Source organism: Schistocerca serialis, chromosome 1 (genome assembly GCF_023864345.2).
Source record: "Schistocerca serialis cubense isolate TAMUIC-IGC-003099 chromosome 1, iqSchSeri2.2, whole genome shotgun sequence".
In the NCBI taxonomy this organism is placed as follows: Eukaryota; Metazoa; Arthropoda; class Insecta; order Orthoptera; family Acrididae; genus Schistocerca; species Schistocerca serialis.
Window position 1 is genome coordinate 117,318,638 of NC_064638.1, and position 288,358 is coordinate 117,606,995.

The following is a 288,358-nucleotide window of genomic DNA, read 5'->3' on the forward strand; positions in this document are numbered from 1 at the left end:
AGTACATATTCTGTACAGTACATAACACTTTATCCAGGTAAAAAGTGTTTGTTGCTGTTGTATCGACAAAGGTTGTGTTCTCACATAATAAGACATTTGTTTGGAAGTCACACAAGGCAGGTCCTTCAAGCAGTTGGACATTTACACGTATTATTGTGGCAATATCCAATGCAGTAGAAATCTTCCCGCACTTTAATGCTCAACACAGTGTAATACAGATTTACAGCTGTAACTGTTACTGATAATGTACAGTTGAATTTGGTATCTACCATGGTATCTAGATGCTGAAGTATACTGAAATGGTACAATAAGCAGTATTTCTACTGCCTGATAGCACTGTTTAACGAAGTAGTGTTGAATATAGAATATAGTGCAACTACGCTCATGCAGTTATATGTAGAGTGATGTGCATATCCGTAGTAGAAATGAGAATTTGTTTCGTTTTTTCACTATTTTGTAGCAATACCACATCAGATTACAAGCCATGATAACAGTTATCAGTACTTCAGTACAGGATAGCTGCATTTAGACATAAGCTAATATGATTTTTGATAGTGAAATTAATTTCACATTGAGTTTTCTTTAACATTAATCAATGTAAACCATACCTGATCTTTTTTCTCGTTCCTAATTTTTGGTCTGAATAACATTTCAGACACATGAGGATGGATCATACAGTAAGAGAAGAATCCAGTTTGAGATTGAAATTGAAATACTCGTGCAAAATTCCCAGATGCTGGAGTAGTTATTACACAAAAACAAATTCCAAACACAAGAATAAACATTTCTATAAATTTCCAGCTGCATCAAAAAGTGAGACTTTAAAGAAGTGGAAATTGATCTGTAATATAGATGAAGGTGTCAACTGTAGTTATTATTATGTGTGTGAGGATCATTTTTATGAAGCAGATTTTGTGAACTATACTAGACACAGGCTAAATCCTGGTGTTACACCAAAGCACATGGAATTGGTGTTGTATCACCCTCCCCCCACCCATCTGTGTTACACTGGTGGTGGTGGTGGTGGTGGTGGTGGCAGTTTCACCACATCAGGTGCAAATATAAGTGTGCACAAGACAGGTCACAATGCAAAATCTACAGTAATACAACGAAGCAGTCCCCCTTTACAGAGCACAGATGATGGTGAGTACAGCTTTTTATCCTCACCTGTTTATGATGTGGAAAGTAGCCCAGGTGTAATGGGATCTGGCGTTTCTAAACGTGATTTAACTCTAAGAGAACACAAAATGTATAAACTGCATAGAATTACAGTTTCCAGAGTGTGTAGATTGAAAAAACAGCTACAGAATGAGAGGAAGAAATTGAAAATTCTAAAAGAGTTGTATGATGACAGGAAATTTCAGTTAATTGAAGAAGAGTCGAATGGTGTGACTAAAACTTTTATTAATAGTCAGTTGAGAAATGCCAATATGCAGCCCACAGCAGTACGGTGGTCTATACAAGATAAGGCATTTGCTTTATCTATTTATAAGCATAGTCCCCGGTTGTACAGATATTTGGCCACATACTTCTCCCTTTCATCTGTCAGGCTGCTCAAGGGATGCTTTCCCACATACCATTTGATACAGGACTTAATCCAGCTTTATTAAACTTTTTAGGAAGGGAAGTAAGTAATATGCATGAAAATGACAAGTATTGTGCTCTACTTTTTGATGAAATGTCTCTGGCTGATGGTATGTACTATGATGCACACAAACAGTTAATCTATGGGTATCAGGACTTGGGTCATTTAGGACGTTCACCTGTAGCTGCTAGTCAAGCATTGGTTTTTATGCTGAAAGGCATTCACAGAACTTGGAAACAAGTTCTAGCATATTACTTTACCGCAACCACTTACCACTACACCCATTTGAAATCACTCATTGTTCACATCATAAGTGAACTACAGAATATTGGGTTCAAAGTGGTTTGTACTGTATGCGACCAGAATGCAACAAACCAAAAGGCCCTTAAGCAACTGTGTGAAGCAAATTTGTTGAAGCCCATTATATTTCATTTTGTCGTCAATAATCAACCAATTGTTACCATTTATGATGTACCACATCTGCTCAAAAACACTAGAAATGCTTTGATAGATAATAAAATTCAATTTGAACCTCACAAAGCAGCAAAGTTTGAGTACATCAGTACAGTGTTCTTTTTGGATATAAAAAAAAACGGTTCAAAACTCTACCCAAATTAAAAGCACAACACTTTAACTTTTCTGATTCCCATGTCAAAATAAAGGTAAAAGTTGCTGCTGCACAAATGAGCCATACTGTTGCAGCTGCAATTGAAACATATGTTTCTACTCACACATTACCATCTGAAGCTATACACACAGCTGAGTTTGTGGAAAAGGTAGATAATCTCTTTGATTCACTCAACAGTAATGAGGAATATCCCAGGGATGGAAAACAATTTAGGTGTGCTTTATCAGAAAATTCGCCACATTTAGAAATGTGGTATAGCATATTGAGGGAAATAGGCAGCTGGCAAATAGATTTAAAAACGGGAAGAAGCAAGACTAATATGTTTAGCTTCATAAAAGGTTGGCAGATTACATTACAGTCTATTATTTTCTTGTGGAAGACCTTGAAAGTGGTTGGCTTTAAGTACTTAAATGTAAAGGCGTTCAATCAAGATGCTTTACAAAATTTCTTTTGTTGTATAAGACAACATGGTATTGCTAATACGAACCCAACTTGTTTTCAGTTTGTACAAGCTCTGAAGACTTGTGTTGCCAATCATATGACTTTGCCTTTCAAAGCCATGAGTGTAAGTAACTGTGAAAATGATGATTACACTCCCTTGAGCAGTTTGTGTCACTTTTTGGCAGCTAGTGGTAGGAATGAACATTTAAGTGAATGTGAGATGAATGGCACTGATACACCTGAGCAAATTTATTCTTACTCAGATGGTATCATCGAGTCTGTAGAAGATCAAAAATCCTTAGCCTATCAAGCAGGCTATGTACTAAAAGCCATAGATGTACCAGATGATTGTGAAACATGTAACACCAGTCTCTACTCCTCTGTTGTGACTGAAAATCATTTGTTTACCTCATTTAAAGAGAATAGTGAGGAGCATTCTCATTTGAAATATGCAAGTGAAAGAGTCATGATTTTCCTAAGGGCACTCCATGATCAGCTGTATGAGTTTCTAAATAGTCATGGTCACACAACAAGACTACATGATAATTCTAAAAAAACATTTGTTCTGTCTCATACAACAATTTGTAATAAACATGACATTGAAGAGAGACTTCTCAAGACAAGTATTCCATTTATAATATACAAGTATGTGAAAGAAAAGAAATTTACAAACAAGAGAAAATTGTGTGTGCAACAATTTAAAAAGAAGTTCAAATCATGTTAAAAGACTTTGTATTTTGTTTATTATGTGTACAATGAGAGTAAGCTCCCTATACATATACAAATGTTGTGTTAAAAGCAGAGAATTACATGTTCTTGTATCAAAATCATGCCTTTGATTTGTTATGACAAAATCTGGTAATTCAGCAGGAACATAACTTAACACTTTCTAGATGTGATGATTGGATTCTAAAAGTATAATGAATAAAGTGCTGTCAAGGGGAATTTGTGTTAATTTTCAGTAGTGTACCAAACAAAGTTTTCAAAGAGAAACTAAATAAATAAAAATGTTAAAAATAAATGTTGTACCAGCGTCTTCTTTCATTATTTAAACATGATGGGTGTTGCCAAAATAACAGCCAAGTTGGGGAAAAAAGAAAAAAAAAATGTTATGTGTTGCAGTTCATTTTCTTTGTATGTCTCATTGGCAAAAACATTTTGGCTATATTCATGGAGTGTCTACCTGCTCTGCTCCCAATTTGTTTTTCAGTTGATGTAAAGTAGTATTTTGTGTCTTTCATAAATTTATTTAAACTGTGCAGAAGTTCAATTTCAGATGACTGAATATCTATAAATAACAATCAACAGAAAAAATAATAAATCGGATTTTGTAGACTTTACAGTACATCTTTGGTTTGTAGCACAGATATTTTTGTAAATGACCTCTTGGTTATCCATTAGCTTTGTAGTTATTTATTTGTGTAACCTACTATTCCACTTTTGATCATGCGAGTTTACATAATGTGCTTTAGGATATGTGGAAACGTTAACATCATTTATATATGCATGCAATGTCAGATGATTTTTTAGTCTGACATGTGCTAAAGCTCGTTTATTTCCACATGATGATGGCCTTACGGCCAAAATCGCAATATTGAGTTATACAAAAAAATTTCACAGTCAAAAGATGACGTCGTAATTTACGAAAATTTTCACAATGTAAACTGCAGCTACGAGTAGTTAATGTTTGTTTTTGATTGAGATTTCTTTTATATATTACTTTGCAAGATCTCAAAAACCTTTATAACTGCACTATGCGGCCCACATTCAAAGATTAAATGAAAGATATTGTCATCTAATTCGCGTATTTAGAAATAAACATAAGAGATTTTCGCGCCATATTTTTTCGTATTGAAGTTCACAGCCAGGCCACAAGTAGCGCTGGTGTCGTTTCCGTATAATAACGAGGTCTTTGCACTTCTACTATATTGGTGTTTTGTGGTTACACTATTATATTTCTTTGACAAAGAAATATGATCAAATATTCGTCAAATTTCTTTGATGAAGATCCCCGACGTGGCACTAAAAAGGGGTATTAATATTTTTCGTCAAAGTTTAAGGTGGCTGACAGCACCAGCTTTGTATTAACCGCAGCAGTTGCATGTACCGAAATTGCATTGTGTGTGCATTTGGAAGAGAAGGGGCAGAAAACAAGGAAACATACATGCATGAAGCCATGCGTTTTACGTCGAGATAATAAAAGCATTCAGCAAAATATGTTACAACAGCTGCAAACGGGGAACGTTAAATTTTATATAAATTAATTATGAAAAGATAAGCGTGCATTTCAGTATTTGCTCAGTAAAGTGGCTTCTCATATTACAAAACAGAATACTCTCTTGAGAAATGCTATATGTTCAGAAGACAGGCTCACCGTAACACTGCGATTTCTTGATACAGGAGAGAGCTACCCTAGTTTACAATACAGTACTCGAATACCACAGTGCACATTAACCAAAATAATTCCAGAAACGTGTGAAGGAAAATAAATGTTTAGTTCACTATATGGGCAATAAGAACTATTTTTGTTTTTGAATAATTTAATTAATAGAATTATTGTCCCAACAACTACAAAATCAACAAAAAGTACGAAGCAGGCGAAGCACTTTTTAACCTGCGGGCTCCAGAGTTCAAAAGTAGACAAAGTGAAGGGGTTGCTCGGTTGGTTGGCTCGGGGGAAAGGACCAGACAGCGAAGTCATTGGTCCCATTGGATGAGGGAGGGATGGGGAAGGAAGTTGGCTGTGCCCTTTCAAAGGAACCATCCTGGCATTTGTCTGAAGCAATTTAGAGAAATCGCGGAAAACCTAAATTAGGATGGCTGGACGCGGGTTTGAACTGTCGTCCTCCAGAATTCGAGTCTAGTGTGCTAACCACTGCACCACCTCGCTTGTTAAAGTGGAAGGGAAAGCCAAGTTTTTATTTTATTTTAAAGTGTGACCACCTCTTCTAGTTCGGCTTGCTGAAAATCTGCCTGGATGTGTCCAGATGCAGAGGTGGATGGCTGTAGCTGTGACTATAGATATGAAGTCGCCTGCAGCATGTTACACTTTCCATCGACATACGGTTAATAGCATGCATTGTGCCCCTTGCTCACCCCAGTCGAAGGAAGTTTATTAAAAAAGACTCGAAGGAACACACCAACGAAACTTTGAACCATGTACACAAACACACTACCGAGACATCAAGTAGCTGTAGCGATGCTAGTGCTCCAAGCGGTTACATTTCACATTGCACTGAACAGAAGACGAACGATTTTTATAATCAAATCTACGGCGATGCTCTAGATCTAAACGCTGCGAGGAACATTTCAGGTATGTGCTGCTGGTACAGACGGAGAAATCGGCGACAGCAGAACGCAGCATCAAGAAAGATCACACATTTCACTTCGAGAACACCAAGGTGCTCTGCCGAGCCGCCGAATGGGTCAGCGTCATAAGAGTCCATCGAGAATCTTGTAAAGAGAGACGAAGGATGCTAACTGAGTGTGGCATGGAATCGAACGATAGCAGCAATTCGTCGAGAGCGCGCCCTCCGCCGTCGTCCTCGAAAGACAGGGCCGGAATGCTCTGACAGAGATGCGAACGAAGCTCTCGCTACCCCCACCACCGCGACGTCATCTCCCACCCACTCGCCGGCCTCACTGTACCCAACCTCCAGGAGCGTGGTGGAGGGGGGGAGGGGGCGGCACACCGCAGATATAAGTAGGACGGCATCCGCAAACTCTCTCGACACTTTGCCAGATGATGAGTATTTCACTCGCCGAAGCGTCGCGGTTTTATAACACTGCCACCCGGCCGGAAACCGGAGAGCTTTTCAACTACATTCACCAGGAATGTCAGCACTCAAATCTGAACTTTATTTTTCAGTTTTTTGAAAACTGTATTACTCAAGTTTTTTTAAAAAAATCTTCTGTCTCCATTTTAATGATAGAGTGAAGTTCTAATTTTTAAATGAAATATTATCAATGAACCTAGAATGAAAACCACCACTCCTTCTATGCACGGCAGTTGAGAACCATAAGGCTCCAAAGCGGACTATCGAAGTTGTGAGAGAAAAAGAGGTTTGTGAAAATCCAGTTCATAGACAAACTACCAGTCTCATAGGTCTGAATTGTTTTTAACAAAATCAACACCTTATACTTCCTATGAAAAAATAATGTACCCATTTTATGTTACGAACTATTAATTAATTGTTGTCCGCCCCCGGTAGCTGAGTGGTCAGCGCGATTTAATGTCAATCCTAAGGGCTCGGGTTAGATTCCCGGCTCGGTCGGAGATTTTATCCGCTCAGAGACTGGCTGTTGTGTTGTCTAAATCATCATCATTTCATCCCCATCGACGCGCAAGTCGCCGAAGTGGCGTCAAATCGAAAGACTTGCACCAGGTGAACGGTCTATCCGACGGGAGGCCCTAGTCACACGACATTTACATTTATTTTGATTAATAGTTAAGGTTATACTTGTTATTATTGTTAATTAAAATAATTTACCCACTTTTTGTTAAGAAATATTAATTAACATTTAAGACTATTTATTATTATTATTAATTCACAAAAATTCCAGTTATAGACTAATAACAATATTGTATTTTTACAGTTGTAAAATTTGTACTTGTAATTAATGTGAAAGTAAATCAGAACATAAAAAACAGATACTAAATGCACCACACACTCAGTAATGACCTACTCCAACACTTCATTGTCCTCATTATCATTTCCATTAAGCAAATTCTACGACATGAGGGTCAGATAAAATTGCAGATATACCTCCTATTACGACGTACTACTACTACGTACAGGATGCATACACTAGATTGTGTGCCTTAGATAACAATTGAACAGTGCAGAGCAACGAAATTATAATTTGTGCTTTAGGGCCATATGGAAATGAATATCCGGGAAATCGGCGAGACAGCTTTTCATGAATGTTCACATATACAGTGTGGGTGTACAGATGTAGATAAAGCAGGTTCACCATTAAATCAAATCTCAAAATTGATGACAGTGTGCTTCAGGCTCTTCTTGATTTCAGCGCTTCAATTAAAGGTTGACGCATTCAACAATGTACTTCGCACATTTGCGCTTTGCCAATGTTTACTCACAATACAGTGTGTATGAAGCCATATCTTAAATACGCTAACTGCTGTTAGAATCCCTATGCTTCATTTTTCGTAAAAGTCTAGTGTAACATAATATTCCCAAGGCAATTTTGGGGCAGTTCTGTGACCTCACAAGAATATTCTTAGCCCAGAAGCGGAATGTCAGAATGATCTGCGGTGTCAGTTCGCGAACTTCTGTCGGCCGTCGTTCAGGCGCCTTGGAATATTAACGCTGCCGTTCCAGTCCACATATTCTACTATGCGATATGTTGCTGACAATTGTGATTCTTTCAGGAAAAAACTGCATCGTTCGGTGAATGACCACTATAGGGATATACGATATACATTTAGATAACTCTTCCAGAAGCATTGTACAGAAAAGTGTGCGCTATTCAGCACGGTTCATTTATAATAGGCCTCCACCAGAACAGAAAAAGTTGAGGATTAACTCCAAGTACTCAAATGCAAGTTGAAAGGTTCCTCTGTGGCACAATCTTCGTGTTCTGTACAGGAGTTCTTTGCAGTAGTTGAGTTCTCTGACGGGCATGGATGTGTGTGATGTCCTTAGGTTAGTTAGGTTTAATTAGTTCTACGTTCTAGGCGACTGATGACCTTAGAAGTTAAGTCGCATAGTGCTCAGAGCCATTTGAACCATTTTTTTGAGTTCTCTGAGATCTGTTATTTATTGATATACTCTCTTTTCTCCTCTTTTATTAATTGCTTTAAGTCTTTATTTACAAATTTTCTAATCTCCATTCTGTAAACTAGTACTAAGGTCCCATGGTTTTTAATAAATAAATGTCAAACGGTGCCTTATATATGTAGTAAAATTGTTATCTATTAGGTTGTTGCATAAGATCGTAGCATTTTAGTTTTGCATGTTGGTACTCCGGTTGCTGTTTGTCTATTAATCGATTGTCATTTTTTATTTTTAGTTCACTGTTGTTATCTGATTTAACATATTGTCATTTTGTCATTTGGAGATAGTGAGTGGATCTGTGGACACTAAAAAATGGACTGCCAAGTGGAGAAACAGAAACATTTTGAAATATCCTTCTGTTTGACTTCAGTAGAGATGTGACAGCATTGGAGGCAGCCAGAAACATTTGCACCGTGTGTAGGATAAAGCCATTGGACGCGGCACGACAAAAAATGATTTTCTCGTTTTAAAGAGGATCGTTTTGCCATTATGTGAAGATGACATCATTTCTTTCGGACATGCAGTTCTCTAAGCATGAAATTATAATAAAATCAAGACCCTAAGCTGTCGACAGGCGTTGATATACATCAATGGGGACCGATGAAAATGTGTGCCCCGATCGGGAGTCGAACCCGGGATATCCTGCTTATATGGCAAACACTCTATCCATCTGAGCCATCGAGGGCACAGAGGATACTGCGACTGCAGAGATTTGTCCCTTGCACGCTCCCCGTGAGACCCACATTCCCAACTTAATGTCCACACACTACATTCTAAGAGAGCTGCATGGTCGCCGATAGTACCTGTTCTTTCGGACATGTCCGAAAAAACATATCATCTTCATATAGTTAAGGCTAACCGGCAATTGACCTTCTTCTGTGCTGGATGTACACGCATTGCCCGAACTCTTACGGGACTCGGTAAGATTGCCTGCCGCTGCTAATGAGTGTAATGGGCAGGGGCACAACGAGTGTAGTGTGTGGACGTTAAGTTGGGACTATGGGTCTCACGGGGAGAGTGCAAGGGATAAGTCCCTGCAGTCGCACTATCCTCTATGCCCTAGATGGCTAGCCGGCCGGTGTGGCCGAGCGATTCTAGGCGCTTCAGTGCAGAACTGCGCTGCTGCTATGGTCGCAGATTAGAATCCTACCTCGGGCATGGATGTGTGTGATGTCCTTAGGTTAGTTAGGTTTAAGTAGTTCTAAGTTCTAGGGGACTGATGATCTCAGATGTTAAGTCCCATACTGCTCAGAGCCATTTAAACCATTAAACAGCGGCCGGCTGTGAAGATAATGTGAAATAAAACTTTCTCTCATTTAAGAGCTAACAGACGTCACAGATTTTTATTTTTGAATCTTTATCTGACGCAAATTAGAAATATTAGTCAAAGCTCTATACTACGCATGATAGTAGACATTTGCTAGCTCTATTCAAATAGCAAGGGAACGCCGTGATTAGCCAAGTCCATAACTGGCCGAGAAACAATAAAGTAATTCCTTATGAAAAAGATTAATAACATGAACTTCTATATAAGTAAAAAATCTATTACCAACATATACAAATACATAATGAGGTTGTAGAATGTGTGGAAAATGGAAATGAAGTCCCATGCTTCTTGACAGAGCCCAGGGGAACGATGCGGGAGACCCGCACCGCCGTACTAACCAAGGTCCTAATGCAGGTGGTTTGCCGTTGCCTTCCTTCGAGCGTAATGGGGATGAATATAATGTTGAAGACGACACAACAACACCCAGTCACCTCGGGGCAGGTGAAAATCCGTCACCCCGCCGGGAATCGAACCCAGGACCCCGTGCTCGGGAAGCGAGAACGCTACGGCGACACTACGAGCGGCAGACTGTAGAAAGTGTAGCTAGCACAAAATTTTTAGGTATATATGTTGACCAGCACACTACATGGGATGCACATCTGAGAGAATTAGTACAGTATGCTATGCCTACGAATATTAATCACAGTGCGTAATAGCTCACGCCTAAAAACAGCATAATTTGCGAACAAACATCCTGTCATCACTTATGACATAACGTTCTGTGGTGCAAACACGTAGAATATGGAAAATGCGTTCAAACTGCAAAAATAGGTGATAAATATAATGACCAAGAGTCACAAAATGGCCGAATGTATTGAACTATCTAAAAAATCGGGTATGTTGACAGTTCAAAAAATGGTTCAAATGGCTCTGAGCACTAAGGGACTTAACATCTGAGGTCATCAGTCGCCTAGAACTTAGAATTAAGTAAACCTAACTAACCTAAGGACATCATACACATCCATGCCCGAGGCAGGATTCGAACCTGCGACCGTAGCGGTCCCGCGGTTCCAGACTGAAGCGCCTAGAACCGCTCGGCCACTCCGGCCGACTGACAGTTTCAAGTAAATAATCTTTCAAATTGCAGTTTTTATGCAGAAAAAATTGAGTAATATGCATGTCCACAGAATTTTACCAATCGAGATACAGTGGTTGCTTTTACCTGGAGAGAAAGAATGAACCATCCCGACATTTGCCTGAAGCGATTTAGCGAAATCACGGGAAAGCTATATCAGGATGGCCGGACGCGGGTTTCAACCGTCGTCCTCCCAAATGCGAGCCCACTGTGCCAACCACTGTGCCACCTCGGTTAGTTTTCGTTCAGTACTCGTATGAATAACTTCGCACTTGTTTAGAGTCAACTGCAATTTTTTGCTCCATACATATGTCTTGTCTAAACCATTCTGCAGTTGCTTTTGACCATTTGATGCCTTTACAAAACGGTAAATGACAGCATCATCTGCAAACAATCTAAAGAGGGGTGTTCGGATTGTCTCCTATGTCGTTTATGTAGATCAGGAACAGTAGAGGGCCTATAATATTTCCTTGAGAAACACCAGATATTACTTCTGTTTTACTCGATGACTTTCAGTCAATGCCGCAACACGGTCCAGCATCGAGTTGATTACGGGTCTAATTTTCCACTGAAGCCGATTGGCCCACAGCTCTTGAACAGCCACCTCCAATCATGTACAGTGTGACAAGGTGCCATTGGGCTCTTCAATTGGTCCCACACATGCTATATAGGGGACAAGTCTGGGGACCAGCCAGACATGGAAGAGTCGGAACATGACGTAGGAAGTCTTGAGCAATTCGAGCTGTATGTGGACGAGCATTATCTTGCTGGAAAAGTGCCCCAGGTTACCCATACAGTAAAGATCCCACATGGCATCGAAGATTGTCAGCAACCTAACGCTGGCCCGTTAAGGTTCCACATACCACAATTAGTGGGAACCAGCTATCGCATTCTATGCCACCCAGACTACATAGGCTGGTCCACTGATCGTGTCCGGACCAAATATCTCACGAAATAAGCGTCAAACGAAAAAACTACAAAGAACGAAACTCGTCTAGCTTCAAGGGGGAAACCAGATGGCGCTATGGTTGGCCGGCTAGATGGCGCTGCATAGGTCAAACGGACATCAACTGCGTTTTTTTAAATAGGAACCCCATTTTTTATTACATATTCGTGTAGTACGTAAAGAAATATAAATGTTTTAGTTGGACAACTTTTTTCGCTTTGTGATAGATGGCGCTGTAATAGTCACAAACGTGTAAGTACGTGGTATCACGTAACATTCCGCCAGTGCGGACGGTATTTGCTTCGTGATACATTACCCGTGTTAAAATGGACCGTTTACCAATTGCGGAAAAGGTCGATATCGTGTTGATGTACGGCTATTGTGATCAAAATACCCAACGGGCGTGTGGTATGTATGCTGCTCGGTATCCTGGACGACATCATCCAAGTGCCCGCATCTCGTGGTCGTCCGGTAGCGCTCTCGCTTCCCACGCCCGGGTTCCCGGGTTCGATTCCCGGCGGGGTCAGGGATTTTCTCTGCCTCGTGATGGCTGGGTGTTGTGTGCTGTCCTTAGGTTAGTTAGGTTTAAGTAGTTCTAAGTTCTAGGGGACTGATGACCATAGATGTTAAGTCCCATAGTGCTCAGAGCCATTTGAACCATTTTGAATCATCCAAGTGTCCGGACCGTTCGCCGGATAGTTACGTTATTTAAGGAAAAAGGAAGTGTTCAGCCACATGTGAAACGTCAACCTCGACCTGAAACAAATTATGATGCCCAAGTAGGTGTTTTAGCTGTTGTCGCGGCTAATCCGCACATCAGTAGCAGACAAATTACGCGAGAATCGGGAATCTCAAAAACGTCGGTGTTGAGAATGCTACATCAACATCGATTGCAGCCGTACCGTATATCTATGCACCAGGAATTGCATGGCGACAACTTTGAACGTCGTGTACAGTTCTGCCACTGGGCACAAGAGAAATTACGGGACGATGACAGATTTTTTACACACGTTCTATTTAGCGACGAAGCGTCATTCACCAACAGCGGTAAGGTAACCCGGCATAATACGCACTATTGAGCAACAGAAAATCCACGGTGGCTGCGACAAGTGGAACATCAGCGGCCTTGGCGGGTTAATGTATAGTGCGGCATTATGGGAGGAAGGATAATTGGCCCCCATTTCATCGATGGCAATCTAAATGATGCAATGTATGCTGATTTCCTACGTAACGTTCTACCGATGTTACTACAAGATGATTCACTGCATGACAGAATGGCGATGTACTTCCATCATGATGGATGTCCGTCACATAGCTCGCGTGCGGTTAAAGCGGTATTGAATAGCATATTTCATAAACGTTGGATTGGTCGTCGAAGCACCATACCATGGCCCGCACGTTCACCGGATCTAACTTCCCCGGATTTATTTCTGTGAGGAAAATTGAAGGATATTTGCTATCGTGATCCACCGTCAACGCCTGACAACATGCGTCAGCGCATTGTCAATGCATGTGCGAACATTACGGAAGGCTAACTACTCGCTGTTGAGAGGAATGTCGTTACACCTATTGCCAAATGCACTGAGGTTGACGGAGATCATTTTGAGCATTTATTGCATTCATGTGGTATTTACAGATAATCACGCTGTAACAGCATGCGTTATCAGAAATGATAAGTTCACAAAGGTACATGTATCACATTGGAACAACCGAAATAAAATGTTCAAGCGTACCTACGTTCTGTGTTTTAATTTAAAAAACCTACCTGTTACAAGTGTTCGTCTAAAATTGTGAGTCATATGTTTGTGACTATTACAGCGCCATCTATCACAAAGCGAAAAAAGTGGTCCAACTAAAATATTCATATTTGTTTACCTACTACATGAATCTGTAATAAAAAATGGGGGTTCCTTTTTTAAAAAACGCAGTTGATATCCGTTCGACCTATGGCAGCGCCATCTAGCGGGCCAACCAGAGCGCCATCTGGTTTCCCCCTTGAAGCTAGTCGAGTTTCGTTCTTTGTAGTTTGTTTCGTTTGACGCTTATTTCGTGAGATATTTGGCCCGGCCACTATCAGTGGACCACCCTGTATATTACGCCGGCTGTGCGGGCGTTGTGGAGCGCGACAGTGTGGGTGGAACTGTGCCAGGCTGCCTCCACATGCGATTATCATCCGTCCTCAAAACGAATCAGGATTGATCAGTAATCGCCGCAATTTGCCAGTCTATCTGTGGCAGTCCATATAGATCTGGATTGCTTGGCACCATTGAAGACGGAGTCGCCGATGTCTCGGTGTTAGCGGCAGTACACAAGCGCACCTGGGCTGCAAATTCGCATCCGCAAGGTGTCTGGAAGTGGTTTCTTGGAACAACTGGCACCCGTACATCTGCTTCCGTAGTGGAGCGAGTCACTGAAGGATCCCTGATCGTTTGCCCCAGGATCCTTTTTGCTTCGTCGTCTTCCTGGTCGCTCCAGACCAGGCAGGTCGCACGTGGGTAAGAGCAACGGTCGTATAAAGATCCTTCCGAACAGGATCACGGACGAGTGTGACGCCTTATCAGCGACAGACTGTTTCAAATGCTGCTGTCAGTGAACGCAGATAGGTCTCAAGCAGTTTCCCAGCGAACTCTGCTAAGGGAACTGCATGCAATGGCCATTTTTCCAAAAGCTAATGAAAATTTTTCCCGAATAAAAGATAATAAAATGGATGCATCGCTGAGAGATTTTACACTCGCTCCAAATTAATGAAAATTTTTCCCTAATAAAAGATAATAGAATGGATGTGCGAAGAAACAATGGGCAACAGAGGAAAAACTTCAATTGATCGATGAAAGAAGAAAGAAAAAAAAAATATTCCGGGAAACTCAGGAATGCAGAAATACAAATCGCTGAGGAATGAAATAAATAGGAAACGCACAGAAGCTAAGACGAAATGGCTGCAGGAAGAGATAGCCACTGCCTATATACCGTATACTGGTGAACTATCGGGGAAAATAGGACGAATAGTAAGGAAACACCGAGTAGAAACTGTCTTTTGCCCACAAAATAAAGCACGAGCATTACTGGGAAGTGTCAAAGACAAAAACTGTAGTAGAGGACAGAGCTTGGAATTCATTCAGCAAACAATTGAGGACGGATACAATTCATAACCTGAGATGTAAAGTTTGGCAAAGGGAAGGAATTCGTGGTGGACTGCATCAAACCTGCCTCAAGACTGCAGGGAAAAAAAAAGATAAGAAAAAAAACACAGAGTTGTCGTAGCGAGATTGAATATTGTAATCCCCAAATCCTCGAAAAATATAGCTATTCAAAAAAAGCAGATAATTCACTTGACGCCTTCCTAAGAGAGACTCTTCACTCATTCCAAATTAATAATATAAGTGTAGACCAGATGTGGCTTATAGCAGCTACAAACGTTTTCCTTTGTGTTGACGTCATGTGAGTTGTGGAGGAAGAATACTGGGATTTAGCGTACCGATGGAGGGCGCCGCGAATTAGTGAATTTATCAGAGGTTATTGATCGTGTATTCTGGATGAAACAATTGCCTTCTAAGAGATAGAGTTAACTGTTTCTCAGACATGTGAAACACATTCGCACTATTTTATGATTTCCACTAGACGTAGACAGCTGGGGTACACTATTCCCGTTCTGGGGGGTATGGGGTGGCGGCAGGAAGGGCATCTGGCCACCCCTTACAATTAACCATGCCAAATCCGTACGTAACCCTGCCGACTCTTCGCACGTTCTGTAGAGCTGCAGAAGCGTAGAGAGATCTGCACCACAGTTGGTGTTGCTCAGGCAGCGGAGGGCATTGAGGTGCTGCCAGCACTTCCACCTAAGCTGACGAATGTGAAGGAAACCAAGTCCATGGATTACTGTTCTGTTTCCGGCTGGAAGTGATAAGCCCGTGCTACACCGTCTGTGACGATGTTCAACAAAAATTTGCACGATCAGCCGCATAAGGCGCAATCAGTTTAACACAGACGATATTTTGCTGCTCTTTATGAATGATCGACCTGGAGAGCCACACTGCGTGTTGACCTGCCTGTGGTTTTCATGCCGATGACTAGGCCCGTCTCACTATGGCTTAACTGTGAGAAACGTCGTCTGACACGTCTGCCTGGCACTCTGGGCCTACTATCGTCCATTTCGAGTCGGGATGTGATTGCCACGTGTATGACGTACACTCTTCACCGTTTAAATAAAGCCCCTTGCCGATTGCAGCGCCGCTGTGGAGTCTGTGGGCATGTGCAAAGGCAAGGCATCAAACATGGATCATTTACATATCGGATTTCACTGTACTTACTTGCTTGCACAGTTTCTCGTTTGTACATTTCTTCCCTTAGAGTGCGCTATTTTCAGTGTTGCAGAGCGTATGTATAACTAATCAGCTTGACCATTGACGAAGTAGCCAAAGAGGATGCAGTAAATCTGTAAGTAACACGTACACATTTAGTTTGTAAACAATGCCATGTGATCAAAAAACTAAGCTATATTATCGGAGGAGTTTCATGAAGCATTTCTGTTGTGGGACTCGTTCTTCCTACTCTTTTAACCTTTTATTACATAATTTAACAATAAAGATTAATTTCTTATGTACCTCAAGTACATAGTAATGCATATGTGTACATATAATCACCGACCACCGTACAAAGAAATTTTTCTATAAACGAAAAAAAGTAAATAGTTGAAGTTCAATGTATGACGCAAGCGTTGTGCCTATCAGTGCGCGGAAATAGCTACCATGGAGGTAGGCTCCGACCGCCTTATGCGCTTTTCCGATATTATTTTCGGACTGCAGCAAGCGGCGTATCGGTCATCTGGCAACAACATACATACGACGTACTTTTAACGTCGTCGTCCCGCAGTTTGTAACGTAGCAAATTTTCCCGCGTTATCACTGGTGCAGTATAGTGTGGAAAATGGCTCAAATGGCTCTGAGCACTATGGGACTCAACTGCTGTGGTCATCAGTCCCCTAGACTTAGAACTACTTAAACCTAACTAACCTAAGGACATCACACACATCCATGCCCGAGGCAGGATTCGAACCTGCGACCGTAGCAGTCGCACGGTTCCGGACTGCGCGCCCAGAGTATAGTGTGGAACCGTGACCTCCGATCCAGTAGCTGCAGGATATGTGAGTCTCTCTCTCTCTCTCTCTCTCTCTCTCTCTCTCTCTCTCTCTCCCTTTTTTTTATTTTTAATACAAACGCAGCTGACGCACCTATGTGAGATGCCGCCTGTGCCGTTGACTTAGCCAGTAGGACGCTACAAATATTTATACGCCCTGTGAATCTAAGTAAACTGCATGAGTTATTCTCCGATTTTGCTTAGACTTTACACACTGTTTGTTATTGTTGAAATTATATTGTCCAAATTTCATTTCTTTATTGTCATAATGACCTGGAGAAACTGGAATGTTTCAGATTGATTATACACTCCTGGAAATTGAAATAAGAACACCGTGAATTCATTGTCCCAGGAAGGGGAAACTTTATTGACACATTCCTGGGGTCAGATACATCACATGATCACACTGACAGAACCACAGGCACATAGACACAGGCAACAGAGCATGCATAATGTCGGCACTAGTACAGTGTATATCCACCTTTCGCAGCAATGCAGGCTGCTATTCTCGCATGGAGACGATCGTAGAGATGCTGGATGTAGTCCTGTGGAACGGCTTGCCATGCCATTTCCACCTGGCGCCTCAGTTGGACCAGCGTTCGTGCTGGACGTGCAGACCGCGTGAGACGACGCTTCATCCAGTCCCAAACATGCTCAATGGGGGACAGATCCGGAGATCTTGCTGGCCAGGGTAGTTGACTTACACCTTCTAGAGCACGTTGGGTGGCACGGGATACATGCGGACGTGCATTGTCCTGTTGGAACAGCAAGTTCCCTTGCCGGTCTAGGAATGGTAGAACGATGGGTTCGATGACGGTTTGGATGTACCGTGCACTATTCAGTGTCCCCTCGACGATCACCAGTGGTGTACGGCCAGTGTAGGAGATCGCTCCCCACACCATGATGCCGGGTGTTGGCCCTGTGTGCCTCGGTCGTATGCAGTCCTGATTGTGGCGCTCACCTGCACGGCGCCAAACACGCATACGACCATCATTGGCACCAAGGCAGAAGTGACTCTCATCGCTGAAGACGACACGTCTCCATTCGTCCCTCCATTCACGCCTGTCGCGACACCACTGGAGGCGGGCTACACGATGTTGGGGCGTGAGCGGAAGACGGCCTAACGGTGTGCGGGACCGTAGCCCAGCTTCATGGAGACGGTTGCGAATGGTCATCGCCGATACCCCAGGAGCAACAGTGTCCCTAATTTGCTGGGAAGTGGCGGTGCGGTCCCCTACGGCACTGCGTAGGATCCTAAGGTCTTGGCGTGCATCCGTGCGTCGCTGCGGTCCGGTCCCAGGTCGACGGGCACGTGCACCTTCCGCCGACCACTGGCGACAACATCGATGTACTGTGGAGACCTCACGCCCCACGTGTTGAGCAATTCGGCGGTACGTCCACCCGGCCTCCCGCATGCCCACTATACGCCCTCGCTCAAAGTCCGTCAACTGCACATACGGTTCACGTCCACGCTGTCGCGGCATGCTACCAGTGTGAAAGACTGCGATGGAGCTCCGTATGCCACGGCAAACTGGCTGACACTGACGGCGGCGGTGCACAAATGCTGCGCAGCTAGCGCCATTCGACGGCCAACACCGCGGTTCCTGCTGTGTCCGCTGTGCCGTGCGTGTGATCATTGCTTGTACAGCCCTCTCGCAGTGTCCGGAGCAAGTATGGTGGGTCTGACACACCGGTGTCAATGTGTTCTTTTTTCCATTTCCAGGAGTGTATAATGGCAAGACAGAGATCTCGGAACCAACTTTTAAATTGTAAGACACTTCCAGTGGCTGATGTGGACTCTGACCACACTTTATTGGTTATGAACTGTAGATTAAAACTGAAGAAGTTGCAAAAAGGTTGGAATTTAAGGATATGAGACTTGGATAAACGGAAAGAACCAGATGCTGTTGAGTGTTTCAGAGGGAGTCTTAGGGAACGATTGACAAGAACAGGGGAAAGGAATGCAGTAGAAGAAGAATGGGTAGCTTTGAGAGATGAAATAGTGATGGCAGCGGAGAATCAACTAAGTAAAAAGATGAGGGCTATTAGAAATATTTGGGTAACACAAGAGCTATTGACGAAAAGGAATACGAACTACTAAAAATGAGATTGACAGGAAGTGCAAAATGGCTGGAAGACAAATGTAAGGATTTAGAGGCATGTGTCACTAAGGGAAAGACAGATACCGCCTACAGGAAAATTTGAGGTGTTCGGAAAAAAGAGCACCATATGTATGAATATCAAGACCTGAGACGGAAACCCAGTCATAAGCAAAGAATGGAAAGCAGAAAGTTGGAAAGAGTATATAGAGGGCCTATAAAATGGAGATGAACTTGACGGAAATATTTTATAAATGGGAGAGCATTTAGATGAAGATGAGATGGAAGGCATAATACTATGAAAAGAACTTTACAGAACGCTGTATGACCTAAGTCGTAACAAGGTCCCTGGAACACACAACATCCTGTCAGAACTACTGATAACGCCAGGAGATGCAACGACAAAAAAACTCTTCCATCTGGTGTGCAAGATGTATGAGACAGACAAAATACCCTTAGATTTAAAGAAGAATGTAATGATTCCAGTTCCAAAGAAAGCACGTGCTAATAGGTGTGAATATTACAAAACTATCAGTATAATAAGTCATGATTGCAAGATACTAGCACCAATTCCTTACAGAAGAATGGAAAAACTAGAAGCCAACCTCGGGGAAGGTCAGTTTCACTTCCGGAGAAATGTACGAACACGCGACGCGATACTGACCCTACGACTTGTCTTAGAAGATAGGTTAAAGAAAGGTAAATCTATGTGTTGTGACTTGGCAAGACAGCCAAGCCACTAGGAGAGGAAGCCGAAAGGCACGCGTTTAAACTCACGCCGGCTGGCGTGAGGTCTGGAACAGTTAAAGCAATAGAGACTAGCAAAAAAGGTACGTAGCTTCTGGAATACTTAACTTTAATCTATAATTGGTGAACATCGGTCTGACGGTACATGCATCACAAGATAAATAGCAAATGATAATGGCGCCTTGCTAGGTCGTAGCAAATGACGTAGCTGAAGGCTATGCTAACTATCGTCTCGGCAAATGAGAGCGTAATTTGTCAGTGAACCATCGCTAGCAAAGTCGGCTGTACAACTGGGGCGAGTGCTAGGAAGTCTCTCTAGACCTGCCGTGTGGCGGCGCTCGGTCTGCTATCACTGATAGTGGCGACACGCGGGTCCGACGTATACTAACGGACTGCGGCCGAATTAAAGGCTACCACCTAGCAAGTGTGGTGTCTGGCGGTGACACCACACTATGTTTATAGCATTTGTAGACTTAGCTTTTGACAGTGTTGCCTAAACACTCTCTTTGATATTCTGAAAGTAGCAGGGGTAAAATACAGGGAGCGAAAGGCTATTTACAGTTTGTACACAAACCTCATAGCAGTTATAAGAGTCGAAATGCATGAAAGGGAGGTAGTGGTTGAAAAGGGAGTGAGCCAGGATTGTAGCCTACCCGCGATGTTACACAATCTGTACATTGAACAACCTGTAAAGGAAAACAAAGAAAAATTTGGAGTAGGAATTGTTCAGGGAGAAGAAATAAAAACTTTGAGGTTTGCCGATGACAATGTAATTCTGTCAGAGACAGCAAAGGACTTGAAAGAGCAGTTGAACAGAACAGGCAATGTCTTGAAAGGAGGATATAAGATGAATATCAACAAAAGCAAGACGAGGATAATCGAATGTAGTCAAATTAAATCAGGCGATGCTGAGGGAAATAGATTAGGAAAAGAGACGCTTAAAGTGGTAGATGTGTTCTGCTATTTGGGCAGCAAAATAACTGATGATGGCCGAACTAGAGAGGATATAAAATGTAGACTGGCAATGCAAGAAAAGCATTTCTGACGAAAAAGAGTTTGTTAACATCAAGTATAGATTTAAGTATCAGGAAGTCTTTTCTGAAAGTATTTGCATGAAGTGTATGGAAATGGAAGTGAAACACGGACGATAAGCAGTTTTAGACAAAAAGAGAACAGTATGTTTTGAAATGTGGTGCTACAGAAGAATACTGAAGGTTAGATGACTAGATCATGTAACTAATGCAGAGGTTCTGGATAGAATTGGGGAGATTAGAAATTTGTGGCACAACTTAACTAGAAGAAAAGGTCGGTTTACAGGACCCATTCTGACAAATCAAAGGATCACCAATTTAGTACTGGAGGGAAGTGTGTGTGTGGGGGGAGGGGGGGGGGGGTAAAAATCGTACAGGGAAACCAAGAGATGAATACAGTAACCAGATTCAGAAGCATGTAGGTTGCAGTACTTACTCGGAGATGAAGAGGCTTGTACTGGATAGAGTAGCATGGACAGCTACATCAAACCAGTCTTCGAACTGAAGACCACAAAATCAACATTTTTACCTGAAAATCGCAGAAAACATTCTGGTATTTCAAAACTGGTCTCTCAACGGCAAAAGATTAACTTTCAACATAATACGAAGCTATTGTGGGAAGTTCAGCTGCTAAAAATTAATGAACTAGAATGCGTAATTTCATAATATTTTTAATTTTTATTGGACGTAATATTGGAATCTTTTAAAATTAATATTCAATTATATTTTGCTATGTGAGTGCATGGGAGTGATTGAGAGAGTGAACGAGGAACGTATGAAAATTCGAAATGTTGTATTTTGTGAAGATGTATCTGAAATGTAAACAGTTGGAAATTTCATGGGATGGACCATGAGTCATGTGACCTACGTCTGAGTGAGCATGCTTTTATGAAGGCAGCCAGAAAAGAAGTTAGGAACGGAATAAGTTTATCATTTAATTTTGCAATTATTTCACACTTTATCTAATGTAATAAATTGAAGGTCTGCTTTCGTAACATTACTTTCTAAATTGTGATTGTGTAAAAGAGTATTTGGCTTGAGAATCATCTAGAAAGAATGTTCAGGGTGGTCATTCAGATCAACAGCCAATCAGAACAGAGCTTCTCGCGCAGAGAGATGGGTCCTACCTACACGAGGACACTGCCTAGGGGAGTCGCTTCCGAACCATTGTACCGCACACATCACGTTAGATCGCTCTTTGCAAATCTCTTTTTTTTTTTAAATGCAATGTCCTGACTGAATGACTCAGCAACGCTCAGCCCAAACTGATAACGACAGAAACTTGAAATATGGAGAGTTAAGAAATTTAGATTAAGAAATTTAGATTTAGCTTCTCAGTTAGAAAAAAAATAGAAAAAATAAAACACTGTAGTCGTCGTTTAAGAAGAGATTGTCCGAAATTCCAACCCTAAGGGACTGAAATAGGGGATGAAGGGTTTATTTGAAAAATATTGCTCTGAAGAAAATTTTGATGCTAGGCCAACGAAAATTGGTAGTCGGTTCCTCATTCAGAAACAATGAAATACGTGTTTCAGCAGTTTTGCAAACTGTGCCCTATGGGGATGAAATAGTGGGTGAAAGCTTTCATTGAAAATGCGTCAATGTTAAAGAACTATTATTTTTTAAAGTTACATCTCTGAATATTAGTATTTGACTTCTCGTTTACAAATTAAAATATCAGTGTTTCAATGTTTCTGGAAACATGAGAGGGGATGAGATTTTTTTAGGAAAATATTTTATTATGAAAGCATTTTAAAATTAAATCTACGAAAATTAGTTTTAGATTTAGCGTCTCAGGTAGAAATTAAAAAAAAATCTGTGTTTTTGGAAATTCAACCCGTAGTGGGGTGAAACGGAGGATGAAATTTTTCATGCAAATATTTCATTCTGCAAACATTTTTGGAGCTAAATCTATGAAAATTTGTATCTGGTTTCTCTGTTGGAAATAAACATACACATGCAACTTTGTTTCGAAATTTAACCCGTAAGGAAGTGAAATAAGGGGTGAAACATTTTATAAAAAAAATTTCGTAGTGAAAGAATTTTTAAAGCTAAATCTACAAAAATTTTGGTTTGGCTTCTCGGTTAGAGATGAAAAATTTCTTGTTTCACGGTTTTTGAAAATTCAATCCCTAAGGGGGTGAAATAGGATCAGATTAATTCACTGACTAATCATCGCCCGACCTAAATCGCTATAGATAGAAACTTGAACTCTGGAAAGGGTGAAGGCATCGTCTAAAAAAGGATTGTCGTAAATTCAGCTCCTAGGCGGGAGAAATAAAGGATGAAAGGCTTTTTCAAAGTATGTCGCTATTAAGGGAACTTTGAAGCTAGAACTACGAAAACTGGTATTTGGTTTCTCAGTCATGTTTCAGCATTTTTGGAAATTCAACCATTAAGGGTGTAAAATAGTGAGTGAAAGTTTTTTTGAAAATAAATAATTGCTAAAGAACTACAATAGGATTTTAAGGCAACATCTATGAGAACTGGTACTTGACTTCTCGGTTAGCAATAAGAAAATATGTGTTTCAGTGTTTCTGGATATTCAACCCCTAAGGGAGTGCAGTAGGGGATGAAAATTTTTAAGAAAATATTTCGTTACGTTAAACAAAGTTAAAGCTAAATCTATGAAAATTACTATTTCACTTCTGAATTAGACATAAAGAAATATTTGATAGGGAATGAAAGTCGCTACGGAATTATCTCCACAAGAACGCAAAAGGTATGATTCACAAAAACTTTGGACTCCAGCTACCAGAATCGCTTTTTAATCAGAAGAACATTTGGAAAAAGCAATGCTTATATGGCCTTAATCAGCGTGAAATGCTTGAGAGGTGTTGCAGTAAGCGAACAACATACAAATTCGAATAAATAAAAACGAAAAGAGCTATGCAGGCGGCGTGCGCAGCAGCGGGCGCTAAGCTGCCAGTATGTAAAATTAAGAATTAGAGACGTAAATTCGCTTCGGTTATCGCTGACAGAGAGCGACTGGAATGGGAATCATTTTAGTGAACGTTTGGTAATTTTATGTGCTTCCGTGTAAAAGATAACCGTGGGTGAAATATTCTGGTCAAACTTGTAAAATCCGCGTAGCGTGTTTCGACGGAATAGTATGGCGAGCACTTTTGTAAACGAAGACCACTGAATGTAACAAATGTTTAACTCGCATTAAGTTGTGGATCAATAACTGTTTACATAGTAATAATGGAGTCGAACTTGCAAAATTCTTGTTGCTTTTGTGTGATGTGTAGCACATTTTCATGAATTGTCAACTTGCAGAGACAATATTAGTGCAGACGTAAATACGGACTTGTCAGCATTTCATGAGTTTCAGTGGCAATAAATAGTTAAAAGAACTTTAAAACATCCTGCTGCAGTTAACGTCTAAGAAAGATTGGGAGCTACAGACGTAGATAGTACCTGCTACGACAGAATGAAGGGACAATAATCAGACAAGAAGCCTATCGAGGTAGGTGGATTGCATTCTGTGAATGCCATTCACAACAATTCCAAGAGAACCCAATTCCGCGCCGCCGGCCGGTGTGGCCAAACGGTTCTAGGCGCTTCAGTCTGGAACCGCCCGACTGCTGCGGTCCCAGGTTCGAATCCTGCCTCGGGCATGGATGTGAGTGATGTCCTTAGGTTAGTTAGGTTTAAGTAGTTCTAAGTTCTAGGGGACTGATGACCTCAGATGTTAAGTCACGTAGTGCTCAGAGCCATTTGAACCATTTGAACCAATTCCGCCCGCCGCAAGTTGTATTGAGAACGTGCAGGCGCTTCGTGCGCGAATCAGATGGGGCAATACTTGACAGAGAGTGCTACACTCAAATAGCATAACCTATATAATCAAATTATAACATCTAGACCTACAGCTACATGGATACTCTAAAAATCACACACACTTGCCTGGCAGAGGGTTCATCGAACCATCTTCATAATAATTCTCCATTATTCCAGTCTCGAAAAGCTGGCGGAAAAAGCGAACAATTACAAACGTCAAAAAAAGTTTTGTATCACCCCGGTACCCAGAACTCCTGATGATAGACATTGACTGTGTCACAGAGACAGCCCCTATGACTGTTCAGGTCCGCTGTGGCCGAGCGGTTCTAGGCGCTTCAGTCTGGAGCCGCGTTGCTGCTACTGTCGCAGGTTCGAATCCTGCCTTGGGCATGGATGTGTGTGATGTCCTTAGGATAGTTAGGTTTAAGTAGTTCTAAGTCTACGGGACTGATGACCTCAGATGTCAAGTCCCATAGTACTTAGAGCCATTTGAACCATTTGAATTTTGTTCAGGTCACTAAACCCGCCCAAAGATGTAAACAACCATGCATGGGCAACGCCTATTAGACAGAGGGCCTCCGACAGCCGATCAGTTCCAGTCATTCCACCAGGAAGGAGGTACACGGCTCATGTTGTCTGTAGTTCAACCACGCGTAGACGATCAATACCGCGGTTCGATCGCGTCCACATTCTTACTTTGTGCCAGGAAGGGCTCTCAACAAGGGAAGTGTCCAGGCGTCTCAGACTGAACCAAAGCAATGTTGTTCGCACATGGAAGACATACAGAGAGACAGGAACTGTTGGTGACATGCCTCGCTCAGGCCGCCCACGGGCTATTACTGCAGTGGATGACCGCTACCTACGGATTGTGGCTCGGAGGAACCCTGACAGCAACGCCACCATGTTGAAGAATGCTTTCGTGCAGCCACAGGACATCTAGTTACGACTCAAACTATGCGCAATAGTCTGCATGATGCGCAACTTCACTCCCGACGTCCATGGTGAGGTCCATCTTTGCAACCACGACACCATGCAGCGCGGTGCAGATGGGCCCAGCAACATGGCGAATGGATCGCTCAGGATTGGCATCACGTTCTCTTCACCGACGATTGTTGCATATGCCTTCAACCACAGAATCGTCGGAGACATGTTTGGAGGCAACCTGGTCAGGCTGAAAGCCTTAGACAGACTGGACAGCAAGGGATGTGGGGCCGACGTACGTTGCCGGTAGTCATGGAAGGCGCCGTAATGGCTGTACGATACGTGAATGCCATCCTCCGACCGATAGTGCAACCATATCAGCAGCATATTGGTGAGGTATTCGTTTTCATGGACGGCAATTAGCGCCCCCATCGTGCACATCTTGTGAATGACTTTCTTCAGGATAACATCGCTCGACTAGAGTGGCCAGCATGTTCTCCAGACATGAACCCCTATCGAACACGCCTGGGATAGATTGAAAAGGACTGTTTATTGACGACGTGACCCACCAACCACTCTGAGGGATCTACTCCGAATCGCTGTTGAGGAGTGGGACAATCTGGATCAACAGTGCATTGATGAACTTGTGGATAGTATGCCGCGACGAATACAGGCAATCATCAATGCAAGAGGTCGCGTGGGGTAAGGGGGGGGGGGGGGGATATTAGAGGTACCGGTGTGTACAGCAATCTGGACATCCACCTCTGAAGGTCTAGCTGTATGCTGGTACAACATGCAATGTGTGGTTTTCATGAGCAATAAAAAGGGTGGAAATGATGTGTATGTTGATCTCTATTCAATTTTCTGCACAGGTTCCGAAACTCTCGGAACTGAGGTGATGCAAAACTTTTTTTGGTGTGTAAATATCTTTCCATGCGAGCTCTGATTTCCTTTATTTTGTTATGATGATCGTTTCCCCCTATGTTGGTCGGTCTCGACAAAATATTCTCGCAATCGGAGGAGAAAGATGGTGATTAAAATTTCTTGAGAAGTTTCCGCCGCAACAACAAACGTCTTTGTTTTAATGATATCCTCCGCTAATCCTGTATTATGTCAGTGACAGGTGTATATAACGCGTCCTATTATTGTATGAGGTTCAAGAGTGGGATTAAAATTCAAGGTGAAAGAACATCAATGATAAGATTTGCTGTTGACATTGCTGTCCTCAATGGAAGTGAAAAACAATTGCAAGATCTGTTGAAATGAATCAACACTCTGATGAGAACCGAATATGGATTGAGTGTAAATATAAAAAAAGGCGAAAGTAATCACAAGTAACAGAAATGAAAGTAAGAAACATGAGAATTGGTGATGGCGAAGCAGATGAAGTTAAGGAATTCTGCTACATAAGCAGCAAATTAACCTATAACGGACGCAGCAAGAAGGACATAAAAAGCAGACTAGCACCGACAAAAAGGGCATTTGTGGCCAAGAGAAGTCTGCTAGTATCAAACATAGGCCTTAATTTGAGGAAGAAATTTCCGAGGATGTACGTTAGGAGTAAAGCATTGAATGGCAGTGAGACATTAACTGTGGAAAAATCGGAACAGAAGAGAAATGAACATTTGAGATGTGTTACTACAGAAGAATGTTGAAAATTAGGTAGACTGATAAGGTAAGGAATAACTAGGTTCTCTGCAGAATCGACAGAACTCAATTAGTCTTTTTCCTCTTTCTTTCCTTGTCCCAAGCCCGTATTCCCCTGTAACCCTTCCTTCTATTCCTTCCCCTAAATCTGCATTCCAGTCCCCCATGACTATTACATTTTCATCTCCCTTCACGCACTGTATTACCCTTTCAATATCCTCATTTACTTTCTCTGTCTCATAATCTTCAGTTTGCGATGTCTGCATATATACCTGAACTAACGATGTTGGTGTTGATTTGCTGTCGGTTCTGATAAGAACAACCCTATCACTGAACTGTTCATAGTAACACACTCTCTACCCTACCTTCCTGTTCATAACAAATCCTGCTCCCGTTAAACCATTTTGTGCTGCTGTTGATATTATCCTATACTCATCTACCGAGAAATCCTTGTCTTCTTTCCAATTCATTTCACTAACCCCTACTATACCTAGCATGAGTCTTTGCATTTTCCTTTTCAGACTTTCTAGCTTCTCTACCACATTCAAGCCTCTGACATTCCACGCTCCGACCCGTAGAACGTCATTCTTTCGTTGGTTATCGAATCTTTTTCTCACGGTCACCTCCCACTTGGCAGTCCCCTCCGACAGATCCGATTGGGGGCTATTCCGGAATCTTTTACCAAAGGAGAGATCATCATGACACTTTTCCAGTTACGCGCCCCACGTCCTGTGGATACACGTTATGTGTCTTTAATGCAGTGGTTTCCATTGCGCCTTCTGCATATCCATGCCGTTGACCATTGCTGATTCTTCAGCTCTTAAAGGGCAGTTTCCCACCCGATGGACAAGAGAGTGGCTTCAACCTCTGTCCGCTCCTCCGCCCTCTGATTAGGCCTTTGGCAGAATGAGGGAGACTTTTTATGCCAGAAGTCTTCCGCTGCCAAAGCTGATTATTAATTAAAATTTAAGTGGTGACTAGTTTCGAAGCAGGGACCGATAACGTTTTGATTACAAATGAAAGACGCTCTTCACTCCCCCCGCCCCACTTTTTTTCCCTAATCTCGTTTTGCTTAGTATTGTTCGTTGCATTTGTTCCCATGACGCCCGTTGAAATTCATCGTTGATTTTTTTTTTTTTTCATAGAGGCATAGAGCAGCTGACCCTCTGACCGAACACGCTGAGCTACCGTGCCGAGAACCCCTAGACCACGGGCAGCGAATGAAACTAGCACCAATCATCTTTATACTCTTGCTTGTCGCAAGTATTTATCTGCGATCAATCTTGAACAACATTAGATAGACATGAAAGATTCCCGCCATAATACTTTTAGCCTATACTATCACATATGAAACATTGTGATTCATCAGATGCTTGTTATAAACTTCGACGAACTTAAATAGCTACATTCCGCACACGTTCTGGAAAGGTGTTTTTTAAATTTTGTTTTATCGCGTAGGGAAGGAGGCTATTTCATCATTTGGATCTCTAGGAGATCAATTCACTCAGTTTTTTTTTTTTTTTTTTAATTATAGAGCGCAGCTAACCCTCTGTCCGAACACGCTGAGCTACACATCTTCTTGTTGTTCGACATCCACTGAAACAGTTTTCCGGGTGTTTTTATAGCTGTATTTATACAATAAAGTACTACACACTGTTCGTAAATCATTTTCCGAAACATAAAATCCAAAACAAAATGTCAGTGTGAAGGAGAATAAAACGACACAATATGGCATTTATGAAAATTTCCAGAACAGAGTCATATATCCTATGGTTCTTATGCATGCGTGTAAACACGTGGTCAGGGAAATTTGAGCAGTACTATGTACTTTAAACACACTTTTCGGTTCTGCGAGAAATAGCGTGACTGTGCCGATTGCTAGCCGCATCAGGTTCATGACGCTGTGAGCGCTGCAGATCTGCGTCCGCTTGCTTTTGATTGATTGACGTGAGGAGAAGCGACAACAGCGTCTCGGTTCGCTGGAATCATGCGGCTTCACTTTCGAAATGCTTGCAGAATTACGTGGGGGCTCCCCTTAGATAACCAGGCCACTCAGTGCGCTCGCCTACCGAACCAATTGGCAGAGTGGTCCAGAGGTACAGAATAGGGCCCCTGGTCGAGACCTCGACAGAAGACTGGCTTGGAGCGGCGTTGCACCGCCCTAAATAGCCAGACGGAGTAGAGATAGCAGAGGAACTACACTTATGCTCATAAACTAAGGATAATACTGATACATGGTGAAACAACGTTCTGGTGGGCATTTTGCGCGTTTAAATCACCTCGGGGTATGACCATGCAGTTCATTTGACCTGCAGTCGTCGCACAGTGGCGTTGCCAGCGAGGTGTGTTGCTGCATGTCAGAGTGTGGTGCAACGAGTAAGTGTGCAGACGTTTTCAGACGTGCTAACGGTGACTGTGTGTTGAAAATGGCTCAAAGAACACATACTGATGACGTTATGAGGGTTAGAATAGTAGGGCAACTGAAGGCTGGTCAAACACAGCAGATCGTAGCATGGACCCTCCGTGTGCCACAAAGTGTGATCTCAAGTTTATGGCAACGATTCCAGCAAACAGGAAACGTGTCCAGGAGCTACAGTACGGGACGTCCACAGCGTACAACACCACAAGAAGACCGATATCTCACCATCAGTGCCCGCAGACGGCCAAGGAGTACTGCAGGTAGCCATGCTCGGGACATCACCGCAGCCGCTTGAACAGTTGTCTCCAGACACACAGTCTACAGACGACTAAACAGACATGGTTTATTCGCCAAGAGACCTGCAAGGTGCATTCCTGACCCCTGGTCACAGGAGAGCCCGTAAACCCTCCTGTCAAGAACACAGTGCATGGTCATTGGAACAGTGGTCCCAGGTTATGTTCACTGACGAGACCATGTAGAATCTGAACAGTGATTCTCGTCGGGTTTTCATCTGGCGTGAACCAGGAACCAGATATCGACCCCTTAATATCTTTGAAGGGGACCTGTATGGAGGTCGTGGTTTGATGGTGTGGGGTGGAATAATGATTGGTACACGTACACCCCTGCATGTCTTTGACAGAATTGGTCAGGTGCATCGGGACGTCATTTTGCACCAGTATGTTCGCCTTTTCAGGGGTGCAGTGGGTCCCACCTTCCTCCTGATGGATGATAACGCACGGCCCCACTGAGCTGCCATCGTGGAGGAGTACCTTGAAACAGAAGATATCAGGCGAATGGAGTGGCCTGCCTGTTTTCCAGACCTAAACCCCATCGATGACGTCTGGGATGCTCTCGGTCGACGTATCGCTGCACGTCCTCAAACCCCTACGACACTTCAGGAGCTCCGACAGGCACTGGTGCAAGAATGGGAGGCTATACCCCAGCAGCTGCTCGACCACCTGATCCAGAGTATGCCAACTCGTTGGGCGGCCTGTGTACGTGCTCATGGTGATCATATCCCACACTGATGTCGGGGTACATGCGCAGGAAACAGTGGTAGTTTGTAGCGCATGTGTTTCGGGACGGTTTTCTCAACTTATTGCCAATACCGTGGACTTACAGATCTGTGTCGTGTGTGTTCCCTATGTGCCTATGCTATTAGTGCCAGTTTTATGTAGTGCCACGTTGTATGGCACCACATTCTGCAATTACCCTTAATTTATGAGCATGAGTGTAGTTACGATCACGTGGCCTGCCGAAGTAAATAGGTCAGTGGGGCCAAAGACCTCTAGCGGCGTTCGCAGAGCCCTCTGCTGGCCTAGTCAGCGCACATGATTGCAATTCTGACGCCTTCTGTCGCCTTTCCGCCAGCCATAGGTGTGAGAGAGGTTGCATTTGACCATTGACAGACTCCTGTATGAACGACATTGTAATAAGCATAGCTGCCGTAGAGAAACAACTGAGGGTTTGAAAGCAAATAAATCACCATGTCAGGAAGCAACACAGTTCGATTTTACAAAGAGTACTCTACGGTATTGGCCCCTTATCTAGTTTGCATTTATCATGATCTCTTACCCAGTACAGCGTCCCAAGTGACTGGAAAAATGCGCAGGTGACTTCTATTTGATGCAGAATCCTTGAACACATTCTCAGTTCAAATATAATAAACTTCCTTTAGGCTAAGAATATTATGTCCACGATTCAGCATGGTTTTAGGTAGCATTGCTAGTGCGAAACTCAGCTTGCCCTTTTCTCATATCACGTACTGAGAACTACGGATGAAGGACAACAGACAGATTCCATATTTCCAAATTTCCTGCCCCATTGCAGGCTGTTAACGAAGGTACGAGCATATAGAATAAGGTCACAGATATGTGGGCGGCTCGAAGACTTCTGAAGTAATAGAATCCAGTATGTTCTCCTCGACGGCCAGTGTTCATCAGATACAAGGGATTCGTCAGGATTGCCCCAGGGAAGTGTGATAGGACCGCTGTTGTTCTCTATGTACATAAATGATTTAGCGGACATGGTGGGCAGCAATCTGCGATTGTTTGCTGATGATGCCGTGGTGTACGGTAAGGTGTCGAAGTTGAGTGACTGTAGGAAGATACAAGACGACTTAGACTAAATTTCCAGTTGGTGTGATGAATGACAACTAGTTCTAAATGTGGAAAAATGTTAATGCGGATGAGTAAGAAGAACAAACCTGTAATGTTCGGATACGGTACTACTAGCGTCTTGCTTGACACAGTCAAGTCGTTTAACGTTGCAAAGCGGTATGAGGTGAAACGAGCATGTGAAAAGTGTTGCAGGGTAGGCAAATAGTAGTGGAGAATTTTAGAAAACAGTGGTTCACCTGTAAAGGAGATTGCATATAGGACGCTGGTGCGACCTATTCTTGAGTACTGCTCGAGCGTTCGGGACCCGTACCAGGTCGGACTGAAGGAAGACATCGAAGTAATTCAGAGAAGGGCCGCTTTATTTGTTATCGGTAGGTTCGAACAAAACGTAAATGTACGCAGATGGTTCGGGAACTCAAACGGGAATCCCTGGAGAGAAGGCGCCTTTCCTTTCGGGAAACACTATTGAGAAAATTTAGGGAACCGGCATTTGAAGCTGTCTGCCGAACGATTCTGCTGCCGCCAACATACATCGCGTGTGAGAACCACGAAGATAAGATACGAAAAATTAGGGCTCATGCGGAGGCGTACAGACAGTCGTTTCTCCCTCGCTCTATTTGCGAGTGGAACAGGAGGGGAAATGACAAGAACTGGTACAGCGTACCCTCCGCCAAGCACCCTACCGTGGCTTGCGCAGTATCCATGTAGATGTAGATGCTGAACTGTATAAAAACATGTTTCACGTATTTATTATACACTCCTGGAAATGGAAAAAAGAACACATTGACACCGGTGTGTCAGACCCACCATACTTGCTCCGGACACTGCGAGAGGGCTGTACAAGCAATGATCACACGCACGGCACAGCGGACACACCAGGAACCGCGGTGTTGGCCGTCGAATGGCCAGGAGTGTATATACGACCGTAACGTCTAAAGTCTCGCTCACAACTGGCACGAATTACACCTCGATCAAACCACCGTAACGGTCGCACGTGTGAAGTGTGTAGGACTTTTGAAATAGCCCTAGTGTCTGTTTCTTATGGAAGGCCACAGTAAGTGACCTTCGAGTTTACTAAATTCGCTGACCGAAACAGGTCTGGCTTTAAGGTCCAAGCAATACGAGCACCGACTCGGGGTGCCGAGTTGAAAGCGGAGCCCGAGGCACCCAAGCGCAGTATTTGCGCTCAGGGTATCGTTCTCAGGAGTGAAAACTGTCACAAGTGAAGGTATATGACAAGTGAAGCAAAAACGTTTCAGTAAACAAGGATCCACAATTGTGTCGCAAGATAATCGCTAATCTGTGGTTATGAGCTGCCATTGAGTTTAATATCAAACATTGTCCTAATTAATATATGAAATGTAAACTTTACTATTAAAACCCAACCTAAATGGCCTACTTTAACAAGAAATACATAACTACAGGACAAGTAAAAGTGGCCTGGTCTTCGGCGCATTGCATTGCCAACATACTGAAACATTTTTGGCAGCAATAATGGAGGAGGAAAGGATCTATAGTTTACTTTCAACAGGATGGAGCAATTGCCAGTACAGCTGGCTGAATCTTGAAGCACATTTACACAATCTTCACGCCTGACATAGTTGTCAGCAGCGGTCAGTTTGGTCGTGGCCCTAGCTGGTCACCCAGGTCAGCTGATCTGTCAGTGTGTGATTAGTTTGTGTGGGGAACCCTAAAGTCTAAGGTGTATAGCAACAATCCACATAGTCTTCAAGAATTGCGGGTAAAACTGAAGCAATTCCAGCAGTCCAGCTTCGATCCGCCTTTAGAAACTAGCTGACCAGGGCCTTAAAGTGCTAAGAGATGAAGGTGGACACTTTCAATATCGGCTATAGTGACGTTTGTACTGTTTTTCCTTTCCATTGCTGTGTTTCTTTGCGGCCGGAAGCTCTGTTCTATGCGCTATTTTACTTGCCCCACCCTTTACTTTAGTGTGTTACATGGTAAACTTTACTGTAAAGTACACTTCTGTCTGTTAAAGGGCATCCTCACATTTGGATGTGATACTGAACAGGTCTCTGCAGTGAGCTACGAATTCTTTCAAAAATTACTGAATCATGTCGCAAATCTTGACACGAATGTATAATTCGCTGCTCCAGTCCTTCAGCAATGCCGAAGGAAGTTCTGCACACTTCACTTTTGAGATTATCTCAGATAGAAAAATCCAGAGAACTAAGGTCAAGTGAGCTTGGAGGCAAAAGTACAGGCTGTGCTGGGTCTATCTAACTCGGAGCAAACTCACGCATTGGATGTTGCTTCCCATTAACAGCAAAATGTGCCGCTGGCCCATCATAAACGTACCACATTCCTCAACCACGACCCATGGGTGAAATTGGAGCCAAGTTAAATTGAAACTTAACCAAAAAGTTGGGGACCATAGAATCATACTGATCCAAGTGACGTTTTTTCTTTGTTGGAGCTTTTCGCATGGATGCACTGGAGAAAATATAAATTTTCATGCCACATTGATCCAAGAATAAAAACCACCGTTCTCCGCAAGAACGTCTGAATCTCCCACTTTAGAATTGATCTTCCTTTGAAAAATACATTCCGTCATACTGGTCCAGGTGAAAAACCACTCCGGATCGCTATGGCTCCAAATTACGGCACTAATTTGGTGCGAAAGCTGAAGTGATCCAAGTGCAAGATATTATTACGATTGTGATTTATAGTTTTGAATTCATGTAACTTGTTATATTAAAGTCAAAATAGGTGCTTATTTTTTATAACAATGATCGAACGCATATTTCGTACAAATGACTATAGAGTTGTTGTTTATGTCAAAGTCTCATGTCCGTTATTTTTTCAGTTTCGACAGTACTCATATTCTCTTTGGTTTCGACAATTCTTCCTGTGCACTATAAACTGTTTGCTGCACACAAGTGTAACGTTGTTGTTTGCTTGTATCTTTTCGGAATTAGAGCTGCTCGTCAGTGAAATGCACAACAGTAACAGACACTCTAAAGAGCAAAATGCGTCAGCATTACAAAGTCCATCGAGCGATTCCGGAAGTAATAAGCATTTTTCCAGCGACTACTCATTTTACCACCCCCTCGGATAGGCGTATGAATCTCTCAGCGAAACAGATGACGGAGGTAAGCATATTTATGAACAGTCGTTATCATATAATGGAATTTGAATGACTAGCTTTGCTCTAGAACAACTTTGCTTGAGTTTTGACACGTATTTTTCTTTAATAAGTCGAGAGCAAAAGAAGAGGACAGGCATCTTGTGCTTGTCTGACGGAAGCGTAAACCTTTCATAGTTCGAGATTTGACTGAAGTTTCTGGATTTTGAAAGCCTATCACGTCATTACAAAAACATAAATAACTTTGTTTCCTTTTTTTAGTTAGTGCAATCATTCCTATCTGACAAAAAAATGTAGAACTTTCCTACGCTAACACCCTACACGTCATCATTTTTGTGTCTTTTCTATCATCCGTGTGAACAATATCTGTGTAAATCGCTCGTCATTTTATTAGTGTTCGCTACATTCAGTTGTCACATGAAGATTGCTTGAGAGGCCGAAAGCCGATTCGTGTGCGAATAAATATAGTTTTGCGGAACATTAGGAAGTGTTTCCTCCTTCATATTACAATATTATCCTTACTATAGGTATGAAAATAATAAATCTCGTGTTGCTCATAACTTGGTGCAGTTCTACCATCTGACATCATCTCTGTGATGGATGTGTCAGTTTAAACTGTAGCCCTGCCAGTAATCGAACCCAGGTCCACTGCGGGAAAAGGGTGAAGGCCACTATTCAGCTACAGGCAGCAAAATGAGTAAAATTCCAGGGAAAGTTATTTAATACCTGAGCAAAGGTGGACAGCAGGGGGCGGCAGGACGCCAAATTATGCCTCGCTTGTGCCGAAAAATGTTCTAGAATTGGATATGGCCTGGAGTACGAAACAAAAGGTTTCTCAGCTGCCGGTGAAAACTGAGATGAACAAGGGAGGTGCCATCACACTTCTAAAAATTTGAGCTGCCAAAGATTTAAAGAAGTATGGACATAAACATATTTATTTATTACGATGGAGGAAAAAAGGCTGACGTACGACACTTTAAAACGGGGAAAAACTCGAGAAAATAGCTTCATGTTATGCATACTAACGTTGATCTTCATAAAACTTGGAATATACAGGGTGCGTCAAAAAAATGTATACACACTTTGAACTGTCATAGACAATTTATTTCCCGTTCTTCAAGGTTAAATATTTGTGAGAAAGTAATGTTATGTTTCTTCAACAGGTGGCAGCAGTGGCAAGGAAGTAACTGCAACATGGCGGACGTGCGTTTGAGCTTTGAAGCGCGGAAGCAGATAATTAAGTGGTACTGGAAGTTTGAGAATGTAGCTGCGGTTCGAAGACAGTGGAGAAGTGAGTATGGTACAGAACCACCTTCAAGGATAACAATTACACGCCTACGAGACAAATTCGAAATCCATGGAACAGTGCGTGATTTGCATAAAGGTCGATCAGGGCGACTTCGTACAGCTACAACTGCGGTCTTGGAACTGTTTCAGCGTTCGCCTCAAAAATCTTCAAGGCAAGCGGCACGTGAGAGTAATGTAAGTGCTAGTAGTGTGCTACGCATTCTGAAGAAAGGCAAGTTTCATGTGTACATTCCAAGGCTGGTGCAACAGCTAAGTGACGACGATACAGATCGAAGGTTAGAATTTTGTGAATGAGTTCAGGAGATGGTGAGATGTGAACCGGGATTTATGGGTAGCATAATTTGGTCGGATGAAGCCCAGTCGAAACTCAATGGAACTGTCAATAGGCACAATTGTGTGTACTGGTCTGAAGATAATCCTCACATTACAGTTGAAAAGGCTGTGAATTTGCCTAGTGTAAATGTGTGGTGTGGTTTGTCTGCAAGGGGACTCTTTGGGCCTTTCCGCTTTGAAGGTACTGTTACTGGAGAAACTTACCTAACAATGCTTGCTGATTCAATATTCCCTGCCATTCGTGCATTATACGGTAATGATGAGTTTTATTTCCAACAATATGGCGCCCCGTGGCACTATCGTAGGACATACGAGCATACCTGGATCACAGTGTGCCAGGCCAGTGGATAGGACGCGGGGGACCAATCGAGTTTACTGCACGCTCTCCAAACCTCACGCCGATGGATTTCTTCTTATGGGGCACAGCAAAAGATGAGGTATACAAACGTAAACCACGTAACCTGGACACACTTTGGAATGAGATTCAGGCGGCGTGCGCAGAAATCTCATTCGACACTTTGGTACGTTGTACAGAATCAGTGGTGACTCGTACTCAGAAATGTATTGATACTGAAGGCCTCCAGTTTGAACATTAATCACATTTGCAAAGTACATTTATATTTCCAATTGGACTTTAAGCTTCCCATTTCCAGAAATTTAACATTGTAGAACGGGAAATAAATTATCTATGACGCTTCAAAGTGTGTATACATTTTTTTGACGCACCCTGTATGTATGGCATATACAGATATAATTAAATAAAACTTCTTGGGACGCAATGAGTAATAAGGTTTTCAAAAAGAAAGGTATACACAGACGGAAAAAAATATCGCAACAGCAAAGTGAAGTTATGTGACATAAACGAAAGTTGCTGGAGTGTTTCTCATCTGAAAGATGACGTCTATTCAAATTTCGCGATAGTCGCATAAGAGTGGCACCAATAGTGCCACTATGAGGATGCAAATGAGGTTTGCTTTAAGTACACGTAACGGTCGTGAGCAAGTGGGAGTTCACTGGAGGGGAGGGTGCACGTTGTGTTGTTTCCTGATAAACTGTTTCTCCCTCGGTGCCAGTGATGGTTGTGTATTGGTTCGAAGGACATTAGTTGAGGGCCCGCAACCAACCTATCTACCTACTACACATCCTAGACTTACACTTGAAGCTATGGTCTGGGGTGCAATTTCCTATGACAGCAAGAACACTCTCGTGGTTATCCCAAATTGTACGTCAGTCTGGTGGTACAAACTGTCTTGCTGCCATTCATGAACAGCTTACCAGTGAGTGTTTTCTAACAAGATAACGTTCGCCCACATACAGTTTGTGGTGTGCGTACTGTAAGACCTTCGGTACACACACCATCAGATTATTTGACTTGTCGCTCTAACGAAGTAGGCGAGTGTCAGCAATCTGTTTCGTGGTCTTATCGTGGCGTTATTATCTTCTGCCGTTAGGTCAGACGATAGAAATGCCACTTGCACGCTTAGAGTAGCAGATTGGCGGTGACCAACTTTAAACAGAACTTCATTAATTTTCACACACATTTATTAAAATAATAACAAGCATAAATATTACGTAACTTGATTGTGGATGCTATTTACAATTGACAAACTGAAGTTCCATTGGTCTTGGTACGTTAGTCTTATTCTCACATATCTCTGATACTTGACAAAGTGTCTACACATTTATCTTCAAGGCTATGTACAGGAATATTATAATCTTCTTAGGTGCAGACTGAAACTTGACTATAGACTGGTACAGACTAATGCAGACTGGTACAGACTGGTGGAGACCAATGCAGACTGGTACAGACTAATGCAGACAAATGCAGACTGACTAATCGGAGGTCTGTACACTGGTTATAATACCTCGCGCGTTCATGTATCACTGCACGAGTGTGATCCGCGAGGAGAAAAGGCTCTACGTTAGCAGCAATCTCATTGGCTGCGTTACATATTAATACGCGGATCGGCGGAAGCAGAATTTGGTTCGTCTCTATGGCAGGGCCATCTCGTAGTGTGGAGACGGACGAGCGCTGCGCCTGCGCTGTTGTGCTTAGCGGGCGCGCTCTAGTGGGAAAGTTGTGTACGCGCTGACTACGCGGAACTATGTACACAACACCGTTGTTGTTCAGAATGGTTCACATGGCTCTGAGCACTATGGACTTAACATCTGAGGTCATCAGTCCCCTAGAACTTAGAACTACTTAAACCTAACTAACCTAAGGACATCACACACATCCATGTCTGAGGCAGGATACGAACCTGTGACCGTAGCGGTCGCGTGGTTCCAGACTGAAGCGCCTAGAGCCGCTCGGCCACACCGGCCGGCACCGTTGTTGTAACTCAACATGTTCTATATAGTTTCGACATGTTGACCTGGTCTGCTAGATCATCAGATAGAGCCACGTGAGACGTCATCGATCGACAACTCGACCCTCATTCACAAACAGCCTTAATCGTTCCTGTATTGACCCACAAACTGCAACGGGCATGGAACACCGGTCCACAAATTGACATCCATCACCTGTACATGACTGAACGGTTCAGTCATTAACAAGGATATTTGCATGCCTGCATTAACCTGTCTGGCGGTTACACCAGTTATTAATGTACGAGAATTTTACATTTTCAATGACTTATCCCGCGCTTTCATTAACCTGTGATCTTACAACGGCAGTCACACAAATGTGTTGCCCAGAGAAATGTAGTCCTGAAATTTCATTACTCTACATTAATTGCTTTTCGCTGCTGCGATTTTTTTCCCCTCAGTGTATTTTCGACATTCGCAGAAGAACCCCTTCCGCGATCGAACAGAATTAGTTCTGAGAGTCGACAATCAGAAGGGTATATAATACTGGATGATCAAAATTGCATGCGATGGTAGAAGCGAGTGTACATAGGAGAAAGACTGAGATCGATGGGAGCGGGCTGCTTGATCAACTCCTGCAAAGGAAATGTAGTTCACTGCCAAGGTATTTTGACGAAACGATCTCCATTTCAGTAAAGAATATCACTCTATGCAAGTAATGTAAGTCACACGGAAAAGCGCGCGCGCGCGCCTGTTTGTGTGTGTGTGTGTGTGTGTGTGTGTGTGTGTGTGTGTTCAAATTCAAATGGCTCTGAGCACTATGGGACTCAACTGCTGAGGTCATTAGTCCCCTAGAACTTAGAACTAGTTAAACCTAACTAACCTAAGGACATCAGAAACATCCATGCCCGAGGCAGGATTCGAACCTGCGACCGTAGCGGTCTTGCGGTTCCAGACTGCAGCGCCTTTAACCGCACGGCCACTTCGGCCGGCTGTGTGTGTGTGTGTGTGTGTGTGTGTGTGTGTGTGTGTGCGCGCGCGCGCGTGCGGAAAAGAGAGATTTGATTATGATGCTCTCCTTTCATTTTAATAGTTAGGAGAGCTGCCTTTTTTTTTTTAATGGGATGGATAGAATGTCACATCATATGCCTGAAATAAGAGGAATAATTAATTGAAGCTTAAAACTTTTTTTTGACATGCTACCTGACGCACCAGGTACATCACAAACAAGAATTTCTCCAACAAATGTGTTAGCAGCGTTTCAGAAGGAAAGTTGTAGTGTGCTATAGGTTAAATTGTGTTAACCTTATAAGAAGGTATAAGAAGGAAATTATGATTCTGGTAGGTAGTTCGACTGGAGATAATGAACATAAAAATAATTTATTGTTATTACATTCTGAGAATAAAAATAGACAAAAACTGCTGCACAACGATAATGAAATGCATTGAAAGTCACTAACAATAGCGCAGTGACCGAGCGGTTCAATAATTACATCAGTCTTGTTACGTTTGTAAGATATTAAATCACGTAATGCTGTCATTCACAAATAGACACAAAAACACATTTATACACAAACAGCTACAGAAAACAAGTCCAAAAGTAGAAATTATCTTATCAGTCAGTGTTCCATTTCGGAAGAAAATGAGTCATATTTCTGCCAGGCAACAGGAAAATGACTTATTTGTCTCACTCAATTCTTCAGATATATCCTGTACATTATGATGATGTGGCTTAACTGCTGTTGTTCACCACTGGATGTTGCATCGTGGGGTATATTTGTGTCGTTCGGAGCTCTGGGAGAAGTTGCGTTAGATGTTGACGAGGCCGGCGTCCTTTCGGAGAACCCTGAGGCGGGCTAACGCTTCGTCCCAGTCGATGAACTGACCTATGAGGTGCCTCTCGTTGCCCGGTTTGTCGTCGTAGGCTGCTCGACCGTGGATCAGCCGAATGTTGTCGAAGATCAGAATTTCCCCTGCAATCGGAACACAATATCCAGTTAGGCTGCGTTATAGATTATGTAGCATACGTACACTACTGGCCATTAAAACTGCTACACCACGAAGATGACGTGCTAACAGACGCGAAATTTAACCGACAGGAAGAAGATGCTGTGATATGCAAATGATTAGCTTTTCAGAGCATTCACACATGGTTGGCGCCAGTGGCGACACCTACAAAGTGCTGACATTAAGAAAGTTTTCAACCGATTTTTCATACACAAACAGCAGTTGACCGACGTTGCCTGGTGAAACGTTGTTGTGATGCATCGTGTAAGGAGGAGAAATGCGTACCATCACGTTTCCGACTTCGATAAAGGTCGGATTGTAGCCTATCACGTTTGCGGTTTATCTTATCGCGACATTGCTGCTCGCGCTGGTCGAGGTCCAATGACTGTTAGCAGAATATGGAATCGGTGGGTTCAGGAGGGTAATACGGAATGCCGTGCTGGATCCCAACGGCCTCGTATCACTAGCAGTCGAGATGACAGGCATCTTAACTGCATGGCTGTAACGGATCGTGCAGCCACGTCTCGATCTCTGAGTCAACAGATGGGAACCTTTGCAAGACAACAACCATTTGCACGGACAGTTCGACGACGTTTGCAACAGCATGGACTAATAGCTCGGAGACCGTGGCTGCGGTTACCCTTGACGGTGCATCACAGACAGGAGTGCCTGCGATGGTGTACTCAACGATGAAACTGAGTGCACGAATGGCAAAACGTCATTTTTTCGGATGAATCCAGGTTCTGTTTACAGCACCATGATGATCGCATCCGTGTTTGGCGACATCACGGTGAACGCACATTGGAAGCGTGTATTCGTCATCGCCATACTGGCGTATCACCCGACGTGATGGTATTGGGTGCCATTGGTTACACGTCTCAGTCGCCTCTTTTTCGCATTGACGGCACTTTGAACAGTGGACGTTACATTTCAAATGTGTTACGACCCGTGGCTCTATCCTTCATTCGATCCTTGTAAAATCCTACTCTTCAGGAGGATAATGCACGACCGCATGTTGCAGGTCCTGTACGGGCCTTTCTGGAAACAGAAAATGTTCGACTGCTGCCCTGGCCAGCAAATTCTCCAGATCTATCACCAATTGATAACGTCTGGTCAATGGTGGACGAGCAACTGGTTCGTCACAATACGCCAGTCACTACTCTTGATGAACTGTGGTATCGTGTTGAAGCTGCATGGGCAGCTGTACCTGTACACGCCATCCAAGCTCTGTTTGACCCAATGCTGAGGCGTATCAAGGCCGTTATTACGGCCAGAGGTGGTTATTTTGGGTACTGATTTCTCAGGATCTATGCACCCAAATTGCGTGAAAATGTAATCACATGTCAGTCCTAGTATAATATATTTGTCCAATGAATACCCGTTTATGATCTGCATTTCTTCTTGGTGTAGCAATGTTAATGGCCAGTAGTGTATTTCAAAGTTTCACGTTGTAGGTAGTGTATCAGTCATCCTTCCCTGCAAGTGTGGAGCTATCTAATTACCTGGTCGTGTCTTGATGCGAGCTAGGTTCTTTGGACTATTCAGCTCTTTGGTGAAGATGTCGTACGCTTTGTACCAGGCGACTACCTGGTCTAGGGGGGCAGTGAAGTGTGAGGATCTCTGAGGCTGGCTGTAATTTATCCTCACGAACTCTCCATACAAGTCATTGCTGGAAAAAAAGGAATATTGTATTTAGTAACTGAATCAGAAAGCCGTGAAATTGGACACTCCAAATCTGCAGAAGTAACAAATTTTCTCTTATATACAGACACAAGTGAGAATCAGGACTTTCCGACACAATACTTTGCAACATTCACTCGCACGAACTATTCATTGATTTATTTATGTATACTTGCAATGTTATAGCTATATGGTCCTCTGTTACACGAAATGATATATTCTACATACAGGGTGATTCAAAAAGAATACCACAACTTTAAAAATGTGTATTTAATGAAAGAAACATAATATAACCTTCTGTTATACATCATTACAAAGAGTATTTAAAAAGGTTTTTTCACTCAAAAACAAGTTCAGAGATGTTCAATATGGCCCCCTCCAGACACACGAGCAATATCAACCCGATACTCCAACTCATTCCACACTCTCTGTAGCATATCAGGCGTAACAGTTTGGATAGCTGCTGTTATTTCTCGTTTCAAATCATCAATGGTGGCTGGGAGAGGTGGCCGAAACACCATATCCTTAACATACCCCCATAAGAAAAAATTGCAGGGGGTAAGATCAGGGCTTCTTGGAGGCCAGTGATGAAGTGCTCTGTCACGGGCTGCGTGGCAGCCGATCCATCGCCTCGGGTAGTTGACGTTCAGGTTTCATAACTAACCTTTTTCGTAGGACTCTCCATACAGTTGATTGTGGAATTTGCAACTCTCTGCTAGCTCTGCGAGTCGATTTTCCTGGGCTGCGAACAAATGCTTGCTGGATACGTGCTACATTTTCATCACTCGTTCTCGGCCGTCCAGAACTTTTCCCTTTGCACAAACACCCATTCTCTGTAAACTGTTTATACCAACGTTTAATACACCACCCATCAGGAGGTTTAACACCATACTTCGTTCGAAATGCACGCTGAACAACTGTCGTCGATTCACTTCTGCCGTACTCAATAACACAAAAAGCTTTCTGTTGAGCGGTCGCCATCTTAGCATCAACTGACGCTCACGCCTAGTCAACAGCGCCTCAAGCGAACAAATGTACAACTAAATGAAACTTTATAGCTCCCTTAATTCGCCGACAGATAGTGCTTAGCTCTGCCTTTTGTCGTTGCAGAGTTTTAAATTCCTAAAGTTGTGGTATTCTTTTTGAATCACCCTGTATTTTGCGCTACGTTCACTACGATATACACTGGTGATGGGAAAACGATACGCACACATGCAGATGGCAGTAGTACCGTGTCCACAAGATATAAAAGGGAAGTGCCTTGACGGAGTTGTCATTCGTACTCAGGTGATTCATGTGAAAAGTTTTCCGACGTGATTATGGCCGCACGACGAAAGTTCAGACTTTTACCGCGAAATGGTAGTTGCAGATAGACGCACGGGATATTCCAATCCGGAAATCGTTAGGGAATTCAATATCCCTAGATCCATAATGTCAAGAGCGGGCGGAGAATGCCAGCTTTCAGGCATTACCTCTCACCACTGTCAACGGGGTGGCCAACGGCCTTCACTTAAAGACAGAGAGCAGTGGCGTTGGCGTAGTGTCGCCAGTGCTACCAGACAAGTAACACTGCGTGAAATAACCACAGACATCAGTGTGTGACGTACATCGAACTTATACGACAGTACGAAGAAATTTGGCGTTAATGGGTTATGACAGCAGACGCCTGACGCGAGTGCCTTTGCTAACAGCACATGAGCTGCAGCGTCTCACCAGGGCTCGTGACTGTATTGGTTGGACCCTAGACGACTGGAAGACCGTGGCCTGGGAAAATGAGCCCCGATTTGAGCTGGTGAGATATAATGGTACGGTTTGTGTGTGGCGCAGGCCCCACGATGCCATGGACCCAAGTTGTCAACGACGCACTGTACAAGCTGAAATTGGCTGGGTCCTCTGGTGCAAATGCACCGATCATCGACTGGAAATAGTTACGTTCGTCTACTTGTCATCAGGCCACAGTTGTTCGCAACTGGTTTGAACATTCTGTGAAACCTGATGGTCAGGGGAAGGCGGGATTCGGCTACGACTGTGGACGGGGCCGTGATCAGTTACACACATTTATTTTTAAAACAGTAATTCCAGACTCAACAATAAATAAATACCACACGTTATTAATGAAGGAATAAACAACTGTGTTTTCAGTGCTTTACAATTTAGCAAATCACCATAAAATGCAGATACAGATAATGTTTAAAAACAAAACAAGCCACTGTGATCACGGCTGAAGGCCTTACACGCCAAGAATGGCAATAAATTCAGGATGATTAATAACTCCCTGCAATTACAACTTACAGGTATTGAAATATTAAAAGTAAGTGGCCACAAACACAGCACAAGGTATCAGACGCCAGGAATGGCAGTAAATAATGTTTTAAGGCTTACTGCTAAAATACAAATATCGAATTATTTTTTCAAACCAAATGACCACAATCAAGGCTGAAGGCCTTACACGCCACGAACGGCAATTACATAAAAATTTTTGGAACCTCCTGTAAAACAGCAAATACAAGCAAAGGCTAATTAAAAGAAACAAGCAACTAACAACCAAACGGGTGAAATAAGATGATGCTAACCTTGTAACACAACCCTTACACTGTTAGATTTATCCCAGAAGGCGACTGGAACTATTAACTAGACATATATAACCTTTAATGTAGGGATTACAAGGTATGGTACTAAATAATACAATAATAAAACACAAGGACCAGTCACAGACGGTGCTCCAGAAATCGACCTCTGAGAAGGTCCGGCAACAAACACTTAGGCTAGCGATGAGATAGGCAGCCAAGAGTTGCAGTCATTTCACAAGATGGTACCTCTGACTGGTGGCAGTCTAACGAATGACTAATGATAATCTTGCTGAAGCTACCTGACGTCCAATAAACGAAATGCAAGAATGGAACAACACGCCCAAGCCGGAACCGGTGGGCTGCATTACGTCCCCAGAATACTGTGCTTAGAGTGCCCAGAACGAGAAAGGAATCACTACCACCAGAGTAGAAGAATCATCAACCGGCCCCCAGGGCAGGTAAGTGGGGCGTTAGCTGATTGAACTTAACAAATTGTAACAAGTTGAACGCAGTAAATAGTAATAAGCAGTCGAGGAAAGCTGATCAGATTCGCTTTCCCCAAGCACTCCACTCGCTGCTCTTCGCCTTGGCGACACTACAAGCAGCAATGCGAACCCAAGTCACTGGAGAATCGCGAGATATCACAGTGGCGGAGGTTTCTCTACTTGGATTGAAATGCTCTCATCTTAAAGCTTGCTGGGTCCGGTTTACGACGAGGTCGTGCACACTCGTGACCACAGGCCTTCCATCCGGCATTCCATGCGTTCCACCAGCGGTCCCGGCGTGTTCCGGCACTGCGCGGATCTGGTGCCTCCTGAGTCCCCAACCAAGCTGCCACACTCACACGACACGGAAAAACAACGACGTCGCCCCAAAGATAGGGCAACAGTTACTACATATCGATAACCGCCACTGCTGCCACTAGCGGACAGGCAACGCTTGCGAAACGAGTGGCGCCAGTCAACACGAGAAGAAGACAAAAAATCGCAATCATGTCAACTAAAGGATACGGTCTGACTTCCAGTTGAGGGCGGAAACCTACAAAGAGCACCAACGCGAGCCGCAGCACTGCTCATTCTGGACAATTAAAGCGAACGATTTGGCCTGTCAGACTGCCCGACACGAATCCCATCGAACGTTTATGGGACATAATCGAGGCGTCGCTTTGTGCACAAAATTCTGCACAGGTAACATTTTCCAATTATGGACCGCTACAGAGGCAGCGTGTCTCAATATTTCTGCAGGGAACTTCCAATGGCTTGTTGAGTCCATGTCAAGAAGATTTGCTTCCTTACGTCAGGTAAAAGGAGTTCCAACACGGTATTAGGAGGTATCACATGACTTTTGTCACCTTAATGTACATGTTATAATAAGTTCTACATTTAATAAGAAATCGGATACTTGGAAATAATTTTTACACACACGTCTGAAAGAACGGACACTTTACAGACCACAGGTGACGAAATAATTCGAAATAAATTCACTGAACGCGAATTTCTTGATATCAACAGCATTAGGTATAGATCTACTACCCTGTAGTGACATATGAAAATATGTGCCAGACCAGGACTCGAATCCGGATTTACCGCCTACTATGAGTGATCACCTTAACCACTTCTGCTGTTCGTGTGCACTACCCGGACCGACCCAAACTTCCACGTATCACACTGTCCACATCTTTATATCGTTGATCACTGATGATAAAACCAGTGGACTGTGATATATAGATGTAAACAGTGTGACATGCGGAAGTTGAATCGGCCTGAGAAGCATGCTTTGATAGTTGAAGTGATTAAGGCAACCGCTCGTGATAAGCAGGAAACACGGGTTCGAATCTGGCATACATTTTCATATGTTACTATTGGATTCCAGATCTATACCTAATGCAGTTGATGTCAAGGATTTCGCGTTCAGCTGAGCCATGAGTGCCTCAAGTTGGTGCCGTTGGTAGGTAGGTATCGTGTAATAGGGATAGTGGGTCCCGTTATCTTCTTCTGTTTACTGGCGCCACTACGTTTGCTAGCGTTGTCTTTCCGCAAGTGGCAGCAGAAGTGTTTATCGATATCTAGTACCCGTACTATCTTTGGAAGGACGTGAAGTGTTTTCTGGGTCGGGTGTGTCGCGAGTTCGGTTCGGACGGAGCAGCAGCGCTAGGACATGCCTGCACCGCTGGCGGAATGCAGGCACTGCCGGATCGAGGGGCTGTAGTTATGAGGGCCACAACCTCTTTGTCCACCGGACCCAGCACGTTTATTGTATGATTATATGATAGCGGAACAAACACTGGTAGCAGTTACTTCTGTAAAATATCTGGGAGTATGCGTACGGAACGATTTGAAGTGGAATGATCATATAAAATTAATTGTTGGTAAGGCGGGTACCAGGTTGAGATTCATTGGGAGAGTGCTTAGAAAATGTAGTCCATCAACAAAGGAGGTGGCTTACAAAACACTCGTTCGACCTATACTTGAGTATTGCTCATCAGTGTGGGATCCGTACCAGGTCGGGTTGACGGAGGAGATAGAGAAGATCCAAAGAAGAGCGGCGCGTTTCGTCACTGGGTTATTTGGTAACCGTGATAGCGTTACGGAGATGTTTAATAAACTCAAGTGGCAGACTCTGCAAGAGAGGCGCTCTGCATCGCGGTGTAGCTTGCTCGCCAGGTTTCGAGAGGGTGCGTTTCTGGATGAGGTATCGAATATATTGCTTCCCCCTACTTATACTTCCCGAGGAGATCACGAATGTAAAATTAGAGAGATTAGAGCGCGCACGGAGGCTTTCAGACAGTCGTTCTTCCCGCGAACCATACGCGACTGGAACAGGAAAGGGAGGTAATGACAGTGGCACGTAAAGTGCCCTCCGCCACACACCGTTGGGTGGCTTGCGGAGTATCAATGTAGATGTAGATGTAGATGTTTTTATTATTTATTTATTTCGACTTAGAAATAACTGTACCATTAACAGTGTAAACGGTAGTAGCTACAGCAGAAAAAATCGTTCGTCAAAAGTAGATTAACAAAGACTAGTTAAAGTGTGGTAGAGAGCGCTGGTAGCAGTGGACTGAGATAAGGGATGGAATGTGCATAAAAGGAGGAACATGACAGAACACAAGTATTGAAGAGATTGGCGAATAATATAGCACATCTTGTAGTGAAAGGTAAAAACACAAAGAGGAGTAACTGGGAAAAGATGGGAGCATTTGCTTCACTGTCTGACAGAGAGAAGCTGGTCATGAATATTAAATTTTAAGGGAAAATTTATGAGACTCATAAAAGGAAGTGCTTCAGCTTTTTTAAAAATGCTACAGGGTAATGAATTGTGCACAGAGTGTACGACAACTTGTTCCATAGGCGCGCAGCAGGAACAGAAAAGGAGTTAGCAAGAATTTTGCTGTACCCTACGACTTCGACTTCACTGTATATCAGCCACGGCTGACAGGTTGCCACACCGGCAGGCGTCAATAGCAAATAAATATACACTCCTGGAAATTGAAATAAGAACACCGTGAATTCATTGTCCCAGGAAGGGGAAACTTTATTGACTCATTCCTGGGGTCAGATACATCACATGATCACACTGACAGAACCACAGGCACATAGACACAGGCAACAGAGCATGCACAATGTCGGCACTAGTACAGTGTATATCCACCTTTCGCAGCAATGCAGGCTGCTATTCTCCCATGGAGACGATCGTAGAGATGCTGGATGTAGTCCTGTGGAACGGCTTGCCATGCCATTTCCACCTGGCGCCTCAGTTGGACCAGCGTTCGTGCTGGACGTGCAGACCGCGTGAGACGACGCTTCATCCACTCCCAAACATGCTCAATGGGGGACAGATCCGGAGATCTTGCTGGCCAGGGTAGTTGACTTACGCCTTCTAGAGCACGTTGGGTGGCACGGGATACATGCGGACGTGCATTGTCCTGTTGAAACAGCAAGTTCCCTTGCCGGTCTAGGAATGGTAGAACGATGGGTTCGATGACGGTTTGGATGTACCGTGCACTATTCAGTGTCCCCTCGACGATCACCAGTGGTATACGGCCAGTGTAGGAGATCGCTCCCCACACCATGATGCCGGGTGTTGGCCCTGTGTGCCTCGGTCGTATGCAGTCCTGATTGTGGCGCTCACCTGCACGGCGCCAAACACGCATACGACCATCATTGGCACCAAGGCAGAAGCGACTCTCATCGCTGAAGACACGTCTCCATTCGTCCCTCCATTCACGCCTGTCGCGACACCACTGGAGGCGGGCTGCACGATGTTGGGGCGTGAGCGGAAGACGGCCTAACGGTGTGCGGGACCGTAGCCCAGCTTCATGGAGACGGTTGCGAATGGTCCTCGCCGATACCCCAGGAGCAACAGTGTCCCTAATTTGCTGGGAAGTGGCGGTGCGGTCCCCTACGGCACTGCGTAGGATCCTACGGTCTTGGCGTGCATCCGTGCGTCGCTGCGGTCCGGTCCCAGGTCGACGGGCACGTGCACCTTCCGCCGACCACTGGCGACAACATCGATGTACTGTGGAGACCTCACGCCCCACGTGTTGAGCAATTCGGCGGTACGTCCACCCGGCCTCCCGCATGCCCACTATACGCCCTCGCTCAAAGTCCGTCAACTGCACATACGGTTCACGTCCACGCTGTCGCGGCTTGCTACCAGTGTTACAGACTGCGATGGAGCTCCGTATGCCACGGCAAACTGGCTGACACTGACGGCGGCGGTGCACAAATGCTGCGCAGCTAGCGCCATTCGACGGCCAACACCGCGGTTCCTGGTGTGTCCGCTATGCCGTGCGTGTGATCATTGCTTGTACAGCCCTCTCGCAGTGTCCGGAGCAAGTATGGTGGGTCTGACACACCGGTGTCAATGTGTTCTTTTTTCCATTTCCAGGAGTGTAAATATGTTTCCTGGCGCACTTGTGGGAGGCTCTGGGCGAACCTGTGGCCGCAACATGGTCACCAGTGCTGCTACAGTCGCAAGACTGTTTCTAGGCCGCTCACGTGCCCGACTGGTAATAGAACGAGGAACCAGCACAGCGAGCATTTAAGAGGCTGCACGGCAGCTAGTGAACGAGATCCAGTTACTGAGCCAGTCCAGGATACACGCTACTCAGCAAGTCAACGAGCTGTCAAGCCATTCCTAGGATGAATCTTTGCTCTTACGAGAGACCACTGCCTCGTTGGACTTAGTCACCACGTAAAGAGTCAGTCTTCCAGTTGGGTGTAGCCTTCAAGTGACAGAATAACTAGCATTAATTGAACTTAATCTTTAGGTGAAATGATAAAATTCATTTAGAAGTAGTTCCAAGTAATTGATTAACTTACAGTAACTGTACTAGGACACAAATGAACTTTATTTCCACGACTTAGCGTCAGAATTCTCATTTAAAGTGATCATTTGATTCTATTGTTTGGACTTTGTTTACTGCCCTAATTTATAACTGTCATCACTTGGTGATATAACTGTATGCCCTGAACAATACATAAATATGTTTTGTCGATAGCCACGTTGGCAATAACTGTCAATCGTGCAAGCAATGCCGCATTCGCTGACTGACCTCACGGCAGGTAATTAATTTTTTATTTATGTAACATCTTGTTTTTGTTTTAAATCTTTATTCTTAAAATACATGGTACAAAATAACCCCCTACCTAATACATTAATGGTTCCCAATTTATGCTTATTACAATTACACTTACTGCAGCTTATCTAGTTCTAGAATGTGGTTTTGTTCCTGTTTCCACTATGAGCATGGTTTCTGGGTTACCAGGGTCTTACTTACCTACTACTTGTTGCTAGTCTACTCTACCTGTAGCGTTACAGCTGTGCCATCGTTTATAAACTTGGATTGTTGGGCGTGCCCACTGAGCTAATCCCAGTGGGCGTGCCCCTGGTACCAAGCTGGCCCGGAACAGTGAATCGCTGTAGTACTGTGCTAATGCAGTTATCCTGTCTTATCCTACGTCTAACCTAAACTAATTCTATAGTCATATTCGGTGAATGTCTGAATCGGTTAGAACGTGCACCCTCCCCCCCCCCCCTAAACCTAGACGTGAAGCGGCTGACTAGATCCACGCCTTGGCGGAACAGGATAGGTGTACGGAGTCTAAATCAGGTATGATCTATTAATGATTGTTCTTTAGGAATTCTTTTATAACCTTGCTTGATATTCCATTTGCAAGTCTATTCAGGATGTGGAAGTGGTCCTCTTGCCTGAGCAGGTGGTACGTGTCGTAATTGGGTAGATGCTGTCTTAAATGTGCCGCTACATCGTCGAAGAAGTGGCACTCATACACCACATGGTCTGGGGTGCCTGGTTCAAAAATGGCTCTGAGCACTATGGGACTTAACATCTATGGTCATCAGTCCCCTAGAACTTAGAACTACGAGGTGCATTCAAGTTCTAAGGCCTCCGATTTTTTTTCTCCGGACTGGAAAGAGATAGAAACATGCGCATTGTTTTAAAATGAGGTCGCGTTCATTGTCAATACGTCCCAGAGATGGCAGCACCGTACGGTAGATGGAATTTTATCGCCAGCGACGAGAATGAGAACTGTTTTAAATACTTAAAATGGCGACGTTTTCCTTACTTGAACAGCGTGCAATCATTCGTTTTCTGAATTTGCGTGGTGTGAAACCAATTGAAATTCATCGACAGTTGAAGGAGACATGTGGTGATGGAGTTATGGATGTGTCGAAAGTGCGTTCGTGATTGCGACAGTTTAATGAAGGCAGAACATCGTGTGACAACAAATCGAAACAACCTCGGGCTCGCACAAGCCGGCCTGACGACATGATCGAGAAAGTGGAGAGAATTGTTTTGGGGGATCGCCGAATGACTGTTGAACAGATCGCCTCCAGAGTTGGCATTTCTGTGGGTTCTGTGCACACAATCCTGCATGACCACCTGAAAATGCGAAAAGTGTCATCCAGGTGGGTGCCACGAATGCTGACGGACGACCACACGGCTGCCCGTGTGACATATTGCCAAGCAATGTTGACGCGCAACGACAGCATGAATGGGATTTTCTTTTCATCGGTTGTGACAATGGATGAGACGTGGATGCCATTTTTCAATCCAGAAACAAAGCGCCAGTCAGCTCAATGGAAGCACACAGATTCACCGCCACCAAAAAAATTTCGGGTAACCGCCAGTGCTGAAAAAATGATGGTGTCCATGTTCTGGGACAGCGAGGGCGTAATCCTTACCCATTGCGTTCCAAAGGGCACTACGGTAACAGGTGCATCCTACGAAAATGTTATGGAGAACAAATTCCTTCCTGCACTGCAACAGAAACGTCCGGGAAGGGCTGCGCGTGTGCTGTTTCACCAAGACAACGCACCCGCACATCGAGCTAACGTTAAACAACAGTTTCTTCGTGATAACAAATTTGAAGTGATTCCTCATGCTCCCTACTCACCTGACCTGGCTCCTAGTGGCTTTTGGCTTTTTCCAACAATGAAAGACACTCTCCGTGGCCGCACATTCACCAGCCGTGCTGCTATTGCCTCAGCGATTTTCCAGTGGTCAAAACAGACTCCTAAAGAAGCCTTCGCCGCTGCCATGGAATCATGGCGTCAGCGTTGTGAAAAATGTGTACGTCTGCAGGGCGATTACGTCGAGAAGTAACGCCAGTTTCATCGATTTCGGATGAGTAGTTAATTAGAAAAAAAATCGGAGGCCTTAGAACTTGAATGCACCTCGTACTTAAACCTAACTAACCTAAGAACATCACACAACACCCACTCATCACGAGGCAGAGAAAATCCCTGACCCCGCTGGGAATCGAACCCGGGAACCCGGGAGTGGGAAGCGAGAACGCCATCGTATGACCACGAGCTGCGGAAGGGGTGCCTGGTGTGGCCCCATAGTCGCAGTGTTGGTGTAGCCCGCTTCCCAAACCGGCATAGGTATGCCAGGTAGGATCCATGTCCAGTAAGGAAGTGTTGCAGACCTCTTGATGGCTTGAAGTAGTGTAGCTGTAATCGCTCCATGATGTTGGGCAACAACTCGTGTGTTCTACGACCCGTTTCGTCGTTGTCCCACTGTTCGTGCCATAGCTCCTCCACCCTACGTTTAATTTCTGATTTGTTCCCCACGTGAATCCCCATAAATTCAATTATTTTGTCTCTCTTCTCCTTTCTTACCTAATACCCTAATCTTTATATCAAGAGGACAAAGTCCCATCAATACTGATAATGCCCCCCCTTGGAGTTGTCCTACGTGCCCCTACAGAACGCAGGAGCATATTTCACTGCACTCTCCTCACGGCCATGGCAGGCATGACCCTCGTAAGCCTGTGGACCCAGACTGCTGACATGTATCCTACAATTGATGTGAGAATGCTATTGTGATAGAGTTTTACACTACTGGCCATTAAAATTGCTACACCACGAAGACGACGTGCTACAGACGCGAAATTTAACCGACAGGAAGAAGATAATGTGTTATGCAAATGATTAGCTTTTCAGAGCATTCACACAAGGTTGGCGCCGGTGGTGACACCTACAACGTGCTGACATGAGGCAAGTTTCCAACCGATTTCTCATACACAAACAACAGTTGACCGGCGTTGCCTGGTGGAACATTGTTGTGATGCCCCGTGTAAGGAGGAGAAATGCGTACCATCACGTTTCCGACTTTGATAAAGGTCGGATTGTAGCCTATCGCGATTGCAGTTTATCGTATAGCGACATTGCTGCTCGCGTTGGTAGAGATCCAATGACTGTTATCAGAATATGGAATCGATGGGTTCAGGAGGGTAATACAGAGCACCGTGCTGGATCCCGACGGCCTCGTGTCATCACTTCTGTTCATATTTGGAACACAACCTACGACCAGCTTAGAGACAGAAGCGATGACACATTCTGCAGGACCTGACCATCATTTTGCAGGACAATGCTCAAACACGTCCTGCTAAACTGAAGGAAACACTTCACCAAGGCTTCGCCTCAGAACTGCTACAAATTCGTCGGACAATAGACCGTACTGCTCGAACTGGCAGCATAACTGGCACTGCTAAGAGTATCGTACGACTTCCACATCGCTGGCAACGCGTTATGCACAATGCTGGTGACTACTTAGAAGGTCAGGAAAACTTTGAAACACGTATCTGTTTTATTTAAGTCTGCTGGCTTTCGTGGCCGTTGTCACTGAAGTTAAAATCTTCTGGGGTATTAGACCGCGTCATGTTTCTTCTAAAATGATCGACACTTCGACCCCTCTGCTGGGATCTTCCTCACGATCTTCTGGTGTCCACTACTGCTAGAGCTCTGTCAGAGACGAGTGTCGCGTCCTCTTATAAAGGAGGAGTTTTCAGGCGTCCGTGCCAGAGAAGTGATAGTATTGGTTAAAAATCATATGGCCACCATTGGTGGGCCATAGTCATGGGCTAAATTTGGTACCGCACGCCGCGGAATTTGAATCCCCGCCAGACGTCATGGACGTCGAGGACCCCTAGAGGTCTCTGCACCATCGCGCCGTATGCTGTAGTGGCGCGCGCATCCTGGCCCGCATTCACTGGGCACTGCATAACAAATGACATCCTGAGACCGGAGTAATTCGTCTGCAGGAATCACCACAACACAACTCTTACTGGTCGTTGAACATATAACACATGGCTTCAACACAAGCAAAGGAATAGGGGCGATATTCCTGGACATCGAAAAGGCTTTCGACCGTCTATGGCACAACGGCCTCATTCGCAGACTCAGCGACGCGGGATTCCCCAACGCGCTGGTCTGTCTGACACACAGGCTCATGGGCTGAAGATTGCAATACACAGCTAATCTTTGACGCCAAAGACCAAAGTACATTTAAGTCAGCTGCATGGGGAACTGAAACCCACCCTGATCTATGCTTTGTTATGGCTGACACTAATAACAAACCTATACCAGCCTCCCGCAGAATACTTGGGGACTTCCCTCACTCACAACATCGTCCGGTGCTCATAGGGATAGGCCTTACTATTCCCCTAATTTCCTCGTATCCTCGGCCCAGATGGAACTTTGGGAAAACGGACTGGGCTACTTTCTCAGAAAAACTTCATAAACGCCTTGGATGGATATCTCCAACTTATAAAAACTACAAAAGATTTGTGGGAGCAGTCATCAGCTCAGCTAAAACAGCATTCCCCGGGGATTTAGAAAAGAATACGTGCCGGGGTGGAACGAAGAGAGTGAGTGCTCTATAAACAGTTCCTAGAGCATGGGGATAGGGAGATTGCAGATGACTTATTGCAGAGTCTGGACGCTGCAAGCCGCACTAAATGGATAGAGACTGTTGAGGAAATGGACTTCACAAAATCAAGCAGAAAGGCGTGGTCGCTACTTCAGAAGCTTGGTGGCAGTAGCAGGAACCAACGACCAACCAGCTCTATTTCTCCAAACACAGTTGCGGCGCACATCAGTAAAACCTCCAAAGCTCCAGGGGATCGAGCTCATACCATAAAAGTTAAAAAGGAACTTAAAAAGTTGAAATCCTTAGTAGGAAACAATTCACTACACTCGCAGCCCTTCTCAATCGAAGAGATAACACTGGCTCTGAGAGACATCAACCCACGGAAAGCCCCAGGTTTTGATGGAATTCATCCAGAGTTTCTAATTCACTGCGGTAAATTTGCAAAATTATGGCTTGCGCAGTTCTTCTCCAGCATGATGGAAACTGGAAGAATACCAAATACTCTTAAGAAAGCAAAAATCATAGCGATACTGAAACCAGGTAAACCGAATGACCAACCAAACAGCTACCGCCCAATTGCCCTTCTTAGCAATATCTACAAACTACTGGAGAGACTTATATGTAACAGAATAAGTCCAGATATCCTAAAGTGTATCCCTGTGGAACAAGCAGGCTTCCGGCCAAACAGGAGCTGCACAGATCAAGTCCTCTCACTAACTTCCTACATCGAGGCAGGCTTCCAAAGACAAGAAAAAACATCCGTGGTATTTATAGACCTGACAGCGGCTTATGATACTGTATGGAGGCAAGGCCTGATTTACAAACTACTCCGCATCGTCCCATGTTTGAAAATGGCTAACCTTACCAACGAGATGCTCTGCAACAGACCATTCCAGGTGATACTTGGAAATTATAGGAGCAAAACAACGAAGCTCAATAATGGCTTGCCCCAAGGATCAGTCCTGGCACCACTACTTTTCAGCATGTATATAGCCGAGGGCAGTTCAATAAGTAATGCAACACATTTTTTTTCTCGGCCAATTTTGGTTGAAAAAACCGGAAATTTCTTGTGGAATATTTTCAAACATTCCCGCTTCGTCTCGTATAGTTTCTTGACTTCCGACAGGTGGCAGCGCTGTACAGAGCTGTTAAAATGGCGTCTGTAACGGATGTGTGTTGCAAACAATGGGCAGTGATCGAGTTTCTTTTGGCGGAAAACCAGGGCATCTCAGATATTCATAGGCGCTTGCAGAATGTCTACGGTGATCTGGCAGTGGACAAAAGCACGGTGAGTCGTTGGGCAAAGCGTGTGTCATCATCGCCGCAAGGTCAAGCAAGACTGTCTGATCTCCCGCGTGCGGGCCGGCCGTGCACAGCTGTGACTCCTGCAATGGCGGAGCGTGCGAACACTCTCGTTCGAGATGATCGACGGATCACCATCAAACAACTCAGTGCTCAACTTGACATCTCTGTTGGTAGTGCTGTCACAATTGTTCACCAGTTGGGATATTCAAAGGTTTGTTCCCGCTGGGTCCCTCGTTGTCTAACCGAACACCATAAAGAGCAAAGGAGAACCATCTGTGCGGAATTGCTTGCTCGTCATGTGGCTGAGGGTGACAATTTCTTGTCAAAGATTGTTACAGGCGATGAAACATGGGTTCATCATTTCGAACCTGAAACAAACCGGCAATCAATGGAATGGCGCCACACCCACTCCCCTACCAAGAAAAAGTTTAAAGCCATACCCTCAGCCGGTAAAGTCATGGTTACAGTCTTCTGGGACGCTGAAGGGGTTATTCTGTTCGATGTCCTTCCCCATGGTCAAACGATCAACTCTGAAGTGTATTGTGCTACTCTTCAGAAATTGAAGAAACGACTTCAGCGTGTTCGTAGGCACAAAAATCTGAACGAACTTCTCCTTCTTCATGACAACGCAAGACCTCACACAAGTCTTCGCACCCGAGAGGAGCTCACAAAACTTCAGTGGACTGTTCTTCCTCATGCACCCTACAGCCCCGATCTCGCACAGTCGGATTTCCATATGTTTGGCCCAATGAAGGACGCAATCCGTGGGAGGCACTACGCGGATGATGAAGAAGTTATTGATGCAGTACGACGTTGGCTCCGACATCGACCAGTGGAATGGTACCGTGCAGGCATACAGGCCCTCATTTCAAGGTGGCGTAAGGCCGTAGCATTGAATGGAGATTACGTTGAAAAATAGTGTTGTGTAGCTAAAAGATTGGGGAATAACCTAGTGTATTTCAATGCTGAATAAAACAACCCCTGTTTCAGAAAAAAAATGTGTTGCATTACTTATTGAACTGCCCTCGTAAATCTGAAAAGTTTGGATATGCAGATGACTGGGCCATAGCTACACAACATCGAGATACGGAGCATACTGAGACTGTCCAACCTGGTCCAACTAAAACTGAGGCTATGTGTTTCCACTTGAATAATAAATTCGCTAACAGACGCTTTAAGATATATTTTGATAACAATATTCTGCCTTATAATAAAAATCCAAAATACCTGGGAGTGACATTAGATAGAACCCTGAGCTACAAACAACACCTCATCAACACTACTGCAAAAATCCGTACTAGGAACAATATCATTCAGAAACTATGTGGTACCAGCTGGGGCTCCTCCGCCTCTACCTTGCGATGCTCTGCTTTGGGACTTGTCTACTCTGCGGCAGAGTACTGTTCCCCTGTTTGGCTAAAGAACGCTCACACCAAGATGGTGGACACAGTACTGAACCAAACTATGAGGATTATTTCAGGTACAATAAAATCAACCCCTATTCACTGGCTACCTGTACTGGGCCACATACCGCCACCTCACTTACGAAGAGAACATGCGCTTCTCAGAGAATTTAAAAAAATACAAGACAACCCGCAACTTCCGATTCACGCTTTGAGCAATGGCATTGACGAAGATAGATTGCGCTCTAGACATCCACCTCTTATAAGGTCCAAAGATCTGGAGTAAAATGGTTTCTGTCTTGAAGAACGCTGGAAAGTGGAATGGGAAGAATCAGTACCACCACAGGTAAACACCTTACTGAAACCGTCGAACAGACCTCCAAGCTTTGGCTTACCACGTAAAACCTGGACCATCCTCAACAGGATCAGGACGGGGCACGGTCGATGTGCGGACTCTCTACACTAATGGGGAAGAGCACCATCCCCAAAGTGCGACTGCGGCGCTGAGAAGCAGACGATCCGGCACATCATTGCAGAGTGCCCCCTGAGAGCCTACTCAGGTCAAACAACGGACTTCCTGGATGCGACTCGAAGTGCAGTTCAATATATTAAAAACCTAAATGTTAATTTGTAGTTATATATATGTTGTTCATGACATAACTGTATTTAATTCTTTATGTCTTGTTTTTTAGTGCCAAAGTTATAAAGTTATTGTAGCAGCTTATTTCTCTATAAACGTGATTTGTACTTGCCATACGCTAAATAATAATACCTCACAGACAGGAGTTTCAACACAGACGTGCAGGGAAAACAATCAACACGACACGGTATACATGCGAGAGTACCCCAGGGAAGCATCCTAGGACCCCTACTGTTTAACCTCTACATAAACGATCTCCCAACCACACACAACACAACGATGGCAATGTACGCGGATGACACTGCCATCCTCGCGCAAGATTGGAAACCATCAAACATTACGACAGGCTTACAGACTGCACTCAGAGTGGCTGAGCCTTGGTTGGAGAAATGGCGTGTTAGAGTAAACGTCGACAAGTGGGAAGCCGTTCTGTTCACTAGAAGACCGAAGCAACTGCGCAAACACCGATACTGCAGACCAATAACTCTACATGCACGCCCAATCCGTTTCCGTGAGAAAGTCAAATACCTCGGTGTCTGGCTGGACCGGAAATTACTCTGGGGGGACCACATACAACACATGACCAACCGAGCAAGCGCGAGGCTCAAATAGCTCTACCCTATGCTCAACAGGCGTAGCACACTGAACAGAAGGGTGTCGAGGTCCACGTACATGACACTTATTCGACCCCTGATGACGTACGCAGCTCCTGTCTGGGGGGATACGCTGCGCCCACACGCCTGCGCCGTCTGCAGCTCATACAAAAGAAAGTACTCAAAATCATAAGCAATGCTCCACGATACACACGCATCGCGGACCTTCACCGGGAATACCGACTTGAGACTCTCACGGAGGTAATCCACAAACTCACCACAAGACTATACAGAAACTCCAGACATTCGCAGAACCCGTTTATTATGAATCTGGGGAACTACGACCAAAACCATAGATGGAAACATAAAAGACCAAAAGACATACTTGAAAGGACCTAACATCTATGGCCAAGCACACGCAAACACAACGGTACAGGTGAGCCCCTGTTAATCAGACGCCATTACTGGATATCCAGCTGGAACACACTGCCAAATAACTGGCACCACACAGGGAAGCCGTACTGTACACTGCATGCAGACAAGCTCCACACACACCCCACACAGCGAGATGATCTATGGCCGATCCCCCACTACTACATAACGATCTTGATTGTTCCAGGAATGCAGCGGCTGCAGCAAATTGGGATACATCGCCATCGCCTGCCACGGTAATGATGCGTGATACCCACACTGAAAAACCCAAGCTTGCATGAACTATCGCAGCTAGTAAGCCGCTACTGCTCTTACTACCCATCCCGCCGTCGCAGAGGTGTTTTTCCCACGGCACGAGCCTTGGCACTTTTTTCCCTCTGCTCTTCAAATTGCTACCCTCATTCGCGTTTCGTCCACTATCTATCACCTGATGGACCGTGTTAATGCGTAGTCTTACCCAGACACATGGACAACATCACAGCCCAGCATCCTGTGCTCCACTTATTAGATAACTAACATGTTGACGAAGGTGACAGTAGAACTTCTGGTCTGGTCACCACGTTGGTGCGGGCGTGGAGGGGTCCCATCTCTACTATATGTCATTTCAACCCCGCGACCGTTTCGGTCGCCGCTACAACACTAATATTCCCGTTCTGACGCAGAAGAAGGGGCGTTGTTAGTTAATCTCCAGTGGACACCATAGGCGGCCCATCGTCGTTGGATAGAAAGGCTGGAGATAGGGTTATTGGTTGACATTCCTGCTACCGCTATTGGTTGGTCGTCATCACTGGCTAGATTCGAAACGGACAGAGCAAGAGAGAGGGAATGTTTACCCCATAATATTATTGTCCGCCGAGGTGACTTGCACTGCGTTGTTATGCCGTTCACACACCGCGGCCGCGTATTTACTTCCTTGATGGCAGGGAGCCACGATGCCGAAAGCCTATAGCCGTCCTCTCTATTGAAATTAGATGCATTCTTAGAAATTTCAACCGCTTCTCGGACCTTTCTTCTATAAAAGTTTGTTTCCTTAGCCAGTACACGTACGTTATTAAAATCGATGTCAGAGCCACAGTTCTCATGATGTTCCGTTACTGCCGATTTTGAACTTTGTTTTAGCCGCATGTGCCGTTCGTGTTCCTTAATGCATTCTTTAACGTATCTATTTTGTACGAGCTGTAGTAAATTGTTGCTCTATTAAAGTTCCAACCCTCGTAGGAGGTCCCATCCTTAAAGCACGGAAGTATAAAACCAGACTTACGTGATGACAGGTGTCCTGTACAAGAAGTAGAAGAGCCTCCCTCCATGCTTTCCAACGTCTGACCATGTTACAGGGACGGTGCTCAGAGTTTTGTACGCCTCAGGGTTGGTAACTTTCAGCTTTTCGCTCAGATAGTAACCGTCAGCCAAGAGGTTATCACCTCCAGCTCCTTTCGTCTGCACCACACAGTGAAGAAAATTTATCTGGAAAAAAATATATGTTTCATTAGTTATACTGTGGGATTTATGTAGACAAGACTTTTAGTAGTCTTCACTCGTTGCACCATATCAGTGAAAATATCTTACCCCGGGCTTGTTTTCACAATACATAAGATCCGTGTGCATCTCTAGCTTATCCTTGAGGAACGCCACATTTGTGGCGTCGGGTTTGATCTTCACATGGTACTGCAAACTGAAAAGTAACGAAAAATGAACGTGTGTAGTCTACGTGGGTTTTGCATGTTCACAAGTCGCCACAAGGTAATGAAAAGAAAACGTTGCACTACAGAGTGCTATCCAGTATTTCATACAATTAAAAACAAAAAGATCTTACCCATAATGAGTCATTCTAGGGTACATTACTTTGTCTCCCAGTTCACGCAATGACTCTACCGTTGGAGGTGTGTCGTACATAATAGCGACACCATACTTGGCCATTGCTTCTAGCCACCCACGAAAATGTTCCTGGCTAGAAAAGAAGAGCGGGAGGTGGTAAAGTAGCTAAGTAAATAAAACGCAAAAATTTATTTTTTGAATAACAAAAATAACAAAAACTGATCTAGTATCATCCTTTGGTTGTTTCTCTTGAGTTTACTAAAAATTATAGTATATTTGGAGGTAGTAATTTCTAAAAAGCGTGTGTGGAGTAGACCAACCATGGAGACTGTATGGTCCTCTCAGAAAACATAAAAACTTTTGGAAACGATAGCAATAGGACAGTGTTGCTCACGGAATAAAAATCATTGTACAAAATCAGATACGATGCACTTAAGAGAAATCGTTGAAAATTATGTTCGCGAAAGCAAATATCTCGTAAGAAGAATAGAGACTGAAAGGAGGTATACAAAGGAAATAAAAAACGAAAAGCAATGGAAAGCTTGACGTTTCGAAAGAATGAATACTGCGAACTTAAAAAGGAAGTAATGCATGACAAGAAATGGAAACACCAAGGAATTAACGCCGAGAGAAAATTTTCGTTGTTGCTGACGAACTGTAACGGACGTTCTTCCCTCTTCAGAGAACAGCTAAGTACTTATCCAGTAAAAAGTGAGTTACTGTCAGTTTTAAAGTTAATGAAAGTAGATGAATACCTACGCAGCAACCGAAAGAAGAAAAACTGCAGAGTAAGGTGAAGTTAAATGCGGTCATGAAGATGTTGGAAATTCTTCAGGCTTTCCCGGCGATCTAATGACATCTTGGGTTGTCGGGTGTTCTGTCAGATATCAGCGTCGTACTTGCACGATATTTCGGTCACGTAGCTCGTAACCTTAATCAGGTGCGACCTGAGACTGCTCCTCGAGTGGACCTGGTCCAGTATTTATGCCTATGGCCTTCCCCCTCCACCAACGGCTGCAGGCGCTACCTCTGTGGTCCGCGCCCATTCCCTGCGACCTGCTGGAGCGTTGCTGCTCCGTTTCCCGTCCGCTGCGGTTCTATGTGTTCCCTCTGCGGTCCGCGCCCACCAAACCCGCTCCTGGGGGTTTCATCTACGGTCTGGGGTACCAAGCGTTCCCCCTGCGGTCCGCGCCCGCTCACCACGACCCGTTGGAGCGTTGCCGCTCCGTTTTTCGTCCGCTGCGGCTCTGGATGTTCCCTCTGCGGTCCGCGCCCACCAGTTCCGCTTCTGGGTGTTCCATCTTCGATCTGGTGCGCCTGGCAGTCCGTCAGGGGCTCCTTTTCCATCTCCATGTCTCTGGTTCTTCTGTTTGTGTAGTGTTGCAGCTGGCCCCGTTGCTCCTTTAACAATTCCAGAGCCGAATCCCAGGCTCTGCTTAGCTGGTACCCGTAGATGAAACCCCCAGGAGCGGGTTTGGTGGCCGCGGACCGCAATGGGAACATCCAGAGCCGCAGAGGACGAAAAACGGAGCGGCAACGCTCCAACAGGTCGCAGGGAATGGGCGCGGACCACAGAGGAAGCGCCTGCAGCCGTTGGTGGAGGGGGAAGGCCATAGGCATAAATACTGGACCAGGTCCACTCGAGGAGCAGTCTCAGGTCGCACCTGATTAAGGTTACGAGCTACGTGACCGAAATATCGCGCAAGTACGACGCTGATATCTGGCAGAACACCCGACAACCGAAGATGTCATGTTGGAAATTGTTTCGTTCCGCTACACAGTCGTGGCTCATTTCACGACGTAGCTTCTACCTGTTTACGACGTCGCTATACTTGAATCTCTGGAGGATGGATTCGAAGTTTTCGGCGTTCCAGCCAGCCTTGGGCAACCTGTAGGTCTCATCGAGCCACTTCTTCTGGTCTTCCGGGTGGAAGCTGCGGTCCTGGAGCCACTCCAGCGTGTACTGGCTGCTGTGGCCGTCTGACCACTTCACAGATAACTTTTCTCCGTCGGCCTGTAAGAAAGAGGAAGATATCCAGTCACAATTCAAACTTATTGAATAGTATTGTCGAGAAGGTTGATGGTCCACATACAGGATGACGGGAAGTCTATCTCCGTATTTCTGAATGTCACGGAGTTCCTTTGACGAACTTTGCTGAAAGTGCTTTCGGCATTCTTTTCAACGATTGGAGATTGTTTCTGTGGTGTCACCGCCAGACACCACACTTGCTAGGTGGTAGCCTTTAAATGGCCGCGGTCCGGTAGTATACGTCGGACCCGCGTGTCACCACTATCAGGATTGCAGACCGAGCGCCGCCACACGGCAGGCCTAGAGAGACGTCCTAGGACTCTCCCAGTTGTACAGCCGACTTTGCTAGCGATGGTTCACTGACAAATTACGCTCTCAATTGCCGAGTTAGCATAGCCGTCAGATATGTCATTTGCTACGACCTAGCAAGGCGCCATTATCATTTGCTATTGATCTTGTAATTCATGTATCATCAAGAACGATGTTCACCAATTATGGATTAAAGTTAAGTATTACACCATCTGCGTCCGTTTTTCTACGTTCTAATTTCCTTGTCGTTTTCCAGACCTCATCCCAGCCTGCGTGAGTTAAAACGCGTGCATTTCGGCCTCCTCTAGCAACACGGTGTTGGCTCTTCTGCCAACACTACAGTTTCATCGACTTTTGAATTAATCTCTAGAAATTCCTGAAGACACCGGGGCTATTCGGAAAGTAATGACCAACAGGACGCGAAATGGAAATCACAGTGAAAACCTGTTGAGGCTTTGCGCAGAGGAGTTGGGCAGTATCTCTTGTGTGCCCTTTTGATCGTGTCACGTCATTCTTTTCTGCTCTGAGGGCACAGTGAGCACGTAAAGATGCTTAGAAAACAATGTCTCCTGCCTAGTATCAAGGCCTGGTGAGAGATTTCGCCTGATGTCATGCAGCCCACATAGCAGAGCTGTCATGCGTTTCCTTCATGACAATTCTCGGCCGCGCTCTGCAGGGTCAATGAAGATGGAAAGTGTTTGATCATATGCAATGTCGAGTCGGAGCAGCGACTATGTAGAGAAGTAGCTGGGAAGTATATCTAACTGTTGGAAATAAAACATTTTGACAGTGGTTTCCATTTCGCGCCCTATCGGACCTTACTTTCTGAACAGCCCTCGTATTATAAGAAGCAGGTGTGTGTTTCACAATTATGTACGTGATTGAGATGAATACAGATTTGAGGACACTCTGACTACTTGTGGTTTACGTTAAATGTCAACAGGTCCAACGCAAGCAGCAAGAAATGTGAATGGTGTGTGTGACGAATTTGCAGAATACGTTACCAGCACAGAGAGGCAATTACCACGATTGTTTTAAAATATCTTTGATGACCTTGCTCAAAATATCAATGAAATGAAACATTTTTTGTCTGCTTAGTTGTTTAATGACACTGAAAATGTGTTATATATTCAGTTTGTCATGGCACACTAGATATCCTCTTCTATGAAGCACGTTTGCCTCCATGAAATGAATGCCTCCCATGCTTTAATCTTCTCCAGTTTATTTATACAGGGTGGTCCATTGATCGTGACTGGGCCAGATACCTCACGAAATAAGCGCCAAACGAAAAAACTGCAAAGAACGAAACTTGTCTAGCTTGATGGGGGAAACCAGATGGCGCTATGGTTGGCCCGCTAGATGGTGCTGCCATTGGTCAAACGGATAACAACTGCGTTTTTCAAAAATAGGAACCCCCATTTTCATTACACATTCGTGTAGTACGTAAAGAGATAGGAATGTTTTGGTTGGACCACATTATATTGTTAATGTTAAAATGCGGTACCACCGCACTCTCAAAGATTGCACTTACTGTAGGTTCCCTCAAACATCTCTATTTTCCTGCATTTATTTATTTCTGTTTATCTGATTGATATTGCTTAAGTTCCTTATGTATTCTGTAGTTACATTGATAATTGTCTCTTCTTTTGATTGGTTTGTGCATCACTCTCCCTCCTGATGTAGCCTCGTCTAGTACTAATTTTATTTTATTTTATTAGTTCTGTTTATTAATACACTCCTGGAAATGGAAAAAAGAACACATTGACACCGGTGTGTCAGACCCACCATACTTGCTCCGGACACTGCGAGAGGGCTGTACAAGCAATGATCACACGCACGGCACAGCGGACACACCAGGAACCGCGGTGTTGGCCGTCGAATGGCGCTAGCTGCGCAGCATTTGTGCACCGCCGCCGTCAGTGTCAGCCAGTTTGCCGTGGCATGCGGAGCTCCATTGCAGTCTTTAACACTGGTAGCATGCCGCGACAGCGTGGACGTGAACCGTATGTGCAGTTGACGGACTTTGAGCGAGGGCGTATAGTGGGCATGCGGGAGGCCGGGTGGACGTACCGCCGAATTGCTCAACACGTGGGGCGTGAGGTCTCCACAGTACATCGATGTTGTCGCCAGTGGTCGGCGGAAGGTGCACGTGCCCGTCGACCTGGGACCGGACCGCAGCGACGCACGGATGCACGCCAAAACCGTAGGATCCTACGCAGTGCCGTAGGGGACCGCACAGCCACTTCCCAGCAAATTAGGGACACTGTTGCTCCTGGGGTATCGGCGAGGACCATTCGCAACCGTCTCCATGAAGCTGGGCTACGGTCCCGCACACCGTTAGGCCGTCTTCCGCTCACGCCCCAACATCGTGCAGCCCGCCTCCAGTGGTGTCGCGACAGGCGTGAATGGAGGGACGAATGGAGACGTGTCGTCTTCAGCGATGAGAGTCGCTTCTGCCTTGGTGCCAATGATGGTCGTATGCGTGTTTGGCGCCGTGCAGGTGAGCGCCACAATCAGGACTGCATACGACCGAGGCACACAGGGCCAACACCAGGCATCATGGTGTGGGGAGCGATCTCCTACACTGGCCGTACACCACTGGTGATCGTCGAGGGGACACTGAATAGTGCACGCTACATCCAAACCGTCATCGAACCCATCGTTCTACCATTCCTAGACCGGCAAGGGAACTTGCTGTTCCAACAGGACAATGCACGTCCGCATGTATCCCGTGCCACCCAACGTGCTCTAGAAGGTGTAAGTCAATTACCCTGGCCAGCAAGATCTCCGGATCTGTCCCCCATTGAGCATGTTTGGGACTGGATGAAGCGTCGTCTCACGCGGTCTGCACGTCCAGCACGAACGCTGGTCCAACTGAGGCGCCAGGTGGAAATGGCATGGCAAGCCGTTCCACAGGACTACATCCAGCATCTCTACGATCGTCTCCATGGGAGAATAGCAGCCTGCATTGCTGCGAAAGGTGGATATACACTGTACTAGTGCCGACATTGTGCATGCTCTGTTGCCTGTGTCCATGTGCCTGTGGTTCTGTCAGTGTAATCATGTGATGTATCTGACCCCAGGAATGTGTCAATAAAGTTTCCCCTTCCTGGGACAATGAATTCACGGTGTTCTTATTTCAATTTCCAGGAGTGTAGAAACTGTTATGAAGGCATGCTATTCCTATTTTGTGCTAAAGGTTTTCTTGTCTACTCCATTGTTATTTATGTACTGTTCAATTTTTACTTTTTCATTGCATTACCACCACACTGTTAAAGCTGTTACTTACTGTATACTTGGTGATAATACTCAGTAAATGTCTGAAGATGGCCTTGTAAGCCGAAAACCGGTTAACAATAAAAGTAATATTGTAAAACATAAGCAAACTGGTGCTTTTCATTTATTATAAAACATTTCATAATGTCTAGAGAACTGGCGTTAATACCGATCCAGGGGACAAGGGATTGAGACTTACCTGTATGTCAGCAGGCTTGACGTTGGTGTCCAGCTCGTCCCAGTAGATGATGCGCGACATCTGCTGGCTGTTGAAGCACTTAGGGCACTGGCAGTTGTCCCTGAGCCACATGATGGGAAACTTGTGGTGCTCCCCAGAGGGCAGCTGTAGCGACACCAGTTCACCGTCCACCGTCGCCACAGGTTTTGGGTGCTGCACACAGCATAAGACAAACAGATTACTATTCTGTCGCGAGTATTATTATTACTTCTTCATTATCCCACGTTATAGTACACAGTACTGTAACCTTACGTTAGTCTTAAAACTCTTGAAAACGTTAAATGATGCCCACTCATCTCACTAAGGCCACTTCATCACCGAAACTGCTCCTAATAATCACCAACTCATTACAAAGGAGACTTACTACAGAGTCTTAATGTTGAACCCTGAGTTCTCATTCGCAACTACGCAGATGTTTTCGCATAATGACTTAACTCCAAATTTACATCGTACGGAAACTACCCTCGCGCATGTTTCCCTTAGGCCATACATAGTACATGCAACCAATCCCACCCCACATACAGCTGGACACAGAAACCATAACTTCTTAACTTACAGCTGAATTAAATGTATGTGCCCTGTTAACGAACGCTCGTCATCACTAGAAGCCAATAGATGAAGGTTTCTAACAGCCATCCTGCAGAATGTATCCATCCACTCGGGAAACTCTGATGTCTGCCCTACATTCATCATCATGTCAATTGTATCAGCTCTCATAAAGAAGATCACTCCATCTTCAGCTACTTGGACAACTCAGTTTAAGCTGCACGCTCTCCTTGTAACACTTCAATTCGCTGAAGTCCATTCTTGGTTTCATAGTCCCACATTTCCATGAAAACGGACAACCTTATCTAAGATATTCCGCCAGGTGAGATCACACGTCTGATGCTTCATACTTTTTCCTCACGTAACCCACAATATCTCCGAACACTGGATCAGACCCCACTAGATGAGGATTTTTCTCTGCAAATCAAAAAAGCACCGTGATCTTACACTTTATATCAATGTCACCAGTATCTTAATATACCAACGAATCGTGAGCGACATCTCTTCATTTATCAACAACATCAAAACACGTTTAACCACTTTCTCAAGATTTTTCATATTCCAGTTCCATTAAAAACCTATTTAAGAGTATTGTGTTGTTAGACTGAAGAAGAGAAAAGTGTTCTGTTGTCAACCCACCATACGCCGTATGTGATAGGAAATGACAAAGTAAAACTGGCCTGGAAAATATTTCACACACCTTAAGTTAAACAACACAGCTGATATCACTTGCATCTGGGAAATTGGATTAATTGTCTTAAGCTACGCGAAACCTTTTTCTGGGCCAGTTTTTATTTTGTCCACTCTGCAAATAACTATACCTGGGATTTCTCATTAATATCCTCCAACTTGCTGTTGCAAGACTAACACATCTTTTTCAGTCGGTTCCCAGACTTTCATCAGAAAATCACTTCAATCAGACCTTCGACGTAGTGTGAGTGGCACGATTCCTGTCCTCAGAACGATTACGGTTGGTATCTAAATAGTTTAACATGGTATTTCTCTATTTGCTTCCTTTAGATGCGTTAAAAATCGCATATGTAGCTAAAGTCAGTAATAAATGCTGGTGTTATGGACGAGTCCTAATGGTTGAAGAAACTTTCATCCCCAGGTCAGTATCCAGCCATCAGAAGGAGAGATAATGACATGAAGTTTCTGATTAACAGATTATCCTCCAACATACTGGGTAAAAGATCAAGCTAATGGAGTAACGACATAGGGGCACGCCATTTGATGTCTGCTTAAACCAAGCACTAAAGAAAGGAGAAATTTGAAAAAGGAATTACAGTTTATGGAGAAGAAATGACATTTTAACTGTGTAACGACGGCAAAGGACTTAGAAGATAAGATGAACAGAATAAAATTTCTTCAAGAAGTTCATAAAATGAGCATCAGCCGAAATAACACACAGTTAACTGAGACCATTCGGTGAAGCTAGGGGAATAAGATTAGAAAATAAGACACTAAAAATAACAGAAAAGTTTTGCTGCTTGGGCAATAAAATAACTGACGACTGCAAAAGTGAAGAGAAATGCTAAGGAAAACTTTTCTCGGAAAGACAAATGATTACCACCAAATACAAATTTAAACGTTAAGAAGTCTTTTTCTGAAAGAATTTGTCTGGAAAGACAAATGATTACCACCAAATACAAATTTAAACGTTAAGAAGTCTTTTTCTGAAAGAATTTGTCTGGAGTGTAGCCTCAAACGAAAGTGAAGGAGGACGATAAACATTACAGACAGAATAGAAGCTTTTGAAATGTGGCGCTACAGATGGTTCAAAATGGTTCAAATGGCTCTGAGCACTATGGGACTTAATATCTGAGGTCATCAGTCCCCTAGAACTTAGAACTACTTAAACCTAACTAACCAAAGGACATCACACACATCCATGCCCAAGGCAGGATTCGAACCTGTCGAAGCAGTCGCGCGGTTCCGAACGGAAGCTACAGATGGTTTCCGAAGCTTCAATACTAGTGAAGGGGTAAGGAAATATGTTTACGGTACGACTAAAGGAAGGGACAGGTGGGTCAAACAATCCGTGAAGCAACTAGTAATAATTATTTTTGGTAATGGGGGGCGGTGTAGGCGCTAAAAAATTGAAGAGAGATACTTGATCCTGTTTGAGAGGGGTGGACTAAGCGCCGACGATGAGCTTCATACTAACTCTTCCCTTGACTTTGATATTCATTCATAACAACGAAACATTCATCCATAACGCCAAAAACACTGCACTGTACAAGTTTTCAGCGTAGTTATTCTCAATCAGAGTCCAGAGTAGTGAAATGTGCAGAATCTCAATCAATCAATATTCATGTTTTACGATAAAGTAAATTATGTCACGGGGCTAGTAGTGTATGTTTGATGTATCAGAGACGCAACACAGATAATTTGAGTATCTGCCATCGCAAACATTTTTGCTCGCAGACTACGATTTCAGAGAGGAAGATGAAAATAATATCATTGTTTTTTGAGACAATATAGGCCTATAGGCAAGATGAGAATATTTCTTATCCGCAATTAAGTGACTGTTGTATGTTCGGAGACAATAAAAAAAGAATCATTCCTGGTGAATATTATAAAACGCGCTGCCCATAATGTTTACAAAACGCGCTGCCCATAATGTTTTATCATTGACATTAATGCTGACGAACGTTTACAGTACAGAATGAAATTTTCACTCTGCAGCGGAATGTGAGCTGATATGAAACTTGCTTGCAGATTAAAACCGTGTGCCGAAACGAGACTCGAACACGGGATCTTCGCCTTTCGCGGGCAAGTGCTCTACCGACAGAGCTGCCCAAGCACGACTCACGACCCGTCCTCACAGCCTTAATTCCTCAAAAGACAAAGGTCCCGAGTTTGAGTCTCGGTCCGGCACTCAGTTTTAATCTGCCAGGAAGTTTCGTTTGCAGTACAGTTTAGCGTTTGTTGTTGATCTCAATGAAGAGGCAGAGCAGATGCATAACGAAAGACCCTCATTTTAATACGCTATGTCTTTCTATTAAAATCGCAACCATTACGAAGAGACTTTCAATAACTTTCATTCCTCAGAGTGTTAGAATTTAATTTGCTCTTTTTATTCAGTCAAAGATAAAATTTCACTTTTCAGTTCACTACGTATTCAGCAAATAATATATTACAAGTGGCTCTGGATGTTACAGGACAGTAAACAGAAACATGAACTACGTGTTAAATTTTTGCAATAAGGCAAAGTGAAATACAACAGTTGTAAAAAATTATGACTTTTTTATATCTGTGAATGTTGCCTTTTCTTTGTTTCATGAACAAAACTCTGGCATGCTGGAGCATAAAAAAATAAAAACAGCTTATTAACTGAAAACTGCCAGAAGCAAGATGTGCAAACAAACTTTCTAAGTGAGACCAGCATTGGTAGAGCGAGCCAGACGAGTTTTAAAGAAAATTATTCCTACTCTTCTTGTGTTTACATAGTACTCTAGTATTCAAAATTCAGCAAATAGGTTTGATAAATTCAAAATTCAGCTAATAGGTTTGATAAATTTCGTTAGTAGCGAAGTTTTAGTTTTTAGTATTTTTGTGGGGACAAGATTGTGGTGTAGTAGGATGTTCAAGGATGCAAAACATAACTAGGTTGCCGCTTTATATTAGACGCTATTATGTGTGTACATCTGAAAATTAGAATAATTAATTAATTTAATGAAGAAAAAAAGAGAAGCTGTTGACTTTATTTACTACTAGCAAACCAGGAATGCTTTGTAGTCGCTAAATACGTATGGCAATTGAATATATATCCTAATATCCTTCTCCGCTCTGTCCATCTTCTTCCCTCTCTCTATATCAGTTTCCTCCCTCCTTTCTGTCCATGTCCTCTTCCTCCTCTCTCTAATCTTGACCCTTGTTTATTGTTATTCCCAATGAATCATTTGAGTTGGAACTAAAGCCACTAAAAATGAATGGGTAAATTGGTTGGGTATATGAGGTTGAGAGACTTTTCCTGCTGCTTGATATGTGAGGATAGTAGCTTCATTGACAGTATTTAGCGTAGTTTCAATAGGATTACGAAGTTTCGGATGATTCAGATACCATAACAGTAGCGTAATCATAAACCCATAAGCCATAAATACAATTTTCCTGTTATCTGTGAAAACTGTCAGAAAGAAAAATCAGTACATAGCTGCGTATGCACTTTTTGATATATATATATATATATATATATATATATATATATATATATAAAGAATATATACATGAGAGAACCATTTTTCTAAAGGTTTAATAGTGGTGGTATTGTAGTTAAAACTGACTGTAAGAAAAAGCGAAACCACATACATTCACAGCACAACGTAGCACAGCATTTTCTTTCTCGCAGTTTGTTTCAAGAGAAAACCTGTACATTGTTGTTTAAAAAATTGTCAGTCTATGTCTGTCAGAGAGTATCGTGTAAAAATATGAAGTAAGTTGGCCAGCTCCTTTTGAAGACTTTTAATAACAACATTAAACAACGACTTTTTTAGGTACGGCAAAGGTTCCAAAGAGCAAAAGATGGAAGCAACCAGACTAAGTAACGTTGAGAACGACGCGGAAGCTGAAATTTGGTGTTTAAATAACTGAAACTATCGATCAGATGTTGTAAATGTTAGAAAAATAGATCTTTTGATCAGAGCAGTGACTATTGTACCAACATGCGTAGCTGAAAGTTGATCAGCACAAATTAGGATATCAGGTGAAGTTTATAAAATCAGCCAGGCGCAGACAGGGGTAACAGAACTTATCGTCAATTATCACGTGAAGTTTCTGAAATTATCCAAGCGCAGACGGGGGTAGAAGGAACTGTCTGCAAATTATCAGAAAAAGTAAACAATACTTCAGTTGAACAGGAAAGAGTTTTAATGGGGCACTTTGATGCACATACATATCACATGGATAACGAATTGTCTAAATGGTCTTCTGAGAAGGACAAACAAATTAGTATAGTAGGTCACACAAAATTTAATGAATGAGAGGAGAAAGACTGACTAACAACTTCTAAAAAATGTAGAAACTGACAATAAAATTAAAGAAGCAGTGATTAGCGGCTTGGCAGAAGTTCAGTCTCGGCAGAAGGCCTGACTAGGGCAAGTACAGATGGAACTTTAAAGCTTAAGAGAAACTGTAGGTCTACATTTTGTCATATGGCGCAATATCATTTTGGAAGTGATAAAATCAGTTAAAAAGTATAGAGTGTACAAGGAAATGTGTGAATAAGGAATCACTCATGGATAGCATTTATGTGGCACTTCAGTCTCCCCCAAAGTTACAGAGCAGTTGGGATATGAGCCAGCTGCTCAGGTTCCTATCAAACAAACATATGGCATGGGACAGTAGCCATACACTTCAGCCTGAGTTGAGTTCCATTCCAAGTATTTTTGACCAAGTAATTATAAAAATTAACGAGTGACTATCTAAATTTTAGCCAGCAATCAGAACTGAAAAGCACTCTCCTCAAATACATAAATGTGCAAGGCTCTAAAATAACCATCTTTGTACATGTTACAACTGCACTCTTTAAAATAATATCCATAAATAATTGTCTACATTATGCAAAGCTGCGCTTCAAAAATTCACTTCTTTTTACTGGCGTAACTTTATTCAGTTTAATTGCATACAAGGAATTGTTTTGTATTGTACGAGATTACCTTGTGTTTTACGACTCAGTAACGGTTGACATGTGTGTCTATCCAGAGATAGCGCTTACGGTTTTCCCTAATACTAAGTCAAAGATTGTTACTAAAGAAGCATAACACCCCTCTCAAAAAATAAGAAATGTTGCATATAAAAATCACTCTAAAAATATAATTTTAGTAACGCCTTCCGCAAAAGAGATATTTTAAAAGGAAATAATTTTACAATTATTAGTGACAAGAAAGTGATAAAACTATAACGGTGTCAGAGATGTTTACAAGCAGAAAGTCTTTTCCCATTGTGGGCTTTGTAACGACAAAGTCAAATAAAGCATAGAATACTATGAATTATGTCTGTGGTCTATCTGCCATCGCATATATTTTTGGTCGCTGACTCCTATTTCGAAGAGGAACTCGAAAAGTAATATCGCTGTCTTTCTAACCTTCATACTGACAAGAAATGACGCTTTGTTACACGCAGCGGAGTTCCCGTTTTATATTCAGAGATAATAAAAAAATCATGTTTTGGCGAGTGTTACGAAAAGACTGGCTTTATCCTTAACGTTATAGCTAACGAATTATTGCTAATCAATATTTACGTTACAGTTTAGTATTTTTTGTTGGTTTCAATGAAGATTCAGATGCATGAAGAAAGAAGTTCAGTCTCTTTCTAAATAAATCATAACCATTGTCAACAGACTTTCAATAACTATCCGTCCTGTGTGAGTTACAATTTATTTTGCCATTTACATTTTGTCAAAGATACAATTTAACGTATTCAAGTTTCAACTCATTATGTACTAGGCTATGCTTTGCAGTAGCTAATTATGTATGGTACTCGGATATATGTCCTAATCTCCTCCTACCCCCTGCCTCTGTCCATCTCCTCTCCCCTTCCTCTTCATCTCCTTCTCCTTCCCCTGTCTCTGTCCATCACTTCCGACCACCTCTCACTGTAGATCACTTTCCTCCTCTTACTCCATTCCCCCCTACTCCCTCTCTCTCAGCATCTCTTTCCTTGTCGATTCATATAGATATGTTTCAAGTAAATCAGTCAAGAGCTTTTCAAGATTTTTGCTAACAATGTTTCGGTGTTCGCTATTATACACATATCAAAAAAAGTTTTGCATCACCTCGGTTCCGAGAGTTCCGGAACCCGTAAAAAAACTGGAATAGAATTCAACATAAACATCATTTACGCCCTTTTTATTACTCATGAAAACCACACATTACATGTTGTACCACCATACAGCGAGACCTTCAGAGATGGTGGTCCACATTGCTGTACACACCAGTACCTCTAATGCCCAGTAGCACGTCCTCTTGCACTGATGCATGCCTGTATTCGTCGTGGCATACTATCCGCAAGTTCATCAACGCACTGTTGGTCCAGATTGTCCCACTCCTCAACGGCGATTCGACGTAGATCCCTCAGAGTGGTTGGTGAGTCACGTCGTCCATTAACAGCCCTTTTCAATCTATCCTAGGCATGTTCGATAGGGTCTAGAGAACATGCTGGCCACTTAAGTCAAGCAATGTCGTTATCCTGAAGGGAGTCACTCACAAGATGTGCACGGTGGGGGCGCGAATTGTCGTCCATGAATACGAATGCCTCGCCAATATGTTGCCGACACGGTTGCACTATCGGTCGGAGGACGGAATTCACGTATCGCACAGCCTTAACGGCACCTTCCGTGACGACCAGCGGCGTATGTCGGCCCCCACATAATGCCACCCCAAAACATCGGGGAACATCCACCTTGCTGCACTCGCTGGACAGTGTGTCTAAGGCGTTCAGCCTGATCAGGTTGCCTCCAAACATATCTCCGAAGATTGTGTGGTTGAAGACATATGCGACACTCGTCGGTGAAGAGGACGTGATGCCAATCCTGAGCGGTCCATTTTGCATGTTGTTGGGCCCATCTGTACCGCGCTGCATGGCGTCGTGGTTGCAAAGATGGACCTCGTCATGGACGTGCATCATGCAGCCTATTGCACACAATATGAGTCGTAACACGACGTCGTGTGGCTACACGAAAAGCATTATTCAACATGGTGGCGTTGCTGTCAGGGTTCCTCCGAGCCATAATCCGTAGGTACTGGTCATCCACTGCGAAAGTAGCCTTTGGGCGGCCTGAGGGAAGCATGTCATGGACCGTTCCTGTCTGCCTGTATCTCCTCCATGACCGAACAACATTGCTTTGGTTCACTCCGAGACGCCTGGACACTTCCATTGTTGAGAGCCCTTCCTGGCACAAAGTAACAATGCGGACGAGATCGAACTGCGGTATTGACCGTCTAGGCATGGTTGAACACGAGCCGTGTACTTCCTTCCTGGTGGAATGACTGGAACCGACGGGCTGTCGGGCCCCCTCTGTCTAATAGACGCTGCACATGCATGGTTGTTTACATCTTTGGGCGGGTTTACGGACATCTCTGAACAGTGAAAGGGACTGTGTCTGTAATACAATATCATCAGGAGTTCTGGGAACCAGGGTGACAAAACTTTTTTTGATGTGTGTATTTTATAATTATATTTACGTTCAAGAGAAGACGCTCAGCAGGTATATAGGGTGTTCGGAAATTCCTGTTACAAACTTGTAGGAGTTGCAGAGGGGAGTGGGTACATAATATTTTGAATAGGAACCCATGTCAATGGTAACAGTTCAGATGTGTAACGCGTCCACATCTGCTTCCACTCAAGCCAACTGGACCTTCATCCTTGATCTTCCTACGAGACGTACTGCACCCCTTCTTGGAAGCTGTGCCATTGATAGTCCTTCAGGAAACGACGTGGCTTTAGCGTGAATTTGCTCCACCTCGCTCTTCAACAGACGATATGGTGAAAGAATATAGACCGAAGTGGTCCAAATGCGTGGCCGCCGTGACCGCGGGATTTAACTCCTATGAACCACTTCTTGCGAGATTGTAAGCAAATTTTAATTTACGAGTCTCCTACAGATACAGAGGGTGGTCTGCTGGCGCGAGTGCTGGCCGCTACACTGGACACTGTGGAGACCTCAGGTGGGATGAGGTATGTGTCCAGGACATGCTCCGAGTGTACAATGTCTGTAACAACGTTGGTGGTAGCGACATCGAGCCGCTGTTGTAATGCATCAAAATTGTTCTGTCTGTACAGTGTTCTGGGTTGTTTTTAGTATTGGAATAATGTAAACACATAATGTTTAACTATTAAAACAAATGTGGTTAAGTGATAAATGGGTGATTGGTTACGGTTCTTTTCGAATTGTTGCCTAATAAATGCAGTGCGTCACGCCTAATTCCTCAAGCAGAAGTGGATGAGCTACACATATGAATTGAAATCGTCGTAGAACGGAAACGGTACGTTTCCGGACACAAGTTCCTATACTAAATATTATGTAATCACACCCCTGTACACGTCCTAGAAGTTTGTAACGGGAATTTCCGAACACCCAGTACAAGAACACACGCGTATTCGAAAGCAACGTCGTATCAAAATTTCAAAGCCATCGGTGAAGAACTTCCAGACATTGTGAAACAATGAACATTTACATCTCTACTTATACTGATTAAGGCAGTAGTCTCATACAGAAAAAAGTATTAGGAACAGCAAACCACCTACAGCAGGGCCTTCACGAAAGAACGTGGTGAGATGCCCCACGTGCTGAACAATCAGTAGCAAGTGCGCGATTAACTGTCATACATGTAGAACAGAGGCTAAGCCTTGGAGTTGTAGGAGTGTTGGCCGTACCTGCTGAGTTGCTGCACCAGTCTGAGTGGACACCAAACGGCTCTTCCTGCCCACAGACACCAGAGAGCGAGAGGCACTCGCCACCAGGTTACGCAGCATTTTCTTTGTCCTGCAACACAGAGAGAACAAACCGATAACAATGAACACTGCTCACTGGGAAGTAGTGGCCGGCTCCGAACTCAAAGTAATGTACACTGTGACATACAGTATCGTAATACTGTTGGTAGTATCACTAAATGTCACAGTTATTGTCATTATTGCTATTGTTATTATTATTATTATTATTACTATCAGTGGCTGCAGCTGTAACAGTACAAGTAACGCCAGTATTGTTAGTTCATACTCAATATAAGTTACTCACACCGCCATATCAGACACTAAAGTCATTTTAATACTAGGTGTGATATTGAAACTCTTATTTTCTGAGGTAACTATGATGTAATACATACTGTACGGGTGAAAGCCTGGTCTGGTGTAGGAGATGGGCTGATGGGCCCTAATCGAAGCAAAATAAAAAGTGACGAATCTAAAACATCTTCGGCAGTCTAAATTTTCAGTTATTTTACTTGTGCACCAGTTTAGCGCTGCATCACGCCATCTTCACGCCCCTTATCGACATGTAGGAAGAATGCCACCTCTGGTCCAATCGAAGTAGGGGTCAGCATACAGTGACTGATACCCGCAGATTTCTTGGTAATACAGCGATCCCTTCGATCATCACTTCTACATCTACATCTACATCTATACGGTTACTCTGCAATGCACACTTAAGTGCCTGGCAGAGGGTTCATCGAACCATTTTCATACTACTTCTCTACCATTCCACTCTCGAATGGCGCGTGGGAAAAAGGAACACCTAAATCTTTTCCTTCGAGATCTGATTTCTCTTATTTTATAATGATAGTCATTTCTCCCTACGTAGGTGGGTGTCAACAAAATATTTACGCATTCGGAAGAGAAAGTTGGTGATTGAAATTTCGTAAATAGATCTCGCCGCAAAGAAAACCGCCTTTGTTTCAGTGATTGCCACCCCAACTCGCGTATCATATCAGTGACACTCTCACCCCTATTGCGCGATAACACGTAACGAGCTGCCCATCTTTGCACTTTTTCGATGTCCTCCGTCAATCCTACCTGGTAAGGATCCCATACTGCGCAGCAATATTCTAGCAGAGGACGGACAAGTGTAATGTAGGCTATCTCTTTAGTGGGTTTGTCGTATCTTCTAAGTAATCTAAGTGTTCTGCCAACAAAGCGCAGTCTTTGTTTCGCCTTCCCCACAATATTATCTATGTGGTCTTTCCAATTTAAGTTGCTCGAAATTGTAATTCCTAGGTATTTAGTCGAATTGACAGCCCTTCCATTAGTGCGATTTATCGCATACCCAAAATTTATCGGATTTCTTCCCGTCTGTTTCTCAACTGCTGGCAAGTGTTGATCGAAGGAACTGCTGTGTTATGAAGTAATCTATGGATACCATTCACTGAATGCTGGCCAGAAGTGGGATTCTTCCTACACGTTGGTCAGGGGCCTGAAGATGGCGCAATGTAGACCCGAAACTGGTTGCTCAAGTAGAATAACTACTGGAAATTTAGAGAGCTGAAGGTGTTTTAATTTTTCATATTATATTGAAGAGCCGAAGTCTCGCAACCATCTGTTTAAAAAATGGTTCAAATGGCTCTGAGCACTATAGAACTTAACTGCTGAGGTCATCAGTCCCGTAGAACTTAGAACTACTTAAACCTAACTAACCTAAGGACATCACACACATCCGTGCCCGAGGCAGGATTCGAACCTCCGACCGTAGCGGTCGCGCGTTTCCAGACTGAAGCGCCTAGAACCGCTCGACCACTCTGGCCGGCCCATCTATTTAAGATGGACATACAGAGACTAATCAGATCAGATTAAATAAATGAATAAATAATGAAAATTAATATTTTACGCACTTCTCCATTCGATGCTGGCTAGAGCGAGCGAGCTATTGTGGAACTTTATCCTTTTCAGCCAAATATTCTAGCAGGCTAGCTGTGTGACAGAAAAGATACCAAGTGGCAACATTTAGGGAAGAGATTTACAGTTCTGGCATTCGCCTGATAACCAAGGAAAACTGTCCGAAAACCTTGGTCGAATCTAGGGTATTGGAGCTATTTTAATTTATTTCTGAGCAACGTTGTCCATTGTCCAATATATAGCGTATTCGGAAACTCCCGTTACAAACTTCCAAGGGATTGAGTAGACAATATTTAGAACTGGAACCCATCTCCGAAAACGTACCATTTCCGTGCTACAGCCGTTTGAAAACATGTTTGCTAGGTAGGTATGCAACAGGGTAGTAATGATCGAGGGTGCTTACGTCGAATCGGCTGACGGCATTTGACGTCTGTCCTACCCCTCTGGCCTGTTTCAAGTTTGTTTAAACTGTCTCAGAGTTAGAGCTGCGTGGTTGAGCACACGTTTGCAGAATACACCGACATGAGCTTTCTGTACCGCAAATCTCATGGTAATGGAAGAGCTCCTCGTCACCTTCATCAAGATCATCATCCAAAACGTCCTAATCGATCGCATACCTTTTCGCCACCACGCAACGGGTTAGAGAAAGGGGTAATTTCATCGTCAGCGGGAGTAACTGTGGTACTCCACGGAGACGCGGCGCACCACAATTGGAAGAGGGCTTAGTGTAGACAACAGAGTTTGTGAAAACTAAGTTTCCTTTTTGTTTCTTTGGTTATTAAATGAGAGGAACTGTAGAATAAGTGATGTACTGGGTCACGCCTAATAAATTACTTGTAAAAGTGGTCACGTTACCAACAAGTTTTTAGATGGCAGTAGAATATTGTGTATCTCTCCTAGAAGCTTTCAGGCGCATTTTCTCTGATGTTTCGGCATGCATTTGCAATTTCGTCTTTGCTATGTGTAGCTAGTCTGCCAAAGCAAATGCTGCTCACCACGTCTTTTATGCGACGCCCAGTGTCGAAAGAAAACGCCTGTTTGTTTCCCGTTATAAACAAAATTATTTTTAAAGTTGACTTTTACGTGTCCATTTCATAGGGCGGTCCCATATTAGTATAGTGTGATATTCGTTTTACCGGCATGTATTAACAGGGATAGGAAAACACGAAACGGTGTTCCGAAAGGATAGGCTAAACACGGTTGGCGGTGGCGTGTTTGTTCCTGTTAGAAGTAGTTTAACTTGTCGCGAAATTGAAGTAGATACTTTGTGTGAGTTAGTATGGGCAGAGGTCATTGTTGGCAACCGGAATAAAATAATAATTGGATCCTTTTACCGACCTCCCAATTCAGATGGTACAGTTGCTGAAAGGTTCAAAGAAAACTTGAGTTTGATTTCAAACATGTACCTGACTCATACGATAATAGTTGATGGTGGCTTTAATTTACCCTCGATATGTTGGTGAATATACATGTTTAATTCCGGTGGTATGCATAAAATATCATCCGAAATTGTGCTAAACACATTCTCTGAAAATTAATTCGAGCAGTTAGTTCATGAGCCCATGCGAATAGTAAACCGTTGTGAAAACACACTTGACCTCTTAGCAACAAATAATCCTGAGTTAATAACGAGCATCAGAACCGATTCAGGGATTAGTGAACACAGGGTTGTCGTAGCGAGACTGAATACTGTAATCTCCAAATTCTCGAAAAATAAGCGAAAAATATACCTATTCAAAAAAGCAGATAAAAATTCACTTGACGTTTTCCTGAGAGACAATCTCCACTCATTCCAAATTAATAATATAAGTGTAGATCAGATGTGGCTTAAATTCAGAAAAATAGTATCGGCAGCGATTGAGAGATTTATACCAAATAAATTAACAAACGACGGAGCTGATCCTCCTTGGTACACTCTGGGTTAGAACACTGTTGCAGATACAACGAAACAAACATGCCAAATTTAAACAGACGCAAAATTCCCAAGACTGGCAATCTTCTGATCCAGACTGTATACCAATTAGGTTCCTTTCGGAGTATGCTGATACATTAGCTCCATACTTAACAACCATATACAACCGTTCGCTCGACGAAAGAACCGTACGCAAAGACTGGAAATTTGTACAGCTGACACAAACATTCAAGAAAGGTAGTACGAGTAATCCACTAAATTGCAGGCCCATATCGTTAACGTCGATATGCATCAGGATTGTGGAACATGTATTGAGTTCGAACATTATGAATTACTTCGAAGAAAACGGTCTATTGACACACAGTCAACATGGGTTTAGAAAACATCGTTCCTGTGAAACACAACTAGCTCTTTGTTCACATGAAGTGTTGAGTGCTATTGGCAAGGGATTTGAGATCGATTCCGTATTCCTGGATTTCCGGAAGGCTTTTGACACTGTACCACACAAGCGGCTTGTAGTGAAATTGCGTGCTTATGGAATATCGTTTCAGTTATATTGACTGGATTTGTGATTTCCTGTCAGAGGGGTCACAGTTCGTAGTAATTGACGGAAAGTCATCGAGTAAAACAGAAGTGATTTATGGAGTTCCCCAAGGTAGTGTTATAGGCCCTCTGTTATTCCTTATCTATATAAACGATCTAGGAGACAATCTGAGCAGCCGTCTCCGGTTGTTTGCAGATGACGCTGTCGTTTATCGACTAATAAAGTCATCAGAAGATCAAAACAAACTGCAAAACAATTTAGAAAAGACATCTGACCGGTGCGAAAAGTGGCAGTTGTTCCTAAATAACGAAAAGTGTGAGGTCATCCACATGAGTGCTAAAAGGAATTCGTTAAACTTCGGTTACACGATAAATCAGTCTAATCTAAATGCCGTAAATTCAGCTACGTACCTAGGTATTACAATTACGAACAACTTAAACTGGAAGAAACATATAGAAAATGTTGTGGGGAAGGCTATCCAAAGACTGCGTTTTATTGGCAGGACACTTAGAAAATGTAACAGACCTACTAAGGAGACTGCCTACACTACGCTTTCCCGTCCTCTTTTAGAATACTGCTGCGCAGTGTGGGATCCTTACCAGATAGGACTCACGGAGTACAACGAAAAAGTTCAAAGAAAGGCAGCACGTTTTGTATTATCGCGAAATTGGGAGAGAGTGTCACAGAAATGACACAGTTCTAAACAGACAGTGTATAAAACCATCGAGAACATCGAGTTCGCCACAACAGCTGGAGACAAGAAGAACCGCATACCAGTTAAGTGTTGCTGCTACTGCACTTGTCGACGGACCTTGTGTTTTCTGTGGTTGTAGACTTAATTTTACTATTGACATTAACGATACTTTCGATCATGGTAATGGTTGGCTCACTGCAGCCATTGTACATGGAGGTACAGGAGTACCTAATGTTCCTGGACTTGAAAGTTTTGTTGACAGAGACATTATTGCCTATCGTACCTACCACATGGCAGAACTTGCTAATAAGGACTTTGGTAAATCTGCTTATATGTCTCCTTCTGCTTTGTCTTTGTATACTCGTAATGAGAGAAAAATATCTGATAATGAGTCTGTATTTATTTGGGTTAAAGGTAATGGAGTATGTAAAGTTTGTTGGCGACTGTACTTTGTATTTTCATAAATAAATTCATCTGTATGCAAACTGATCTGTAGCGTCAGCCGGGGGGCTCAAGGAGGCAACAGTTCTGTATTATTAACGCCTGACCTTGCCGACCTCGCGCAGCTGCGGCTGGCTGACGCAATCGTGGCGGCGCGCCAGAGGACGCGCACACACTAGAACAGGCTGTTCCAGCTCGTGGGCTCCGCTGTGAGCCGCGGAGCGCTCCCTGCTCCAGGGAGCCGCGTCGCTCGCTGTGACCAGTCAAGTGGGCCGGCACGCCGGCACGTGGCACGGCTGGCTGAGGCAGGCGGCAAGGCAAGCGTTTTGATGTGCCAGCTGCGTCTTACAAGATCGACAACCTCACACTCTTAGCTGCTAAGACGTGGTGACGTGCTACACCAGGAAATACGATCTTCAGGAAATAAATAAGAAACAAATGTTTTACAAGAAATTGCATACTAAATTTATTGGGCCTCTGTAGTTTGAAATTTTCTTTTCATTGCAAGATCGGAAATATCAGGCGTCAAAGTGTTCGCAGCGTTAATGCGGAGGATGGCCTTCATTGTTGCATCCTGAAGAAGCGATCGTTCCTTACTTTATAACTGTTTTCATTGCTCAGAAAAGCTGCTCACATCAAAACGTAAATCCAAACATGCACGTGATCTGAGCGGCATTGTTGTGAAGTTTGGGAAATGTTTTTTCTGTAATGAACACTACCATCGTGACAAATACAACGTGATGTAGTACCTCTCTTTCAACAAAGTTGAATTTTGCAAATCAATAATCTCCAATTGAAGCGACGATGACAAGTCATCGGTAGAAACTGAAAAAGGAGTGCTGAATACCTTAAGTTCAATTTCCAAACTAGTGAGGTCTCGGAATCGTGTTTCAAACGACGTGATGAGCTGCTTTAACTTTGTTTGGTAATCGCCGAAAGTAGTACCATCAGGTAGTTTTAAAGAAGCAAGATGATTGAAGAACGTTAGATGTCCATTACTCATCTGTCTCTCAAATAAACGTAACTTTTCCATGAACACTTTGATCTGGTCGAGCATGTCAACGATTAGCTGCCCTTTGCCCTGCAATGACAGATTTAAATTATTCAGATGCATAGTTATGTCAGCTAGGAACGCCAGGTCTGATATCCATTTTATATCTTTCAGACAACGCATTTCTTCCCCTTTCATTTCGAGAAAATGGGTATTTCCTCACTAATGGCAAAGAAAACATCAAGAACTTTTCCCCAACTCAGCCAACGAACTGTACTGTGGTAAGATATATCCCCATACTCCGCTTCCACATCTTTCAGGAATCCTTTGACGACGCACAAAATTCACACACTTCACGACATCTTTCATTACGCCACCTAGCTCTACTGTTTCAGCACACAGTGCCTCTTGGTGCATTACAGAACACGGACTATGTTGCATGTTTTGATACCCTCCGTATTACGAATCCGTTTTTAAACATACGTCTACTGGTATGTCGTTCTTAGGCCTTGCTACCAGTTCTCTGCGTGCAACGCGTTCTACCTGACTGTATTTAATTCTGTATATTGTACCTCTTCGCAGAATTAAATACTTTATGACATACAAGACACTGCGGAAGACCATCCCTCTCACTGAATAGAAAGGTATCCTCCAATAGAGGTACAGAGCTCCCGCGGCTAGTCATAGCTGTCATTGAACACGGATTATTACGGCTGCATGCGGCCAGAGGGCAGTGAGTTCGCTTTCCCCCTCCACGCGGGCTCCGAGCTGCCGCAGTGAGCGCTCCGGAGCGCGCTCCGGCTCCCTGGAGCTCGGTTGGAACAGCCTGCCCTAGAACAACCCGGTGTACGCGTCCGGGATAACGTTCCGCTGGCACTGTCAAAATCTTCAAGTCCAAGCTACTGCATATGCTATATAAGCGAGCGAGAGCCGCGCAGAGGCTCATTCGCGCTGCTGCTGCTGCACAGGCAACTGCATTGAACGCCGCCACGATGCCTTACGGGAGAACTCGTCGCCGTTCTAAACAGTGTATAAAACCATCGGGAACATGGAGTTCGCCACAACAGCTGGAGACAAGAAGAACCGCATACCAGTTACGACATGTACCCATTTCTATTCCTCCAATTACAGAGCCATCTGTGGTGATAGGATGAAAATGTTTCAAACAAAACGCGTGTAGATTTTCCCGTAGAATCGTAATCTGCAATAAAAAACGGGGGTTCCCATTGAAGATTTCAAAGCAGCCACGCAGGGGTTTTGGGTGGCGGGTCGAGTGTGGTATCGTTGGATGGCCCCCTCCGAGGCAAAAAAATTGGAATTAAAACTTTTTGTGATCCGATGCGCATTATTTCAAAGTCTTCAGTGAACATGAACATCAAAAAATGTTTTCCATCACCCTGGTTAACAGAACTTTTACAGATATACGTTGACTGTAGATGTTGTATCACAGACGCAGTCCCTTGAGTGTTCAGAGATGTCACTAAAACCGCCTAAAGATGTAAGCAACTATGCCTGAGCAGCGCTTATTAGTCGGAGGGGTTCTGAAAGCCGATCTGTTGCAGTCATTCCACCAGGAAGGAGCTATAAGACTCGTGTTGTCTGTAGTTCAGCCATGCCTAGACGGTCAATACCGCGCCTAGAACCGCTCGGTCACATCGGCTGGCTGTTCGTTTTTCCCGCGCGCTGTTCAAGAGTGGAACGGTAGAGAAGTATGTTAAAGGTGGTTCAATGAGCCCTCTGCCAGGCACTTAATTGTGAATTGCTGAGTAATCATGTAGCTGTAGATGCAGACACTTCCAGTCATGGTAACGCTTGGCTTACTGTTGTCGTTGTAAGAGCTTGTAGTTGTGCTGCTGCCAGGCACTTAATTGTGAATTGCTGAGTAATCATGTAGCTGTAGATGCAGACACTTCCAGTCATGGTAACGCTTGGCTTACTGTTGTCGTTGTAAGAGCTTGTAGTTGCGCTGCTGCTGCTGGGTTGGAGAGTTTTGACTCTCGTAATGCGTCATCCGCGAATACCTAATGGTACTTCCTACCTAATCCAGTAAGTTATTTAAACTGCATCGAACGCCTTTCGGAAGCCAAGGAGCACTGCATCAACCTCGACACCAGTATCTACTTTCTCGGTCTCGTGGACGAAGCACGCTGGGTTTCAAACGATCACCGCCTTCGGTATCCATGTTGATTCTTAAAGAGGAGGTTTTTCGGTCTCTAGAAATGTCATGATATGCAAGCACCAAACATTTCCAGTTCTACATCAAATCCACTGTTGCAGGTTGCATTTCTGATAGTTCTCAGGAGCAACAAAAACTTGGTTTTAAGTATTTCACATAATTATCGACCGAAATTAAAAATTTGAAATGCTGTTATAATACGCTTATTAAGATATATAATCTTACATTGAAGGTGTAACGCAATAAGCCAGGTATTACTGTTAGGAACTGCGTATACAACTTGGGCAGCGTAGCCCATGACGCGCAAATTACCCAGATCATATTCAGCCAGTATTTAAGACTGACAGCACTTACAAGAGGACGCACCTAGTGGGCATCACCGATTTCGTCCAGATTTATGGTATAAGCTGGCCAGAAACCAAAGTGACGGAACTGAGAGCTCCAGATGACGAAACATTTAGAAAAAGTAGCATTTTTGTCGAGGGTCGGGCGAGGCATAGCACATGCATGATAGGGCAGTTTCGAGGCAGCGGGTGTCGCAGCTGAAATAGTTCAGAAGGGTAATCCAAGGGTCGTGGGATCGAGTTCCTGTGTGGAAACATTTTTCTTTTTTTTAAATTTTCAATCTTTGCGCTACTGCAAATACGCCGAAATATGAACGAAGAAACCACACGTATACAGCGCAATACTCTATAACCCTTTCTGTAAAATTACAGTCGCCTACGTGTACGTATAAGAGAGCACTGACTCTTTTCGACCGACGATTAAAAATACGGTGGATGAGTACACAGCATAGTATAGGAATGTTGTCATTACTTCGTCAAAATCTGGAAAACTTATAACAGACACAAAGGAATTTGGTTCGCGGGCCGAGGTGGCCGAGCGGTTCTAGGCGCTACAGTCTGGAACCGCGCGACCGCTACGGTCGCAGGTTCGAATCCTGCCTCGGGCATGGCTCTGTTTGATGTCCTTAGGTTAGTTAGGTTTAAGTAGTTCTAAGTTCTAGCGGACTGATGACCTCAGAAGTTAAGTCCCATAGTGCTCAGAGCCATTTGAACCGTCTGAACAGACTTTGGTTCCTAGTGGGCATAGGTTTAAATCAAAGGGGGAAGTTGAAAATTTGTGACGGACTGTGATTCTGATACTAGTCTCACGCCTACTTAGGCAGATTCTCTGACCATAAAGCTATCCGCGGACAGTGGTCATCGGAGCTGCACGGAGTACCCTAGCACGCCTCACGTCAGACCCAAATTCTCAACCTATCCACACACTACTAATGTAGTGTCCTTTGTCCGATATCTTTATTATCCTCTGCAATTCGCAAACACCCATAAGAGCTCGAACGTAAATTGCATCCGCACTGACTCTCTTTATATGTAGTGTCTGTTCTTTCGAACATGTCCGAAAGAACAGACATCACACATAAACTTAGAACAGCCTTAAACGAAAAAAAAAACTGATTGATGTGATGAAGCTCTCCACGCAGGACGGCAAATTTCACTTGTTAAATGAATCGTGCGAAGATTCAAATGATTCAAATGGCTCTAAGCACTATGGGACTTAACATCTGAGTTCATCAGTCCCCTAGACTTAGAACTACTTAAACCTAACTTAACCTAAGGACATCACACACATTCATGCCCGAGGCAGGATTCGAACCTGCGAACGTAGCAGCAGCGCGGTTCCGGACTGAAGCGCCTAGAACCGTTCTGCCACAGCGGCCGGCTCGTGGGACGAGAAACAAATCCACAACTTCACTTTTCAAAGTGAAGAAAGATTGCCATTGTACAGTATTAAAGTGATTCCCTCCCAAATGCTAGTGGACCTCTGCGATGTCCTTTTTTATAATCAGAAAAAGAATTTAATCAAACAGCTTCAAAACACTCCTTCCTCATTGAGAGGGAAAAAGAATTCACGTGCAGAGAAGACAGCATCAAAATACGCCCCACTGTACATCACGAGTTGTCCTCACCAATATTTGGCGATATGATGTGTTACGCGTACATGAAGAGCGAATCTTTTATGAACGCAAACGAAGTTTGTTTTCCTACAGAAAACCACGTAACTGTAAAAATGTGGTGTTAATAACGTGTGCAGGCTGCCGAGAATACTACAACTTCCTTTGTTTTTACAGGGATTATCACCTGAGCAAATGTAAAACAATGAAATTATTTAATTTTATATACGAAGATATTGTGTATAAGTTATAATCCATTCTTGGAAATTTATTTCCAATTCTAAATTTTACTGTTCCTATTCTTTTCATGTCTTTTATAAAAGTATTAATAAATACAATATAGTGGACGTTATTTCACTTTGAAACTTCCTGGCAGATTAAAACTGTGTGCCGGGCCGAGACTCGAACTCGGGACCTTTGCCTTTCGCGGGCAAGTGCCCTACCGCGGAAGGCATAGATCCCGAGTTCGAGTCTCGGTCCGGCACACAGTTTTAATCTTCCAGAAAGTTTCAAATCAGCGCACACTCCGCTGCAGAGTGAAAATCTCATTCTGGTTATTCACTTTATTTGCAACGTAACATAAAAATTGAAAATGAGGGTTCAGCATAGGTATTCGACCGCACGACCCTCGCATTACAGTTCTGTGGTTTCCGCCGCGCCCACCACTACCTGAAAGCTAAGCTAACGAAATGCCTCGTGCGTCGCCCGACCCGTGCCAAAGATGCTGTTCTCTCTGAACACTTTGCTATCTGAAGCTCCCACTTCTGTTACTTTCACGTCTGGTCAAGCCCTGTACTCATCATAAATTTCGACGTAATCAGTGACGACGTATAGAGCAGGTCGTCCCGTTAGCGAGTTCCAACAAACCTCACATATAATTTCAAACCTTTAGGAAAGGTTTTCTCCCAGGGACACTTCATGAAATAACGAAAGAAAAAAAGATTATCACTTGCTACATTTTCGCTGTTCGTGTAGAAAAACTTCAGCATCACGCCAACCGTTTTAGTTTGTTATTTCTGGACCACCGCCGGCCGTTATTGGCCGAGCGGTTCTAGGCGCTACAGTCTGGAACTGAGCGACCGCTACGGTCGCAGATTCGAATCTTGCCTCGGGCATTGATGTGTGTGATGTCCTTAGGTGAGTTAGGTTTAAGTAGTTCTAAGTTCTAGGCGACTGATGACCTCAGAAGTGTAGTCCCATGGTGCTCAGAGCCATTTCTGTACCACCAGCTGTAATCGCAACACATTTTGCCGGTAGTAATCACGTACATCACTGAATGTACCTGCAAAATTATATCATTGCACGTCACGTAGTTCATGAAATATGGCATCATAAGACATTGAGATGGGTGAAAAACTAGATTTTCTTGAAACGAAGCTGTGTTACACATGGGATTTCGTTTTGTTTATGAGCTGGGAGGGGTGGGGGAGGGGGAACTTGAAAACCTTTCAAGCGATTAGAGCAACCGCAAAACATCTCATAACGAGAGCTCACCACCGGTGGGATCGACTTTTTGAAACCGTCTCTACGGTGACGTAGGCTAAGATCCCCAGTTTCACACCCGTGGCGGGCCCTGACTTGCGCGTAATTGACGAAAAAAATCGAAATTTTGCTTCACGCTCAATGACAGTAATACGTAGTATTGCACGGACTCGTTGAGTGGTGTATTGAATAGGTAAGACCTTCATGTATGGTTTTGAATTTCGTCAGGTTTAGAATTTTTTTATCTTAAAATCTTTATTGAATAGGCTTTAACATCAGTCAGTCAATTGCTGAAAATGTAATTTTTTTATTTCTGTTCCTTTGTCACATCGTATGAACTTTTTCATTTGTTGTCATTTTATCCTTACATCATTCTTTTTCCACTCGGAACTTTTGTGAATGTGAATATAGTGATATTAACCTCTTATAATATATAAATATTTGACAATGCCGATCTATCGATTAAAAAACAAAAGGCGAAATAATATATTTATACTGACTGTGCAGTGATGTCAAAAATTATTTCTCGCTAAAAGTTGTGTGTCTTTTTGGATAGCAATCGTCATACAAACGTTTAAAACGTAGCGTAAATTCCTACTGCACTATGGACAAAACAACGCAGATGAAGATTTAAACGGAAGACTGGATTAGAATTAAAACGAAATTCAAGCAAAATAAGGGATAGAAAAAATGAATGCAACAATATGGACGAAAAAACAGGATGATAAAACGAAAGAAATTAAACCAAAATTAAAAGATAAAATTAATAAAAAACACAGGAAGAATTTTCAAGTGGAAAAAGAATGATAAAGTGGAAAAAGTTGATATGATGATTAAAATGATGTGACAAAGGAACAGAAATAAAAAAAATTACGTTTAAAGCAATTAATTGAATAAAAATAATGATCAAAGAGTCATTTCGAGAAAAATTAAAAGTAAAAAGAAATTTTTAAGCAGCTGAAGGCCTTAACCCACCAAATACACTACGCAACCAGTCTATATTATACTACTTTTTTAATGCTATTGAGCCGCAGCCGCAAGTAAAAATCCGAATTTTTTTTTCGTCAGTTACTCGCGAACGAGGGCCCACCAGGTTGAATGGCTGCAGTGTGTGATACCTTGGATCGTAATCTACGTAACCGTATAGATGGTTTCAAAAAGTCGATCGCACCGCGAAGGACCTCTCCTTATCAAACTGAATGGCCAGACAGGTAATTGGCTCACGTCGGTTGGAGACCCCTCTCCCTACCATAAAAATATGAGCCAGTGTACAGGCACTGAGACATATCAGACATGACAGGGTGGCAGCTTACCTGTTGTCTTGCTAGTAGAGGTCGAAACAAGGAAGAGGTCGGAGAGGCAGTACGAGAAGCCCCAAACGTGTCGCTCTGGTCAGGGTGAGCCCATCAAGTGGCGACTGGAGCCTTATATACCCTGACCTGTCCCACTGGAGCTGGGTTTCCAAAAGCGCGTATCACGTGCGCGTTATCAGCGAGCAGAGCCTCTGACCTATGAGGCCCGTCCCCCGTAATCTGACAGCACGCACGCTGCCAATAACAACGCCTTGTGCCTCAATGGCCGGGTGCAAGTCTTTCAACTGGACCCCACATCGGCGACCTGTGTGTCCCTCATCTGTCCCTGCTATCTAACGGGGAAAGAGAACCTACAGTTTAACGTGGAGTCCGAACCACGTGTCGTTCCTGGTGGCTCATCACATCTTTGGGAGATGAAGCTAGATTACGGGCAGACTGAAAATTTCCGTAGTCCGGCCGGGATTCGAACCCACGACCTCTCGGTTTCCAGGCACCGGTTTTTCGCTAGTCCAACACGAACGCTGGTCACCCACGAGAACACGGGGGTACCGTAAATCCATCATACGTGTTGACAGTACTGGTTTTTTATTTTTTCTGCCTTGAAAGCCTTCTAAATTTAATAAACGTTTCTATTATTTCCTATTCTTTGATGTTGATTTGTCATTCTTTTCTTATTTCTGTAATCCATGTTTCAGCTGACTTCTTTTTCCAGGACCATGGGGATATCTGTTTCGTTATCCTGTTCTCACTCATTCGGTAGAGGTGTCCAAAGAAGATTAATCTGCACTTTCTCATTACTTCTGATACGTTCTGTATATTTTGGTATATCTCCTCATTACTTCTCGTTTACCAACCATCTGTAATTTGTATTGAACTCATCATCTTCCTAATAATACGTCTTCCAGTTATCTCTGTTCTGTCCACCTTATATTATTTACTAATTCGCTGTGTTTTACCTGTTTGTATTTCTACGTACTTTGTTGCATTTTTTAAATTTTTGTCGTAAAATTTGTTCTTTCAGCTGAAATTCGGAGACCATTTCTATCAGTTATTCTTTCGAGAATAATGATTTGAGTAACTGCTTCTGTCAGATTTTCTGAAACTTGTACAAAATCGTACGCACGGACCAGCCAGTTCATCTTAATTCCATTTTATTTTCTTCACAGAATTATTGGTTCAATTTTGTGACTTCTTTTTGTTTCAAATTCAAGATCCTTACAACTTTTAATAAAACGCAGGTGAACAGTAAAGACGATGGGCATTTTCCTTGCCTTGTTTTTATTTCAAATAACTGAGATATTTCTCCCATAAATTCAGTTTAGACATCTTTTTTTAGAGATACACGACTTATATTTGCTAATTTTGGTTTAATACCAAATTTTCTAGGCATTTTAAGTTTCTTTCTCCATCACAGCATCAGATGCTTTCTTGAAAAGAGTAAATGACACGGTGATTGGTCTGCTGGTAAACATTCTGTAGTCAATTATTGATTTTAAGCTAGAAATGTGTTCCGTGTAGGATCTCACCTTTCGTAAACCATCCTCGCTTTCTCTCAGTTATTTGTCTCAAGTTTCTTCGAATCCCTTCACTAGAAAGTTTGATAATATTTTGTATGCCACTGGTAGAAGTGACACCTCTCCGTAGATGCTGACATTTTGTTTGTCTCCCTTTTTAAGACGATGGTGAATAATGTAATTTTGCGTTCTTTATTTATTTCTATTGTTATTCCGTTCGGCTCTTTAAAGAGTACATAGGCTATTGGTTAGCTTTATTTTCTTGTTCTTCCTGTCTTCCCACAAATTCATCTTGTCACTTTTGTGGGGTCAACAATCTTTGAGACCCTTCAATGTGTCGGATGGCCATCGTACTTTAGTTTTTCCGGTCCCGTTTACAGTGTGAAAGACTTCCCTAGTAAATAATGGATCTTCAGATTGTTCTATTCAGACTTTTTTACCGTGCAATGAAACTAAATCATCCCGTTAGGGGAAACAATTCATCTGAATCTTTTGGCATTCAGAGTGATGTTACATGTTTATTATTATTATTATTATTGGCTAAAAGACAACAGAAAACACAGGCACGAAGGTCACTACGCTAGATTTCATATTTCATCATCAGTGTCTGGAACTGCTTGATGTGTCGGATAATGTGTGTGGATATCAGAAAAGTGACTTTTTATAAATGGCAGGTGGGTATTTTATCAACGATAATAGTTTTCAAGAGCCCACCACATAAGCTAAAAGCTAACGGAACCGCTTTCACTGGGTTACCAGAGATTCTGAAGTTCAATGTCAGGTCTTTGTGTCTCGTAAGTTTCTTCCATCGTTTATCGTCTGTGCTACTACTGGCTGGAATAGCGATCAACATCCATCATTTACTCCGCGATTGTAATGTGCGGTGTATTGTATTCCAGAGTTCCACAAGTCTGGAAGAGCAGCTTGTTACTTTCGACCTTTTTTCCACTTTATCATCACGCCATTTGCTTACCAGTGCCATATGATATTTTTCTCGTAAATTACAATGAATTACTTGTTCCACAAGTTTTTGACAGTGTTTGTAGTATGACATTTTTACGACAGCTGTTCTTGAAATTCTCGCAGTTTATGCGCGGCTTGCCTTTGGCATTATAGGATGGACAATGTACCTTACTAGGAATAATGAGATGCCACGATGTTTATTTACCTCTATAGTTTTTCCTTTCTCATGTGCAGTATAATCAAGGTTAGTTCACAGTCGTTTTTAATGTTTACTACGGTTTTTTTTAAAGCATCTACTTGTTCTTCAGGCATAAGTTTCCATAACAGTGCTAGTACGGAGTCTTCTCATGCAGCCCTGTTGCTTTTTAGTCGTCTGAGACTTTGATCTCACAGCATTACGGAAAAGGGGCCACTGATTTCAGATTTCATGATTTATTAGTTCCAGTTGGATTCGTCGGGTTTTCACCATTTAGAAAAATCTGAAGGTATTTCAGAAAGAATTTACAGTTTTAGTCGTTTGACGTTGCTAAGATCCCATCTTTCCTTCGAAAACTGAGAGAGGCGTTGGGAAAGGATGTTTGACCTCATGGTTTATTAATTCTAATTGGGTTAGTTGGTTTTTCACAATTTGGAAGCGTCTTAAAGTTTTCGACAAGGTTTTCACAGTTTTATTCATTTGAAATTGTACAGCTTCCATCTTTCCTCTCAAATCCGTGGAAGGGATTGGAGGGGAAGGGATGTATCCTTGTAGCCTATCCTCTTATTAAAAGTATCTGTAATATGCGTTGTACTCATTTAGATGATTGTGGTGTTCCATCTTGTTCAATGGTTCTTTCTCGTACTTTCGCGTCTCCCTGCGTATTTTCTTTGCTGTTTTTGGTCATAAGATTTTATCCGTGCCACTGTTTGCTTCTTTCTTGGTTCTGTAGTATTTTCTCCAAGCAGTCAAACGATTTTTCAATATTTGTTCGAAATTATCATCCTAATATTCGTCTCTCATTCTTTTTTTCATCCCCGCTACAACTTGTACCAATTGCGTTTTAGTATTTTCGAAGTCTTTCTCTGTTGGTCGAGTAAGCCCTCTAAATTTATTTTCTTTTTCTAATAATTTCTTGATGTCGAATGTTGACACAGCGTTTGTATTGCTCATTATATTCGAAGGTAATAGTCTGACGAATGTGTCAGAATCACATTGATCACGTATATGCTTATCTCCTTTCTGAATCTAACATTCATTAATTCTGGACATCGCCTCCGAGATATAGCAACATGGTCTGTTTGAAATATTCCTAGTCATGATGTTTGTTTTCTGGGTAGTTGGCGATAATATGTGGAAATCAGTACAAATTAAGATTTTCACATAATTCAACGATCCATTTCCAACTTTATTGGTCCATATATGAAGGGCTTATTTCAATAGTTGTACAACTCCATTACCTCCACTTTTCTGTCTATAATACTTCTGAAATTAATGAGCCAAACAAACAGAAAGAAAGGTCCACCTCTAGCAAGAAGCCATATGCTTGAATATTTCTGGTATCTCAACTGCAGATTTTTCAGCTCTCATTTAACGTTAGAAGTCTGTATCTCAATATGAACAAAAATGGACTTGTACCACTATTGAAACAAGCTCTTCATATGTTCCGGGTAGCGCTCGATAACATTCCTGCATCTTTTTCCCCATCCAGCACGTGCATTAAATCATCCAGTAGGATGATAACCAAGGAATATTGCAAGCCTAGTTATTATAATTGCCATTACAATAATTGTAATTATATGATTTGAGGGTGAGCAAAAGAAGACTGGCCCGGAAAATATTCATAAGAGTGACGCAGAACTGAGCCTTATTAATGAACAGGAGACTTGCCCATCACAGCTAATCCCTGAAACCGCGTCATCGATGCACCAGTCGGTTGCTGTCACATATCTGCGCGCGCGCGCCTCCTTCATGCTCTGTTCCGAGTACTTCGCTGTGTCATTACGTTTGAGAACGTAAGAGGAGCAGACGTGTTTTAATGAACGGTTGGACGTAACACAAAATGGTGGTCACGATAAAACAAGACGTTTTCACTGTCGAGTGTTAAGCAAAGCGCAATTCGTAGAAAACGTGTGGAGAAATGAAACTTCCTGGCAGATTAAAACTGTCACGGGTCATGCGTCGGTGGGAGGATGAGTGGCTGGAAGTGACTGACAATAAGCTCCGTATAGTCAAGCCTACAACGCGTGTGTGGTGTACTTCCTTTCAGCCCCATCGACGGGACGAGGTTCTCCTCACTCGGCTTCGAATAGGCCACAGCCCTATGACGCATGGCTTCCTTCTCCGGCGAGAGGACCCTCCAATGTGTGGTGCCTGCGGCGTCCAGGTCACTGTGCGCCACGTTTTATTGGATTGCGTTTTATTTTCTGACCAGCGGGTCGCGGCTGACTTGCCAGCGGACATGCCGTCTCTTTTAGGCAACACTCGGACGAATGTGGCTAAGGTTTTAAAGTTCTGTGCCCTGTAAAATGTTTTTACAAAGATTTTAGGGAGAGGATTTTAATTTGCTCACTGTGTGACAAGCTCGCCCATATTTTATGTAAGTGGCCAGCCAATAACAATTTCCTGTGACATTCTTGTTTCTATGTTTCCCCTTTCCTTAGGTTTTACTTTCTTAGGTAGCATTTTCCTTCTTTTCCTGCTTTGTTTGAGTGTGTGCCTTAGTTTTCTTAGGTCTGTCCACATTCGTTCCTTTTAATGTGTGTGAGGGCGCTGATGACCTCGATGTTGAGCGCCCATAAGCCTCAACACACCACCACCAAAACTGTGTGCCGGACCGAGACTCGAGCTCGGGACCTGTGCCTTTCGCGGGCAAGTACTCTACCATATGTTTCTCTTTTTTGTCGATATAGTTCGTTGCGTATGGTCTGGGCAGACGTCACAAGACATCCGTTCAAGTTGATCGTTGATTCCTTGACTCAGTTTTTTTGTTACAGAGAGCACGCAGCCCTCTGACCGAACACGATGAGCTACCGTGCCGGCGACCATCTGCGCTACCCAAGCACGACTCACGCCCCGTCCTCACAGCTTCACTTCTGCCAGCACCTCGTCTCCTACCTTCCAGACTTCACAGAAGCTCTCCTTCGAACTGTTTGGTCAAGAGTTTAAACCTGGAAGTGTTTCGGCAAAACCCCCAGCCAAGTCTGCAACGCCAAACTTAGTGGCAAAATTGCGCCAAACGAGTTCTGTAGCGAATGAAAATTGTAAATATCCGAAAAGAGTGCGAACACCAGAAAATATTGCCGGTGTCTTATGGTAAATATTTACGGGTCACGTTTATTATGCCAACCTAGTATTGTTTATTAAACTAGAGATACCCCAGTTTCCAGCATAAAGTGCCCTACGATCTATTTGAGCCAGTGTATCTACCAAGGCAGTTCAGTGGCTCAGATTTTAAAGGTACTCGGGTAGTGCAAAGTTCAGATTGCCATCCTGTCATTCTGTTGTAGATACGCTGTAGTTTCCGCAAATCAATCAGGCAGATGCTTGAACGGTTCCTGGTACAAGACTACTATCGACTGCCTTCCCCATTATTATCAAGATGAGCCAGCGCTTGTGCCCTGGTGACGTATAGCCGGCGACATCGTTAATAGCCTCTAGCCGCACAGCTCGCAAGGACTGCTGCTTTGTGAGCTCGGCTGCGTAGACGGCGGGTACAATAAGGACAGCTGCAATAGCATCTCGCTACGGTCTGCTTGACTGTGCGCCACAACCCGTTTCGTGATAAATTTATTAATCTACGTCCAAATAGGTCTCGGAAAGCCCTATGGTGCCGACCGACCGCCGTGTCATTCTCTTCCGAAAGGCTTTACTGGCTGCGGATACAGAGGGGCATGTGATCAGCACACCGCTGATATACGTCAAAAGGGACAGTTGAAAATGTGTGCCCCGTCTAGGACTCGAACCCGGGACCACCTGCTTACATGGTAGACATTCTATCCATCTTTTTTCTATTCTTTTTTTTTAAATCTCATTTTGTTCGTTTTCGTTCGTTGTATCTGCTAGGGGCGGACGTCGGAGGACACCCGTTTCAGTTCGTCGCTAATCCATTTACTCAGTTTTTTTTATTACAGAGGGCAACGAACCCCCTGACCGAACACGCTGAGTTACCGTGCCGGTAATCTGAGCCATCGAGGACACAGTGCGACTGCAGGAACTTATCACGCCTCCTGTGAGACCCACATTCACAACTTATTGTCCCGCTCTGTATTCGTGGTACCCCTGCCCATTATACTCATTACTCGCGGCTTGACCGATTCCTGCAAGCATACACATTGCCCGAACTCTTGCCGGAATCGGTCAAGCCGCGAGTAATGAGTGTAATGAACAGGGGCACTACGAATATAGTGCGGAACAATAAGTTGGGAATATGGGTCTCACGAGAGGCATGTCAGAGGTAAGTCCCTGCAGTCGCACTATCCTCTGTGTCCTCGGTGGCTCAGATAGCTCAGCGTGTTCGGTCAGAGGGTTAGCTACCCTCTGTAATAAAAACGGATCAACGAACAACCTGAACGGGTGTCATGAGACGTCCGCCCCGAACATATACAACGAACAAAATAAGGTCAACAAGGAATGTAAAAAAAAGATGGATAGAGCATCTGCCATGTAAACAGAGATCCTGGGTTCGAGTTCCGGTCGGGGCACTCATTTTCAACCGTCCCCGTTGACGTATATCAACGCCTGTATACAGTTAAGAGTATTCATTTCATTGTATTGATTTAATTGTAATTTCATTCTAACGAGCTGCACAGTCACCATCTTCCTACATACAGGACACCGCTCCCTAGCCGTAGTCAGTTCTTTGACCAGAGCCGTTACGTCTCAATCAAGTATGTCCTCAATTAGTCTTACAAGGGCTGAGTGCAGCCAATAGCGCTCAGCAGAGTCGGACGGTGATCCATCCAAGTGCTATCTAAGCCCAACAGCCCTTAACTACGGTGATCTGACGGGAATCGGTGTTACCGCTGCGGCAAAGCAGTTGGCATAAATTCATTAAGTGTAGCCAATAAGTATGAGATTCACATGAAAGAATGGAATGTGTATTCAGTCTTTCCCTGGCATAAAGACACGAAGAGAAACCAGTGATACAGGTTCTCGCACTGCAGAATGGATTCTATAATAAATTGGTCCTTAAAGAACCTTCTGTGTTGTACTGCAGTCAGAAGAGCGGGATAAGTAAATAAAGAACAGATTATGCTCTGAACTACTTTCTACTGCACAGACAGCTAGACGGGAAAGTAATCGTTTAGTGAAAATTACAAAATGAATTTTCATTCCATTCACTTACCTTTTTATTCAGATGTTTCACTGCCATTGCCTTCAGAACTGGAGTCTCTGGACGTGGGTGCCAGATTGACAACTAACGAATCCGTTATTTCGTCTCTAAAACTTCCTTCTGGATATCTTCTTTCTCCAGTTTGTCAGTGTAACGTACACAAGGTTCCAAATCAGCAACGGTGATTCTATCTGTTGCTTCATGGATCAGTCTTTCACTGTCGGCTACTTTAAACGTATGAGGGTCGTTCCATAATTAATGCCCCACATTTTTTCTCAGAACATATTTACTGTTAAAGAGTCAGAATTTGGTGACAATATACAACAACATGTCTTGTCCATGTCCTATTTTTCTACGTAGTCTCCAACACGTTCTATGGCCGTACGCCAACGTTGTGGAAGAGTGTGTATTCCCTGCTGGTAAAAGCTCTTGTCCTCGAGGCGTAGCCATGTTTTCACTGCATGACTGACACTCTCGTCATCTGCAAAGAGTGTTCCCCGTAGAGAATCTTTAAGCGGCCCAAAGAGATGGAAGTCCGAGGGTGCCAGGACCGGACTGTAGGGTGGATGAGGCAATGATGTCCAACCCAATATGGTGCTGTGTTCCCAGGTTCGCAGACTTGTGTGCTGTGCATTATCGTGTTGCAGCAAGATTGCTGCTGGATCCTTGTCCGATCGAACACGTCAAAAACGTGTCTTCACGTATGCCTCGGAATTGATGGTTGACCCTCTTGGCATCACATCCACTAGAATGACGCCATCACAATCCCAGAATACTGACATTATGACTTTTCCGGCAGAGGGTGTTGTCTTGAATTTCTTCTTTTGTGGTGAATGAGGCTGACGCCACTCCATGGACTTTCCGGCGCAAAGTGGTGCACCCAGCCTTCGTCCCCCGTAACGATCCGCAATAGAAAGGCCTCTCCGACTGTTTCAAAACGCTCCAACAATTCAGATGAAATGGCCTTTCTTTGAATCTTGTGGTCCGCCGTGAGCATTCGTGAAACCCATTGTGAGCAGCTCTTTGAATATCCGAGAGTCTCGATCATTGCAGACGCACTTCAAATGCCGACCGACAAATGTAGAGCCAATTGTTGAGTTGTGATGCGCCGGTCGGCACGAATAATGGCATCCGCACGATTCAGCGTGTCTGGAGAAGTGGCTGTGGCAGGACGTCCCGAGCGTGACTGATAGTGGAGCTCTGTTTCTGCATTTCCTGAGGCTGTAACTTTGTTTACACCATCGCCCATCTGTATTCGTATCAACTGCAGCACCGCCATACACTGCACACAAACGCTTATGGATGTTTACCACGATTTCTATTTCTGCGTACAAGAATTCAATAACAGCACGCTGCTTGTAACGTGAGTCGTGTATAGACGCCATTTTGACGCTGTACTGCGGCTCTGCCATCTGTCTGAACGGTTCGAAACTTCACCGGCGCACAGAACAAACATCAAATGTGAAGTACCAACAGGGACGTTTATCCATTTATATTAATGGCTTTTTTTAAAAAAAAAATGTGGTATTACTTATTGAACGACCCTCGTAGCGTATTTATCTACCACGTATCTCTTCACCTGTGCCCACACCGGTTCTATTGGATTATAATGGCGGTTATAGGTGGTATTCGTATGAGATTGTGGCCATGTTGCAGAGCTATGGAAATAATTTCGTATTTTTTTATCGCTGCCTTTTGAAATCTTAGCACGCTCCAACAGCTCTGCTCTGGTCTGTATTTCAAGAATTCGTATAATTTTACTTCGCAGGTGTGAAAGAATAACTTTCCTGTGTTTGTACTGGGAAGCCTGTCTAGTATGACAACGTCATAGCTGGAATTATCCATAACAAAGACAGAGCCTGGATCCTTTAAGGCAACGGCTGATTCTGAAACAATTCTCGAAATGTTTCTCTGTTCATTTCGGAATGGTAGTCAGAGTTGGTTTTCGATTTTGATCAGAATACAGGTTTACTTTGAGGCACAAACCCGGTAGCAACGGAACCGGCGGGACATATTATGAGACGCCCTCCTTTTCGCACTGTTAACTTCCAAACAGCCTTGTCCCTCTGTTGTTTACCAAATTAAACTTCTAGTGTGGTTTTGATTTAGCCAAGTCTCGTGCAAGTAGCATACTGGTGAAATTCCCTTTGACCTGACTTCATGCATTGTTCTTACAATCGAAAATCCCCATCACACCCCCTCAGATTTATTTGGTAAGATGGTCCAGCAGAAAGCCCGTCAAAAACTGAACACAGATCAAAGATGAAAACAGAAAAGTGTCCCGAACTGTGAAAAAAGAAGCAAAACTGAAACAGTGAACAGTCGAAGTTCAAATCCGCAACATCGATCGAGCTTTGGTGGCCATGACGTCGTGGATATGTGGTCACGATGTTGGAGTGGGAGGGGGGAGAGCCAGGTTCATACCGTGCGAGGTGGCGCTGTGGTTAGCACACTGGACTCGCGTTCGGGAGGACGACGGTTCAATCCCGCGTCCAGCCATCCTGATTTAGGTTTTCCGTGATTTCCCTAAAACGCTTCAAGTGCCATGATGGTTCCTTTGACAAGGCACGGCCGACTTCCTTCCTCATCCTTCCCTGATCCGATGAGACCGATGACCTCGCTGTTTGGTCTCTTCCCCCAAATCAACCCAACCCCAACGAGGTTCATATCTCCCTCGTGTCCCGCTTTTTTTCCACAAAATTTTGAACTGTCTGTCCGGCCATTGATGTGACTGTTCACTGTATTTAAATCTGTGTCTGTGTTCTGTGGTGTAACGGTCGCTTCCAACAGCGAGGAAGGAAGGGACCTCTAGACGTACGTACCTGTTATTTGACCTACAAGTACCACATGTTATAACTCTTACGTTCCATTTTGGAAGTTTTGACTCTTGAATTCCTTTGTTGTAACATAGCTCACTTGCGAAGGTAATATATTCTTACCATATACAGCAAAGTACAGTACGGCAAGTTCCAAGCCTACTGAAGGAAAACAGACACGTCAGTGGCCGGACAAAGTTTGTAATTTCGTGAAAAAGAGAGGTGCGAGGGAGATTTGAACACTGATCTTCCGTTTTACAGTCCAACACCGTGACCACGCAACTACGACGTCGTTACTGGCGTAAATCGCTCTATGTTGCATATTTTGTGCTTTGACCGCTCACTTTCTATTTTGCATCTTTTCTCACAGTTCGCTACACCTTTTTCCTGTTTCCGTGCTTGATCTGTATTTTTGACTGTGCCATATTACCACTAAATGTGAGGAGGGTGCGATGGGGTGTTTCCCTTGTTAGAAACGTCATCCTAGCAGCACCAATATCACTTTGTTCCATTAAAAATTTCCATACCTCATTAGATTTTACACATTTAAATCCGATGTTCTTCAATATTCTTTGCATTGACCTTGCATTTCCATCAATCCCAGTAGCTTCACGCAGAAGAGGGAGCAACATCGCTGACGTGGGGGACTCGCCTCTTTCATAAAATTCGAAAATTTTTCGACGTAAAACATCACGATCGAAGTCGTCGATTCCTGTTACGCCCTTTGGCATGCTAAGTTTCTTCCTGTTGCCTGCCGACACAGCTTGGCCTCTTGCTAATTCATCTGAAAGTTCGTACACCAATTTCGTCATAGGCCACCGCAGTGCGTTTCAGCATTTTGGTAACTTCCCCACACCGGCTTGCCTGAAACTGCGTTACGTTTGAAGAACGAGTACGCTTTAAAAATAAGACCCCTTGCCTGTTTGAGGAACACTTGGTGGCTTCTGGGTGTTACAGCCACTGTAACACCCAGAACACCAAGAATGCCACACAAATCAGTCAGTCGTAGTTTCGCGCTTGTAAAACAAGATAGAACAGTTTAATACAAACAGTCACGACACTCTCTGGTGTGAAAGTGTTAACCGTTTGACAGCTGGAGCGACACTAGCGCTCCAAGCGGTGAAAAGCAATCGTAAGTGTCGTAAGGATAACATTTTTTAATTATTTTCTACGTAATTTTAGAAACAGTTGTTAGATTTTTGCGTTAATAAATTACTAAGACACATGAATTTTCATGAAATACATTTAAAAACAGCGGAATCACACTGATTGAGTGACATAAGCTACGTCTTATTCATGGCTTTGAGCACTATGGGACTTAACTTCTGAGGTCATCAGTCCCCTAGAACTTAGAACTACTTAAACCTAACTAACCTAAGGACATCACACACATCCATGCCCGAGCAGGATTCGAACCTGCGACCGTAGCGGTCGCGCGGTTCCAGACTGTAGCGCCTAGAATCGCTCGGCCACAGCGGCCGGCCGCAATAACAATAAACAAGACTCAAGGTGAGAGAGGGGGAGGGGGGGCGAAGACAACATGGACGGAGGGGTGGGAGGAGATGGGCAGAGAGGGGTAAGAGATAATGTACAACATCGGTAAGTAATTTAACCAAACCAAAATTTACAGACGTCACTATGTAATATTCTGGCATCATGACGGAAGAAATATTGAATATCCATTGTTATGACTATACAACGACGAATTATCTCTGCATACATTTCAGATAAACAGTAGTAACAATAAGTAATCTGAATCTGAATAAGGACTCACTGTTCCCTAAACGCACTAGACCCCACAAGTGATTCGCAGGCTATGTGTTGCTCAAGAGCTAAAATATGTACGGTGAAAAATGTAGAATTTCAAACTTTTATTCGTGTTATATTATTAGTCGGGCGGTGCATCGCTGTGCGCCCGGCTAGTAGTGGCGCGTGTCTGTGGTCGGGGGCGAGCGCAAGTGATTCACGTCAAAGGTTGGCACGGGCCGGGCAGCCAGTCACAGGCTTTCTTTTGTCTTGCTCAGAGGTGTCAGTGATTCTGCTTGGCTGTTTGGTGGTTCGACGGCTTCAGTAGCTTAACAGACAGTTAGTCCCCAACATTCTTCCCGATTTATGACTTGATGTAAAAGTAAGTAGTAAGTATTTTCCTACGTTAAGCTAGGTATTACAAACGAGAATATAGGCGTGAGTATATCTATGTCTGTCTGTACTAGGAAAAGATCACAGCTATTTGGTACATTTCGTTGACTATCTACTTAGAATAGCACATCACATAGCGATATGCAGTCTACATAAAAAAAAGGTAAATGTCTGTTCAAAATCGTGTATCTCCGAAAGTTCTTGACCGATTGCTTAAATTCTGACATAAAGTTCCATTCTAATACAGGCGTGTTTTAGGTACCTATTTCTTTAATATATGACATATAATATATAAATATATATACATAATTTTTATGAGATTTTTTTGTAACAGTGTCTCCCTGTTATTAAATTTATAAAAAAATATAACTCCTATTCCATATATTGTGTTCGAACATTATGAATTACCTCGAAAGAAACGGTCTATTGACACACAGTCAGCACGGGTTTAGAAAACATCGTTCCTGTGAAACACAACTAGCTCTTTATTCACATGAAGTGCTGAGTGCTATTGACAAGGGATTTCAGATCGATTCCGTATTCCTGGATTTCCGGAAGGCTTTTGACACTGTACCACACAAGCGGCTCTTAATAAAATTGCGTGCTTGCGGAACATCGTCTCAGTTATGTGATTGGATTTGCGATTTTCTGTCAGAGAGGTCACAGTTCGTACTAATTGACGGAAAGTCATCGAGTAAAACAGAATTGATTTCTGGCGTTCCCCAAGGTAGTGTTATTGGCCCTTTGCTGTTCCTTATCTATATAAACGGTTTGGGAGACAATCTGAGCAGCCTTCTTCGGTTGTTTGCAGATTATGCTGTCGTTTATCGACTAATAAAGTCATCAGAAGATCAAAACAAATTGCAAAACGATTTAGAAATAATATCTGAATGGTGCGAAAACTGGCAGTTGACCCTAAATAACGAAAAGTGTGCTAAAAGGAACTCGTTAAACTTTGGTTACACGGTAAATCAGTCTAATCTAAAAGTCGTAAATTCAACTAAATACGTAGATATTACAATTACGAACAACTTAAATTGGAAAGAACACATAGAAAATGTTGTGGAGAAGGCTAACCAAAGGCTGCGTTTTATGGACAGGACACTTAGAAAATGTAACAGACCTGCTAAGGAGACTGCCTACACTACGCTTGTCCGTCCTCTTTTAGAATACTGCTGCGCAGTGTGGGATCCTTACCAGATAGGACTGACGGAGTACATCGAAAAAGCTCAAAGAAAGGCAGCACGTTTTGTATTATCTCGAAATTGGGAGAGAGTGTCACAGAAATAATACCGGATTTGGGCTGGAAATCATTAAAAGAAAGGCGTTTTTCGTTGCGACGGAATATTCTCACGAAATTCCAATCACCAACTTTCTCCTTCGAAGGCAAAAATATTTTGTTGACACCGACCTACATAGGGCGGAACGATCACCACGATAAAATAAGGGAAATCAGAGCTCTTACGGAAAGATATAGGTGTTCATTTTTTCCGCGCGCTATACGAGATTGGAATAAAAGAGAATTGTGAAAGTGATTCAATGAACCCTCTGCCAGGCACATAATGTGATTTGCAGAGTATCCATGTAGATGTAGAGTGCTGTGTCAAAATATAAAGCTTTCGGTCAAAAGCTTTCTGAGATTTGCGATTAGGAACATCCACATTTTGCACATAAGTACAAATGTAGACGTTCGTTTCTTCAGAATATCTAATCTCTTTAAGCTCTTCAAGGGTTCCTTTGAAATTTTGACTCAACGTTGCATTCTAATACAGGTGCCTTTTTGGTATCTATTTCTTTTATGAGATTTTTGTAATAACGTTTCCCTATTACTAACTTTAAAAAATATATATTAAATATTGGTATATAAAAGCACATACGTATTCCATAGCAGCGTTGTGTCAAACTTTCACAGTATTCCGTCGAAAGTCTTACCAGATTTGTGATTAGGAAGTTTACAGTTTCTATTTAAGCTCAAACATAGATTTCTTTTCTTGATACTCTTAAATCTCCGAAAGTTCTCCAGAGATTGGTTTGAAATATTGTCACAACACTGTATTCGTAAACTCACTTGCTTTACATATCTACTGGAACGCCATCTGGTATATATGTAATAAAAGGGGAACGTTATAAAAATGTAGGTGTTGGTTTGTTCAAAACCGTTAATCTCCGAAAGTTATTGATCGAGTGCCTTGAAATTTTTAATAACGTTGGTTTGTTCAAAATCGTTAACCTCCGAAATTTCTTGACAGATTGCCGTAAAATTTTGAATAACGTTTAATTCTAATACGGGAGTGTTCTTACGTACCTAGTTCATTTATGATGATGAGGTCCCATACTCCGAGGAGCGCCGCCGACTAGGCAAGGTCGTAGTGGAGGTGGTTTGCCATTGCCTTCCTCCGACCGTAATGGGGATGAATGATGATGATGGAGACAACACAAAAACACCCAGTCACCTCGAGGCAGGGAAACTCCCTGACCCCGCCGGGAACCGAACCTGGTACCCCGTGCGCAGGAAGCGAGAACGCTACCGCAAGACCACGAGCTGCGGACACCTAGTTTATTAACATAGGTATATTTTAATATATATATATATATATATATATATATATATATATATATATATATATATATATATATATATATATAAAGGGAAAACAGTGTCACCAAATACACTCCTGGAAATTGAAATAAGAACACCGTGAATTCATTGTCCGAGGAAGGGGAAACTTTATTGACACATTCCTGGGGTCAGATACATCACATGATCACACTGACAGAACCACAGGCAAATAGACACAGGCAACAGAGCATGCACAATGTCGGCACTAGTACAGTGTATATCCACCTTTCGCAGCAATGCAGGCTGCTATTCTCCCATGGAGACGATCGTAGAGATGCTGGATGTAGTCCTGTGGAACGGCTTGCCATGCCATTTCCACCTGGCGCCTCAGTTGGACCAGCGTTCGTGCTGGACGTGCAGACCGCGTGAGACGACGCTTCATCCAGTCCCAAACATGCTCAATGGGGAACAGATCCGGAGATCTTGCTGGCCAGGGTAGTTGACACCTTCTAGAGCACGTTGGGTGGCACGGGATACATGCGGAAGTGCATTGTCCTGTTGGAACAGCATGTTCCCTTGCCGGTCTAGGAATGGTAGAACGATGGGTTCGATGACGGTTTGGATGTACCGTGCACTATTCAGTGTCCCCTCGACGATCACCAGTGGTGTACGGCCAGTGTAGGAGATCGCTCCCCACACCATGATGCCGGGTGTTGGCCCTGTGTGCCTCGGTCGTATGCAGTCCTGATTGTGGCGCTCACCTGCACGGCGCCAAACACGCATACGACCATCATTGGCACCAAGGCAGAAGCGACTTTCATCGCTGAAGACGACACGTCTCCATTCGTCCCTCCATTCACGCCTGTCGCGACACCACTGGAGGCGGGCTGCACGATGTTGGGGCGTGAGCGGAAGACGGCCTAACGGTGTGCGGGACCGTAGCCCAGCTTCATGGAGACGGTTGCGAATGGTCCTCGCCGATACCCCAGGAGCAACAGTGTCCCTAATTTGCTGGGAAGTGGCGGTGCGGTCCCCTACGGCACTGCGTAGGATCCTACGGTCTTGGCGTGCATCCGTGCGTCGCTGCGGTCCGGTCCCAGGTCGACGGGCACGTGCACCTTCCGCCGACCACTGGCGACAACATCGATGTACTGTGGAGACCTCACGCCCCACGTATTGAGCAATTCGGCGGTACGTCCACCCGGCCTCCCGCATGCCCACTATACGCCCTCGCTCAAAGTCCGTCAACTGCACATACGGTTCACGTCCACGCTGTCGCGGCATGCTACCAGTGTTAAAGACTGCGATGGAGCTCGGTATGCCACGGCAAACTGGCTGACACTGACGGCGGCGGTGCACAAATGCTGCGCAGCTAGCGCCATTCGACGGCCAACACCGCGGTTCCTGGTGTGTCCGCTGTGCCGTGCGTGTGATCATTGCTTGTACAGCCCTCTCGCAGTGTCCGGAACAAGTATGGTGGGTCTGACACACCGTTGTCAATGTGTTCTTTTTTCCATTTCCAGGAGTGTATCTCAAAATGTACCTTCCCGATTTACTTCAAATTTTTACACGTTACTGTATTAACGTTTACACACATATAAACTATATAACCCCCCCCCCCCCCCCCCCCCATGAACCATGGACCTTGCCGTTGGTGGGGAGGCTTGCGTGCCTCAGCGATACAGATGGCCGTACCGTAGGTGCAACCGCAACGGAGGGGTATCTGTTGAGAGGCCAGACAAACATGTGGTTCCTGAAGAGGGGCAGCAGCCTTTTCAGTAGATGCAGGGGCAACAGTCTGGATGATTGACTGATCTGGCCTTGTAACATTAACCAAAACGGCCTTGCTGTGCTGGTACTGCGAACGGCTGAAAGCAAGGGGAAACTACAGCCGTAATTTTCCCCGAGGACATGCAGCTTTACTGTATGATAAAATGATGATGGCGTCCTCTTGGGTAAAATATTCCGGAGGTAAAATAGGCCCCCATTCGGATCTCTGGGCGGGGACTACTCAAGAGGACGTCGTTATCAGGAGAAAGAAAACTGGCGTTCTACGGATCGGAGCGTGGAATGTCAGATCCCTTAATCGGGCAGGTAGGTTAGAAAATTTAAAAAGGGAAATGGATAGGTTAAAGTTAGATATAGTGGGAATTAGTGAAGTTCGGTGGCAGGAGTATCAAGATTACAGGGTTATAAATACAAAATCAAATAGGGGTAATGCAGGAGTAGGTTTAATAATGAATAAAAAAATAGGAGTGCGGGTTAGCTACTGCAAACATCATAGTGAACGCATTATTGTGGCCAAGATAGACACAAAGCCCATGCCTACTGCAGTAGTACAAGTTTATATGCCAACTAGCTCTGCAGATGATGAAGAAATAGATGAAATGTATGACGAGATAAAAGAAATTATTCAGGTAGTGAAGGGAGACGAAAATTTAATAGTCATGGGTGACTGGAATTCGTCAGTAGGAAAAGGGAGAGAAGGAGACATAGTAGGTGAATATGGATTGGGGGGAAGAAATGAAAGAGGAAGCCGCCTTGTAGAATTTTGCACAGAGCATAACTTAAACATAGCTAACACTTGGTGCAAGAATCATAAAAGAAGGTTGTATACCTGTAAGAATCCTGGAGATACTAAAAGGTATCAGATAGATTATATAATGGTAAGACAGATTTAGGAACCAGGTTTTCAACTGTAAGACATTTCCAGGGGCAGATGTGGATTCTGACCACAATCTATTGGTTATGAACTGCAGATTGAAACTGAAGAAACTGCAAAAAGGTGGGAATCTAAGGAGATGGGACCTGGATAAACTGAAAGAACCAGAGGTTGTAGAGAGTTTCAGGGAGAGCATAAGGGAACAATTGACAGGAATGGGGGAAAGAAATAGAGTAGAAGAAGAATGGGTAGCTCTGAGAGATGAAGTAGTGAAGGCAGCAGACGATCAAGTAGGTAAAAAGGCGAGGGCTAATAGAAATCCTTGGGTAACAGAAGAAATATTGAATTTAATTGATGAAAGGAGAAAATATAAAAATGCAGTAAATGAAGCAGGCAAAAAGGAATACAAACGTCTCAAAAATGAGACCGACAGGAAGTGCAAAATGGCTAAGCAGGGATGGCTAGAGGACAAATGTAAGGATGTAGAGGCTTGTCTCATTAGGGGTAAGATAGACACTGCCTACAGGAAAATTAAAGAGACCTTTGGAGAGAAGAGAACCACTTGTATGAATATCAAGAGCTCAGATGGCAACCCAGTTCTAAGCAAAGAAGGGAAGGCAGAAGGGTGGAAGGAGTATATAGAGGGTTTATACAAGGGCGATGTACTTGAGGACAATATTATGGAAATGGAAGAGGATGCAGATGAAGACGAAATGGGAGATAAGATACTGCGTGAAGAGTTTGACAGAGGACTGAAAGACCTGAGTCGAAACAAGGCCCCAGGAGTAGACAACATTCCATTAGAACTACTGACGGCCTTGGGAGAGCCAGTCCTGACGAAACTCTACCATCTGGTGAGCAAGATGTATGAGACAGGCGAAATACCCTCAGACTTCAAGAAGAATATAATAATTCCAATCCCAAAGAAAGCAGGTGTTGACAGATGTGAAAATTACCGAACTATCAGTTTAATAAGTCACAGCTGCAAAATACTAACGTGAATTCTTTACAGACGAATGCAAAAACTGGTAGAAGCAGACCTCGGGGAAGATCAGTTTGGATTCCGTAGAAATGTTGGAACACGTGAGGCAATACTAATCTTACGACTTATCTTAGAAGAAAGATTAAGAAAAGGCAAACCTACGTTTCTATCATTTGTAGACTTAGAGAAAGCTTTTGACAATGTTAACTGGAATACTCTCTTTCGAATTCTGAAGGTGGCAGGTATAAAATACAGGGAGCGAAAGGCTATTTACAATTTGTACAGAAATCAGATGGCAGTTGTAAGAATCGAGGGGCATGAAAGGGAAGCAGTGGTTGGGAAAGGAGTGAGACAGGGTTGTAGCCTCTCCCCGATGTTATTCAATCTGTATATTGAGCAAGCAGTAAAGGAAACAAAAGAAAAATTCGGAGTAGGTATTAAAATTCATGGAGAAGAAGTAAAAACTTTGAGGTTCGCCGATGACATTGTAATTCTGTCAGAGACAGCAAAGGACTTGGAAGAGCAGTTGAACGGAATGGACAGTGTCTTGAAAGGAGGATATAAGATGAACATCAACAAAAGCAAAACGAGGATAATGGAATGTAGTCAAATTAAATCGGGTGATGCCGAGGGAATTAAATTAGGAAATGAGACACTTAAAGTAGTAAAGGAGTTTTGCTATTTAGGGAGTAAAATAACTGATGATGGTCGAAGTAGAGGGGATATAAAATGTAGACTGGCAATGGCAAGGAAATCGTTTCTGAAGAAGAGAAATTTGTTAACATCGAATATTGATTTAAGCGTCAGGAAGTCGTTTCTGAAAGTATTTGTATGGAATGTAGCCATGTATGGAAGTGAAACATGGACGATAACTAGTTTGGACAAGAAGAGAATAGAAGCTTTCGAAATGTGGTGCTACAGAAGAATGCTGAAGATAAGGTAGGTAGATCACGTAAGTAATGAGGAGGTATTGAATAGGATTGGGGAGAAGAGAAGTTTGTGGCACAGCTTGACTAGAAGAAGGGATCGGTTGGTAGGACATGTTTTGAGGCATCAAGGGATCACAAATTTAGCATTGGAGAGCAGCATGGAGGGTAAAAATCGTAGAGGGAGACCAAGAGATGAATACACTAAGCAGATTCAGAAGGATGTAGGTTGCAGTAGGTACTGGGAGATGAAGAAGCTTGCACAGGATAGAGTAGCATGGAGAGCTGCATCAAACCAGTCTCAGGACTGAAGACCACAACAACAACAACCAGACGGGACGAAGAGGTGGGAGGAATTGGACATAGCAAACAGGAAGGAGAAGATGGAGAAAGAGAGGGGGGGCAGGAACATGTGGAAAGAGAGGAGGGAGAAGAAGGTGGACAGAAAAAGGGGGATGAGGTGATGGTTTGAGCGAAGGGGAAGGAAAATGAGCTGGACAAAGAAAAGGGAAGGGGGAGAAGGAAAAAGGAGATTAGGACGACATCCGATTCCCATGTACATAAGAAAGTGTGCTTTCTGTTTTTTTTTATTTTCTGACCTAAGCAAAGAGTTGACGAGTAGACCTAGCTAAAACTAAAGATAGTAAAAGTATATCTATTTATTTATTATTTTATTGTTTATTTATTTTATTATAAAAAGCATTATTTATACGCTTTTGCTTGTAATGATTGTATTCGATTGCATTTGTGTTTGTTTTCAGAAAATAGCGCCTAAGAGGTAATACGCCGGTAGTTACATTAAATTCAGATTTACTTCGATAGAAAGTAATGGTGCAGTAAAACCACAGTGCGTTATATAACCCAGTACAGAGAGGGATTGGATTGCAAAGCTGGAGTAACTTTGTTTTTCAGGTATGTTATATGTATAACCGCTTTCGTGAGAAATCCAACAGTCAGATCGTCTCCCCCTTGTGCGTTATCCATCGTCTTGAAAAAATCGCTACGAAATGCTACACTTTTTAGTGTTTGCTCAGTAACGCGCTTCCAGTGCATTTTAAACAAAAATATGCCGTTGTCAGTTTTAAAGAGCGTTTAATTTCCTGCGTGTTTCTTATATAACATGGTGCAAAAATTCGGAACAACTACTGTGGAAGTATACAAAAATGTCAAGAAATCGCAAAACAGATATGTCAGTGGTTTCATAACTGCATTTTAAGTGCAGTTTTGTGCACAATGAACATTAACCAGCGTTGTAGAAGATTTAATTTCCTTCAAAATTCACTCAAAAAGCACTCCGTCTTCAGGCCACAAGTGGCCCATCGGGACCATCCGACCGCCATATCATCCTCAGATGAGGATGCGGATAGGAGGGGCGTGCGGTCAGCACACCGCTCTCCCGGTCGTTACGATGGTTTTCTTTGACCGGAGCCGCTACTATTCGGTCGAGTAGCTCCTCAATTGGCATCACGAGGCTGAGTGCACCCCGGAAAATGGCAACGTCACATGGCGGCCCGGATGGTCAGCCATCCAAATGCCGGCCACGCCCGACAGCGCTTAACTTCGGTGATCTGACGGGAACTGGTGTATCCACTGTGGCAAGGCCGTTGCCTCAAAATTCACTCAGAATATTTGTAATTACTCGCTATTCACGCCGAGGAACGTTGAACCAACAGTTTTAATGAAAGCGAACACGAAACAGAAAATACAAAAAAACTCAGTCAAAAATAGTATTCCTGAATATAATACTATCCTTAAGCCATTATGGATGCAACATATACAAGTAGTTCACGAGATTCATGTGATTTCTGGGGAATAAGTATTTTTGAAAAAGAAAAACACAAATTTTCAACACTTTTATATATACTTATATTTCAACAAAATACAGTTTAAAATTAGATCTCAAATTTTATTTTAAAGATATATACTTAGTTTTAAGTTAAAAATTCACCATAATCTGCTACTTTGGCTCAAATGTGATTGATATGTACAGTTACTCACTTCTACCCAGAGGCAATGGATCATCTAACCCGTCTTCTTCTGTGCTAAATTCAACCTCTGGTGCATTGCCACATGATTCGAATCCACAATGGATACATACAACGAACGCGTCCAAGTCCTGCCTTTCTGCAGCTGCGTCTGTTGCCACAATTCTTTTTGCATTGGCATGAAATCTTGTTCAACAGTGCCTGCGGAGCTGGTTCTTTATTCATTGGCACTGGAGTTAGACCACCAGTATCCTTCTTCCAGCCCCACTTCAGGACGTCTTTTTCATACCGCGTCTACATTTGAATTTACAGATAAGTTCTATGGTACATGTGTGATATTGAACTGGGTCCCTTGCTGGAGATAGGAGCGTTAAATCGAATTAGGTGTTTGCAGCAGCTTTAGAAAAGCGAAGATATAACAACCCATCCATAGAAGTGCTCGAGACACTTCCACAAAGTCTCACAAGGAAATTTACAGTTGCTTCGACGACCTTCTGTTTTCCTGCACTTCATTTGTGGAGAGCATCACTCTCAAGTGTGGCGCAAAATATAGCTTTCCACTTTCCAGAGAGGACTGAGTTGGAGTAGCAACCACTTATCGCATGGAGAAATACAATGTTTTCCACAGTATGTTTACATCTGAAGGGTATTTTGGAATACAGCGCATTTTCTGCGTTAGCCCTTCCAGATCTGCAGAAGAACACTTTGTCTTGTGATAAAGCCGTCACCGAAACCAAAAGATCAATGTTTTCTCCAATAACAACAACAGCATTGTGATCGGAGGAAGATTGTTTGCTAATCTGCAGCTTCTACTGCCTACTTTGTGACCATTTGTGCTCACTGAAATTCCTTCTGAAGCAATGAGATAAAGCTGGATTTATTTGTTTGTTTTTCATTCGATGACAATTTATACTTTGGCATCTGCGGAAACATGGCAGTATCCAAAAGAATTTCTGGACAAGATGGTGGCCCTTCGGTGTGGGGTCCCCATCGAAGACTACAAAAGCATTCTGAACATGATGTCGCAGTACGTAGGTCACAAATCTTTTAAAAACGGCAGAAAAACATTCGCTCAAATTCCAGTGAACTCTCTATAGGAGGTAGCCACCACCTACTAGATCATTTTTGTTTTTTCTCATTTCTGTGTCACTTGGCAAGGGCGTGAAGGCACAGTAAAATGTGGGCTTTGTTCCATTGCGAATGCCTTCCCCAGAAAAAAGTGACAATGGAAAGAGAGCAAGCTTATACTCACAGTATTTTTTCAGGTCGTCATCAAACTGCTTGTAGACGATCATCCTGCGGGAAAGCATCAAAGGAACGAGAGCTTCTTTTCCTTTCATCGTGTTTATATGGTTAACAACTATTGCCAGAGACAGCATTGTATCCTTACGTCGGAAATTCATGATCTCAGTCGCTGTTCGCAATTCTATTTATTCCTCTAGGATCTACATCTACACCTACGTGATTACTCTGCAATTCACACGTAAGTGTCTGGCAGAGGTTTCATCGAACCATTTTCATACTACTTCTCTACCATTCCACTCTCGAATGGCGCATGGGAAAAAGGAACACCTAAATCTTTCCGTTCGAGCTCTGATTTCTCTTATTTTATTATGATGATCATTTCTCCCTACGTAAGTAGGTGTCAACAAAATATTACTGTGTTCGGAAGAGAAAGTTGGTGATTGAAATTTCGTAAATAGATCTCGCCGCAAAGAAAACCGCCTTTGTTTCAGTGACTGCCACCCCAACTCGCGTATCATATCAGTGACACTCTCACCCCTATTGCGCCATAACACGAAACGATCTGCCCTTCTATGCACTTTTTAGATGTCCTCTGTCAATCCTATCTGGTAAGGATCTCATACCGCGCAGAAATATTCCAGCAGAGGACGGACAAGTGTAACGTAGGTTGTATCTTTAGTGGGTTTGTCGCATCTTTTAAGTATTCTGCCAGCAAAGTGCAGTCTTTGTTTCGCCTTCCCCACAATATTACCTGTGTGGTTTTTCCAATTTAAGTTGCTCGTAATTGTAATTCCTACGTATTTAGTCGAATTGACAGCCCTTAGATTTGTGCGATTTATCGTATACCCAAAATTTATCGGATTTCTTTTAGTACCCATGTGGATGACCTCGCACTTTTCTTTGTTTAGTGCCAATTGCCATTTTTCGCACCATACAGAAATTCTCTCTAGATCATTTTGTAACTGGAATTGATCGTCTGATGATTTTACTACACGGTAAATTACAGCGTCATCTGCAAACAATTTAAGGGGGCTGCTCAGATTATCACCTAGATCATTTAAGTACATCAGGAAAAGCAGAGGGCCTATGACACTACCTTGCAGAACGCCAGATATCACTTCTGTTCAACTCGATCATTTACCCTCTATTATTACGAATTGTGACCTCTCTGAGAGGAAATCACGAATCCAGTCACACAACTGAGATGATACTCCATATGCACGCAATTTGATTAATATTCGCTTGTGAGGAACGGTATCAAAAGCCTTCTGGAAATCTAGGAATATGGAATCGATCTGAGATCCCTTGTCGGCAGCGCTCACTACTTCGTGGGAATAAAGAAGAAAGATATTTTTCTGAATCCGTGTTGGTTATGTATCAATAAGTCATTTTCTTCAAGGTGATTCATAATGTTCGAGTACAGTATATGCTACAAAATCCTACTGCCAATTGAGGTCAGTGATATGGGTCTGTAATTCAATGGGTTCCTTCTATTTCCTTTCTTGAATATTGGTGTGACCTGTGCTACTTTCCAGTCTTTCGAAGCAGACCTCTCGTCAAGTGAACGGTTGTATATGATTGCTAAGAAAGGCGCTATTGTGTCTGTATACTCTTAAAGGAACCTGATTGGCATACCATCTGGATCGGAAGACTTTCCTTTCTTAAGTGATTTGAGTTGTTTCGCAACACCTAAGAAATCTACTTTTATGCCACTGTTCTGGTTTAGAATTCTAGAATATTTATTTCTTCTTCTTTCGTGAAGGAATTACGGAGTACTTTATTTAGTAACTCCGCTTTAATGACACCATCATCGGTATCATTTCCATCGCTATCGCGCAGTGACGGTATTGACTGTTTTTTTGCCACTGGTGTACTACAGTTACGACCAGAATCTCTTTGGGTTTTCTACCATATTTCGAGACAATGTTTCATTGTGGAAACTATTAAAAGCATCTCACATTGACGTCCGCACTAAATTTCGAGCTTAGCCAGTCTTGGGGATTTTGCGTTCTTCTGAATTTGGCATGCTTTTTTCGTTGCTTCTGCGACAGTGTTCTGACGTGTTTTGTGTACCGTGGTGGATCAGTCCTGTCTCTTATTAACTTTGCGGTTTGAATCTATCTATTGCTGTCCATACTGTATCTCTGAATTTGAGCCATATCTGGTCTACACTTACATTATTACCTAGGAAGGAATGGAGACTCTCTCTTAGGAAGGCATCAAGCGAATTTTTGTCTGCTGTTTTAAATAGATATATTTTGCGTTTATTTTTAGTGGTTATGGTTGATATGGTTTTAAGCCTCGCTACAATGACCCTCGATCCGTCATGACGCTCTCTATTAGATCGGGGTTATTTGTGGCTAAGAGGTCAAGTGTGTTTTCGCAACCATTTACAATTCGTGTGGGCTCATGAACGAATTGTTCAAAGTAATTCTCAGAGAAAGCATTTAGTAAATTTTTTTTACTAAATGTATGTTTTCTGTTTCCGCAACTGGGGATAATCACCCCCTGAGGGGTAAAATAAAATTTTCTTAGGGGTAAAAACTAAACTGTTTGATTCAGTTGCAGTCACGAAATTAAATTATTTTCCAAAGATCATTATTATAATCACAATTTTGTAAGACTCTAATATTGATTCTATAAGTTATCAATAATACCTTTTGCTCAATTACAAGCATTAATCCGGTGCAGGTTAGAGGTTCCTCACGTAATCCACCCACTACACACATATGCAGTGTTTTGTCCCGTGCATGATTGATGATAAAAGTGCGACATACGCGTAACAAATGCTAAATAACTCAAGAAAATGTCTTCTCCAAGTTGTAGAGAGTACCTGCACTACTCCAGAAATTGCTTCACTACTCGCTTCGAAACACATAAATGAATTAATTGAACGCACGACATAGGAATAAATACATTAGGCGGTACGCAGTATTATTATAATTACTGAAATGGTTAGACATAAAACATTAACAGTCTGAAGTCGTCCAATTTGTGCCAGTTCAGAAGTAAGTAGTCCAGCAATCAAGTGATTTACAAACAGTAGGGACAGCACACACATCTGAACTTGTTTGATTTTAAATGAGGTTGCAGTGTGCAGGTCAAGCAAGTGCAGCATTGGAGAGGAGTAATGCAGGGGGTGTGTGTATTGTACCAGGTGTACCGGTATGAAATGAGTGTTTTTTGTGAAAATGAAACACTAATTTTGAATTGAAAAGTAAATACATTTTATTCAAAGTACTGACCATTGCTTAGTATACATTTTGACCACCTTTCTGGCAATTTGTGGACACCACGCCAATAGAAATGTTCGTCTTTTGAAGCAACCAACCAGGCACCCAATTTTCGACTTCTTCGTAGGAATCGAAGTGTCCCATTGATAAAAATAAATGGTAGTCGGAAGGGGCCAAGTCTGGTGAATATGGCGGGTGGGGTAGCAGCTCCCAGCCAAATGTTTTGATTGTATCCTGAACCAGTTTTGCTTTGTGTACAGGTGCATTGTCGTGTAAAAAAATTACTTTTCCATGTCTTCTGGCCCATTCTGATCTTTTTTCGATCAATGAATAGTTCAAATTGATCATTTGTTGTCTGTGGCGATTAGCATTCACAGTTTCACCGGGTTTTAGAAGCTCATGATACACCACACCTTTCTGATCCCACCAAATACAGAGCATTGTCTTCTTGCCGAATCGATCTGGTTTTGGGGTCGATGTTGATGATTGTCGCGGATTAACCCATTGATTTTTCCCGTTTAGGATTCTTAAAATAAATCCATTTTCATCGCCAGTAACAATTCGATGCAAAATTGATTTTCTTTCATGTCTTTGAAGCAAAATTTGACAAATGGTTTTTCGGTATCCCATCTGTCTTTCATTCAATTCATGTGGTACCCATTTTCCACACTTTTGGATCTTTCACATAGCTTCCATACGGTCAGAAATTGTTTGTTGTGCAACATTTAGCATTGCTGCCATTTGCTTCTGGCTCAAACTATCATCTTCATCCAATATTGCTTGCAATTCGGCGTCTTCGAACTTTTTTAGTGGACTTCCACGTTCTTCATTTCTTACATCAAAATCATTATTTCTGAACCGTTGAAACCATCTTTTTGCATGTTGCTTCTGATAGAGCATGATCACCATATGCCTCGATGCGACTCTGCAGCACTTTTTTTCAAATGAAAACAAAAAATTAATGCTTTCCGCAAATCATCATTTTCTGGTACAAAATTCGACATTGTTAACACGATGAAAACATATGATGTTGTTTGTTCCATGACTTGATGCATACTAAATATCTTTGACAGATGTCATACCAACCAAACAAAAAAAAATTAAGGCTCGTTCACAACAAGTGTTTCCTATCGACACATTTGTATCTCAACGCTCATTTCATACCAGTACACCTGGTATGTAGCAAGTGTCTACCCTCGCTGTGGATAGTTATCTTTCTTATCTGAGAAGGAGTTGTGAGTAGACACACACACACACACACATACTAAGTATTATTCGTCTTTCGCGTTTCTCATCATTTTAAAAATAAAAATGTTCCTAGAAAAGTCTTTCATTCTACAGCTTAGTTAGGTGCTACAGTTGGTGATAATGTGGAGTATTGGTGGCGGGGGCGGGGGGCGGTGGAGGACAGACGGCGGGAGGGAGGGAGGGCGGGGGCACTACCTAAGGTCTGATTGAACTCAGGGGTAATGGCAGGGGTAATGGGAACCACTGCACTAGAATCATTCTTTCAACACAGATGGTAGTTGACGTTTTCACCTCCAGCCAGGTCCGTTACTTATTAGCATTAGGTATTTAACAGTTTGCCAACGGCCTTGCCACAGTGATAACACCGGTTCCCGTTAAGCGCTGTCGGGCTGGGATAGCATTTGGATGGATGACCATCCAGTCTGCCGAGCGCTGTTGGCAAGCGGGGCGCACTCAGCCCTTGTGAGGCAAACTGAGGAGCTACTTGATTGAGAAGTAACGGCTCCGGTCTCATGAACTGACATACGGCGGGGAGAGCGATGTGCTGACCACATGCCCCTCCATATCCGCATCCAGTGACGCCTACGGGCTGAGGATGACACGACGGCCGGTCGGCACCCTTGGGCCTTCATGTCCTGTTCGGGAGGAGTTTAGTTGATTTAACAGCTGACAAAGGACTGCGACTGGAAAACCACTGATTTACTTTATTAACATCAGTATTATCCATGGCAACACGGGAACATCTCATATCAATGTGTGGTTCTGTTGTAGCATTTTCTAATGCAACTGACCCCAGAGTCCAGCGAGAGAGAACGCTGTCCGTTATACTTCGTTCACGATTCGGCCCACCGTAACTCTTCATTTTTTTCATGAGGGTTTGCTCAGCTGTCATACTCGTCCATATCCCAGCCCAAAACTTGCCAGATCGTCTGATGGCGAAATAGCCACGAGTTGCGAATTTTTGAAAGTCTAATGCATCTGTTTTATCTTTAAGAGTCAGTATATCTTGCACACATAGGTTGTAAACGTCCTGTCATATCGCTGGCTTAGTTGCCGAGTATCTTTGCGGGCAGCGCGTTTTGCAGTTTCGAGCACGGGACACGGAACTGTTAGGTTGTGTTGTGGGTAGCTCTGCATGTGAGAGGCATTGTTATTATGGAAGTTCAAGTGTTACTACAAGTGCTATTACAGTAAAGTGATGAAATATGGAAGTGATTCAGAGGAAAGTGCGTAATGATAATTAAAAATGAGCAGTGCCGCCGATAACGTATTTGTGTATCCTCTCGTTGCGTGTCGCACCATACATCAATCATACGCCCCATTTTCGGCCTCTCAGAATGAACTAATGTCGACCAACAATATAGTTTACCACGAAAGAGAGCACTCAAGTGCCAGTGTCTTGTAGTGAGCGTTAGAACGTGCGTTCGGTCATCGCTTTCCGCATCATCAACAATCAGCCATGCCGCGACGGTTACGCACACGCTCGTACAAGTGAGAACTGACAACTGAAAAATTAACTCCATGAACAGTGTTATATTATTACTGATGTCAAGGAGGACTGGTACCAAATATCTGTGTATGCGTGACGAGCGTAAGAACTTCCGTTCGATCATTCGGCTTCCGCATCTTCAACAATCACTCGCGTCGTGTCGGTTACGCGTACGCTCGTCCAAGTGATATTGTGGACAGATAATCATCAAGAATGTTAATTGGGATAAGCAGTTAAGAGTTAGAATGTAAACAGTGCAACCTGTGAGTTCTTATCGTCTCAGAATATAATGTTCATACAGTGTTGCGCTTAACGTTGAGCGGCTCCCCTAAATCCGCTTGCATATTTAGATACATAATTTCAGGCAAGCCAGCAGCAGAGCAGAACAGTACGACCGCCGCGGGATTGTCAGGTACGTGGTGTGGACAGGGCGCGCGGTCACGAAAAGCGACAACCAGTTAAAGAGTTCCCCCACCCATTAGTACCCCCGGGCGTGTCACAAGGTGAGTATATTTGGCGTAGTAAAAGTATCCAATAGCGTGAAAACATGGAATCAATTTTTTGAACCGTGTCAAGATGGAGGTGCCAGTTTCCCATACTTTCTGCTTCAATAAAGTGGTTTATCAATGTGACTTCTCCAAACTTAGCACTGACTCTGCGGAAATGTGGGCTGCCTTGTGTGGATTGTATAACAGATCTCTCATAAAAGTAAATCGTGTTGCTCAAACAAGCACGTTCGTCAGCGGTACCTGTGTGCACTTCAGACGTTTTGCCCCCAAATATCGTACTGTCCCGTGTACTTCGACTTCATTCACTTCCCTTGCACACTGTGATGCACCTGTTATCCTTACAGTAGCAGATCTGTGTCTGCAGAAAAGCCGGAAATTATAGGTAAAAATGGTGAAAATTGGTATTATTTTCTTTTTCAAAAACACTATTCCCCAGAAATTACATAAGTCTCATGAACTACGTGTATACATTCCATACATAAGTCTTAAAAGTTCTGCGGCATAAATCTCCATTTTTACGGCCCGGGCGTCATTAGTACCCTTTTGTTTTCCTTTATTAAAACAACCATATATGTACATAAGTACAAAAACAAAATATTGAAGTGCTGGAACTGATTCAACACGAATTGTATCCTACAATAGACTGAAGAACACGTTTCAATATAGTGCCATTTGTAAGCTTACAAAATAGAACATAAATAGTAAACTGACAATAGCCTCTTCAGTCCAGACAGAGACATAGATCCGAAACGCAAACATATATATAATTGATTGTCTTAACTGGAATGACAGTTCTGTCATTTGATTCATAACCGTCCAAACTCAAAGTCATTTGGAGCACACAAACGGATAACAAGAGATGCACAGGATCACAAATTAATGAAAACGTCATAATGAAGTTAATAACACCATTGAGAAGTCGGGAGCAGTCCTAGGAACTGGTGTAACCCCTTATTCGTTGTGTATTTTGTCCGCTACATAGTCTTGCATGTGATTTGTGTCCTTACCGGCATCGAGAATTACCCTACGCCTTGTTTTTCAAAAATTATGTCTAACATGTTAGCAAACATCTTCCTGAAATTTGGGTAACGTTTCATCTTCCAGCGCGCCGTTCTCATGTAAGCCTCGAAACTAATGAGATTATCTTCACTATTGTGGATGATGATATATGTCACAAACTGTCCTAACATCCACTTCACGGTGTTGTTCTTGGTAGCGGGAAAATGTTTCGCGTCCGGCCAGAGCAGGATGTCGGTGCAGTGGCTGGCTGGGCTGCTGTGGGTAATCAGGCCCAGCCTCTGCTGCACCCATTTCCAGTTAATGAGATGACCGCCACAAGTGAAGCGATGGCGTAAGGTGTTGACCAGACCCGTCGTACTCGCATTTTCAGCGCACAGAACCCTGACCAACAGCATCCGTCGATGAGGTAAGTACCAGCTCGAACAACTATACCTCACTTGTCAATGTATCAAGCGTTGTGAGCCACGATACTCAGAAATTATTTCGTTGCACACGCATGTTATTGTCACCACACTCGACCGTCCACTTGTTAAATGACACACATAGCCGTCTAAAACACTGTATAAATTGCTTGTCTTCACTGTTCCTTTCTTCATATAGACTTTGGTTTCCAATGAAAATTCATACAAGTATTGAGTTACAGCAATATACATAACATGATAGCTTATACCCATGGATGACATTCCATCTATAGCTTATACTACGAACATAAATTTTTTAGGTTTTAATACGGCATAAAATTTTCGTTAACTGGGTTCTGTTACTACAGTTTGTTTGTTAGTTTCAACTTCTCTTCATTCACATCGCATGTACAAATTAATTACGTATCGTATTATTATGACACAATACAAGCATATGACACATTTATAGTTCATTTTATAGATAGACTTTTATCACGTATGGGTGCTCATTCCTTCCGTAGGTAGAAGAGGGAGAAGAACATTGCAAATAGGACTAAAACATTGCGCATTGCTAGCCTAACTAAACTTGGCGCCGCCTCCTTGTTTTGGAGGGAAGAAAGGAAATACTCATCTACTGATTCAAGAATTAATGAGGAAATGTTACTCGTACGATGATGAACTAGTTGCCAAGGAACTTTTTCTTCATTTGGTACCAACAACTCTCGGCGTAATTCTCTTCTTCTGCGCCGTGACGATGCACTGGTCGCTGAAAGAGAAAACTTAAAACTAATTGCATTATTTAGCTCGGTGGCCACTGATACATTTGGTCATTGCATATGTCCGCAGATATTTTCGTATTTTGTGTAAATTCTTAGACATTTGTTTATTCCGTTAGCCACTATGACCATTGACTCCACGAAGAAAATTATTTGGCATTTCTCACAATACTTTGTCGTTAGTCCTTAGCTTATACGTCTCGTATAATTTTTCATAATGTTACCTCTTGCCTGTGAATACGTTAGATATAGCTTAGTATTTAATTAAATCTGTGTGTGCATATATCAATAGGTTCCTTAGTTCTTAGATAGTAGATGTAATTACGTAATATTTTCGTTTACTTTGTTTTTAAGTAAAGTACTTGTATATATCGCATTCCTATTTGGTTACGCCTTCTGTCAGTCTGTCGCGCATGCGCACAGGTCAATGCCTCCTGTCCCACTACTGACGTCAGAGCGTATTGTTGAGTGCGGACAGCTGAGCCATAAGCTAATTTCGTTTATACTTTCGCTTCGCATGAAGCTGTGCGTAACTTCCCATTGCTGTTAATTTTATGCCTACGTTACATATCAAAAGAATTGCTTATGCCTATACACATTACCTTATCTTAAAATACACTTCAGAAGAAAAATTACACTTAGTATTATGTACACTATGTACAATTCTATAAAGGCTTTTATATCTTTGTGAGGGTGGAGACCCTTGTCTCTCCCTGTTTTCTCATAGGTTAATCTGTACCTCCCAGGGTACGGCATTTTGGAAATTACATATGGTCCTGAATAGAGTAATTGCCACTTCTTATTTAGTTTTCCAAATTTTGTTGATTTGGAGTGCGTCCGTAAGAGGACTCATTGCCCCTCAAAAAAATGTGTAACACGTTTCAGTTTCTTGTTATAAATTTTCCTTCTGTACTCGGTCCTGTTTACTAGAGTAACCATGGCTTGTTTGATTTTGTCTTGTAGTGTCATTTCTGTAGTGGATACCTTTGGTATACCTCCCACTCATTCGTTCGGTTTGTCCGGAACATCAATTCGCTAGGTGTGAAACCTGTTGAAGAATGTGGAAGATTATTGACAACTTGCATGAAAGGAGTTACGTATTCTACCCATCGGGTGTGTTTGTGAGGGGTGTATGTCCTAATAAACCGGTTAAATTCTTTAAAGACTCGTTTACTGGGCTAGTTTTTGGGTGAAAAAGGCTTACTAATATGTGCTTTATGCCCTGTGAGGTCATACATTGTTTCCACTTTCGCGCAACGAAATATGAATCATTATCAGTTAGTTGTACCTTTGGTTTACCTGCTCTTCTCAAATAGTCTCCCTCAATTCTTTTTCTGATATTTGAGGGCGTTGCATTTTTAATGGCATACGTTTTGATATGTTTCGAGAAAAATCGTATAGTGCTACTACGTATCTAACTCCTCCTTTACTTCTTGGATATGGACCAGCTATGTCCAGGTATACTGTATCTAGACGGTTTTTTGTGAGTATTGGGTGTAGCTCAGTATATTTTGACACAATGGACTCTTTTGACTTTTGACATATTGCACACTTTCTTAATACCTGTAGGACTCATCTTCTCAAATTTGGAAAATACAAAAGTATTGCAATTTTTACAGTACATTTGTTCACTCCATAATGTCCCCACACTTCATGTGTGTGTTATAAATTCGTCGATATAATATTCAGGAATACACACACACCATTGATCAGATTTTTCATGTTTCCTACGAAACAAAACGCCCTTGTACTCCTTATACCATTTACTTACCTTTCCATCTTCATCTTGCTTAAGGTTTTGCTTAACTTTCCTCCATCTGCCATCTTGGTGTTGTATAATTTTCTTTTGCTTACAAAACTCATGGTAATCAGACTGTTATGCTGTACCTTGCATTAATAACGTTCTGAGTTCTGCATCCTGTTCTGTTAATTCACCAAATTCCTTTAAACCTTGGGGTAACCTAGACAAGGCATCTGCAATAACATTTTGACTTCCTTTAATATAAATCATTTCCAAATTGAATTCTTGTGTATACAGACAACATCTAGCTAATCTACGGTGCAATAGTTTACATGTTAAAAGAAATGACAGTGACTGATCGTCACAGTCAACTTTGGTATTCTTGCCCCACAAAAAATATTGAAACTTTTTAAATTCCCGTATTACCACTAAACTTTCCAATTCTGACACAGACTAAGATTATCTGATAACGTACGACTAGCAAAACTGATGACCTTGCGTACTTCCTTAATTTCTTCCTCTCGCAACTGGATGAACCATGCCTCGAGCCCTTGAGATGAGGCATCTGTGCATAGACAAAAATCCTTGGACATGTCAGGGTGGCTAAGAATGTTTGCATTGACTAATGCTTGTTTAATGTTATTAAAGTCCTCTTGACACCGATCATAGCTTAGCCAAAGCTTTTTTTTTTTTTTTCGTAACAAGTTGAGCAATGCATCACTGCTCATAATTTGCTGTGGTACGAATTTACGAAAAAAGGATGCTAGTCCTAAAATATCTTTTAGTTGTTTTTTATTCCTTGGAGCTGGAAAATTGCGTAAGGCATCATGTTTTTTCAGCTCAGGTAATATACCTTGTTGAGACACAACACGTCCTAAAAATTTGACTTGCTCTTTTTCCAAAACTAGACTTTTTTAAACTGGCTGTTACTCCATAATCTGCAAATCGTTGAAGCACCTGTTCAATGAGCCTGATGTGTTCTAACCAAGTAGGTGTAGTTATAAACATGTCTACATAAACAGTGACTTTGCTAAGCAATTATGGTCCTAAAAGCTTGTTTAATTCAGATATAAACACTCCTGCGCTAATGTTCAGTCCAAAGGGTAGAACTCGGAATTCGTAGCCTTTGCCACCACAAATAAATGCTGTATATTTTCAGCTTTCTTCATGGAGCTTTATTTGCCAGTAGGACATCTCTCGCAGACGATCCAAACTATGAGGCCAAACTATAAAATTATCATCAACACATCGCTAAAACACTGTTGGTTTAAAAGTGGCTGAGGCGAGTACCCGCTCCTCAAAACCTTCCATAAAAAGATTGGCCACAAGGGGAGACAAAGGACAACTATGGCGACACCGTCTGATTGCTCATAAAACTCGTTGTTAAATAAAAAATATGTGAAGGAGAGGGTGTGCTCAAACAGCGCTGTAATGTCAGCTCCAAACCTATTGCCAATGAGATGTAGTGAGTCCACAAAAAGCACATTTGTAAAAAGTGAAACTAAATCAAAACTGCCCAACAAGTCACAACTTCGCAGCTGCAATAACTTAAGTCTGCAGATGAAATCACAGAATTCTTTATGTGATGTGCACACTTTCCTACCATTGGTTTGAGCAAAAACGCCAAATACTTTGCTAAATTGTAGGTGGCTGCTCCAATATTACTTACAATTGGACGTAATGGCACGTTATCCTCGTGGATCTTCGGCAATCCGTATAGCCCAGGTGCAACTGAACTAGTTGGTTTCAGTTTATTAATTACCTTCTTTGGTAAGGAACTGTTAGAAGTTGTGCTGTTTTCCGCACCACTCTGGTAGTAGGACCCTTACCGATTTTGCTATACGTTGAATCGTTTAATAAAACATTGATCTTATTAATATAGTCCTCCCGTAGCATTAAAACGTGTAATATTATTGGATTTCAGCTTCTTTGCATAGGAGATATTTGTCATTAAAGAAAAGGACAGCCAACGTGAAGATGCTAAGCATCACAGCGCGAGAGTAAAGAAATAATATATATATATATATATATATATATACTCTGGACGCGCGTCCAGAGTTTAAATTCTCTAAATAAACACTATGACACACTGGGCGCAGATATTTAAAATCATTGCCGCAGCGCTTGATAGCAAGAAGCTGCGAAACAGAAGAAAGAACATCTATCTTTTGTTAAGAAATATTCTAGAGACTTCATTATCATTTGTGCTTTTGGTCGCCGACATGTTAAGACGTACTACGTAGTATTGCTACAAGTTGTATTTTTATTTTGTGTAAAAACTATGTGAAACGACGAACAAACATTTCAGTAACGCGGGTGAGGACACAATGTACTTACGCACACGCAAGGACATTTAATTTTAAGAAGGAACGGACTGACAAAGCAGCGATTGTTGGACTGCGCCATTTACAAAAGAAATATCAGACATAAGTCATGCTCTTATTGTGTATTTGTCAATGTGTAGAAGTGTAAAGCCAATTTGTTCAACATATATTAATATTTTACGATGCAGTAATTTTCTTCTTATTCTTTTCTTTCACTAACCAGAAATGATCAAATTGTATATGAGCTTTGTTACTGGTTCGCTCTTTATCGCGGTGTCTCGATTGTATTTGGGAGACCACTAATGTTATCAACTTCCGATCTGTTAATCTTTCTCTTATGAAATTCCACTCATTTGCTTTCATTTCCATTTTTATATTCAAATAGGTCCCTTAGGTATTTTCATCGAAGATTCTGATTGCGTGAAGGCAATCCGTGTCAAAAGGTCAATTATTCGCGTAATCAATACTTACGTCTCCTGAACACAATCGAGAACCGACGCATCGGTGATCAATTAATAATCTCTCTCTCTTTTAAAGTTGTACTAAAAAAACGGCCACACAGGATACCCGCAAGTACGCAATCTAGCGTTAGGTTGCATTTTGTCAGTAAATATTACCAACCAACAGTTACAGCATCACTATTATTAATAAGCAAGTTCCTAACGCCAGAAACGGTAGTAGTATTACCTTTGGCCGATTTAAGTACCACTGTAACCGGCTCTGCTCGCAAGTTCCGGAGGGCTGCCCTTTGTGGAGCAAAATCCTACTGATCTGGTTTCACTTGAATAAGAAATACTTAATACTAATATCAAATTTCTTTCTTATTTCAAACATATGTGATACAAAATACTCGTAGCCCGTCATCCTCCGTACGGCACAACAGAACTACATACAAGAGACTGTGAAAAAAACAAAATCATCTACAAAAAATGAACAAATGTGTTTCTTTCATTTGTCTGCGCCTTACCACGCATTCATATTTAACGTCTTTGCTAATCCTTATGATCGATCGGTGTTTCAATTTTTTATTTTATAATAAATATTAACTTAACGGTATCCTGGGGGTCGTTCATCATGTACCCACACAAATTGTTCCTCCATCTGTAACCAACCCTCCCTGTGACATTGTCTCTGATTTAATTTGGAACTGATCAAAGAAGGAGGGCACTACACCCGCTACATTCGATGTCCCGTGAAGGAACGGAACGAGCTGAATTCCATGTACCCAATACACTTCGATATCTTGCGTTCAGAAAGAGCGTAACATACGTTCCAAATCGGCGCAGCCGATAGACGCTAGTGATAAAGACCGGTATTCCCACTCTAGTATCATAACTGCTGTATGCGAAGACTGTTCTCTATGAATCTTACTAACGTCACCCACTCCAGTACACACAATCTCTCTAGATGCATGCATGCTGAGGAGGTTAGCACGCCTTACTGGTGTACAGTACATATGAACCAGGTACAATTGACGGTGTTATGATAACAGAGCAGTCGGTTACGAAGAAGAAGAAACGTGTGATTTATGCATGATGGAGCTTCAGAAAAAAAGAATTTGAAACATTTAACGTACAAGAATTGTGCAATCAACTCTGGAGTATTGTTCTAGTGTTTGGAGTCCATACCGGGAAGGTACTGGAAAAAGAGAAATGATCTTAGAACGTAAACACACATTCCTAAGGCTACACAATTCTGCATGTTATCTAGCCCAGTCACTATGGTGACAAACATCAAGATGTTAAACTACTACCTTTTATACCAAAGAAAAAAGTAGATTCTTTGTGATACATGCACCGTATAGGTTTCTGGGGGTATATAGCGCCCACTGTTAACGTCATATTAGGCTTCGGAAATTACGCTATTCTCGTATTAGTCCTATAAAATTAACGTCACCAACGGAGAAAGAGTGAAAGAGCGACAACTTACGAGAAAACAGACAGATGCAAAGCAGTGGTGTTTGACATGTGAAATTTCGAGTCGTGCTGCAAGAATTCTGTGAACAGAACACAGTTTTGTCCACACACACAACTCTTATGCAGATGTTGATATAGGGAATGCAGTACTTCACAAACCCCTATCACTGACTTAGAATGACTGCAGTTATGAAATAGAAGACTTGATTTATGTCCAAGTTGTGGCTTGGGAAAGGAGTACTTCACATGCAACTTTGTTGATCTATAGAAGGGTTTCCAAATAGGTATTCCATAGGTTTGATGAATATGATTTAGCACACATGCTTGGAAGTCCTCTGCTGACTGTGATATAGAGAGGTTTGCTATTAATCATTGCAGGTAGATAGCACTCTAAGTCACACCAAGAATATGCAGTTGTATATAAGTCGAACAAATGTTGTATTGCGCAAGTGATACAGCCCGAGAGAACAACGAGAAAAAATGATTAAAATTGCAATACATGACCTGCCACATCTCCCTCCCTCTAGAACGCAACATCAGTCTACCTCGTTACAACCCATTTCATCCAATTACTCCATCTACTTTCTATTATCCTTTAACACATATCCATGTCAATTTAGAGGCAGATGGTTCTTTTCTCTAGAAAATCCTCCAAGACAGCGGTCAACTTGCATGTGTTTCTATTACGTCAGTATACATACTGCAGGTTGTTCTAAAAAGCCATTCAGCAACTGTTGTGTAAGGTATTTGTTAGCTGACACAGCTTGGTTGTGATCGGTAGAGAGTACGTAAATTGACGGAAAAGGCGTACAGATTGAGAGAATATACGACAAAAAGCGGGAAAATTGGGGAAGAATAAGAAAATGCTTACATGTCTGCTTGATACAGGAAAATTCTTGTACATGGGACCGAATGTGTGACAACAATAGGAATACAAGAAGAAGTCGACATGCCACTCAAGTCGCCTGAGATCAATCCCATCGAACATTTATGGCTTTAGAGGCAGCATTGTTCAATGTTTCTGCAGAGAACTTCAGATCTGCTGCGCTACGCAAGGCAAAAGCAGATCCGATATGATATTAGGAGGCATCAGATGACTTTTGTCACCTAATTGTATGTAGAGTGAGCTCTGGCATTCCTCTTTTTAGATATTCTAGTTCCCCTACCACGTTCAGATTTGTGACATTTCGAACACCGATTCATAGAAAAATACCGTTTGGTTTGTTATTCAATCTTTTTCTCATGTTCGCCTCCCCCTTGGCAATGTCCCCCCCCCCCCCCCCCCCGATCCTGCGGACAGAACGAGGTTGACTTATTATGCTGGTAGTCTTCAGCCATTATTGCTGATGATTTTTATTCAAAATTTAAGCAGAGGTGAGGTTCGAACCGTGACACAGGACCTGTGCAATAGTACCACAACAATTCATTCAGGTGTTAGAATCAGTGTTAGAACTGTGCTATAAATGAGAATCGCTGTAACCGATGGCTTCAATTCGCGTAATCTATAATGGCAGAAACCCGACTTTTTGCATTTCGTCACGTGATTTAGGTGTTGGTTTCAAACCATAACAAGGCATTTATGTTGGGCATTGGTCGTTGGTCGTTTTTTTCTATTCTTGTTTTGAAATGAGTGAAGAGACTAATCCTGGTCAATGATGGGGTTTCGACTACAGCTTCTGGTTTCACAGGAGCACAGAACACGTACGTAGGTTGTCAGCTCCTAGGAGCGGAGGTTGTAGCTGTAACAACCGGTTTTCGGTTGTATCACTTTATTCCATGCCAGTTTAATCTGACTGTGAAACCCTCTCAAATTAACCAGTTTCTGAAATAACATATTTTTCGTTCTTTTATTCCTATTATTTCCTGTGACCTGCCAGGTTAGTCGAGAGCGCTAATGCACTGCACTCTGGTCTCGAATAGGCGCACCGGCACCGACGAGGGCCGGTGTGCTGGCCAGCCTGGATGTGGTTTTTAGGCGGATTTCCACATCCCGCTGGGTGAATACCGGGCCGGTCCCCACGTCCCGCCTCAGTTACACGACTCGCAGACATCTGAACACGTTCGCACTATTCCATGGATCACATATGGCACAGACAGCTGGGGTACACTAATTCTGTCCTGGGGGGTATGTGGTGGCGGCAGGAAGGGCATCCGCCCACCCTCTAACACTAACAAAGCTAAATCAATGGTAACAAGGCCTACCCTGCGTTGAAGTGCGACAAAGGCACCAGGAAATGATGATGATGATTCCTATTACTTTCTGTACATTAATAAAAGTAGAAATCGAGCACAGACTGAAAAATTTTGTCCCTCTCAATTTCAGGGTACGTAGAATCAAATTATTGGACCAAATAGGCACACAAAAAAACTCAGTCTACCCACCATTAACCACTCTTCTCGAACTTCTCGAAAAGTACTAAGTGGTTGACTGGTACAGAATATCACAAGTATTATCCTATCGACTCATTTTTTGAAACGCTCCTAAAAAATTATTTTGTAATCGGTGATCGTACCACTATTTGGGCACTATGAATAATCAGTGCAAAGGGTAAAATCTGGATTTGAAAAACTCGGTTTTTTGTGTCAATTCGTCCGTTTTTAAGGGCTACAAGCAGATGAAGGCATGTTATGTAACTACAGGGAGCAGATCAGCTACTTTCTATTTTCATTGTCTACTATAAACGAATCGTTGCTAAGTTTTTAATTTATTACTGTTGCCATAATTTCAGTCTTCTTTCATCATTTCAAAGAAATCGCAGATAAATCTTCAATATTTTAAAGCGAATGTTACATTGTAATTCATTGCAAATTTAAGCACTACTGCTATTGGTAATTGATATTTCGGTTTTTTTACTTGGTTGTTAGTAAAAAATTAAAAACACCTGTAAGAACCGCAACCAGACAAATACCGAAAAATACCGGTTATTCAGAACTAAACTACCGGTATCGGCTTTAACCGCTCGATTTTTCCTATCACTGCCAGCTGTTCGAGTGTCTTGTTCCCCCGCTCCTCTCCTCACCCATCGGTCGGTCGAAGTTCTCGTTTATTTACTCTCGCGGCTGACTGCGACGCACTCCACAAACATTGTATTCGGACTGTATGTGATGTAAACACGACCGGTGTGTTTACATCACATACGAATATCGGTGTTGTCGTGGCCTTTAGTCCGAAGACTGGTTTGATGCAGCTCTCCACGCTAATCCGTGTTGTGCCAGTCTTTTCATCTCCGAACAACTACGGCAATTTACATTCATTTCAATCTGCTTACTGTATTCGTTCCTTGGTCTCCCTCTTCACTATTTACCCCCCTCCCCTCCTCCTCAAATTTCCCACCATTATCAAACTGACTATTACAATATGTCCTATCGACTGATCCCTTCTTTTAGTGAAGTCATGCCATAAATTTATTTTTTCCATAATTCGATTCAATACCTCCTCGATCTACCCATCTACACTATGTGATCAAAAGTATCCGGACACCTGGCTGAAAATGACTTACAAGTTCGTGGCGCCCTCCATCGGTAATGCTGGAATTCAGTATTATGTTGGCACACCCTTAGCTTTGATGACAGCTTCCACTCTCGCAGGCGTACGTTCAACCAGGTGCCGGAAGGTTTCTTGGAGAATGGCAGCCCATTCTTCACGGAGTGCTGCACTGAGGAGAAGTATCGATGTCGGTCGGTAAGGCCTGGCACGAAGTCGGCGTTCCAAAACATCCCAAAGGTGTGCTGTAAGATTCGGGTCAGGACTCTGTGCAGACCAGTCCATTACAGGGATGTTATTGTCGTGTAACCACTCCGCCACAGGCCGCGCATTGTGAACAGCGTGTTGAAAGATGCAATCGCCATCCCCGAATTGCTCTTCAACAGTGGGAAGCAAGAAGGTGCTTAAAACACCACTGTAGACCTGTGCTGTGATAGTGCCACGCAAAACAACAAGGGGTGCAAGCACCCTCCGTGAAAAACACGACCACACCATATCACCACCGCCTCCGACTTTTGTTATTGGCACTACACACACTGGCAGATGACGTTCACCGGGCATTCGCCATACCCACACACTGTCATCGGATCGCCACATTGTGTACCGTGATTATTCACTCCATACAATGTTTTTCCACTGTTCAATCGTCCAATGCTTGCGCTCCTTACACCAAGCGAGGCGTCGTTTGACATTTACCGGCGTGATTTGTGGCTTATGAGCAGGCGCTCGACTATGAAATCCAAGTTTTCTTACCTCCCGCCTAACTGCCATAATACTTGCAGTGGATCCTGATGCAGTTTGGAATTTCTGTGTGATGGTCTGGATTGATCTCTGCTATCACACATTACGACCCTCTTCAACTCTCGGCGGTCTCTGCCAGTCAGCAGACGAGGTCGGCCTGTACGCTTTTGTAATGTACGTGTCCCTTCAGTTTTCCACTTCACTATCACATCGGAAACAGTGGACCTAGGGGTGTTTAGGAGTGTGGAAATCTCGCGTACAGACGTACGACACAAGTGACACCCAATTACCTGACCACGTTCTAAGTCCGTGAGCTCCGCGGAGCGCCCCATTCTGCTCTCTCACGATGTCTAACTCAGGAATATTTACTTCGTCTCCTTCACCAAAGAAGTAAATATTCCTGAATTCCAATCAAGAACAACTGTCAAGATGGGAAACATGGAAGTAGATATCCTCGGTGTAACAAAGCAGCTTAAATCACTTAATAAAGGCAAGGCCTCCGGTCCAGATTGTATATCAGTCAGGTTCCTCTCAGAGTATGATGATAAAATAGCTCCATATTTAGCAATTATATACAACCACTCGCTCACAGAAAGATTCGTACCTAAAGACTGGAAAATTGATTAAGTCACACCAATACCCAAAAAGGGAAGTGGGAGTAATCCGCTGAATTACAGGCATATATCACTAACGTCGATTTGCCGTAGGGTTTTAGAACATATACTGTATTCGAACATTATGAAGTACCTCGAAGAAAACCATTTATTGACAAATAGTCAGCACGGATTCAGAAAATATCGTTCTTGTAAACACAACTAGCTCTTTATACTCATGAATGTCAAATTGATTCCATATTTTTAGATTTCCAGAAGGCTTTCGACACCGTTCCTCACAAGCGTCATCTAATCAAACTGTGTGCTTACGGAGTATCGCCGCAGTTGTGCGACTGGATTCGTGATTTCCTGACGCAAAGTCATCAAGTAAAACAGAAGTAATATCCGGCGTTCCCCAAGGAAGTGTTACAGACCCTCTATTGTTCCTGATCTACATTAACGACGTAGGAGACAATCTGAGTAGCCGTCTTAGATTGTTTGCAGATGATACTGTCATTTACCGTCTTGTAAAGTCATCAGATGATGAAAAAGGATTGCAAAATGATTTAGATAAGATATCTGTATGGTGCGAAAAGTGGCAATTGACCCTGAATAAAGAAAAGTGCGAAGTTATTCACATGAATACTAAAAGAAATCAGCTAAATTTCGATTACGCGATAAGTCACACAAATCTGAGGGCTATAAATTCAACTAAATACTTAGGGATTACAATTACAAATAACCTAAATTGGAAGGATCACATAGATAATGTTGTGGGTAGAGCAAACCAAAGACTGCGATTCGTTGGCAGAACACTTAGAAAGTGCAACAGGTCTACCAAAGAGACTGCTTACACTACGCTTGTCCGCCCTATTCTGGAGTACTGCTGTGCGGTGTGGGATTCGCTTCAGGTGAGACTGACAGAAGACATCGAAAAAGTACAAAGAAGAGCAGCTCGTTTTGTATTATCGCGAAATAGCGGAGATAGTGTCACAGACATGATACGTGAATTGGAGTGGCAATCATTAAAGCAAAAGCGTTTTTCGTTGCGACGGGATCTTCTCATGAAATTTCAATTTTCTACTCCGGTTGCGAAAACATTTTGTTGGCACCCACCTACATACGGAGAAATGATCATCACGACAAAATAAGAGAAATCATTGCTCGCACGGAAAAATTTTAAGTGCTCGTTTTTCCGGCGTGCCGTAAGAGAGTGGAACGGTAGAGAAACAGCATGAAGGTGGTTCATTGAACCCTCTGCCAGGCACTTTATTGTGAATAGCAGAGTAATCACGTAGATGTAGATATCCTAACAAGTAAACTTATATTTGACGTTAACAAATTCTTTTTGAAAATTTTTTTCGTGCCTTCCCGGTCTGCATTTTCCAACGTCTCTACTTCGGTCATCGTCAGTTATTTTGCTGCCATAATAGCAAAATTCATCTACTACTTGTAACGTCTCTAATCTCTAATCTAATTCCTTTAGCATCACCTAATTCGACTACTTTCCCTTCCCCTTAATGTTCATCGTATAATGTCTTGTCAAGGCACTATCCATTCGATTCACTTGCTCTTCCAAGTCCTTTTTTGTCTGTGACGGAATTACAGTGTCAACAGCTAGCATCAAAGCTTTTGTTTCTTCTCCCTGAACTTTAGTTTCCTCTCCAAATTCGTGCGTGCTTTCCTTTACTGCTTGCTCAATGTTCAAAAATGGTTCAAATGGCTCTGAGCACTATGGGACTTAACATCTTAGGTCATTAGTCCCCTAGAACTTAGAACTATTTAAACCTAACTAACCCAAGGACATCACACACATCCATGCCCGAGGCAGGATTCGAACCTGCGACCGTAGCAGTCCCGCGGTTCCGGACAGCAGCGCCTAGAACCGCACGCTGCTCAATGTACACATTGAATAACGTCGGGGATAGACTATAACCATGTCTCACTTCCTTCTCAACCAATGCTTCACCTTCACGTTCCTCATCTCTTATAAGAGAGATATTTTTGACACGCTCGGTTCTGCTGGCAAGTGGAGTCGAACAGACTTGTCACTCTTTGCGATCATGGGAGTCGACAACTTTGAAAACTTGTTATAGTAGTATGTTTGCATTGAAGATTTATCGCCAGTATCTCATTTTTAGTACGATTTCTTATACTTAAATGTCAGTTAGTGACGCTTCTGTGGTAAAAATGTTCAGGAGATGAATGAGAGCTGCAAGACACGACGCTGTTATAAACACGTGCGGTCCTACACATAGACGACATAGGATGCAAAGGGCAAGCCGTCTTAGAAAATGGTAAAAGAATTAAAGCACAGCTTTATGACTCTCCTTGTTAACATTTGTGCTTCAACCGGAACAAATGACAAACGCGAAGAAATCGTCGAATTATTGACAGACGGTGACTGTAATTGTGTGTTGCGACCTGAAAACCAAACTAAACATTATAACTTCTGTGATGAGTTGCAAATATTTGTAGACAGTATGGACTTTAACAGACACTTGGCTTAAACTAAGACTGAATGTTTTAATGTACGCGTATGACAACAGCAGATCTACAACCCGTATAGACAGCATATATACCACCAAAGCGTTTTTGAGTATGTTGAAGACTGTGCAATGTGGCCTGTCAATTTTAGTGGGCATTGCAGTTATCACATAACAGTAACATTCGACTAACAAGAAACGTTTCCGGGAAGATGGGTTTGGCAATCTGTACAGCAATCCGCCACACCGGGATGCTCCTTGTCGATCACACTGTTTGCCATTGCGGTCTTTTCACTTTTGCTGAAAATGCACACGTCGATAACGGACTACAAACCTTCAACACCAAATCTGTTTGTCACGCATATGCGGATTAGTCTTATAGCGAGCACTAACGAAAAACTGCACACATCTGGTGCTAGGCTTAAGGAAAACAAGTCTAAGATACTGTTGTGAGAAGGGAGAATACAACTTGTGGGAATGACGTGTCTGGAAAGAAACCAGCAAAATGAGACACCTAGGGAAGACGTCGCGCCTAACTCAAATTAAATTTACGAATAAAATGAGAAGGGAAACTCAGAGCATTTGTGCAGTAATTAAAGGGCAGAGTATAAGGAAGTTCAGCAGACTGCATAGAGCACATTTTGTGATTTTTATTTTAATCATCAGTTTTCTGACTGTTTTGATACGGCCCGCAATGAATTCCTCCCCTGTACCAATCCTTTCTCTCAGACCAGCACTTGCCACATCTGTCCTCAATCTCTATCCTCCTCTACAGTTTTTACCCTCTACAGCTCCCTCTAGTACCATAGAAATAATTCCGTGATGTCTTAACGGATGTCCTACCATCCTGTACCTTCTTGTCAGTGTTTCTTATTTTATTTTCCTCGTCGTTTCTGCGGAGAACCTCCTCGTTCCTTACCTTATCAGTCCAGAAATGATTATCAGAACGGCTGTCTCGTCATACAGAGAAGTCAAAACGACCTTTGGTGAAATTAAAACCAAGGGTGATAACGACAATAGTGAACTGGGAATTCCGTTGTTAAACGCAGGGGAGAGAGTGGATAGGCGGAAAGAGTGCATTGAAGGCCTCTACTAAAGGTCAAATCCCAGTAAGACAGAAGAGACAGGTAACATTCTACTGGAATTTCTAAAATCATTGGGGAAAGTGGTAACAAAATGACTATTCACATTGGTGTGTAGAATGTATGAGACTGGCGGTATATCATCTGACTTTCGGGAAAACATCATCAATATAATTGCGAAGGTAACAAGAGCAGACAAATGCGATAATGATCGCACAATCAGCTTAACAGTCCGCGCATCCAAGTTGCTGACAAGAATAATATACAGAAGAATGGAAAAAAAATTGTGGATCTCTTAAATAACGATCAGTTTGGCATTAGGAACGGCATAGGCACAAGAGAGGCAGTTCTAACGTCTAACGTTGTGGTTAATGGAAGCAATACTACAGGAAAAGCAAGACACGATTTGTTGACCTGAAGAAAGCCTTTGACACTGTAAAATGGTGCAAAATGTTCGAAATTCTGAGAAAAATAGGGGTAAGCTGCAGAGAAAGGCGGGTAACATACAATATACAATAATAGAACAAAAGGGAACAATAACTATGGAAGACCAAGAACGAAGTGCTCGGATTCAAAAGGGTATTTAAGACAGGGACGCAGTCTTTCGCCCCTACTGTTCAATCTATACATCGCAGAAGCAATGACGGAAATAAAAGACAGGTTCAAGAGTGAGATTAAAATTGCTGTCCTGAGTGAAAGTGTAGAAGTAGTACAAGAACTGTTGAATAGAATAAACGGTCTAATGACTGCAGAAAATTTACTGAGAGCAAGTAGAAGAAATTCGAAGGTCATGTGAAGTAGCAGAAATGAAAACAGTGAGAAACTAAACATCAGAACGGGGGGGGGTTCACGACGTAGATAAGTTAAGGAATTCTGCTATCTAGGCAGCAAAATAACCCATGACCGATGGAGCAAGGAGGAGGTAAAAAGCAGACTAGCACAGGGAAATACGGATTTTGTGGTCAAGAGAAGTTTACTAGTAACAAACATAGGCCTTAATTTGAGAAACAAATTTTGAGAATTTACGTTTGGAGCAAAGTATTGGATGGCAGTGAAATATGGACTGTGAGTAAATCGGAATAGGATCGAAGCATTTGAGATGTGGTGCTACAGAATAATGTTGAAATTTTTGTAAATAACTTTGTTAAATGTAAACTTTATGCTGCTGCTGTTTACCCATTTCACCAACAATCGCAAAAAGAATGTTAGTGCCTGTTTGTTGGTTTTTACGGCGGAGGAATATTATTAAACTTTCCTTTTAGAGGTCAATTTAGCTCGACTTCGAGGAGGCTTAGTAATACTAATGAAATATAACAACAATGTACGGCTGCATTTTTAAATCGTAACTTAAAACTAATGAGGAACAATGTGGGTACTTCAACAAACAGCGTATTTGCAGCTCTGGAACCAGCAGTTTGAGCAGTACCGACTAATGTCAGCACATAAATAAAGACCTAAGCGTGTGTAAGCAGATGTTGTGTTGAACTTAGCTACATTCACGATGATGTCCCAACTTTTACCTGCAGCGAAATATACCGACTACTAATTCTAAGACAGTGAAGTAACGCGATTTAGCTCAAATATGACAGCGTGAAATGGAAACCAGTGTGTAAAAATATTCATAACAGTGTCTTTAAATCCCGCCTATGTTTAGTCTGCTATGATGTGGTAAATGAAACAAAACGAATAAGGTTGCTACACCTACAAATAAATAAATCTAGCTGGGACCTCGTCAGGACACTCTGAGATGGGGGTGGAGAAATGAAATAAAATATTTATTTAATATACTTTTTATTTAGAGCACAATTACATGTATCTTGTTGCGATGGAATTAGCTGGTACACCGCATTTTTCGGAAGACTTCACCTTTTTCGGCAAGTCTTTTTCCACTTTTACGTGTTTATAAAACTCCCTGCAAGTCAACTTGTAGTTAAATTGGCACTGTAAGATTGACTGCACAGTCACTACCAGCAATCGATTTCTTTCTATTAGCACACTGGGCCGACATTAGCGAAAATACTCTTTACACAGTGGCTTTGTGTGCGAGAAAAGAAGCAAATATTCGCATAACTTTAGCAGCTGGCATTTGAGTTCAGGATTTTCGATTTTCATGTTTCCGGGTCACGCTTGGTTTCTAAAAGGCTCTTCAGACACATTTATTATTCAAAACAATTGTCGCCTGAAATCTACACAACATTTTTAGTCAGGTATATAATAGTGTTTTCAATCATCACCCATTTTGACGTTTCAAATAGCGTCATCCAATCAAATATTTGATATTTATTGAAGGAAATAGCCCATTTCTCTAAGTAATTATATGCTATGGTACAGAAAGCAAGTGTCTCTTTCTCAAATTTCGAAATCAGATTAATTATTTCTTGGTTATGGTTCTCATTCTTTAATTTCCTCAGACTCACTTTGGTTTGCATGGCAATAAAATTGACAGTCTTCCCATCATTCAGACGTCTTTGAGTGTCGATTAATATATTTATTTCTTCAATTATGGACACTATTCTTCTCCACGCTTTTTATGTATATTTTCAATCAAAGCCAAGTTCGATTGTAGAAAATGAAGTAAATTTCACTGGTCGAACTAATGAAAAAAATCTGAAATTATTTTGGGTGGCCTGTGTTTCGCGTCAAAATTTTTTTAATGGAATCCAAAGCTTTAGAATTCTCTCAGCTGCGGGTATTAACAGCATCGATTTTGTTTTTAAGTGATGTAGGAGAGTCTGATGATTGACACCACCGTATAAACAGAAACCTTTCGACTTCTCTGTCCTTACCGTGTATATTGCAAAACAATTAAATATTTTCATGACGATTATTTCGATGTCGACAATTAAGACTGCAGCAGCACTTGAGTTTTTTGGAGAATATGGGCAGGGGATCCATTTCCTTCACTTTTCCTAGTTCTTCTTTAATTTGGTATTGGTATTGTCTCCACGAAGACAGATTAATTTATCTAACGGAATTTGCAATTGTCTTAAAATATCTAGACAAATTTTGCAGTTATTTCCGATGTTTCGTTATTACTCGAATCAAACTTCAACAGCTTCTGTTGGGTCCCATCACTTTCAGTAAAGTACTGAACAACTGAAGGAAACATCTTTTCAACGTTGCCTGAGCCGTAAAATGAAACTTCTTGCAATCGTTTTTGTTGTGACTAGGCAAGACAGCCAAGTCACAATGAGAGGAAGCCGAAAGGCACGCGTTAAGCTCACGCAGATTGGCGTGAGGTCTGGAACAGTTAAAGGAATTAATAGTAGCAAATAAAGTACGTAGTTGATGTAATACTTAACTTTAATCCACAATTGTAGAACATCTCTCTTGGCGGTATATGCTATAACCACAATATAAAATAATATCAAATGCTATGGCGCCTTGCTAGGTCGTAGCAAATGACGTAGCTGAAGGCTATGCTAACTATTGTCTCGGCAAATGAGAGCGTAGTTGTCAGTGATCCATCTCTGGCTAAGTCGGCTGTACAACTGGGCGAGTGCCAGTACGTCTCTCTAGACCTGCTGTGTGGTGGCGCTCGGTCTGCTATCACTGACAGTGGCGACACGCGGGTCCGACATATACTAATGGACCGCGGCCGATTTAAAGGCTACCACCTAGCAAGTGTGGTGTCTAGCGGTGGCACCACAGTTTTAGCATTCGGACACGGAGTGTGGTGCGAAAATATTTTTAATAATCGCTATATTTTTGGTCTTGGCTGTAGACTGCTTTGCGACGACTTCGGAGTCAGGATACATTGTGGCATTCAGTTTTACGGTACAACCAAGTGAACTGAAGCATCGATGATGCTTGATAACTTTATAAGCTGTTGTTAATTCGGCAACAGCAATGAGCAATTCCTCGTGGGTATTCTCTTTAATCATGAGTTTAGAAATAAGCTTTGATATCGATGCTACCGCGAATCTATTTGTATAATTCTTCGTAGAAATGTGATGCCTTACATCCGCCTTACGTCCGTGAGTTACTGAGATGAAACAGCTATTAATCCCACACTAAGCTTCCTGATCCGTAAGTCTTCTCTTGACGAAAGACCATCCCTTAAGTTTATTAGACGGTAAACAGTCGATAACATCATTTAGTCATCGAAGTACACGTCAGTATACAGGGTGGTCCATTGATCGTGACCGGGCCAAATACCTCACGAAAAAAGCGTCAAACGAAAAAACTACAAAGAATGAAACTTGTCTAGCTTGAAAGGGGAAACCAGATGGCGCTATGGTTGGCCCGCTACATGGCGCTGCCATAGGTGAAACGGATATCAACTGTGTTTAAATAAATAGGAACCCTCATTTTTTATTAAATATTCGTGTAGTACGTAAGGAAATATGAATGTTTTAGCTGAACCACTTTTTTCGCTTTTTGATAGATGATGCTGTAATAGTCACAAACATATGGCATACAATTTTAGACGAACAGTTGGTAACAGGTAGGTTTTTTTTTAAATTAAAATACAGAACGTAGGTACGTTTGAACATTTTATTTCGGTTGTTGCAATGTGATACATGTACCTTTGTGAACTTATCATTTCTGAGAACGCATGCTGTTACAGTGTGATTACCTGTTAATACCACATTAATGCAATAAATGCTCAAAAGGATGTCCGTCAACCTCAATGCATTTGGCAATACGTGTAACGACATTCCTCTCAACAGCGAGTAGTTCGCTTTCCGTAATGTTCGCACATGCATTGACAATGCGCTGACGCAGGTGGATCATGATAGCAAATATCCTTCAACTTTCCCCACAGAAACGACGACCAACCCACCTGTCAAGAAATACGCTATTCAATACCGCTTCAACCGCACGCGAGCTATGTGCCAGACATCCATCATGTTGGAAGCACATTGCCATTCTGTCATGCAGTGAAACATCTTCTAGTAACATCGGTAGAACATTACGTAGGAAATCAGCATACATTGCACCATTTAGATTGTCTCCGTCCTCGTAATTTCTCTTGTGCCCAGTGGCAGAAATGTACACGACGTTCAAAGTCGCCGCCATGCAATTCCTGGTATACAGAAATATGGTACGGATGCAATCGATGTTGATGTAGTATTCTCAGCACCGACGTTTTAGAGAGTCCCGATTCTCGCGCAGTTTGTCTGCTACTGATAGAAGCTAAAACACCTGCTTGGGCATCATCATTTGTTGCAGGTCGTGGTTGACGTTTCACATGTGGCTGAACAATTCTTGTTTCCTTAAATAACGTAACTATCAGGCGGACGGTCCGAACACTTGGATGATGTCGTCCAGGATACCGAGCAGCATACATGGTACACGCCCGTTGGGCATTTTGATCACAATAGCCATACATCAACACGATATCGGCCTTTTCCGCAATTGGTAAACGGTCCATTTTAACACGGGTAATGTATCACGAAGCAAATACCGTCCGCACTGGCGGAATATTACGTGATACCACGTACTTATACGTTTGTGACTATTAAGCGCCATCTGTCACAAAGCGAAAAAAGTGGTCCAACTCAAACATTAATATTTCTCTACGTACTACACGAATATGTAATAAAAAATGGGCTTCCTATTTAAAAAAAAACGCAGTTGATATCCGTTTGACCTATGGTAGCGCCACCTAGCGGGCCAACCATAGCGCCACCTGTTTTCCCCCTTCAAGCTAGACAAGTTTCGTTCTTTGTAGGTTTTTCGTTTGAAGCTTATTTCGTGAGATATTTAGCCCGGTCACGATCAATGGACCACCCTGTATACTTCACGCTCTCTATACCTGCAATAATCCATTCAAACATTACTAACTTGCGCTCATTGTTCGTATTACGTTTAGAAAGAATCGTCTTACTAAAACGCTATTCAACTGGGAACTGCCCGATTCTTCGGCTTGACGCTGCGTAATAGCTCCAGCCTAGTACTACTGGAGAAGTCTGGTATTTTCCCGAATCATGGCGCTAGATATGGAAAGTGCTTGCATCGCCGATACAGGAGACGCAACATGCAACGCCAAGTGTGAGACGACCTTGTCGACAAAAATAAAACGAACTGAGACTGCATTTACATGTTGCGCTAACAGATGGCGCAACTTCAGTACTTGAACCAAGCTCGTAACAGTATTTTGCAAAATCGGCACAAAATTGGGTCCTGTTGGATGTCGAGCAAGAATGTTCATAACGATGATGGTCCCGATATATCGGGACTGCTGGTAACCCTAAATGCGAACAGCAGAGAAATTATATAAAATAAATAAAATGAAATTAAGTCTTATGTCATACTGTGAATATTGTCAGCTGTCTGATACTATAGCTCTCAGATTAACGCGCTGTGAGAAAATATACATACGGAAATAGACACACAGAAAACCGGCCATTATGAACAGGACGTTCGAGAACGCTGTACATTTAAAAGATGTACTTAACCGAACCAACCTGGAACGTCTACATTTACGTCTATACTTTGGGAACCACTGTGGAATGCATAGCAGAGGGTATGTCCCATTGTACCAGTTATTAAGGACCCTTTTCCGTTCTATTTACGTATGGAACGCGGGAAAAGTCATTGTTTAAATACCACTGTGCATGCTGTAATTAATTTAACCTTGTCCTCAGGATCTTTGTGGGGGCCATAAATAGCGGGTTGTAGTATATTCGTAGTCATCATTTAAAGCTGGTTCTTGAGGCTTTGTTGCTAGACTTTCTCTGGACAGTCTCCGTCTATCTTCAAGGATCTGCCAGTTCAGTTCTTTCAACATCTCAGTGTCACAACAGAACCAAGAACCCGATACCAAAGAACAACAGTACGTTAAGGCTCACATAACACTATGTACTAACAAGAAAGCTTCATTGTAGGAGTGAATATCACATCACAGAAACGTCGTCACACAACAGTTTCTCGTTGTTCGGCTTTTTCTTTTCGACAGAAAGTTATTCTGCAATATACTGGAGATATTCCTACACTGTAGCTTTCTTGTTACTGGATAGAGTTATGTGAGCGTCAACGTACTGTTGTTCTTTGGTATCGGGTTCCTTGTTCTGTTGCGTCACAGAGATGTTGAAAGAACTGAAAAGGCAGATCCTTAAAGATAGACGGAGACTGTCCCGAGAAACTCTAGAAACAAAGCCTCAAGAACGGCCGTGAAAAGGAAAAAAATCGCTGTGGTCTTGTGGTTTAGAGTTATTGAGCCATGAAGTCGAGAGAAGTAGGTTCGCGTCCTGCTATATGTTAATATTTTTTTCTTCTTAGCGTTTATAACAGATAACGGTGCTTACTCATATAAAATACAAGTGTGTTCTGCAATATTCTATTATATTCACATATAACAGTTTCTCGGATTTTGTGGCTTCTTTCTGATTAAAAAAACAAAGATGAAACTGAATGAGTGAAACGACTAGCAGTGACACATGTATTCTTGCTTGTCACAAATATTTGATGAGATTTTCTGAATGTCCTGCAACTTCCGAGTGTGCTTAAGCAAAAGCCTAAGGGTACAGCTTAAATTTGATGCAAGTGAGATGAGCTGCAATGACATTTACGCGACCGGAAAAACTGCCTTTTTTTGACACATCAGTCTTCTAAGTGGTTTGATGCGGCCCGCCATGAATTTCTCTCCTGTGCCAACCTTTTCATTACGTCGTCAATTATTTGTTGGATGTATCCAAATATCAGTCTTCCTCTACATTTTTTACGCTCCACAGCTCTCACTAGTCCCATGGAAGTTGTTCCCTCATGTCTTAACAGATGTCCTGTCATCTTGTGTTTCACATACACTCCTTTTCTCGTCAATTCTGTGGATAACCTCCTCATTCCTTACCTTATCAGTCTACCTAATTTTCAACATTCTTCTATCACAAATGCTTTGATTCACTTCGGTTCCGGTTTTCCGACAGTCCATGTGTCACTACCATACAACGCTGTGTTCAAGACGCACATTCTTAAAAATTTCTTCCTCAAATAAAGACCTGCAGGGGATAGACAAAATAATGTGAACAGTGGTAGAAACGGGATGGTTGTGTTTAATGGTCAACAACACGGGTAAGGCCCTTGCTGCGCTGGACTGCGCGTGTTCAGTACGGACTAGGCATCAGTGCAGGTTGTTTGCGAGTAGAGCACACTTCGATTTTGCATTCGGAGGCCGAGGTCGACGTGCAATGAAGGACCTAGTAGAGTTTCAAAGAGGGCAGATTGTGGGGACCCGATTGGCTGGAGAATCAGCAACCAAGACAGCTTACTTATTGAGTTTTTTAGGGCAACTCTTTCAACGGTCATGACAGCCTGTACAAAACATGGAATGACATCATCGTGTAAACGTAATAGTGGACGCAAATCAAGACTAAATGACAGAGACCGTCCTACGCTAACACGAATTGTGTGAAGATAACACTAAAGAACTGCGGCTAAAGTGACTGCACAGCTCAATAGCTATCTTCGAGAGCCAGTATCTATCGACACTGTCCGCCGAGAACTCCATAAAGCGAATACTCATGGACGAGCTGCTATACCTTAACCATTAGTGACGACAACCAACGCAAAGAAGCTTAGAACATGGTGTCAGGCGCATAAATCCTCGGCGGCTGACCAATGGAAACACGTCATATGGTCCGACGAGTCAACGTTTTCGTTATATCCAACATCGGGCCGGGTTTACGTCTGCAGAATGTCGAAAGAAGCCTACAACCGTGATTGCTTGATTCCAACGGTTAAGCATAGAGGTGGAAGTGTGATGGTGTGGGCAGCCATATTGTGGTATTCTGCTGGTCCCATCATTACTCTCAAAGGCCGTGGTGCAGCCAACGATTATGTGAACATTTTAGGTGATCAGGTGTACCTATGATTCAGTTCTTGTTCCCCAACAATGATGCCATATTTCAGGACGATAATGCATCTTCACACAGCCAGGACAGTACAATCGTAGTATGAGGAGCATGCAGTTGAACTGCAGCGTCTTCCCTGGTCAGCACAGTCCCCGGACAGTAACGCCATCGAACCTTTGTTGGCGGTATTGGAGCGCAGACTCCGGAGCAGCTTTCCGACTCCCTCGTCACAACAGGAGTTAGAAGATGTTCTGACCGAAGAGTGGCTTAATATTTCGCTGAAGACTACACAGTCATTATATGCTAGAAGTCCAAGAAGAATCGCAGTCGTATTACGGGCAAATGAGGGTCCAACCCCTTATTAATAAACGATTCCCAAGTAAGTACAGGTGTTCACATTATTTTGCCTATCCCTGTATGTCTGGTATCAGTAGGCTTCTCTCGGACAGGAATTCCGTTTTTACCAGTGCTAGTAAGCTTTTTATGTTCCCTTTGCAGCTTCCGTCGTGGGCTATTTTGCTGCCTAGGTAGCAGAATTCCATATCTTTATCTACATCGTGAACCCCAATTCTGGAGTTAAGTTTCTTACTGTTCTCATTTCTGCTACTTCTCATTACTTTTGTCTTTCCTCGATCTACTCTCAGTCCATATTCTGTACTCATTGGACTGTTCCTTCCATTCAAAACATCCTGCAATTCTTCTTCAATTTTACTGAGGGTAATCGTGTCATCGGCGAATCTTATCACAAATATCCTTTCGCCATGAATTTTAATCCAACTGTTAAACCTCCGTCATTGCTTCTTCGACGTATAGACTGAACAGTAGAGGCGGAAGTCTACATCACTGTCTTAGCACCCTTTTTAATCCGAGCATTTCGTTCTTGGTCTACCACTCTTATCATTCCCTCTTAGTTCTAGTACTGTATATTACCCGCCTTTCCTTAGAGCTTAACCCCCTTTTTCTTAGGATTTCGAACATATTGCACCATTTGTAAGTAGGCTGTTTAGTTTTTTTTTGTTGGTACCGCCACGTAGCGCTTTGTATGAAAATCACTGACTGTGCTGTGTGCAGTCTGTGGCTGTTTTGCATTGTTGGAATATTTGCTATTGTAGTGTTGGGCAGTTGGATGTGAACAGCGCGTAGCGTTGCGCAGTTGGAGATGAGCCGCCAGCAGTGGTGGATGTGGGGAGAGAGATGGCAAAATTTTGAGAGCGGACGATCTGGACGGGTGTCCATCAGAAAGAGTAAATTTGTAGTACTGGATATCATGAACTGATATATATGTGATGACTGTTGAAAATTATTAATGCAAATACATTGTTTGTTCTCTATCAAAATCTTCCATTTACTAACTATACCTATCAGCAGTTAGTGCCTTCAGTAATTAGAATCTTTTATTTAGCTGGCAGTATTGGCGCTCGCTGTATTACAGTAGTTCGAGTAACGAAGATTTTTGTGAGGTTAGTGATTCATGGAAGGTATAGGTTATTGTTAGTCAGGGCCATTCTTTTGTAGGGATTATTGAAAGTCAGATTGCGTTGCGCTAAAAATATTGTGTGTCAGTTTAGTGTTGATCAGAATAAGTAAGAGAGAAATGTCAGAGTACTTTCGGTTTTGCTCAGCAGTTTGAAAATCAGATAACGTAGAGGTTTTCCAGCACTGTCATTTATAAAGTTTTTTCAAGGGGACGTTACACATTTTACACTGTCGAACGCTTTTTCCAGATCGACAAATCCTATGAACGTGTCTTGATTTTTCTTCAGTCTTGGTTCCATTATCAACCACAATATCAGAACGGCCTGTCTGGTGCCCTTTCCTTTCCTGCACCCAAACTAATTGTCATCTAACACATCCTCAATTTTCTATTCCATTCTTCTGTATATTATACTTGTCAACAACTTAGGTGCCTGAGTTGTTCAGCTGATTGTGCACTTGTCGGCTCTTGCAATCTTCGTAATTTTGAACACGATTTTTTTTCCTCAAAGTCTGACGGAATATTGCCAGACTCACACATCCTACACAGCATCATGAATAATCGTTTTCTTACCACTTCCCCCAAATATTTTAGAAATTCCGATGGAATGTTACCTACCCTTTCTGCCTTATTGGAGTTTAAATCCTCCTGAGCTCTTCTAAAATATGACTCTGGATCTCTTCTAAAATATTACACTGGATCCCCTACCTCTTCCCTACCGACTCCTGTGCTTCTTCTGTCACGTTATCAAATAAGTCCTCCCACTCATAGAGATCGTCAATGCGCTCTTTCCTCCTACACGCTCTCTCCTCTGCATTTAACGGTGGAAGTCCCATACACTCTTAATGTTACCGCCCTCGCTTTTAATTTCACCGAAGCCGTATGCTGAGTCTTTCCTTCCGACTATCATTCTCTTTCAATTTCTGCACATTTTTCAAGTAGCCATTTCACCTTAGCTTCCCTGCACTTGCTTTATTTCATTGCTAAGTGACTTGTATTTCTGTATTCCTGAATTTCAGGGAACGTTTTTGTACTTCCTTCTTTCGTCAATCAACTGAAGTATTTCTTCTTCGGAGTTACCTTCTTTGTACGTACTTTTCTCTCCAACTTCTTTGATTGCCCTTTTCAGAAATGTTCATTCCTTTTCAAGTGAACTGCCTGCTGACCTATTCATTATAGGAGTATCTGTTTGCCCAGACGACTTCAAGCGTATCTCTTAATTTCGTAATTCCGTACCCTCTTCTTTGTGCATAGATTCTTCCTGAGTAGTCTCTTAAACTTCATCACACTCTTCAACACTACTAAATTGTGATCTGAGTCTATATCAGTCCCCGGGTGCGCCTTACAATCCGATACCTTATTTCGCAATCTCTGTCTGACTTTGATTTGTAATCTAATTGAAATCTTCCCGTATCTCCCGGCCTTTTCCAAATATACCTTCTCCTCTTGTGGTTCTTGCGCACAGTATTCGCTGTTACCATCCGAAATTTACATCAGAACTCAATTAGTCTTTCTCCTCTCTCATTCCTACTACCAATTCCATATTCTCCCGTTTCCCTTTCATCCACTACTTCTCCTACAGCCGCATTCCAGTCCCTCACGATTATTAGATTTTCATATCATCATCTCCCTTTACGTTCTGAATTGTTGTTATGTTGTTGTTGTGGTCTTCAGTCCTGAGACTGGTTTGATGCAGCTCTCCGTTCTGAATTACACCTTCAATATCCTCATGTATTTTCCCCACCTCCTCATCTTCTGCTTGCACGTCGGCATATGTAACTGAACTATAGTTCATACAATGTAGGCTTTCACGGCCGGTTTGTCTTCACTTAACACTTTCGGGCTGATAGGCCGCGGTCCAAGTATAAAACTCTCCCCTGACGTTTCGTCTCTAACTGCGGGAGACATCCTCGGAGGTACAGCGTCTCTTCCTATAGCTTACTCCTATTTTCCTCAGAATTTCGAACATCTTGCACCATTCGACGTTGTCGAGCGCTTTCTCCAGATCGACAAATCCTATGCTTGATTTGTCTGCAGTGTGGCTACCATTATCAACCGCAACATCAGAACTTCTTCTCCGGTACCTTTATCTTTCCTAAAGCCAAACTGATCGCCATCTAACAGATGTTCTATACATGATTCTTCGCAGCAACATGAATGCATGAGTTATTAAGCTGATTGCGAGATAATTGCCGCACTTGTCAGCTCTTGCAGTCTTCGGAGTCGTCTGGATGACATTTTTACGAAAGTCAGATGGTATATTGCCAAACCCATACGTTTTACGCACCAACGTGAATAGTTGTTCTTTTTTTTCACTTATCCCAGTGATTTTAGAAATTCTGAAGGAATGTTTCAGTCCCTACTGCCTTACTTGATCTTAAGTTCCCCAAAGCTCTTTTAAAGTCTGATTTTAATACAGTATCCCGTATCTCTTCAAAATCTACTCCTATTTCCTCTTCTATCACGTCATGGAACAAGTGAGCCCCCTGAGAGAGGCCTTCAGTGTACTCTTTCCACCTATCTGCTCTCTCCTCGGCATTTAACTGTGGAATTCCCATTGTACTCTTAATGTTACCACCCTTCCTTAATTTCCCCGTACACTACTGGTCATTAAAATTTCTAAACTATGAAGATGACGTGCTACAGACGCGAAATTTAACCGACACGAAGAAGATGCTGTGATATGCAATTGATTAGTTTTTCAGAGCAGTCATACGAGGTTGGCGCCGGTGGCGACACATACAACGTGCTGACACGAGGAAAGATTCCAACCGATTTCCCATACACAAACAGCAGTTGACCGGCTTTGCCTGGTGAAACGTTGTTGTTATGACTCGTGTAAGGAGGAGAAATGCATACCATCACGTTTCTGACTTTGATAAAGGTCGGATTGTAGCCTATCGCGAATGCGGTTTATCGTATCGCGACATTGCTGCTCACGTTGGTCGAGATCCAATGACTGTTAGCAGAATACGGAATTGATGGGTTCAGGAGGGTAATACGGAACGCCGTGCTCGATCCCAACGGTCTCGTATCACCAGCAGTCGAGATGACAGGCATCTTATCTGCATGGCAGTAACGGATCGTGCAGCCACGTCTCGATCCCTGAGTCAACAGATGGGGACGTTTGCAAGACAACAACCACCTGCACGAATAGTTCGACGACATTTGCAGCATCATGGACTATCAGCTCGGAGACCATGGCTGCGGTTATCCTTGACGCTGCATCACAGACAGGAGCGCCTGCGATGGTGTACTCAACGACGAACCTGGGTGCACGAATGGCAAAGCATCATTTTTTCGGATGAATCCTGTTTACAGCATCGTGATGGTCGCATCCGTGTTTGGCGACATCGCGGTGAACGCACACTGGAAGCGTGTACTCGTCATCGCCATACTGGCGTATCACCCGGTGATCTCTCACCAACTGAAAACGTCTGGTCAATCGTGGCCGAGCAACTGGCTCGTCACCATACGCCAGTCACTACTCTTGATGAACTGTAGTATCGTGTTGAAGCTGCATGGGCAGCTGTATCTGTACACACCATCCAAGCTCTGTTTGACTCAATACCTAGTCGTATCAAGGCTGTTATTACGGCCAGAGGCGGTTGTTCTGAGTACTGATTTCTCAAGATCAATGCACCCAAATTGCGTGAAAATGTAATCACATGTCAGTTGTAGTATAATATATTTGTCCAATGAATACCCGTTTATCATCTTTATTTCTTCTTGGTGTAGCAGTTTTATGGCCAGTGGTGTGTTTCTTCGGTTAACCATGATTTCTTCGCAGTTACCTTCTTTGTACCTATGTTTTCCTTCCCAACTTCTGTGATTGCCCTTTTTAGAGATGACCATTCCTCTTCAACTGAACTACCTACTGAGCTATTCCTTACTGCAGCATCTATAGCCATAGAGAACTTCAAGCGTATCTCTTCATTCCTTAGTAATTCCGTATCCCACTTCCTTGTACATTAATTCTTCCGGACTAGTCTTAAACTTCAGCCTACTACTAAATTGTGATCTCAGTGTATATCTGCTCCTGTATATGCCATACAATCCAATATCTGATTTTGAAATCTCTGTCTGACCGTCATGGAACTAAGTAGAATCTTCCCATAACTCCCGGCCTTTTCCGAGTATACCTCCTCGTCTTGTGATTCTTGAACAAAGTATTCGCTACTACTAGTTGAAATTTATAGCAGAACTCAATTAATCTTTGTCCTCTCTCATTCCTAGTACTAAGCCCGTATCCCCAGTAACCGTTTGTTCTACTCCTCCTACAACCGCATTACAGTCCCTCATGAATTCCGTCTTCTTTTACATACTGAATTACCTGTTCAGTGTTGCCATATGCTTACTCTCTCGGCTTGCGACGTCGGCATGTATACCTCAACTGTCGTTGCCGCTGTTGGTTTGCTGTCGATTCTGATAAGAAGAACCCTATCACTGACCTGTTCGCAGTACCTCGGGCAAGAGCTCCGCCTGGGGACTGGGTGTTTGTGTTGAGTTTATCATTTCATCATCATCCCTGAAAGTGACGAGATTGGTCTGAGTAAAGATTGGGCATTTGTCCGGGCGCTGATATCCGAGCAAACCAAACATCATCACCATCGAGCAAGAGAGAGTCCTGGAACTCTGTCCGCTTTCCGCCCTCTTTGACAAGGCTTTTGGCAGAACGAGGTGACTTCTTATGCCGCAAGCCTTCGGCCACCTTGCTAATGTTTTTTATCCAAAACTTAAACAGTGGTGGGGTTCAAACCCGGGACTCAGAGGGCCATAGATACGGATTCACAGGTAGATGCCGTGTTTCTTGACTTCCGCAAGGCGTTCGATACAGTTCCCCACAGTCGTTTAATGAACAAAGTAAGAGCATATGGACTATCAGACCAATTGTGTGATTGGATTGAGGAGTTCCTAGATAACAGGACGCAGCATGTCATTCTCAGTGGAGAGAAGTCTTCCGAAGTAAGAGTGATTTCAGGTGTGCCGCAGGGGAGTGTCATAGGACCGTTGCTATTCACAATATACATAAATGACCTTGTGGATGACATCGGAAGTTCACTGAGGCTTTTTGCGGATGATGCTGTGGTGTATCGAGAGGTTGTAACAATGGAAAATTGTACTAAAATGCAGGAGGATCTGCAGCGAATTGACGCGTGGTGCAGGGAATGGCAATTGAATCTCAATGTAGACAAGTGTAATGTGCTGCGAATACACAGAAAGATAGATCCTTTATCATTTAGCTACAAAATAGCAGGTCAGCAACTGGAAGCAGTTAATACCATAAATTATCTGGGAGTACGCATTAGGAGTGATTTAAAATGGAATGATCATATCAAGTTTATCGTCGGTAAAGCAGATGCCAGACTGAGATTCATTGGAAGAATCCTAAGGAAATGCAATCCGAAAACAAAGGAAGTAGGTTACAGTACGCTTGTTCGCCCACTGCTTGAATACTGCTCAGCAGTGTGGGATCCGTACCAGGTAGGGTTGATAGAAGATATAGAGAAGATCCAACGGAGAGCAGCACGCTTCGTTACAGGATCATTTAGTAATCGCGAAAGCGTTACGGAGATGATAGATAAACTCCAGTGGAAGACTCTGCAGGAGAGACGCTCAGTAGCTCGGTACGGGCTTTTGTCAAAGTTTCGAGAACATACCTTCACCGAAGAGTCAAGCAGTATATTGCTCCCTCCTACGTATATCTCGCGAAGAGACCATGAGGATAAAATCAGAGAGATTAGAGCCCACACAGAGGCATACCGACAATCCTTCTTTCCACGAACAATACGAGAATGGAATAGATGGGAGAACCGATAGAGGTACTCAAGGTACCCTCCGCCACACACCGTCAGGTGGCTTGCGGAGTATGGATGTAGATGTAGATGTAGACCGAAGACGTTTTGATTACTAATCAGAGATTTTAGCCCTAGACCAAAGAGCCTACGCTTACTGAAAGTCAGTGGCGTAGGCCACCAAAATTCGTACATACAACACAGCCATGCCTAATGTTCACCTAATGTTGGAGTGTAATACTCCGACATGCATAGTGGAAAGTCTAATAAATGGCAGTGGTTACAATTCGTAATTTCGATTGATGTTCATAACAGTCAAGCCTAACTATATACCTTTCGATTTAAAGCTAACCGTGTTTCTTAATAAAGCTTCTATTGATATTTGACTTACGAGCGGTGAATTCAAGAGAATTCTCTCTCTTTCTCTCTCTGTATGTATATGTATGTATGTGTGTGTGTGTGTGTGTGTGTGTGTGTGTGTGTGTGTGTATGTGTGTGTAATTGGTCACTCGTGCAGTAAACTCTGACGGTATCTCCACTGGTCTATCATGTAAATACCGACACTCCCAGTGCTCTTTTTCTGACGCATATGCTGACACGGGTCCACGACCGACAGCTTACTATGGGTCACCACCTTCACAAATCGATATATTAATGTATGCCTTATCCTCTGCTTGTGTAATCGCATCCGTTTGTTCCGTCATTGACGACCCTGTCAATGTCAAGGAGAGCTGTAATCAACGTTCTTGGAATGCCACACAATGTGACTCAGCTGATAGACCTCCCACAGTGACGAAGTAACTGGCAGTATGTAGAAGTATTTCGCGACAGGAAGAGTGCGCCATATTGGTGACAATGACAGCGTTGACGAATTTAAACGAAAGCTGTCATAATTGATTTCCATCCATGGGCGTCTGCAGTAATTCATCGAAGAGGAATCAAGATTCTAAAATTGGCATTTTTGGTACAACTCATTTGACGAGTTTGAGAATGTGTGATACCAGAAGAAATTTGAAAGGCAAGACACAATACTAATCGTGTCCCAAACGTTTCACAGTTAATCACAATATTTTCTGAATGTTGATTATTCTTACACTTAAAAGGTAAGAATATTAAATTAGTAAATGCCAAGTGTGGCTGTGCTGATTTAGCCGACAGGGCACTAGACTCCGGGCTTGGAAGCCCAAGTTCAGCCCCGATAGGGGCGGCAAGTTTTACTCGTCCCAGTTCCTCCAGGACGGCCCGAGATCCAATCACAAGGGGATCGCGTCTGCTCGTAATCATCGATCTCGCCCAAATTTATAGCATATGCAGGGCTTGGCTGGAAGGTGAGAGCTTCAGATGGCCAAGCGTTTAGAATAAAAGAGAATTGTTGCGCGGGTCGGGGCGAGAGATGAACCATTTAGGGTAGCGTAGTTTCAAGGCAGCGGTTGGCGCAGTGGAAAGTGTACAGAACGGTAGTACTAGGGTCGTGGGTTCGAGCCCTTATGTGTAACTTCTTTCATTTTCAATTTGTACTTTACTTACATTGATAATAAACTGAAAAGATGCTCAACACGTTTTATTTATTAATATCTTCGTAAAAGACATACAAAGGAATGGCAAAAAAACTTGAATGTTTATGATTTACAAGAAAGAATTGTACTTAAAGCGTCCACGAGAATTCTGCAAGTAACTTTCCAAGCAGGAATTGTAAATAAAACTCACAGGACTTCCGTTAGTCTCATTTTCACCTTCGAGTAGCCCACGCAGCTGCAGGTGAACAGCAGGTTCGACTGTGTTTAAGTGTAAATCATCAAATATAAAATCATAAAACAATCTAATTTTATATACGAAATTCTCGTGTAAAAATTAGAAACCCTTCCTGGAAGTTCATTTTTAGTCCCAAATTTCCTTTCCTTTTGATACCTTTTATAAAAATATTAATAAATGCAATATACTGGTGATTATTCCGGTTTGTTTGCAATATAAGAAGCGTAAAAAACTGAAAATGTGCAGAATAAGAGTTTTCATATGCAGACTCGAACCAGCGACCGTCGTATTACCAATCCGTACTCTTTTCCGCCGCGCCAATTGCTGCTTTGAAATTAGGCAAACATAACGGATCACATCTGGCCCGGTCCGCGCCAATAATTCCTTTCCTTTTTCTAAATTCTTGGCCATTTGGAGCTTCCACTAATCTCACTTTTACTTCAGGGCAAACCCTGCATACACCATAAATTTGGACGAAATCTGTAATGAGGAATAGGCACGGACCCCTTGCCAGCCTGCTCTCAAATGAGAACGGGGAACTTTCCCGTGAATAAAAGGAGGCCGGGGCGATGGGCCCGCCATCACACCCCCCCCCCCTCCCCCCCCCCCCCCCATCATCCTTATGCCACGACTAAGAAAGGCTTCCCTCTACCTGGAGTCACACCTATAGAAAAACGAAAGATACATTAGTGAAATATTATAACTTTCCAAAAGAGGAATGCTTGTATAGGAAGTGAATTTATGCTTGCTTTGGAAATGATACTATCAGTATTAAAATTTCAACTGAGAACTTAGCGAAAGTTGCTTCACAGTTATTTTACTTAATAGATTCAGTGATTCTCTAAAAAAAAATCTTAGAAGTCCGGAATGTTTGGTAATATTTACTATAAAAATACCTGGTTGTGTAGTTGAGCCGGCCGGAGTGGCCGTGCGGTTCTAGGCGCTACAGTCTGGAACCGCGCGACCGCTACGGTCGCAGGTTCGAATCCTGTCTTGGGCATTGATGTTTGTGATGTCCTTAGGTTAGTTAGGTTTAAATAGTTCTAAGTTCTAGGGGACTGATGACCAAAGCAGTTAAGTCCCATAGTGCTCAGAGCCATTTGAACCAATTTTGTGTAGTTGAAAACAAGGGAACAAGGTTTAGAAGGCAAAGACATGAAACATGCAAATATAGCCTGGTTGTTCTCGAGGTTATCGCACGAAGTTTAAAACAAGACTGGCATAGCTTTAAGAGGTAGAGAATATTCACTGGTTCTAGAAAATGAAAATTCTGTGAGAATCGATTCCTCTCCGTTAAGACTGCATTCAAAGAATAATTGTACAGCGAGTCCCACAAAAATGGGTACTCTCTTTTTAAGAGTGTGGCTCTAATATTTATTAAGATACGAAATAATTTCAGAATTCAGGATAATGTGAGTGTAGAAACCACTCATTTATCGAAAATGTTCAAACTGTTGACCGTTGCAGATGGCTAGTAGAAATCCTTGGGTAATACAAGGGATATTGAATTTAAACGAAGAGAAAATATAAAATTGCAATAAATGAGACAGGCGAAAGGAAATTGTTGTTGTTGTGGTCTTCAGTTTGGTTTGATGCAGCTCTCCATGCTACTCTATCCTGTGCAAGCTTCTTCATCTCCCAGTAACTACTGCAACCTACATCCTTCTGAATCTGCTTAGTGTATTCATCTCTTGGTGTCCATCTACGATTTTTACCCTCCACGCTTCCCTCCAATACTAAATTGGTGATCCCTTGATGCCTCAGAACAAGTCCTACCAACCGATCCCTTCTTCTAGTCAAGTTGTGCCACAAACTCCTCTTCTCCCCAATTCTATTCATTACCTCCTCATTAGTTATGTGATCTACCCATCTAATCTTCAGCATTCTTCTGTAGTACCACATTTCGGAAGCTTCTATTCTCTTCTTCTCTAAACTATTTATCGTCCATGTTTACATGCTTACATGGCTACACTCCATACAAATACTTTCAGAAACGACTTCCTGACACTTCAACCTATACTCAAAATTAACAAATTTCTCATCTTCAAAACGCTTTCCTTAACATTGCCAGTCTACATTTTATATCTTCTCTACTTCGACCATTATCAGTTATTTTGCTCCCCAAATAACAAAACTCATTCACTACTTTGTCTCATTTTCTAATCTAATTCCCTGAGCATCACCCGATTTAATTCCACTCCATTCCATTATCCTAGTTTTGCTTTTGTTGATGTTCATCCTATATCCTCCTTTCAAGACACTGTCCATTCTATTCAACTGCTCTTCCAGGTCCATTGCTGTCTCTGGCAGAATTACGATGTCATCGGCCAACCTATCACAGTCGTACAAGTTTATATAACTAGCTCCGCTGATGACGAAGAGATTGATGAAATGTATGATGAGATAAAATAAATTATTCAGATAGTGAAGGGAGATGAAACTTTAATAGCCATGGGTGAGAGGAATTCGATACTAGGAAAAGGGAGAGAAGGAAACGTAGTAGGTGAATATGGAATGGGGGTAAGAAATGAAAGAGGAAGCCGCCTGGTAGAATTTTGCACAGAGCATAACTTAACCATAGCTAACACTTGGTTCAAGAATCATGAGAGAAGGTTGTATACATGGAGGACGCCTGGAGATACTGGAAGGTTTCAGATAGATTATATAATGGTAAGACAGAGATTTAGTAAACAGATTTTAATTTCCAGGAGGCAGATGTGGACTCTGGCCACAAGCTATTGGTTATGAACTGTAGATTAAAACTGAAGAAACTGCTTCCGTCTCATGCCCCTTGACTCTTATAACCGCCATCTGGTTTCTGTATAAGTTGTAAATAGCCTTTCGCTCCCTGTATTTTACCCCTGCCATCTTCAGAATTTGAAAGGGAGTATTCCAGTCAACATTGTCAAAAGATTTCTCTAAGTCTACAAATGCTAGAAACGTAGGTTTGGCTTTCCTTAATCTAAGGTAAGTCGTAGGGTCAGTATTGCCTCACATGTTCCAACATTTTTATGGAATCCGAACTGATCTTCCCCGAGGTCGGCTTCTACTAGTTTTTCCCGTCGTCTGTAATTAATTCGCGTTAGTATTTTGCAGCCGTGACTTATTAAACTGATAAGTGGGTAATTTTCGCATCTGTCAACACCTGCTTTCTTTGTGAATGGAATTATTATATTCTTCTTGAAGTCTTAGGGTATTTCGCCTATCTCACGCATCTTGCTCACCAAATGGTGGAGTTTTGCCAGGGCTGGTTCTCCCACGGCTGTCAGTAGTTCTAATGGAATGTTGTGTTCTCTCCAGGCCTTGTTTCACCTTAGGTTCAAAACTGGCTCTGAGTACTATGGGACTCAACTTGTGAGATCATTAGTCCCCTAGAACTTAGAACTAGTTAAACCTAACTAACCCAGGTACATCACACACATCCATGCCCGAGGCAGGATTCGAACCTGCGACCGTAGCGGTCTCACGGTTCCAGATTGCGGCGCCTAGAACCGCTCGGCCACTTCGGACGGCTCACCTCAGGTCTTTCAGTGCTCCGTCAAACTCTTCACGCAGTATCTTATCTCCCATTTCATCTACATCCTCTTCCATTTCCTTAATATTGTCCTCAAGTACATCGCCCTTGTATAGAACCTCTATATACTCCTTCCACCTTTCTGCTTTCCCTTCTTTGCTTAGAACTGTGTTTCCATGTGAGCTCTTGATATTCATACAAGTGGTTCTCTTTTCTCCAAAGGTCTCTTTAATTTTCCTGTAGGCAGTATCTATCTTACCCCTAGTGATATATGCCTCTACATCCTTACATTTGTCCTCTAGCCACCCCCGATTAGCCATTTTGCACTTCCTGTCGATCTCATTCTTCAGACGTTTGTATTCCTTTTTGCCTGCTTCATTTACTGCATTTTTGTATTTTCTCCTTTCATCAATTAAATTCAATATTTCTTCTGTTACCCAAGGATTTCTACTAGCCCTTGTCTTTTTACCTACTTGATCCTCCGCTGCCTTCATCATTTCATCCTTCAAAGCTACTCACTCTTCTTCTACTGAATTTCTTTCCCCCATTCTTGTCAATCGTTCCGTAATTCTCTCTCTGAAACTCTCTACAGCTTCTGGTTCTGTCAGTTTATCTAGGTCCCATCTCCTTAAATTCCCACCTTTTTGCAGTTTCTTCAGTTTTAATCTACAGTTCATAACCAATAGCTTGTGGCCAGAGTCCACATCTGCCCCCTGGAAATTAAAATCTGCTTACTAAATCTCTGTTACCATTATATAATCTATCTGAAACCTTCCAGTATCTCCAGGCTTCCTCCATGTATACAACCTTCTCTCATGATTCTTGAACCAAGTGTTAGCTATGATTAAGTTATGCTCTGTGCAAAATTCTACCAGGCGGCTTCCTCTTTCATTCCTTACCCCCATTCCATATTCACCTACTACGTTTCCTTCTCTTCCTTTTCCTAGTATCGAATTCCACTCACCCATGGCTATTAAATTTTCGTCTCCCTTCACTATCTGAATAATTTATTTTATCTCATCATACATTTCATCAATCTCTTCGTCATCTGCGGAGCTAGTTATATAAATTTGTACGACTGTGATAGGCGTGGGCTTCGTGTCTGTCAATAATTCGTTCACTATGCTGTTTGTAGTAGCTTACCCGCACTCCTATTTTCTTATTCATTATTAAACCTACTCCTGCATTAACCCTATTTGATTTTGTTTTTGTAACCCTGTATTCACCCGACCAAAAGTCTTGTTCCTCGTGCCACCAAACTTCGGTAATTCCCCCTATATCTAACTTTAACCTATCCATTTCCCCTTTTAAATTTTCTAACCTACCTGCCCGATTAAGGGATCTGACATTCCACGCTCCGATCCGTAGAACGCCAATTTTCTTTCTCCTGATAACGACGTCCTCCTGAATAGTCCCAGCCCGGAGATCCGAATGGGGGACTTTTTTACCTCCGGAATATTTGACCCAAGAGGACGCCATCATCATTTAGCCATACAGTAAAGCTGTATGCCCTCGGGAAAAATTACGGCTGCAGTTTCCCATTGCTTTCAGCCGTTCGCAGTACCAGCACAGCAAGGCCGTTTTGGTTAGTGTTACAAGGCCAGATCAGTCAATCATCCAGACTGCTGCCCCTGCAACTACTGAAAAGGCTGCTGCCCCTCTTCAGGAACCACACGTTTGTCTGGCCTCTCAACAGATGTCACTCGATTGTGGTTGCACCTACGGTGTCGCTGAGGCACGCAAGCCTCCCGAGATCCATGGTTCATGGGGGGAGGCGAAAGGAAATACAAACGTCTAAAAAATGAGATCTAAGGGAAGTGCAAAGTAGCTAAGCAGACTAGAGGACAACGTAAGGATGTAGAAGCATATATCACTAGGGGTAAGATAGATATTGCCTGCAGGAAAATTAAGGAGCCCTTTGGGAAAAGAGGACCACCTGTATGAATATCAAGAGCTCAGATGGAAAAGCAGTCCTAAGCAACGAAAGGAAAACAGAAATGTAAAGGAGAATATAGAGGGTCTACACAAGAGAGGTGTACTTGGCGGCAGTATTATGGAAATGGAAGAGGACGTAGAGGAAGATGAGAAGGGAGGTTTGATACTGCTTGAAGAATTTGACAAAGCACTGAAAGATTTAAGTCGAAACAAGGTTCCGCGAATAGACAACATTCCGTTAGAGCTGCTGATAGTCTTTGGAGAGCCCGCTGTGACAAAACTCTTCCATCTGGTGAGCAAGATATATGAGACAGGTGAAATACCCGTTGACTTCAAGAAGAATATAGTAATTACAATTACAAAGAAAGCAGATGCTGACAGGTGTGAAAATTGCAGAACCCTCAGCTTAATAAGTCACAGCTGCAAAATATTAACGCGAATTCTTTACAGACGAATGGAAAAACGGTAGAAGCCGACATCGGGGAAGATCAGTTTGGGTTCTGGAGAAATGTAGGAACATGCGAAACAATATTGACCTTACGACTTCTCATAGAAGATAGGTTAAAGAAATACAAACCTACGTTTATAGCATTTGTAGACTTAGAGAAAGATTTTGACAGTGCTGACTGGAATTCCCTCTTTCAAATTCTAAAGGTGGCAAGGGTAAAATACAATGAGCGAAAGGTTATTTACGATTTGTACAGAAACAAGATGGCAATTATAAGAGTCGAGGGGCAGGAAAGGGAAGCAGTGGTCGAGAAGGAGTGAGGCAGGGTTGTAACCTATCTCCGATGTTATTCAATCTGTGTATTGAACAAGCAGTAAAGGAAACGAAAGAAAAACTTGGAGTAGGAATTGAAGTCTAGGGAGAAGAAATAAAAAATTGGAGGTTTGCCGATGACATCATAATGCTGCTAGAGACAGCAAAGGACTTGGTAGATCAGTTGAATGGAAAGGAGGATGTAAGATGAACTTCAGTAAAAGCAAAACGAGAATAATGGAATGTAGTCGAAATAAATCAGGTGCTCCTGAGGGACTTAGGTTACGAAATGAGACACTTAAAGTAGTAGATGGTAAGCAAAATAACTGATGATGGTCGAAGTCATATAAAATGTAGACTGGCAATGGCGAGAAAAGCGTTTCTGATGAAGAGAAATTTATTAACATCGGGTGTAGATTTGAGTGTCAGGAAGTTCTTTCTGAAAGTATTTGTATGGAGTGTAACCATGCATGGAAGTGAAATTTGGACGATAAACAGTTTAGACAAGAAGAGAATAGAAGCGTTTGGAGATGAGGTTCTACAGAAGAATGCTGGAGATTAGATGGGTAGATCATGTAACTAATGAGGAGGTACTGAATAAAACTGGGGAAAAGAGAAATTTGTGGTACAACCTGACTAGAAGAAGTGAACGGTTGGTAAGACACTTTGAGGCATCAAGAGATCACCAATTTAGTACTGGATTGAAGCGGAGGGTAAAAATTGAAGAGGGAGATCAAGAGATAGGTTCAGTAAGTAGATTCAGAATGGTGTAGGTTGCAGTAGTTACTCGGAGATGAAGAGGTATTGCACAGGACAGAGTAGCATGGAGAGCTGCAGGAATCCTGTCTTTGGACTGAAGACCACAACGGCAACAGGTTTTTACGTATTTTATACCATAATAAAACTTTAGTTTTCTCGAATACTTTTTCTGTATCAAATGCTCGTAGCGACTGCTGCGGCAGCCACTCGCTTTCCCGCGTCACTCTATGTATATGTTACGCCACTCGCTATGCAGGCGCACGAGGAAGGACGCAGCTGGCAGTTCACTCACTCACTCACTCGCTACGCGCGTAAAGAAACGTAGACGCTACACAGCTTTGTCACAACTTGCTGCACTAATGGGTTCATCAAGCGTTCAAATACATTTTGAATTAGAATTTCTTTTTAGTTGTCGATTTTCTATGTTTTCTACACTACTGGCCATTAAAATTGCTACACCACTAAGCTAACGTGCTGCAGAGGCGAAATTTAACCGACAGGAAGAAGATGCTGTGATATGCAAATGGTTAGCTTTTCAGAGCATTCGCACAAGGCTGGCGCCGGTGGCGACACCTACAACGTGCTGACATGAGGAAAGTTTCCAACCGATTTCTCATACACAAACAGCAGTTGACCGGCGTTGCCTAGTGAAACGTTGTTGTGATGCCTCGTGTAAGGAGGAGAAATGCGTACCATCACGTTTCCGACTTTGATAAAGGTTAGATTGTAGCCTATCGTGATCGTGGTTTATCGTATCGCGACATTGCTGCTCGCATTGGTCGAGATCCAATGACTGTTAGCAGAATATGGAATGGATGGGTTCAGGAGGGTAACATGGAACGCCGTGCTGGATCCCAGCGGCCTCGTATAACTATCAGTCGAGATGACAGGCATCTCATCCGCATGGCTGTAACGGATCGTGCAGCCACGTCTCGATCCCTGAGTCAACAGATGGGGGCGTTTGCAAGACAACAACCATCTGCACGAACAGTTCGACGACGTTTGCAGCATGCAGGAGATCATGGCTGCGGTTACCCTTGACGCTGCATCACAGACAGGAGCCCCTGAGATGGTGTACTCAACGACGAACCTGGGTGCACGAATGACAAAACGTCATTTTTTCGGATGAATCGAGGTTCTGTTTACAGCATCATGATGTTCGCATCCGTGTTTGGCGACATCGCGAGGAACGCACATTGGAAGCGTGTATTCGTCATCGCCATACCGGCGTATCACCCGGCGTGATGGTACGGGGTGCCACTGGTTACACGTCTGTCACCTCTTGTTCGCATTGACGGCACTTTGAACAGTGGACGTTACATTTCAGATGTGTTACGACCCGTGGCTCTATCCTTCAATTCGATCCCTGCGAAACCCTACATTTCAGCAGGATAATGCACGACCGCATGTTGTAGATCCTGTACAGGCATTTCTGGATAGAGAAAATGTTCTATTGCTGGCCTGGCCAGCACATTCTCCAGATCTCTCACCAATTGAAAACGGCTGGTCAATGGTGGCCTCGCAACTGGCTCGTCACAATACGCCAGTCACTACTCTTGATGAACTGTGGTATCGTGTTGAAGCTGCATGGGCAGCTGTGCCTGTACACGCTATCCAAGTGCTGTTTGACTCAATGCCCAGGCGTATCAAGGCCGTTATTACGGCCAGAGGTACTGATTTGTCAGGATCTACGCACCCAAATTGCGTGAAAATGTAATCACATGTCAGTTCTAGTATAATATATTTGTCCAATGAACACCCATTTACCATCTGCATTTTTTCTTGGTGTAGCAATTTTAATGGCCAGTAGTGTATGTAGAAAATGTGTGCAGTATACTTCATATTCACCAAGTGTTGCCGCAAGTGTAACGAAAATTTTAAAGTGATGATCGAATACCAACTGTTATTGTAGCTGAAACACGTATGTAACATAGCAGCGATGGCGAGGCATTGTAGCATCTGTGACCAGAGAGTATGCGCTTGACCGCGCGAGTGTTGCGAGCGGTTCTCAGTCTGTCGGTCAGTCGTTGCGAGTCTGTAGCTCTGTCTAGTTGAGAGCAGTAGCTCTGTTCAGTGGCGTGCAGTACGCCAGTAGTCGTCATGCAGAGCGGTCGGTCAGTGGTAGCAGTCCAGTGGGGTTGCGTGATGTGGTCTGGCGACAACACTGGTCAAGATGCTGAATGAGGTATACTGTTAATTAAGATAATCATCGGATAATGTAAAGTTTAACTATTGTAACTAATTTTCAACAAGTGCCCCCAATAATAACTTTGATTTCAAAAGCAATTTTACATAAAATTTTCATTTAATTGAAGTAACTATTTCGTTCCACTTCCCCTAAACAAAAGTTTCAGTTTTCAATTAGATTACAAAAAAAAAAAGAGGAATATTATTATTTGCAATGCAGTTCCTCCAAGCGGTGCGCAACAACAAGAGCAGAAATTTGACTAGGTGTTGCAATGAGGTAAGAATTTAATTTTGATTTTTGCACAGGGCCAAAGACCGATATTTCGGTTTAATTGAATTATCATTATCACTGAATGGACTTTAATTTTTTTGTGAAGAACTTATATTTGAGTCAGATTGCGATTCTCACTTTTATTGTCATTAAATTTAATTGCTAGGGAGGTTACGTTTGGCTCCTATTCATTTATTATTTCTGTCTTTAAAATTTCAGTGGAGAGGTTACACTTAGCGCAATGTCCATTGGCATTCCATAAATAATATTTCTGTCTTGTAAATTACGGTGGGGAGGTTACACTTGGCGACACCCAGTCCAGGATCGTATTTCGTTGAGAGTCTTTTGAGCAACAGTCGGATATCTGCTCTTATTTGCTTAAATATAATTAGGATTTAGCGCAACGCTTTTACTAATCTTGTGACTTTCTCTCTATAGGTCAACGGCAATTCGTTGCTCTGTTGTATTTGTGTGTTGCTTTTGCATTGTGCTTATTTATTTTGTGAATAATTTTGACTATTGTTAAAATTCCGCGAAAGACTGTGAATAGTGTATCGCGAGGTATTTTGAATGAAATTACCGACTTAAACGACGTGACCGATAGTAATTGTGACACGCAGTGTAATGATGACAATCCTGCGTCCACTAACAATCAGTGCATTCCAACCAGTAATGATGATTTTTGTCTTAATGACGAACAAACGAACTCGGTTATGTCCTCTGTTGATTTGTCGACAATCGATGACGCGGAACGCACTATTGTAATGAGCGCTGCCCAGCTTACACAACTGGTTTACTAAATTCACGTGAGGAACAGACAAATTTGTCTAACGAAAATGGACAGTGTTCTGAAAGTACGACGGATCCATTTAATTCAGAAACAATGACCGACAGTGTACATTCGTCTGGCAAACCTTTTTGTAAATCTCAGAATAACCAAATGGTTACAGAAAGCGAGAGAATTCCAGATCCACCACTAAACAGCACAGAGAGTATAAACGCTAATTTTGGCTTTGATCGATTTTTGGCACTAGTGTTGCAACGACTTGACCAAATTTGTGAAAAATTTGATGAGCAGCACAAAGAATTTATAGAACGGAACAAACAATTTTCTGAAAACTTTAAACAGCAGAACGAAAAACACGACAACGTTAATGAACAGAAGAAACAAGTTAGTGAACAGATTACAGCTGTTACCGTTCAATGTCAGGACAATAAAGAACAATTACGTGAGGATACTGAGGATTGTGCTAAAAACAGTAATAAAGAAGTTGGCACTTTTGCACAAGAATTAAGTAGCACACGTGTAGACACAACAGAATCACATAAAGACGAGATTATTGCAGTCACCGAACAATGTTCGGCAAACGCAACATTGATACACGAAATTAATGCAGTCACCGAACAATGCCGTAAAAACGCAGTACAGATTCGCGACGAGGTTAATTTAGAGTCAGTGGAAGTTTCACACACTCCGAATACGGAAGTTGACGAGAAATTTGCACGACAGATCAACCAAATTGACGAAAGTGTTACAGTAACAGAGTTGAAAACTATTCCAGTCACCAATACGTCACAGAATCCGCCAGTTTGCGAACATTTGTCTGACTCACGCAGCGTGTATAATGTGAACAATTTACAGAGAATACGCGAATTAAAGTCCGAAAAGCCACGCGACTTAAAATCTGAAAAGCTACGCAACTTGAAATCCGAAATGACCCAGACGAACAGATTCACACACAAACCTGAACGTGTTATCAAACTGAGTGACGAGAACGTAGATTTCGAGCAATTTGCATTTGTAAGAAAATCTAAGGAATTTAATAATGACAGCGTACAGGTACACGCTTTGCACTGTATACGACAATTTACCTTTGTACATTCACCGCTATTACCTGTAATGGAGAAGCTAGCTTTGAACCAGATGCGACAATTTATTTTTGTATTTACAACAGCATTGCCTATAATGAAGAAACTAGAATTAGCATGCAGGCAGCAATTTATTTCTGAATTTGTACCGCCATTTCCTGCAACGCAAAAGCTAAAATTTATTTGCAGTGCGTAAACGACCTCAGGGGATTCATTACGCTTTAATGAATATGTGCCGTAGCGAGCATAGGCCCCGAGCTGTAGTAGTGCTATTTCATCTTTAGTTTTCTGCACTGCTGCCTTTTCTTCTACTATCCTTTATATCTATCAAAACTGCTCTTCAACTATTGCTCTATCTAGAATTAAGAAATATTGTACTGAAAACCCGATATGACAAAACTTTTACCGACTGTGACAATTTTCATTAGGCACTCCAGAATCACGAGAACTTAAATAACAGATAAAAATCGTAATCATCAGTATGTGTAAAATTAACAGCAAACGCATTTTTTGGTAACAATAGATGTTTTTCACCACAATAGCATGAAAGTCAACCGCTTAGCATACCTAACCAACAATGCAGTCTACAAGGTCAACCAGGCTTTAATGTTTCGCCGCGTGCACGTATAGTCCCAGCTCCAACAAATGGTAACGCATGGCAGCAAAGAAATAACTACGTACAGACAACACTCTATTTCAACTCGTATCGCAATATACCGTATAGGAATGACTATCACGACAGACGTAAAAATAATGAGCACAATTCTCGGCGTACATTTAATAACAGTCGATCTTATGAGCAGCAACAACATCAGCAACAACAAATAATCATGAATGAAACAGACAATAGGTGTCATCCATAGCGTAACACGTCAGTAAGAAATAACAAAGCAGTTCATATAGTGGATATGCCACAATATTCTCCCGTAAATAACAGCACGTACGATAGAATTTGACCAGACACAGTACAGATTGCATATTCCAATAACGTAAACAATAATTTAGGCACGCAGAATCTTGTTCACGAAAATGTTATTAATTTTGACGCCATCCGACACACGTTTGCATTAAAGACAGAATCACGACGTACGTAGACGACATTCTTATTGCAAAAACTAACTGGTCTGAACACAATCTGATTCTTGAACAACTGTTACAAACCTTTCATGCACAAGGACTTACAGTTAATCTTAGTAAATCGCACTTTGGCAAAACTTCTATAAAATTTCTTGGACATGTGATTTCAGCAGAAGGCATTGCACCTGATCCGGAAAAACTTCAGGCTCTACGTGACATTACTGTTCCTACGACAAAGAAACAACTACGCAGTTTTTTGGGCTTAATTAACTTTTTTCGTAAATTTATTCATTATTCCGCTTTAGACACGCCTAGACTATGCCAATTAACAGGTAAAAACACTATTTGGTCTTGAGATAAGCAAGCACATTCTGAATTCATGAACTTGAAGCATGTTTTGTTGAATGCTCCACTTTTATCGCACCCCGATCTTACTAGAAATTTTTCCATTGCCACCGACAGTTTTAACACCGCTTTAGGCGTACATATTTTCCAGGAAATTGAAGAAGATGGTTCAACAGTCATTAAAAACATCGCATTTGCAAGCCGCATTTTGTCACCCGCTGAACGAAATTATTCTGTTACAGAACTTGAAACATTATGTGTTGTATGGGCTTTTACGAGATTTAGGCACTTTCTTTATGGCAGACATACCACCGTCTACACAGACCACAGAGCAATACAATTTTTGCTTTCAGCTAAATTTACTCACGACAGATTAAGCAGATGGAAACTTTATTTGCAAGAATTTAATTTTACGATTGTTCACATTCCCGGCACACAAAATGTTATAGCAGACGCACTATCGCGTTCTCTCGGCAACAATCAGCAAGACGTAGCAACCAACTTCTGCAAAACAAATTTCAGTGTCATGTACATTCAGCAAGTCGCATTTGAAAACTTTATTTCATCGTCACTACAGGACATAGCGCAAGAGCAAAATAAGGACAATGTGTGGAAAGAAATTAAACACCTTTGGCAAGATAGGAAAAATGTTACGATTAGGAACCACTACACTGTACGCAATGACATTCTGTTTCGCCGCTCTCATCCTGACAGCAACAATTGGTTATTATGCATTCCTGACGAACAGGTTAACAAATTAATTTGGTACACTCATTTAAGTTACGCACATTACGGAGCACGAAAATGTTTTCTTATACTGAGACAGAACTCTTATTTTACTAACATGGAGAAACGTATACGACGAGTTTTAGCGTCTTGTAAAATTTGCCAGAAAGCTAAATCAGACACCACTTCACATATTCCTCCATTATATCCCATTATACCTGTTAAATTAAGACACATGGCCGCAGTAGATATTTTTGGTCCGATTCCGAGAACTAACAGAGGTTTTTGCTACATCTTTGTCGCTGTTGAACTCACTTCAAAATTTGTTACTTTCACTCCGTTACGTAAAGCTACTGCTAAAACTGTTTCGAAAGCATTTGTAAAACATTTTCTATTTCATGTAGGGCATGTGATGAAAGTAATTTCTGACAATGGATCTCAATTTCGTAGTAGCGTATGGACACGCATGTTACGAGCTAGAAACATTTCTCCGATTTATATATCCAAGTACCACGCTTCTTCGAACCCCTGTGAAAGATTAATGAAAGAAATTGGTAAACTGTGTAGAGTATACTGCCACAAAAGACATATTGATTGGGATACACACATACTCTCATTCCAAGACGTAATTAATTCCATTCCAAATGAATCCACTATGCTATCTCCGTCTGTTATACTGAAAAACGTTGAACCACCAAACAAAATTAAAGAATTAGTAAACTTCCCTAAATGTCGTCGACTAAGACACCACGAAATAATTGACATTGCGCTGAACAACATCAAACGTGCCGCAGAGCGCCGGAGAAGACGGCAAAAACAGGTTTGTAGACGCCGAGACTTTCACGTTGGACAGAAAATATTAGTACGTACACATTATTTATCCAGTATATTAAAAGGTAAGTGCAGTAAATTTGAACTTCTATACACAGGTCCATATCGGATTCGCAGCATCCCTCACCCCAATGTTGTACACGTCGAAACTTTGAGAACTAGAAAATCGAAAGGCAACCACCATATCTCAAACATTAAACCGTTTATTGAATGAAGACACTTTATGATTCAACACACTATGATGTCATTTATTAATGCAATTATTTCACTTGACTAATTACTGTTGATTATCGCATTTTTTCTTGGCAAGTGCCCGGCAAGGTAAGGTTAGCAGGTCGCTTTTCTTGTCGTTACACATCAGACCGTGCACATTTTCCACTTTTTTGTGTATATGATTGTACTCCAGTTTTGTTTATATGCACTGTGAAATAGTTAAGATATAACACACACCAGTTGACTTTGACATTTTTTTTGCCTTATGACATCTCAACATCGTGACTGTTTTACATTTTTGCTGCTGCATTGTGATATTATCTGTACATTTTGCCTCTGAACACTGTCAATGCCTTTGACATATTACGTTTTCTGTCATGTTATGCTGTATGGTTAATTATGTTACCATAAACCAGTCATTATTTAGTGGGTATATGATTTAAATGCAAGACATTAATCTCTGTTCATCAATTTCAGTAAGAAATGGTGCGTGTAAGAAATAAATTCAACAGAAATGGGAATTTCACCTACGGAATAAACGAAAGAAGATGCAATACCTTTATGGGGAAGAGTAAATGGATCAGGATTAACAAGCATTAACAAGAATATACTATACTCATCGTAGAATAGCAGTCTTAACTAATTATTTCTTTCAGAATACAAGGTGATTGATGCAGGCTGTCAGACTGAACTACACATCTTAGTTTTAGTGATGAAATATGCTAGAGATAAGGAATAGTTGTGTAATGAGTAATGAAGTGATATTTTTTGCAGATGATAATGAATACTGATGAATAATGATGAAGGATATGGTATTATGAATAATGAAGTTTTTATTTACAGGTGATGATAATAATGAAGTTATGATAATATGGATAATGAAGTGATTGATAATGAAGTTTTTTCTTTACAGATGAGGATAATGTTGGAGTTTTATATTTATGCTATGTAGTTATTTAAGTATTTGTTGCAGTTTGTTTTGACAGCAGGTGTTATATTGCATAGTAGGATGACGGAAAGTTTTGGAAAGGACAGCTATGGAACACATTTTATACACATTTCACTACTTGTTAATTCAAAGTTCACTACTTTTCAGCATAGTGTGCGTTTCTTCTTTCAGGTCAATAATCCATTTTGTATTTTTTCCAGGAGATGCTTGTCATGATACTTACTAAAACTGTTACTTATTATACCTGTTCTAGTACTTGCATTTTTATTTTTTTTTACCCATTTGTGTTTACCATTTATAAATGTAATCACATATACTGCCTTGTTACATAACCTTGCTACAGCTGACTCATGACGAATGACGTTACCTATCCTCATTTGCAGCAATAGGTCAAAAGCAAATAGTGTTATGCCTCAGCAATTAATTATCGATCCCAACGCAATGCATTGCTAACAAAAAAAATGTATTAACAGTCCCAAATAGTGATACCAGTTTGAGAAAATTCTGAATAATACTGATTAGCTCTGAATAGTATGTCACTTGAGTAATGACTTCTTAATGAGACAACAAAAATACACATATATATAAAATAATGGTTAGTAACTGGCTAGTAATTGCCACTGTTATTGTAATGAGACTACTTATAATCCCCATGATTATTAATGCTATGACTATAATTAACTGATTTTTAATAATGTCTTCGTAATGATCTGAATAATACTGAATGAGGAACAATGCTTTATACTATTCGATACCTGATGGCCACTGAGTGCCAATAATTAGTGTCACTTAATGAATTGTTATTAATTATGCCATTAATTAGCTCTTGTTTTCAATGTTCTTACTTTGTAATTGGAAATGAATGTGACTGTTTAATAATGCTTTGTAATTAGAAGAAGGTTAATGATTCTTACTAGATTGGAATGACACATAATTAATTAACTATGCTATTGTTTCATAATGCTTTGTGATTAGGAAAAAGCTAATGATTATTACTATTGAAATGACAAATGATTAATTAACTATGCTTTATAATTGGAAATGAATGTGACTGTTTAATGATGCTTTGTAATTAGGAAAAAGCTAATGATTATTACTATTGAAATGACAAATGATTAATTAACTATGCCATACTTTGTAACTGGAAAAGAATGCGATTGTTTCATGATGCTTTGTAATTAGGAGAAGGTTAATGATTAATACTATATTGAAATGACAAATGATTAATTAACTATGCCATACTTTGTAACTGGAAAAGAATGTGATTGTTTCATGATGCTTTGTAATTAGGAGAAGGTTAATGATTAATACTATATTGAAATGACAAATGATTAATTAACTATGCTATACTTTGTAACTGGAAAAGAATGCGATTATTTAATAATGCTTTGTAACTCGGAAAAGAAGATTACTGATTCTATGTAAAACAATTAATGAACATTTTTCTGTAATACTACATACATGGTACAGAAATGTTCAATAACTGGGCTATGAATGCCGCAAACTACTACTGTAATTGACAATATTATGTGACTTAATGTCCTTCACCTTATGAGCTAACTACCCTGAATTACTGCGATGTCCATTTGTCCTGTTTATCCTAGTGATCATGGAGCACTATCTTTGGTTTTGCACTAATTCTACGTTGGTGTGCCTTGTAAGAGCGTGGTGTTGACACGACATGCTGTCCACCACCGTGAGCGATGAAGACATTATTATGGTCCCACTGTTTGGTGTACCTAATGTACTGCCAAAATGAAAACATGAAACATTAATACGACAGTTCAGTGTCTTGGCTACACTGATAAATTCTGAGGGGAAAAGAACTTCAAGTTGTGTCACTTGGTGTTGTACTTCTGTGGAAAGATATGGACTTTCAGAATAGCTGTGTGCAATCTAAAGTGCTACAACCATGATGCAATCCTTCCCTTTCCTATCCTAATTCTTGTCACATAGTGAAAATCATTTTTGCTAACATTATTTATGTTCATGGCTATACATTTTTTCAATTCGCTAAACTCCAGTGCGAGTACACTTATGTCACTGGTCGACATGATTATTTTTGCTATTATGTTTATTTATTGCCAAAATGCTAAAGACATTTTTTTGATTTGTCCTGAAGTACAGTATATGTGCACTTTTGTCTTTTATATTGTATATACATTTTTTATTTTCTGAACTACAGTGCATGTGCACTTCTGTTAGGTGTTAATATGTTTTCTACTGTACTTCAGTGCCTGTACACTTTTCTCATTTTTCAATATGATTTCTACTATTCTGTATATTCAATACTTTAATGCGTATGCACTTATGTCATTTGTTACTAATTGTACATACATTTCATCACTTACTGATATGTTCTCAACTGCAGTGCATGTGCACTCATGTCACTTGTCAACATAATATTTTGCCAGTCTGTTTATTTGTTCTGTATATGCTAAAGAATTTTTTTTCAGTGCCTGTGCACTTTGTTATCTGTCAAATAATTTGTATATACATTTTACTGATTTGCTACTATGTTTTGTACTCACATTTCGTCTTTGTCTGATATATTTTGTACTTAGTGCGTGTGCACAACATTTAAATATTCTGTAAGTTGTAGATTTTTGTTAATTAAAGAAAAATTTTGCCGCACTTGGCAAGTCCAAATGACTCAACATCGCTGCCAAATTTTTGCCCCCCCAGTGGAGGGTTATGAAACATGTATGTAACATAGCAGCGATGGCGAGGCATTGTAGCATCTGTGACCAGAGAGTATGCGCTTGACCGCGCGAGTGTTGCGAGCGGTTCTCAGTCTGTCGGTCAGTCGTTGCGAGTCTGTAGCTCTGTCTAGTTGGGTACAGTACTCTGTCAGTAGTCGTCGCGTGCAGTACGCTAGTAGTCGTCATGCAGAGCGGTCGGTCAGTGGTAGCAGTCCAGTGGGGTTGCGTGATGTGGTCTGGCGACAACACTGGTCAAGATGCTGAATGAGATATACTGTTAATTAAGATAATCATCGGATAATGTAAAGTTTAACTATTGTAACTAATTTTCAACAAGTGCCCCCAATAATAACTTTGATTTCAAAAGCAATTTTACATAAAATTTTCATTTAATTGAAGTAACTATTTCGTTCCACTTCCCCTAAACAAAAGTTTCAGTTTTCAATTAGATTACAAAAAAAAAAAAAAAAAAGAGGAATATTATTATTTGCAATGCAGTTCCTCCAAGCGGTGCGCAACAACAAGAGCAGAAATTTGACTAGGTGTTGCAATGAGGTAAGAATGTAATTTTGATTTTTGCACAGGGCCAAAGACCGATATTTCGGTTTAATTGAATTATCATTATCACTGAATGGACTTTAATTTTTTTGTGAAGAACTTATATTTGAGTCAGATTGCGATTCTCACTTTTATTGTCATTAAATTTAATTGCTAGGGAGGTTACGTTTGGCTCCTATTCATTTATTATTTCTGTCTTTAAAATTTCAGTGGAGAGGTTACACTTAGCGCAATGTCCATTGGCATTCCATAAATACACTCCCGGAAATTGAAATAAGAACACCGTGAATTCATTGTCCCAGGAAGGGGAAACTTTATTGACACATTCCTGGGGTCAGATACATCACATGATCACACTGACAGAACCACAGGCACATAGACACAAGCAACAGAGCATGCACAATGTCGGCACTAGTACAGTGTATATCCACCTTTCGCAGCAATGCAGGCTGCTATTCTCTCATGGAGACGATCGTAGAGATGGTGGATGTAGTCCTGTGGAACGGCTTGCCATGCCATTTCCACCTGGCGCCTCAGTTGGACCAGCGTTCGTGCTGGACGTGCAGACCGCGTGAGACGACGCTTCATCCAGTCCCAAACATGCTCAATGGGGGACAGATCCGGAGATCTTGCTGGCCAGGGTAGTTGACTTACACCTTCTAGAGCACGTTGGGTGGCACGGGATACATGCGGACGTGCATTGTCCTGTTGGAACAGCAAGTTCCCTTGCCGGTCTAGGAATGGTAGAACGATGGGTTCGATGACGGTTTCGATGTACCGTGCACTATTCAGTGTCCCCTCGACGATCACCAGTGGTGTACGGCCAGTGTAGGAGATCGCTCCCCACACCATGATGCCGGGTGTTGGCCCTGTGTGCCTCGGTCGTATGCAGTCCTGATTGTGGCGCTCTCCTGCACGGCGCCAAACACGCATACGACCATCATTGGCACCAAGGCAGAAGCGACTCTCATCGCTGAAGACGACACGTCTCCATTCGTCCCTCCATTCACGCCTGTCGCGACACCACTGGAGGCGGGCTGCACGATGTTGGGGCGTGAGCGGAAGACGGCCTAACGGTGTGCGGGACCGTAGCCCAGCTTCATGGAGACGGTTGCGAACGGTCCTCGCCGATACCCCAGGAGCAACAGTGTCCCTAATTTGCTGGGAAGTGGCGGTGCGGTCCCCTACGGCACTGCGTAGGATCCTACGGTCTTGGCGTGCATCCGTGCGTCGCTGCGGTCCGGTCCCAGGTCGACGGGCACGTGCACCTTCCGCCGACCACTGGCGACAACATCGATGTACTGTGGAGACCTCACGCCCCACGTGTTGAGCAATTCGGCGGTACGTCCACCCGGCCTCCCGCATGCCCACTATACGCCCTCGCTCAAAGTCCGTCAACTGCACATACGGTTCACGTCCACGCTGTCGCGGCATGCTACCAGTGTTAAAGACTGCGATGGAGCTCCGTATGCCATGGCAAACTGGCTGACACTGACGGCGGCGGTGCACAAATGCTGCGAAGCTAGCGCCATTCGACGGCCAACACCGCGGTTCCTGGCGTGTCCGCTGTGTCGTGCGTGTGATCATTGCTTGTACAGCCCTCTCGCAGTGTCCGGAGCAAGTATGGTGGGTCTGACACACCGGTGTCAATGTGTTCTTTTTTCCATTTCCAGGAGTGTAATATTTCTGTCTTGTAAATTACGGTGGGGAGGTTACACTATTAGTTGTGGAACTGCATATTTGCGTGAAACGATAGCTGATGAAATAATACTCGCTATCTGTCAGATGCTATATTCGGACTGATACTGAAACAGATTTTGATCAGAACAAATTAAAAGATTTATGTTGATGAGCGTGACAACAGACTATAATTGTCAACTTTGTTTGTAATTAACGAAAAAATTCATTAAAGCTGCATAACAGGCTTTCGTGAACAAAAGGAGCAAACGAAGTAATAGAACTCGTTACAGCTGATACGAACGGAAACAGAAACGAAGCGTAAGGTTTAGGGTGAGAAGAGACGGATAATATTCGAATATATTTCTATCTGGATAATTATTCGCATAAGCAGATCATTCAAATATATCCCTCAATAAGTTAATTGCAACTTAAATAACGAATAACATATAATGCCACCGTATTTTCTTTATTTACTTTTTGTGCAGAATTAGTATTTGTTCTCTTGGCTCAGTGCAGTTTCTGTTTCGTAAATAACTTATTAATGTGTTGTCAAGAAATGTGCCTTTGTGGCTCACTTCCAGACTACAAAAATAAAAATTTAGGGGTCGATCCCCAGTTGGTCCAACGGGTATCTTCGTTACCCATCGCTTCTTTCACCTGTTACAATGACAGTAATGCCAAGTCAAGTTGCATCGTATTTCGGAGCTCGTTCTGAAATGTGGAACCACTCTATCTGCCTGTGTAACACTTTCAGAGGCGGAATATGTCAAGAGCACACCACAATACCCAATAAAGCACTGCACTGCTCAAACCAACCTTCGAGTTAAGCACGGTTGTACCCGATTTACAGTGTAACAATGAAACGTTAAAATACCTTAGCGGATGGTTCAGCAGTTCTACACTACTGGCCATTAAAATTGCTACACCAAGAAGAAACGCAGATGATAAAAGGGTATTCATTGGACAAATATATTATACTAGAATTGACATGTGATTACATTTTCACGCAGTTTGGGTGCATAGATCCTGAGAAATCAGTACCCAGAACAACCACCTATGGCCGTAATAACGGCCTTTATACGCCTGGGCATTGAGTCAAACAGAGCTTGGATGGCGTGTACAGGTACAGCTGCCCATGGAGCTTCAACACGATACCACAGTTCATCAAGAGTAGTGACTGGCGTATTGTGACGAGCCAGTTGTTCGGCCACCATTAACCACACGTTTACAATTGGTGAGAGATCTGGAGAATGTGCTGGCCAAGGCAGCGGTCGAACATTTTCTGTATCCAGAAAGGCCCGTACAGGACCTGCAACATGCAGTCGTGCATTATCCTGCTGAAATGTAGGGTTTCGAAGGGATCGGATGAAGGGTAGATCCACGGGTCGTAATACATCTTAAATATAACGTCCACTGTTCAAAGTGACGTCAATGCGAACAAGAGGTGACCGAGACGTGTAACCAATGGCAACCCATACCATGACGCCGGTATGGCGATGACGAATACACGCTTCCAATGGGCGCTCACCACGATGTCGCCATACACGGATGGGACCATCATGATGCTGTAAATAGAACCTGGATTCATCCGAAAAAATGACGTTTTGTCATTCGTGCACCCAGGTTCGTCGTTGAGTACACCATCGCAGGCGCTCCAGTCTGTGATGCAGCGTCAAGGGTAGCCGCAGCCATGGTCTCCGAGATGATAGTCCATGCTGCTGCAAACGTCGTCGAATTGTTGACTCAGGGAGCGAGACGTGGCTGCACATTCCGTTACAGCCATGCGATAAGATGCCTGTCATCTCGACTGCTAGTGATACGAGGCCGTTGGAATCCAGCACGGCGTTCCGCATTACCCTCCTGAACCCACCGATTGCATATTCTGCTAACAATAATTGGATCTCGACCAACGCGAGCAGCAATGTCGTGTTACGATAAACCGCAATCGCGATAGGCTACAATCCGACCTTTATCAAAGTCGGAAACGTGATGGTACGCATTTCTCCTCCTTACACGAGGCATCACAACAGTTTCACCAACGCCGGTCAACTGCTGTTTGTGTATGAGAAATCGGTTGGAAAACTTCCCCATGTCAGCACGTTGTAGGTGGCGCCACCCTTGTATGAATGCTCTGAAAAGCTAATCATTTGCATATCACAGCATCTTCTTCCTGTCGGTTAAATTTCGTATCTGTAGCACGTCATCTTCGTGGTGTAGCAATTTTAATGGCCAGTAGTGTATAATGCACGAGGCAGCTGAGAATTTGAGCAGGCAGCTGACGGCCAGTCGTGACCGGCCGAGCGAGATGGACATGGAATATGTCATGCTTTTTTTCTCATAACGAAAGCAAAGCCACATTAATCACGCTCACTTTACTATAATTATAAAAATTAATTTCCATAGTTGTACTTGCTTTATGCGTTGCGGATAATAACTTCACATGCGTAGATTTTTGAGTGTACGGAAAACATTGTGCCTCATCTGTTTTAAAGCAATCAGTTTTGCATGAAAAACTGATGAATAAAAATTTAAGAATACTGGAGAAACGTCCCATATTAAGCGTGAGTACTGTGTCATTGTGCGAGACGTAGCACTTGGTATATCTGAAAACTTAATGCGTCCATATGGAGGAAGGGTTTCACAAATAACAAAAGAATAATTATCGACAGCCTTGGGTTAGGCGGTTTATAGAATGAACATTTGGCGTACTGGCAAATAAATTAACAATTTTTCATTGCCCGGTGGAAGAATTTGCAATTGCCGTAGTACAGGGTGTCCCACTCGAAAGAAGCCCACAAACATGTTTAGTAATTCCGCCGAAATTGCACTGCGTAATTTGTGACGTTTGACGTAGCAACACTGCACTCTGCAACATCGTTTGACCCAACAGTGTGTTCCCATGCGTCTCTGTGACTGGAGCTCAGTGTTCACGTTCAGTGTTACGTGGCGTGTATCCCTATGCCGTCGAAGAGCGCGTGTTTCTTGTGAAATAATATTGGATTACTGGTTCCATTAAGACCGGGCGGAGTGGCCGAGCGGTTCTAGGCGCTACAATCTGGAGCCGCGCGACCGCTACGGTCGCAGGTTCGAATCCTGCCTCGGGCATGGATGTGTGTGATGTCCTTAGGTTAGTTAGGTTCAAGTAGTTCTAAGTTCTAGGGGACTGATGACCTCAGAAGTTAAGTCCCATAGCGCTCAGAGCCATTTGAATCAAGACATGTCGGCGAATTTTTGTTGAACGGCTTGCTAACCGGCATATACCGTCTAGATGTAGTATACAAAAATTAGTGAACAAGATGGAGAGCAATGGAACAGTGTTAGATCTTCATGGCGGGGCACGGTCGCCATCATAGAAAGAGAAAGTGACTGACGTGAAACAATGATTGTTGGCCTCTCCTGCAAAGTCTGTTCGACGTTTATCTCAGGAATGTGGAATGTCACGGAGCACATGTCACAGAACTGCGAAAAAAGTAGCCCCATTCATGTTTACAGCTGTTCGGGAACTTAATGTCAATGACAAAGATAAACGCATTCAATTTTGCCTTTGGTTTCAGCAATTTATCGCTTAGGGGCCAGGAATATTGCAATACACATGCTTCAGTGTTGAGGCGTAGTTCCTCCTCTCTGGCTATGTAAACTCTCAAAATACGCATTTGTAGTGCAGGCTAATGAAAATCTACATACAGTAGACGAACAACCCCTCAATTCACAGATGATTGGAGTGCTCTGTGCAACATCACAGAGTGGCATCATCGGACCAATGTTTTTCGACTCTACTGTGACAAGTGCAGTTTACATCGAAATATTTCGGGAATTTGAACCAGCTGGACGATGAACAATTTACCTTCGGCTGGTACCAACAGGATGGTGCCACATGCGACACTCAACCATGGCTGAGGTCGAATCAGAGTGATTTCGAAAGGATCATGGCCCCCAGGGTCCCCTGATTTAACACCACCTGACTTTTTCATCTGGGCTGGCCTAAATGGCGAAGGCTACAGGAACAAATCATTTAGTGATTTATCTTTACTTCCCCATGATCAAGGTATCGTCATTCTATTTCCAGATATTTGTGCAAAGCCTATAAGTGTAATTTAAGCAAATATTTGTTTGTGGGCCCGCATCTCGTGGTCGTGCGGTAGCGTTCTCGCTTCCCACGCCCGGGTTCCCGGGTTCGATTCCCGGCGGGGTCAGGGATTTTCTCTGCCTCGTGATGGCTGGGTGTTGTGTGCTGTCCTTAGGTTAGTTAGGTTTAAGTAGTTCTAAGTTCTAGGGGACTTATGACCACAGCAGTTGAGTCCCATAGTGCTCAGAGCCATTTGAACCATTTTTTTGTTTGTGGTGCCTCTTTCGGGTGGGACACCCTGTGTAAGCATAATATGTTTTACGTAAATATGTGTGAGAAAGAAGTGGCTACATATTTGAATAATTTTTTTTCATATTGCAGGGCCACAGTCATAATATATTTCTTTAAGGTCAGTACCGCCATTAGACTTGTTTATTTACAGCGTTACATTTACACTTACACAATCATGATTTCGGCTTCAAAGTGCCATTATCAAGTGTTTTCTGAAAGCAGGTTAGACAATAATAGTGAAATACGTAGCAATTGATATAACCGTATAAGGATCCATATTTGTAATGCTTACTTACAAGTGTTATAAATTGCCTAAGATGGCATACACTATTAGACACATTGTCTAAGAGGTATTTGCACTTATTCCTAAGTAGTGTTCCACCACATACAACAGGATTTACATGCCTGATGGTATGTACATCATAAATATCGCTTCAAACCTCACTGGTTAATTAATGAGTGAGTAGAAAAAGTAATTGCACTGTATTGTATTAATTCTGAATTGAGGCAAAATTACACAACTTAGAGTTGGCCATGTGTTAATTTCACGTAGAAAGCTGTATGTTTACCTACTAAAATGTACTTTAAACAACGTCAATAACTAGCTGAACTGCTATATTTATGGATGCAGCGAATATTATCCAGAGGTTTGTTACTGTTTATGTTTATGAACAGGCAACGTCATTGTATACTAAGATAAACAGGTACTGCAAAGATGTTACAACTACCAAAGAAAATAAATTGCTCCTAACCTTTCCTATCCTACCGGACACTGAGTCCAAAGACTAGAAAAAGGTCACCTGCTTGTAACAGGAATTTCTTTGACCAAGGCAATTTGACACTTAGCCAACTGCCATTCAGTCAAGACGGTGTACTCAGTAATGAAACAAAGCAGTAGGCTCTGCCAGAAATATCGACTCTTAATAGTGTATTTTAATGCGACAGTATGCCATGTTAGGCAATTTATAACACTTGTAAGTAAGCATTACAAATAGGTATTCTTATACAGTTATATCACTCGTTATGTATTCCACTGTTATTGTCTAACCTGCTTTCAGAAAACATTTGATAATGACACTTTAAGGAAATATATATTTGAAGACACACTATACGTCCCTCCAGAACTGGAAACTCCCCTAGGCCCTACAAGCAGTCGAGAGTCATCGCGTCCGCCACTCGTGGTCTCGCGGTAGCGTTCTCGCTTCCCGAGCACAGGGTCCCGGGTTCGATTCCCGGCGGGGTCAGGGATTTTCACCTGCCTCGAGATGACTGGGTGTTTGTGTTGTCCTCATCATTTCATCATCCAGGAAAGTGGCGAAATTGGACTGAGCACAGATTGGATCATTGTACGGGCGCTGATAACCACGCAGTTGAGCGCCCCACAAACCCAACATCATCATCATCATCAGAGTCATCGCGACTTTTGTCTCGGGATGCGAACAAGGTCTGGCTGCTTCGACAAGTCCACTGGTACTGCAAACAGTCACATAATGTGTTCTCCAAGAAACACAATGCTCACAACTGGCTGCGCTGAGCCAGCTGCTTGCCGTGCAATCGGACGTGTTCTAACGGCAGCCGCAGCCGGGAAATGCTAGCTGCCCAGCGCGCGGGCTGCCACGAAAGTCATTGTTTTATTGGTTACCGCAGCCAGGCTGTAGCGCTGGTCACGTGGCGTTGTGTTTGTGACACAGTTTCCTACGCCACGCCATCACCACGGTAGGGTGGAAGCGGGGAGCACCGCAAATACAGGCAGTGATATTATCGGCCGCCCGAAAAATATTGCCTTAGTACTAAACTTTATTGTCACTGAGCAGTGTTTCGTTTTTCGCCATATAAGCTCTCGTTCTTTTTTTCATTAGAACATCATATTTCTAAGTTATTTATATCTATACAGCATTGCTGTTTTGTTTCGTTATTGTTTTCCTTTTGTCAAGAACAATACACAGTTCAGTGACAGCCGTTAACCTCTGGGTTTACGTCTTCTGCCTCCACAATGTGTTCAGATCGCAAGAAGGGATAGGCCATTCATAGTGAGAGAAGTGAAATTGGAAGGAATATAATATAAGCAGGTGACCGGGTTCCCGGGTTCGATTCCCGGCGGGGTCAGGGATTTTCTCTGCTTCGTGATGGCTGGGTGTTGTGTGCTGTCCTTAGGTTAGTTAGGTTTAAGTAGTTCTAAGTTCTAGGGGACTTATGACCACAGCAGTTGAGTCCCATAGTGCTCAGAGCCATTTTTGAATATAAGCAGGTGATCAAGAAACAGTGCAAGAACTTTTAAATATTATACAGTGAACAAGGTAGTTTACGTGCAGCCTATTAAGCTCGTGTATCTGTGCGATCTGTTACAAAAACTGGGCGACCGGTTCTAGGCGCTGCAGTCTGGAACCGCGCGACCGCTACGTCGCAGGTTCGAATCCTGCCTCAGGCATGGATGTGTGTGATGTCCTTAGGTTAGTTAGGTTTAAGTAGTTCTAAGTTCTAGGGGACTGATGACCTCAGAAGTTAAGTCCCATAGTGCTCAGAGCCATTTGAACCATTTGTTACAAAAATTCGAAAACGGGGAATTTTCACAGATGTATCCCCTCTTTGCTCCTGCTAAAAAGCGTCCAAGATCACAAGTGTATTAAGTTTCACTGCGATTACTTGTGCATGGATGTAATAAGAGACATTATACTACATGCATGTGGACATCATATTTTCACTGTAAGCTGGAAACAGCCGAGAAACCTCCACGAATGTCAATGTTTTAATTTGCGTGTAGTGACAAGAAAAACAATTTCAGTGGTTGTATACATTGTATCAGAATCAATAAACTAATTACACAACAGGTTACTCAAATGAAGAACGTGGTCGGTATTATTGCGAAAGTATGAGTATACTGAAAGAGTGTGCGGTTTTATATATTTTATGTATTCATATTTATATATCTTATGATGAAAGGAGAAAATATAAAAATGCAGTAAGTGAAACAGGCAAAAAGGAATACAAACGTCTCAAAAATGAGATCGACAGGAAGTGCAAAATGGCTAAGCAGGGATGGCTAGAGGACAAATGTAAGGATGTAGAGGCCTATCTCACTAGAGGTAAGATAGATACCGCCTACAGGAAAATTAAAGAGACCTTTGGAGATAAGAGAACGACTTGTATGAATATCAAGAGCTCAGATGGAAACCCAGTTCTAAGCAAAGTAGGGAAAGCAGAAAGGTGGAAGGAGTATATAGAGGGTCTATACAAGGGCGATGTACTTGAGGACAATATTATGGAAATGGAAGAGGATGTAGATGAAGATGAAATGGGAGATATGATATTGCGTGAAGAGTTTGACAGAGCACTGAAAGACCTGAGTCGAAACAAGGCCCCCGGAGTAGACAATATTCCATTGGAACTACTGACGGCCGTGGGAGAGCCAGTCCTGACAAAACTCTACCATCTGGTGAGCAAGATGTATGAAACAGGCGAAATACCCTCAGACTTCAAGAAGAATATAATAATTCCAATCCCAAAGAAAGCAGGTGTTGACAGATGTGAAAATTACCGAACTATCAGTTTAATAAGTCACAGCTGCAAAATACTAACACGAATTCTTTACAGACGAATGGAAAAACTAGTAGAAGCCAACCTCGGGGAAGATCAGTTTGGATTCCGTAGAAACACTGGAACACGTGAGGCAATACTGACCTTACGACTTATCTTAGAAGAAAGATTAAGGAAAGGCAAACCTACGTTTCTAGCATTTGTAGACTTAGAGAAAGCTTTTGACAATGTTGACTGGAATACTCTCTTTCAAATTCTAAAGGTGGCAGGGGTAAAGTACAGGGAGCGAAAGGCTATTTACAATTTGTACAGAAACCAGATGGCAGTTATAAGAGTCGAGGGACATGAAAGGGAAGCAGTGGTTGGGAAGGGAGTAAGACAGGGTTGTAGCCTCTCCCCGATGTTGTTCAATCTGTATATTGAGCAAGCAGTAAAGGAAGCAAAAGAAAAATTCGGAGTAGGTATTAAAATTCATGGAGAAGAAATAAAAACTTTGAGGTTCGCCGATGACATTGTAATTCTGTCAGAGACAGCAAAGGACTTGGAAGAGCAGTTGAATGGAATGGACAGTGTCTTGAAAGGAGGATATAAGATGAACATCAACAAAAGCAAAACAAGGATAATGGAATGTAGTCTAATTAAGTCGGGTGATGCTGAGGGAATTAGATTAGGAAATGAGGCACTTAAAGTAGTAAAGGAGTTTTGCTATTTGGGGAGCAAAATAACTGATGATGGTCGAAGTAGAGAGGATATAAAATGTAGGCTGGCAATGGCAAGGAAAGCGTTTCTGAAGAAGAGAAATTTGTTAACATCCAGTATTGATTTAAGTGTCAGGAAGTCGTTTCTGAAAGTATTTGTATGGAGTGTAGCCATGTATGGAAGTGAAACATGGACGATAAATAGTTTGGACAAGAAGAGAATGGAAGCTTTTGAAATGTGGTGCTACAGAAGAATGCTGAAGATTAGATGGGTAGATCACATAACTAATGAAGTATTGAATAGGATTGGGGAGAAGAGAAGTTTGTGGCACAACTTGACCAGAAGAAGGGATCGGTTGGTAGGACATGTTCTGAGGCATCAAGGGATCACCAATTTAGTATTGGAGTGCAGCGTGGAGGGTAAAAATCGTAGAGGGAGACCAAGAGATGAATACACTAAGCAGATTCAGAAGGATGTAGGTTGCAGTAGGTACTGGGAGATGAAAAAGCTTGCACAGGATAGAGTAGCATGGAGAGCTGCATCAAACCAGTCTCAGGACTGAAGACCACAACAACAACATGAATTTAATTTGCTGCGTGCAGCGTATTGCTGACAAAGGCAGGCCTACATTCATCACAATGGTTTTCGAAGGATGTGAACTCTTCTCCTCACAAGGTACACCTAGCTAGTTTCCGTATTACTGTCACACTCATTAATCTCAGCTGTTGACCTTTCCCTGTAAATGTTCAAATGTGTATGAAGTCTTAAAGGACCAAACTGCTTCGGTCATCGGTCGCTAGACTTACACACTACTTAAAGTAACTTAAACTATTTATTTTCAGCCATAATGGCTATGTTGTGAACCGTGACTGTGTGGGATAATTATTTATTTCAAGTTTCTGCTACCAGTCACTTTTTATTTTATGCTTAATCTAACATAATGCAACGCCTTTCGAACATGTTCTGTTCATCTTCAGGCGTTTATACATACATACATACATACATACAGAGAAATGTTACTTACAAATAAACAGTCTTAAACTAGATTAATCTAGAACTCTGTGTCCATTGTTTTTTACTGTAGCTGCTGGTGTGGCATTTGAGGGGAAGGAGGGGGGCAGTGTATATGGCTAGAAATCGAAATCAGTGATGTCTTCTGCTGGTTTTCTTCCTTGTGGTTGAATATCTAGATCACAGCCTGTATAGGATGCAGGTAGATTAGCATCAGTTATGTGTTATGAAAATAGTATGAAAGGCTTTTATATGACAGTTGATCACCTACGATTTCATCATCTTGCTGCTTCACTTGCATCACTGGTGTAATGGCGGAGCTGTTGATTGACATTACACTATTGCACATTATATTTTGTCACTGATTGCCAACGTAATTCACTGCACAAATTGCTTCGATGTTATACACACAACACAAGATGGCGGACTGTAGCATGTGAGTCTATATCGATTATCGAGTTTTTGTATTGATATTCTTGGTACTGACAGATTTGTTGTCAATTATTTACATTGACATATCTTGAATCTATTGAGTTAGAACTGGCTTAAGACTGTTGAAATGGTTCAAAAGGCTCTGAGTACTATGCGACTTAACTTCTGAGGTCATCAGTCGCCTAGAACTTAGAACTAATTAAACCTAACTAATCTAAGGACATCACACACATCCATGCCCGAGGCAGGATTCGAACCTGTGACCGTAGCGGTCGCTCGGTTCCAGACTAGCGCCTAGAACCGCACGGCCACTCCAGCCGGCAAGACTTGAAGAATTTTGAGTTTTTGAATTCGGTTATTTCATTAAGAACGTTATCTCCATGATTTGTGTTATGTATGAAAATTTCCATTTCTTCCATGATATCCATTCTTTTACTTTTTCCTATTTTGTGTAAAATTTCGAGGTTGTCTTCGATTTTCAAAGGGTGGCCTGTGTCTTGTGACACAGAGTTGCTACTACTGATTTGTTACATTTATCAAGCCTTTAGCAGTCTAATTGTTCTTTGAATCGGGTTCTGAAATTTCTGCTGTTTGGCCAAATAATATATATTACATTGGCTGCAGGTAATTTTATAAATGTCAGATGCATCAATACTTGTATCAGGTGGTTTTATATTGTAAATAAGCTTCCTACATATGTTGTTGTTGGTGCTGAAGCTGATTTTTACTTTGTGTTTTTTAATAGTCTTGCTGATTTGTCAGATACTACTCCAAGATATTTTTACATATTTGACTGCTGGCGCACTGTCAGTTGTGAGGATATTTTGATGTTGTTTCTTCACTTCATATTTTATCGGTTGTGACATGGTATTAATTAGAAAAGGGTCATATCCATTGTTTATTGCAGTATATGTTATGGTTTCCATTTCTTGTTGGAGTTCTGTATGTTGAAGTGGAAATTTGTGTTCTCTGTACAGGAATGACCTATAAGCAGCTTTTTTGTGGGAGGAGGGATGAGTTGAGCAGTTTGGTATAGGGGTGTCAGTGCCAGTAGGTTTTCTGTAAACATTGAAAGCTACCTTTTGGTTCTGTTTTGATATTTTTATGTCAAGAAAAGGTATGGTGTTGTCTTCCTCCTGTTCAAGGGTGAATTGAACATTTTTATGTAGGCTACTGAATTTGTTAGAAAGGTTTGTCACTTCGTCCTCTGTGCCATCATATAGAATGAGGATGTCATGTAAATATCTCTTATAGAATTTAACTTTGCTTGTGATGTTATCATATCATGTTAGAATTTTATTTTCTATATGGTTGATAAATATTTCAGCTAATAGGCCACTGCTAGTCCTTGGCCCTGCTCGTAAATTTTATTGTTAAAAGAGAAGTAATTATGTGAGAGCACTAGATTAAGTACATCTACAAGTGCTATGATTTCTGGTTTGCTCATTGTCTTGTTTCTCAATAGGTTCATTCTTATTATCTCAACTGTTTCATTTACAGGTATGCTGATGGAAAGGTTAACAATAGCTAGGGATAGAAGCTTGACTTGAGGTGGTGCTGTCAAATCTTTCAAACGGTTAATAAGTTCATAGCTATTCTTTATGGAGTATGATTTTTCAAATGTGTATTTTTCTACACGTATGTCATTTCTTTCTCTCATTAATTTGTAGGCTGGGCTATTAATTGAGTTCACAATAGGCCTGATAGGTATGTTGGTTTTATGGACTTTTGGTTGTGCTCTGAGTTTGGGGGCTGTTGGAATTTCTTACCTGAGGTTTGATGATAAGGTGACTCATGAGGAACGAAAGCAGTCCGATCCATTTGCAGCTATCACGGAATTAAGGGATGAATTTGTTATCAGTTGCCGTAACTATTACAGACCAGGCTCATTAATTACAGTGGACGAACAACTCCTTCCTTTTCGCGGTAAATGACCGTTTCGTATGTTCATAGCTAACAAACCCGATAAATATAGGATTAAAATTGTCATGGTGAGTGACGCAGGAACAAAATATATGGTTGACGCTTCCCCATATTTCGGCAAAGGCACAGATACTAACGGTCTGCCACTTGGAGAATAATACGTGAAGGAGATCTCAAACACAATGAGAGGAATGTTGCAGTTGATTACTGGTTCACATATCTCAAGTTAGCCGACGATCTGCTAAAGGAGAAACTCACTCTCGTTGGTATTATGAGACACGATATGCGAGAAATACTTCCAGAACTACTTATAACCAAGAAGAGAGAGATAGACACATCCATGTTGATCTTTGACAAGGATCTTATCTCATATAAAACTAGGCAAATAAAATATTCCTTCTGTTACCGACGATGCACGACCAAGCTCAAATAGAGTAACTGAGAAACCTAAGATGATTCATTGCTACAACGACACAAAAGGTGGCGTTGATTCATTAGACCAGATGTCTCCCAACATTTCTTGCAGTCGGAAGACTAAACGCTGGCCTTTGGGTGCCTTTTATGGAATTTTGAACATTATTTGTGGTAATATGTGGATAATCCACGTTCACATCACCCGTGAAAAGGAGAATTTCCTAAAGAGGAAACACTTCCTAATGCGACTGAGTGAAGAGCTACTCTCACCATGGATGCCAAGCAGGCTCACATACCAAGAATACCTAATGATCTGCGCCTACTATTCAGTCCGTCCTTGGAATCGAATCACATCGTGAGAACATTGGTGGAAATGCTAGAATGTCGTCTGCCCCGAGGAGAACTATCTGCCAAATGTCTGTCCTAAAAGAGAAGGATGAGAACAACGTTTTGTGCTGTTTGTTGTAACGCATTTTGCAAAGACCATCGAGTGCAATTATGCACTAATTGTTCGAAATAAATGTTCTCATTGTTGTCAAAAACTATTGTTTCTGTGATTATAGACTGTGGCCTGTATTGTTCATTAGTGATAATAAATACTAAAATGTGTTACCAAATTATGCTTAGTTTTTGTTATGTTGTAAAAAATACGAACGTTTGTTACATTATACAGGGAGATTCAAAAAGAATACCACAACTTTAAAAATGTGTATTTAATGAAAGAAACATAATATAACCTTCTGTTATACATCATTACAAAGAGTATTTAAAAAGGTTTTTTTTCACTCAAAAACAAGTTCAGAGATGTTCAATATGGCCCCCTCCAGACACACGAGCAATATCAACCCGATACTCCAACTCGTTCCACACTCTCTGTAGCATATCAGGCGTAACAGTTTGGATAGCTGCTGTTATTTCTCGTTTCAAATCATCAATGGTGGCTGGGAGAGGTGGCCGAAACACCATATCCTTAACATACCCCCATAAGAAAAAATCGCAGGGGGTAAGATCAGGGCTTCTTGGAGGCCAGTGATGAAGTGCTCTGTCACGGGCTGCCTGGTGGCCGATCCATCGCCTCGGGTAGTTGACGTTCAGGTAGTTACGGACAGATAAGTGCCAATGTGGTGGCGCTCCATCCTGCTGAAATATGAATTGTTGTGCTTCTTGTTCGCGCTGAGGGAACAGCCAATTCTCTAACATCTCCAGATACTGTAGTCCAGTTATAGTAGCACCTTCGAAGAAAAAGGGACCAAAACCTTTATTGGCGGAAATGGCGAACAAATGTACAACTAAATGAAACTTTATAGCTCCCTTAATTCGCCGACAGATAGTGCTTAGCTCTGCCTTTTGTCGTTGCAGAGTTTTAAATTCCTAAAGTTGTGGTATTCTTTTTGAATCACCCTGTATAATCGAAGAACGTTTGTGTTCTAGAGTTAATAGATATGAGGCTTGTTATGAATATTTCATTCTCTCGCGTGTGCGATCCATTTTCTCGAGGACGGAGATAGAGGGACCTTCTCTCAAGCACAAAGAAAAATTCAATATTTTAGCTAAAATTCACACGCAGCAACATATGGTATAATATGCATCAAACGCAAAATCATAGCGAACCCTATTTTTGGTTGCAATTTTTCTACTATTGCGCAGTGTCTTACTTAAATGAGTGTATCACAATAAGGATGACGATTAGCAAGATGATGGGCACTTCACAATTAAGCTGACGTATAAAGCTAACAGTAATGTAAAAATCAAATATATTACCGAATAATTTCCATAAAATCGTCTGAGAAAGATTGATGGATGCGCGTTTCGATTCTGTCAGCGCAGCGCGCTGCAAACCGGTGCGGGCGAAGAAGTCCGTGCGTTTCAGTTTGCGCAGTACCTGCCTACACTTCTACAACGTGCGCGTGTAAATACGGGCTCGGGCCGCATTCTACTGACTGTGCACCTGCCATTGTCTCCCCTCCCATTGCTAAAAACTGCAGGAGCTCTACGTAAGCAACCAACGATGAGAACACAGTCGATGGAAACTCTTCAATCTTCAGTATCGTTCTTAGATTGCTAACACTATTGGACATGCGCGTCTCGTTGATATAGTTACGCAATTCGTTCGAGTTTGTGAAACTGAGTGAAACAGCATCACCAGACTTTTAATTTAAAGTATCCTAAAACGTTTGTCGAATGCTGCAGGACGACCGAAGTCATCTAAACTGTTTTAGGATTAACTCTTAGTAAGCTTGCTAATAAAACATGGTTCAAATGGCTGTAAGCACTATGGGACTTAACATCTGAGGTCATCAGTCCCCTAGACTTAGCACTACTTAAACCTAACTAAGGACATCACAAATATCCATGCCGGAGGCAGGATTCGAACCTGCGACCGTAGCAGAAGCGCGGTTCCGGACTGAAGCGCCTAGAACCGCTCGGCCACAGCGGCCGGCTATTAAAACATGGAATAGTTTTTTTTATCCAACAGTCGTCTCACCAGTTACGTAGAGCTTTGAGATTGAAAAATTTCGGAACAGATACTGGGTTTGGGTACATAAAAAAGTTAATAATATTGCAGCATGCTTGCAGCTTTTGTAGCGTGAGAGTATCAAGAGAAGACTGGAAGAAGCTATTCGCGTTTCTACACCAACTGCAATTATTGCAGCAAAATTTTACCCGTGATTTAAATACAAGCAGTTGACCTCTATTGCAGCCCATGACCAAGGGAGGGTTACAACGACATACATACACATAACTGACGAAGAAATGTAAAAGAAAATGGGTCATGAGTTTCGAAAAATATTACCATGTGAAAAGATTTTATTTGGAATGTGACTACAGAAGTGGCGTTAAAATAGAATCATAACGAATTATTTGCTAAAAGCTACAGAGGAATTGACGATTTCTCAATTTTTCCTCAAGAACATTTTGAGTCTTCATGATTATCGTGATTAAAGACAAATTCAGGAATGCATTTCATGTGTAGAACATTTTAGTGTCAGAATGGTAAATCTCCGGAAATCAAAGAAAGTCTTTCATGAGATATTTGAGAAAAAAAGTTTTCTGAAAACTAATTTGAAAGAAATAAAAAGTACATTCACTTAATAAATAACAAAGATTTGGAGCAAAGTATTACCCACGATTTAAAGACAAGTAGCTGACCTCTATGGCAGCCCATGACCAAGGGAGGGTTACAACAGCATCCATACACGTAATTGACAAAGAAATATAAACATACAGGGATGACAAAGTGTCCATCTCCTCCTTAACAGACATACAATGCCCGATAAGACAATTAGCATGGACAATATTTAATCGAGACAACAATGCCTCATGACCAATAGCCATTTCATTCGACACAAATATAACGGGCCCGAATGAGTAATTGTTAGGCCGGGTTTATTTTAACATTCACTGTTACCGGCTTACCTTCAACAATTCTCTTCAAAATACCTGCAAAAGGTTTCCATCTACACCACTCAAATTCTTCAAACAAAATAACATATTGAATAGATGGATTATACCCTCCAAATCCAAATTCAGAACAATAAGACACATAAATCTCCTCCTGTTTATGACCTAACACCTTTTCAATCAATGTCGATTTCCCTATATTTGTGTCACCAAACAAATACAATTGAGGTTTCCTCACCGTTGTAGAGTGAAAGGACGCATTGTACCAAGCTACGACTTCTTTAGTCCAACCGGAATACAACAAATCACAATGCGACAATCCACAACGCTCCTTCCAATTTTGCCGAAAGGCTTCCCAATACTTCTCCATAAACTTTGCACACGACCAGTGACTAACCAAAACAGGGTCGGTGTAATCGAACTTCTTGGTACGTTTTGCACACCTACGTAATCGAACATTAAAAGTCATGGCGGACTCATTACAATTTGTAAACGATTCAGCATTGTACTTCATAATATATATTAATGCAGACTTCTACTCTTACATGACTGACTGAACATCAAATACACCTACAGTAAGACCGAACATCCATTCCAACTTAGTCCTAATATCAGACAATAGATATATATTCGATGACTTAAAATACGCATGTAAATGAGTCTTCTCACCTTCAGCAAATTTCTCTTCACACACACAATATTCCAAAACGTAAAGACCTGTTAACAAGCACTGACCAAAAGCAGCTTTACCTCGAACAGAGTCTGCATCCACTGTAACTAGAAACGACATACTACCCTTTTTATACGTATTGGGGTCTGGAGACGCCATTGGAATATATCCAAGCCTGTCGGGCACGTGCTGACCAACTGCAGAAGCGGCTAACCTTGACGAACGCTGGGTGGTGACGTCACTTAATGGGCATCGCGGAATACCTGGAGTTGTAATAATAGACTCCAGAGAAGACTTTGAGAGGTGGGAGCCTACCAAGGTCACCGGTTGGTCTTGCGCAACAGAGGATGACTCGTGAACTGATGAAATATGGCCTGCCAGTTCATGCAGTCACATGCCCCGGCTTGCATTAGAGGACGGTGAAAGTCACTTGCTTGACCTCGTTCACATTACATCACTTTCAGAACTACGTTTCTCTTCCTTCTTCTCTCTAGATACGTACAATGACGCCATCCTGTGAAATTACTTCATACAACCTACGCATTTTTTCGAATCTCCAGTGAACACAGTTTTCATATAGACACTTACAAACTGAGAGTTCAATTTTCTTTTTGACAACAACTGTAAGCCTAACAATCTTACCCTATAATACTGGATGCCTCCTTAACCATGAGGCAAATTTCTAGGATGGCCTTTGGCTGTGCGTCTGAGGTACGACTTTTGAGATTTTATACACTACTGGCCATTAAAATTGCTACACCACGAAGATGACGTGCTACAGACGCGAAATTTAACTGACAGGAAGAAGATGCTGTGATATGTAAATGATTAGCTTTTCAGAGCATTCACACAAGGTTGGCTTCGGTGGCGAAACCTACAACGTGCTGACATCAGGAAAGTTTCCAACCGAACAGCGGTTGACCGGCGTTGCCTGGTGAAACGTTGCTTGATGCCTCGTGTAAGAAGGAGAAATACATACCATTATGTTTCCAACTTTGATAAAAGTCGGATCGTAGCCTATCGCGATTGCGGATTATCGTATTACAACATTGCTGCTCACGTTGGTCGAGATCCAATGACTGTTAGCAGAATATGGAATCGGTGGGTTAAGGAAGGTAATCTGGAACGCCATTGTGGATCCCAACGGCCTCGTATCACTAGCAGTCGAGATGACAGGCATCATATCCGCATGGCTGGAACGGAATGTGCAGCCACGTCTCGCTCCCTGAGTCAACAGTTCGACGACATTTGCAGCAGTGGAGACCATGGCTGCGGTTACCCTTGACGCTGAATCACAGACAGGAGCGCCTGTGATGGTGTACTCAACGAAGAACCTGTGTGCACGAATGGCACAAGGGCATTTTTTCAGATGAATCCAGGTTCTGTTTACAGCATCATGATGGTCGCATCCATATTTGGCGACATCGCGGTGAATTCACATTGGAAGCATGTATTCGTCATCGCCATACTGGAGCATCACCTGGCATGATGGTATGGGGTGCCATTAGTTAACACGTCTCGGTCACCTCTTGTTCGCATTGATGGCACTTTGAACAGTGGACATTACATTTCAGATGTGTTACGACCCATGGCTCTACCCTTCATTCAATCCCTGTGATACCCTACAGTTCAGCAGGATAATGCACGACCCCATCTTGCAGGTCCTGTACGGGTTTTATGGATACAGAAAATGTTCGACTGCTGCCCTGGCCAGCACATTCTCCAGATCTCTCACCAATTGAAAACATCTGGTCAATGGTGGCCGAGCAACTGGCTTGTCACAATACGCCAGTCACTACTCTTGATGAACTGTAGTATCGTGTTGAAGCTGCATGGGCAGCTGTACATGTACACGCCATCCAAGCTCTGTTTTACTCAGTGTCCAGGTGTATCAAGGCCATTATTACGGCCAGAGGTGGTTGTTCTGGGTACAGATTTCTCAGGATCTATGCACCCAAATTGCGTGAAAATGCAATCAAATGTCAGTTCTAGTATAATATATTTGTCCAATGAATATCCATTCTCATCTGCATTTCTTCTTGGTGTATCAAATTTTAATGGCCAGTAGTGTATTAAAGCGGCTCTGATACGTATACCACAGAGGTCGGTAACGACCCTGCCTAAAATCATAATAACTGTTAGCACACCTTATACCATTAGGCATAAAAACATATTGTCTCTAGGCTTCTCTAAATTGTGTTGACAATTGCTCCAAATTGAGTTTGTAATATCACAACTCTTCTAAAACAATAACAGCTGCTGATGCATTTATTTTATTTCCATAAAATGTTCTTGCAAGTAAGTCAATTTGAGCGTCGGAATCAGGAACCAGGAAAGCAAGCCGGAGACTATCAGGATAATGTCGGCGATATAACATTTTAAATAAAGGTGTATTGTTTCAGCTGATGTCAGCATTATTACTTTTTTACGTAAACTGCGAACATATCCAACATTATCCTGATAGTCTCCGGCTAGCTTTCCTGGTTTTTGATTCTGACGCTCGAATTGACAAACTTGCAATAACATTTTATGGAAATAAAATAAATGCATCAGCAGCTGTTCTTGTTTTAGAAGAGTTGTGGCATTACAAACCCAATTTGGAGTAATTGTTAACACAATTTAGAGAAGCCTACCGAGAATATGTTTTTATACCTAATGGTATAAGGTGTGCTAACAGTTATTATGATTTTAGGCAGACTTTTTTATCCCAACCAGAATACAACGAATCACAATGTGACAATTGACAATGTTCCTTCCAATTTTGCTGAAACGCTTCCCAATACTTCTCAATAAACTTCGCACATGACCAGTGACTAACCAAAAAAGGATCGGTGTAATCGAACTTCTTGGTATGTTTCGCACACCTACGTAATCGAACATTAAAAGACATGGCAGATTCATAACAATTTGTAAACGGTTCAGCATCGTACTTTGTAATATATATTAATGCTGAATGGCATCATTCTATGTATCTAGAGAGAAGAAGCAAGAGAAACATAGTTCTGAAAGTGATACAACACGAACGAGGTCTAGCAAGCAACTTTCACTGTCCTCTAATGCAAGCCGGGACATGTGACTGCAATGAACTACCGGGGTATATTTCATCAATTCATGAGTCATCCTCTGTTGCACAACACCAACTGGGGGCCTTGGTAGGCCCCCACCCCTCAACGTCTTCACTGCAGTCTAATATTACAACCCCAGTGATTCTGTGATGCCCATTAAGTGACGTCAGCACCTGGCATTCGCCAAGGTTAGCCACTTGGGCAGTAGGCCAGGGCATGCCGGATAGGCATGGATATGTTCCAATGGTGTCTCCAGACCCCAATACGTTAAAAAAGGGTAGTATGTCGTTTTTAGTTACAGTCAATGCAGACTCTGTTCGATGTATAGCTGCCTTTGGTCAGTGTTTGTTAACAGATCTTTATGTTTTGGAATATTGTGTGTGCGAAGAGAGATTTGCTGAAGGTGAGTAGAGGCATTTACATGGGTATTTTAAGACGTCGAATATACACTCCTGGAAATTGAAATAAGAACACCGTGAATTCATTGTCCCAGGAAGGGGAAACTTTATTGACACATTCCTGAGGTCAGATACATCACATGATCACACTGACAGAACCACAGGCACATAGACACAGGCAACAGAGCATGCACAATGTCGGCACTAGTACAGTGTATATCCACCTTTCGCAGCAATGCAGGCTGCTATTCTCCCATGGAGACGATCGTAGAGATGCTGGATGTAGTCCTGTGGAACGGCTTGCCATGCCATTTCCACCTGGCGCCTCAGTTGGACCAGCGTTCGTGCTGGACGTGCAGACCGCGTGAGACGACGCTTCATCCAGTCCCAAACATGCTCAATGGGGGACAGATCCGGAGATCTTGCTGGCCAGGGTAGTTGACTTACACCTTCTAGAGCACGTTGGGTGGCACGGGATACATGCGGACGTGCATTGTCCTGTTGGAACAGCAAGTTCCCTTGCCGGTCTAGGAATGGTAGAACGATGGGTTCGATGACGGTTTGGATGTACCGTGCACTATTCAGTGTCCCCCCGACGATCACCAGTGGTGTATGGCCAGTGTAGGAGATCGCTCCCCACACCATGATGCCGGGTGTTGGCCCTGTGTGCCTCGGTCGTATGCAGTCCTGATTGTGGCGCTCACCTGCACGGCGCCAAACACGCATACGACCATCATTGGCACCAAGGCAGAAGCGACTCTCATCGCTGAAGACGACACGTCTCCATTCGTCCCTCCATTCACGCCTGTCGCGACACCACTGGAGGCGGGCTGCACGATGTTGGGGCGTGAGCGGAAGACGGCCTAACGGTGTGCGGGACCGTAGCCCAGCTTCATGGAGACGGTTGCGAATGGTCCTCGCCGATACCCCAGGAGCAACAGTGTCCCTAATTTGCTGGGAAGTGGCGGTGCGGTCCCCTACGGCACTGCGTAGGATCCTACGGTCATGGCGTGCATCCGTGCGTCGCTGCGGTCCGGTCCCAGGTCGACGGGCACGTGCACCTTCCGCCGACCACTGGCGACAACATCGATGTACTGTGGAGACCTCACGCCCCACGTGTTGAGCAATTCGGCGGTACGTCCACCCGGCCTCCCGCATGCCCACTATACGCCCTCGCTCAAAGTCCGTCAACTGCACATACGGTTCACGTCCACGCTGTCGCGGCATGCTACCAGTGTTAAAGACTGCGATGGAGCTCCGTATGCCACGGCAAACTGGCTGACACTGACGGCGGCGGTGCACAAATGCTGCGCAGCTAGCGCCATTCGACGGCCAACACCGCGGTTCCTGGTGTGTCCGCTGTGCCGTGCGTATGATCATTGCTTGTACAGCCCTCTCGCAGTGTCCGGAGCAAGTATGGTGGGTCTGACACACCGGTGTCAATGTGTTCTTTTTTCCATTTCCAGGAGTGTATATCTATTGTCTGATATTAGGACTAATTTGGAATGGATGTTCGGTCTTATTGTGGGTTTATTTGATGTCCAATCATGTAAGAGTAGGAAGTCAGCATTAATATATATTATGAAGTACGATGCTGAACCGTTTACAAATTGTAATGAATCTGCCATGTCTTTTAATGTTCGATTACATAGGTGGATTTCAAATTTATCTATTTCTCATAGCACTTAACAGATGTTTTATTCATGTCAAGTGAATACTGTTTCGAACGATATTTGTTATTCGCGAATAACGAATAATAACACAGGTCTGCGACTAAAAAACTGCATAGGATTTTTTAAAATTTTCTTCTAGATTTTGACCTCCCAGAAACAGGAAAAATATTTAAAAAATTCTGTCACGTAGGCTTTTATCTCTATTGCAGTATTTATGTTCATTAGTAATAAACCTATGTTGTTCTTCAATTTACTAATTATTAAAAATTATATCAATTATAATTGATAAAATGAACTTACATTTTAAAAAAATTTGCCATGTTAACTATTCTTTGTTACCAGTTGCAGGTTTTACCATGAACTCCTAGGCGCCAGAAGCAAATGCAAACAATCTTATTGTTCAGTTTTATCATGTTGCGACAAGTCCAACGACGATTTATATCTCGCGTGAAATGAAGAGAAACTCTCAGTAGACATATTGCTGTTCAAGTGAACAGTGCTGTTGTGTCTGTCTAGTCATGGCTACAAGAGGTTGTGTTATTTCTCCAAACAGTTTTTGTTATATCTGTGGTGAATACTCTATTAAAAGTCAACAGAGAAACATAAGTGATTTTGTGAGAAAAGTTTATTTTGCTTACTTCAAATTAAAACTTGGTGATCGAGATAAACCATGGGCCCCGTATAAGGTGTGTAGAAGATATGAAGAAGATATTCGTTTGTGGTTTAAGGGTAAGAAAAATGCACTTCGATTTGGGAGTCCTATGATATGGTGTGAGCAGAAAAACCATACCACTGATTGCTACTTCAGTTGACGTAAAGTGATTCAATTCAAAAAACAAAAGAAACATAACTTATCCTAACCTTGACTCAGCTATACGTCTAGTGCCCCGTAGCTCTGAAATACCTATCCCACAGCCGCCTTCCAGTTTGGATGAATTTCCGAGTGAGTTGGATGAAGTTACATTTGGAAATAATCAAATTTCAGAACCATCAATGGATGGATTGTCGGGACTTTAAAATACTCACGATTGCAAGCTCCCAACGACTGGTATTTAGATCGTAAATGTCGTTAATTCTCCCTGTCTGTGGCAGGCTGAGAGGGGAGTTTGCTTAATTTTATCAGCAGGGATTACTTTTATTCATTTTTATATAACCCTGCTGTGGGGAAAGATCTCTTGCACACTTTCTTCTCTCTCGGCAGCGTAACCTCCCTGACCATTCTGTCCGCTTTAGAATTGATGATTAGGCCCATCAAAGTTCAGAATACAATCTTATCGATTGAATTTGAAGTCGCAACTGAGAACGCAATTGTAATTTTGGGGATTGTCAGAGAAAACTACATCCTGCATGAATCTAGCCTTGTGCCAATAATTTGAGTAAAGGGGCAGCGTGACTGATATGATTCTCTTTTCTTAAGTATGATTTAAATTAGCAACCCGAGAACAGAAATTACTTCGAAAAACAAAGTTAATTTTATTTTTAACAAACATAGACAAATTTACGAAGTTACTTCTTAACAATCTTTTGAATACACATTTCACTAATTTTGAATTGAATTTTCATTTAACTATGGACAAAGATTATGTAACTATGCACATAGATTATTTCTCCTTTGAATTACAAACCCTGTTGCCTTTGATTTGCATCGTCCTGTGGGGGGAAGGAAAATCTTGGAGAGCATGTGGTCACTACTACTATACTGATACGTGCACATGCACTAAGTTATCACTGAAATCCAAATATCGTAACTATTTCTCTATGCAGATTTTTTATGTACAGTGGCTGGCACCGAGCAGGACTCGCGGCTGGTATCTCCAGAGCGAAGTGATTGAATACGAAACGATTACTCTTAGAAAAGCTATACTCGTGACCAAATTTTCAATAAGTTGTTAAACATCGGCACACACTAGCATAAATGTTCAGCAATCGCAAAAACTGGCTACAACTCCCTCTATTAGCTTTCTCGGCGGTTGCAGTTTGAAACTATGCACCACGTGGCGGGTCGTAATGGAAATCTCGAACGGAGAAGATTATTCTTATATCGGATGAATTGAACAAAAATCAATCGCGAAAAAGTCTCTGATAAATAAATTGTTAACGTTAAACATATTTAAACATTCAGATACCTTTGGCCTGATTTCGACGCAGCGTTCTGAAGGAACGTCTGGCCGCTTACCTGTCTTCCAAAAAACTGCCCGTAACCGTTGCGCGGCACTTTCTCCCGAGGAGCGCGAGTTGGGGGGGGGGGGGGGGGAGGCCCATGACCAACCTCTGGTAAGAAAACGTTTTTTTTTTTAGACTTTCGGACCTCTGGTCGAACCATCCTGTTCCTGCTTTTTGCCTTCCACTGACTGTGTTAAAGTTGGTAGAAGATTCTGAGACCCACTACATCTCTGGTTTGTCTGCTACCACACTCAAAACATTCACACCTGACCACGTACTTTAAGGAGAGGTGGGGAAATGTAAACAGGGACACAGAACGTGCATATTGTAATGAGAATAAGGGACTTTGATCCATAATTGTTTCTACATGCATGTAATTTGGGGCTGAAATTATTTCACTGTTCATTAATTGCGTAAAGTAATTGAATTTACGCCAGAAACAAAAAATGGATCAGGTTTATTCTTCCAATGGAAGGGTAATCACAAACATTTTTTTAACCTAATATTCTTCCTTTGAATTTTTTCTATCTTTTTGCGGTCACAGAATAAGCAATACAATCAGTCTTGTGACTTGCAGTTGTGCTGTACGTAGAATCAAAATGTCCTCATATCAGGTTAAATTCTACAAGTATAGTATGCCTCTTATGAGGTGAGAATAACTAGTAAAGAATTTGCCAAGGTTCTAAAATGATTGACATGACTCTAAGTTAGGAGCTATCTTTCTAAAGAGATCTCAATACCCAAGTTAACAAATATGCGTCGAATTGATTCTATTATCTATCAATGGCTATCCTAAAGCAAAATTAAAGTAAAATATAGAGTAGACAAAATCTTACAGCGTACCTCCACCGAGGTATGATTGTTTTGTGTTAAATAGATGGATTTGTTAGTTCTGTAAGGTAAAATTTAATTATACTGTACCACAGCTTCCTGTGGCATGGTCCTCTATCCTTATTAGGAACTTACTTTGACTCATACCACATATAGAACTTTACATAGTTTGTTTTGCTTCCAGTTTTAATTGAACGCAAACATTGATTTGCAAAGTTACCATCAAACACTATTATGTGGTAGTTACAATAAATGGTACTGCTGAACTTATTAGTTATGCCTAGTAAAACAAAGATGTCAAAATTATGAGCTCAAAGTTAGAGAAAAAAGCTTTCTGCTCTGTGCATTCGAACTACAGTGATTCGTTGGTTTGCAGAATTCGAACATGCTCGTGCTGTTTACAGAGCTCAGGTGTACATAAAGATACATGACTAACAACAAAATTCAATAGACATTTATGAGCCTGTAAAAGAGAAACAAATACATATACAACAGAATAGTCAAGAGATAATCTACATTTACGTGTAATCTTAGACATTTATCATTCTGTAAAAGAAAAACAAATGCATATACAACAGAATAGTAAAAAGAACCTGCATTTATGTGAAAATATCTTCACACGTGAAATATGGCCAGTGGTCACTTCAGAAACTCTCTCCTACTCATTTCTATTTGTTTGTATCACACGCAAATTGATATCACAGGGTGTCCTAGAGGCGCTGGGGTGGTCATTCACATCTCTTCTAAAAGCGACTTGGAGGATTAACTACAAGGGAGCACTTCACTGGATTGTGGCAGTGTCTATGATGGCGCCCACTTGACATTGTCCCATTGTCTACAAAATCCCCATATCTGGAATTAACATTGAATATAGCGTTTTTCATGACTGCTTCATTATTGTCTGAGTCTGACATCTCTAAATGACATTGTCCTTTATTTGACATTTTGCATTCTGAATACCGTTCCAGAATTCCCATAATCTTACCAGTTATAAACTCTGTGTAACTAACATGTCTGTGCTACTACAATGGCAGTCATGCGTTTGTGTCTTTGATCCAAAATTTCAATCAGTTCCTTAGTAGCTGTCACACCCCTGCAATGAGCTAACAGTCTGTGGTTCCTTGCAGTGCTGTACGTGACACTCAATGTGGGGCGAGATTCGCCCTTACACGGCATTTCCATTGCTGACAGTTTCGGTGCAAGGATGTCGAGCATATTGTTTGCTGGAGCATGTGGTTCTCACGCCGCCGGGCTCCCTGACGTGTGCCGGCAGTCCACTGACCGCCCAGTTGCCCGAGCTTCAGTCCATTCAGTCGCATCAGCTGTGAACGCAGGGGCAGGGGCGACTCCACTTTCCCTCGGTCGCCTCAGCTGTGAGCGGAGGGGTGGGGCGCCTCCTCTTTCCCTCTTGCGTCACAGCCCTCACTGACTGGGGCCGAGTAACGGTGAGTCGGCGTGTGCAGGGCTCTGCTAGCGCTACCTTGGCTACCCTGGCCCACTGCTCATGTCCTCCAGTTGCAGCCTCGTTGCCGCTCGCTGCCGAACTGGTTTCCGCTATGAAGGCAGTCAGCTTCAACACAATCCAGAGACAACACAGATTACATGTTCAAAGGTGTTGGTACACAATCGAAGTTATATTTGAGTATGATTTACATAATTTTACGTGCCTTGCAACAGCACATTAGATCGCAGAGTTCCCTCAGCAAAAGACTTACATCCTAAATTTACAATATTACATTTGCCACAAGTTCTTTACAAGTGGCATATCATTCCCAACAAACGATCCTTAAACCTGCGAATATTTAATATAAAGTGTGCCTTGATAACTTTACATGCGGCACAAGATTTGATAACAGAAAGTCGTACTCTAACATCTGCCATGATTACTTTACGTATGGCACGTGGTTTGATGACAGAAGGTCATACGCTAATATCTAATCTATTCTAGAATAGAATGTGCCATGTGGTTTTACATATCGCACATCATTTTGATTCTTGTTGTTGTGTTGTGGTCTTCAGTCCTGAGACTGGTTTGATGCAGCTCTCCATGCTACTCTATCCTGTGCAAGCTTCTTCATCTCCCAGTACCTACTGCAACCTACATCCTTCTGAATCTGCTTAGTGTATTCATCTCTTGGCCTCCCTCTACGATTTTTGCCCTCCACACTTCCTTCCAGTACTAAATTGGTGATCCCTTGATCCCTCAGAACATGTCCTACCAACTGATCCCTTCTTCTAGTCAAGTTGTGCCACAAATTTCTCTTCTCCCCAATCCTATTCAATACTTCCTCATTAGTTATGTGATCAACCCATCTAATCTTCAGCATTCTTCTGTAGCACCACATTTCGAAAGCTTCTGTTCTCTTCTTGGACGGCCGAAGTGGCCGTGCTGTTAAAGGCGCTGCAGTCTGGAACCGCGAGACCGCTACGGTCGCAGGTTCGAATCCTGCCTCGGGCATGGATGTTTGTGATGTCCTTAGGTTAGTTAGGTTTAACTAGTTCTAAGTTCTAGGGGACTAATGACCTCAGCAGTTGAGTCCCATAGTGCTCAGAGCCATTTGAACCATTTTGTTCTCTTCTTGTCTAAACTATTTATCGTCCATGTTTCACTTCCACACATGGCTACACTCCATACAAATACTTTCAGAAACGCCTTCCTGACATTTAAATCTATACTCGATGTTAACAAATTTTTCTTCTTCAGAAACGCTTTCCTTGCCATTGCCAGTCTACATTTTATATCCTCTCTACTTCGACCATCATCAGTTATTTTGCTCCCCAAATAGCAAAACTCCTTTACTACTGTAAGTGTCTCATTTCCTAACCTAATTCCCTCAGCATCATCCGACTCAATTTGTTGATGTTCATCTTATATCCGCCTTTCAAGACACTGTCCATTCCGTTCAACTGCTCTTCCAAGTGCTTTGCTGTCTCTGACAGAATTACAATGTCATCTGCAAACCTCAAAGTTTTTATTTCTTCTCCATGGATTTTAATACCTACTCCGAACTTTCCTTTTGTTTCCTTCACTGCTTGCTCAATATAGAGACTGAATAACGTCGAGGGTAGACTACAATCCTGTCTCACTCCCTTCCCAACCACTGCTTCCCTTTGATGTCCCTCAACTCTTATAACTGCCATCTGGTTTCTGTACAAATTGTAAATAGCTTTTCGCTCTCTCTATTTTACCCCTGCCACCTTCAGAATTTGAAAGAGAGTATTCCAGTCAACATTGTCAAAAGCTTTCTCTAAGTCTACAAATGCTACAAACGTAGTTGTGCCTTTCCTTAATCTAGCTTCTAAGATAAGTCGTAGGGTCAGCTCACATGTTCCGATATTTCTACGGAATCCAAACTGATCTCCGAGGTCGGCTTCTACTAGTTTTTCCATTCGTCTGTAAAGAATTCGCCCTAGTATTTTGCAGCCGTGACTTATTAAACTGATAGTTCGGTAATTTTCACATCTGTCAACACCTGCTTTCTTTGGGATTGGAATTATTATATTCTTCTTGAAGTCTGAGGGTATTTCGCCTGTCTCATACATCTTGCTCACCAGATGGTAGAGTTTTGTCAGTACTGGCTCTCCAAAGGCTGTCAGTAGTTCTAATGGAATGTTGTCTACTCCCGGGGCCTTGTTTCGACTCAGGTCTTTCAGTGCTCTGTCAAACTCTTCACGCAGTATCATATCTCCCGTTTCATCTTCATCTACATCCTCTTCCATTTCCATAATATTGTCCTCAAGTACATCGCCCTTCTATAGACCCTCTATATACTCTTTCCACCTTTCTGCTTTCCCTTCTTTGCTTAGAACTGGGTTTCCATGTGAGCTCTTGATATTCATACAAGTGGTTCTCTTTTCTCCAAAGGTCTCTTTAATTTTCCTGTAGGCAGTATCTATATTACCCCTAGTGATATATGCCTCTACGTCCTTACATTTGTCCTCTAGCCACCCCCGATTAGCCATTTTGCACTTCCTGTCGATCTCATTCTTCAGACGTTTGTATTCCTTTTTGCCTGCTTCATTTAATGCATTTTGTATTTTCTCCTTTCATCAATTAAATTCAATATTTCTTCTGTTACCCAAGGGTTTCTACTAGCCCTTGTCTTTTTACCTACTTGATCCTCTGCTGCCTTCAACATTTCATCCTTCAAAGCTACCCACTCTTCTTCTACTGTATTTCTTTCCCCCATTCTTGTCAATCGTTCCGTAATTCTCTCTCTGAAACTCTCTACAACCTCTGGTTCTGTCAGTTTATCTAGGTCCCATCTCCTTAAATTCCCACCTTTTTGCAGTTTCTTCAGTTTTAATCTACAGTTCATAACCAATAGATTGTGGCCAGAGTCCACATCTGCCCCTGGAAATGTCTTACAATTTAAAACCTGGTTCCTAAATCTCTGTGTTACCATTATATAATCTATCTGAAACCTGTCAGTATCTCCAAGCTTCTTCCATGTATATAACCTTCTTCTATGATTCTTGAACCAAGTGATAGCTATGATTAAGTTGTGCTCTGTGCAAAATCCTACCAGACGGCTTCCTCTTTCATTTCTTACCCTGAATGCATATTCACCTACTACGTTTCCTTCTCTGCCTTTTCCTACTGACGAATTCCAGTCTCCCATGACTATTAAATTTTCATCTCCCTTCACTATCTGAATGATTTCTTTTTTGTTGAATCTGACATTGTTGGTAAAGGTTTGTTGGTGAGGTTGAGGTATTTGAGGATGAGGCCTCTTCTACCAAATCTACTCTCCCAATCATGCAATTACTCGAGTTTATTACGTCACTGTATTACATCATGTGTCGCATACACTGGCAAACAGATTAAACGAGTTAATATCCCTAAAGTCCGAGCCTAGGTTACCCATTTACACCTCTGGCTTATTACCTTTCTTAACTACTGGAAATACCCCATGAATTAGTAATATCATAGATGGAGAAATTAAGACACTTTGAAAATCTTAGTACCATTACATTCATCTTGTTGTGTCGGTAGCTGGGCCGACACCGTGAAGTTGAGATGGCTGAAAAGGCAAGCTAGACTAACGCAGACGGGCGTGATGTACTGGAACAGGATACGTAATTAATGTTAGGAAGAAAAGTACGGAGCAGGATTAATACTTATCTTTAATATCATTGTGGTACATCGATCTTGACGATACACAGGAGACTTTAAGTACAATCACTGTATGGCTAATGGCGCCTTGCTAGTTCGTAGCCATTAACTTAGCTGATGGCTATTCTGTCTCTCGGCTAATGAGAGAGAGAGGCTTCGTACATCTGGTCGGTAGCTAGGTTCTCGTACAACTGGGGCGAGTGCTCTCTCGTATCACGAGACCTGCCTTGGTGGTGGCGCTAGGTCTGCGATTACACAGTGGCGACACGCGGGTCCGACATGTACTAAATGGACCGCGGCCGATTTAAGCTACCACCTAGCAAGTGTGGTGTCTGGCGGTGACACCACATTCCTCCCCCGCAAATCGGCGAACGGTCGTGTGATAAGGCTTCCGCCCGCCGTGGGGAGGACCACATGTTGACGTATGCGATGAGGTGGGGAGCCTAACAACAGGCGAGGCTGTGCCACCCGCACCCGGCCATTCGGTCCGAGGGGAGCTAGGAAACGCCCGAAAAACTAGTCCAGGGTGCACGTCAACATGCGGTGTATGCGCCCGTAAAGAGACAGGAGGGACCGAAGGATCAACCTCCATTGCGTCGGGGTAGCCGACGCGCGATGACGTCATGTGGTCCGGAGGGGGCGGGAGTTCCATGGCGGAGGACAGCTGGTCACGGGAAGCGATCGGCGGCGCGTGACCCTGGGAGGCGCTTGGCGGCTGCAACGAAGCGTCGAATGCGGGCGGCGCCGGCGGGAGAACAAGCGGCGGCGGCGGCGGCTGCTGCTGCTGCGGCGGCGGCGGCGCGTCGCCATGGGGCAAAATGGAAGGCATCGTCGGTAACACCTGGGGATGAGGCGAGCCAGTAGATGGGTCCCCAGGGCGCTGACCGGACGGCACCGTCGCTGAAAGCAGACGGGGAGCGGCAGAACCCGAGCGACGACAGAGGCGCAGCTGCTTGAGATGCCGACGCACCTCACCAGAGGCCCCCAAAACCAAATACATCGCGCGGCCGAGGCAGCGAAGAATGCGCCCTGCGAGCCAACGCCGTGAACCTCGATAGTTGCGATAAAATACAACGTCGCCTGGAGCAAAAGCAGGAGTCTGCCGCTGCACAGGAACCTGATGCGGCGGATGCAGCAAAGACATCAAGGTGCGATGAGGACGACCGTGGAGCAACTCAGCCGGCGAGCGACCATCTCGGGGCTGAGAGCGATACGAAGACAAAAAGAGCAACAATGCGTCCTCCCGAGAATGCGACTCTTTCAATTTCAACATCTGTGACTTGAAAGTCCGGACCAATCGTTCAGCGGCACCGTTGGACTGAGGCGAAAACGGCGCGGATGTCAGATGTTGAATACCATTGGCCTGGCAGAATGACTGAAATTCTGCGGACATGAATTGTGGGCCATTGTCGGAAACAATAGTCTGCGGAAGACCTTCAATGCAAAAGATAGCAGACAACGCTTGGATGGTGGCGGAGGACGTCGTGGAAGACATCCGGACAACAAAAGGAAAATTACTGAAGGCATCGACCAGAACCAACCATCGAGCATTCCAGAATGGACCAGCAAAATCAATGTGCAAGCGTTGCCAAGGGGAAGTGGCTTTTGGCCACGCAAAGACTTTCCGCGGCGGTGCGGACTGTTGTTCGGCACACGCCATGCAAGAAGAACACATATTCGTAATCGCAGCATCGATTCCGAACCAAGTACAGTGCTGACGAGCAAGTTGTTTCGTTCGCACTATACCCCAATGTCCTTGGTGAAGAAGCCGTAAAACAGAGGACTGTAACGAAGCTGACGACAAAAGCGACTGGTTTGTGCAATTTGAATAGACACTGGTACAGAATCACTTGCTAATTGACGTGATTTCCGGCGACGTCGACGCACAGTTTTTGTGGGACGAACACAGTTACTGTTAGAGATAGTGTCACTGGACGAAGTGGAATTAACGACATGAATGTCCATAGGCGAAGGTCCACGAGCCTGAGTGTCCTTGGTTCGATTCCGGCGCGAAGCAAAGGGCCTGGAATGATTGTGATTGTCTGATCTGAGCTTTTTCTGGCAAACACTTTGAACATGTCCTTTCTTATTGCAGAAAAAGCAAATCAAGGTGCGTGATGCAATTGCACAGAACGTTTCTGATGTTCGTATACGGGAGCAAATTTTGAAACTAGTTAATCCCATCCTCGTCGCCAATGTTGTGTCGGTAGCTGGGCCGACACCGTGAAGTTGAGATGGCTGAAAAGGCAAGCTAGACTAACGCAGACGGGCGTGATGTACTGGAACAGGATACGTAATTAATGTTAGGAAGAAAAGTACGGAGCAGGATTAATACTTATCTTTAATATCATTGTGGTACATCGATCTTGACGATACACAGGAGACTTTAAGTACAATCACTGTATGGCTAATGGCGCCTTGCTAGTTCGTAGCCATTAACTTAGCTGATGGCTATTCTGTCTCTCGGCTAATGAGAGAGAGAGGCTTCGTACATCTGGTCGGTAGCTAGGTTCTCGTACAACTGGGGCGAGTGCTCTCTCGTATCACGAGACCTGCCTTGGTGGTGGCGCTAGGTCTGCGATTACACAGTGGCGACACGCGGGTCCGACATGTACTAAATGGACCGCGGCCGATTTAAGCTACCACCTAGCAAGTGTGGTGTCTGGCGGTGACACCACACATCTCATAGCGGTTTAGATGCACTCACACCTTCCTTTGGTTTTTTTTTTTTTTTTTTTTTTTTACATGCAAAATTCACTCAGAGATACTGTCAATACCAGACCAGAAAGGACTAACGTTTCGAATAGTAAACACTTATAAAGGCACATTTGCATGCCGTGCGTGAGTTTCCACGGAAACGCGAAATCTTAATTAAATAATTGATCTGTGACAAATAAATAAAGTCTATGGCACAGGTCTGCAGCGCTGTGTCGCTGATAAAACAAAAACACAATTACGATACTCTTATGTTTCTTTAAGAAGGGGAGGTCTTGGGCAAGTGGTGCGGGAAGCACGTATATTTCATTGACTGGCACACCGCCATATTTGATGTTATATAAGAACACTGCGAGTTGCAATCTTACTAGGCACTCGATTCTGTAAAGAATTTATATTTATGAAAGTAAGTAGAATTATTTAACTGTAGGCTTATTCGTTGAATATATCTGATTTAACTAACTGTAAACTTTCTATGCTTAGTAGACTCTGTACGACGTATTGACATGGCTGGCAAATTATTCTAATCTTGAGATTTAGATTTGAGTCCGCACCTACCGCAGCAGTCTTTGTAAACGATTTAAATACGAAGTCCGATTATTTGAGTCTTATTTCACGGTCAACTACGAATAACATTACATTTACGAAAAAGCCATTGTCAAACGTCTGATACCGAATAATTAAACATCCACGTTCCAGATAAGCAAATATTAATTACATCCAATCACTATCATACATTATTAATAATTAATATTATATTTTATTTTATTTATTTTATATTGGCGACTGCGTGTCGGACTTGTTATTTTGTCATTTGTTACACTGTTCTCTTTGTTTCATGTGAAAAATCAACTTTCTGGACCTGGACTTGAATATATGAGAAATAACAAAAATCTGAAGATATTTTCCAATTCTAAAATTTTGCGGGAAGACGCAATGAAGCTTCCAGCAAAATAAGGTAAGACGCAACATTTGTGCATTGGCAGGCTTGACCAGACGCATAATTCAGTGTATTAGCTCTTCTGTAGATTCTGTAGTATTTCTTTCGCGTGTAGCAGTTTTCAGTGATAAATTTCATTCTCAGTACTTTTCCTTAAACAATAACTTCTGCAACAATACCAATACACGAGTGTACAACATGGCCGACTTCTGTACGATACGTTGTCACATGGACAGCAGCCATTAACAATAATCCCATATTCAGTTTACATTTTTAAATTAACAAACAGCCATTGTTGCTACGAGCGATTCATGCTCAACTGCATTTTATTTTAAAACCAGTGTCAAACATTATTTTCTTGAAACATATATCACGTGTGGCATGGTCATAGCTAGAAAACAATACCCAAAGATGGAACAGCAAAGACATACTATTCAGACGCAATCCGACTCGGACGAGAGACAAATGTTAGAAAATGACTTTACGACAGCAACTGGTAGTGACGATTCATCAAATATTGACGCAAGTGTCAACGGAAATTTTGACAATAGGCCGTCCACCACAAAAATTTCAAAGTCTCAGTCAGAGCCCATGTTAATACATGACGTCACGTCTAATGACGCGGCGGGGGCAGAGACCTTGCAAACAGTAAACATTGCCAACATGTTACAAATGCTAATGAAACAAAACGCGGAAAATATGGCAACCTTAAGGATGCAGAACGCGGAAAACATGGCAACCTTAAAGACACAAAATGAGCAGTTAAAGACACAAAGTGACGAAATTAAATCTGATCTCATAGCAATCAAGACAGGTAGTGACACATTGTGTAAACGTGTGGAACTTATAGACGCCACACTGACCAAACAGATGACTGAACTCAGTACGAAATTTTCCAAGCTTAATACGATACAAGAAAAGACTACAAATGACGTAGCACTTTTACAGACACAATTAAAAAACCTTAATGTCACGTGTGAAGCTCTTACTGAACAAATTCAAACATATCCTTCAGTACACGACAACCTTGAAAAACGAATTACTGACGTGCAGAATAAATTTGACGATGTTGAACAACACCTGACTTACAATCTGATGCCACAGCTCATTTTCAAAATATTAATAAATAATTTCATGATTGGGTAGAGAACAAAGACAAACATTTTGATAGATGCATACGTGAAAATTTACCAACAATTGTGCACGACTCCGTAGCGGAATACATCACTAATAACAAACAGCTGATTAGTGACGCAGTACAATCCGTCACTGCACCTATGAGACAATTCACCGATCAACCGCAGTCTGAATGTAACGAAAATATCAGTCAAAATGTACAGTTCAGAAACCAATATACATTCGAGTATGACGCATACATACCGCACACGACAAACACACAAGAACAAAACACACCACGACTACAACACATACCACGACGTGCAACCACAAACACAAGCTATTATCATGGTAAACCACAGCAACATTATCGTAATTACTCGCCAGCTGAACATTGCAGTAATTGCAGTGGAACAAATCCATATCATAATGCAGAGGAAGAAGAAAGCTTAATAAAACACAGGCAATTTCAGGCTTTTATCCCAGAAAAACGAACCATTCATCCGGTGATTTTTCTTAAATCTTTTAGTAACGCATTTCCACGCACTTGGAGTGACCGGAAAAAGATTTCATATATTGTCGGTTACATCCAAGGCGATGCAGCTGTCTGGGCATACAGTCAAGCTGACGTATGTACCACGTACAGTGAGTTTGAGCGTGCCTTTCTGAACAAATTCTGGTCGCAATCCGTCCAGGAGCGACTCAGAAGACAAATTTTAGAACCTGAAACTTTTAACAGTAAAAATGGTAACTTACGCAGATATTTTGAAAAATACTTGAACATGGGGCATTTTTTGGACGAACCAGTCGCAACACGTGATATACCCCGTGCGTTGAAGGCCAAATTGCCTTTCAACATTAAAGAAAAACTCTTACATATTCCGGATGACGATCCAGATTATTTTTTAACAGCTTTAGATTCGGTTGACATGTTACTAGAAGATCAGCGCTTCGCGCGGCAAAATAGCAGCCACAATGTTTATACTAGTGGTATGCAAAACATGCAGGCTTGCCAACTCAATTCTGGCGCGCCCACAGTTGGATACGCGGTACAGCAAAAACAGCAAACTCACATGCCGTCTCAATACGGAAATCAAAATCAACACGCGTATTCCAATACAAACAACAGTCACAACAGTAATAACACTCCATGCGGCAATCCATACAAAAGGCACCGCGGTAATAACAACAACGGTAACAACGGATACAAATGTAACAACAAAAACACAAACAGAAATAGAAATAATAATAACTACGAGCCAAGACAGCATCAAGGCTGGACTCGTAGCGATCAATACTTTCATTCAAACACTGCTTTACCACAGCAGCCACCAGGACAAAATTGGAGCATACCTTACGACCGACAGGTAAGTTATAATGCGCAACAGCAACAACAACCGCAAAAGTTTGGAGATCACAACAGGCAATATCCGAATGCGAATATAATAGAAATGACACCTGATACACAACCTCAATCTGTGTCAGTACCTAATACAAATGCTAATCCAACAAACTAGAAACAGTCACTTCTATGCCCCGGGTCGTGGCTGAAGAATTCTTGGGGGGCGACTTCAATGTTAATCAGTTATTTGACACCACAATTAAACAACAAAATATTGATATGCCTAATAATTCTAAACAAAAACGACCTGTTTTATTTATAAGATACAACCACAATGACAATATATCGGATGAACTTTTGCAAGACAGTACACAATGTCGTTCAAACACAAATGAAATTGTTTTAGCATCTACTACTGGTGTAGTAGGTGGGATTCCAACTACTATTATCTTAGATACAGGTGCAGCTGTGAGCGTTTTGTCTTTTAATTTCTATAGAAAGATGTGTGAATTGGAGCCTGTACCTGAGTTTCCCGCCGAAAACTGTAAAATAGCTACTGCTCTAGGTAATAAGTCATGTAGGGTTACGAAGCAAGTTTTTGTAAACATTAAAATAGGTAATGGAACCGTACAATGGCCATTCCTGGTTGTACAAAACCTTGTGACAAATTGCATATTAGGAATAGATATTATGAGCGAGAAGGACTGCATTATAGACTTCTCCAAAGGTAAATGTATTTTAAATGATAAAAGCAGTGTAATTATTATTGATTTGGACAGGAGAACTCTAAAGCATGACAAACACTGTACAGGATACAAGGTTCAGTTAGTACTTGACAATGACATTCAAGACATGCAAACACACTCATCTGACACAGAGCTAATGGACTTGAAAACATTGCTTGATCATAAGATAAATGAAGCTACAGCTCTCAGTGTACATGAACGTATAAAACTACAGGAAGTGTTATCCAAATATTTACAAGTTTTTACCAAACGATTAGGTGTTATCAACACGTATGTGTACAAGATTGAAGTTAAGCCTCACAAGATCTTCTACCACAAGACATATAACGTACCGTTATCTCAACGACCTGCTGTGTGGCAAGAATTAAAACAAATGTTAGACTGGAAGGTTATTGAACCATCCACCTCACCTTACTGTAGTCCTCTACTTGTTGTCAAAAAATCAAATGGTAGCATTAGGCTAGTGTTAGACGCACGAGCAATTAATGAAATAATTTTACCGGTTCACACAAAACCCGAAAATTTAGAAGAGCAATTACAGAAATTTCTAGATGCAAAATATTTTTCCACAATAGATCTCGCTAATTCATTTTGGCAAGTAGGTATCACTCCTGATTCTCGGAAATATACTGCATTTATGTTCGGGGGGCGAACCTATCAGTTTTGTGTTCTACCCCTCGGATTGAATGTCAGTTCTGGGGTATTCATTACAGCCCTGGATACCGTGCTTGGCGATGATTTAGTTGAGACAGTCACACACTATGTAGATGATATACTGATAGCTACACAGTCTTGGAATGAACACGTTGACACACTTCAAAGAATTTTAGAAAAATTTGCACAAGCTGGAGTCACAGCCAATCTTAGAAAATCAAAATTTGGTTGCAGTGAGATAAAATATTTAGGACATATCATTAATTCACAGGGCATACGTCCTGATCCCAGTAAATTAGATGCTATCAGAAACTTTCCTAGCCCTCGAACTAAAAAGCAGTTAAAATCATTCCTTGGGCTATGTTCATTTTTCAGACGTTTTTTACCACAACCACTTTTGAACAGTAAACATCTGCTAAATCTACTCAGAAAGAATCAAGTTTGGATCTGGTCGGAACAGTGCCAGAATGACTTTAATACAATTAAACATGCTTTAGTGAATGGAAACATATTGAGCCATCCAGATTTCAATTTAGATTTTTGTATGACTTGTGACGCTTCACGTACTGGCTTGGGCTGTTGCTTATTTCAAGTTGTAAAGAATAAAGAAAAGGAACAGATAAGAATTATTGGGTTTGCAAGTCGTACTCTAACTGAATGTGAGCATACATACTCCACTACTGAGTTAGAAACACTTTCCATAGTCTGGGCATTCTAGAAATTCAATTATTATTTATTTGGAAAACATACAGTAATTTACACCGATCACCAGGCCCTGACATTTTTGTTAACTTGTAAACTTGTACATCCTAGACTATCACGATGGGCAGTTACTCTTCAGAACTACTCTTTTGAAATTAAGTACATAAAAGGTAAGGACAACACCATTGCCGACGCTTTGTCTAGACTTCCACAAGGTATGAATGAAACCAACAGTGACTTAGAAAATATAAATGATTACAGGATTCTCTTAATGCAAGACAAGCAGTATCACCAATATTATATTGATATGTGCAGAAACATGGCTAAATTACAAACATCTGATCCTCACTGGTATAAGATAATAACATTACTGGTAGAAAAACACAATCATCCTTTGACTAGGTATTACAAGTTACACAGTGATGTGTTATTTTATCGCCGTCATCCAAATGCTACTAACTGGTGTGTATGCATTCCCAAAGAGTCTGAACGTAATTTGATTTGGCACACACACTTAGTTTGGGGTAATTATGAGACGAAAAAGTGTTTGGAAAGCTCAGCACATACTGTTATTTTAGCAATATGAGAAAAAAAATTTACAGGGAACTGAAAACATGTGTCATATGTCAAAAATCAAAACCTCAGAATTTATCCACAAAAACAGATTTACATTCTATTTTACCGAGTAAACCCCTGGAAATTTTGTGTACTGACATCAGTGGACCGCATCCAGCAAGCTCTGGAGGCGTCAAATATATCTTAGCTTTTTACGATATATTTTCTAAACATGTAAAACTTTACGCTTTAAAACCGCCACTGCAAATGCTATAATACGCCGATTCTCAAGTGATTACCTGACGCACGTGGGAAAACCTAAAGCAATTCTGTCAGATAATGCATCATACTACTCTGGGTACAAATTGAGAAATTTCTTGAAGGACAATAACATTAAAAGTATATTTATTTCAAGGTTTAGTCCACAATGTAACGCGACTGAGAGACTTTTCCGAGAACTAAACCGATTCATGAGGACCTATATTTCATCAAAACATACTAATTGGGTGTCCTACCTAAGTCTTTTCGAAGACGTACACAATAACTTAAATATTTACAATACAAATTACACACCTAACGAGATCATGTTCAATTGCAAACAGAACGATCAATGGATAGAACCATTACCTAAGTTGTCAGACAAGGAAATCACACCTGAACAGAAAATAAGAGAAGTATTGACTACACTGACACATCACGCACAGATACGAAACAAACATCACATAAACATAATAAAAAGAAAACAAAAATTCAAGGTAGGAATGCTTGTACTACTTCGTACTCATCATAAATCTGTAGCACTCAAACGACGCAATGCTAAGTGGCGTCTGCTATATGAAGGACCTTATATAATTGTTAACATACCGCATCCTGGTGCGTATCTGTTACAACATCCTTCTTCTTCTTAAGTTGCCAATCCTAAGATTGATTTGCAGCAGCTCTCCATTCAGTGCGATTGTCGGCCAGCCTCTTCAATTCCGTGAAACTTCCGCATCCTAGGTCCTGCATTATCTGGCTTATGTACTTTCTTCTAGGTCTACCTCTTGCCCTTTTGCCCTCCACAAGGCCTTCCGTTATAGTGTGGAGAAGACTTTCATGTCTCAGAATGTGTCCCATCCATATATCTCTCCTCTTCTTGACCGTCTTCCAAAGAACTGGAACTTCCTCCGCTCTCTGCAGGACTTCTTCATTTGTCATCCTGGCCGTCCATGGAATTTTTAACATCCTTCGCAGACACCACATTTCGAATCCTTCAATCCTTCTTCTTTCGTCCTCTCCAAGTGTCCAGGTTTCGCTGCCGTAGAGAAGCACACTCCCAACAAAGGTCTTTATTAACCGCTTCCTTAACGACAGACTTATCATATTTGATGTGAGGAGTCCTTTCCTTTTATAGAATGCAATCTCTGCCTGATTTATTCTACTTATTACATCTTTCCTACTACGACCATCTGATGTTATTCTGCTTCCCAAGTAGACAAAGTCTTGTATTTCTTTCAGCTTCTCTCCATTCAGCCTTATATTCGTAATTGCTTGATTATTTTGTTTGCTTGCAACTAAGATTTTTGTTTTTGACTTATTAATTTTCATGTTGTACCGTGTAGCAAGAGTGTTTTCCATTTCCTCCAACACTACTTGTAATTCTTTCTCATTTTCCGCTAGGACAGCAATGTCATCCGCAAAACGTAGCATATCAACTATTTTTCCCTAGATCCTGATTCCATTAGCTTGTCCTAACTTTTCTCTGACCTCGTCCGTTGCTTTCTGTATGTGCATATTAAAGAGGACAGGGGAGAGTGCACATCCCTGTCTCACACCCTGTTTAATTTTTGCTTGTTGTTGATGTTCCCCACATCTCACTATTGCCACCTCTTCTTTGTATATGTTCCATATCGTTCTCCTGTCCTTGTACTTAGCTCCAGTTTCCCTCAATATCTGGAATAGTTTTTTCCATTCAACCTTATCAAAGGCTTTTTCGAGGTCAATAAATGCTTTGTAGGTGTCCTTTCCTTTTTCCATTCTTTTTTCTATTATGAGCCTTAGGTCCATAATGGCTTCTCGCGTACCTCTCCCTCTTCTAAAGCCAACCTGGTCTTCTGTGAGCATGCATTCCACGTTCCCTTCAATTCTTCTGAGGAGGATGGTCGTCAAAATTTTTGATGCATGTGATGTTAGGCTGAGGGTTCTGTATTGTGCACACGATTTTGCTGGCATTTTCTTTGGTAATGGAACAATAATACACTTTTTGAAGTCCTCAGGCAGCTCTCCAGTATCATATATTTGGCAGATTAATTTATACAATCTATCTTTTATTTCTGTTCCAGCTGCTTTGATGATTTCTGCAGGCAATGAGTCAATTCCTGGTGCTTTTCCGTGCTTAAGTGCCTGTAGTGCCTGATCAAATTCAGACCTTAGTATGCTGTCTCCTAGAACTAACAAAATTATTGGGCTATACGCACACAGAGATCTTAGAGCATTTCATGCTAAATAATGTCAAAGTCATACCCATGAAAACATTGCTAAGCAACTCGCAAAACTCTGTTTGCTACAACACAGATAATAAGTAGTATAGAAATTATCATTTCAGCGGTTCCAGTGACGCAGTTGAAGACAGAAGAACTTTTCTTTCAACGCCGCGGCACCACCGAGAAGACTGAATATTAAAGTAAAATTTATGATTACGTAGCAGTGAATGATATATTAATTTTTCACGGAACATTTGTGACTGTAGGTACCACTGACTTGGTATGACACCTGACGAACCGACAGACGTCATCTGTGAAGCGATCTTTTACTTCGAGAAATAGATTAGACGCACATCTCTCAGCAAGAAAAGCATCTACCAGTAGCCAAGGCCACACAGACACTATACACACACGCACAAAACGCGAGGAATCGAACAGTTTTCCGTCTCTTATTATTTTGAATATTTATTGAGTAGTGAAAACGCCTGGTCTTGCCTACTGATGTAATGAATGTTGTGTCTAACCTATCTTAATTTCAGATGACATCACAAAAAACATCGATAAAATCCCAGCAAAACCGTTAAAGAGAACGTAAATATCTGCAATTCATGTAATCAAATGTGACATAATGTAATAATTTATAGCTATGTAATGATGATGTAAACATGTTTATGTGTAACTGTATTATGTTTATGCTAAGAAAATATGTGATGTGTATATGTATGATTACTTTTTTTTTTTTAAATGATGTATAATGTAACTGTTACTATGTGAAAATTTGAACCATAACGAGTGCCAAAACGTGAAAAACTTAAAAAAAAAATTGCATAGTGAACAACTGTTCACGGACATTAACGTACATTACTAAGTCTGCAACTACGCAGAAACCTATGTGAAAGAAACTGTTAATGACATTCATCATGCATCGTACCTTTGTAAACGCGATGAACGATTTTTTTGATAAGTAACTACGAACATTTAGGTGAGCTATATTTAGCAAAAAACTGAAAATGTGAAGTGCGTAATTGGTGCATCGTCTAGTGACATTACTACAGTATCTAACTTCAAGATGTTAACTGGATTAAATGTTCACAACGTGCCTGTCCAGAAAACAACACGACGAGTGGAAGAATTTTGGTTGGAACTTCAGGTAATGGAATGTTTTCGAAATGTGACGGACACACTTACCTGGACTGTCCAAGGATCGACGCCAGCTATGTGCCGTCCGAGGTTCTGCAACCAAGCTTCCACGGAATATCGAAAACGAACTGCATATGGACCAATTACTCGACGGGTCTCGTCTGATCTGTAATAAACAATGCCTTTTGTCACAACGAACTGCATCACAACGACTATAATGGAAATACGAAATGGACATGCTTATGTATCAATCACGTTGTTATACAGCGATGTTACTGTGATCAAAAAAACTTTACCACGACGACACTAACCTGTGAAAAATTATTGTGCAGCAGATGAATATAATCTGTAATAACGACACGATGTGTATAGGTCAACGCACCTGAAACAAAAAGACATTTTTCTTTGAAGCATTTCATTGCAATACTATGTAACTAAGAACATTCAACAATCTAAAGTTGTATTGTATTATAACAAATATTGTAATTTTAAAACTAAGTTACCTGTCATAGAATGTAGTCTTCATATGTAATCTTGGTGGAATATTTTCTTTGTGCAACGACTAAGAAATGCGCGCGCACACAAACAATATGAACTGCAATACTGTGCCGCGTGATCTAAATTTACGATATAACGGCAGTGCCGGAGTCACACTGACGCTTCTGCGCATGCGCGCACTCTATTTTGCCAACATAAGAACTTTTACGGCGCACGCGCGTCATTCAAATTTTGTATATAATATACAGTATAATGTAAGTCATGTAAATAGTTGAAGATAACTTAGATTTTCTTGTGCCTTTAGGTGAATTGCTCGCCTGCAGGTGTGTCCTTTCGCCGCGCAATTCAGGGGGCAATATAAAGACACATTTGCATGCCGTGCGTGAGTTTCCACGGAAATCTTAATTAAATAATTAATCTGTGACAAATAAATAAAGCGTATGGCACAGATCTGCAGCGCTGTGTCGCTGATAAAACAAAAACACAATTACGATACTCTTATGTTTCTTTAAGAACGGGAGGTCTTGGACAAGTGGTGCGGGAAGCACGTATACTTCATTGACTGGCACACCGCCATATTTGATGTTATATAAGAACACTGCGAGTTGCAATCTTACTAGGCACTCGATTCTGTAAAGAATTTATATTTATGAAAGTAAGTAGAATTATTTAACTGTATGCTTATTCGTTGAATATATCTGATTTAACTAACTGTAAACTTTCTATGTTTAGTAGACAGTCACCTCTGTACGACGTATTGACATGGCTGGCAAATTATTCTAATATTGAGATTTAGATTTGAGTCCGCACCTACCGCAGCAGTCTTTGGAAACGATTTAAATACGAAGTCCGATTATTTGAGTCTTATTTCACGGTCAACTACGAATAACATTACATTTACGAAAAAGCCATTGTCAAGCGTCTGATACCGAATAATTAAACATCCACGTTCCAGATAAGCAAATATTAATTACATCCAATCACTATCATACATAATTAATAATTAATATTTTATTTTTTTATTTTATACACTGTAAAACAGTTAAATGACCCATTTTTTGTAAATGTAATTCTGTCACTTACATCACTTGGCTTAAAGTTTGTGTAAGCTCATTTGTTTCATATAGATAAAGTTATCATTCAGTCATTCATCCTGAATGAATTAATTGTTCAGTTTCATATTTTACCTTGCGAATCTTTGTTCTAGAAAATGTTACCAATACGATTACCACAGGGGTGCCCTTCTCTCCAGGCTGTTGCTGCTGATTAGGTGTGAAGGGATGTCTTCCTTCTATACTTGCTCTTACCCAAGTTTTATTTATTTAAGGCTTTTACCCTTCATTGAGACACCATTTGCTAGTTCAGCATTAATCTGTTAATATGTGAATAACATTGACTATGATATCTACTCTAAAACTGTTTACTCATGGGTATAAATTCCTTACAGATACTTTGTGATTGTGTTTATGGCTAAGGTAGTCAACAAATTTATCTAGTAACTTCATGTATCAGACAAATTAAGATTAATGATATTTCAGGTAACAGTTCCTTCTGTTAATAATTATTCAAATGCTTATGTTTAGATAATGTACTCCCTATTCTCTTCTTACGCACTCTCATCTTATTTCGAAGGTAGTGAAACTTCGTCGCTGCAAGTAGATCTCTTTCCTGATGTGGTCTTGTCATTGTTTCCGTCGCCACAGTCGCAGCAATACTTCGTGATCCTGAAACACAGAATTCTCGGGCTCTTCCCTCTATCGATTTCCTTTCGTTGCCTTGCACTATCTATTCATAATGCACGTGCTGCATTACGGCACATAATATTTCGCCTCTATGGGCTTCTCAACATTTACTTTGTACATGGCGCATTCCGCTTTAGCATGACTTAAGGCGCTCCTATATGGCGCAAATCTCCCTACTGTCGACACGATACGTGCTCATCAAATCTGTTTCCCCTTTATTAGATAATGCACCTTGCCCTGCCTGCCTCTCATTCACCTGGGCATACTGCTTGGGACTGACAGTGTAACCAAACTTCAACCAAATTATCTGAATAGCTTGTTATAGCTGAATTTGCAAACGACCAACATTCAGAGAACTACCTTAACATATACTTGTGAGTTAAAAACATAGCATTACTTTAACCTTCATTATTATGACTACTACATAAAAAACACAATCGACCCTCTTTTTAGTATCCTATTCCTTCCACAGTTTGAGGTTGCTGATGTGGTGTAAACCCCTGGATTTTCTCGTCCTAATAGTTTGTATTTCAAACGTGTTTTCGTGTGCCACTCTTTTTACATGAAATGGTCCCTCATAGAGGTTGAAAAATTTACTACACAGATAACTAGGTTTCTTAGACAACCGGTGAGAACGGACTAGGACTTTATCTCCTTGCTGCAGATGTATCTGTCGCAATGGACCTTTCTGCCTTTGTTTTCTGTTTTCAGCTTCCTCTGTGATACGTTTTATGGCGCGGCGAACAACATATGAATGCCTTGGTTTCTGTGATGTTGGAAAGTTCACGATCTCTCTGATCCGGTCAGGCGCCGGTTTATTCTTTAATACAGTTATCGGACAGATTCCTGTTGCTCCGTGGGGCATGGTGTTCAATATTCTTTGGAATTCCTCGATGTTAAGACCCCAATTCCTGTGTTGTTTGTGACAATAAATTCCACAGAGTTTGCCTAGTTCTTTTATTGTTCGTGCGGCAGGATTCGCATGTGCGCTATATCTGGATGTAAAGGTAGGCGTGATCTGTTGTCTATTTAACAGCGATTTCCACTCTTTGGACCTAAATTGTGGTCCGTTGTCGGACTTTATCCTTTTTACGTGTCCGACCTTGGCGAGAAAGTCTCGCATGAATGCTATGCACACCGCTTTGGCGGTCGCGCTGCGTAGTGGAGAGAATGTAACATACTTTGATACCAGCTCTACCACTATTAGAACATATCGAACCCCATTTATTGTCTTGGGTAAAGGTCCGAAGAGGTCAGTTGCTGCCACTTCATTTAATGGAGTGGGTACTATCGGATACAACGGTGCTTTGAACGACACAGTTGGTGGTTTTGCCTTTTGGCAACTTTTACATATACTGAGGACGCTTCTAATGTGCCTGGCCATATTGTTAAAGTAGACTGACTCTTGTAACTTTTTTGTGCCCCAAAATGTCCATAGCTTAGTTTGTTGATGAGCTCATCTGGAATGCACAGGCGCCAGTTTGTTTCATTGGCGCACTTTCGGAAAAAAAGAACATCATTTTCAATGGTATAATATTTCCTCAAAGATGAAGTTCTTTCTTCCTTTAGCTCATTTTTTATTGGAGACCATGTAGGATCTTTATCTTGTTCTTTTCCTATCCCTGCAAGTGTTGCCGTTATATAATTCTCAAACGGCACCTGTTTCATGTATAAAACATCAAACCGCATCTCATTTTGTTCCATATCTGCACCTTCCGTGAGTCCAATGGGACATCGCGATAAGGCATCAGCCACGATGTTTTGTGATCCGGGAACATAGATAACTGAGAACTGGAATTCTTGCATGTATACCGCCCACTGTTTAAGTCTACCATGATTTAATTTTGCCGTCATGAGAAACTGGAGGGCTTTATGACCGGTATATATTTTTGCATGCGAACAGATAGTATCTAAATTTGGTAAAGGCCCAAATGATTGCTAAAGGCTCCAGTTCCGTGACGGTATAGTTTCTCTCAGGTTTCTTTAATACACGGCTAGCAAATGCTATGGGTTTGGGTTCTATCTTTCCGTCTTGTTCCAAGTTTTGAAACAGGGTCACTCCCAATCCAGCTCGTGAACCATCTGTCCACAGGCAGAACTCCTTGTTTAAATTAGGATGTGCAAGCAGAGGAGCAGCAAGAAGTACCTTCTTTAATTCGTCGAATTGGACTTGTGCGTTCTCATCCCACTTCCAAACAGTTTTCTTACCGGTTAGAGTACATAGACGCGGAGTCGTCACACACGCTAGCTTTACAAAACGTTTATAAAAATTTATTATTCCTAAAAAACTGCGCAATTGTCGTCTTGTTTTAGGTACGGGAAAGTCCTGTATTGCACTGAGTTTTTTGGGATCAGGGCGGATTCCATCTGATGATACAATGTGTCCCAGGAATTTCACTTCCCTTTTGCCAAATTCGGATTTATTTAGATTCACCGTGACGCCTTTGTTTCTGAATGCGTTTAACCATACGTCGAGCAATTTGTTGTGTACCGACCACAATCTCTCTGCAATGAGCACATCATCCACATATAATGTTATCCTGTTCCTAATTTCCCTCGGTATTACGGTGTCCAGCGCCTGTATGAATGCAGAGGACGAAACATTAAGTCCGAATGGAAGTCTTCGGAATTGATAACATCTCCCGTAGCAGAAGAAGGCAGTGTATTTTCTGCAGGAGGGTGCGAGTTCGACCTTCCAGAAACTCCATCGGAGGTCGAGCGATTTCAATAGTTTTACTCTGTGAAATCGTTGTAACAATTCATCTAAGGTTTAGGGCGGTCCATATCCGGCTCGATTATTGTATTAATCTCTCTGGAATCGAGAACGAGCCGGATAGAACCGTCATTCTTAACCAGACGGAGTAACGGGCTGTTGTAGGCGCTGACAGCTCTTTCTATGATCCCTTGTGATAGCATAGATTGATTTTCAGCCTCTACTTTATTTCGATACGCTAACGGTATCCCATGTGGACGAACAGAAAATGTTGTTTTACACGGAATTCATACGCAAAATCCCGGATTGTTCCTGGCATTTCCGAAAACACTGCTGCATTGAGTTGCAGAATTTTCTCCAGCTCTCTCCTATCTTCTTCCGTTTCGATATGCTCTGTTCCGTTTCTCACTATTCGTTCGAAACTTACGTCTGCGTCTTGGTTTTCGTTTTGCATATTTCTTGCAGACCGAGTAACCCTTAAAGGTTCATCTGATTCTAGTCTCATGTTGGATAATTCGGATTCGAGATCGTCGGAGTCTGTCTCGTTGTTAAAATTTATTTCAAAAAAATGGTTCAAATGGCTCTGAGCACTATGGGACGTAACTGCTGAGGTCATCAGTCCCCTAGAACTTAGAACTACTTAAACCTAACTAACCTAAGGACATCACACACATCCATGCCCGAGGCAGGATTCGAACCTGCGACCGTAGCGGTCGCGCTGTTCCAGCATGTAGCGCCTAGAACCGCTCGGCCACATTTATTTCCACTGTGCGCCCTTGCCGGGCTAATGAAACACAGCTCTGTCTAAAATCAAGGACAGCTTGATATGTGCTTAAAAAGTCGCGCCCGAGAATTATTTCCACTGCCAGAAACGGTAGGACCAAAAATACAGCATTAAATACATGTGACTAGCAAGTGAACTCTAGGTGTACTTGTCTCCGTACATCAACACACGTGCTCTGGACAGACCCCCTAACTTTCGTTTTCTGCAGTGGTAAAAGATGGCCATTCGCAGTTCGTACTGCAACGATTTAGAACGTCTTCCCTAATCCAGATGTTTCGCTGCCTGAGTCCAGCACAGAAGGCACAAGTATACCGTTAATTCTTAAATTTATTATGGGGCATTTTTCCGAAATTATTTCATCTCCTTCTTCCAAAACTCTTCACGTATCTTTTCAAAGTCAATAAAAAATATACTGATTTCGTTACGTTCCGTATGATGCTCACGCTCATTGTGGCGTGGGTCTGGAGATCGCAACTCAACTATTTGTACCGGTTCTCGGGCATTATTTGGCGGTCCGCGGTCGACATTACGTGATCTTTGACTGTCATACGGTCGCGATCCCCAACTTCCTCTTCCACGGTTTCTGTCCCACCGGTCATAATTTCTCCAGGGTGCAGAATGTTGCGGCCGATTCCTGCGGTCATCATTACGTGGAGGCGCGTTTTCTATGTTATTTCGGTTCGCATTTGAATTGTTTTGCACTCGCGGTCGTCCGAGTTCTTGTAGGAGATGCTGAAAAGAAGTGACGTCTTGTAGCCCTCTTCCTGCTATTGTTATCTCGCGCCTGAGCTTGTGGGGTAGTTTTGTCAAACATATTCTAATGAGCTCAGAAGGTGAATAAGGTGCATCGAGGTTCTGATTTCGTCGTGCTAAATCGCGAAAGTAAGCGGCAGGATCTGGGTGATCAGGGTCGTTATAGTCTGCGTTCATAAGGATTCTGTTGTGGGCTGGCAGGAGAGCCAACCCGTATGAACAGAGGAAGCCGAAAGGCACGCGTTTTAGCTCACGCAGGCTGGCGTGAGGTCTGGAACAGGACAAGGAAATTAGAGCTTAGAAAAACGGACGCAGATGGTGGAATACTTCACTTTAATCCATTAATGTTGAACGTAGCTCTTGTCTGTACATTATTTACAATATCAATAGCAACTGATAATGGCGCCTTGCTAGGTCGTAGCAAATGGCATAAAAAAATGGTTCAAATGGCTCTGAGCACTATGGGACTTAACTTCTGAGGCCATCAGTCCCCTAGAACTTAGAACTGCTTAAACCTAACTAACCTAAGGACATCAGACACATCCATGCCAGAGGCAGGATTCGAACCTGCGGCCGTAACGGTCACGCGGTTCCAGACTGAAGCGCCTAGAACCGCTCGGCCACATCGGCCGGCGCAAATGACGTAGCTGAAGGCTATGCTAACTATCGTCTCGGCAAATGAGAGTGTATTTTGTCAGTGAACCATCGCTAGCAAAGTCGGCTGTACAACTGGGACGAGTGCTAGGAAGACTCTCTAGACCTGCCGTGTGGCGGCGCTCGGTCTGCAATCACTGATAGGGCGACACGCGGGTCCGACGTATACTAACGGACCGCGGCCGATTTAAGGGCTACCACCTAGCAAGTGTGGTGTCGCGGTGACACCACAGATTCCTAATTTTGTTCTCTCTTGTTTAGTTTTTGACCAGAATTCTCGAATGAACGCAGCGCGAAACTCCGCATGTGACTTGCACTGTAGAAGCATAGGTACCATTCTAACAGCTGCTTCGTCTGGGAGGTGGTTATACACGAACTTCATTAGTAACAGCGCCCCCCATGGTGTAGGTAGGGCGTTATCAAACTGTGCAATCCAAATTCGGCGATGTTGCGAAATATTTGGATCTGGGAATATTGAGTACTTCAGTACCGAAATGAAATGTTTCCGACAGTTTTCATCTTCTGCTGTCGCGAGTGTAACTCTGTTAACGGAACTCGGATGTGCATCTGTTCTTTGCAGATTGTACAGGCGCGCTTCCATTTGACGGATTTCGTCATGTTCATTACTTTCGTTTGTGCCTGTTTCTCTATGATATGATCCCACATCTATGACGTGTTCACGCCTGGCTGTTTCGCGCTCATTCACTTGTAGAAGTTGGTTTAGCAACTCGCGGTTTCTTTTATTTATGTCGCTCTGCGTCTGTTTAAAGCGTAGTAGTGACTGCACCTCTTCACTATCACGAACAGCAACATGGAGTGTCCTATCGGAATCATTTTCTCTCCGTTCGGACGCACCCTCGACTGCTAAAGTCAATACTTCCATTTTCTGCGCGACTTGCTCCATTGCACCCGCTTGTGCTTTCAATGCAGCCTCTTGTTGACAAACTTGCTGGCAAACACTGTTCAGAGTTTCCTGTTGCTCTTCACATACGCGCTCTACGGCTTCTTTAATTTTTTCCGGATTTACTACAATTTAAGAGTGCCCTTGCAAGTCACTTTCAATCACTACAATTAGCCGGCCGGTGTGGCCGTGCGCTTCTAGGCGCTTCAGTCTGGAACCGCGTGACCGCTACGGTCGCAGGTTCGAATACTGCTTCGGGAATGGATGTGTGTGACGTCCTTAGGTTAGTTAGGTTTAAGTAGTTCTAAGTTCTAGGGGACTGATGGCCTCAGATGTTAAGTCCCATAGTGCTCAGAGCCATTTGAACCATCACTACAATTCGATTTTCTATTCGCTCGGTTATTTCTTCCATATCTTTTCGTATTTTACCGACTTCGGTACTTATGGCCTTATTACTTGATTGATTCTTTGTTGCTAACGCATTAACGTGGATTTCAAATTCTCCCAATTTTTGGTTTTGTTGGGCAAATTTTTCTTCCTGCCTATCGAAACGTTTATTCAAGTCGTCTGCTACTGCAGAATTTTTTTTTTCGTTAAGTCTTCCGATTGCTGATGTAATTTTCGGTTCCGTTCTTCTGAATTCTTTTTCTGTTGATCTAATTTACGGTTTTGTTCTTGCAAGAGTTTAAGAATTTCTCCTAAAATATCACTGCTGGTACCAGTGGTAATCGCCAGTGTCGGCCGTGCACTTTCTCCGAACGTCGAGTGCCCCGGAGTTTGGCCTTGTGAAAGCGGGCTACCTCGCACCCCCGCGCGGTCTAACGGTTCTGCCTCGGCGGCGGGCAGGCCGCCGGTCTGGTTTTCCATTGTACCCCCGTGCATGCCAGCGCTGCCCATTGTGCTGGTTTGCGTTTTCGCACCCTCGGGTCCTTGGTCGGCCGTTACGTTCTCAAGTGCCACTAAGCTATACTCTGTGTTTTCCATGGCTATCAGACTACGCGCTCGCGCCCTAGTAATTCGCATACCACAATATGCCTAACGGAAAGACCTTTTTTTCCAAATAATTATCCTATAAGAGAAAATACTAATCAATTACTCATAATTTTTTTACTACCCCTCCAAAAGGTTTTCACACAGTACAAAACAAAATAAAACACAACAGCAACGCTGCACTTTCAACACCGTTATCAACACTGTAAGAAGACAAGAAACAGAATTGTGGATGCCTGAAAAAGAGGTTCAATTAGTACATCCTATCCCCACTGACCACACGATCGGAAGAAACCGGTGTTCGAATGTTACTCCTGGATAAGGGTCGACCACGTGCAAGCTCCCAACGACTGGTATTTGGATAGTAAATGTCGTTAATTCTCCCTGTCTGTGGCAGGCTGAGAGGGGAGTTTGCTTAATTTTATCAGCAGGGATTACTTTTATTCATTTTTATATAACCCTGCTGTGGGGAAGGATCTCATGCACACTTTTTTCTCTCTCGGCAGCGTAACCTTCCCTGACCATTCTGCCCGCTTTAGAATTGATGTTTAGGCCCATCAAAGTTCAGAATACAATCTTATCGATTGAATTTGAAGTCGCAACCTATAACGCAATTGTAATTTTGGGGATGGTCAGAGAAAACTACATCCTGCAGGAATCTAGCCTTGTGCCAATAATTTGAGTAAAGGGGCAGCGTGATTGATATGATTCTCTTATCTTAGGTATGATTTAAATGAGCAAGCCGAGAACGGAAATTACTTCGAAAAACAAAGTTAATTTTATTTTTAACAAACATTAGACAAATTTACGAAGTTACTCCTTAACAATCTTTTGAATACACGTTTCACTAATCCTGCTTTGAATTTTCATTTAACTATGGACAAAGATTATGTAACTATGCACATAGATTATTTCTCCTTTGAATTACAAACCGTGTTGCCTTTGATTTGCATCGTCCTGTGGGGGGAAGGAAAATCTTGGAGAGCGTGTGGTCACTACTACTATACTGATACATGCACATGCACTAAGCTATCACTGAAATCCAAATATCGTAACTATTTCTCTATGCAGATTTTCTATGTACAATGGCTGGCATCGAGCAGGACTCGTGGCTGGTATCTTCAGCGCGAAGTGCTTGAATACGAAACGATTCATCTTAGAAAAGCTACACTCGTCACTAAATTTTCAATAACTTGTTAAACATCGACACACGCTAGCAAAAATTTTCAGCAATCGCAAAAACTGGCTACAACTTCCTCTATTAGCTTTCTCGGCGGTTGCAGTTTGAAACTATGCACCACGTGGCGGGTCGTAACAGAAATCTCGAACGGAGAAGATTATTCTTATATCGGATGAATTGAACAAAAATCAATAAATGGTTCTTAATTAATCAATCGCGAAAAAGCCTCTGATAAATAAACGGTTAGCATTAAACATATTTCAAATACCTTTGGCCTGATTTCGACGCAGCGTTCTGAAGGAACGTCTGGTCGCTTACCTGTCTTCCAAAAAACTCCCCGTAACCGTTGCGCGGCTCTTTCTCCCGAGCAGCACGAGTTGGTGTGGGAGGCCCATGACCAACCTCTGCTAAGAAAACGTTTTTTTTAGACTTTCGGATCTCTGGTCGAACCATCCTGTTCCTGCTCTTTGCCTTCCGCTGACTGTGTTAAAGTTGGTAGAAGATTCTGAGACCCACTACATCTCTGGTTTGTCTGCTACCACACTCAAAACATTCACACCTGACCACGTACTTTAAGGAGAGGTGGGGAAATATAAATTGGGACACAGGACGTGCATATTGTAATGAAAATAAGAGACTTTGATCCATAATTGTTTCTACATGCATGTAATTTGGGGCTGAAATTATTTCACTATTCATTAATTATGTAAAGTAATTTAATTTACACTGATAATGTCTATCAGCTAATAGCAACATAACACTGATTTTAACTATGTAACGATACCTATTCTGCCGTTACACGATGCTTTTGGGTCAGTAGGAGGCTATACTAAATACCCATGCATCTTATGCTTGTGGGATAGTAGAGCCAGAGAACAGCGATGGACTAAAAGTGACTGGCCACCCCGAGAAACTTAAACCTGGAGAGAAAAATGTTATCAATACTACTTTGGTACCACCAGAAAAGGTTTTGTTGCCTCCTCTCCATATCAAATTGGGGTTGATGAAACAATTTGGAAAATCGCTGCAGAAGGATGGGGACTGTTTTAAATATCTATGTACAAAATTCCCGAAGCTGTCAGAAGCAAAGTTGACAGCGGGAGCTTTCACTGGCCCTGACATAAGAAAACTTTTTACCGACGCCCTCTTTGTGGAAAGTATGAATGAGAAGGAAAAAGATGTAGTGCGAAAGTTTCTGGGAAATACTAAGGATCCTCACTACAAAACCATCGTTCAACGGATGCTAACAGCATACGAAGCTCAAGGCTGCAAAATCAGCTTGAAGGTCCATTTTTCACACTACCACACTTTTCCTGAAAACCTGGGAGCGTTCAGTGAAGAACAGGGGGAGCGGTTTCACCAGGATGTCCGTGATATGGAAAGACGGTACCAAGGAAGATAGGATGTCACCATACTTGCTGACTACTGGTGTCAGTGTCGTCGTAACTGCCATCTGCTTCACGTCTGCTGTGCAGCGAGCTACGTTAATTTAAGTATTAAATGTATTTTTCTTACTTGTCACTTCTTCTTCCGTGTGTTTTTGCTTTTAGGAAGCTTTAATTGTCGACTGCTAGTAATAGTGTTCCATAGATTTCGTGTTTGTTTTGAATACAGTCAGAGAGAGTCCCTTTAGTCAACCATAGTGCCAGTAGCGCTAGTGTTTGTTTTCAATACAGTCCAGAGACAGTGAAACGTCCCGTTTGACAATTTATACAAGACTGTGCTTAAACTGACACACAATATTTTGTTAGCGCAACGCCATCTGACTTTCAAAATTCCCTACAAAAGAATGGCCCTGACTAACATTAAACTATACCTTTCACAAATCACTTACCTCACAAAAATCTTCGCTGCTCAAGCTACTGCAATACAGCGAGCGCCACTACTGCCAGCTAAATAAAAGATTCAAACTATGGAAGGCACTAACTACTGATAGGGATAGTTAGCAAATGAAAGATATTAATAGAGAACAAACAATGTATTTACCTTAATATCATCACAAGTCATAATATATATCAGTTCATGACAAATTACAAACCTCCGCCATCTCTCTCCCCACATCCACCACTGCTGGCGGCTCACCTCCAACTGCGCAACGCTACGCGCTGTTCGCAGCCAGCTGCCTAACACTACAATGGCGAGTATTACAACAATGCAAACTAGCCACAGACTGCACACAGCACAGCCAGTGATTTCATTTTGAGCGCTACGTAACGTTGCCAATAAGAAAACATAAACAGCCTACTTACATAGAGAAAACATAAACAGCCTACTTACATAGCCCCCATGCTCCCCACAAAAAATTTTACAAATTTTGTTGGGCAGTGCCCAATAATGATTTGATAAAATTTTTCATAATTACAATAACAAACATGTCAAATGCACGCACTTATTGATACAATGTTGGTCAAAAGCTAAAATTTTCTCACAGTCCATAAAGACAGTCCTAATCGTACATAACAGTAGAATAGCAGTGTTTTTTCTCAAAGTCTGAGCAGTAGAAGAAAATGCACACGGAAGTAGTGGATTTCCATGCAGTCTTGAAGAAGTAGTGTTGTCCTTCCAACGGAAAGACAGTGCTGACTCTTGACATGCTGACAGGTAATGGGCCACAATGGAGCAAACCCACAGCAGAGTCATTCGAAGTTTTGAAGAATATTGGTAGGTAGGTCATCACAGAGCAGACCCACTGTAGTCCTGGTAGAGATTACGGTATTGGTGGGCCACCAGAGGTGCAGACCCACTGCAGTCCTTGTAGAAATAATGGTATTGGTGGGTCATCAAAGATGCAGACCCACTGTAGTCCTTGTAGAAATAATGGCGTTGGTGGGTCATCATAGATGCAGACCCACTGCAGTCCTTGTAGAGATAATGGTATTGATGGATCATCAAAGAGGTAGACCCACTGTAGTCCTTGTAGAGATGGCCAGCAGCCATCTACTGCGACTGTGCAGGTGCACAATCACCATCGAAGAGTCTTGCGGATAATGTAGCAAGTCCATAACCACCACTTGTGCACTCACAAAGTTTTTGGAATTGTCCTTAGAACCAGCAATGCTGTTATCCAGTCCCTTGCTGAATCATTAACACACGTGCAAACACTAACAGTCCCTACTTCTCACACATTGTCCATATACTATGACCAACAGAAACGTGTGCAGTGAAATGTAACTTACAAGTTAATAATATCATGAACTGGTGACAATTACAATTTTATAACAGAAGAATACAATAACAAAGGCACAAAATACATCATTAAAGAACATAATAATACAGATAACATTTGTAGTACAGGCTTTACAAAAGAATAGAAATAGACATATACATCAGTGTTACAGGAATTATGACATAAGTAAATACATAGAAGATCAGAATAATTATTGAAACATCAACTTCACACATGAGCATTTAAACAGAATGAATAATGTCTAACATCTTTACAAAGTAAATAACATATTATTAATGCCAATTATATTCGAGGATAACAGTATTCCTCATCATAGTGAATGTAACTTAGTATTAGAAGAGAAAAAAATTCTATGAAACAGTACACAGAGACAGGAAGAAAACAAATACTCAAGGGTACACAAACACATAGTGGGATAACACCAATGGGAAAGGACAGGGTTCGTTTTCAGTGTAACATTTGGTACTGCAGTGCAACCCAAAACTTCATTCTATAGATCTTTCGTCTTATTTCAACCTTTGCTTCCACCAAAAAAATCTTATCCAAGCATGCTTTCTGTATTCTGTTCATATTTCTTTCAAAATAATTATTTCTGATTGTACAATACTCATTTGGGCCCAAATCCTTTTTATATAACTTCGCAATGCATTCTTTACCTATTCTCCATAGTCAGTTTCTCATATAGTCTACCCCCTCTTAATCTAACTTAAATCTACTGAGCTCAGATGCTAAACTAAGGGACGAGGCAATGCAGCAGCACGTAAAACAATTATTATAAACAGCAATGAAAAAAATGGAAAATTGCAAAGCAAGCTACAGTATAAATTAGCAAAAGTCAAATTCAATAACACTATGCCTGGCAAACAGCAGCAGCAAATATAAAAAAATATAAAACTTATATCTATACATGACATAGCGCAAGCAGAAAAAATATTACACTAAACAACAATGCAGATAAGGGAAATGTATCATCTTAATGTCTATGTAATTAAAGTGGTGCACCACAAGAAGTTATTCTACCAAAAAGTTACCAATTACTTGAAAAGAAAATTATGAATGCAGTTACTAGTTCCTTCTTATTGTTCTTTCCTTTCCAAGTGCTCCTTTCTTAAAGAATGTGGATCATAAAATAATTATTTAATAGATCTGTTGACAGAAAGTGTTCACATTAGCAAATGCATTTTATTTTATAAAAGCAATGCTGCAACACAGCTGGAAAACAGATGTCAAATGAAATAAGCAACTATGAAAAGCAAAGCATAAAAATATCATTCAGTAGTCATGTGACATTTCGTAAGTTAGTAGAAATTCTCTCAACTCTCATAGAAAGACGCTTGTCATAATCAGGTGTGCAGATGTAAAAATATTTCTTGTCATTTTATTAGGCATTTCAGTAAATATCGTAAATTAAGAGCTAGTGTAATCATATGTTTTCAAGTTCGACCGTGTCGATTTTGCGATGCTTTCTCTAAAGGAATGACAATGGCCAGAATAATGGCCTTCCCTTTCTTTTTTTTTTTTCTTCCTGTGCTCTGAAAGGCACGCGCTAATGACTTTTTCTCCAGGCGTCTGACACAGCTGGGTGCCCGCGATGCATTACGTGCAGGTGGTCACTTAACTTTCGTACGGAAATATTTACGACAGCAATTTTCGCTAAAGTGACAGTCTCACATAAAAATACTTCACAGGTCAAGAATTAGCGTTGCAAATCTGTAGAAACAAAATCCTATGAATATAACAGTGTCCAAAAAATGTTCAGTGGGATTGTGATACATTCACACATGATTCACACATGTCATAACTCTTAAAGTACGATTCTTGGTTTCCAACATCCTTTTTCACAAGTCAAAAGTCCCTACCCACTATTCATTACTCCTTACCTTATTACACATATACGTATCCATCGACACTCGTCAATATTTCGTCATTATAAATATGAAGCATAATCAAATAACTCATATAGCCTCAGCCTATTAATCATAAACATACCTCAGCAGCATAATACACATCGTCGTCGTAAAAATAACATCATAACACCTCAGTCAAATCTCAAAATCGTCGTAGCTTCCTCCAATAATTAAAAAAAATTCTCTGCTCATGTCAAAAGTGTCATCTGCCTCAAACGTACTTTAAAAATCATAATCCCTTTACCAAATACATCATTCAAAGCTCTCATAGTATCACAATGGTTCCGAAAAAATATGAACAGTTAACAATGCACAGACAAAATACAGTTTCATAAGTGTGAAGTTATCCAGCTGTGTAATTACGTAAACATCTGTCACTGACGTAGTAAAAAAATGTTTATCTCTCAGTTAAATGATCAGATAGCTGTGTAATTTGTGTGTTAGAGAAATATGGTACCGATGTGTAAAGTTGTATAAGCAAATACCATATTAGCTAGGGTTCCTTGTGGTTGCCACACACATGGTACACAAAGTAGGCGTATACCCCCCTGAGGATTAATGTAATTATACCCTCAGGTGTTACAGATTACACCAATGAAATGAAATATATCACGGAAAACTTTCTTTGTAATTCAAAAATCTTTAAAAATAAATGTTCTAAGTATAAAATTGATCACTGAAATGCGTGTCCTGTAGCGCTAAATGTGCATCTTGTTGTAAGATAATCTCTGTGGAAGTGTCGTAGTTATTTTCCTCCGAAAGCTAAGTTCTGCAGAAGCCAATGTACTTACCTCATGATAAACAAAAGTGAAATGCTTTGCGTATAGATATCGTAGTTATAATGCTTATTGGCGTGATGAAGAAAGTACTGTACAGTAACGTAATGTTGTGCCACGAAAAAGGCTGTCTCATTGTTGCTATACCACAAAAGTTACTACTAAAACATATTTTTCTTTCCAGAAGAATTCAGAAAACTGTGCAGATATAAAACAGATACACCGCAAAAGCAACATTGTAAATTGTCACTCATTAGTAGCGTCGTGATAAAACCGTGTAGTTGTCACATAAACTAACCACTGTGTCCTCTGGTATCTCACAGAAAGTACTTTAAACCCAGAATGTATTTTCAAGTAAACCAAAATGTTGCATTAAAATCTCATTAGCAGTACCAGTATGTGTCCTAAGTATGTAAGCCTGATAGTCGTTACGTAATCGTGCAACTAACAAGCAAGAATGTACAACTAACAACACTGTGTCGTCTGTTCATTATAACAATGCATTCGTAATTTCTGTTTAAAAATGTTCCCTAGGTTCTAGACTGGATATTTCACTTCAAACATTGTTACATGTTAACAGATTCTAAATCTGACAAAGTATACTAGAAATGTGAAGTGAAAAGTTTTATGGCAAAGACAAAGTTAAAAAGCAGATTATCTTTCAATAAACGGTTTTACATGTGAAATGTGGTGTAAACCTTTACTCTTCCTAGTACGCAGAGTTTCAACTTCAACGCAATTATCATGTGGTATACGTCGGATTCTGTAAGGTCCATTGTAAACTAGAAAGAATTTGTGGCTCAAGTGTTTCTTCTTATGTGACAATGAATGAGCTTTAATGAGAACTTTCTGACCAATATACAATTTCTTTGCATTTGCTTTACCATGTAGTTTTCTCCTTTTGTCTGCTGCAGATTTTATATTTTTAAGAGCCAAATCAATTATGTCTTTGTGTCGAAGTTTACGTGTATTTGGGAAAGGTACAAGTTCTCTGATTCTGTTCGGTGGTTCTTCATTCTTCAGTACAAGAGTAGGTGGTAAAGCAGTGGAATCATGAGGCATTTCATTCAGCACGTTTTGAAATAAGTGTAAATATCTGTCCCAATGCTGATGCTTTCTGTGACAATAAAGCCTGCAAAGCTTATTGATTTCTTTCATAATCCGTTCGGAGGGGTTACAACGTGGTGAGTACAATGAAATAAAAACAGGTTTCATTTTATGGTTGCGAAGCATGCGTGACCAAACAGCAGATCTAAATTGAGGTCCGTTATCTGAAATGACTTTAGCAACGTGGCCCACTTCACGTAAGAAATTTTTAACAAAGGCGTTGGATACAGACCGTCCAGTGGCTTTACGTAACGGTGTGAAAGAAACAAATTTTGAAGTAAGTTCAACAGCGACTAGAACGTACGAAAATCCATTAGATGTTCTGACAAGCGGTCCCAAGAGATCAACGGCAGCAAATTCTTTTAATTTAGAAGGAATAATAGGAAACAACGGAGCACGATGTGAGACAGTAGATGGTTTCGCCTTTTGACAAAGTTTACAAATAGACAAGACTCTTCGAATTCTCTTTTCCATATTGTTAAAATAACAAGTCGTTCGAAGAATATGATAACATTTTCGTGGAGCAAAATGTGCGTAGCTGAAATGAATGTACCAAATGAGCTTATTAACAAAATCGTCAGGAATGCAAAGTACCCATAGCTTGTCATCAACAGTGCAGCGTTTAAAGAGTATGTTGTTTCTAACCAGGTAATAATGCCGAATCTGTGTGTGTGTCTTTTCATGCCATTTGCTCTTGATGTCTTTCCAAATCGGATCTTTATCTTGTTCATGAGCAATGTCCTTTAAAGATGTGGTGATGAAGTTTTCAAAGGCGACTTTCTGAATGTAAAGAATACTGAAATTTTTCTCGAGGTTGCCTTCTGTGTTACTTTTCTCAAGCCCAGCCGGTGCGCGTGACAGTGCGTCCGCAACAATGTTCTCCTTGCCGGGAATGTAGACTATTGTGAAGCGGAATTCTTGCAGAAACAATGCCCAACGTTTTAACCTGTCATGATTTAATTTTGAGGACATAAGAAATTGTAATGCACGATGATCACTGTATACTTTTACGTGCTTACCAGAAAGAAAGAAACGGAATTTGTTAAATGCCCAAACGATAGCTAAAGCTTCTAATTCAGTAACGGAATAATTTTTTTCAGATTTTGTTAGCACTCGGCTAGCAAAAGCAATGGTTTTCTGAACGGTAGTGTCATTTTCTATGGCTTCTTGAAATAAATGGGCACCAAGACCGACTTTAGAAGAATCCGTGCTAAGGCAGAAATCTTGTGACAGATCTGGATGAGCTAAGATTGGCGCGTGAAGTAACGCTTCTTTCAAAGAATTGAATTCCAATTGTGCTTGTTCGTCCCAGTTCCAAATAGTATTTTTTCCAGTGAGAGAACAAAGTTTTGGTGTAACAAGAATTTGCATATTCAGAAAACGACGGTAAAAATTTACGAGACCTAGAAAACTGCGGACTTGTCTTTTTGTGGATGGCACTGGAATGGCTCTGATTGCTTCTAACTTTTCAGGATCCGGCTGAATCCCTTCAGAAGAAATAATATGTCCCAAAAACTTCACCTTTGTCCTACCGAATTCAGACTTTTCCAAGTTAACTGTAATTCCAGATTCTGCAAAATTACGTAACAAACTGTTGAGGATGCAATTATGTTGTTCCCATGAAGCTTCTGCTATCAGAATATCGTCTACATATAAGGTGATGTGACGTTTTAAGAATTCAGGTAATATGGAATTTAGCCCGCGAATGAATGCTGCTGAAGAAATGTTCAAACCAAAAGGAAGTTTCCGAAACTGATAACAAACGCCGAAACAAAGGAAGGCTGTATATTTTCTACATTCTGGATGAAGTTCGATCTGATAAAAGCTGGATCTGAGATCAATGGAAGACAACACTTTTACACCATTAAAATTTTGAAGAAGTTCTTCCATCGTCTGCGGCCTGTCTGTTTCAGGAATAATGATAGTATTGATTTGCCTCGAATCTAAGACAAGCCTGATCGATCCATTTTTCTTCTCAACAACATGTAACGGATTGTTGTATGAGCTTACTGCAGGCTCAATAATGCCCTCGTCAAGCATAGATTGTATTTCTGTTCTAACACGGTCCCTATAATGTGCTGGAATTACGTATGGTCTAACACAAAATTTAGTATGCTCACGAACAAGAAATTGGTATTGAAATCCCTTGATTGTTCCTGTTTTGTGAGTAAAAACTGTGGAATGTGCTTGTAAAATCTCAAAAAGGTCCTGCCTATCAGTGTCATTACAATTCTCAATTATTTGAATTTTATTCTGAATTAACTTATTAGCGTCAAATGCGCCGTCGATATCATCCCTGTCAGTGCTTGCAGAATGATTGTTAGCGTCAAGTTCCGTCGAAAATTCCGAACTGTTGTCTAACAGGAGGTAAAGCCGATTAATTTCTTCGTCATGGTTTGAGAGCCAATCTTCAAATTTCAAAGCTACTGACTTACCTTCTTTTTCTAAAGTTATTTCAGCATCGTGAAAGTTTAAGATTGCTTTGTATTCATTCAAAAAGTCTACTCCCAGTATAATTTCCGTCGACAATAATGGAACAATAAGAAAGTTCATAGAGAAGCTGTGGCTTTGACAAAAGAATTCTAAGTTGGTTTGTTGGCGTACATCTACACTTTTTCCAAAGATTGCACCTTGTAATTTAATCTTACGTAACGGAAGTGTGGGGCAATCGTTCGATTTGTTGCATTTTCTAAAAGCTGTTTCACTGATTACTGAAATGGGACTGCCAGAGTCAAGTACTGCCGTAAATTTTATGTCATTTACTGTAATGTGAACCACAGGATATGCAATGTTGTTATGTTTTACGTCGTGTTCTTGGAGTAAGATGTCCCTAATGTCTTCCATTTTTACGTAATTACTAGCTACGGCAGCTGCGTCGTTAGTGTCATAAGAACGTTTTGTGGCTGCCAGCGGTGTGAGTCATTGCCTATTGTCTCTTTGTTGGCGAGCGTCGTTATTGGGATTTGGAGACCTAACTTCTACAAATTCACCGTGACGAGAGGGCCCTGCTCTGTTTGAATCCCGCCAGTTCTGATGCAATTCAGGTCTGTCGTTACGATCATATCGTCTGTCGTCATGTCGGTAGATTCCATAGTTTCTTTCTTGTCGGTCACATGGTGGAGAATTTCTCCCTGAATCGTAACTGCGCGCTGGTCCGTTGCGTCTAAAGTTATTCTGTCTCCCGTAATAATAGTTATTTTGGTTCCCATATTGTCTGTTTCTCTGATTGTCTCTGTAATAGTCATTACCGCGGAGAGGTGATCTTTCCCTGTAATTATTACTACTCTGCCAACGGTTGTAATACGGGTGGTGCCTGTTTCGGTCACGATTTGTGTTGTGAGAATAGCCTTGTCGCGTCCAGTTATCGTTTCTGTCGTCACGGAATTGTGACAGATGTGACCTGTAATTGTTGTGTTCCTGTTTTCGCGTTCCGCGATTGTCAGTGTCAATTTCCAGTTCTTGTAACAGTCCCTGAAAGGCTTCAATGTCGTCTTTGCAACGTCCTGCTAAAATAATATGTCGTAAATGTTCAGGCAGTTTGATTAAGCAAATGCGGATGAGTTCTGAGGGGCTGTATGGGTTTGAAAGATACTGATTCTTATGCAACATGTCTTCAAAATATTTCACAAGACTGGAAAATTCAGATTGTTCAAAGTGTTTCATCATCATGATGCTATGTTTTATTCGATCTTGTGTGGCTTGAGACCAATATGCTGAGAGGAAGGCATGGTAAAACTCTCCTTCACTGTGGCAATCGTGAATGACCGATCGCATTCTTACAGCTGGTTCATTCTCTAAATAGCCACACATGAATTCTAATCTGTGTTCTAACGACCAGTTGGGAGGAAAACAATGAGAGAATTGATGGAGCCATGCTTGTGGATGAATGTCGTTGCCAGAATTCTTAAATGTTTTCAATTTACGTGTAGTAATGAACAGCTTATAGTCAAAATCATCATGTCGGCAAGTCGCATGTCGGTCATTGTTACGTCGTTTCGGCGGTTCCATCTCAAAATTCGGCGTACCTTGCCAACTTCTTTGACAATTTCCGAAGTGCCCTGTGTTGTTATTTTGTGTCTGTTCCGTATTTGTATGTCCCTCTTCCCGTATTGGGGCGCGAGTGTCCTCTGAAATACGTAATTCTTGTATTACTTGTGCCAACTGATCTTGCACTTCCCGGATTTCTCTTTTGTACTGTGTATTGATTTGATTTTGATTTTGTTTGAATTTTCTAATTTGTTCATACTCTTCTGTGTCAGTGAAGGCTACAGGTGTTGTGTCATTCAGATCATCATCTACCTTTGTAGATAAGTTAGTGAACTGATCTGAAAGTTCGGCTACTTTATCCGATAGTGAAATCATTTCCTCTGTATATTTTTCTGAACCAAGTTTCAGAGTGTCCATTTGTGTTGAAATCGTGTCTATTGTGACCTTTAAGTTTTCCTGAGTTTTTGCAAGTTGCATAACCGTATCGGTAGATGCAACTGAGTCAAATTTTGCTTGCAAGGTCTCATGATTTTCATGAACAATAGTTTGCAGTTCTTTTATGGCTGCTTCGTGATTCTGTAGTGCATTTTCATGACGCGAAAAAATAGGTTGGAAATGCTCACAAATTTGTGTTTTTACGTTGTTACAGACTTTTTGACATTTCGATTCAATGTGATGTAACTCAGCAGTTAAATCCTCACGTGTTCGTTCAAGAGTTTGCTCCAATGAGTCTAACTTTTTAAGATTTTGTTCCATTGTGTCTAACTTTTGAAGCTTTTGCTGTGTTTGTCTCTGATTTTGTTCCATTGTGTCTAACTTTTGAAGCTTTTGCTGTGTTTGTCTCTGATTTTGTTCCATTGTGTCTAACTTTTGAAGCTTTTGCTGTGTTTGTCCCATTTGTTGTATTAATTGTAATAACAATGCATTGGTGTCTGAAACATGTTCCTCAGTGCTTTTCGGCAGTGAATTTACACCGGAAACATTCACATTTTGACAAGCAGAAAATGTGTCTTGACTTATTTGAGAAAACGGTGAGGATCCAAAACCTGAATCTACAGTATTTGCGAGATCGTGTCGTGTCATTTCGGCTTCCTGAGGCGAGCTATTGCCGACCGATCGATCGATAATGCTTCCCTCTTCACTAATTGTTTCACTGTCCACGCCATTGTTTGCCGCCCGCTCCATTTCCCTATGCACAATTACCAAATTACTACTTTGAACATCAGTTAATTCATTACTCGGTGGCGCTAACACACTGCTTTCATTTTCACTGTCATTTCTCAGTTTACTTTGGAGCCTAGTATTACGTTTTTCACACGCCATTATTGTCACAGTATTTCACACGACAACACAGAAAAACACAATTTGAAGAGCAAAAATAAGAGAACACATTAACATAACACTGAAAATAATATCTAGTTAATTGCAGCTGTGAAATACTTGGTGCAAATCTACATGCATGCCACAACTGTTTTACTGTACAACAATGAAAGACTGCAACTACAAAGGAGATTTTCTCTACAATTACGCGCTAGCAATAAACAAAAGCTACACTAAATACACAAACTACAAGGAAAAATCAGAAGATTCCAGTGAGGTATCCTGGCAGGGTCGCCATATGAAACGTCCCCTTTGACAATTTATACAAGACTGTGCTTAAACTGACACACAATATTTTGTTAGCGTAACGCCATCTGACTTTCAAAATTCCCTACAAAAGAATGGCCCTGACTAACATTAAACTATACCTTTCACAAATCACTTACCTCACAAAAATCTTCGCTGCTCAAGCTACTGCAATACAGCGAGCGCCACTACTGCCAGCTAAATAAAAGATTCAAACTATGGAAGGCACTAACTACTGATAGGGATAGTTAGCAAATGAAAGATATTAATAGAGAACAAACAATGTATTTACCTTAATATCATCACAAGTCATAATATATATCAGTTCATGACAAATTACAAACCTCCGCCATCTCTCTCCCCACATCCACCACTGCTGGCGGCTCACCTCCAACTGCGCAACGCTACGCGCTGTTCGCAGCCAGCTGCCTAACACTACAATGGCGAGTATTACAACAATGCAAACTAGCCACAGACTGCACACAGCACAGCCAGTGATTTCATTTTGAGCGCTACGTAACGTTGCCAATAAGAAAACATAAACAGCCTACTTACATAGAGAAAACATAAACAGCCTACTTACAACAGGTAGTGCTATTTTCATTGTTTTCTACAAGAAGTGGCTAGCAATCACAGTTTAGTCAACAATCAGCCGCCTTTAGTGAATTAGCAGTCTAGTTAAAAGTTGATTAACTCTCTACAGTAAATTGATTCCTTAGGATGGATAGGATGTGTGACTGCTGTGTACGGACGCAGGAGGAGCTGGCCACTGTTCGCGAACAGCTGAGCGTGTTGATGGCCGCGGTCAGCCGTCTTCAGGCTGCTGCCTCGGAGTGTAGCGGCAGTGGGGAGTCTGGTGCATCGCATGGTACACCCCGGTTGTTACATGCTTCACCCACTGTCCCTGCTGTCGAGACATCTTCGCAGGTACCGGGCGCGGTTGGGCCACCCTCTCCCCAAGGGTAGTGGCGGGTTCAGCGGCGTTCGCGGCGCACGAGGCGGAGGGTAAATGTGGAGGCTGGCCGTGTGGCATCGCCCGCTCTGCCTGTGAGTGGACATGTGGCTGCTCCTTCAGCAAGGTCCGAGCAGGCACACGGGGGGAGGGGTTTATTGGTTATTGGGAGCTCCAACGTTAGGCGGGTGATGGAGCCCCTTAGGGAAATAGCGGAAAGGTCGGGGAAGAAGGCCAGTGTTCACTCTGTCTGCTTTCTGGGGGGTCTCATCCAAGATGTGGAGGAGGCCCTGCCGGCGGCGATAGAGAGCACTGGGTGCTCTCAACTGCAAATTGTTGCTCGTGTCGGCACCAATGGCTCCTGCTGTCTGGGTTCAGAAGTCATCCTCAGTTCGTACAGGCGGTTGGCGGAATTGGTGAAGGCGGAAAGCCTCGCTCACGGGGTGGAATCAAGAGCTAACTATTTGTAGTAGCGTTCCCAGAACCGATCGCGGTCCTCTGGTTTAGAGCCGAGTGGAAGGCCTAAACCAGAGGCTCAGACGATTCTGCGGAGATCTGGGGTGCAAATTTCTCGACCTCCGCTATCGGGTGGAGAAATGTAGGGTCCCCCTGAATAGGTCAGGCGTGCACTACACGCCGGAAGTAGCTACAAGGGTAGCGGAGTAAGTGTGGAGTGCACATGGGGGTTTTTAGGTTAGAGAATTCCCTCCCTAGGCCCGACAAGACGCCTCCTGAGACGCGGCAAGGTAGGAGTAGTCAAAATGCAACAGGGAATAACAATATTAATGTGCTAATAGTAAACTGCAGGAGCGTCTATAGAAAGGTCCCAGAACTGCTCTCATTAATAAACGATCACAACGCCCATATAGTACTATGGACAGAAAGTTGGCTGAAACCAGACGTAAACAGTAACGAAATCCTAAACTCAGATTGGAATGTATACCGCAGAGACAGGCTGGACAGTGAAGGGGGAGGCGTGTTTATAGCGATAAGAAGTGCAATAGTATCGAAGTAAATTGACGGAGATCCGAAATGTGAAATGATTTGGGTGAAGGTCACGGTTAAAGCAGGCTCAGACATGATAATTGGATGTCTCTATAGGCCCCCTGGCTCAGCAGCTGTTGTGGCTGAGCACCTGAAGGATAATTTGGAAAATATTTCGAGTAGATTTCCCCACCATTTTATAGTTCTGGGTGGAGATTTTAATTTGCCGGATATAGACTGGGAGACTCAAACGTTCATAACGGGTGGCAGGGACAAAGAGTCCAGTGAAATTTTTTTAAGTGCTTTATCTGAAAACTACCTTGAGCAGTTAAACAGAGAACCGACTCGTGGCGATAACATATTAGACCTTCTGGTGACAAACAGACCCGAACTATTTGAAACAGTTAACGCAGAACAGGGAATCAGCGATCATAAAGCGGTTACGGCATCGATGATTTCAGCCGTAAATAGAAATATTAAAAAAGGTAGGAAGATTTTTCTGTTTAGCAAAAGTGACAAAAAGCAGATTTCAGAGTACCTGACGGCTCAACACAAAAGTTTTGTCTCAAGTACGGATAGTGTTGAGGACCAGTGGATAAAGTTCAAAACTATCGTACAATATGCGTTAGATGAGTATGTGCCAAGCAAGATCGTAAGAGATGGCAAAGAGCCACCATGGTGCAACAACCGAGTTAGAAAACTGCTGCGGAAGCAAAGGGAACTTCACAGCAAACATAAACATAGCCAAAGCCTTGCAGACAAACAAAAATTACACGAAGCGAAATGTAGCGTGAGGAGGGCTATGCGAGAGGCGTTCAATGAATTCGAAAGTAAAGTTCTATGTACTGACTTGACAGAAAATCCTAAGAAATTTTGGTCTTATGTCAAAGCGGTAAGTGGATCAAAACAAAATGTCCAGACACTCTGTGACCAAAATGGTACTGAAACAGAGGATAACAGGCTAAAGGCCGAAATACTAAATTTCTTTTTCCAAAGCTGTTTCACGGAGGAAGACTGCACTTCAGTTCCTTCTCTAGATTGTCGTACAGATGACAAAATGGTTGATATCGAAATAGATGACAGAGGGATAGAGAAACAATTAAAATCGCTCAAAAGAGGAAAGGCCGCTGGACCTAATGGGATACCAGTTCGATTTTACACAGAGTACGCGAAGGAACTTGCCCCCCTTCTTGCAGCGGTGTACCATGGGTCTCTAGAAGAGCGTAGCGTTCCAAAGGATTGGAAAAGGGCACAGGTCATCCCCGTTTTCAAGAGGGGACGTCGAATAGATGTGCAGAACTATAGACCTATATCTCTAACGTCGATCAGTTATAGAATTTTGGAACACGTATTATGTTCGAGTATAATGACTTTTCTGGAGACTAGAAATCTACTCAGTAGGAATCAACATGGGTTTCGAAGAAGACGGTCGTGTGAAACCCAGCTCGCGCTATTCGTCCACGAGACTCAGAGGGCTATAGACACGGGTTCACAGGTAAGTGCCGTGTTTCTTGACTTCCGCAAGGCGTTCGATACAGTTCCCCACAGTCGTTTAATGAACAAAGTAAGAGCATATGGACTATCAGACCAATTGTGTGATTGGATTGAAGAGTTCCTAGATAACAGAACGCAGCATGTCATTCTCAATGGAGAGAAGTCTTCCGAAGTAAGAGTGATTTCAGGTGTGCCGCAGGGGAGTGTCATAGGACCGTTGCTATTCACAATATACATAAATGGCCTTGTGGATTACATCGGAAGTTCACTGAGGCTTTTTGCAGAAGATGCTGTGGTGTATAGAGAGGTTGTAACAATGGAAAATTGTACTGAAATGCAGGAGGATCTGCAGCGAATTGACGCATGGTGCAGGGAATGGCAATTGAATCTCAATGTAGACAAGTGTAATGTGCTGCGAATACATAGAAAGATAGATCCCTTATCATTTAGCTACAAAATAGCAGGTCAGCAACTGGAAGCAGTTAATTCCATAAATTATCTGGGAGTACGCATTAGGAGTGATTTAAAATGGAATGATCATATAAAGTTGATCGTCGGTAAAGCAGATGCCAGACTGAGATTCATTGGAAGAATCCTAAGGAAATGTAATCCGAAAACAAAGGAAGTAGGTTACAGTACGCTTGTTCGCCCACTGCTTGAATACTGCTCAGCAGTGTGGGATCCGTACCAGATAGGGTTGATTGAAGAGATAGAGAAGATCCAACGGAGAACAGCGCGCTTCGTTACAGGATCATTTAGTAATCGCGATAGCGTTACGGAGATGATAGATAAACTCCAGTGGAAGACTCTGCAGGAGAGACGCTCAGTAGCTCGGTACGGGCTTTTGTTAAAGTTTCGTGAACATACTGTTGTGTCTAGACAAGACAGCCAAGACACAATGAGAGGAAGCCAAAAGGCACGCGCTAAGCCAAAGCAGGGTACATGAGGTCTGAAACAGGATACGTTATGAATGCTATAAAGAAGAGTACGTAGCTTCTGGAATACTTAACTTTAATACATCCTTTTTGGTACATCTGGAGATTGTGGCGATACAAGTGAGACTCTTTAGATACATGCAATGTTACTAATGGCGCCTTGCTAGGTCGTAGCCATTGACTTAGCTGAAGGCTATTCTAACTATTGGCTCGGCTAATGAGCAATGCTTCGTCCATGTAGTCGCTAGCAAAGTCGTCCGTACAACTGGGGCGAGTGCTAGCCCGTATCTCGAGACCTGCCTTGTGGTGGCGCTCGGTCTGCGATCACACAGTGGCGACACGCTGGTCCGACATGTACTAATGGACTGCGGCCGATTTAAAACTACCACCTAGCAAGTGTGGTGTCTGGCGGTGACACCACACATACCTTCACCGAAGAGTCAAGCAGTATATTGCTCCCTCCTACGTATATCTCGCGAAGAGACCATGAGGATAAAATCAGAGAGATTAGAGCCCACACAGAAGCATACCGACAATCCTTCTTTCCACGAACAATACGAGACTGGAATAGAAGGGAGAACCGATAGAGGTACTCAGGGTACCCTCCGCCACACACCGTCAGGTGGCTTGCGGAGTATGGATGTAGATGTAGATGTACTGTTGGATGCTTAAGCGGGAAACTAAAGACGAAAATCGGAAAAGGACTCGCGAGGTATCAAGGAAAAGAAGAAAAGGCTACATAAATAACATGAATAAGTATAATACTGTTATTATATGTCTCAAAATAATGTTTGATTGGTTGTAAAAAAAATGTTATGTTTGATAATTTTGAATAAACGAGTGCTTTTACCAATTTTTTGTGTTTGGAGCTGCAAACAAACCTTATGTGATAGAAAAAAATGGAAATCACTTCTGAAATCAGCGCATTCCAAAACATATAATTCAGTAAAAATATCTCATGCAGCTGACAATTTTTTTTCTTTTTTTTTTTTTTTGTAAACCTGTGTAATTTACACTTATATTCGTTATTCGTTAATCCCATAAACTTCGCCCAAGTCAGCCGGCAAACGAAGCGCATCGCCCAGGCTCATACTGCAAATTCGCAGCCTCTGTGCGAGTGAGAGCAGGTGCGAAAGTTCCGCGTCGCTAAGAACAAGCTCTCACGCGGCTGAATAAGTATGGTTAATCTTCAACAACTCTCACTCGCACACTACAGGCGCTCGCGTGCCACGCGAATAGGTCACGCACTTGTAGATGCGATCATATTTAGTAACAATAACCTGACACAGGTGAAGCTGTACGTGGGGAAAGCGGGAAGGGGTGATGGGCTTTTATTAGTCGCTCGTGTAGAAAAATGTTCTGTTCCCAGTACCGCATTTCAAAGAGGCGTCAGAAAAAATTAACAAACGTGTGCCGCTTAATAAAATTTTACAATTGCATAGCGACTTATTTCCATACGATTGCCATAATGGTCTTCGCTTAAAGGCTGCTGAAATGATTGTATTTTAAGCACATTGTCCAATTTTTTTTTTTTTAATTTCTCTTTTGTATAAATAGGGTTGGATTTTTACTTCAAGCTTATTGGAAACTCATTCGCAGGGTGCTGGTAGCTTTCTTCATTTTCTATTAATCAGTAATCTGTAAGCCGCATATTAAGCACTGCTCTCAGTAAATGAAGTCATTCACGCGACTGTCTACCATGAATATTAACAACGCTTTTTTTCCAGCAGCTTTATTTTAAGTAACATATTGATGCTGTATCTCATGGTTTAATTCTCTTCACTAATCTTGACAAGCAACTGTTATGCGCCTATTGTTTCCACCAAAAGGTCAACAAAATTTAATTAGTGAAAAAGACACTTTGAATGTTAAACAATGTAGGGCGTGGAAATTAACAGTTTTGCTATTAGTATTTGATGATGGCCTAATAAGCAGAGAACTGACCCCACTACAAAATAATAAGGGTCCGTTGCTCTGTGTAGGCTACTAATTGGCTTTATCAGGAGCAGAATAAGCATCTGCCTCCGTGGCGCAATCGGCTAGCGCGTTCGGCTGTTAACCGAAAGGTTGGTGGTTCGAGCCCACCCGGGGGCGTATATTTTTGTCACTCGCTTTCAATAACTGTGGTAAGCGTCTTGTCTAAAACTTTGTAATAAAACATGTTTACGAACTTTCCGTACTGGGTTTCTTCGGGTGTCGTCAGGAAATTTCATCCGTTCTCGATTGCCAGCACAGGGTCAATAGCGTGTATACTGAATTGAATAAATTATTTTATATCAGGATCAAGAAACGTTTTTCGCTGTCAGCAATAAGACGAGCTTCTTAAATACATTTGTTAATATGGAGCCTGCTGGCAGCCGTCTACTTCGCACTTAACTGTGTTGCTGAGTTTCGCAACGATGGGAATGCTGTTTCTACGGCTATAGTTTTACAACACTTAATGAAAACAAGTGCGTATCGTTTCCTTTTGAGAAAGTAATACCACAAGAAGCTGGCATACAAAATATACTGTTTAACAGAAAGAAATTATAACTTAAGTCATTCCAACTTATGCTGTTTGTCTGTAGTGCACAAGTACACACATTACAGGCACCGAAAGAAAATTAATTCTTAGCAGCTTTTAAATTGAAAATAGTAAAGGGACTGTTGTTTAGGATTATGTGCACTTGGCGTTGACAGGTCCAACAAGAGCCGGACGGGACTGATATTTTACCCTAACAGCCGGAGTACCTATTTTAAATAGAAACGGAGTCAGTTGGATATTTTCAGTCCTTTATTAATAATCAATTACAGTCATTTTTTTGCGAGACCAGCCTCAAATGTACTTAAGCTAAAAAAATAAATTAGTCAACAGCATATAATTTGACAGTAATGACAGCATCTACATGCTCAGTCTTCTTAATGTCTCCTAAGATAATCTTATGTCAAAATAAACTAAAAGTAGTTCATTAAACAAAATAAACAGTTACCTATTCTTCTGGGATGGAAAAAGAAAGGGTGTTCAATATTTTCTTTCATTTCAGTTAGACTTACCGGTATAAATAAATAACAATAATCTGCATTCAAGTATTGATGTTTCTCATTTTAGCCCACTTGAGCAAGAATGTTGTTTTTCTTGGAAGTTATTTCGTGGGTCTCTTGACAGGATAATTTAAAATTACTCAGTTGGTCGTACGAAGAAAAACTTAGTGGAAAGATACCAAAACAAGACTGGTTGGTATAGCTATATCCTCTTATGGTATAGCTCCTTATTCCTTCTTACCATTTTCCTCGCGCTTACTTCGTCAGCTTGGAACGGGCCTTCTACACTTATCGCCGAGAAACCTTGAAAGTTAACCCGTTTGTGGGCTGTATAAAAATTAGTGACTGAGAACCTGGCAGGGTCGTACACAATGAAAGTTACCTTGGGATGGGACGCCACAATGAACGTTAACACTTGTGGTGACTATATAAAAGTGATCATTTGATTGAGAATGCAAGCAAAATTTAGTTTACTGACAATAGTTATTTTCCCAAAAATACAAGCAAAGACAGACATAATTAAAGTTAAACAAATTCTGGTAGAATATCGTAAATAACTAACAGGTGGTTTAAGACTACAATGGACAATCATCCTGGGTGGCAAAAGTGTGTCAAGTACTCTGGCCATAAAAATAATGTGTATAACGCAATCTGAATTGTTCTGACGCTGAGCAGACTTTGATCCATGATCTACAGAAGTCTCAATAGGTGCAGCACAGAGCAAGTGGCGATTGGGATTTGTTCACCGAGACAAGGCTGGAGCAGCAGTACTAAAAACCTGTTTGCTTCGTGCAGCGATGTAACTTGCAGCTGACAAGTGTGCGACAGAGGAGAGGCGTAAGGCGGCACGTGTGAATCGATCGCGGCCATGAAAGAAATGCAAAATCTCACGATCTACCGCTCAGGCGGACGGATCGCAATTTACTCTCTACCAGAGCCCAGAAATAACGGTAGATTTCAGTGTGTGACACACCCGTTCGCTGGTCGTACCGAGGACCAATTTGGCTCACTAATACGACAGAGCGCACAAGGATGCCAAACGTCAAGACTGGTTAACCAAAAACGAATAAGTGTGCCCTCGGCAAACGAGTAGTCCGAGACGTTTGAAGTCACACTGTCGGTACAGGAAGAACTTCACCCCAGGCTCCCCAGTCTAAACTACTCGCAAGTGAAGTCAGTCTTAGGATAGATCCCAAGTACCAACCACACATGCCAGAGCTTCCACCAGAAATTGCTTCCAGATCGAAGTCCCGAACCAGAATGCCTCGCACCTCTCCAGATAAAAAAAAAACCGTTTTTCCGCAAAGTGCACGAACGACACCGCCTTCATCATGGAATTAACCAGACCAGAGGAAATACAAAACCCCCGCAGGAACCAAAATGCTGCCATTTGGACTTTAGGTTACACCGCTGCTTATACAGGGTGTTTCAAAAATGACCGGTATATTTGAAACGGCAATAAAAACTAAACGAGCAGCGATAGAAATACACCGTTTGTTGCAATATGCTTGGGACAACAGTACATTTTCAGGCAGACAAACTTTCGAAATTACAGTAGTTACAATTTTCAACAACAGATGGCGCTGCGGTCTGGGAAACTCTATAGTACGATATTTTCCACATATCCACCATGCGTAGCAATAATATGGCGTAGTCTCTGAATGAAATTACCCGAAACCTTTGACAACGTGTCTGGCGGAATGGCTTCACATGCAGATGAGATGTACTGCTTCAGCTGTTCAATTGTTTCTGGATTCTGGCGGTACACCTGGTCTTTCAAGTGTCCCCACAGAAAGAAGTCACAGGGGTTCATGTCTGGCGAATAGGGAGGCCAATCCACGCCGCCTCCTGTATGTTTCGGATAGCCCAAAGCAATCACACGATCATCGAAATATTCATTCAGGAAATTAAAGACGTCGGCCGTGCGATGTGGCCGGGCACCATCTTGCATAAACCACGAGGTGTTCGCAGTGTCGTCTAAGGCAGTTTGTACCGCCACAAATTCACGAAGAATGTCCAGATAGCGTGATGCAGTAATCGTTTCGGATCTGAAAAATGGGCCAATGATTCCTTTGGAAGAAATGGCGGCCCAGACCAGTACTTTTTGAGGATGCAGGGACGATGGGACTGCAACATGGGGCTTTTCGGTTCCCCATATGCGCCAGTTCTGTTTATTGACGAAGCCGTCCAGGTAAAAATAAGCTTCGTCAGTAAACCAAATGCTGCCCACATGCGTATCGCCGTCTTCAATCCTGTGCACTATATCGTTAGCGAATGTCTCTCGTGCAGCAATGGTAGCGGCGCTGAGGGGTTGCCGCGTTTGAATTTTGTATGGATAGAGGTGTAAACTCTGGCGCATGAGACGATACGTGGACGTTGGCGTCATTTGGACCGCAGCTGCAACACGGCGAACGGAAACCCGAGGCCGCTGTTGGATCACCTACTGCACTTGCTGCTCGTTGCCCTCTGTGGTTGCCGTACGCGGTCGCCCTACCTTTCCAGCACGTTCATCCGTCACGTTCCCAGTCCGTTGAAATTTTTCAAACAGATCCTTTATTGTATCGCTTTTCGGTCCTTTGGTTACATTAAACCTCCGTTGAAAACTTCGTCTTGTTGCAACAACACTGTGTTCTAGGCGGTGGAATTCCAACACCGGAAAAATCCTCTGTTCTAAGGAATAAACCATGTTGTCTACAGCACACTTGCACGTTGTGAACAGCACACGCTTACAGCAGAAAGACGACGTACAGAATGGCGCACCCACAGACTGCGTTGTCTTCTATATCTTTCACATCACTTGCAGCGCCATCTGTTGTTGAAAATTGTAACTACTGTAATTTCGAAAGTTTGTCCGCCTGAAAATGTACTGTTGTCCCAAGCATATTGCAACAAACGGCGTATTTCTATCGCTGCTCGTTTAGTTTTTATTGCCGTTTCAAATATACCGGTCATTTTTGAAACACCCTGTATTATCAATCATCGTCATACAACACTTGAAGAATACTGTGCGTCTATGAAATAGGAACATTCAAAGTTAAGAGGACAAAGATTACGTTGACACATATAGTAGCATGTTGAAAATTGTTGTGCAGATGTGAATCAAAAATGATTCAAATGGCTCTTAGCACTATGGGACTTAACAGCTGAGGTCATCAGTCCCCTAAAACTTAGAACTACTTAAACCTAACTAACCTAAGGACATCACACGCACCCATGCCCGAGGCAGGATTCGAAACTGCGACCGTAGCGGTCGCGGGGTTCCAGACAAGCGCCTAGAACCGCTCGACCACCATGGCTGGCAGAGATGGATCAATTTAAGTCACTAGAAAACAAAATATCACAATAACGTGGGAAAACCAGCAAAACTTGCAGAACCATCTTATGTTAATATCATTATTATTTCTTATTTCTTTCTTTATTTGGCAAGAAGTCAATTTTAGTTTCTACAAGAAGATATTTTAAATCTCCAGAAGATTATCTTCTCTAACTGAAGACATATCACTTGACATAATAAGGTGGCAGTATTCTTTTTAGTTACAGAAAAGGTTAAGAAAAATACAAGAAGACAGAAAAGAAAATTTCTGTTTCACAACTATCCAGAAGAATCCTATTTTGTGAAAAATAACAGGGTATTGCTTGAAATTTAATAGCCCATGCCTCTACCATTACAAGTATCAACATCCTATATTTACATGCAAGACTAAAATAATTTTCAGCAAGAATATTTTCGAGATTTGAAAACTAACCAGCCCATTGTGAATTAGTGCATTGGTGTGAAGAGTACAAAAGCTTCTAAAAAACTATTTTTATAAGATACATGTGTTGCCATCCGTATACAAGTGATTAATTTATCCTATGGTTCAATGATGGAGTTGGAACATTTTACGACAAGGAAATGAATTTTTTTACTTGAAGTACTATTTGAACATAAAACTATTGGATACAGTGCAAAAATAATTTTGGTGAATCCTGCACTTAATTCTTATTAACTGTTAACTGTATTTGCATTCAGTTCATTTTTATGTGTTCACATATAAAGAAAATTTTCATCTAATGTAAACTTAAGGTGTACTTTGCACATTTAACTATCGGATACACTACAAAAATTCTTCCTTTATGAATCTAGCATCTATTTCTTTTAAAATGTTAGATGTTTGCATTCAGTGCTTATTTATGCATGTATCTATTAAAATCTTCATAATGTTGTTGTTATATTCAGTCCAGAGAATGGTTTGATGCAGCTCTCCATGCTACTCTACCCTGTGCAAGCTTCTTCATCTCTAAAAAACTACTGCAACCTACATCCTTCTGTATCTGCTTAGTGCATTCATCTCTTAGTCTCCCTCTACGATTTTTACACTCCACGCTTCCCTCCAATACTAAATTGGTGATCCCTTGATGCCTCAGTACGTGTTCTACCAACCAATCCCTTCTTCTAGTCAAATTGTGCCACAATTCCTCTTTTCCCCAATTCTGTTCAGTACCTCGTCACTAGTTACTCGATCTACCCATCTAATCCCCAGCATTTTTCTGTTGTACCAAATTTTGAAAGCTTCTGTTCTCTTCTTGTCTGCATTGTTTATCGTGCATTTTTCAGTTCCATACAAGGCTACGCTCCATACATATACTTTCAGAAACGACTTCCTAACGCTTAAATCTATACTCGATGTTAACAGGTTTCTCTTCTTCAGAAAAGCTTTTCTTGCAATGGCCAATCTCCAATTAATATCCTCTCTACTTCGACCATCATCAGTTATTTTGCAACCCAAATAGCAAAACTCATTTACTACTTTCAGTGTCTCATTTCCTAATCTACTTCCCACAGCATCATCTGATTTAATTCGACAACATTCCATTATCCTTGTTTTGCTTTTGTTGATGTTCACCTTATATCTGAAGTTCAAAACACTGTCCATTCCGTTCAGCAGCTCTTCCAGGTCCTTTGCAGTCTGACAGTATTACAAAATCGTCGGCAAACCTCAAACGTAATCTTTAGATTCCCTAGAAGTTTTCTATTTGATGGCCCCATATCATGCACAAATGCTGCCACTTCAAATTCAACATTTTCTGTTACTTGAATCGTTTCGGTCAACAAGTCTATGGAAACGGCTGTGTCAAATTTGTAATAAATGGACTGCATCCAATTTCTTACCAAACTTCTGTTGACAATAACATCAGCATTGTTTCGTTTCCCCTCTGATAATCTCCTTTGCGTAGTTAAAACATAAATCACTGTTTACTTTTATTTCATCGAAGCTAAGAACTTTGTCTGTTTCAAATTTTGTTAATAACTTTGACTGAGTTTTCAAAACACTAAGTAAAACCTAATGGATCGGTAAATTGCCTGAGTCTTCTTTTAGTAGTGACTTCACTAGGAAGAGGATATTTCAATACGTATCTGACAAAAGATAACGCTTTAAAAAGTAGGCGACGTAAGGTCGCAGCCTTTTCAGTATCTTCGGATGATCAGTTACTACATCGTCCTTTTATAACCACTTGTTGAGAGTCAGAAAAAGAGCCACGTATCACTTTTTGAAGATGTTTTAATTTCAGTAACACAGTGGTATATATATATATATATATATATAGAGAGAGAGAGAGAGAGAGAGAGAGATAGAGAGATAGAGATAGATAGATAGAGACGATCCTGTAAATCTGTATTCTTTTGCCGAACGTCTTTTATCTCTGTTACCATACTTTGTAATTGTTGGCGTACGCATGGATTTTCGCATTCACAGCAGTGTTAAGTTTCGCGTTTACCGTTTTGTGTAGTAGTAATTTCTTCGTCATTTGGTAATTTACTTACGTGTGAAATATCTTCTCCTTTTTTATGGCAGGTTCGTTTCTGTGCCCCAATATTTCTCTCATTATTAGGCTCAGCACTACACCCCGAAAAGCACCGGAGGATGGTAGATTTAGGGCTGGAACAGGATCAGTCTTCAAATGGCGATTCGAAGGACTATTCAACAGTTCTGGTTTCAACTCCCGTTCATAATTTGAACCAATAAAATTGAACTGAGCTGACACGAGTATCTTCAACTGAAAACGAATCTGCATATTTACAAGCATTTAGCCATTTTCTAAAAACTAAACTCCTCCCGAACAGGCCATGAAGGCCCAACGGTACCGACCGGCCGCCGTGTCATCCTCAGCCTACAGGCGTCACTGGATGCGGATATGGAGGCCATGTGGTGAGCACACTGCTCTCCCGGCCGTATGTCAGTTTCCGAGACCGCGGCCGCTACTTCTCAATCAAGTAGCTCCTCAGTTTGCCTCACAAGGGCTGAGCGCAACCCTGCTTGCCAACAGCCCCCGGCAGACCGGATGGTCGCCCACCCAAGTGCTATCCCAGCCCAACAGCGCTTAACTTCGGTGATCTGACGGGAACTGGTGTTACCACTGCGGCAAGGCCGTTGGCATTTATCCATTTTCGTTTCGTCTTATTGTTTTTAGAAATTATATGAAAGTTTATTCCTAACCCACTTGTCTACTGTGATTCGTAGAACTGGTTGTCGCGTAGCAACCTTTGTTTTCACTTAAAATTTGATTCTAAAAGATTTCTCAATACACTGATAACTACGGTGTGACTCTGTACTCAGTAACTGACCACTAATAAAAATTCACACTGCTCTAAATAACCTTGTTTCCGCTGGGAAACGCAGTTATTACACAATACATTATGGCAATTGCGGGCTCCTGGGCGCTAGTTGAGTTCACTCTGACGTCAGCGGCCCAGCTTGCTACCGCGCACACACCTCGTGATCCCTGCCGTGTATTCTAATATCTCTGTTAGTCAGTGGATGGAAGAAGATGTCAGGCGACGATTTTACAGTAGCCGGTGATCATAGTTGTGCTAACAAGAGGATCATTCAAAAGAAGAACTTTAAGATAACTGTGATGTGCACCTTTCTGTTTCTCTAACACAATACGTAAAATGTTAATTAAAATCAAATATGTTTTGAGTGCTCATAAAATAAAAAACATAGATCTAGCATAGAACGTCAGTTTTGTAGACTTTTTGCACCTATCAAGTGCAATTTTAAACACTGGAACTTAATTTCATGTGAAAATTTACTTGCTACAAAGATATTATAATTTTTCAAAACGTAAAATTGAGTTCTGTAACAGTTCATTTCTGTGTACTATTTAAAAAAAACACCACACAAAAGTAAATGTGTGATAAAAAGTAATATACTGCATGCTTTATTTATGCAATAAAAGCAACACGAAATATTTAAACAACACTTAAATAATAGTAATAAAAATATAACGTTAATCAAAAATTTCAAATGGTCTGAGCTTTAAATGTCTATTTTAACATAGGGGTACCAGAGAACCCACCTTGTGGTTTACGTTGCAGAAAAGTCACCTCATAAGTTAAGGGTTAAGTTTCATTTGCTTGTCATGGTGTACTTACTGTTTCGGACGTTATCACATATCCCTCATGGATAAACATTTTATTGTATATCTTTCGAAATTGGCGATACGCCGAAACACGTAAAGTGACATAAAGCCAATAAAATACTCTGGTGAAGCCAAATAGTATTGTTATAAAGATGTAAGGGCTATACGCAACAATATTGCTCACGCTGGTTTCGACAGCATAGTTATACCCGCTCAGTCGGTGCTCTTGTGCAGTCGCTCTGGTGTAGCTGATAATAAGATCGATACCGCCCATAAAAATGTACAACCTACCGGAACTGAAACGTCTTCTCAGTTTGGAATAATTTAAAGTGTCGTTCAAAAACTGATTAATGTATGTATACCTTAAGACCTGCGAACGACTCAGGGAAGTTAAAAGGATATACGTTTTAATGTATAATAGCAATAGATGGATTTTTCACGAACGAACGGGTCCAAAGTCAACGCAAGGACCGAGGAACGACTTCCAAGATTTGTCGTTCACCGTTAGCTTTGGTCGTGGCAGGTGGCGTTCCTGTCTTGGATTCCCTCTTTCTCAAGTAGTCACTGGCTTCACATTCCATTTCCACTTTTTATAATGATTATATAATTTATGTAATAAATAACTTGCATGTAATATACATACCTTTCGGGCAGAAAGCAAAGACATCTACTAATCTCTTCCTCGTCTAGATCGGCTATGGAACAAACTTATTGCAAGGTAAGTTTGTTTTTCTCTTTTTTCCGTAGGCTTTTTGGGTTTCTTCTGTTTGATTTAAGCAGTAGTTTTTAACATAACTCTTAATTTTTTTCTATTGTTGTGTAAGAAAGTTTACATAAAACTTTCGATTTCCGCATTTCTTTTCATGACGTTCAGGAAAATATTCTCCATACCTGGTTGTTTTCTTGTGCTACCGCCTAGTTTGGTTTATCTTCATATAAAAAAAGAGTTGTCCGCGATTTCGGCGCCGTAGGAGAAGGCGAAAGCTTGCGTCTCCATTTGGGAACTCGTAAAATGGCATTAATTCACATTTAGTTTTTATCTTAAGATATGTTGTTAAGAAGCAGCTTTTCAGCGAAAACTTTAATAGAGCAACCAAAAAAACCTACTAGTTAATAACCATAGGTGCAATTTTAGCGATAAAACCACATTTTCTTTTAAACATGCTTATTTTTAACAGTCTTTTTTTTGTCCTGGAACCTTGGGGGATACTCAGACACTGCCTGAAGTACATATAGCTTCTGTTCCTCAAACATAGAGCTATCAATCAGATAATTTACAACGTTTAGTTTATTAACTAGGTCTAGAGCGTTTCTTGATTTACAAGCTACTATAAAGAATCTGCCTTAAAGAACTTGTCACTCGCATTAAACTGCTTAGATATACTCTTATTTTATTAGAAACGAGCACGTCGGTCCCATCAGTCGTAATTTTTTAGATTTGATAGATCCCTGCTTGAATCATCACGTAGCTCCGTCTGTTCTGCTTCACGTTTAATTGTAGTTCCTGTTTTAATTTTTGATGTGGAAGATTAAAGTGACAGAACAGTGGTCAAGAATCATAAATGACATTTCAGTTTTGTAGAGCCACACGCGAATATAACTATCGACAGCTGATAGAGACTTATGAAGTTTTGAAAGAGTTCTCAGAACCAAGTATATCACAAATATAGCACCATTCTTATCCGTCATCTATCAGAGATCATTGGAACAGCGGAAAGTTCCACGAGACTAGAAGAAAGCCCAGGTCATAGCAATATATAAAAAGGGTAGAAAATCGGATGCACATAATTACTGCACAATTTCACTGACATCGATTTGTTGTAGAATCATGGAACATATGTTGTGTTCAGACATAATGACCTTTCTAGACTGTGAGAAGCTCATCTGCAGAAAACAGCACGGTTTCAGGAAACAGCGGTCATGCGAGACACAGCTGGCCCTCTTTGTGCATGATATACAACAGACTCTAGATACCGGCTCCCAGGTTGAGGCCATATTTCTCGACTTTCGAAAGGCGTTCGACTCCGTTCCGCACCGTCGCTTGCTCCAAAAAGTGCGCGCTTACGGTATATCCGATGACATATGCGGTTGGATAGAAAGTTTTCTAACAGACAGGGAGCAGTATGTCGTCCTGAACGGGGTAACTTCAAAAGAAACAAGAGTAACTTCAGGTGTGCCCCAGGGCAGCGTAATAGGTCCTCTGTTTTTTACGATTTACATAAACGATCTGATTGATGGTATCGACAGTGGCCTTAGACTGTTTACCGATGATGCTGTAGTCTACAGGAAAGTAGTATCACACGAAAGTTGTGAACAAATCAATGAGAATTTGCAGAAAATAAATGCGCGGTGCAATGACTGGCAGTTATCTATCAATATTAGTAAGTGTAGCCTACTGCGTATAACAAGGCGAAAATCCCCATTAATGTCTGAGTAGAAAATCAATGATCAGTCTTTGGAAGCGGTAACATCAGTCAAGTATCTGGGTGTGACTACTCGAAATGATCTCAAACGGAATGATCAGATTACACAAGTAACGGGTAAGGCCATCTCTAGATTGCGGTTTATTGGTAGAATACTGAAGCGATGCAGTCCTTCAACAAAGGAAATAGCTTACAATACGTTATTTCGTCCAGTCTTAGAGTACTGTTCGCCTGTATGGGACCCTTACCAGTTTGGTCTGATTCAAGAGATTGAGAAGGTCCAAAGAAGAGCGGCAAGATTCGTGACTGGTAAAGTTAGCCATCGCGAGAGCGTTACAAATCTCATAGAAAGTTTGAAGTGGGACACACTTGCAGATAGACGAAGCGCTAAACAGAAGGAGCTGCTCACTAAATTCCGAAATCCAGTCTTCACCGAGGATATAGAGCATATATTATTACCACCAACTTTCAAATCGCGTAATGATCATCATTCAAGGATAAGGGAAATAAGAGCTCGTACTGAGGCACTCAGACAGCCGTTTCTCCCTCGTGCGATCCGCGAGTGGAACAGACGGGGGGAAATATGACTTTGGCGCGAATTGTGCCCTCCGCCACACACCGCTTGGTGGCTAGCGGAGTATATATGTAGATGTTGATGTAGAAAACCAAGTACAGAGCTTCGGCGTCTAAAGCAGCACAGGACACATCTAGCAGAAAGGAAAATACAAGCAGAACAAATTGCAATATATTCTACTGCTCGCAACACAGTTTCATCAAGGAACAGTCCGCCCCGGTAGCTGAGTGGTCAGCGTGACAGACTGTCAATCCGAAGGGCCCGGCTGGGTCGGAAATTTTCTCCGCTCAGGGACTGGGTGTTGTGTTGTCCTAATCATCATCATTTCATCCCCATCGACGCGCAGGTGGCGTCAAATCGAAAGACCTGCACCAGGCGAACGGTCTACCCGACGGGAGGCCCTAGCCACACGACATTTCCATTTTTTTATCAAGGAACACAAAATATTTCAATCCGCTTAACATAATGGATCCCTTTGGAGTACGGAAAGATACTCCATATAATGGTTCTTTGAGATTATTCAGAGTTAATTCAAAAACTACCAGTGTAATCTTCTGATAAATCTGATGCCTGCAAGGTTAATGCAAGAGATCTTTCTCCAAAATGTTTTCAATCAGAATACACAGATACCACTAAAAGGAGTAGTATTTTATGCCATTGTGACAGCGCGAATTTCGTGGACAACTTTTTCGTGCCCTTTTCCGTAGTAAGTTGAACAGCGAAATAGGCGTAAAAGTACCAGCATTGAACCAGTAGCGGGTTTATCTTTTATTTTATTTTCAAATACGTTTGCGTATATAATTTATCTTCACGTACATTAATACGTAATTTACTGATTCGTTGATTTTCGTATTCGTTTCACTCTAGTCTGTTAGTGGCTGCCTGTGCTCACGAGGAAGTTCTCTTTCTCAACTAACTGATGATTGATTCCATGCATGTACGTTGGGGAACATTTCAGCTGCTGACTGATCAAAAACTGCTTATACTTCTGGATTGTATAGATTTTCAATGCAATGACGTGTGCTATGTCCTCAAAGTTTTTTTTAAAAAATGTCTTCTTTCTCTCCACCTGTTAAGTTTCGACGACTTCCCAGCATATTTATGTAGTTGCCGCCTTTACTGATACAAATCTTCTAATTTTAGATACAGTTTCTTAGCTCCTGAGTCGGAAATCGATAATTTTCCAAATAAATTTTCGCTTCCCACTCCGTATTACATTTTGGTGTGTAGCTAATTTACCAAGGGATTGTGCTTTCTACGACTACGAGCTTCCCTCGACAGTGAATGACAACTCCTGTCCATGATGTGTCGTAAACAGGTTCCGTAATCCGTACTTCCGTTCATCTTGCCCGGGCCTATCTCTGACTGCCTTGCGGTCACTGGACTGTTGCATCACGCAACTGATGTGATGCTTCTAGGTACTCATTCAGCTGAGGAAATCGAAATAAACAACCTGACTACATTAGATGATTAATGAATTTATAATGTGGAAGTAACACTTGTGTGTACGTGATTTTTTTATTCATTTATTTATTTTTTTTTCGGAAATTCATCTGAAATCCATATAGCACACAGTAAGATAAATAAGGAACGGTGAAGTAATAGAAATGAACTGTTCCCAAAAAGGAACGATCACCTGTGAACAAGCTACCAAAGATGAACGAATTTGCCCATATCTACAACTACTCAACAATTCAGAATTGTGTCATAACTGCTTTCACGAAGTTTTGCAGAACCATTCACATTTTGTACAGAGAACCCTAACACTACTGCATATCTATCAAGAACTTATCCAGCTAATCAGAATTGTGATCAAAATTTCCTTTCGTAAAACTCTACAGAACTCCTGAAAGTTTCCACAGAGAACTGTAATACTATAGCGTATCTAACACGAACTCTGAAAAAAAAAATGTATTTTGTTCGCAAGGGGGTCCACAGCCTCCTAGAGTTTTATAAGGGAAAACGCTATCCGTAGGAGGCTGTATAGCTTACATCCTACTACAGACAATGTTTTGTTTCACAAAATGTATAGCAAGTCCATAAATTATCTTTACCACTTACTACTTTAATATCTTTAAAACTGTACTAGACATTAAAAAAAGATTTTCAACTCATAAAGTTTTGTTTTCTCATTCATACACATGAATGTGTGCAACCATAGTGGCACGGATAATGTCTAGCCAGAATTCCATTTGTCTCCCGTGCGATTCAAGATGTCCACGTCGACATATTCAGATGCACTGCTAATGCGTGCCTTAAAGTCCTGTAGGTTTGAAACGTTGGATCGGTGTAAAAAATGCCTTGCAACACCCTACAGGAAGAATTCTAGTAGTGCGAGATCAGAGGATCGTGGCAGCCATCTCGTCCAATCCACCTACCCGGCAACTTTTCATCTAGAAATTGACGGACGTTTAGGGACCAGTTGGGTTGTGCTCCATCCTGCTCGAATGTCACGTCAGATTCCACGTGTTCCAGTTGTGGCACATCAAACTCCTGTAACACGTCCACCGTTGACGGTAGACTCGACGAACAGGACTGGACCAGTGATACAATTGTGCATCAGTCCGCACCAAGCATTCACCTTTGGACTGTCTCTATCCATTTCACGTGTAACATGTGGACACCGTGAACCCCGTATATGAACGTTATGACAATTCGGTAGGCTGATACATGGATGGGCGACACGCACCCTTTTTATGGAGAACACTACCTGTTTCCATAAACGACGTACGACAGGCCAGAATAGTTGGTCGGGACGGTGGTTGCCTTCCATACCGTGTTGCACTTGGGTTGTAAACTCCCAACAGAAAAATTATTATAATATTCGTATTTAGTGTAACCTCCCAACAGAAAAATCTCGTTTAAGTTCCCAATAGAATAATTTCTTTCCAATTAAAAAATTTCAAGTTTTAATGTGACCTTCTATTAAAGACTGATTGCATATCGAGATTAATAAGTTTTGACGTCAGCAGCGCTGCGTCATGGCCCTGTGAAATCATCCAGAATAAACTGAAAAATTCTTACCTCACAATAATGTCGCCGAATTACGCTATCTATATATCTGCTCCTATAAGAATTTTTTAGCTCAGCCCAGTGCAGTGTTGGCCACTAGATTTTCATTTGTAGGAAAACTGATTTTCTTTTGCTTAATCAACATGAGTATGCACAGGAAAAATTCGTAAAATCTTTAAACTCAGATAAATGACTGGCAAACGTTTTCTTCGGAACAAAAGTTATTATTGAAACATTTCTGCAAGGAATTACATCGGACTTTAACATTACAATTGTGGTTAAATCAGTTGTGGCAATTAACATATGCGCGTGGCAACAAAGAACAATAACATATATATTTTTTTACCTTATACCACATCGCTCAGGCACCTCCATCGTTCTGCACGACCGGCCCAGCACAAGTCAACCGCTGCACTGCCGTGTCCGAACTCCATAATTCAAGTGCTCTGAGCGAGCTACAAAACACGACTACTTTCTGCGAACCACTAAACTCGACTTATTGCGAACACTGCTCTGACCTGCGATTCTGTTGTAGCACAGATATTTCATATCGCAGGCAGCGCGTGAGCAATCCATCGAAATTACACCTGCTCAAGTGCACTAGCGAATATTAATGCACCTCTAATGAACCCCTTACAGGGTTGTTACTTAACTGCTTGTCTGTTTCTCTCTATCTGAGTGAATCTTCCTAAAACTGTCTACCTAAACGTTTTAAAAGCGTTTACATAGCGAACCGTTTCCTAACTTAATAGCGTACTGTGCAAAACTCCGACTATACTGAATTATACAATGATTTAATATGATTCGCTCAACACTGTCTACAAATTGAAGCTAATTGTTTCTATAGAAACGCAGTACTACCCTGAATGTAGCCTAACTTCTGAAATAAACCACAACTGAACTTACAAAGGATTTGCTGGCGCTAAACTATAACCTTGTGTCGAGACAAACATATTTACAATTTCTCGAAAGCGGTGCACAGCATACAGCAGCACAGCAACATTAAAAAAATTTGACTGAAAATTCCGTGCTACAAAGTGCAATGTGCGTACGTACATAATAAACTGAATGAAGGGCGGGAATTTTTTACTGGTAAGAAATGAGTTCTGACAGAACTCAATGAAACTCTATATTCAAAAGTATATTTCTTGGTAGAGGAGGTTTAAACACTGAATCTTTCACATAACCCCACAGAAAGAAATCGCATGGGGTTAAGTCGGGAGAGCGTGGAGGCCATGACATGAATTGCTGATCATGATCTCCACCACGACCAATCCATCGGTTTTCCAATCTCCTGTTTAAGAAATGCCAAACATCATGATGGAAGTGCTGTGGAGCACCATCCTGTTGAAAGATGAAGTCGGCGCTGTCGGTCTCCAGTTGTGGCATGAGCCAATTTTCCAGCATGTCCAGATACACATGTCCTGTAACGTTTTTTTCGCAGAAGAAAAAGGGGCCGTAAACTTTAAACCGTGAGATTGCATAAAACACGTTAGCTTTTGGTGAATTGCGAATTTGCTGCACGAATGCGTGAGGATTCTCTACCGCCCAGATTCGCACATTATGTCTGTTCACTTCACCATTAAGAAAAAATGTTGCTTCGTCACTGAAAACAAGTTTCGCACTGAACGCATCCTCTTCCATGAGCTGTTGCAACCGCGCCGAAAATTCAACGCGTTTGACTTTGTCATCGGGTGTCAGGGCTTGTAGCAATTGTAAACGGTAAGGCTTCTGCTTTAGCCTTTTCCGTAAGATTTTCCAAACCGTCGGCTGTGGTACGTTTAGCTCCCTGCTTGCGTTATTCGTCGACTTCCGCGGGCTACGCGTGAAACTTGCCCGCACGCGTTCAACCGTTTCTTCGCTCACTGCAGGCCGACCCGTTGATTTTCCCTTACAGAGGCATCCAGAAGCTTTCGACTGCGCATACCATCGCCGAATGGAGTTAGCAGTTGATGGATCTTTGTTGAACTTCGTCCTGAAGTGTCGTTGCACTGTTATGACTGACTGATGTGAGTGCATTTCAAGCACGACATACGTTTTCTCGGCTCCTGACGCCATTTTGTCTCACTGCGCTCTCGAGCGCTCTGGCGGCAGAAACCTGAAGTGCGGCTTCAGGCGAACAAAACTTTATGAGTTTTTCTACATATCTGTAGTGTGTCGTGACCATATGTCAATGAATGGAGCTACAGTGAATTTATGAAATCGCTTCAATCATTTGTAATAGCCCTGTATATTTTTATTTGCTTTTTTGAATAGGCATATTTTTCTTTTATTTTTGGAGGTTTTGGGGGTTACAATATTCAGTCTCGCTGCGACAACCCTGTGTTCACTAATCCCTGTATCCGTTTTGATGCTTGTTATTAGCTCAGGATTATTTGTTGCTAAGTGGTCAAGGCTGTTTTCACAACCGTTTACTATGTGTGTGGGCTCATGAACTAATTGCTCGAAATAATTTTCAGAGAATGCGTTTAACACAATTTCGGACGATGTTTTTTGCGTAATTCCGGATTTAAACACGTATTTTCGCCAGTATATCGAGAGTAAATTAAAGTCACCACCTACTATAATTGTACGTGTTTGAAATTAAACTCAAGTTTTCTTTGAACCTTTCAGAAATTGTTTCATATGAGTTGGGAAGTCGGTAAAAGGATCCAATTATTGTTTTATTTCGGTTTCCAAGAATTACCTCCGCCCACAGTAACTCACAGGAACTACCTGCTTCAATTTCGCTACAAGATACACTACTTCTAACAGCAAAAAACACACCACCGCCAACTGTGTTTAGTCTCTTCTTTCGGAACACCGTTAAGGTCTACGCAAAAAAATTCGGCTAAACTTATCCTGGCTTTAGCGAGCTTTCAGTGCCTGTAACGATTTGAGCATCAGTGCGTGCTGTTAGCGCTTGGAGCTCTGGTACTTTCTGAACACAACTACAAGATTTTACAATTGTGGTAACGACTGAAGCCCTTTTTGTGTTTCCCCGAGACCTTCTAACCTAAAAAAACCGACCAGTCCACGCCACACAGCCCCTGCTACCCATGTAACCCCCTCCAGCGTATAGTGTACTCCTGACCTATTTAGCGGACCCCGATACCCAACCACCCTATGGCGCAAGTCGAGGAAACTGCAGTCTACATGGTCGTAGAACGGTCTGAGTCTGTGAATCTGTCTTTCCACTCGGCTCTGTACCAAAGGGCCGCGATCGGTCCTGTCGACTACGCTGCAAATGGTGAGCTCTGCTTTCATCTCGCAAGCAAGACTGACAGCCTTTACCACTTGGTTATGGTAAATTATCATGCGTTTCTCTTGCGTAAGTTAGGTTCCTTAAGATTTTTCATGTGTTTTCATCGCCAAATACGCAACCTGAACCAATATGTATGGTGATTATTATGATAAAAATATTTAATACAGGTAATGATTCGATTGTTTGATCTAAAGTAGAGGTTAACCCTTCCTCATTGACATATTTTAGGTTTCGTATAACAGCTATTATTCTGATGTCTAAACGTCACTGTGTCTGGGATCTCTTTACGTGGCAGGGCCTGGGTTCATTGACACTTCAAACTTTTAGAGCTATCCGCGCATGGTAAGTCTTAAGGACATGTCATACCAAACTGGGAGAGTACATTAGAAAATTTATGCCAGGTCTTGAGTCAAATCCAGATTTCCTGTTTGACGCGAGTGGTCGCCTTAACCGTTTTGTCTCACAGTACACAACCCACGGCCAGACCCAAACTCTCGTATGTCGTCGTTCCTGAGTCCAACCACTGCTTGTGCACACATTGTGTAATGCCTGTACAGGGGAGAACATTCTAATTAAAAGTGGCTGCCTGATATCGGCGGATAAATACGATACTTTATTCAAGTATACAAGTGTAATGTGCTGCGAATACATAGAAAGAAAGATCCTTTGTCATTTAGCTACAATATAGCAGGTCAGCAACTGGAAGCAGTTAATTCAATAAATTATTTGGGAGTAGGCATTAGGAGTGATTTAAAATGGAATGACCATATAAAATTAATCGTCGGTAAAGCAGATGCCAGACTGAGATTCATTGGAGGAATCCTAAGGAAATGTAGTCCGAAAACAAAGGAAGTAGGTTACATTACACTTGTTCCCCCACTGCTTGAATACTGCTCACCGGTGTGGCATCTGTACCAGATAGGCTTGATAGAAGACATAGAGAAGATCCAACGGAGAGCAGCGCGCTTCGTTACAGTATCATTTAGTAATCGCGAAAGCGTTGCGGAGATGATAAACTCCAGTGGAAGACTCTGCAAAAGAGACGCTCAGTAGCTCGGTACGGGCTTTTGTTGAAGTTTCGGGAACATACCTTCACCGAGGAGTCTAGCAGTATATTGCTCCCTCCTACGTACATCTAGCGAAGAGACCATGAGGATAAAATCAGAGATTAGATCCCACACGGAGGCGTATCGACAATCTTTCTTTCTGCGAACAATACGAGACTGGAATAGGAGAACCGATAGAGGTACTCAAGGTACCCTCCGCCCCACACCGTCAGGTGGCTTGCGGAGTATGGATGTAGATGTAGATTGCAGTGCCTGCGTTGTTAAGAAGAATGATGCAATGTTCCTTCTGACATACGTGCGCCTCACGTATATCACATCTTACTTTAATTTCTTGTCAAGAAACACTGTAAACGAAAGCTCCGCTTTAACCTTGAAAAATGTGCAGATAATTTTGGTGACAAACGTTGCAAAGATATTGATACTGTGGTGGTAGTTAGCAAAACAGCTGTTTTGAAGTTCCAGGTGAAAGAGCTGATAAAAGGAATTGAATCTGCTTCCCATTTGGATTATCTGAGCGCTTTTTTTAAAAAATTATAGGTTAAGGGATGCTTGTCCAAGCATATAAATAGCTTTGAGAATATTTTTGACAATGTCAAAGACTGCAGCACCTTTTGACCGCAGTTCCAAAAAATTAAAGATGATTAAAAAACCAATTGAGGTCGTGTATGGGTAAAAACAGACTGTCAAATTTAGCTATCTTGTCGATAGAATACCACACAACTTCTAAACTTGATTTCAATTATATAACCAATCGTCAAAGCAAGGAAGTGCAAAGTAAATTTATAATAAAAACAATGTTCGAAACTCTTTATTGCACATTTTCCTTTATTTATAATGTATGCAACTAGTAATAATTTACGAAGACGAAATACAATGATACATCAATTTGTTTTTTGCATTATTTTTCAACCATACGTAATTTTTTTCCAACTTATCTATTTAAATTAAAATCAAATTGTCCTATGTATGAAAGATCATTACTTGAGAATGGCTCGATCGATGGAGTTGATTTTTTGTTGTGTTCGTAATTGCTGAGACGAAGTTTGTACGAAAGAAAATTTTTGATAAATCCACTGGAAAAGTCGGAAATTTTTATGGTATTTTTGTATCAAATTCCCAATGAAACAAATGTGACGATCATTTTGACAGTTCTGCTGTCATATGTTTTCGTAACAAACAAAAAAGTGATGTTCAGTTCGACAGATCTGCTGTTGCATGTTTTCATAACAACAGCCAATTTCGCATTGAATACTCATATTTATTCATATTTTGTGAAATAGAATACAATTTAAAGCAAAATTTCAGAGTGTTATCGGTGGTGATCATATGTTTGATATGTACAAAGACTGAATTTATGTTAGTTGGTGGTAATTTCTTCGGCCAACGTTTGTTTAACGCTAATCGTTAAACAAATGTCCGGCGAAGAAACCTACACAGATGCCAACAGGCAATACGCGAACAGCTGGCCACATAGCCCCAACTATTTTGTAAATCGGCCCATGCTCGACAGTGCCCTTTCCCAATATGTTCCAAAAAGCCCCGCGCGAAAACGCGGTTTTTCAGGTGAAGCCGCAGGGAAAACTCAAAGATAAGAGATGCACAGGGAGCGGGGGAAAGTGATGGACAGAGACTGAGGGAGGGGGGGGGGGGGTGGAGGGGAGAGAAAGAGAGAGAGAGAGAGAGAGAGAGAGAGAGAGAGAGAGAGAGAGAGAGAGAGGAGGAGAGTTATAGAAAGAGGGGGAGAAGGAGATTAGGATGTATATCCCATTCCCATACATATTTAGCAATTGCAAAGCATTGCTGGGATCTCTAATAAAATTATAAAACGCGTTGACAAAATTGCAGGAAAGTGGTTTTGCAACACCAGAATGAGGGAGGGGGCGGGAGGAATCGCAGCCTTGGCAGTAGTACCAGGGACACGGATAACATCGGTACTGCCCTGACCATTCATCTGCGTCCACAAAATACGTTTTACGTCATTTTATATTTACATTTAATCTAATTTAAAATATTTTGGATAAATAAAAAATTCCGCTCTCTTTGCCAGTGAATGTTTCATTCCACATAAATACAGCATTTTGAGATATTTTTATAGTTTCTCCTGTAGCAAACCAAAACAAGCTTCCTTCTGCATCACCAGCAAATAGCAGTAAAAGTAATTTGTCGACTAGTCTGTGCATGCCTATACTTACTTTACCGTTGACACCAGAAAGATGGACATTTTTGAACTGCTGGTGAAATTCAAAAATCAACACTGAGGCGCTATTGGTTAGAAATTAATAGCTATAAAATTTTAATTTTAGTATATTTATGGGTTTAGACGTCAAAATAGTGATAAAATTTGTCCCAAAAGGCAGTTCTATGAATTGCTTAAATTGTAAACTAAGAATGCAGAATGTTAATGTATTGTTGCAGTTCGTAATTTGTATAATTTCAGTATTCCAAAGGTTATCAGTTGTCTGATCTATATGACAAATATTACGACAGTTTTTGTATTCAGGTGGGTACACATTGTGCCAGATTCATAGAGAAGAGATAACAAGTGAGGCTTTGTAATTGCATACGACGTGTATACATGGGGCTTCCAGAACTGGATTTCGTAAACCGCTTTCCAAGTACCGTTTCTGGCTGGTCAATATCGATTCTCGTAATGGCTGCCGTATTTTCTCATCCACAATCGATTTCCCGTCCCACGCAAACGCACAGCCGTTTATGAAACGTGGTTGGAGAAATAGAAATATTAGACTGAGTATGAAGCTGTCTACCTCTAATCTTTAATTGAAAAGAATCATTGTGCTGACTGAATCAGAAACCGGAAAAGCTGATTTCCAGAGGCTATTTGTGTAAAACAACTATCAGAAACCTGGTGTAAGAAAACCGCTTCAGGCTTTATGTGTACACAACGGAAAACGATCTTCGAAATTCGGTTTTCGTCTTTCGGAAGTTGTCATATGTAACCGTACTGATACAAGGAATGGTACAATCTGTGAATTCAGAAGTAGTACATCGCCTTTTGCTAGAAGCAAGAAAATATTGTTGACCAGAGTGCCAAATTTTCCGCTGCTAAAGACCTTCCGCAGTCATTGCGACTGTGTCCGATTAAGTGTGTTAAGTCTGATATCCTACAGGAGGAAGTACAGCTATACATCATTGACAAGTAGCCTGTTGGCTTCTGTCTCGGGTTCTTCGGCCAACGTTTGTTTAACGCTAATCGTTAAACAAATGTCCGGCGAAGAACCCGAGACAGAAGCCAACAGGCAGTACGCCAACTGGCCACATAGATTCAACAGTTTGTAAATCGGTCCACGCTCGAAAGTGCCTTTTTCCAATATGTTCCAAAAAGCTCCGCGCAAAAACGTGATTTTTCAGGCTGTCATAACTACCGTTCTACTGATCACAAGGATAAGTGTTTTAGGTAGACCTTGGCCTAACGACCATCTGTATACCTACAGGAAGAACAATAATAACTATCGTACAGTGCATAGTCAAAAACTGAATAGTCAAAAACTCAACATTATACACTTTCTCCAGCCCAGGCCAATTAAGCAAATCGATTGATTAATTTGCAGTTCTTGTGAGCAAGTGTGGGCCTTAGAAGGCTTGTAAAAGCATCATTTGTTTAATGGGCATTTCCAGAGAAAATCCCAAAAAACATGTTTTCCTGTATGGAAAGTATCAATTTGGGATGGCCACATTTATAATGTCTATTCATGGCAAATAATTTTATGGTATGTTCTGAGGATCGTGTTCTCGGGGCTATCATTATCCGTTGCCGAGATCCAAAGATTCAAAGTTACCGTGCTTACTTACGCAGGTACACTACTTGTTATTAAAATTGCTACACCAAGAAGAAATGCAGATGATAAACGGGTATTCATTCGACAAATATACTATACTAGAACTGACATGTGATTACATTTTCACGCAATTTGGGTGCATTGATCCTGAGAAATCAGTACCCAGAACAACCACCTATGGCCGTAATAACGTCCTTCATACACCTGGGCATTGAGTCAAACAGAGCTTAGATGGCGTGTATAGGTACAGCTGCCTATGCAGCTTCAACTCGATACCACATTTCACCAAGAATAGTGACTGGCGTATTGTGACGAGCCAGTTGCGAGGCCACCATTGACCAGACGTTTTCAGTTAGTGAGAGATCTGGAGAATGTGCTGGCCAGGGTAGCAGTCGAATGTTTTCTATATCCAGAAAGGCCCGTACAGGACCTGCAACGCGCGGTCGTGCATTATCCTGCTGAAATGTAGGGTTTCGCAGGGATCGAATGAAGGGTAGAGCCACGGGTCGTAACACTTCTGAAATATAACGTTCACTGTTCAAAGTGCCGTCAATGCGAACAAGAGGTGACCGAGACGTTTAACCAATTGCACCCCATACCATGACGCCAGGCGATACGCCAGTATGGCGATGACGAATACACGCTTCCAATGTGCGTTCACCGCGATGTCGCCAAACACGGACGCGACCATCATGATGCTGTAAGCAGAACCTGAATTCATCCGAAAAAATGACGTTTTGCCATTCGTGCACCCAGGTTCGTCGTTGAGTACACCATCGCAGGCGCTCCTGTCTGTGATGCAGCGTCAAGAGTAACCGCAGCCATGATTTCCGAGCTGATAGTCCATGCTGCTGCAAACGTCGTAGAACTGTTCGTGCAGATGGTTGTCGTCTTGCAAACGTCCCCATCTGTTGACTCAGGGATCGAGACATGGCTGCACGATCTGTTACAGCCATGCGGGTAAGATGCCTGTCATCTCGACTGCTAGCGATACGAGGCCGTTGGGTTCCAGCACGGCGTTCTGTATTACCCTCCTGAACCCACCGATTCCATATTCTGGTAACAGTCATTGGATCTCGACCAACGCGAGCAGCAATGTCGCGATACGATAAACCGCAATCGCGATAGGCTACAATCCGAACTTAATCAAAGTCGGAAACGTGATGGTACGCATTTCTCCTCCTTACACGAGGCATCATGACAACGTTTCACCAGGCAATGCCGGTCAACTGCTGTTTGTGTATGAGAAATCGGTTGGAAACTTTCCTCAGGTCAGCACGTTGTAGGTGTCGCCACCGGCGCCAACCTTGTGTGAATGCTCTGGAAAGCTAATCATTTGCATTTCACAGCATCTTCTACCTTTTGGTTAAATTTCGCGTCTGTAGCACGTCATCTTGGTGTTGTAGCAATATTAGTGGCCAGTAGTGTGTAATACCCACGTAATATAAGGTCTGAGGCGATAATGTAGTTTTAACTGACGTAATGAACACGTGGCTAGAGTTCTGGGGCCACCAAATTATATTCTTAGCTGCCATTTTTCACCAATAAAACCTTATAGTTCTGCACAATTGGCACTTAATTTCTACACAGGCTGCCTTGACCTTGCCTTGCCTTGCCTTGACAGAGTACTGAAAGACCTGAGTCGAAACAAGGCATCGGGAGTAGACAACATTCCATTAGAACTACTGATGGCCTTGGGAGAGCCAGTCATGACAAAACTCTACCATTTCGTGAGCAAGATGTATGAGACAGGCGAAATACCCACAGACGTCAAGAAGAATATAATAATTCCAATCCCAAAGAAAGCAGGTGTTGACAGATGTGAAAATTACCGAACTATCAGTTTAATAAGTCACAGCTGCAAAATACTAACGTGAATTCTTTACAGACGAATGGAAAAACTGGTAGAAGCGGACCTCGGGGAAGATCAGTTTGGATTCCGTAGAAATGTTGGAACACGTGAGACAATACTAACCTTACGACTTATCTTAGAAGAAAGATTAAGAAAAGGCAAACCTACGTTTCTAGCATTTGTAGACTTAGAGAAAGCTTTTGACAACGTTAACTGGAATACTCTCTTTCAAATTCTGAAGGTGGCAGGGGTAAAATACAGGGAGCGAAAAGCTATTTACAATTTGTACAGAAACCAGATGGCAGTTATAAGAGTCGAGGGGCATGAAAGGGAAGCAGTGGTTGGGAAGGGAGTGAGACAGGGTTGTAGCCTCTCCCCGATGTTATTCAATCTGTATATTGAGCAAGCAGTAAAGGAAACAAAAGAAAAATTCGGGGTAGGTATTAAAATTCATGGAGAAGAAGTAAAAACTTTGAGGTTCGCCGATGACATTGTAATTCTGTCAGAGACAGCAAAGGACTTGGAAGAGCAGTTGAACGGAATGGACAGTGTCTTGAAAGGAGGATATAAGATGAACATCAACAAAAGCAAAACGAGGATAATGGATTGTAGTCAAATTAAATCGGGTGATGCTGAGGGGATTAGATTAGGAAATGAGACACTTAAAGTAGTAAAGGAGTTTTGCTATTTAGGGAGTAAAATAACTGATGATGGTCGAAGTAGAGAGGATATAAAATGTAGACTGGCAATGGCAAGGAAATCGTTTCTGAAGAAGAGAAATTTGTTAACATCGAGTATAGATTTAAGTGTCAGGAAGTCGTTTCTGAAAGTATTTGTATGGAGTGTAGTCATGTATGGAAGTGAAACATGGACGATAACCAGTTTGGACAAGAAGAGAATAGAAGCTTTCGAAATGTGGTGCTACAGAAGAATGCTGAAGATAAGGTGGATAGATCACGTAACTAATGAGGAGGTATTGAATAGGATTGGGGAGAAGAGAAGTTTGTGGCACAACTTGACTAGAAGAAGGGATCGGTTGGTAGGACATGTTTTGAGGCATCAAGGGATCACAAATTTAGCATTGGAGGGCAGCGTGGAGGGTAAAAATCGAAGAGGGAGACCAAGAGATGAATACACTAAGCAGATTCAGAAGGATGTAGGCTGCAGTAGGTACTGGGAGATGAAGAAGCTTGCATAGGATAGAGTAGCATGGAGAGCTGCATCAAACCAGTCTCAGGACTGAAGACCACAACAACAACAACAACAACGAAATAGTTTCTTCTTGAAAATCAAGAAACACATTTTTGTCTACTTTAGGTGTGGCCTAAAAATTTTGTGCATTTTTATATAAAATATTGTAAAGTGAACTTGCATTTGCTGGGAGAAGATTAGACATTAACTTCATATTATGTGTACTTATTTGTTCTTTATATGTGTCAAAGTATGCAAATGTGTCGAAGAATACAAATAAACGCACAACACTCTGCTGTACTACAGAATTCGTTTTATACACTGACGGAAAAAATCGGTACACCAGAAAACAAGTAACGGAGAGTAATGAAATTTCGGAATACATTTGTCCAGGTAACATATTTAAGCGATTAACATTGCAAGATCACAGGTTAATGCAAGCGCTAGATAAACCCTTGAAAATGCGAACTGCTGGTGCATCAGTAACCGACTTAACCGTCAGACTCTTGAATGCAAGCATGCAAGCGTGCTTGCATTGTTGCACAGGTGCCGGATGTCAGTTTGTATTATGGGGTTCCATGTCTGTTACACTTGGCCGGTCAATAAAGTGACGGCTGATGCTGTTTATGGATGATCTACATCTACATCTACATTTATACTCCGCAAGCCACCCAACGGTGTCTGGCGGAGGGCACTTTACGTGCCACTGTCATTACCTCCCTTTCCTGTTCCAGTCGCATATGGTTCGCGGGAAGAACGACTGCCGGAAAGCCTCCGTGCGCGCTCGAATCTCTAATTTTACATTCGTGATCTCCTCGGAAGTATAAGTAGGGGGAAGCAATATATTCTATACCTCATCTAGAAACGCACCCTCTCAAAACCTGGCGAGCAAGCTACACCGCGATGCAGAGCGCCTCTCTTGCAGAGTCTGCCACCTGAGTTTGCTAAACATCTCCGTAACGCTATCACGCTTACCAAATAACCCTGTGACGAAACGCGCCGCTCTTCTTTGGATCTTCTCTGTCTCCTCCGTCAACCCGATCTGGTACGGATCCCACACTGATGAGCGATACTCAAGTATAGGTCGAACGAGTGTTTTGTAAGCCACCTCCTTTGTTGATGGACTACATTTTCTAAGAACTCTCCCAATGAATCTCAACCTGGCACCCGCCTTACCAACAATTAATTTTATATGATCATTTCACTTCAAATCGTTCCGTACGCATACTCCCAGATATTTTACAGAAGTAATTGCTACCAGTGTTTGTTCCGCTATCATATAATCATACAATAAAGGATCCTTCTTTCTATGTATTCGCAATACATGACATTTGTCTATGTTAAGGGTCAGTTGCCACTCCCTGCACCAAGTGCCTATCCGCTGCAGATCTTCCTGCATTTCGCTACAATTTTCTAATGCTGCAACTTTTCTGTATACTACAGCATCATCCGCGAAAAGTCACATGCTGGAGATGTCGTCCGATAATGGTGCATTTGTGTTCAATTGGAGACAGATCTGATGATAGGACAAGGCAACGTGACGACTCTATATTGAACATATTGGGTAAGAACAGCCGTATGTGGGCGATCGTTATCCTGTTGGAAAACACCCCCTGGGATTCTGTTCGTGAACAGCAGCAGAAAAGGTCGAGTCACCATACTGACGTACAAATTTGCTGTCAGGGTGCGTGGGACAGTCATACGAAATCGCATCCTAGAACCTTATTCCATGTGTAGTTCCAGTGTATCTAGGCCGCAGACAGGTTGGATGCAGGTGGTGGTAGTAGTAGTAGTAGTACTAGTAGTAGTAGCTTTATACATCTGTAGATCTTATTCCAGGGATATAGACATGTCAAAGTATTTAAAAGTTTAGACTAGTTTAAAGTAAGCTAATTCGCGTACACATACATTCATAGACTTCTAGTTAAAGACAATCATTAGATTAACTCCTGGTATACAATATGTTTTGAAACGTCCCCTTGATAGTCATAATATATATAGCAGTTCATGACAAATTACAAAACTCCGCCATCTCTCTCCTCACATCCACCACTGCTGGCGGCTCACCTCCAACTGCCGCTGCCCAACACTACAATGGCAGACAACAATGAAAACTTGCCACAGACTGCACACAGCACAGCCAGTGATTCTCACACAGGGCGCTATGTAACGTTGCCAATAAGAAGACATAAACAGCCTACTAACAGCCTACTTACAGTTTTTTTTACAAATAACTTACTAAATAATGTAATGCCACACTGTCCACTCATCTAACTATCAGTCACTGCACACACTATACACACATTGTTTCATAACACTTCACTCACTAAACACACACACACACACACACACACACAAAACTGGTGATCTCCGGCCATTTTCTGTGCCGCGACTTCCCATTTGCTATCCTGAAAAACTGTGTCAGCATCCCTCAATAATGAGCTCAGAAAGAGGAAGAGGTGTTAGTATTATGCTATGCACAGCTTGGGGCTACGTTTTTCTAGAAAAGTAAAAAAGAAGGAAAAGAACATAGTGTGACGGTGTTATGTCTAATTTTGGATGTTTTTTGATCATTATTATTCATTTGTATAACTTTTTTACCAAACCCCTACTCTGTTTTATCTAAGTAATCATTCAATGTATAAAATGTATTGCATAACAGGTACTTTTTAGCTGCCTTTTAAAATAAGTAGATTCGTGCAATTTCTTTAATCTCTTTTGGTAATGTATTGTACAGTTTTATTCCTTGGTGGAAAATTCTGTTTTGAGTTTTATGTTTATTTTTTCTTGATAAATGTAAGTTGAGTCTTGCTCTTGTTCCATAGTCAAGGACTGAGGTGTTTGTGCAGTAATTACCAATGTTATTTTTGATGTGTACAACTGACTAGTAAATGAATTCACATGGAGCAGTTAAAATCTCCATTGTTTTGAACAGATCTTTACAATGAGCTCGACTAGTATTTTTGATTATTATTCTTATGTCTGTTTTCTGGAGTTTGAAAATTGTGCTCATATTTTGTGTATTTGCCCCCGAAAAAAGAATGCCATAGCTAACAATACATAGTACATATGAATAGTGTGTAACTAAAAGACACTGCATGTTACACACTGATGATAGGATTCTAAGTGTATAACATGCTGATGACATTCTGTTTGCAATTACCTTTGTGTATTCACACCAAATAAGAATCAATATTCATTCCCAGAAATTTTGCATTATCAGGAGTAGTATTGGTCCTAATATGCTACCTTGTGGAAACCCTATATTAATGTATTTTGATTTTGATAAGTGTTTTACTAAATGCTTAGATCTATTTGAAGTATGTGTTATCTCTACTCTTTGTACCCTGTCTGCTAGGTATGATCGAAACCAGTCACAGCTACCTCTCATATTCCTTATGCTTCTAATTTATTTAATAGAATCCTGTGGTCGACTGTATCAAAGGCCTTAGAAAGATCCAAAAATATGCTTGTGATACACTCATCTTTGTATAGAGCACCAAGTACCACTTTTGTGAATTCTTCTATGGCTGACTGTATTTTTGCCACTTCGGAAACCAGACTGTGATTGCCTCAAAAGATGGTATTTATTCAGGTAATTCATTAATCTATCTTTCATAATTGCTTTTGTTATTTTTAAGAATGGTGACCGCAAGGAAATGAACTCGTAATTTTCTATTGCTTCTGCAATACCATTCTTAAGCAAAGGTACAACTCTTGCCTGTTTTAACTGCTCTGGAAATGACCCTGATGTGAAGGATTCATTTATTATACTTGTTAAGGGGACTTGTATAATCTCTATGCATTGTTGCAGTACACACATTGGAACTTCATCTAAGCATAATGACTTTTTATTTGTTTGTTTTTTAACAGTTTTATTGACTTCATTCTTTGTGGTTGAAAATAACATCATTGTATTTAGTGCAACATTGTTTACAGGTGTTATATTCGTTTGGGGGAATTTTTGCTATAACTTCTCTGCAATTCTTGATAAATATTTGTTTACATGGTTTGCTAAGTGTTGTGGATCATTTATTACCTTATCCCCCTCCCTGAGCAGTATGTTATTCTGCGTTTGTTTGCCTCTCCCCATTAACTTTTTCACAACATCCCACACTGCTTTGCTTTTATTATCTGCATTCAGCACCTTCGTGTAGACCTTTTTGTATCTATGATAGAAATTTAAGAAGTCTGGATCATTGTGTGTCTTTTTCATGGAACTGACGTATGGACTTAGTAATACTTGCAGTTATCCATCTGTTTTTGTGAGATGTTGATACAAACATGCATCCTTTTGGAAATGCCTTTTCAAAGTTCAATTTAAATAATGTGGAGAATTTAGAGAATTTCATATTCACATTGGTGTCCTTATACACTTCATCCCGGCATTGTTTTGCTAGTTCTTTTGAAAAATCTTTTATTTTGATTTCTGATAGATGTCGCATATAGGCTTGCAGTTTAGGGAATGATTCGATGCCTGATTTTACTGTTGTTATTTGACAGAGATGGTCTCATAGTCCGACATCTTTTACAGCTACGTCACATTTTTCCCTGCCCACCTGGCCTCCTCCTAAGCAATACACGGCAATCAATGGCAACGAGGCAGAAACAGCTTTCTTCAAAAAACACAACATTCTCCACTTGTTGTAGCTCGGATTCATAGTCGTGAAAAACTTTTTGAAGGACTCTATTGCAATTTCTGCCTTAGGCCATTATCAGGTGCTGATATTACGGCTTTAAGCCATGTCAACGTAATGTAAGGATTGACAACGACATTCAAATGTGTCAGCTTACATTTCGTTGACATGTCTTAAAGCCGTAATATCAGCTCTTGATAATTGCCTATGGCCGAAATTGCAATAGTGTGTAATAAAAACTTATGAAGTCACTGGCGTAAAGATGGTGTCCTTCAAAAAGACATTCTCCACTTCACCCTGAAATTAGCGCTTGCTTGACACCACTGAAGTCGCCAACGGCGGTGGTTTGGAGTCAGTGGAATGCGCGCTACAGATCGTTTGACTCGGAGCTCTCCTTGAAGTAACCGGTTTGTCACAGTTAATTATGTCACTGTGGCGCCAACTATTGCTCGAATTGCTGTTGCATATGCAGTACGAAGCTACACTGACATCCCCAGAACACGATGGTTTTCCCTCTCGGTAGTTCCACGTGGACTTCCGGAGCCCGATGTTCTTGCGAGCGCACCCTACCAGCAATTGAAACTCAGTGAGGTGTTGATAATGACATCGTCGTTGTCTTAAAAACATTCTTCACTACCATTAACTCAGGGTGTCCAGTTTCAAAGGCAACAAACACTCTTGATCTTTACAGTGAGTATTTAAAGCCAGTCTGATTTGCATCCTCATAGTGCGCCACTAGCGCATCTGTTATCCGACTGGTGCCAAATTTCAGTGTTGCGATTAGTTTTTGCGTCAGGGAAAAGACAGAGAAAAGAGGGGAACACCTCATAAATGCTGCTGTAGGAGCAATAAAAAGACGAATATGTTCCTCTTTAATAAACTCGGACAGAAAAGTGAGGAACCAGCTGCCACATTCCTCATACTGCCTTCCTCACGAAAAATTTTGGCAGGCACAACACTGTTGATTAGTGAGTATATATATATATACACTTACAATAGAAGACAATAACATCACTTTCAATATTTTTAGAAAAGAAACGTATACTGACCAAATCGTGCCTGCTTCCTCTTTTCATGCACAGTCTCCAAAAATGGCCTTTTTTCACTCTGCCGTCCACCGAGCCACCTCCATACCACTTTCAACAGAAAAGTTTAATGAGGAGATTAATTTACTTAAAATGAATATACGCCTAACATAGTGGACGATATCCTAAAAAAGAAAACTGCAAGAACTACCACGCTCAACACCTCATGCACTGAAATTAACCCAAAAAAACGTTTTTCTATTCCTTTCATAGGACCCATTTCCTATCAGATTCAGCGCATGCTTCGCAACAAATACAATTGCAGTGTTGCCTTCTCTACTAATAATAATCTAAAGAGAAATTTCATTCATAATTTGAAATCCATTCGCTCTCCTTCAGAAAGTTCTGGTGTTTATAAGATCATCTGCGATACCTGCTCCTCCTATTATATAGGGCAAACCGGACGTGCTTTCACCGTCAGATATAAAGAACATCTTTTGAGATAGAACGGCACCAGTCCCCTAAATTCATCCTTTGCCGATCATCTCTTAATTACTGGACACGTGCCTAAAGCCATAGGCGATAACAATATTCTGCATACCGAAAAGAAGGGGCGTAGGTTAGATGTCTTAGAGGAATTGGAGATTTTCAAACATCTCACTCGTCGTGATGGCCTCATTCTCAACGAACAGCTGCAGCTGCGAAATAAAAACTTTTTTGACTGTATAAAGCCATTGCTTGATCTTTGATTCAGATTTCCTCATGCAGTTTACCGAAATGTTGTTTTCCTGTCACATCTTTGATGTTTTCTTGTATGTCATAACTAATGTTTTTACGTTACAAAATGTATCTCTATTTAAAGCAGATAAATATGTAATGCTTACCTTATGCCTGAATCAGCTGCATCACAATTTCATGTGTCTAATTTTGAATGTACACTAGCCTAGTTGTTTCTGCGGCTACTAGATGGCGCTCGTAGCAACACCATGTTTACTTTCCCACACTTCCTAAAGTGGGTCTTGTTGCAACCCTTGTCCACAGTACGAGCAGCCCTTAGCGGCTCGCCATCTGACAAGTGTTCATGACGCCGCCTTTCCGGCTAAGATCTTTTTTAATATGTGACTTGTAAGTACTGCATCTTTTCGAGTCAGTACAAACTTTAATTTTATTAATGCACTATATACCTAATGTTTTAGTACAGTTAGTCTAATTCTGAAGACGACGCTCATAGTAGCGTCGAAACCAGGTCAATTTTGACTTAATATTTGTGAGCGAGGGCTTATATATATATATATATATATATATATATATATATATATATATATATATATATAAGGAATGAGCTGCCACATTCAGTTCATTAAAGAGCAGCATATTTGTCTCTTTTTAGTGCTCCTACAGCAGCATTTCTGAGGTGTTCCCTTCTTTTCTGTCTTTTCCCTGACGCAAAATAAAAATTTAGGTCTTAGGAATTAATTTGTGAATGTGTTTGTCTGGAGTGGAGCATTGCGTGGAAGTGAAACGTGGACGATAAGCAGTCTAGAGAAGAAGCGAGTATAAACTTTTGAAATATGGTGCTACAAAAGGATGGTGAAAAATATATGGGTAAATCAAATGACTAACGAGGACATACTGAATCATATTTGGGAAAAACGAAATCTGTCGCAGAAACTGATCACAAGACGGAACCGTCTTGGTAGGACACATCCAGAGGCGTGAAGGAATGGTGAGATGGAGGAAAGCGTGGGGGATAGTAATTGTAGAGGGAGATCAAGGGTTGAATACAGAAAGCAGATTCAGATGGATGTTGGTTGAGGTATAGTCTGATTAAAATTACTTGATAGTTGACACTTCATGCGTTGGAGCTGGTTTCGTTCAATCGGAGCACTTGAGCATCACGACCCAACTGTTTCCCGTTGCCAAAGTGCCACAACAATTGCCCAGTTCACTTCCAGTTCCTTGTTCATCATTCTTTCTTGATGTGTTCGGATCCCGAATCAGGGGTCTGGCTGGCATTTTTATTTCGTATTTCATCGTATATGACAATCACACTATAAACACGACACACACATTAAGATGTTAATGAAATACACACGTCTCGTACAGAGCACTAGCGGAGTACTGGATACATGACGCGATTCAGCACCAGATAAAGCTGTTATCATAATCACAGAGATCGACTTGTACTGGACAAGCTTTGCATGAAACCGAATTCTTGAGGGCTGCAATTCATCATTGCGACTGGGTGGTTACAGTCAAAAATATAACAACTTGACTCAATCTTGTACTTTACCGAAAATGGTTAGCATAATAACCTGATTTATTGAAGATCATACGTTCGAAAAAAAAATGTTAAAATGTGTGAAATCTTATGGGACTTAACTGCTAAGATCACCAGTCCCTAAGCTTACACACTACTTAACCTAAATTATCCTAAGGACAAACACCCACACCCATGCGCGAGGGAAGACTCGAACCTCCATACGTTCGAATCTCGTCACATTTATTTCTAAATCTAATAAAGAGCGTTTGATTATCATTTTTATTCAATTAATTATTGAAGGGTAATTTTTTATTTCTAATTCTTTGACACATCATTTTAATCATCGTAGTGACTTTTTTATTTGCCCTTATTTTTCTAGCTATCATTCTTTGGACGTCTGGAATCTGTCTGTGTCGTTTATAATCTGCAACCAAGTCCCCGAGGACGTCTCATCGGTTTGTAACACGGCAGGTCGTGTAGCCAGTGAGACGATATGAGACGTTTCTCCTGGAGTATACAACTTTCAAATAACTTCCGGGAATTCAGCGACCGCCGATATTTCGGCGGGAGAACTCCCCGCCATTTTGAAGGCCACTGCAACGGACAGGCGACGTACACCAAAGTCAGAGCTATCGATAGTGAGACTACGAATTCGCAGGTGAGGTAGCACTGACTCTGTCCCTCTGTTTTTTGACAAGGGAGAGAGACGGATTCCTAACAGAGTTTAAACAAAAACCTCCATCACTGTTAACAAGGGTGCTTGCTAATTTAATATTAACTGTCTCCTTAGTAACACTGTACCAATAGCTGGAGGTGCATGCCAATATCTCCGTGTTATATAACATGGGGTGACCAGTATCCAAGCAATGTTCGGCAATAGCAGATCTACTTGGCTGCTGTAATCGTGTGTGCTGTTTATGCTCAGTACATCGGTCCTCCACGGTCCTGTTAGTTTGACCAATATATGCCATGCTGCAGCTACAAGGAATGCGATATACACCCGCCTTATGCAGACCAAGACCATCCTTAACAGAACTCAAAAGCACTCTAATTTTAGATGGAGGTCGGAAAACACATTTCACATCGTATTTCCGTAAAATACGACAGATCTTGTTGGAAGTGTTTCCTGCGTAAGGCAAAAAGGCAGTAGACTTAGGTGTCGACTCAGAATTATCATCAATCACCCGTTGTACAGTTGGTCGATAGCGCAACGCACGTTCAATCTGCCTATCAATATATCCACTTCGACGAAATGTAACTTCAAGATGGGACAGCTGAGTTGGCAGAGTCTCAGCGTCAGAATGTGCGCTGTGTACCAAGGTACGAAGTACCTCTTCACGCTGAGCTGGATGGTGACACCTATTAGTCTGTAACTACAAGTCGGTGTGAGTACGTTTCCTGTAGACTGCATGTCCCAATGATCCATCATTCTATCTCCTAACCACCGACTTGTGCTTACAGGCTAATAGTTGTCACCATCCGGCTCAGCGTGAAGAGGTACTTCGTACCTTGGTTCACAGCGCACATGTCGTTTCTGACGCTGAGACTCTGCCAGCTCAGCTGTCCCATCTTGAAGTTACATTTCGTCAAAATGGTTATACTGATAGACAGATTGAACGGGCGTTGCGCTATCGACCAACTGTACAGCGGGTGACTGATGAAAATTCTGAGTCGACACCTAAGTCTTCTGCCTTTTTGCCTTACGTAGGAAACACTTTGAACAAGATCGGTCGCTTTTTCGGAAATACGATGTGAAATGTTTTTCGACCTCCACCTAAAATTAGAATGTTTTTGAGCTCTGTTAAGGATGACCTTGGTCTGCGTAAGGCGGGTGTGTATCGCATTCCTTGTAGCTGCAGCATGGCATATATTGGTCAAACTAACAGGACCGTGGAGGACCGATGTACCGAGCATAAACAGCACACACGATTACGGCAGCCAAGTAAATCTGCTATTGCCGAACATTGCTTGGATAGTGGTCACCCCATGTTATATAACAACACCGAGATATTGGCATGCACGTCCAGCTATTGGTATAATGTTATTAAGGAGGCAGTTGAGATTAAATTAGCAAGTAACCTCGTTAACAAGGATGGAGGTCTTTGTTTAACCCTTAACTACTATCGACCGTCTCTCAGACCGCTACTAATTTTTGTGTCGAGATATTTCTCACACCCCTGCAAAGTCAAATGGACTCTTCCATGTACCTTCCTATTGGCTGTCAAGCTACACATGCCAGCATTTTTGCATTGTTGCTGCTCTTTGTTTCGTAATTATTAGCCTTGAGAGGTCTCACAGACGTACCAGTGTTGGCGTGCCGCGTTTTTATTGCATGCTACTGTTTCTCCAAGGCGGGGAAAGCTGGGCCTTCTGTACAACGTGTGTTACGTGAGACAGATGTCTTCACTTGCAGGATGAGCCTCAGACACCGAAAGAAGAATTCGAAAATCGAAAAACGTGCACCTTTTGCCCTCCTCGTCTGAAGAGGAAAACAAGGTATCCATGTCAACTGCGTGGTGTTCCGATTTGTTTGGAGTGTTCCAGGAAGGTCTGTGTGAAGTGTTTGCAGGTGGAAATTGACGAAAGTATGATTCAGTGGCACATGAGAACAAATATTTAGTTACTACTTGTAATTTTAGAAGTAAAATGGTGGCAAAGTTTCTCCATTCATAGACTTATGGACTGAAATATTCGCTCTACATTGCAAAGTGAGTCGTAAACTGAAAGCTGACTTCGCACACAATTTATCGTAAGTCATGTCGGATTTTTCCACCTAGTTATATTGCCAGTTTGTAATATAATCCCTCTTATGAAAATCTGTGTGTGAGTAGAGAGCTAACTATTTGCTGTTATTTTCGTAACTCATAAAATAAAAATATACTCCAGATTTCGCTTTGTTTTAATTGTCGAAGTGTTTAAAATACCGCAGTGTTTAAAAAAATCAATTTTCTACAAAAGCCACCTCTAAGAAGTGTAATGAATGATTGGAAGTCAAGAAACTATATATATTCAGCAAAATTCTGGTTTGATATATAAAATAGAAAAATGCTGCCTGTGAGACCCCTCCATAGTAATTGGGTTCCTGTGAATGACCATAGTAGTTAAGCGTTAAACTCTGTTAGGGATCCGTCTCTCTCCCTTGTCAAAAACAGAGGGACAGAGTCAGTGCTACCTCACCTGCGAATTCGTAGTCTCACTATCGATAGCTCTGACTTTGGTGTACGTCGCCTGTCCGTTGCAGTGGCCTTCAAAATGGCGGGGAGTTCTCCCGCCGAAATATCGGCGGTCGCTGGAGCTGGCTGAATTCCCGGAAGTTATTTGAAAGTTAGACGATAGTTTCAGGTAATCAATAATAGCAAGAAATTACAATTTGCCTTTAACGCTGAAACTGAACTTTTTCTGAGTTGACTTTGCTGGTAGAGGCTAGCTTTAATAGCCGTGGACAAAGCGATCGTGATTTTAGTTCTGCCGCAGATTGTTGACCACCTCTATCGCGGATACATTACACATTACGAGGTTGTGGTTAGATTAGGACATGCGTTTAAATTCAGAGCTAGAAAACGCGTAGTCTGCCGCAGCTCAGTCATTGTTTACTTAAAATCTGCTGTCGGTAGAGCATCTCGCATTTCCGACATATCTTGCGACGGCCGCTTCCAACATTGCTCCACGTTACACGTTAACAGTACTATTGTTGAAGTGACTTGCCGTATTATTGTTACCTACAACCGAGCGGTTGCGGGCAGCCTGGTGGCAACCCTGTGGCGGCACATGATAGACGTTAACTATCAAGTAATTTTAAAGGGACTATAGTTATTCAGAGATGAAGTGGCTTGCACGGGATAAAGTAGCATGGAGAGCTGCATCAAATCAGTCTTCGAACTGAAGACCGCAACGATCAGAATGGACCTCGGAGATCATCGTTGTCCCTCTAAAAGTGAAGACACGCCTTTTCCAGAAAGAACCAAACGACATGAAACTTCCTGGCAGATTCAAACTGTGTGCCCGACCGAGACTCGAACTCAGGACCTTTGCCTTTCGCGGGCAAGCGCTCTGCCATCTGAGATACCGAAGCACGACTCACGCCCGGTACTCACAGCTTTACTTCTGCCAGTACCTCGTCTCCTACCTTCCAAACTTTAAAGAAGCTCTCCTGCGAAACTTGCGGAACTAGCACTCCTGAAAGAAAGGATATTGTGGAGACATGGCTTAGCCACAGCCTGGGGGGTGTTTCCAGAATGAGATTTTCACTCTGCAGCGGAGTGTGCGCTGATATGAAACTTCCTGGCAGATTAAAACTGTGTGCCCGACCGAGACTCGAACTCGGGACCTTTGCCTTTCGCGGGCAAGCGCTCTACCAACTAAGCTACCGAAGCACGACTCACGGCCCGCACTCACAGCTCTACTTCTGCGAGTACCTCGTCTCCTACCCTCCAAACTTTACAGAAGCTCTCCTGCGAAACTTGCAGAACTAGCACTCCTGAAAGAAAGGATATTGCGGAGTGCTAGTTCTGCAAGTTTCGCAGGAGAGCTTCTGTAAAGTTTGGAAGGTATTAGACGAGGTACTGCCAGAAGTAAAGCTGTGAGTACGGGGCGTGGGTCGTGCTTCGGTAGCTCAGATGGTAGAGCGCTTGTCCGCGAAAGGCAAAGATCCCGAGTTCGAGTCTCGGTCGGGCACACAGTTTTAATCTGCCAGGAAGTTTCATATCAGCGCACACTCCGCTGCAGAGTGAAAATCTCATTCTGGAACCAAACGACATGTTCACTGGACTCACATTCAAGAGGAGTGGAGTTCAGCATTCTGTTTTTCAGATGGTTTACACACAAATATATCCCAGAAAACAGTCGGTGTTAACATTTTTTTTTTGACGGTTTTCGGAGGGAAATCTCCATCTTCATGTGTAACATTTCCGCTTACGTCACATGTGATGTTATCTTCTGCATCATTTCAACAAATAATTTTTAAAAAAATCCGTAAAATCCAAAGATTGGCAACTAGCTTTAAATGTACAGAAATGTAGGATTGTGCATTTCACGAAAAGTGGTGAAATAGCATCGTACAATAGTTGTCATAATTTGAATCATTCAAGTCATACGAATACCTGGTTCGAATAACTTGTGAGGCTGTGAAATAGAATAGTCACACGTTCTCCAGTCATACGTTAAACAGATGGCGCACATCGATTCATTAGCTGGGTCTTTGGAAAATGCAGTCTACAAAGAATAATGTGTACAGAACATTTCTGCATTGCATCTTAAGTGGAAATGAGCATATGGCATAGTTGGGCGGGAGGCCCCAACCGGGGAAGTTCGGCCGCCAAGTGCAAGTAATATTTCAGTCGCCGCAAAACTGGGCGACTTGCGCGCCGGTGATGAGGATGAAATGATGATAAGACAACAGCCAGTCCCCGAGCGGAGAAAGTCGCCAACCTGGCCGGGGATCGGACCCGGGCTCTCGTGGATGGGATGCGAGCGCACTACCACTCAGCTAAGCACGCGGTCTGCAGCTTAAAATATTACTCATTTACAAGGTGTGATCCAACAATATGGTGAATGAATTTTTTTAGCAGCAACTGGTCATGCTGCAACTCTTTCATGTAACTTTTCCGATAGCCTGATCCGTTGTGACAGGCAGCGTCAAGTTGGAACACGTTCTGCCTAGTCAGTCAGTGTCCAGAAACTCTAGATTGAGGTAGTGTTTGCCGTGTCTGTCACACATCAGGGATTTCGCACAACGCGTGAACATTCTGTTTCAAATTGCAATAAAGTGCCAAAGAAACTCATGAAGAGTTGAAATTGCCGGCCGGTGTGGCCGTGCCGTTCTAAGCGCGTCAGTTTGGAACCGCGTGACCGCTACGGTCGCAGGTTCGAATCCTGCCTCGGGCATGGATGTGTGTGATGTCCTGAGGTTAGTTAGGTTTAAGTAGTTCTAAGTTCTAGGGGACTGATGACCTCAGCAGTTAAGTCCCATAGCGCTCAGAGCCATTAGTTGAAATTTTGTGTGTGGCGATAATGCTGTAACGCGAAGACTGTTTACAAGTGGTTTTATCGATTTAAAAGCGCAAATGAGTCGGCAAAAAAACAACATTCGGGGCGTCCATTAACATCAAAAACAGAAGAAAATGTGAAAACGTCCAAACAGGCGAATAACTATTCGAGAGCTTACAAAGAACTACGGGTCTGTGCAAAGCATTTTAGCCGATAATTTGCAAATGAGACGAGTAGTATAAAATTTGTTCCTAGACTTTTGAGGGATGAACAGAAGGAAAATCGTGTGCCAGTTTGCACGGAGTTGAAGGATCCAGACTTTGTGTCCAAAATTCTAACTGCAGATGAAACTTAAGTCTAAGGGTATGACCCTGAGATGAAAATTCAGAGTTCCCTATGAAAAACTAATGAATTTCCTCGGCCTAAAATAGCACGTCAGATAAAATAAAATCAGAGCAATGCTCACTGTTTTTTTTCTACATGTACGGAGAAAAAGACCAGGTTAATGGGTCAGTGGTTTCCTTCTTCATCACGACAACGCACTGTGCCACATCTCGTTTTTAATTCGCCAGTCTTTGGCCTGAAAAAGTGTTCCTGTCTATCCACATCCGCATTACTAGCCAGATTTAGCACCACAAAATTAAAACCGTTCATAAAGCAAAATGTTTTGTCACCATTTCTGACACTGAGACGGGCATGACAGAGCAGCAGAACGCCCTTCCAAAAAAAGCATTCCAGTAATGCTTCCAGTCACGGATTGATCGTTGGGATAAGTGTATTGCTAGCCAAGGACGGTACTTTGAAGGAGATTAAACCAAATTACACGTAGGCTTATTGCATTATTTGCTAATAAAATTGTTCACGATATTTTTTTACATCTCGTATGTGGGACACGTACCAGACATTACTAACTTGAGATATTGAACGTATAAAGATACGAACTGCACGAATAGTCACATGTTTGCTTGATTCCTGGAAGAGAGTCACGGAAATGCCGAAAAACATGAATTTATAGACTCTTGAATACAGAGCCACGTAAGCTACTTCACTTATCACCGCTGTAAAAAGTTTCAAAAATCATTATTAACCGAAGAAGCCACTGATAAAGTGTGTCCATAAAAGACTGTCCGAGTTATAAATTTTAACAGTATCAACGGTAAGCACTGTAGAATGTTGATTCAAAAATGGTTCAAATGGCTCTGAGCACTATGGGACTTAACAGCTATGGTCATCAGTCCCCTAGAACTTAGAACTACTTAAACCTAACTAACCTAAGGACAGCACACAACACCCAGTCATCACGAGGCAGAGAAAATCCCTGACCCCGTGTTGGTTCAAGTCACAACTAAAGAGTAGCTCGAAACAGTTATAGATATGTGCATGCGTGAGTACTGCTTTGTTGTGTTCCTGCTTGCAACGCTACAAACGCAAGTTGGCGGTTTATGAGCGTAAAGCATTCCGCCTTCTGCAGTTTGCTAAGAGTGAATCTGGAACTTCAGTTCAAAGTGTGTTCCGGCTAAAGTTTGTGATCCCCCATGTGGCAAAAACATCTACCAATGACGTAGTCATTTTGAAACGACCGAATTTGTATCTAAAGGGAAAAACACGGAGGGACCAAAAGTGTGTGAAGAAAATGTTGACCGCGCCAGAGCATCTTATCTTCCTAGTCGTAAGAAGTCTGTTTGGAAAGCAAATCTTAAACTTCAGAGACCAAAGAGGACCGAGTGGAAGGTTTTAAGATATGTTTACACACGCGTCCATATCGGTTACAGTTGTTACATCCTTCAAAGCCAGATGATTGTGGCGTATGCGATAGGGTAAGGTTGCTGAAGTCGTAACCCCTTAAAAGAGAACTCTTGTATTTGACAGGATAATTTAAATAACACAATTGGTTTTGCGTACATTGAATCTTTATTTATCAAGCTATCAAGGAGCGTCCACACAAACAAAAAAATCTTTTCTCAGAATCAGTTTTCAATCTTTTTCAGATCTGTACCTTCGGTACGATAAAACCGCCTGGTTTCCTGATTCGTACCCCCTATGGCCTAAGTTGTACTGAAGATGTCAGCGACAACATACTAAATCCATGGAATGATTTATCAAAACATCACAGTAACAAATTAGAAACTATAAACGTAACGTTACTTCCATTGTTTCAATTAATTAAATTACACATAGGGAATAAAATATAAATTCTTAACAAACTGTTTGAACTGGCATACCGAAACTCAGTTGGTTTGAACAGAGATATCATAGAAATATTTCTTAATTTTACTTTTTACGCCTGTAATTGAAGAAATGTTATGATGATCTCTCCATTGGCAAAAGATTCCGGAATAGTCCCCCATTCGGATCTCCGGGAGGGGACTGCCAAGGAGGAGGTTACCATGAGAAAAAGATTTAATAATCAACGAAAGGATAACGTTCTACGAGTCGGGGCGTGGAATGTCAGAAGCTTGAACGTGGTAGGGAAACTAGAAAATCTGAAAAGGGAAATGCAAAGGCTCAATCTAGATATAGTAGGGGTCAGTGAAGTGAAGTGGAAGGAAGACAAGGATTTCTGGTCAGATGAGTATCGGGTAATATCAACAGCCGCAGAAAATAGTATAACAGGTGTAGGATTCGTTATGAATAGGAAGGTAGGGCAGAGGGTGTGTTACTGTGAACAGTTCAGTGACCGGGTTG

General features: G+C 42.0%; 1 protein-coding gene, 1 non-coding gene and 2 pseudogenes across 3 annotated transcripts; 1 reads left to right on the forward strand and 3 right to left on the reverse strand.

Annotated features, from left to right (window-relative positions):
• Positions 1 to 40,112: 40,112 nt before the first annotated feature.
• Positions 40,113 to 191,520, reverse strand: LOC126463391 (gamma-butyrobetaine dioxygenase-like). 2 transcript variants are annotated; one of them, XM_050096154.1, is made up of 9 exons: positions 191,390 to 191,520; positions 77,150 to 77,258; positions 67,190 to 67,381; positions 63,188 to 63,390; positions 61,375 to 61,509; positions 61,128 to 61,233; positions 60,823 to 61,025; positions 42,261 to 42,427; positions 40,113 to 40,724 (listed from the first exon to the last, which is right to left on the reverse strand). In XM_050096154.1, the coding sequence occupies exons 2-9, from the start codon at positions 77,246 to 77,248 to the stop codon at positions 40,561 to 40,563; spliced, it is 1,269 nt and encodes a 422-aa protein (XP_049952111.1). In that variant the 5' UTR covers positions 77,249 to 77,258; positions 191,390 to 191,520; the 3' UTR covers positions 40,113 to 40,560. The 2 variants fall into 2 exon arrangements, with proteins under 2 accessions (XP_049952111.1, XP_049952110.1); XM_050096153.1 differs by lacking the exon at positions 191,390 to 191,520 and adding an exon at positions 90,610 to 90,741.
• Positions 111,975 to 112,092, reverse strand: LOC126425683 (5S ribosomal RNA; annotated as a pseudogene).
• A 54,678-nt stretch (positions 191,521 to 246,198) lies between the features above and the next one.
• On the forward strand, positions 246,199 to 246,272 carry Trnan-guu (transfer RNA asparagine (anticodon GUU)). The gene has a single exon. It is a non-coding gene; the product is annotated as a tRNA-Asn (tRNA).
• A 7,227-nt stretch (positions 246,273 to 253,499) lies between these two features.
• Positions 253,500 to 253,617, reverse strand: LOC126427111 (5S ribosomal RNA; annotated as a pseudogene).
• Positions 253,618 to 288,358: the final 34,741 nt, after the last annotated feature.

Coding starts and splice junctions, on each gene's coding strand:
- LOC126463391 (XM_050096154.1), bottom strand. CDS start 77,248: ATGCTGCGTAACCTGGTGGCGAGTGCCTCTCGCTCTCTGGTGTCTGTG. Junction 61,510..63,187: donor TATAGCGACGTCGTAAACAG/GTAGAAGCTACG, acceptor CTTCTTTTCTAG/CCAGGAACATTTTCGTGGGT. Junction 61,026..61,127: donor ATTGTGAAAACAAGCCCGGG/GTAAGATATTTT, acceptor ATTTTTTTCCAG/ATAAATTTTCTTCACTGTGT.